At 40.4% G+C, this 254,294-nt stretch overlaps 2 protein-coding genes across 8 annotated transcripts; one reads left to right on the top strand and one right to left on the bottom strand.

Moving 5' to 3' along the window:
• Positions 1-17,865: 17,865 nt before the first annotated feature.
• Positions 17,866-160,992, top strand: RIPOR3 (RIPOR family member 3). Of its 5 annotated transcripts, XM_070941742.1 has the most exons (23): positions 17,866-18,006; positions 52,862-53,043; positions 83,347-83,472; positions 91,917-92,063; positions 95,821-95,899; positions 99,606-99,629; positions 102,486-102,539; positions 104,889-105,038; positions 106,238-106,301; positions 108,320-108,363; positions 110,634-110,759; positions 114,436-114,581; positions 124,843-124,972; positions 126,639-127,253; positions 128,596-128,735; positions 130,090-130,219; positions 135,717-135,852; positions 137,678-137,839; positions 140,332-140,490; positions 143,533-143,735; positions 145,541-145,624; positions 148,469-148,559; positions 154,317-156,455. In XM_070941742.1, the coding sequence occupies exons 3-23, from the start codon at positions 83,372-83,374 to the stop codon at positions 154,415-154,417; spliced, it is 2,886 nt and encodes a 961-aa protein (XP_070797843.1). In that variant the 5' UTR covers positions 17,866-18,006; positions 52,862-53,043; positions 83,347-83,371; the 3' UTR covers positions 154,418-156,455. The 5 variants fall into 5 exon arrangements, with proteins under 5 accessions (XP_070797843.1, XP_070797847.1, XP_070797842.1 ...); XM_070941746.1 differs by lacking the exons at positions 52,862-53,043; positions 154,317-156,455 and adding an exon at positions 160,881-160,992; XM_070941741.1 differs by lacking the exon at positions 52,862-53,043.
• Positions 157,980-252,985, bottom strand: PTPN1 (protein tyrosine phosphatase non-receptor type 1). Of its 3 annotated transcripts, none has more exons than XM_070941747.1 (9): positions 252,753-252,985; positions 182,966-183,056; positions 178,567-178,667; positions 175,605-175,715; positions 170,821-170,958; positions 170,272-170,481; positions 165,438-165,599; positions 163,247-163,482; positions 157,980-162,016 (listed from the first exon to the last, which is right to left on the bottom strand). In XM_070941747.1, exons 1-9 carry the CDS (start codon positions 252,813-252,815, stop codon positions 161,827-161,829), a joined length of 1,302 nt encoding a protein of 433 aa, XP_070797848.1. In that variant the 5' UTR covers positions 252,816-252,985; the 3' UTR covers positions 157,980-161,826. The 3 variants fall into 3 exon arrangements, with proteins under 3 accessions (XP_070797848.1, XP_070797849.1, XP_070797850.1); XM_070941748.1 differs by having other exon boundaries at positions 175,605-175,703; positions 252,753-252,984; XM_070941749.1 differs by lacking the exons at positions 182,966-183,056; positions 252,753-252,985 and adding an exon at positions 178,181-178,287 and having other exon boundaries at positions 175,605-175,703; positions 178,567-178,637.
• Between the last annotated feature and the right edge of the window lie 1,309 nt (positions 252,986-254,294).

The raw sequence follows: 254,294 nt of genomic DNA, 5'->3' as shown, positions 1-254,294 counted from the left end.
GTCTAAAAACTATTAGGCTTAAGCACCTTGGATGGAAGTTAAATAACCCCAATGTCTTGAAACAGCTGCAATAGAAGGAATGACGATGGGGACCATACATTTCAAGGATAAAGGCCAAGGCTGTTATCTAATCAGTTGAGTCTGATTCATAAGGACTGGTAGCTAAATTGCCTAAGCCAAAAAACTCACATTTTTTTTCTATTCTGCACCGAAAATCCAAGCAGTGCAGAAATGTTTAGACTATGTCCAACAAGGACTGAATGGGACGCAGTGGCTCAGTGGCTAAGACGCTGAGCTTAACGGGGTGAGCTCCCATTCCTTGTCCCAGCTTCTGCCAACCTAGCAGTTCGAAAGCATGTAAAAAATGCAAGTTTGGCGTTTAGTCATGCCGGCCACATGACCACGGAGACGTCTTCGGACAGCGCTGGCTCTTCAGCTTAGAAACGGAGATGAGCACCGCCCCCTAGAGTCGGGAATGACTAGCACATATGTGCGAGGGAAACCTTTACCTTTAACATGGGCTGAACTTTATATGTGCATGTAAACTCAGAGCCTGAGTTTGAGTTGAACAGCTGGCTCAAACTGCAGGCTTTGCAAACAGTTGGCTCATCCAGAAAAAGCAGGAGAAGAGGGGGTGGATGCAAATTTTTTATCTTAGCTACACTTTTTAAAAAGACTTTTAAGTACCAAATGAAGAATTTAGCTTCTCTCAATTCCTTGTTAATAAATCTTGACATGCATAATTATGGTTTATGGATGAATTTTTCTTGTAAGTGTGCATCTGTGCACATGTGCATGTATGTACTTAGAAACATTCATTTAGCATCCATTCAAACTTACAAAGACACTGAAAAAAGGACTTACAACCGGTTACTCACGTTCATGATAGTTGCAACATCATCACAGTCATGTGATCAAAATTCTGGCGCTTAGCAACCGATAGGTATTTAGGACAATTGCAGCATCTTGGGGTCATGTGACCATGATTTGTGAACTTCCCAGCTGTCTTCCAACACGCAAAGTCAATAGGGGAAGGTTGATTCACTTAATGACCATATGATTCACTAAGCCAGGGGTGGGCAAATGTGGCCCTTTTACAACCTGTGGATTTCAACTCCCAGAATTCCTGAGACAGCCAAGCTGGCTCAAGAATTCTGGGAGTTGAAGTCCACAGGTCATAAAGGGGCCATATTTGCCCACCCCTGCACTAAACAATTGCAGTGATTCACTTAACCATGGCAAAAAAGATTATAAAATTGGGCACAACTCACTTAACAACCATCTGATTAAGATGTATTGGTAAGAGCCATGGTGGCGCAGTGGTTAGAATGCAGTACTGCAGGCTACTTCTGCTGACTGCCGGCTGCCTTCAATTTGGCAGATCGAATCCCACCAGGCTCAAGGTTGACTCAGCCTTCCATCCTTCTGAGGTTGGTAAAATGAGGACCCAGATTGTTGGGGGCAATATGTTGATTCTGTAAACTGCTTAGAGAGGGTTGTAAAGCACTGTGAAGCAGTATATAAGTCTAAGTGCTATTGCTATTGCTATCTTGCTCAGCAATGGAAATTCTGGTCCCCATTGTAGTTCAGCAGCATTTTGGGCACAAAACTATATTACATTAATTCAGTTTTTAAAAGAAGTATGGGCAGTATGTCTAGGATTGCAGACAATGCTTTTCAATTAGTAAAGCTGTTAGAATGGTTTTAATTATCTAATTGTATACTACCATCCATCAACAATATTAAAAAGATTAATGACAAAAATACCTTTCTGAATTCCTACTCTGAGTATCCTATGCTCAAAATGGATATTAAGCTACTTCTCTCAGTAAGAGAATCAGAATTTTCTAACCTCTTAACATCAAGAAATGCCATTCAATGAAAAATATTTACATGGAAGTTTCTTTCTTCCTGTCTTCCATTCCAAATGCACTAATTTTTTTCAGGGTTATCATATTGAGCAGATTCCTGGATTTGTGATATGAAAGTGATGAGAAAAGTCACAACTATTTCATATTTTGAAATTGTGGTTTGTGACACTGCCAAGTTGGAGAACCTTGTCTTATTGGTGGTGTTGTGACTCACTGTACTTTGGTATCTGTGTTGAAATAATGCAGCCTGTTTAAAGATTAGTTGGTATGTTCTGATTATTGCCTATTCTGATATTTCCCATTTTGAAGTGCTAACTTGATACAGTTATTGACAGATAATTGGTTGTGGTCCAATTTAGAAAACATCCCTTATGGATAATTAAATGGATAGCATTTCAACTCTGCAATGTGAGAAGACCCAAACATCAATGAAAAGCCAGGAGACACCGGATGGTACCATTAATCAGGACAAAACAGTGAACCAAGAGGCAGAACTGAGGAGCAAGCCAAAGGGCAGGATTAAAATATGCATTCATACTGTATAACAAATGAAGAATCAGAGCCAGCAGAAAACTGGAGAACTTTGCAGAGCATAGAAGGACAAGTTTCTCTGGAACAAAAAACCCTATTAATAATTTCCTATCCAAGCAGCTCCAATTGGATAGCTGGTGTCAAATATTGAGTCAGGAGTGCACAATTTATGACCTTCCATTTATTGAAACTGAAACTCTAGTCCCTATCGAGATTGCCCTTGGTGAGCTATCTGGGAGTTCTAGTTTGACAACCTATGAAGAATCACATGCTAGCAAGATGCTGGAAATGAAGGGAGGAATTCGGGTAGAGGCCACCAACATTCTTCTCACTAGGTAGTCCCAGGAATAGCACAGACAGATATCCATGAGTTTCAGCCAGAGCTGAGATCAGATGCTCAGGAGAAGACTAACAATGGGGTTTATGGGTCTGATACTCTCTTGTTGGAATCCACTCAATTGATGCAAGGGTTCAGGGATAAAATGCTATTGATCACTCACTTCTGTGCAGTGAATAGGGCTTCAATTTGGTCTATGGATCAGCCGTCCTCTGAAGATCAAACTTAACTCCATGTTATTCTTTCAAAAGTCATTGAACATGGAGTTCTTCTGGGAAGCACATGGAAAATGAGATGATATTATCTATATTTCTCATTGATTGGTGTGCTGATATTGCTGCTCTGTGATACATTATGAATACTTATAGGTTACTTATCAGACCATCTCGCCCCATTGGTGTCCTGTTTGATTTATCAGAGGAGGAGAACCTGTCCACTAGAGCAGTGGTTCTCAACCTGTGGTCCACCGACCCCTGGGAGGCCATGATATCATAACAGAGGATCCACAAAGGCTTGAAAAAAGTTATGATTTAAATCTTGAGTTAAGTCTTGGGGGTAAGTGGTTCATGGCCACAAAAGGTATTTAAAGGGGGTCTATTGTGAAGAATAGGTTGAGAACCACCGCACTAGAGCAGGGGTGAAATCCAGCAGGTTCTCACAGGTTCTGGAGATCCGGTAGTGGAAATTTTGAGCAGTTCGGAGAACCGGTAGTGGAAATTTTGAATTGTAGGAGAACAGGCAAATACCACCTCTGGCTGGCCCCAGAATGGGGTGGGAATATAAATTTTGCATTATCCTTCCCCTGGAGTGGGATGGGAATGGAGATTTTGCAGTATCCTTCCCCTGGAGTGGGATGGGAATGGAGATTTTGCAGTATCCTTCCCCTGGAGCGGGATAGGAATGGAGATTTTGTAGAATCCTTCCCCTGAAGCGGGATGGGAATGGAGATTTTGCAGTATCCTTCCCCTGGAGCGGGTGGGAATGGAGATTTTGCAGTATCCTTCCCCTGGAATGGGATGGGAATGGAGATTTTGCAGTATCCTTCCCCTGGAGTGGGATGGGAATGGAGATTTTGCAGTATCCTTCCCCTGGAGTGGGATGGAATGGAGATTTTGCAGTATCCTTCCCCTGGAGTGGGATGGGAATGGAGATTTTGCAGTATCCTTCCCCCGGAGTGGGATGGGAATGGAGATTTTGCAGTATCCTTCCCCTGCCACACCACGCCCACAGAACCAGTAGTAAAAAAATTTGGATTTCACCAGAGAGTGCCATCTGGCAGCACCCAGGAAGAGAGCCTTTTCTGCCATAACGCCCATCGTCTGAAGTAACATTTCCCTGTGAGATTAGACTTGTCCCAACTTTGCTTGTCTTTTCAAAGGGATTAAAATCTTGGCTCTACCATTCTACTAGGAGCCTTGGGAATACAGGTAGACCATTTTCATGGTTGATTAGAATGTAGAATGTTATGAATACTGATAGAAGAGAAAATTTGTAGCTCAGAGTTGAAATGTGGCATCTTGGTGCTCTCTGAGCTTTGTGGGTTTTCTTGCAGATGTTTCATGATGATGTTACCTAGTTTGGTAATGAAATGTCTCCAAGAAACCACCAGGCTCAGAGAACACCAAGGACCCCCACAATATTATGAAGATTCACAACAGCTATTTTTATGCTATCAAAGTTATTTTTCAATGTTGACTGTTTTATTTAGTTTTTATTGTAATGGTTTAGACTCCTGGAGTCATATATATGAGATGGGTGATCATACACAATAAATAAATAAATAAATAATGTGGACATCTAAGAAAGGATTATTAATTTTATTTATACTGTAATGGATTATGTGTTTGTAAAATGTATTGGTGAATTGCCAGGAGTCTATAATCCAACATATTACAACATATTGGTGCACACCTGGAAGCCGCAACATTGCGAGGTGTGCTAAACGCTGTATTGTGTTTACATTTTTGGTGTTGAATTTCTTTGTTTCAGCATGCATCCAGGTAGGAGGAAAACTGCTTTTCCAGCTTCAAGGAGGTGATTGCTATTGGATCTCCTGACCTCAGTGAATTCCTCACTGACAATTACCGATTTCAGTAGCAACTAGCAATGAGATACAGCCACCATTTAAATTTTCTACATTTCACTAGGGCAGGAGTGGGCTTCAAAAATTTTAGCAAGGGGTTCTCTGCCCAGTTGCTGGGTGGGTGTGGCCATAGTGGGCATGGCCTAGTTGGCCTTCTGCACCACGGCGGGGGGGGGAGGGGTTTGCCCTCCCCGGGCTCCGGAGGCTTTCCTCAAGCCTCCAGGAGGGCGAAAATGGCCTCCCCAGGCTCCGGAGGCCCTCTGGAAGCTGGAAACGGGCCCATTTTTCACCCTTCCCGAGGCTCCACCCACGCCCTGCACTTTTTGGCATCCAAAACGGGCCACATGGGGACTCCTGGAAGGGGCGGGGTGGGTGGGGCCAGTCCGGAGTGGGATTTGGGGGTTTCCCGAAATGCACAGAATCTTAGCTAGAGGTTCTCCTGAACCCCTGTGAACCCCCAGCAGCCCACCCCTGCACCAGGGCTTTCAAACTCCCGGCCCGTGGGCTGGATGCTTCACGCACTGGCCACACCCACGCCCGGTTTCATGGAGGGGAAAAAGTCCCGATACGTTACGTGACACTGCCATGATGACGCGAGTTTGACACCCCTGCATTACACTGCAATAACTCCATCTTGGGCTTTGTTGGAAATGTAAATAGTTTTATTCAGGCTTGTCTTATTCATGTGGGGGTGGGGAATACATGATTTTTTTAAAAAAAACTGTTTGTCAAAACAAAATGAATAATGGAAGGTTCTGTCGAGGTGTAGACATCCAGTGATTGATTCCAGCTCTGCGCCCAACTCATGGTGATGCCTGAATTTTGGAAATTCCTGCCTGCTGATGCTTTACTTCTGCAGTGGGTAATGCAGATGAAAAGAGTCTGCTTCTCTTAACTCAACCTTCTTGTGCCTGAGTTGACATATACCTGATAAAAGCTCCAGCAATCAATTAAAGATGGAATGTATTTTGTTTTCTGTCAGCCACCTAAAGACTTGCAGCTTTAATCACTGCCCAATGCTGCAAAGCTAAAATTGCATGGAAAGAAGAATTGTCTTGCAGAAACTATCTTCAAAGCCAATGCAAAGTTTGGAAGCCCGCACAGCAAATAAAATAAAATAAATGGCCTTTTTATTTAATTATCATAGGACATTGGGACAAAAACACTGCAGCGAGTACTATGTATTTTTTTATACAGGCTGATGGGATATTCAAATGATTGTCCAGGACGAAATCTTTATTTTAAAAAGGTATTACAGGTAGTCCTCAACTTACAACCATTTGTTTAGTGATCCTCTGAAATTATAACAGAATGAGAAAAAAAGTGATTTATGACTGGTCCTTATACTTATGGCCGTCACAGCATCTCCATGGTCACAACATTCAGGCCCTTGGCAACTGGCATGTGTTTATGATGGTAGCAGCATGCCAGGGTCATGAGATCATCATTTGCAGCCTTCCTAGCTGGCTTCTTACAAGCAAAGTTAATAAGGGGAGATGAATTTGTTTAATGATCACATGCTTCACTTAATAACTGCAGTGTTGGTCGCCACGATGTAAAAAAGATGTTGAGACTCTAGAAAGAGTGCAGAGAAGAGCAACAAAGATGATTAGGGGACTGGAGCAGGGATGGGTTCTACTTACCTTTACTACCAGTTCGCAATGGGATCGCGGTTCACAACGGAAGCTTCTGCGCATGCACAAATCACTGATGACTACATCCGGGGCAGTGGGCAGGGCCTCCCGCCGGTTTTACTACCGGTTCTTGGGAACCGGTCTGAACCAGGGGCAACCCACCACTGGACTAGAGGCTAAAACATATAAAGAACAGTTGCTGAATTTGGGTATGTCTAGTTTGATGAAAAGAAGGACTAGGGGAGACATGGTAGCACTGTTCCAATATCTCAGGGGTTGCCACAAAGAAGAGGAAGTCTCCAAAGCACCCGAGGGCAGGACAAGAAGCAATGGATGGAAACTAAGCAAGGAGAGAAGCAACCTAGAATTAAGAAGAAATTTCCTGACAGTTAGAACAATTAACCAGTGGAACAACTTGTCTCCAGAAGTTGTATTTAAAAATTGGAATAATATAACTGATATAATTGTGATCATGGGGAATAGAGTAGCATCCATTTTCTCTGCAATAATGGTGTTTATTAAAGAGGAACTGCTGTGTAGTTCATTCACTAATTATTCTATAAAGCTGGGTACTGTTTGAAGCAGCAGGTAAGGTAAAACAATCATGTAATTTAATTCTTTAACAGTGCAGGTTTTAGTTTGCACTTATTTTTTGTTGTTTTTTTATAGAGAGTCAAAAACGGATTACTCTCACAAGCGATGTCAAGCTAAGGTATGAAGTTAAGCTTCAAAAACAACCTTTTTTTTAAAAAAAGTTAAAATCTTAGACATTGTCTAGTATAATAACTGACGTTCCAAGTCATTTTGTTCCCCATATATATGTTATCACTATTTATTATTTTAATATTATACTGTCATGAGAATAATGATGATGTTTTGCTTGGTTCACTTACCATGGCTGGGATTTAAATTTCAAGATCTATGAGCAGCATTTGTTATGAATTTAACCACAGAGTCTTTGTTTGGACGCCACAGACTTTTGGAAATAGCTTTTATTTTTCAAGAAAAACTTGAGTGGCACCAGAGTTCTTGAATGGAAGCAGATGGACGATGCCTTGCTCTTTGTGCATAATTATTTATGTGGGGAAGAAAAGCCCCACATTTTGATGGGGGAAAACTCAGCAAATTATATTCAACTCCAAATCTCAACCAACAAATGCTCTGTCTTACACATTGGCAAAAAGAACCAGAACACAAAATACAAGCTGAGCGGACATGACTTTGTTGCTGACCCTCACTCTGTCAAGGACCTTGCAGTATTCATATCTAATGATCTAAGTGCCAAAGCCCACTGTAACAACATCGCCAAAAAGGCATTAAAAGTTGTAAACCTAATCTTGCGTAGCTTCTTCTCCAGTAATATCACACTACTAACCAGAAGATACAAAACATTTGCTAGACCAATTCTCGAATACAGCTCATCTGTCTGGAACCCCCACTGCATATCGGACATTAATACAATTGAATGTGTCCAGAAATATTTCACAAGAAGTGTCCTCCACTCCTCTGCTCGCAACAAAATACCTTATGCCACCAGACTTGAAATTCTGGGCTTAGAAAACTTAGAACTATGCTGCCTTTGGTATGACCTAAGTGTAGCTCATAAAATTATCTGCTACAATGTCCTACCTGTCAATGACTACTTCAGCTTCAACCACAATACATGAGCACACAACAGATACAAACTTAAAGTGAACTGCTCCAGACTCGATTGCAGAAAATATGACTTCAGCAACAGAGTGGTCAATGCCTGGATTGTACTATCTGACTCTGTGGTTTCATCTCAAAACCCCCAAAATTTTAACTTAAGACTGTCTACCTTTGACCTCACCCCATTCCTAAGAGGTCTGTAAGGGGCGTGCATAAGAGCACCAGTGTGCCTACTATCCCTGTCCTAATGTTTCCTGTATTTGTATCTATTTTATGTATCCAGTCCATGCTTATACTTATTACCTAATACCTTCTTGACAAATAAATAAAATAAAATAAATAATAAAATCTTTGAGATACAATAGTGCCCTCCACTGGTGACTAAAGAGTAAATTGTTGATCAATCCTTGGTTTACTTTAGAGGTGGGCAAAATCTCAGTTCCTAGAGCCTATAAGGCCTTGAACCCTTGACTTTGTGCTTCCCAGAGTCCAAATATAATTTCTGGAAATCAGTAAAATTGCTTTCTGCCATGCTGAGACATGCAACCTATTAAATCTGTAGTATCACCATAGAAATAGTTGAGGATAAGATAAACTCTGAATTGCATAACCCCATCCATTTTGCATCATAACATTACTTCCCCTCTAAATGTCCCAAACATAATATCACTTTATAATGCCTTAGTAAGGCCACACTTGGAATACTGCATCCAGTTTTGGTCGCCACAATGTAAAAATGATGTGGAGACTCTAGAAAGAGTGCAGAGAAGAGCAACAAAGTTGATTAGGGGACTGGAGGCTAACACATATAAAGAACGGTTGCTGGAACTGGGTATGTCTAGTCTTATGAAAAGAAGGACTAGGGGAGACATGATAGCAGTGTTCCAATATCTCAGAGGCTGCCACAGAGAGGAGAAAGTCAAGCTATTCTCCAAAGCACCTGAGGGTAGAACAAGAAGCAATGGGTGGAAACTAATCAAGGAGAGAAGTAACCTAGAACTAAGGAGAAATTTCCTAGCAGTTAGAACAATTACAACTTGCTTCCAGAAGTTGTGAATTCTCCAACACCGGAAGTTTTTAAGAAGAGATTAGACAACCATATGTCTGAAATGGTATAGGGTTTCCTGCCTGAGCAGGGGATTAAACCAGAAGACCTCCAAGGTCCCTTCCAACTTCTATTCTATTCTATTCTATTCTATTCTATTCTATTCTATTCTATTCTATTCTATTCTATTCTAACCTTGAGCCTGGTGAGATTTGAACTTGCAGTAATTGCAGGCAGCTGATGTTAATAACAGTGCTTTAGTCTGCTGCGCTACCAGGGCTCCCTCCATTAATGTGATGAGTGGAGTCCTTGGTGCTCTCTAAGTTTGATTGTCAAGCATGTGGGTGAACACTTCACATAAGCAAACAACTAAGCTCTGAGAGCACCAAGGATTCCATACTTCAACCCTGAGATACATATATTCTCTTCTATTGAAATGTGATTAGGTTTTTTCAGGTCTTTATCATGAGAGAAAAGGGAATTGGTCTGTAGAACTTTTGACTTGATAATTAATTGACTGTCTAGAATCTTGGAACTCTGAATGTATCAAGCCATGGCAGAATTCTGAGCAGGTTACAACCTGATATCAGGTATTTTGGAAAATTTGCTATAACTGGGCTGAAAAAAATTGAAACTATTAGAATAAGCAAAGAGATACACTCTTTGCTGCTATCTAGTGGTTGTAATGAAAATATTTTTGCAGCTTATGGATATGACATCCATAGGAATGGTGGACTATAATCATCATGAATTGGAGTTTACCTTATGATTGACAGACAGCATGGCCAAAGTCATTGTTGTCTGAAAGATCATGAACAGTGAAGTTCTGGACAACTGAAGAACACAAATGGACAAAGGCTGGCCCACTGTATTAGCGATTGGAATATGTCTACAAAAGCTACTTTTTCTACTTCAGATATTTCTGGAGCCTGGAAATAAGGCATAATGTGCTCTTTCCTTCCTCCAGAAACTTGCTTCAGATGCATAGTGTCAGGGTTCCAAATAACAACTCCAACGAAAGAAGACTCCGAGGCTAGAAGTTCCTCAAAGTTCCATTTTATTAGAGATGTCATATTGGCACATCTGGGAAAACCCAAATCTGAAAGCTTCCAGGTTTTCCCCACCCAGAGGAAAGTCCAAGTCCCTTCCCCTGCACCCACATGTCCATCACATGGTCCAATCAATGCACCATCCCAACTGGAGATGCCAGTTGGTGGTGCAGGGCAAGATGTCCTTGACTCTCAAAGAAAAGAATGTTGTTATGGCTAGATATCACTTCACTCCATACAATCCCCCCTCCCAGTTTCCCACAGCACTAAATGTGGCAGGTCCAAAGATCCAAAGTAAAAGATGGTTTCCAGGACTGACACATAGTAGCCATCGTCAGAGTCCTTATATTGTTGTGTAATAAAACATCTGCGATAATCAAGTTCAGAAAGGATCAAAGATTCCCTTACAAATCTTACCTGATTAGTTAAGTGAGGATGGATCAGAGTTGTAGCTCAAGATCAGCTGGAAACTAGTTTTTTCACAGCTGGTTCAATTTGGCACCGAATGGTTGAAAGCTAGAAAAATAGTTCCCAAATATTCTGATATTGTTTATTACTTTTGGGGGTGTGCCTTCTGAAATGTAGGGCTTATACAGAGTTGCTAAGGCTTAAATTTAACCCTATCTTAAATAGCCAATAACCTATTAGTGACTTGTGTTGCTTTGTAAATCTTAATAAAACTTGCTGAATGTTTTATCAGGCAGATTGCTCAAACATGCTCTAAAATACATTCTGATTAAAGTTTTTAAAGCCCCTTAGTGATGAAATTCAGAGCTCGCTGAGACCCCTCAACTGAACACATGCAGGTTTTTAAAAAGCAGATTCCAAAGGTGGAAAAATCAGCCAGGAACAATAATAATAAGATTTGTATAGTTTTGTAACCCAAAATATTCAGTGTGTTATAGAATTCTGCTCGCTTGTTTCTTAAATTAATAATTGATTGATTGATCCGAATACCAGCTTGAATCTGAAAAATGTATAGCTCAGTATCATAGTGTGGGGGCTGAGCTGCCCTTCCCGAGAATACATAACCAAGGGAGGCCATTAAAATGAATGTCATAAAACAGTAATTCAGAACTATGCCAAAGAAAGATAGTTCCAAGTTATAGATCATAAAGAGATATTTTGTGATGAGTGCAAGAACACCAACGAGGCCAGATTCTCACCAGAAAGAACTGGAAATCATGCATTCTGAGAAACCAGACATTTATTGTGGGGGGAAAAAAGGCAAGGCTATCAATTTGACACAAAAAATATGCATGAGGAACAATAAGTAGAGACTCCTCATGTAATCCCAGCAAGTTCTGGTAACAATTTTCACCATTTTGGTGGAATTAAATAGAGGAAGAGATGGTAGTTTAAACCAGCATTTGCCACCTCAAACCTTTCACATGGCTGGGTTTGTCCAACAAGAAAATACTATTTATTTAATACATCTTTGGTGAATTCACTCAACATGCCAGGCTTATTTAGGGTTAACCATAGTTGTTTTTTATGGCTTCCTATCTGGTATGGACTTAAAACTCTGTTTGATTTGTTTATAGTCTACAGGAATATGCAAATCCAGAAAATGTCTCAGTTCTGTAACCAGGTTGTATGAGCTGTTGAAACTGGTGGCCATGAAGGAGATGCTAGTACAAGATCGCCTTCTGCCATCGATAGCCTCCCACTGGCCAATACGCTCCCACAGAGGGGGGCTCCTCAGGGTCCCGTCGGCCAAACAATGTCGGCTGGCGACACCCAGGGTGAGAGCCTTCTCTGTGGGGGCATCAGCCCTCTGGAATGAGCTGCCTCTAGAGGTCCGTATGATTCCTGACCTGCATACCTTTCGCCGCGCCCTGAAGACTCTTTTATTCCAACAAGCCAGGCTGGCCTAATAGGAATTTTTAAATTGGGTGTTTGTTAGTTTTTAAATTTTGTGGGCCAATTTTATATATTTGTTTTTTAAATTGTTCTTAAATTTTGTGGTTTATATGTGTTTTAATATGGTTGTACACCGCCCTGAATCCTTTGGGAGAAGGGCGGTATAGAAGTGCAATAAATCTAATCTAATCTAGTAATATTCTTAGTATTTAAGACTCCTCTTGCTGCTATATATGTTTTTTTTCTTTTTTTTTAGCTATAACTTCCTGATTATGTAAGCAGGAGATTCAAGTAATGGCTGTTCTATTCCTATACGTTTAATATAGGTGATACTTCTGGTTTTAGATAAGTTATTTCCATCCATTTCTTGGAGAAACAAGAAATCAGAAGTTCTCCTCCCTCCCTCTCTCCCTCCTGCTGTTTCCTTAATGCTTTGTCTTTTCTCCAGCAGATTTCACAATCTTCATTTCTCACATTTCTCTGTGAGAAAACTTTCTGATCAGTTTTATGATGACCGCAGAAACGTTCCCAGCTTGATTTCTCCTGATATGTCACACACACCTTCTCAGAACAGCATCCCTCAAATGATAGAACTACAACTGTGAAATGCATTGCACATGACAGCACACAGAAGCGACAAGTACTCGATATAGAGGCATGGGAAAAAAGTGGATTTTTTAGAGAAATATGGAAGAGATTGGAACTGCACACTGTTCCCTGCATGTTGCAATCATCATAGTCGGGGTCACTTTCTTATATTTATCAACAGTGTTTTCAACACTTTTTTGGATGTTCGAAGAGATGACCGCATCCCCAGAATAATTCATCTCTTTTTCTTTGGGTTGGATCAAAATGTTTTTCTACTGAAGCAGAACAGCAAATAATCCCTCTATTCTAAACCCTTTTCGAAAGAAAGATACATTAATACTGAAAGCCAGTCAAGCTATTAATACACCCCAAAGTCAATTAAGTTATTAATCTATTCTTCCCGTTCCTCTGTATTTGAGATGGTGATAATAATTTCATTCATATATTCACATAAGTAAAACCTAATTCATCTTCTGGAGCTTCCTCCATTACAGAATAATTTCGGAACTGAAGCAAACTGCAAGGAGGTTAAGCACTTATTCTTAAAAACGTATTTGTATTTCCACTTTAAAATATATATATATACATATGCACCCCATAGAAGAGTATGGTATAACTGGAAAGCAGAATAAACCTAAATATTGCATGAACTGAGAAACTGTAATGATGAATTGCTGTCAATGGGTGGCAGCAATAGGTTCTGTTGAATTTAAAAAATAGATGCTACAGCTCTTCCTTAAGCACTTTCCCCCCAAATTAAGAAATTTAAGCAGCAGTTATATAAAGAACTCAGAAAGAGAACTGGGAGAGGGGATTATGAATGGATTTTGAATGGGATTCATTAAGTGTAGGATTTGTGCAGAAAGGGAGAAAAGGAGGAAAGAAAATTAGAGGAGCAGTTGGTTGATTTAAAGTTAAGATATTCCAAAAAGCTCATAGGTTAAACAATATTATATGAAATCACAGTTGCCAGTTCTTTATTTATTTATATTTATTTATTATCAGATTTATATACCGCCCTTCTCCCCAAGGACTCAGGGCGGTGTTGGCCTTCATACACCAAATGCTAAGATGTCATAATGTATTGGCATAGTATATGTGCCATATCCAAGTATATCCAAGCCTTTTATAATTGACAGTTGGAAATTTTATCAATATGCAGATTTTCTAAATACCATTTGACAGATTTTTTGACATGGCATCCACTGGGCCAAAAACATGGGACCACCATGTCTACTTTATGCCATAATTGTTTAATTTTGATTTTGATTCTTTGCGATCTTCTCCAATTCTTTGTCTTCTATCCCCTCTTATTGTCACATCAATTATCCATACTTCTTTTCAACCACGGTTAAATATGATACGTTGTGAACCAAGACTTTATGAATTTGTATTCAGAAATCTCACAATATTTTAACATGCTCATTTTCAACTACTTTTTCAAATCTGTGTTGCTATCAATTTTTCATTACTGGCAAATGATAATTTCTACAGATGTTCCAGTGAATAAATTTGGCAGCTGTGTTATGTTATTGTTTATAATCTTGTGTGTGATCAAGCATGAGCTTAGTGTATGCTCTATTGTTTCTTCTCCTTTGCACAATTTGCACTTTGAATCATTGGATTATTTTTAGTTGATTGCATTAGTTTGAACAGCTTGCTCTTACGTAGCCAAAATCAAGCCTTCAGTTTCTTTTTTTTAACGTTTCAGGTGTAAGCTATTGCCAGGCCTTCTTTTTATTTACCTCCCCACCCCCCACCGATCTTTTGTAGAAATTGACCATGTAATATTTTTCCTTGCCAGCATTCTATTCTTGTTTTTATTAAATTATTTCAATATTCATGTTTTGTTTCCTTTTGGCTGTCTTTTATATAATCAATCAATGCATACTTTTTTGCTTCAACAGTTTGTTTGACCTGAAGTAAACTTCTGCTTCCATTTCTGCAGGACAGATATACTCTATTAATATCACTGTGCATAGTAATGCATAGTGAATAGTCATCAGTTTTCTTGTTTTTGGGTCCAAACTATTCTGTTCAGCTTGTGTTCAGTTAATAATTCCAGCAGTGTATCATATCACAGGTATGGCCCAGGTACTAATGTTTCCACCATTCAGTTTTGCCTTTAGCAAGTTTCTCTTTGCACGTTCTTTACTAATCACTTTTTAAACTTACCCATGCTTGGATAAGTTACACTTTTACACAACTGTAAAATGTCAGATACCTGTAGGCTTCAACCTGAATTATTATTATTATTGATTTTTACAGATGCAACATTAGGATACATCCCTCCAATGTTTAGATTATCATCTTAATAAACTCCACATGGTGTGATGAACGATGATCGTTCCAGTGAATTGTATTCATGTGATTGTATTCCAATACAAGAATACTGTTGTATTCTTGGGGGGTGACTGTTCAGATACATGTTGCACTGAGTAGTTAAAATGCTGCAGTTCTAGAATGGCAATCACAAGGGGGCATTTTCAACACTCAATAATGCTGGTGAAAATTTGTTGAATCCTAGGTCCAGCTCGTGACAGTGCCGGTTACAGGAGAGACAGGTGACTATTTAAATGTGTGAAATGACCTGAGCTGACTTTGCTGGGAAACCTGAGGTGGGGATAACAGGTATTTGTGATTTGCTTTGGCCCATCAAATTGGAATAGAGTGCAACGAAAGTCATTTCTCAGCTCAGAGAAATCTACTTCTCAGGTTCTCTCGAAACTCCACTCAAATCAAGACTCTTATTCTGCAATTACCCTGCAATTCTTTCTAAGATGAAGAGATACAAAAGTTTGCATGCTGTTCTGTATATCTGCAATTGGTCTAATAAATTGATATGGTTAGTTGGACAAGCTATCCCCATGATTTTATGGAGAAGGCAGACTGTATATTTGAAAATGGTAGAGCAAATCAAACCCTGGAGAAATCTGTCAAGGCTCTTTTTCTGACAAGGAGACTCTTTGCTAGACACTCATCTAATCTTTTCAAGCAACGATCAGCATCCGAACCAAGGGAAAACCAGCATCTCCCAATAGAGGTGTCCATAAGGTGTGATATAAAGCAGTAAATTAATTAATTTGATTGCACCATCACAATTATTATCTTGACCTTTTTTTGGTTTTGTTTTGTTATTACACTACCATGCCCAACTGTGCCTTTTCCTTCTAGTTCTGTGATGTGGAAAGCTTAGGTTTCCAAGCTGCTGAACTGCAGCACCTAGCTTCCCTTCTCTTTGATTTCCTGCAGATGCTGGAATTTGCCCTTCAAGGACCCAGGGAGTTGTCTCCCTCTCCAATACTTGGTAAGAGTTGGTACAGTTTGCATTCGGCCTAGAGTACAGCCAAGAAGCAGCAAGGGTGAGAAGACAGTTTGCTCTTTCTCCCTCTCCTCCAAATTGGAGCAGCAGAAGGCTGAGATCACACAAGTGTTGTCAAAGAGACATTAGATAGATAGAATTCTTTATTGGCCCAGTGTGATTGGACACACAAGGAATTTGTCTTTGGTGCATATACTCTCAGTGTACATAAAAAGAAAATATACATTCTCCTGCCTGCAAAGGTGCGCTTCCCCCCTGAGGATGGGTGGTTGGCTAGCAGCTTTGGGGAGGAAGGAGATGGCATTGCTACACGGGTAGCGGATGAAGGTTTGGACCTGCACCTCCAGTCCCAGATTATTATTATTTATTTATTATTTATTTTTTGTCAAGCATATATAAGATAACAGGTAAAAGTATAAACATAATTTGAATACATGAAAAGAGTAAGAGTAAAAAGGAATATTAGGACAGGGACGGTAGGCACGCTGGTGCGCTTATGCACACCCCTTACGGATCTCTTAGGAATGAGGCAGGGGTGAAATCCAGCAGGTTCTGACAGGTTTTGGAGAACCGGTAGCAGAAATTTTGAGCAGTTTGGAGAACTGGCAAATACCACCTCTGGCTGGCCCCAGAGTGGGGGTGGGAATGGAGATTTTGCAATATCCTTCCCCCAGGAGTGGGGAGGGAATGGGGATTTTGCAATATCTTTCCCCTGGTGGGGTGGGAATGGAGATTTTGCAGAATCCTTCCCCTGTCATGCTCACCAAGCCACACCACACCACACCACACCACGCCCACCACACCACACCCACAGAACCGGTAGTAAAAAAAATTTGGATTTTACCACTGGAATGGGGTGAGGTCAACAGGAGACAGTTTAAGGTTAAAGTTGTGGGGGTTTGGGGAAGAAACCACAGAGTCAGGCAGTGCATTCCAGGCATTGACCACTCTGTTGCTGAAGTCGTATTTTCTGCAATCGAGTTTGGAGCGATTTACCTTGAGTTTGTACCTATTATTTGCTCGTGTATTGTTGCGGTTGGAGCTGAAGTAGTCATTGACAGGTAGGACATTGTGGCAGGAGCCTGAGTGGCGCAGCAGACTAATGCTATTTTTAAAGGTAGTATTTAGCTTCCAGCTGCCTACAGTTCCTGCAAATTCAAATCTCCCCAGGCTCAAGGTTGACTCAGCCTTCCATCCCTTCTGAGGTAGGTAAAATGAGGACCCGGTTTGTGGGGGCAATAAGCTGACTTTGTATAAAATATACAAAAGTATGAAGGCTATTGCTTAAGGCCTTGTAAGCCGCCCTGAGTCTCCGGAGAAGGGCGGCATATAAATAAATAAATAAATAAATAAATAAATAAATAAATAAATAAATAAAGATAGATAGATAGATAGATAGACAGACAGATATAGGTTAGACCGAAGTCTGCGTAGTTCTAAGTTGTCTAAGGCCAAAATTTGAAGTCTGGTGGCACAATGGTATTTTGTTGCGAGCAGAGTGGAGGAATCTTCTCGTGCAACATCTCTGGACTCTCTCGATTGTATTTATGTCAAACGGGTCTTACGCGAGGGAGCCTCCCGCGAGCCTGGGGGGGGGTCGAGGAGGGAGGGGAGGAGGAGGAGGAGAAGGAGCAACAGGCGCGGAGCAGAGGCGGCGACAGCAGGCAGATGCTTCTCGTCCCCGGCCTCGCCACTGCACGCGTCTTCCAGGAAGAGGCGCCTGGTTCGGGCGAGAGAAGCTGCGAGGGCTCGATAAGCTGGCCGCTATCGGGACGTCGCAGGCAGCAAGAAGAGCCCAAGCAAAAGGAGGAGCTGCGGGGGGGAAACGAGCGAGCGAGCGAGCGAGAGCGAGTCGCGGGCGCATCTCCAAAACCCAGCCGGGAAGGAGGGACGGAGAAGAAGCCAGAGGGCGTGGAGACCCGGGCTCCCCTCCAACCGTGCTGGAAGCCGCTTGTGCGCTCGGTGGCGTCGCTGTCCAGGAGGACGGAAAAGCTGCTCGCCCCCCGGGTGCCGCTTCAAGAGATGTAGCAAAGGTAGGAGGTTGGAGCGGAGGGGAGGGGAGGGGAGCCGAGGAGGAAAGGTGAAGCGGGCATTTGGGGGGGGGGAGGGCGGAGTTTAAGCCTGACGGAGCCGGTGCCTTACCTGGAAGTTGGGATGTGTGTGTGTGTTGAATTGACCCAGGTCAGGAGAAACTGGCGTAGGATCCCAGACTTGGATCCCAGACTTTTTGATTTAGGGACGTGTTTGGAAGAGAGAGAGAGAGAGAGAGAAGGAGTCTGGCTGGCTTTTGGAGACAACTCTTAATTCTGTTTTAAGGCTGCTTTTTCTTCACTGAAGAAAAAAAAAAAACCGACTCCAAATTTCAGCACCTCAATGGGATCGTCTGAGCGAGCCATAGGGACCAACCAGAAAAGACAAACGCCATAAATTAAGAGTTTCTTGCTGAAGGAAAATCCAGCAAGGATAAAGGTAAAGGGGGTGGGAAACTCCGTGTTTCATTGGAAACAACAACAATAAAATAAAATAAAATAAAAAAACTCCAAAACCTCCTGCCAACATAGAAATGCCGTTATAGCAATGTATAGTGAGGCTACAGTTTGGAAACTGTATACAGTCCTGGTCACCACATGTCAGACATGATGCTATAGATGGGGAAGGATGCCAACAAAGCCACTTAGAAGGATGCTGGGTGATTAGACTGGCTCCCCTTCGAAAAGATTAAAAGGGCTGGCTTTTTAGAATAGCTCAGATGGAAAAGAAGGAAGGGAGGCTATTTAACAGCCTATGTATGAAAGGGTGCTTGGGTGATATGGAAAATGTTTCCAGAGCCAAGTTCTTCTTCCTCACAGTGTGAGAACTTGAAGCATCCCTAGACGCTCAGAACTGAAAGTAAAAGAAGGAATTCTTTGCACAACCTACATTAAACTGTGAAATTTGCTAGCATCTGATGTGGGGATAGTTATTCCTGGAAAACAGGCTAGGAACGGCTGGGCTCGTAGACTTGATGATTGTTTAATGCCTATAGAATGATGAGCATTGTGCCTAATACCAACTAGTAGGAAGGGAGCAAAGATGGAAAAAGGGCCATGGCCCATCTTCTTCTGGTCTGCACTTGGTTGGAAACTAAGCAATGTCAAATGTTGGACTTTCTTATATTCTTTATATTCTTATATTTTTACATTCTGGGTCCCTTGAAAATATATACTCGGATCAACAAAAATTCTGTTTCTCTGCTTTTGCTGATCAAGTCTTAAACACAAACCTTCCCCAAATAAACTGAGCTAAACTCTTCCATAAACTCATTTCCAAGTAAATATGCCTAAGACCACATGCCTTTCCACTTCATACTAAGCTTGAAGATATATTGACCTGAGGGACTGCAGAAGGATGTGCTGGAAATCACAGAAAAATCATTATTAAGAGTATGCTTAAAATAGACTGTTGGGTCATATTTATTTTGCTTCATGCAGGAATCTTTATTATTTACCCCTTTAAAAGATGAGAAACCAAAGCTAATTGCAGTTGTGATCCAGTAGCAAACCAGTGTATTTCTATGCCAAAATATTTTTCACTGAGTTTAATAGTATTTGTTGTTAGGTAAATGGGTATAGGATTGCAGCAGCAATACAGAATAAGGACATGTAATGGCGATTCCAACATCATGTTTAATCACAGTTGTGTTAACTATGATTTGTTGAAAATACTACAAGTCAGGAACAAAAGAACATGTCCACACATGAAGCTCCAATTATGCACATGAATCTTCTGAACTCACTGGATTGGGGTATCTATTTATGTATAAAATTTATAGGCTGCCTATCTTGACTCAGATAAGGGTCAACAGAATTCAAGGAGGGGTTGGAATTAATTTGCTTATAGCTGCATAGGGATTCTAGACTGATCCCTCTTTTAATTCCAACCCCAGTTTCTGGCACCCCTGCTATCCTGCAGTTGCTTAGCTTCACATAGCATGCTAAGCCAAAACAACATCAGACTTACCCTGGATTTGGTTTCCTCGAACCCAGACTAGATTAAATTGGAGTTGAAAGGTTGGTGGTTTGGCATTGTCTTAATAGGTTGTGTAAAATAGGCTATTCATTTGGCTGGGTAAAACATTTTATATAAACATCAGGATTTTGCAGGGTGAATCATAACAGGCAAGATGGCAGGTGTGTCATTGTTACCAAAGCCCAACCCCTTTGTGGGCATGGCTTGGATTGCAATATTACATCTGCCATCTTGTCAATTTTGATTACTCCCTACAATCATCTCTGTATGTAAACACAGCAGTTGTGCGCTGGGTTTGTGGGAGGGTGTTGTTATGGCTTAGTGATACTGAATAGGCTTAGCTAATGCAGCTATGGAAATACACACAGATTTCACCAGCCCACAATGGCAGATCAGGGATATACCATTCTGTTATTTTTAGCTAATATACCATATGGAAATTGTCAGGCTTGCTGGCAAAACTTGGCAAGATTTTTCAGACAGCCAGCTCAACTCAGGATGGTTTGACTAGTCTTTAGGTCTGAATTCAGTTTAAGGCCCTTTGACATACAACATGCTTGGCTAGATAAAAGTATTAGTTGTGGATCAGGAAGAAGTCACAAAAACAGCTGATTCACCTCTGTCAACATGAAATTGTAATTCAGTCTTTATACTAGCTTAATTCCAACACTCGCCCCTCACCCTTCCCTTATTTTAATGGACTTTTCTTGCTGTCCTCCTTTGCCTTGTATGCCTGTTGATATAACTGACATCTCTGCCTTGAGAAACTCTCAGCTCCCAGAGAAATCTCAGTTTTATCCTAGAATGTAGATCTGTTTAATGTAATGAAGTGTCTGTGTTGAAACAAAATGCATGGCACACTAATAAAGAAATTATAGACTGAAATACACACACAGAGAGAGACGCATGTGTGCATGCACACGCACACACAAATATAGACTTGGTTTCCTCAACTTAGTGCTCTCCAGATGTGTAAGACTAATTGCCAAAATTTCCCAACCAACAGCTGGTTGGGGGATTATGACAATTGAAATTGAACACAATGGCTGGGTTTGCACAAAGCATTATAGCTAAAAGACTGGGAAAGCTATTTTTCAGTATATTATGGAAACTCCATCATTGTCTTAGCAGTTGAATCAACCAAGCTATGACTTTAAGTGTTAATATGCCTTTTTGGGGGGTTTCATTTGGGCATAGCATCTTACTGTGTTTTGTTCTCCTGCGATTAAAGGTGTATAGATTGTATTGTGTGAATTCAGTTACTTGGAGAACAACAGAATGAACGACGTTGAAATATGCAGTAGTGGCCAAAACTGTGGAAACCTTTGGGGAAAAATGCATTTTCTAAAACTAGCTAATAACACAAGTTTTTTTGGAGTAGTACCATAAAATTATATATCAATGGAAAGATAATTTAATCAAGAATGTAATGCAATAACTTTTATGAAGGATTTGCTATTAGAATAGCAGTTACAGTATAAAGAAGAAAAGTGAAACATGTAGGAAAAACGAGATATACAAAAATTATCACCATGTCAGTTAATAGTTGGGTAACCTTTACCATGAATTACAGCCTTACAATGTCTTTCCATGGAGTGAACCAAATCTTTTAGTTCTGCAGCTGTTATAATGTGAAACAGCAGTGGAATAGGATTATCTTGAAACGCCCCCCCCCCTCAAAAAAGTGGTGTTATTAGCCATCAAACCTCAAAAATACACTTTTCCCAAAAGGTTTCCACAATTTTGGCCACTACTATATAGTCTATATCTTTTCGCACTCTTCCCACCTGAACGATTGCAATAATGGCAGTGTGGTTAGTGGAAATATTTGGAGAGGCAGTAGGCAGCCCTGATAGGTCACACATAGGATTTTTGAACATTGTATGCAAGAAGAAGGAAGCCAACACAGAGTATAGCATAAGGAAATATGGAGATACCTCCATAACGGTATGTTTCAGAATGATTTTTCTGAGAGAGAAAAACGGCTCCTAGAGGAGGAGAAGCAAGCTTTCAGGGGATAAAGACAACTTGCAAAGGCAGATGCTTATCCTGGGGTGGGGGCGGAAGAGATTTAGCCCTGAACCCATTGTCTTTACTAAACAGGGAAGCTGCAGAGAAGGGTAAAAGAAAGAAATAGGAACAGTTCACTGTGTCAGGGTTCCAAGTAACATCTCCAATGAAAGAAGACTCCAAGGCTTGAAGTTCCTCAAAGTTCCATTTTATTAGAGATGTCATATTGGCACATCTGGGAAAACCTGAATCTGAAAATTTCCAGGTTTTCCCCATCCAAAGGAAAGTCCAAGTCCCTGCCCAGCACCCACATGTTCATCACATGGTCCAATCAAAGTACCGTCCCAACTGGAGATATCTCTCAGTTCCAGCCTTCCAGGTGCAGGGCAAGATGTCCTTGACTCTCTGAGAAAGGAATGTTATTTTGACTATATATTACCCATGCTCCATATAAACCCCCTCCCAATTTCCCACAGTAGTAAATGTGGCAGGCCTGACGGCCCAATGCAAAAGATGGCTTCCAGGCCTGACACATTGTATGAGTTAAGCTGCCATTGCTAGGAGATCCAGGATTTAGCTTTGTCTCTTATTTAAGGAGAGAGTCCCTTATTTAGTATTAATTGTAGTGTTCCTTTTTTCTCTGCATGGGAAGGACAGTTTATTGTGATAAATGAAGTATATAGTAATCCCCAAATGCTTATTCATCTTAAATGTGTTAGTCTTTAGGATGTCATATGACTCTCTGTTGCTAAAAGAAATTCACAGAACTCATTTATCAGTTTCTTGCCTGCTCTTACATTTAGCTTGGATTTCTTCGGATGATGACTGTACCAAGCTTCAGTCCTTTAGTCTAATTTTCTTCTAGCTACAAACCACAAAGAGTCTAGTATCTGGGTCTCCAACATGGCACCTGCTAACATGTCCCTTGTCCCCTGCCAGTTCCCTGCCCTGCTTAATTTTATTTATGTTTAATTCTTAGAAGCACACATGGGAAGCGAACATGTTGCAAAGCAGAGCATCTGTGCGAGTTAAAAACAGTGAAAAACAGTAGCACAGCAAATCTCATCCCTATGAAATCAAGGACATGGGAGATGGGTGTCCAAAGGATGGGGCAAAGAAATCTGACAGGAAGGAAAATGACTTGGAAGTAGGTTTACACCAGTGATGGCTAACCTTTTCCGAACCAAGTGTCCAAAGCACGAGTGCAAGTGTGCCCGAATCCCCAAAATGCAATGTGCACACGGCCTCATGCATGCCCCCTGTGCATGTGTGTATGGCCCTCCACATGTGCCCTGCCCCTGCACATGCATGCAGGCCCCCCTCATGCACCCCACCCCCATGCATGCGCGGCAGAGACCCGAAGACCAGCTGGCTGGTGGGAGGCGCACACGCATGCGCAGCAGAGCTGAACTGGGGCAACGGCTCACATGCCATCAGAGAAGGTGCTGCATGCCACCTCGGGCATGCGTGCCATAGGCCGCCATCATGAGTTTAGACTGTCTCCTTCTATAGGACTTTCCTGGAATTGCAGCACAGCAGCTATGGCTTGTGTTTTCTTTGTTATTATCAGCAATTCTTGGATTTCTTGCAAATTTGAATAAGTGGCTCATTCCTGTTTATGGGATGAAGTCTGGCTCTTCCAACCAAGCTGCATTTTGAGGAATGGGCTGCCATGCATATAGGCATCTATGGGGTTACTGGGAACAGAACAGTAAGATAACATGCACCATTATGCTATGATGCAAACAAAAATACTTTTGTACATGCATTGAAAGTTGACATAAAGGGTTTGCCTTGTAACATCGCTGCATTTGGTTAGCAATTTTTCCATTGTTGTGCCTAGTTGTTGTGAAAAATCCAAAAGGCATTATTTGCAAATAAAGGGGTGAGTGACTGAAGGCTGGTGCTTTGGTTGCCTTCTTGTACATGACTGTCTTATGGTTGGCCACATCTAGCATGGCAACCATTTGGTGAGAGTACTTATATCTCTCTATAAGTCCAGAAACACCAACTGTTTCAGAAAAGTTGGAGAACCTTTGTGTAACAATTAGAACTATTACGTTATAATCTATTCCTGATTACATACAGTATTTGCTATGTCCCATTTTTGGCACCACAGTTCAGAGAATTTGGAACAGGCTGAGGGGAGAGTAATGAGGATGATTTTGGGGGGCAGAAGATCAAGAATGATCTATCAAGAATGATGGAAACTGCTAGAGATGGTTAGTCTTGGGAAATGATGACTGAAAAATCATTTAGCTATCAGAAAGGACACCTTGTAAGAAGGTCAAGCTATGTTCTCCCTCATTACAGAAAACAGAATATCAAATAATAGATTCAGCTTCCAAGTTTATGTTAGAACAAAACTTCCTAACAGTAAGAACAGTTTAACGATGGAATCAATTATCCAGTGAGATAATGGTCCAAAGGTTAAATTACCCAAATGCATCTTTAATTTGGATTTCTTCACTGAGCAGAGCATTGGACTTGGGGGCATGAATAGCCCTTTCCAATTCTATAATTCTATGTCATCTGTTTCTGTTTTAGTGACGTAGCTGTAAACAGAGAAAACAATAAATTAGCCTCAAGTAGAAGGACAGCCTAGAATTCGGTGGCTCTATGATTTTCTCTCTCAGTCCAGCTCCCATTCATTACAGAGAGGAAATCATAGAGGCAAAATATAGCGAGGCGGGTTGTCATAAGTTTGCTCTTCCAAAGTGGGGAGCAGCTTGGGAGGGTAGTGATGATCAGCCGTCCCTCAGTATGGTGGAAAAAGGGAATCTCCTGCATCATTTTGATCAGCATGGATCAAAATTTCACTGGGGCTCATTGCAGAGTAACATGATGTTAGATGTTCTGCTGTGGACCTTGATGCATGTTCAGATACTTTGGGCTCTCTGTTTTCATTCTCTTATATTACTACTAATAATATATAATAATAATAGGGACGCGGTTGCTCAGTGGCTAAGACACTGAGCTTGTCGATCGAAATGTCGGCAGTTCAGTGGTTCAAATCCCTAGTGCCGCGTAACGGGGCGAGCTCCCGTTACTTGTCCCTAGCAGTTCAAAAGTACGTAAAAAATGAAAGTAAAAAAATAGGGACCACCTTTGGTGGGAAGGTAACAGTGTTTTGTGCGCCTTTGGTGTTTAGTCATGACGGCCACATGACCACGGAGACATCTTTGGACAGCGCTGGCTCTTCGGCTTTGAAACGGTGATGAGCACCTGCCCCCTAGAGTTGGGAACGACTAGCACATATGTGCGAGGGAAACCTTTACCTTTATATTACTAAATTGGAGAGCACATTAATATAGAGAGGGCTGCATACATCCCTCATCTTAAAGGATGGCTGCTGGTGAGTTGTGGTGATGTTTGGATGACAGCATGAATTCAAAACAGAGATTGAGTTCAAGCAAAGAGAAGCTGTTCATGCTTGCCATCATTGACTTGTTGCTAGGAAGATTCTTATTCTTGACACAGAATCTGAGGGAATTCCAGGTGATCTCACCTTATTGTGGAGGAAAGTTGGAAATTCAAAGAGTTCCAAGATGTAGTCACTCATTATTATTTGGAACCTTTTCTTCAGAGCTAGGTGAACCTACCTGCACCTGACCTTACCATTCACAAAAAGAGCAACTAACTAGACTTCTTTTTGAATCTTGCAATTATGAAAGAAGAGAGCCCTCTAGAGCAGGGGTCCCCAACCTTGGCAACTTTAAGACTTGTGAACTTCAACTCTCTGAGACTTGAAGTCCACAAGTCTTAAAGTTGCCAAGGTTGGAGACCCCTGCTCTAGAACACATGAATCTTGGCCAGGAGCTTGGCTGACAGAGTCCTACTGAGAATATATATGTACTGTAGCTGCTGTAGACTGAATTGTTTCAGCTGTTTTTTTTTTCTCTGCCCACAAAGTTTATTCCTCCCTGCACTGATGATGTTATCCAGTCTGGTAATGGATTGTCTGCAAAAAACAACAACAATCAAGCATAAAAAACAAAAAGGGCCCAAAGTATACAATGCTGTCATGACATACACAACCGTCTTTCAGCAACTTGCTACTGCTTCTTACCCTTCTAGTATTTGCTGTCTAATGTCAATACAAGATTCTTATGGTGATTTTTTTTAAAAAAATGTTTATTTTTAAAAATAGTTGAATATATCATTACCACCATACACAGACTCAATACAGTGGTGGTTGTATAGTGAAAGAAACCCCTTACATACATTATAGTGATAAAGATAAATTAAATGGAACTGGGAAGGAAGGGAGGGAGGGAGGGAGGAAGGAAGGGAAGGGAAGGGAAGGAAGGGAAAGAAGGAAAGGAAAGTCCAACTATATAATGACCATTTAGTATCAATATGGGATTAACAACACAAAAGCTTTTTATTAAAACTGCCCATGCAGAAACACATGGGTTTCTATAGTGGTGCTGGGATAGGAAAGATCCCCACCAGGAGATGAATCTGGCAGGAGTCTTCTTTGTACCTACCCACTTTCCCAGGCTATCAGTATAACTTATTCTCTGTGCTCATTGCACCAGCTAGACATAAAGCAGGCATAGATAAAATAAGGCTCAGATAAAGGAGAAGTACAACAGCCAGGACTTAAAGACACAGGATCAAAAATAAGAAGACCATGATAATAAAAAAAATAATACCATTGTTTATGGAAAGGAACTGAGCTCTTATCCTGCCTTCTCACCATTCCTGAACCTTTGACACAAATGTTCCAGGTGAAACTGTTCAGTTTGAGAGCTATTTATTTTCCTGTTTAAGCCTATTAAATAGAGGATTTATTTTTCTGGTTAACATAATTATTAGAATCTCGAGTTCTATTACATAGGGAAGAAGTTGGCAGTCTTCTCAAGCATAAAATACTATTTGTATCAAATCTCCCCTTGGATAATGTAAAAATGCTTTTAGTTTTTCAAGAAACAAAATCATCCCTGTGGTCTGAGGTGAGCTCAGATGAGAATAATGTCATGAGAAGATATTTATATATTTGATTGATCGATCAATTCACACACTCTTTCCCATCTAAAATTGTTGCTATATGGACGATTCGTAATATTAAACAAATTTTAAAAGAATGGTTCAGGATGTCAGATATAAAGAATTAGGACAACATCTGTAAGGGTAAAAAAAATTAGGCTGGGATCTAATAGTCTTTTAGAAAGATGGTCTTCAAAACATTTTAAATTTTTTTCATGAACCTCTGAATTTTTTTCTACACTCATTTCCATGAAAAAAAGATTGCGTCTTATATTAATTTTTGCTCCAAAACATGCATTAGGGTTTATTTTCTGGTTAGGTCTTATTTTTGGAGAAATCTGTCTATCTATCTATCTATCTATCTATCTATCTATCTATCTATCTATCTGTCTGTCTGTCTATCCGAAAACCACTCATCCATTAATCACGAAATCTCCAGAACCGTAAAACCTACAAACTTGAAATTTGCCATGTATGTTCCGTCAATTTATCAAGCCCGATCACATAGCTTCGTAGCGAAGCACGGGGATCCAGCTAGTAGGTTACCAAATGCATCTGTCTGGCTGATGATCTTAACGGGGGTTTATTTTGGGGGTAGGGCTTATATTATGAGGATCCTGAAAAATCATGCTAGGGCTTATTTTCTGGTTGCGTCTTATTTTCAGGAAAATATGATAGCCTCTAGCCCTTTGTGAGCTATACTGATGGGATGACTTGCATAGACAAGCACACATCTTTTGTGGAATGACAGAAGAGCTTAAATTAGAAAAAAGAAACACTTTTGTTGCTATGTTAAATAATTAGGAGACCTGCCCTGTAATCCAGGAACATACTAGTAAATCCTGATCTATTTCTGCCAACTTTGTATTTATCTCAAACAGAAACTTTTGTAGTAGGGGGTAAACTTATATGCATAAATCCAAGCTGTTTACAGTATTGTTACTTTTTAGTATTATATAACTATTTACTTTAAAATATTTATGAGGTCTTGGATCAGAGTTCAGCTACATTTTATTGGGGAGAGTTTCCCCCCACTTCCTGTCTTAAAACAGCACTTTTTATAAACCTGCATAAGTGAACATTGAATCAGTCATATAAAAACCGTATCATCCCGGGAAAAATAAAGCCTAACTGAATGCTTTAGTGAGATCTGTGAACTTAGTTTTGGTGTATTGCAAACAGGTCATTCATGCGCTGCTAACCGTTGCCTTGTTGCTTTCTTGTAACATGTCTTTATGTGTATAAACTGGACTGGGAGGGGTAAATGTTCAAAGGAACATTTAGAATGTTTGTTTTCTAAGGAACAGAGCGAGCAAATAATGAAAACATAATATCAAACGAGCCAGAGGAAATGTATTAAAACTTTAACACTGCAAATCTTGAATAAGTATTGCAATGGAAAGTAAAACAATTTACTTCGTGGCGCAGCAGACTAAAGTGCTATTAAGTAGCACCAGCTGCCTGCAATTACTGCAAGTTCAAATCTCACCAGGCTCAAGGTTGACTCAGCCTTCCATCCTTCCGAGGTAGGTAAAATGAGGATTCGGATTGTGGGGGCAATAAGCTGGCTTTGTATAACAAAGAACACTGCTGGGGGGAGGGGGCGAAAGCCCTACTAAGCAGGTATATACAAAAGTATGAAGGCTATTGCTTAATGCACTGTAAGCCGCCCTGAGTCTCCGGAGAAGGGCGGCATATAAATCGAACCAATAAATAAATAAATAAATAAATAAATAAATAAATAAATAAATAAATAAATAAATATTACAAACACACACATACACACACACAGTATACCAACCTACCTACCTACCTACATATGTAGATACATGGCAGGTGGACCAAGGCAGTCATAGAATGGATTCCACTTGATATAAAGCATCCATGAAAGAGACCTAAAGCAAGATGGACTGACAACATCAGCAAATATTGTGGACCTAATTGGAAAAAGAAAGCTCAGGACTGTATTGGTTGGAAACATGCAAAAGAGGCCTTCAGTGGATAGACAATGGTTAGAATGATGATGATGAAGATGATACATACATACATATGGGCACCGGGTTGGACTAGATGAACTCTAGGATCCATTCTATTCTCTGGTGAGAAATATTTGGACAATCTCCTCTGGGAAGTCTCCCTGAAAGGACGGGCAACATTTCCGGTGGAAATCAAGATTTCTTTGCCAGTTGGCAACCAACATCAATTTTAATTAAGCTATAGTCTGAATCTTACCCTCAGTTTTATTCACATGAGAAATAATACCCCCTATTTTTGCTTCCAATTTCTCTTTTCCAGTTTTATCATTGTTCTGTTGCTGTTTGATAAATGTTGCAGAAAAACAGAGGAGAATTGCTTCATTTGTTAGTTGTGTGATTCTTTTTTAAAAACTTCCATTCCTCAGTTTTACCAATAGAAAAAGTCTATTTCTATGTCGGTAGTGAATACAAATCTTTGTGGCCATTATGATAATAATATATCGATAAACAGACCATGGTTTGTTGCAAGATGTAAACAGCTCAATATGTGAACCCAGTAATGGGTCATAGTAGGAGACATTTTCCTCCAATTGCAACAGTTGTGCATCGTTAGGATATTTTTAATGCACCTGGGGAACCCGACTGGCATTTCCTTTTCCTTTTTATAAGATTTTGATGGATAGATGTGCTGGAAATAGAATTTGAGATGTGAGCTTTGGGGATAGTAAATTCTGATTCTCACAATCACCTCCCAGAATGTTTGACATTTGTTTAGCCAGTTCTCCAATGGCTTGTACTGAGCAAAGAATCAGGACACGAAAACAATATATTTGAATATAATTACTCAGGAGTTTTCTGGGTAAATTCCATATAGGAAAGGTTGGAAAAAGATCTCAGGCATTTCTGCAGTGTCTGCTTAATGTAGTACAGACGTGACTTTAGCAAAAATTTGAGGGGAAGTAGATTGGCAGAATGTCAGGCAATTATTTGGCCTAGTCTGAACTTTGGAATGAAAAGTACAGTATATGATATTTCATGAAGAAGGAATCTTTAAATAAGGACCAGTTTGAGATGCAAAACCCTTCCTTTTAATCTGTGCCTATAGATCGCATCACACTTGTGCCGGGGGGACCAAGGCTCTTACGGGTTGAAAAAGGTTTAGCCAGTGACATCTCCGTTGCCCAAGGCACACCAGTTGGGGGTTCCTTTCATGTCTCCAGCAGAAGCTGGAGTGAAGGACAGGAGCTCACCCTGTCCAACAACAGCACTTGGGTCTCGAACATGAACTTGCTGCTTATCAAGCTAGCATCCTAACCATGAGAGTCAACATGGTCCTGCCTAGGGATAGTGGACAATCTATTGGACATGTAAACTGCCTTGTCGCATTGGAATATCTAAACCCAGCTACTAAGATAACACGCAAGATGAGTATTAGTTGATCTTCTCAAGAAGACAGAGTTGTACTCAGAGATTTTAGTACCAGAGTTAGGAAAATCCATTTTCTGATGTGCTGTTTGCTTCAAATATATTCCCCTTGTCAATTAGCTTTCCACAAGCTGATTTTCTATTCTGGAAATTCTCAGGATGACTTTAAAGTCTTTTACAGTCCTAATTTCTATGCAACAATGAAAAAGTAGTAGGAGAAGTTTATTTTGGTCAGCCACTGAGACGTGACTTTGGCAAAGATCAGAGGTAATTACGTTTTTGCTTTTCTAATGGAAATATTGAAGAAGGAGGGTAGGAAAGGAATTGATGCCTTTTGAACTTTAGAACTGGAGAAGACTCCTGGGAAAACCATGGCCAGTTAAGAAAACCAAATGGACGGCTTGTTAAACAAATCAACCCAGCATTCTCACTTGAAGCACAAATGAGCCGTGGTGGTGCAGTGGTTAGAGTGCAGTACTTCAGGCTACTTCTGCTGACTGCCAGATGCCTGCAATTTGGCAGTTCAAATCTCACCAGGCTCAAGGTTGACTCAGCCTTCCATCCTTCCGAGGTGGGTAAAATGGGGACCCAGATTGTTGGGGGCAATATTCTAACTTTGTAAACTGCTTAGAGAGAGCTGTAGAGCACTGTAAAGTGGTATATAAGTCTAAGTGCTATTACTAAATGGCCAGGCTCAAATTATACTACTTCAGAAACATTATGCAAAGACCCAGCTCTGTGGAAAAGGTCAGAGGAAAGAGAAGAGAAAGACCAGCAGCAAGTTGGATGCATTCAGTTACAGTGACCATTGGGCAGTGGTGGGTTTCAATTTTTTTTACTACCGGTTCTGTGGGTGTGGGGCTTTGTGGGCGTGGCATGGCTTTGTGGGCGAAGCTTTGTGGGCGTGGCATGGGAAGGATACTGTAAAATCTCCATTCCCACCCCACTCCAGGGGAAGGATACTGTAAAGTCTCCATTCCCTCCCCAATCCAGGAGAATGGTTACTGCAAAATCCCCATTTCCTCCCGATCAGTTGGGACTCAGGAGGCAGAGAATAGATGGGGGTGGGGCCAGTCAGAATTTTTACTACCGGTTCTCCGAACTACTCAAAATTTCCGCTACCGGTTCTCCAGAACTGGTCAGAACCTGCTGAAACCCACCTGTGCCATTGGGAGACCTGAAAGAACTGATTAGGAATGGTGTCTAGGAGTTGAAAATGACATGATTGCACAAAATCACATACCGGTAATCAATAGAAATAAAAAGAAAGAAAGAAAGAAGAAAAGAAAGGAAAAGAAAGGAAAGGAAAAGAAAAGAAAGGAAAAAAGATCTGGCCTTAGAATTCAGGATACATACTTTCTAGTTTTTTTTCTTCTTTTTTAAACATTACATTCTGGAGAGAGAGAAAGAAAGTTACATCCCCCCCATGCAATGTGATGCAAGAATTGTTCTCCATCACTTTAATTCCTTTCAAACCCTTTCATATACATGCATTTTCTGTTTGTTACCCAGAGATAAGGAGCTATATAAATGTGCTAGATAGACCGATGATGATAGATAGATAGATAGATGATAGATATGCAATTGAGTTCTTAATGGTTGATCTCAGAGAAGCAAGGGCATAATATACTGAATTCTTCTTGAAAGAAGAAACTGGATTTCAGTTTATTCACCTAAAATAGTCACTTAGGACCAGCTATGTGCTCCTGACAAGGTACCTGAATAGTTTGAATTGCAGGTACCTGGAGCCCAGTCCAATATCCAGCAAAGTCTACCTAGAAATGACTGAACCAAAGTGGTGTGACCTCTTGTGCAAATTAGTGTCTCTATGGTATGAAACAAAGTGGAGTCTAAGAATCACATGTTCATTAGGAATTGACTGTGAACGTAGCTGGTACCAGTGGGAGATGGATTGCTTCAAAATAATTCAAATTGGAAGTGTTTTATACTGTACATAAAGTGTAAGAATCCTGTGCTTGTTCTGACTCTTGTAAAACTGGAAATAGCCCATGTCAGAAATCACTGCAGAACAATTCTACAACTCTACTCTGAGTTGCACAAGTGATATTGTCTATGTACTGATCCAATATCTGGAGGCTATTCAGGTGTGGATGAGAAGGAAGGGATTTTTTCTCAATTCTGACAAGGCTGTTTCAGTGGGTCAGGGATACTGGTGCACAACTTGGGAATCTTCCTGGACTCACAGTTCCTGCTACTGCTTGATGAATTGGTGGCAACTGTGACCAGGAAGGCCTTTGCACAGGTTCAGCTGATGCACCAGTTGTGTCCCTTCCGTAACTGGGAGGCTGTTCAGATGATCACTGACTTACAACTCAACTCATAGAGGGACTTTTGCAAAGGGCTTGCCATGGAAGACCATCTGGGAGCTACAGCTGGTTTAGCATGCAACAGTGTAAGCAGTTGTGTAAACAGGCTTTGCATCCAGGGTCAAAAAAAAAAAGATGGCTGCCACAATAATGCGATTGAGGCTCTGCCCATTTTTTACTGCTATTCAGTATGTCTCATGTAAAGAACAAACCAAGGAGAGTGTATTGGCAGTCAGTTCAGTTTGCATTTAGCAAACCAGCCAACCAATTGTTGGAAGGAAAATCCATCTGGTTCAGTTCCAAGCTGAGAGAAAGATGCTGGACACAACATGGAGGCTGATTGGAAAGATGGTTTAATGATGAACAGAACCACAATGGTTCTGGTGCAGCTGACAAAATGGAGTTGAGAGTGGGTGGGTTTTTATACCTTCTTTGGGCTTTGTATTTGAGCTTCCTGTTCCTGTGCAAGAACATCTCCTCTAATATTCTATTGGCTATTGTCAGATTCCTATGGGGTCATATAGGGGTTATGTAGGGGTCATAGCTGGCTCTATACGGAAAAGAGGAAATGAAAATCCTAGGTGTTCGTCTGAGTTTGGACTGCTCTGGGGGGTGCAATGACTGAAATACCCTAAGGAGATTGTGCAATGTAGTGAGCTCTGTATCTTCTGCTAAATGATAGTAGGCTAATCCTATTATGTCCTGAAGGGTCATGTCCTGTTCTTAATCCCATCACACTGAAGCTGAAGGTCTTTTGTTTTGTAGACAGGATGGCCCAGTCTTTCTTAATGGGCACAAAATACTTGCTGGAGGGAGGCTATTAAAAAAGAGTGAGTCTGCTTCCTGCCTCTAAAAAAAAACACATTTCTTCATTTCTCATTTACATAAATATAATATTCTGCCTTTTAAAAATATTCCTCATTCTTCGGGGGGTGGGGTGGGCTTCCCATACAACCCACCTATCTACCTATCTCATTCAATAGGTGCAGTAAAAATATTTATGTAGGCCTCTCAGAAAGACCGGGGGTATCTGTTTGCTATTTGACAGCAGCTTTAGTTTGGTTCTGGTGGTTTTTTTTTTTTTTTTTGCTAAGTGTGTCATGTAGTCAGGAAAAAGGCCAGGCTGCTTTCGCTCATTTCACCATCTAAGCTTTTCTGTCATTGTTTTACGCTCAAATGGTAACAATCACAACTGAGTTGCTATGTTTGTACAAGCAGCAGCATTAAAGTGTAAGTCTAACTATCTGAAACATTTTTGAAATTTAAACATTCCCAAAGCTTACTTTTTTAAAAAAATACAAAAGACTCAAAAGAAACATTCATGCTGTTGTGAAGATAGTAATGGTGAAGAAACTTCTTCCTGATCAAACACATCTGGACCAGTGGGGGGTTTCAAAATTTTTTACTACTGGTTCTGTGGGTGTGGCTTGGTGGGCGTGGCATGGCATGGCTTGGTGGGCATGGCAGGGAAAGGATACTGTAAAATGTCCATTCCCATCCCACTCCAGGGGAAGATTACTGCAAAATCCCCATTTCTTCCCGATCAGCTGGGACTTGGGAGGCAGAGAATAGATGGGGGTGGGGCCAGTCAGAATTTTTACTACCGGTTCTCCGAACTACTCAAAATTTCCACTACCAGTTCTCCAGAACTGGTCAGAACCTGCTGAAACCTACCTCTGATCTGGACCGAACCTCCTTCCTGTAGTTCACTTTTTCTTTTCATGGACAATAACGATGATTTGCACCCTTTTATAAGGTTTGGCATTCCCTGGCTGGGAATTACATGGCCAGATGTGTTACTAGAGAAACAATCTAAATAGAAAAACACGTTTTCCAATTCTCTGCTCTCCCCCTCAATGATGGCAATTAGAAAAATTGCATTTGTGTTTCAGAATTTACGTATGTCCGTGTGAAAGTGAATAAATAATGTGCAAGAGATTAGGTGGACTGTACTGTCCTACATCTGTTAGCATTTTAAATTTCTCATGCAACAATTAAAATATGCTGCATTGGCTACATGATTTATATCCCTGCGAGACAGTTTTATTCAATCCTGGAATGATTTTTGAAACATTTTTTTTAAAAAAAATTGTGCCTTTTGTAGGAGCAGCTTTATTGTGGCCATACACACCCCATGGGCTGAGGGGCAAAGGGACATAAAGGAAGAAAATACTTCTGAAATAGCATCAAGATGACGAAATCTTAAAACATTAAATTCTAAATGTTATTGGATATTGAGGAGAAAGCAACTTTATATTGAGGAGAAAGCAACTTTATATATAAGCATATATATATATACATTTTATGTATATATATATATATGTAGGTCTTTGGTTATTCGGGTCTTCTCCCACGTAAAATTGGAAGTGTCTTGGCGACGTTTCGACGAAGTCTCATTCGTCATCTTCAGGCTGGTGTTCCTGGAAGCACGAAGCCGAGAACACCAGCCTGAAGATGACAAATGAGACTTCGTCGAAACGTCGCCAAGACACTTCCAATTTTACGTGGGAGAAGACCCGAATAACCAAAGACCTACATACAAACACCCGCGAAAACCTGAGAAAACATATATATATATATATATATATATATATGTAGGTCTTTGGTTATTCGGGTCTTCTCCCACGTAAAATTGGAAGTGTCTTGGCGACGTTTCGACGAAGTCTCATTCGTCATCTTCAGGCTGGTGTTCTCGGCTTCGTGCTTCCAGGAGCAATGCTGGAACACTTCCAATTTTACGTGGGAGAAGACCCGAATAACCAAAGACCTACATACAAACACCCGCGAAAACCTGAGAATATATATATATATATATATATATATATATATAGTTCTTTTATTCGTAGGTTTATATGTATAATATTTTTCTAGCCAGGGTTTTTTCCTATGTAGCTCAAGATGTTTGTATTGCCATAGTGGGGTGATATCTCAAATCAATAAAACCTGAAAGTGGTGATTTGAGATATCACCCCGCTATGGCAATACAAACATCTTGAGCTACGTAGGAAAAAAACCCTGACTAGAAAAGAGGATTGATAGTACAGTGGTCTAAGCACCCTGTTATTAACACAGCTGCCTGCAATTACTGCTGGTTCGAATCTCTCCAAGGCTCAAAGTTGACTCAGCCTTCCATCCTTTCTAAGGTAGGCGAAATGAGGACCCAGTTTGTGGGGGCAATAAGCTGACTTTGTATAAATATACAAAAGTATGAAGGCTATTGCTTAACGCATTGTAAGCCGACCTGAGTCTCCGGAGAAGGGCGGCATATAAATCAAATTTAAAAAAAAACAAAAACAAAACATCTTGAGCTAGTAGAAAAAAAAAACCCCTGACTAGAAAAGTTTTATATATATATATATATATATATATATATATATATATATATATATATATATATATATATATATATATATGTAGGTCTTTGGTTATTCAGGTCTTCTCCCACGTAAAATTGGAAGTGTCTTGGCGACGTTTCGACGAAGTCTAATATATATATATATATATATATATATATATATATATATATATATATATATATATATATATACTCTTGGACATTCTTACCCTGGGAGAAGAAGTAAATATAACTATACTACATTCTGAATATAATTTCTAGGTCATATTTGTTACATTTATACAGGTATGTGTTACATCTGTTACACCACAAAGTGCTAGTCTCTCATGTACAGCCCAGGAAGAGAGTAGGTTTTGAAAATGTAAACAGGAGCTTCAGATGGATTCCATTTTTAGTTTGCCAAGTGTTCCACGTCCTATTTTCTGTGCTCAAACAAAGGCATTCTAATCCCTGACTATTTGCAAGCCTTTAAAATGTCAATTCCCTTCTGAACCAGCAATAGTAGCATCTAGCCCCTGAAACCCATTTTGCAGATCCCAGAATGTTCACCCAAGACTGCATTTCAATTTGATGGAAATGGTCTAATTTCAACCTCGCTATTTGCTAGATTTGAGCTGAAGGCATTTAAATTAGCTCTCTAATCCTTTATACGCTTGCCCCAAAGGTGCTGTTTCAAAAGGCAACTGGAATTTTCTTTGTTTTGCTTGAAGACGTTTTGCTTCTCATCCAAGAAGCTTCTTCAGTTCTGACTCAGTCAAGTCTTCAAGCAAAACAAGGAAAGTCTAGTTGCCTTTTGAAAAAGCACCCTTTGGGATACCCATGACCTGGATAACTGAGAATCTCTATAGACACCTTTATATGTTTATTTTGTGAAAGGAATTCTCTCAAAGGGGATTCCAGTTATTTTATTAACTTTAGTATATCATATTTTTCAGAGTATAAGACGCACCGGAGTATAAGACGCAGCTTAGTTTTTGGGGAGGAAAATAGGGAAAATATAATCTGCCTACTAGGTATTCATCTGGCTAGCGTCCTTAGACTGGTCAGCTTCAGCACATTAGTTTGCTGTTTTTTATCCCCTGTTTGGGGATAAAAAACAGCTTCTAAAGCACAACTGATCTTTGGAGAGAGAAGCAATGAGAAAAGCAGGCAAATCATGGAGATCACTTCACTTGCTAGCTCCTCCTTAGGGCTGAAAAAAAACTTCACAGCTGAGAGTTGGAGAGAGCAGGCAAAGGCCGGAAGATCACTAGCGCCTCGTTAGGGCTGAAAAAAAGCTTTGAAAAAGCTACATTCGGAGTATAAGACACACCCAAATTTTCAGCCTCTTTTAGGAGGGGAAAGAAATGTGTCTTATACTCTGAAAAATACGGTATGTTACTACTCTATAACCTCCAGAAGATGAAAATGGCATGATGGAAGGATGTCTGCAAGGAAGTAAAAAAAGGCAAGACAACAGTCACTTGTGACTGCATAATTCAAGTTCCACCCTTTTTCAATGCATAGCCATCCTGATTTTTTTGTCATCCTCATGGACACACATCATTGGTGGCATGTCCTGGTCTACCCAATATCAGGAAATAAGACCAAGGTACCCCCAGGATCAGCACTGCTAGGCACCTGTCAAACCCCTACTCCTTCAGCATAAGTGACTTTCTTGAATTTTCCTAACTTGGTTCCTCTATCTCCTTGCTATCATTACCTATTTCATTACTCTCTGCAACAAAGGGTGCTTCTCAGTGGTGAAATGAATTTTTTTTTGCTACTGGTTCTGTGAGTGTGGCTTGGTGGTGGTGGTGATGTGACTGGGTGGGCATGGCCAAGTTTTTTTAAAAAACTTTTTTAAAGCATTTTTTTTACTACCGGTTCGGGTGAATAGGTAGTAAAAAATGCTTTAAAAAAGTAAAAAAAAAGGTTCTGACGATCACGTGGCACAGCTGTGATCATCGGAATCTCTCTTTTTTTTTTTTTTTACTTTTTTAAAGCATTTTTTTTACTACCTATTCACCATAGTTTTTATCACTAATGGTTCGCCTGAACTGGAGTGAACCGGTAGCATATCACCCCTGGTGCTTCTTTTTTGGGTGGTTCTGTGAATTGAACCCATGGCATCACTGTCTCTTCTTCGCATCAGTACTGCCAAGATTGATGTCAGTGATTCAACTCATGCAAGTTATCTAATTCACATCATTTGCACGTTGATGTCATGATATCTGTGGCATCCTCATGGTTTCTACCTGACACCTATACAACACTGGGTGATAAATGGCTCCACTGGAGTTCACAAAAGGACAGCTTTAAGCTGAAAGCTCTTCTTTCCGTGCAGACCTTCTCCAGACCATAAAGTATTTCTTGTCCTTCAAACAAGAATGAGAACTTTTTAGATTGCCAGCCTGGATATAATTATTTGTGCCAAAAGGCAAATTGAAAATGAAGCTGCATATGGGAAAGGGAGAAGCTAAAAAAGACTAGAGTCCACATCACTCAGTTAAAGTAGATAATTGAAATGTTAAGGGGTTGAAAAAAGCCAGGGATTAGACTGCTTTTTTGTTTGAGCACAGAAAAGAGGACATGAAACACTTGGCAAACTAAAAATGGAACCCATCTGAAGGTCCTATTTAGATTTTCCAAACCTGCTATCTGCATGAGAAGTATACAACAGACTGGCATTTTGTGGCACGCTTGCTGGAATAGCAGCTGATTGTAGCCTTCCCCTCACGGAATTGCCCAGATGTTCCTCCGGGATGAGGAAATGTTTTCAATCTTAAATTGCCCTGTGCAAAGCTCCCTGTCCCCATCATTTTATTGCTAAAAATGTCTTGGGCTTGGTGTCAGCTGAGAAGTTAAATATTTTTGGAAAGTTTAAATAGCCTGCTGTACTATTTTGGGATTATTCGAGTGCATTTGGATGGATGCTTTCCATGTACAGTTATTTTCCCCCCTAAAACATATTTTTCATTGCACTCATATAACCTCTTTGATTTATTGTTGGCATCATCCTATATTTCACAGTCTCACACAGACGCCTTCCAGCCTGGACGGAGAGAATCGACAAGTGTGATGTTTGGGAAGTCCCGTAGTGCTAAACGAATTATGCTTTATAAGTCTGGTGTTCACAAGATGTGGTTTGCATTTTCAGACCTGCAGGTGAACCACCATATAAATCATTTTTAGCTGGTTGTGTAGCCGGCTCCTGCAACAGCATTCTCTGTAGGCATTTCTGTCTTTTTTTTGGAAAGAACATCTACTATTGTAAAAGCCCCTCCTGTGATTTATTTTGGGCTTCTGTGAAGTACCTAAAAGTTTTCCTGATTGAGGTGCTTTGCACAATAGAGGTCCACCAATGGGCCATGTTAAGGCAAGGAGATGATGTGTTCTGGCTGAGATGCATCACGCTGTTCCAGGTCTAACTTCTGCACATCTGCTATATCTTTGCAAAAGCCTCTCCCAGTAATTGGAAGAATCAGAAGACGGGGGCAAGACAAGAGCATGGTGTGTTCCAGAGCAACGAGGTTTGATTCCAGAGGTGGGTTTCAGCAGGTTCTGACCAGTTCTGGAGAACCGGTAGCGGAAATTTTGAGTAGTTCGGAGAACCGGTAGTAAAAATTCTGACTGGCCCCACCCCTATCTATTCTCTGCATCCCGAGTCCCAAACTGATAGGGAAGAAATGGGGATTTTGCAGTAACCTTCCCCTGGATTGGGGAGGGAATGAAGATTTTTCAGTATCCTTCCCCTGTCACGCCCACCAAGCCACACCCACAGAACCGGTAGTAAAAATTTTTGAAACCCACCACTGTTTGATTCACTGTTAGAAGGGAAGGGGGGGAGTATTTTGCATGAGTTAAGGGACTTTCTGCTCATGGCTGACTAATTTGTTGTGTGAACTCAGCTGGAGTGATCCATCACCCAGTATTGTATAGGTGTCAAGTAAAAACCATGAGGATGCCACAGATTCCATGACGTCATCATACAAATGATATGAATTAGATAACTTACATGAGTAGAATCATTGACAATCAATCTTGACAAGATAGGTGCAGAGGACAGACTATTGCATGAGGATGTCAGGGTACACGCAACCTCACTTGTCTACCTGTGGATACCAATATAAACCAAGTTTTATGTTGTAGTGCTTAAAGATGTTATCCTAGTCTATCTTTCATCAGACTCAGTGCAATGATGGACAGGTTCAGGAGAGACCAGGGATGCTATTCAGCCGGTTCTGGAGAACCGGTAGCAGAAATTTTGAGTAGTTCGGAGAACCAGCAAATACCACCTCTGGCTGGCCCCAGAGTGGGGTGGGAATGGAGATTTTGCAGTATCCTTCCCCTGGAGTGGGGTGGGAATGGAGATTTTGCTGTATCCTTTCCCTGCCACGCCCACCAAGCCATGCCCACAGAACCAGTAGTAAAAAAAATTTGAATTCCACCACTGGGAGAGACTTATCATTACCATTACTTCCCTCGTTCCACCCCGTACCCCCTTGGGTTGCTAGACTAAAGGTAAAAAGTAGGCTAAATAGTGAGATGGATCCCCTCCATAGCTCCATAGCTGCTCCATTTTTACAAGGCTAATTTAGGACTTCATGTTGGTAGCCTTCTTGGTCTTCTTTGCTCAACATTGGTGAATGGGGGAGACACAATGTGGGAGCTCTAACTGAACCCGTGGCTTTTCTGAGTTAATGTCACCCCTCTAATTTAAATCCTGATTGGCTAATTCCAAAGGCCAGTCAGCGTTTAAGTTAGAAAAGGTTGATTTTAGCTTAAAACAGTTAGCTACTGTATTATGCAAATGCAACCAGTGAATCTTAAAGTATTGATGAGGTTCCAACCAGTAAATGTAAGATTCTATTTTCAATTTTGGAATCCAAGCAGGTGATATTATTAAGAGCAATTGACAATAGCAATAGCACTTAGACTTATGTACTGCTTCACAGTGCTTTACAGCCCTCTCTGAGCAGTTTACAGAGTCAGCATATTTCCCCCAACAATTTGGGTCCTTATTTTCCCCACCTCGGAAGGATGGAAGGCTGAGTCAACCCTGAGCCTGGTGAGATTTGAACTGCCAAATTGCAGGCAGTCGGCAGTCAGCAGAAGTAGCCTGCAGTACTGCATTCTAACCTATGCTCCACCTATTAACATGCCTGCTTCAAAAATTGAATGAAATGTCCAGATTAAAAGCCACAAGGCGGTCAATGAATGATAGTCCACTGAGCTGCTGTCCTTAAGAGCATAGGTTAGAATGCTCTTCTAACAAGCTAGAACAAGCTAGTTAAGATCTAGCTTGTTGCCTTTCCTCCGCACCAAAAGTCCATGCTGGATGCCTCAACATGACTCGTTAGTAAAAATTGTTCGGCAAAGCTTCCAATGGGTTTCAAATTCACAGTTTCAAAATAGGAACTCTAGTTCACCTGCTTTTAGCAGTGATCAAATAACAAGCCAGACTTGACCGAGCTGTGTGATAAATAGAGCGGTAATTAATTATTATTATTATTATTTTTGCTTTCGGAGAGGCATACAAAGGATAGTTTTCAGGATTAGTTTGACAGATGCAACACGCCTCATTTCACTTTTCCCACTAGCTTGGATCACACCCTTAGCAATAACACAGCTTTTAAAGAGCTGAAACAACAAAATACCAAGCAGATTATTCTTTTGTGCAACCTGAAACCTTTCATCTTAATAGGGCTCCCAGACTGAACAACTTTCAGGTCTGTGTCCTCCTTTTATACATATTGGATATAAACCAATCAAGGAGAAACTAATCAAGGAGAGATTCAACCTAGAACTAGGGAGAAATTTCCTAACAGTGGGAACAATTAATCAGTGGAACGACCTGCCTCCAGAAGTTGTGGGTTCTCTATCACTGGAGGCTTTTAAGAAGAGATAGGACAACCATTTGCCTGAAATGGTATAAAGCAATGATGACTAACCTTTTTGCTGTCGTGTGCCAAAAGCGGGGGGAGTGCAGGGGGGTCGCACGTGCGTGTGCCCACACTCGTAATTCAATGTGACCTGCCCCCTCGCATGTGCACGCGACCCCCCGTGCTCCCCCCTTTTTTGGCACGTGATGGCCCGGAGGGCCCGATAGGCCTGTTTTTTTGCCCTCTCCAGGCTCCAGACGCTTTCTAGGAGCCTGGGGAGGGTGAAAATGGCCTTCCCCACCCCCCCGGAGGCCGGAAATGGCCCGTTTCCTGACTTCCGATGGGCCCGGAAGGCCCGAAAATCAGTTTGCTGGTGCACGCATGCACACTGGAGCTGAGCTAGAGCAATGCTCATGTGCCCACAGATATGGCTCTGTGTGCCACTTGTGGCACACGTGCCATAGGTTCGCCATCACGGGTATAAGGTCTCCTCAGTGGTGAAATGTAAAATTTGTTGCTACTGATTCTGTGGGTATGGCTTGATGGGTGTGGCTTTGTGGGGGTGTCATGTGATTGGGTGGGCGTGGCCAACTTTTTTTAAAAAAAATTTAAAGCATTTTTTTACCACCGGTTCCGGTGGATAGGTAGTAAAAAAATGCTTTAAAAAAGTAAAAAAAAAAAAAGGTTCTGAATGTGCTGTGAGATCGTCGGATCCTTTTTTAAAAACTTTTTTAAAGCATTTTTTTTTACTACCGGTTTGCCTGAACTGGAGCGAACCGGTAGCATTTCACCTCTGGCTTTCCTACTTGAGCAGCGGGTTGGTCCCTTCCAACTCTGTTATTCTGTTATGTTATGCCCTGACTGTTTATTTGTTGCCCCAGGAATCCAAGCCCCAGAATGGTATGTGCGAGGGGGCATGGGGAACTGTTAACAGATGAGATGGTTCCTTGAGCCTTTTGGAGACTTGACCCCATTAAAAAAAAAAACCCAACCTCTTCTCCTACAACAGCTCCCCCTCTCCAGTTCCTTGGGCCTGAAGGATGATCCTAGCATGTCACATAAAACATTGTGCAGCTGCCAAACCCAGAGAACAAACCTGGAGAACAATGTCCTACTTGTCAATGACTACTTCAGCTTCAACCATAACAATACATGAGCACACAATAGATTCAAACTTAATGTAAACCACTCCAAACTCAATTGCAGGAAATACAACTTCAGCAACAGAGAGATCAATGCCTGGAATGCATACCTGACTCTGTGGTTTCTTCCCCAAATCCCTAAAACTTTAACCTTAGACTGTCTACTGTTGACCTCACCCCATTCCTAAGAGATCTGTAAGAGGCGTGCATAAGCGCACCAGTGTGCCTACTGTCCCTGTCCTAATGTTCCCTTTTATTTGTATCCATTTCATGTATCCATAATCATGTTTATACTTATATCTGTTATCTAATACATGCTTGACAAAATAAATAAATAAAAATAAAAACTTACTCACTCCTGCATTTCCCGATTTAAACTGACTGGGGATTATTTCGGTAGCATCATTTCCAGTGTTTAGATACAAATGAGTTGTGGGGGAGGCGGTGTTGAGAGAGGGGAAAAGTTAAATACGGCGGGAGGAGAAATTGAAAAACCGAGGAACAATGCCATGTTTCCAATTGGTTGTTGTGGCCCGCCAGCGGCCTGTGCGGATCGTGGCTGATCCCGACGAGGAGTAGGCTGGTGTGGTATCGCGCCAGCAGCCGGCGCAGCTGGCACTCGCGGCAGACAGTGAGGAGGCTGAAGAGGATGTGGTGCCAGAGGCAGAGACTCAGCCAGGGCCTTCAGAACCTCCAGAGGCTCCTTCAAGTGGAGAGAGCAAAGTGGAGGAGCCTCTTCTCAATGCTCGAGCACACAGGGCTGCCAAAAGGCAGGAGTGAGGAGGAGGAGGTCTCCTCGAGAGTAAGGCTTGAGGATAATTGGCCACTCCCTTAGCCTATTTAAGTCACATGTTGTTAGTAAGTTTCTTGCTAGAAACAACTTGTAATTATCATCAGAGCATTTTTTGGAAAAGTCTTATCGTATCTTGCTTTCTGGGCTGGTTGCCAACCTTTGCCGGACTTTGGTTTATTCTTGCTACTTAATAAACTTGATAAGGACCGTTGGTGTGTGTCAATATCCTCGGGAATCCGGAGCTGGGGCAGAACATTGGTCTTAAAGGATCAACGTGTTTTCTTACGGAATGAAAAATCACGAGCAGCTTCACGTGTTTTCACTTAAAAAACTTCCATGCCTGTGATGTTCCTTGTCTTCAAAGGAAATTCACTTGAGACAACCACTTCCATGGGAATCAGCTCGGTCTTTTTTCCATAAGAATAAACTTTCAGCACAAGCTTGAGGCTGTTTTTGTGTTCCTTTTGTGCAGGCATGGTGATTCTAGTCAAGAAGAAGAAGAACTCTTGCCCAACATATTACAGCACATTATTAGTAACACATGCAATGGTGGGGGAGGGGGGGCTGTTAAAAAATCTGCAGAAGATTTCTTTTACCACAAAATATCATGATCTCCTAAAATTATCCATTCTATTTTTTTTGCTAGAAGAGGGTATATGACCATTGAAAAAAGTTGCATGAAAATCTGAGTATATCTGAGAAAGTTTTTTTTTTTTTAAAAAATAATCCTAGGGCTACATTGTATTGAAACACAGCCAACAGTAGTAGAAGTTCTACAGAGCAAAGCATTTATTAGGAACAGTTGTATAGAAAGTGGCTGTTTCAGGCAGCACATGTTGAGTGCCAACATTCAACAACAGTGAAGCGTGATGGTGCTGGCCTGGCCAATGCAATTTTCCTGCCACGTACTCCTGCCAAGACTATTTAAAAAGAAAAGAAAAGAGAAGTATTGCTAAAATCTGCATTGGTAGAATTATACAACAAAGAGCATAATTGCATTGTGTTAATAGGTTTTCCACTTGAAGTAGGGAAATCCCTGTGGAGTGTAATACCTTGTTCTTAATTTATTAGCACTAGATTAAATAATGTTCATTTATCATTTTTTAGATAAATTCATCTACAAGCAACCAAGCCAGCCAACTGAGGAATCTTCCATTTTCTCTTTTGAATTTATGCTTTAAATCTCTACACATTAAGCATTTTAGTGGATTATCTGGAACTCAAATGACTGATTATATTGGCAAACATCAAAATCTTAGTGAAGGATAGATTATGTTTCCTTTTATATTAATATTTAGCTGTGCAGAATATATCATAGTAAGGTGGATGGCTGGAGCCAAATGTCTTTCAAAGAAAACAAGTTCAAGGCCATTCAATATGTTTCCATGGGTTGAAGGACTGCTTCGCAAAGTCCAAATCTTTGCTGTTAGATTCACCAATACATCAAGGAAAATGAAGCCAGTGCTGAGACTGTGGTTGAGCAATGGAACCAGATGGCTGTTTTCTAACATGATTTCTTTTCCATTCCTATGGCTTGTTCTTGAGGGACTTAAAGAGCACTAGTCTCTCTTTTTCTTCTGCTAGACAGAAATAGACAAGGAAGAAGAAGAGGAAGAGGAGGAGGAGGAGGAGGAGGAGGAGGAGGAGGAGGAGGAGAAGAAGAAGAAGAAGAAGAAGAAGAAGAAGAAGAAGAAGAAGAAGAAGAGGAGGAGGAATTCCAGACACATTAGAAAGAGATGCATATGCAAAGATGCCTTTGGAATGATTGAACATAAGAAATTGTTGCATATTGTGCATACATCACAACTTCTGCTATTTAAATTTGCAACTGCAAGGATTGAGATTTACACGATGTTATAAAAGAGAACTTTTATAAAATGATGTCCTGTTGGCATATGACACCAGACAAATTATCTAGAATGTATAACAGTACTTCAAATCTATGTTGGAAATGTGAACAAAAAGGGACATTTTATCATGCTTAGTGGACATGCAAAGAAGCTGGAAGAATTTGGGTTCAAATGCATACACTGATTCATCGGATATTAAAGATTAATACACATCTGAAACCAGAAGTTTTCTTTTTGGGATTGATGGATAATACTTGGAAAAATGTAGATCCCTGTACCCGCAGTATGTCTGATGTAAATGGAGAAAGTTGATCCCTCAGATAGCTTGGTCCCATGTCATGAAGTGTCCCATGTCAATTTTGCACTCTTTGTCTTTTATTTCTTCCTCCCTTTCTTTTTTATTTCTTTTTTCTATTTTGGCTTCTAATAATTTTTGATTTCTTTTTTTTTAAAAACTTCCAATAAATTTGCATTCAAAAAATTGCAATTGCAAGTATGTGTTCAGTCTTCATAAACATGGAGCCATGACAAATCCTGCAAAATTTTATAATAAGTTTCTGAATAAAACATTTCTTTGCGATGTTTGGCTTCAGGTTTTCTCGGCAAAGAATGCATATCAAATAAGACTGGGTTATTGATAAAACTTGATCAATGGTCTGAGACCAAATTAGAACATCAGTGCAAGTTCTAAAAAATTGTAAAATATGGTAAGATACAAAGAAAGCATATAACACAGTAATAAATTATAAAGTTCCATAGGTACAGTAGAAGGCAAAAGAATATGGCTAACTTCAGATTCTTTTTTTAAAAGCTTAGTCCGATATACGGTGAACAAAGGATAAATATAATAGCATTAGATGTATTTATAACAAGGGTTCTGAAGGCTCTGTTAAATTAATCCCTAATAGAAATAGCAGTTGCACAAAACTTGGCTTTGTTCTTGGATACAGCAGGAACTATTTCAGACAAGAAAAATAAAATTTACAGAACTTGAACTAAATACCTAATTAAACCTCAAATCGGTATATTATGTAGACATATGACTCTGAGTGTATAAAACTTGGTTGCTATGTTGCAACCCACATTGGCCTGTGCTAGATGTGTGAGGGTATAGCTACATTTTGTGGTGAAGCATGGGCTTCGAGCAGGATTTGGGGTGGTGGGAGTCTTTTTTGAAAGTATGCTTTTGATTTTGCTAATTAGTTTTTGCTCTGCATTTTCTATTAAGTCTCTTCCTCTGTCTCTCACTCATTTTCTTCCCCTGCAGCAGTGGTGGCACTATAATTCCATGGCTGAAAACCTGGACAGGCTCTTTAGCTTGTCCAGGGAATGGGCTAATAGTTAGATCCATGCCAAAAGAGTTTTCTGCTGACAAGCAATAAGGCTGAGTGGGAGGATGGAGGGATGGGGAGAGAGGGAAAGAGTGATGACACTCAGAACAGCCATAACTGAACAGTGTTTGAGGGTAGTTGCCCACTTCATTTTTAAAAGCTTTTTTTCCTATTTTTTAAAAAAAACTTTTGCAAGTTTTTATAATTTGTCCAGCTTTCCATAGCCCCATTTGGGCAATTTATCCTTTTCTCCTTGATATGAATTAATAGTACTTCTTAGTACCATTCTACTACAGTAAATGTATGTGATATGTAGTTACTCAACACTTTACACTTTAAAAGAGCCATGGTGGTGTAGTGGTTAGAGTGCAGTACTGCAGACTACTTCTGCTGATTACCGGCTGCCAGCAGTTTGGCAGATCGAATCTCACCAGGCTCAAGGTTGACTCAGCCTTCCATCCTTCCGAGGTGGGTAAAACGAGGACCCAGATTGTTGTGGGCAATTTGCTGACTCTTTAAACCGCTTAGAGGGGGCTGTAAACCATTGTGAAGCAGTATATAAGTCTAAGTGCTATTGCTATTCCTATTACAGTGAGGAGGTTGGTGGGGGGAATTTGGGCCAGTCCTGGGAGCCGGGGAAAGATCGGACAAGGACTCTGCGTCGGAGGCAGAGAGGGAGTTAGACAGCAGCGAGGCAGAGGAACAGCTGAAGCCCGTTCCCAGAGTGCGCATGTGCAGAACTGCCAGAAGACAAGAACAACTAAGAAAGCAGGATCAACTCGGGAGTAAAGCCACACCTTGGAGGTGATTGGCCCTTCCCACAGGAAATAAAAGAGGAGCAAACAGGGAGTGGGCTTTTGCAGGAAACCATTCATTCATTCCATGACTCTGAGAGACTCTGTGCCAAGTTTTGTCTTGTACTGTGGTTGGAAACAAGTTACCTGGCAGCTTGCCAAACGAACAAAGGTGTATTGAGAAATATTTGAAAAACTGTTTGGACAAATCTTGCTGACTGTGAATGAACATAATTCACAGTCGTGTAAATAAAAGAGATTTTGCCAGAACCAATTCCTGCCTCCTGCTTTCTAAGGAAGCCTAGGTCAGAACACCTATTATGGCATGAAAACAAGGACCAACCTCACTTCCTTCCAGAGAGGATACTATTGCCATACTAGCACTGAAGTCTTTTAAATGACAAGCATTACAACAGGCAATCTGGGGACGGGGAAGTTTGTGTAGTCTATTTTTTCTCCTTTGTGATACTCTGGTACGTTTCTTGTGCTGCTGTATGGGCGCCCAGATGACACTTACAAAGATTAGGTGTGTTTCAGAATACCTCAAATCTGAATGAATGAGCCTGTGTCAAATGGTCACCATGGCCATGACCACCCCAGCCACGCCCACCATGACCACACTACCGCTGGCCACCCCCCTGGCCCTCCGAGGTCAAACACAATCCTGATGCGGCCCTCAATGAAATTGAGTTTGACACCCCTGGTTTAGGTTGTCATTTGAAATCATGCTAACTTTCTTTTACACTGTACTAAGCCATACTATGATGTTTGTATAGTCTCCCAGTGTGTTACTAGATCTTTATGCATTGTAAAAGTTTATTTATTTATTTATTTATTATTGAATTTCTATACCGCCCTACTCCCGAAGGACTCAGGGCGGTGCACAGCCATGAAATAAAACACATAGATATACAAAATTTAAAATTGAATAAAATGAATTAAATAAATTTGGCTGAATTAATACCCATAATTTAAAATACCCATATTTTAAAATCCATTAAAAATTTAGAATTTACACTTAAAAGGGAGAAGATTTAGGCGAGGCCAGCTTGATGAAATAAAAGCGTCTTCAACTCGCGGCGGAAGGTGCGCAGATCCGGAATCCTCCGTATCTCTGGGGGGAGCTCATTCCAGATCGTCGGTGCCCCCACAGAGAAGGCTCTCCCCTTAGGGGCCGACAGCCGACATTGTTTGGCCGACGGCACCTGGAGGAGCCCCCCTCTGTGGGAGCGTACTGGTCGGTGGGAGGCTGTTGATGGTAGTAGGCGGTCCCGTAAGTAACCAGGTCCCAAGCCATGGAGCGCTTTAAAGGTGGTAACCAGAACCTTGAAGCGCACCCGGAAGACCACCGGGAGCCAGTGCAGCTCGCGCAGGAGAGGTGTTACATGGGAGCTCCATGTTGCTCCCATAACCACCCGCGCGGCCGCACTCTGCGCCAGTTGGAGCCTCCGGGTGCACCTCAAGGGGAGCCCCATGTAGAGAGCATTACAATAGTCCAGACGAGAGGTGACGAGGGCATGAGTGACCGTGCGTAACGAGTCCCGATCTAGAAAGGGATGCAACTGGCGAATCAGGCGAACCTGATGAAAAATCCTCCCGGTCACGGCCATCAAGTGCTCTTCTAAAGACAGCCGTGAGTCCAGGAGGACGCCCAAGTTACGAGCCCTTTCCGTGGGGGCCAATGAATCGCCCCCAATAGCCAGCGATGGCGCCAGCTGACTATATCGGGACGTCGGAAACCACAGCCACTCGGTCTTGGATGGGTTGAGCTATAGAGGTTATTTTCTTAGATTTTTATGAATCCCCCTATCTTTGAATCAAAATCACATCATTTATTTCACAGAAATGTGCTTGTTTAAATTGCACAGACCCTCATCATGCAGGGTTCCACGAAGAAGGCTGTGAATTTGAAACACCCCCAAAGTCTGATACCACAAAACAGCTTGATGCAGAGGAAAAACTGACAATGCTTAAATTTAAAATGAAATGTGCAGTCATGCGCTCACATTTTCAGTGTCTGGCAAACAGTAACTGATCATACTTAAGTTGTCTATTGCTGAAGCTTGGTTATTTGTAATACAACAAGAAGCACATCTTTCTTAATGGAAGCGTAATAGTTTCCAAGATGTTAAATTGTTGAACTGGATTCCATATGGCTTCAGGGCCAACCTACATATCATTTGCAGACATTTCTGAATCATCTGCCATGGCTTTTTATCCCCTAGAACAGCGACGGCTAACCTTTTCGGTGCCTGAGCCCAGAAGAGCAACTGGCGACGGCACACGTGCCCACAGAGAGGACCCTGCATGCCACCTCTGGCACGTTTGCCATAGGTTCGCCATCAGAAGATGAAAATTTGAGACAGGGGTGATCTAAAACAGGGGTCTCCAACCTTGGCAACTTTAAGCCTGGTGGACTTCAACTCCCAGAATTCCCCAGCCAGCAAAGCAAAGCAAAGCAAAGCAGAGCAGAGCAGAGCAGAGCAGAGCAGAGCAGAGCAGAGCAGAGCTGGCTGGGGAATTCTGGGAGTTGAAGTCCTCCAGGCTTTAAGTTGCCAAGGTTGGAGACCCCTGATCTAAAATGCAGAAGCAATGGGAGAGGGATTTAGAACTGCAGATTCCCCACACCCATAAGTCACTTCCCTTCTGGGATTCTAATTGTGGTTTTGGTTCCCATTCTCCCCACCCCTCCTGTGACTATTGCTTTAATTATACAATTATTTCTATCCTGTCTTTTCAACCACAAATTGTTCCTCTTTCCTTCCCTGTTGGCTCTTAATATTCCATTAGTATAGTATCACTATGGTGGAAAAAAGGACACACGTATTCTTAGGGGGATTGCTAGTTTTTTTTAAAAAAAATATTTCTGATAATTATTGTATCTCTGGTATAAGCACGAACGCACAGATGTTCACAATTTTCAGTCCTGGGGTTTTAAAGGAAACAGGCTAGCACCATTGGCAGCGTTTAAGATTTAAGTAAGGATTACAGATAGGAGTTTTCAGAGTTCTTAACACTTGACCTTGGCACAGAATGCTTTGGAAAAATCCTATTCTGGTCTTAAATCATCGAAATAAAAGTAAATAAAATATCTGTTGCAAACTTTGAGTAGTGTTGCTTCTAATAATTTTACAAAACAGACATAATTTTTCCAAACAGTAAGGACTTGGATTCCTGTAATATATTGACTGGCTTGTCTTGAAGTCAAATTCAGATCAATCATTTTGGATTGCATCCATGTACCAATTTTTATATTGTTTTGTTTATAATAACAGCAACCGATGGCCTCTTGATGCGAAATGAGTGATTCCAGTCCATTTTCATTTTAGTGATTCCCAGAATGTCAGTGTTCATTCTTTGACATTTCTGCTCTGTCAACACCAAATTTTCCCAGGATGATGATTTTAACATTCCATATACTAATCTTACATACATCTAAGAGCTGTGGTGGTGCAGTGGTTAGAATGCAGTACTGCAGGCTACTTCTGCTGATTGCTGGCTGCCAGCAGTTCGCTAGTTCGATTCTCACCTTCTCAAGGTTGACTCAGCCTTCCTTATTCTGAGGTCAGTAAATGAGGACCCAGATTGTTGAGGGCAATATGCTGACTCTGTAAACTGCTTAGAGTGGGCTGTAAAGCACTGTGAAGTGGTATAGAAATCTAAGTGCTATTGCTATGGAGATTCTCAGTCATCCAGGTCATAGTTGTCCCAAAGGTGCTGTTTTCAAAAGGCAACTGGACTGTCTTTGTCTTTCCTTGAAGACATTTCACTTCTCATCCAATGAAAAGGAAAAGTCTTCAAGGAAAAACAAAGAAAGTCCAGTTGCCTTTTGAAAAAGCACCTTTAGGACAATCTCACCTACCTTCTCACTATTGAGATTTCTTCTTGCCTCTAACCAAAATAGCAGCTAAATGATGTTCCCAGTAAATCCTTATGAGTAGCTCATTAGGTAAAGGTAAAGGTTCCCCTCGCACATATGTGCTAGTCGTTTCTGAATCTAGGGGGCTGTGCTTATCTCTGTTTCAAAGCTGAAGAGCCAGCACTGTCCAAAGACATCTCCGTGGTCATGTGGCCAGCATGACTAAACGCCAAAGGTGCACGGATTCAGAGAAGAGAAATTGTACTACCTTAGTAAATAGCTTATCAGATGCATGGATATAAAGTACGGTAAATTACCATTCCAGGATATTGTAACAATGTTCCTCTTATCTTCTAAATTTTGCAAATCCTGAATGAATTTATCTTTATCCTTGAGTAAATCAGCATAATTGGAGGACAGCTGACCTACATATCAAAACTTCCTTTAGACACAGAAAGGATGTTACATAGTAAAGAATGTGAGTTTTGCTAATGTCATGGAGATTTGCTACTTGCATGAGAGTTTGACTTCGCTTATGTACGAGGCAAAAAAAAAAATAGTGCATTGCAAAAAAGCAGTTTTATATAGGGTTTGCAAATAATTATCCTTCCAAGTTCTAGGCCGTTCACAATGCTTATTGGGGATTGCTTCCAATATTACTAGAATACTAAAGTTTAAAATATGATTCTTCAAACTACAATACCAACAAATTTATCCAAACAATAACCAAGAGAAACACCTGCAAATAAATCACATTTACTTGTGAATGGGGCCCTTCATTCAGGGCAGCATATTTGTCCTGTCATGATGGTTTCAATTGAAGAAAAAGGAATCAATAAACTTCAAACATGTAATGAGTAACTAGATAATTCCAGTTTAATGTTAGTGCAAGTAGCATCACAAGAATGCCAGCAGTAAACAAAGAATGTTGATTCCAAATATCATCGTTTCGGAATGTTTATGTAACAAAATCTCTTGTTAGGGTGATTTTGCCATGGAAGTTGACAGTCTTTTTAAAGAATGCTTAAGGGCAGAGGTTAAAGGCAGAGTTTATTTTCCCAGTAGATTTAACTCTGCAGTGAAAATTAAGGACTGGAACTTAATTAGCCCAAGAATTAGGTATTTTGATCATCATAGTGACTCAGTTCCTTTTTTTTTTCAGTGCGATGTCTTTTCTAGTCCATTCCACATTGCTATGGAAAATCTGTGAGAAGAATCAGGAAACTGTCCCACACAACCTGCATTCAAGTTGGTGGGAACATCTGCAAGAAAATAATGTGTTTATAAAGGGAAAGAGAGATGAAGAAAGGCTATCTCTTCCCCCAGGGAGAGGATGAGTTAAAGGTAGAATTTGATCCTAGTCAATCCTTGAATACTTTGTAGTCAGTCAGGAAGAACATTCTGATATTGTTTATCATTAGTAGCAGATCTCCCCTCCCTTCTAGTTATGGGTTTGGGAATAATCAGGAGAAGGATTCTAACTCTCATTCTAACCTTCTGACATATGTTCAGAAAGTATTCTTTCTAAGTGTAATAATGGATTCACAAATTACATGGAACCTGTCAGAGTTCCAAGTAACACCCCCAATGAAATAAACCTCCGAGGCTTGAGTTTCCTCAAAGTTACATTTTATTAGAGATGTCATATTGGCAAATCTGGGAAAACCTGAATCTGAAAGTTTCCAGGTTTTCCCCACCCAAAGAAAAGTTCAAGTCCCTGCCCAACACCCATAAGTCCATCACATGGTCCAATCAAAGCATCGTCCCAACTGGAGCTTTCTCTTGTTCCAGCTTTCCAGGTGCAGGGCAAGTTGTCCTTGACTTTCTGAGAAAGGAATGTTATTATGACTATATATCACCCGTGCTCCATATAATCCCCCCTCCCAGTTTCCCATAGTAGTAAACGGGGCAGGTCTGGAGGCCTAATGCCAAAGATGGTTTCCAGGCCTGACAGAACCATAGTTTAATATTTATGGTGGTTTTTCAAAAGGCAACTAGACTTTGTTTTTCTTTGAAGATGTTTCTCTTCTTATCCAAGAAAGTTCTTCAGTTCTGAAGATGCTTCTTGGATGAGAAACAAAATGTCTTCAAAGAAAAACAAAGTTCAGTTGCCTTTTGAAAAAGCACCTTTGGGACAACTATAGTTTAATTAATGACTGTTGAATAAATCATTGCTTTCTAAGTTCATATAAAAGAGTAAGTCCATAAATCAACAGTTGGATTCATACAATATGCGAAGCCAAAATCAAACTCTATTAGTTTGTGATTGTTAACAACTAATGTGATGGATATTAGAGTTCCACAATAAGGTCTGCCCACTTCTGCCATGTAACAGTTCCCAAGGATCTATTTGCTTCCAGCAATCTAGAGAGATCTCACAACGATTCATAATGAAAACTGCTATAATCAAGACCTACCTCAGCTTCAGAATAGGACCATCCTTCTCTCTGGGCAAACTCAGTCAGGTTTTCCCCAGGTCTGCCCTGGACACTTGTCAATCCTAATGTCTTTGGGGAATATGCTGATATTTTTATGCATCGAGGTAGTTAGCTAAATTCAATATTATTTGAACTCATAATTCAAAGGAGCCTTGGTAGTACAGTGGTTTAATGCACCCTGTTATTAACACAGCTGCCTGCAATTTCTGCAGGTTCGAATCTTACCAGGCTCAAGGTTGACTCAGCCTTCCATCCTTTCTAAGGTAGGTTAAATGAGGACCCAGTTTGTGGGGGCAATAAGCTGACTTTGTATAAATATACAAAAGTATGAAGGCTATTGCTTAACGCATTGTAAGCCGCCCTGAGTCTCCGGAGAAGGGCGGCATATAAATCAAATTAAAAAAATAAATAAATAAATAAAAATAAATTTAAAAAAAAAGGAAGAAAGAAAATGATCTCAAAAGAGCTGCAGTGGTTAAGAGGCAGGCTATAAATCTCCTGCCTCATAAAAAGTTTCACTTGTTGAGCCCAGAAAATAAACGGTTCAAAAATAAATGCAAAGTGTGACGAAATGGGGTTGAGGGGTACCCCGGACCGTGAACCAGCTCATGAGTAAACACACTGAGACTGAAATAATTCTGACAGAGGCGTCTTGTGTAAAAATATAATTTACTTTAAAACATTTAAAAAGCACTATGTCTTTAAGAAAACACATTAAAAACAAAGTCTTATCTGGGTATGTGAAGCAAGGCTATCTCCCTAGATCCCTCTCCACAATACCGAAACAGTTCACAAAAGAATAAAGCTAGCATGAAGGTAAGCAGCTTCGGCGTCGATACATCATCAAGGCCATCATGGTGGGAGCAGCACGAGCTTCACAGCTGAAAGTCACCTGAAATAAAATCAGTTCAAACAGCAAACATTGCTTGAAGCTTGTGGGAGGAAGAAGATCCAGCAACAGCAGTCCCGATGATAGCTTGCGTGCTATAAAACAGCAAAAGGCAAGCATCCGTGGGAGTCTCTCTGTAATGTCTGGAGTCCTTATCTGCATTCTTCTCCCATCTGCGGCGTTGCACCAAGCTTCCTGCAGGAGCAGTGCATTTAGGCCTAGAAGACTAGGCCCAAGTAGCAAGCAAAAGGTCCTTGCTTATATAGGGAGTTAACCTGCAATTAACTAGGGCGGGGAAGGCTTGCAGGTAATTGCCAACAGCAGATGGCTTGATTAAAACCATACTGTTTGTGAGTAGGCAGATAGCCACAGCAATCCTGGAAACACTCGTGACAATCCCCTTCTCTGCGGCTATTTGACTGGTTAACAAACATACATTCTACATTGGGTACATATATACATCAATGGTAAGTACATTCACATAGCCATCGACATTTTTCCCAGAAGATAGAGGTGTTGGTCACGGGGCAGCGGTTTGGTAAGCACGTCCGCTACCTGTTCCTTGGTTTCACAATACACAGTCTTAATGAAACCTGTTTTCACCAATTGCCTCACATGTTTGTTTTGTATATCAATATGGCGTGATCTCTGGTCTACAGCATCGGCTTCCGATATGTTAATGGCAGCCATGTTATCCTCATAGACTTTTATAGGTTGCATGGGCTGCCTCCATAAGCTTACCAGAAGATCGTCAAACCAAACTAGGTTATTGGAAGCTTTGGACAAACTTACATACTCAGCTTCCGCTGTGGAAGTTGCAATTAACTTCTGCTTCCCAGAGTACCAATACACGGGGCTATTATTTAGGTATACAATGTACCCCGAGGTACTTTTTCTAGATCTAACATCCCCTGCCCAATCGGCATCCGAAAAACAACTCAATCTTAATTCTCTAGTTGCTTCTGGTTCCAATAACAATGAATAGTTCACAGTACCCTTTAAGTATCTCAGGAGTCGTTTAATTCCGCTCCAATGGTACTGTGTGGGATGTTCAGAATGTCTAGATAACACATTTACACTTAGACTGATGTCCGGTCTAGTCCAATTTGCAATGTACAACAACGACCCAATCACGGACTTGTAAAGGGTCTTATCTTCAAACTCCGTGCTCTCAGTGTACATATTCTTAAGGAAGTCTGTTGCCATAGGGGTATCGCATGGCTTCGCCTCTACCATGCTACACTTTTTAAGCAATTCCTGAATCTTATCTTCCTGAGAGAGCCGAAACCCCTTCTCAGTTTTTACGAATTGGACCCCTAAAAATTTGCTAATGTGACCTAATGGTTTTAAGGCGAAACTCTTACTTAGGTCCTCAGAGAACTTCTTATGCCTGTTCTCTGATCTGCAAATATATAGTATGTCATCAACGTACAACAGTACTGTTTCCCTAATGCCCTGATCTTCCTTGACAAAAACACACTCGTCAGCCGACGATGGTAAAAAGCCCATCTCTCTCAGGCTTTTTGTGAGACACTCGTACCATCGTTTACCAGATTGTTTTAAGCCGTATAGGCTCTTGTTCAACAACCACACATCATCTTCCCGATGGCTTACTCCCTGAGGAATCCTCACGTACAGCTCTTTGTCTAACTGGGCGTGCAGGTACGCGGTCTGAATATCGAACTGATATACATGTTCGCCTCGCATGGTAGCGATGGTGAGAGCTGTTCTCACGCTCTCAGGGCGCACCGTGGGCGAGAAGGTGTCCTCATAATCGTCAGGGAATCTCTGCGAAAATCCCTGCGCCACTAGTCTCGCCTTATAGATAAAGCCCCCACCTTCAATGGGCTTTTGCTTGAAAAGCCACTTGGTGCCGATCACCCTCTTGTCCTTGGGCAATCTTGTTGGCATGAATACATCGAGCCTTCTCAGGCTATCTAATTCTGTATCCATAGCGGCCAGCCACTTCTGTCGTTCATGGTCAGGTAAGGCCAACACATCCTCATATCTCTGAGGGGTGGCCAAAACCTGGTCGACTGAGGTAACAAAGTCGTTGTACCTCTTAGGCTTATTGCCCCTGGTAACCCTAACTGGTCTGCCTTTAGGAGAGTCACTCACATCAGAGTCATCCGATGAGTCATCTACCTCGTGACTATCACTATGCGTCTCAGAAGCTGGGTGCCTATCCTTCTTGGCTACCCCCATCTTACGCTTCAATACCCCTTTCAAGGGTGCCTGGGATGCACGCTTCCCAGAACCAGATGTATCCCTATCCTCAGATAGGTTTTCCGATACATCCTCCGCTCGCCTATGACAACTACGGGAAGGGTTCCGAGTAAGAATCTCATTGGCATGGATCTTACTCCAATTGGCCCCTTCGTGAAAGGTGGCAGACCTTGATATCATTAGTTTCCCGTTAGGGTAGGCAAACCTAAATGCCTTGGAGCCCTGCTCATAACCAACAAATCTCAGTTTAACAGAGATTGGGTCTCCCTTTCTCCTGAGCTCCTTCGGGACATGAACATCGGCCATCACCCCGAAAACATGGAGGTGTGCCAAGCTAGGCTTATGGCCATATAGCACCTCATATGGGGTCTTCTGCACCACGCTAGACCACACACGGTTCAGGGTGTAATTCGCGTATCTAACTGCTTCTACCCAATACGCGAAGTTTAATCCGGAATCCTCTAGGGCGCACCGCATCATAGTTTGTAATACGTCGCTGCGCTGTTCTGCAACGCGATTTTGAAACTTAGAGTAAGGCGCAGTGCGTAAATGGACTATGCCCTTACTCCTTGACCAGCTGGAGAGCTGCCTGGAATTAAATTCAGTCCCCCTGTCAGTTAAGATCTTCTTAACTCTGACCTGGTGCTGGTTCTGGACTAAGTTACAAAATTCCTTAAACTTAGTCAACGTTTCACTCTTGGACATTAGGGGAAAAACGAATCCAAATCTGCTATGGTCGTCTACTATGGTAAGAAAGTACCGTCTCTTACCCACGGAAGGTGCGAATGGACCCACCAAATCCATGTGGACGAGCTGAAACGGGTGTTCAGAGTACCTCTGAGACTTCTCGGGCTCAGATTTCGCCTTCAACTTTGCACTCCTACAAATTGAACAGTCTAGGAATGTGTTACAGTCATTGATCTTGGTTCCCCTTGAGTGTTCGGTTACCTTCTTCACTATAGGAAAACTCACGTGACCTAGCCTGCGATGCATCAAGTGAGCACATTCATTGTGCAACGGCTCACCTATAGCAATTGCATTAGCATTTTCAGGTTTCCTACTATCTGACTCTAAGTTAAAATTTAAAAACTTTTTATTAACTTTACATTTGTCTTTACAAGGCTTCCTCTGGTGAAAGTCTTGATCCTCATCACCTAGTTCTAACTGTGATTCATTGTTACTACCAAATGAGATAGCATAATTGCTATCACTGTAGGACTCAGCATTCGTATTGGGGGAATAATAAGGCAAACCACCTATCTTCAAAACCTCCCCAATCACACATTTGTTGTTTTTGATCACAGCTGTTCCTCCTGAGAACAGAATCTCCATTCTAGGGTTCTCACATATCCTCATCAGGCTTAGCAGATTATGATCTATCTCTGGTACATACAATGCTCCGTGAATCTCCCCTATCCCAGGAATATAAACATCTCCAATGCCAACAACATTCACCTTTTTACCGTTTGCAACTTTGACCATGGATTGATGCCTTCTCATATTAACAAACAATCTTCGGTCACTGACAACATGGTTACTGGCTCCACTGTCCATTAACCATAGTTGCTCTCGCTGTTCCCTTGTAAGCTCTGACTCAGTAGTTTCCACTATACCTACAGAGCTATCATTAAACCTGGGATTGTTCCCTTTGTTGCCTCCATTTGGCTTTTTACCCCTTCTGTGGTTAGGAACATCTATACTTGGCTTCCTACCAGGAGGCAATGGCCTCCTTTTACATTTATTATCAGAAGGTGCCTTTGAACATGCCCTAACATTCACATTTTGTGGGCAGTCCCTTCTATAATGTTCTCTTGAACCACAATTGAAGCATTCTCCGATAGTATATGCTCTATCTGAACTATCGGGCCTTCTTAAAGGTTTTTCCTTTTTGTGAAAAGCCGCCCTGCATTTTCGCAAGTTATCTTCTGCAATCAATCTGCCAGATAACACTTCTAAAGATAAGTTATTACAACTAACATTATCCAGTTGCGATATAAAATTATCCCAGCTAGGATCAAGGGAATTGAGTATAACAGTAATGAGGGTTTGTTCAGACACTGTTTCCCCCCTCAACATCAATTCCTGCCTTAACCTGTTTAACTCACATAAGTGTTCATTAATATCTACTCCCGCCTTCAACCTTGCGGAATAGAACTCCCTATAAACTCTGTTTGTAACATGGGAGCTTTTTGAACAAAATAGCTTATGCAGTTTCACCCAAACTTCTGTTACGGTCAGGTTACTAGGTATACTGGGATATAATGCAGGTTCAATAGACATCAATAAAATACAAAAGGCCTTATGATGTAAAAGATCAACTTCTAAGGACCATGGTCTAGGTGAGGGTTTTAACAGCAACGATAAAACATTTTCTTTCATTAAAATTACTTGAATACTTTTAACCCATTCCTTGAAATTTCCTCCACCCACACTTAAACTTTTAAAATTAGGAGGAAGGACCTGTACATTATTAAACATGGAAACAGACATTAATTGATGTTCAAAATGTGGTCCATCCTGGAACGGGCAATAAGGCATTGGAATGGAAGCACACAGCACAGTGTCTTCCATCAGGCATTCTGACGATCGTTCCTCCCCAATGGGAGGGATTAAAACTTCAGGTTGTGCGGATGCAAAGCTCATCCTGGCTTGATCACAAAAACTCGGGGGTCCTCTCTGGTGCACATCTCTAGGAATTTTTGGACGCGCTCCCAAATTCCTATCTTCAGTTGAGGCAGCCTCCGGAACCGTCCTGGATGCCGATGTCATCACGGATGGATATATCCCACTCGTGGCGTGCGCTGAATTAGTCGCAGACATCAGGGGTGCTTTGGTATGTGCAGCTACTATTTGTTGAGCCGATGGTGCCTGCAAACCATCGCCTAAAATGGTTGCCAAAGTTTCTATCACACTTGCAACCTTACGCTCAACATGATAGTCTCTTAAATTTTTAGCAGAAGTCACTGATGTCATCAAGGGAGCTAAAGTCTTTATAGCCTGATCTATGATGGCTTCAACAGCAGGTGGCGCAATGTCAACTTGGCCATGCTGGTTTAACAAAGAAGCAGGAACATTTGAATCAGGCAGTCTGTTATCCCCCATTCTCCACTTATGGTCTGAGGTGGGGGTTTTAGGAAAAGATTGAAAGTCTCTTACCGATCCGGTGTTTTGTAGGACTTCGATCTTCTTTCCTTTCACGGCTAGATTCTTTAATAATTCACTAGAATCAGCAGTCGGGTTCTGACTTACTGTGGGCAAACCTAAAAACTGAAGGATTGCCTTCCTAAACTCATCATCCACCTCTGTATTTGTTTTCAAGACCTGAAGTGGCGTTCTTCCAGTCTCTACTTCTATAGGTGATGATGGTTTACTCACTATCTTAGGCCCTTCAGAAGTTGAGGCCTCTGCTCCAAAACTTACAGCTCCACTATTCTCTAAATCAATTAGAGTTTGGGGTTTTTCAGCCAAAACATTTTTGGCCTGAGCCCCAGACAGTCCAGTTTGTGACTTCATACTTTGTGCTGCTGCTGCTGCCCTAGTCAACATCTATTCAACTGCAGACATTCAGTCTAGCGCGTTACCACATGAGCGTAAGTTCGTTAAACCATCCTCTGCTACCAACTGTGACGAAATGGGGTTGAGGGGTACCCCGGACCGTGAACCAGCTCATGAGTAAACACACTGAGACTGAAATAATTCTGACAGAGGCGTCTTGTGTAAAAATATAATTTACTTTAAAACATTTAAAAAGCACTATGTCTTTAAGAAAACACATTAAAAACAAAGTCTTATCTGGGTATGTGAAGCAAGGCTATCTCCCTAGATCCCTCTCCACAATACCGAAACAGTTCACAAAAGAATAAAGCTAGCATGAAGGTAAGCAGCTTCGGCGTCGATACATCATCAAGGCCATCATGGTGGGAGCAGCACGAGCTTCACAGCTGAAAGTCACCTGAAATAAAATCAGTTCAAACAGCAAACATTGCTTGAAGCTTGTGGGAGGAAGAAGATCCAGCAACAGCAGTCCCGATGATAGCTTGCGTGCTATAAAACAGCAAAAGGCAAGCATCCGTGGGAGTCTCTCTGTAATGTCTGGAGTCCTTATCTGCATTCTTCTCCCATCTGCGGCGTTGCACCAAGCTTCCTGCAGGAGCAGTGCATTTAGGCCTAGAAGACTAGGCCCAAGTAGCAAGCAAAAGGTCCTTGCTTATATAGGGAGTTAACCTGCAATTAACTAGGGCGGGGAAGGCTTGCAGGTAATTGCCAACAGCAGATGGCTTGATTAAAACCATACTGTTTGTGAGTAGGCAGATAGCCACAGCAATCCTGGAAACACTCGTGACACAAAGGAAGAATGGCATACCATGGTCGATCGAAAGGTTGGCAGTTCAGCGGTTCAAATCCCTAATGCTGCGTAACGGGGTGAGCTCCCGTTACTTGTCTCAGCTTCTGCCAACCTAGCAGTCCGAAAGCAAGTAAAAAATAAAAGTAGAAAAATAGGGACCACCTTTGGTGGAAAGGTAACAGCGTTCCGTGCACCTTTGGCGTTTAGTCATGCCGGCCACATGACCATGGAGACGTCTTCGGATAGCGCTAGCGCTTCGGCTTTGGAAATGGAGATGAGCACCGCCCCCTAGAGTCAGGAACGACTAGCATGTATGTGCGAGGGGAACCTTTACCTTTACTTAGGAGATAGATTAATTTAGTGAATACTTTGTAGTCCTTCTTTTTGTTTCCTAAAGCAATAAAAATAAAGGAGGGCACCAGGTTGGGGAATGCTGTTTGTATAGGTTGGAACCAAGGCATAAACTCAGAGAAGTTATTAGAATAAATCTCTTCTCCTATTGAGATCCAGGGAATGCATTTCAGGAACTCAACACTCCGGTCAGGGCTTCTACATTTAGAGTATTATGGTTGCTGTGGAGTGCATTGAAATCCACAGGCTGGGTCATGTGACTCGAGGATAGCTGTGGGCCACTGTATTTCTGAAAGAAGCATTTGTTGGGAGTTCAGCAGAATACCTAATTTATCATCCAGCTTGCCTTCGCTAAATATGGGACACTGGAACGCTTGTTTCTGCTGCTGGAAGCCAAGAGAAAATTCATGGCAAGGCCCATTCATATATGTGCTCTCCAGTCTACAGTAAAGAAGTGTCTTGTGGTATCTTTACTAGCTGTTTGGAATAAGCGGGGAGAGGAAAAGTACAGGCAGCTTCCAGAATATGGAACTCCTGTTTTTCTGCAAAGAAAAAGAAATGTCAACCAGGCAGAAAAAAACAACAACCGGAGGTTGAGCTTATACCTCCTTATTTATTTATTTATTAGTTCAATTTATATGCCGTCCTTTTCCGGAGACTCAGGGCGGCTTACAATGTGTTAAGCAATAGCCTTCATACTTTTGTATATACCTGCTTCGTAGGGCTTTTGCTCCCCCCCCAAAGCAGTGTTCTTTTTTATACAAAGTCAGCTTATTGCCCCCACAATCCGAGTCCTCATATTTTTTAAAGATTATTTTATTTAAAATGTGCTTGAGTAGTTGGTGTGCTACAAAGCAAAATACCAAAAGCATTCTTAGAAAATGAAATGGTGGGTGACTTTTAACATATGCATATTTATAATTAGGCAGCCCTTTCCTATAGATATTTTCTGAGAGTATCTGTAAGATGCTCTCAAAATTCCAGCTATCTCCTAGGCCCCCAAAAGTTGAAGACCACTGATCCTGAGTTTGCAGGATGTCATTTTAACTGGTTGATGGAATGGATGGATGTTGGAAACCAGTTAAGTTAATCTTCATCAGTATTAACAATAGCAATAGCATTTAGATTTATATATCGCTTCACAGTGCTTCACAGCACTCCCTAAGTGGTTTACAGAGTCAGCATATTGTCCCAACAATCTAGGTCCTCATTTTACCGACCTCGGAAGGATGAAAGGCTGAGTCAATCTTGAGCCGGTCAGGATCGAACTGCTGGCAGTCAGCAGAGTCAGCCTGCAGTACTGCATTCTAACCATTGCACTACCACAATATTAAACATGAGGCACTTGCACAGTAATTATGGTGACACTTGCACCAAACTAATATTAATTATTATTTAAAAATATTTCAATGCCAGCTGTCACCAACAGTGGTTCTCAAACAATGGGCAGAGTGAATAATAGTACCCTTGCATTCTCAGGCAATCTCTTTTTTAAAAATTTTTTTGTGATCTTATTTATGTACATGAATAAGAAGCTCAAAGTGAAGGGCTTTGGTACGCTCTGAGCTTGGTTGTTTTCTTGCAGACTTTCATTACCCAAACTAGGTTACATCATCAGTGCTGCGGCGAGGGAACAGCACCAGTGCTGCATGAGAGCACTGATGATGTTACCTGTTGTGGCCCGCCAGCGGCCTGCGCGGATCGTGGCTAATCCCGACAAAGAGGAGGCTGGTGTGTCGCGCCAGCAGCCTGGGCAGCCGGCGCTCGCGTCGGACAGCGAGGAGGCTGGAGAAGATGTGGTGCCAGAGGCAGAGACTCAGCCAGGGCCTTCAGAACCTCCAGAGGCTCCTTCCAGTGGAGAGAGCGAAGTGGAGGAGCCTCTCCTCAATGCTCGAGCACGCAGGGCTGCCAAAAGGCAGGAGTGGCTACTCAGGAGGAGGAGGTCTACTTGAGAGTAGGGCTTGAGGATAATTGGCCACTCCCTTAGCCTATTTAAGTCGCACGCAGCTAGTGCTTTCTTGCTGGAAACAACTTGTATTTATTATCAGAATATTTTGGTTTATCGTATCTTGTTTTCTGGGCTGGTTGCCAACCTTTGCCAGTCTTATTTATTCTTGCTAGTTAATAAATTTGATAAGGACCGTTGGTGTGTGTTAATATCCTCGGAAATCCGGAGCTGGGGCAGAACATTACCTTACTTGGGTAATAAAACATCTGCAAGAAAACAATCAAGCTCAGAGAGCACCAAAGATCCATCATTTCAACCCTGAGCTATAAATATTCTCTTTTATTGGTACCTGAAAGTGAGTCATGTGATTCTCTCCCACCCTTATTATAATCTGACATCAAACCTGCAAGGAAGATTAGATAATATCTAATCTTATGCAGATATACTATTATCTGCATAATAGTATTATGCAGATAATACAATATCTGGATGTAACCAATGTGCTTCAGGTTCAGAGTGCTTTTGAACCTGTGCCTTTCCAGTCCTGTTCCAAGACTCTTATTTTAGCTACTCCGCCACATTGGCTCTTCTGTTTCCAAGTTTGTGTAGCACATTAAATTGATCCCAGAAGGTGTTCTGAAATGCACTGCCAGAGATTCTGTCCCTGTGCCCAGATTTTCTTTGTAGGACAGGCTATAAAACGAGACACACATGTGTTTTATTGTGTACCTTTGCTATCCCTAGAGAGAGGAAAATATTCTGCATCTTCCAGCCTCTGGTTTTAAGTCCATTTCAATCAGTGAGGTTTGTCTTCTAATCTTGTCCTGTGCTTGGTTCGAATATGAACTTCTAAAAAAATTATCTCCTCCAATTCAGTGAAGAGCCACATGCCAAGACTGCTAAAATGGACATTGTCCATGACCATGTGTAGACAGATGGTTTGAAAACTTTGTTTATCCATTCTCTAAAGGGATTTTAAAAAGTTCCAGGAAATTTGTTCCACTGATATGCTTTGCATTCTGCATTTGCAAAACACTATTTTGATCTCTCTTATGCTTCTACTGTCCACCTTTTTTAAAGAATGGGGTTTTTTTTTTGTTAACTGCTTCATTTTTCTTTTTCATTCTTCATTTGTCTTAATATAAAATCATTTTATTTGCCATTGTGGATCACTGTAATTTGTTTTACATAGGGCTGTCCTTGAAGACTATCCAGAAACTTCAACTGATTCAAAATGTAGTGTCTGTCTACTGCTAATGTGACAGTCTCCTTATTACCATGTAAAACAGTGGTGGGTTCTAAATTTTTTTACTACTGGTTCTGTGGGGGTGGCTTATTTTGTGGGTGTGACTTGGAGGTCATGTGACTAGGTGGGCGTGGCTAGCTGGTCAGAGTCATTTCTGGAAGGTCCTCGCACTTACTACCCGACTCATTTGTTTGCTTTTAACACTGATCAGTGTAGGACGGCCCTTTGAAGCCCCGTGGCAAGAGTTTAAACAGTTTTTTTTCCCTCTAGTCATCAGCTGGGACTCAGGAGGCAGCAATAGATTGGGGGTGGGACCAAATAAAAGGTAAGAATAACGAGGGTGGGTGGGTGGGTGGGAGGGCGGAGGGGGAGAACCAGTTCAGTGACGTCATATCATCACCGCTACCGGCTCGGCCGAACTGGACCGAACCAGGAGGAACCCACCACTGATGTAAGACCAAAAAAAATGGGAGATGCACTACAGGTAGGTCTCAGGTTAGTGTCATGGTCCGCCAGCAGCCTGCGGAGCTGGCAGCAGAGTTGGACAGTGAAGAGGGTGGGGAGGAATGCGCAGAGCTGCCAGAAGACAAGAACAGTTAAAACAAAAGGGACGACTCGGGAGTAAGGCTTGGAGATGATTGGCCCCTCCCATAAGACATAAAGGAAGAGCAAAGGGATGTGGGCCTTTGCAGGAAGCAACATTGTAGATGGTGTCGGTTTGTACTTTGAAGCTCCGTTTTTGACTCTGTGTTTCCGTGTGGCCTTGCCAAGATAATTGCCAATTAGGTCTATTTATAAACTCTTGGTGATTCAGCACATGCTGTGAATGAAAGGAATTCACAGCCATTAATATATAAAAAAGGGGTTTTGGGGATTAATTGTGTGCTTTTTACTATATCAGGAAGCCTAAGTAAGAACAGTTACGATAATTTGTTCAGTGACCATTTAAAATTGCATTGGTGTTGCTCGTATGGTACTTCTGATGGGTCCTTATTGTTCTGGACACCCCAGCATCACCACTGTCATGTGATCATAATCAGGGCACCTGGCTGACAATTATAATGTCACAGTGAGCTGTGGTCGCATGATTGCAATTTCTGACATTTCTTGCAGGCTTTCCACAAGCAAAGCAAAATCAATGGGGAAGTTGGCAGACTTTGTGATCATATGAGAACTTCACTTAATGGCCTACATCAGGGGCGTCAAACTCATGGCCTGCGGGCAGGATGCGTCACACACTGGCCACATACATGCTTGGTTTAGGGAAGGGGAAAAAGTCATGATACGTCATGTGATGATGCTGTGATGACGCGAGTTTGACACCCCTGACCTACATGGTCCTTGGGTTACGATGGCAACCTGGACTGCCAGAATTGCTACTGCTATTGGTAAGTGACACGGTCATGTGATGTTGTAGTTTATGATTACATTTCTTAACAATGAAAATTCTGGTCCCAATCATAACGCAAAGTCACCACTGATTTCTTTTCAAGTGCAATGCAAGGTAGTGTTTGTTAGCTGTAAAGCATTCTGTGACTCAGGGTCTGGATGTCTACAAGATGTCCTATTCCATACTTGATCTGATCACCCAATCCAAGTGAAGAGAGAATCCTTGAAAAGTTGGGAAATGAGGCATTCTGTGAATGGGCTTCCCTCTTATGAAATAGCTTGCCCACAAAAGAAGAATGGGTCCCACTCTTAAGGTCTTCCAGAAGCTAGTAAAAACGTGGTTGATCTGGAACATCTTAGGTCCTTATGATGGGAACCATCAGTGCCAGATGCATGCATGTGCAATTATTTAATAATAATGTACTTTTCATACTTTTCTGTGTTTATTGTTCCATTGGCTCTTAGCTGTCATTCTGTGTATTGCGCAGAATCTTTTTAAGATGGAGGGAATTTAAACATCATGTACATAAATCATTAAATCATTTGTCTCCATTGTATTCATTTTCTGGCAAACACTGCAAAGTTGTGTGTTTCTCTCTTTAACTGCTATTTGCTCACTGCCTAGGGGTTGTGTTAATTTTTTCAACTTTCAATTTCCAAACATTAAGGGTGCTCAAAAGTTGTGACATGCCTTGGGGAGTGTAAAGATATTTTGGTTACTTTAATATGATTTAGATGTGCTTGGTAAGTAACTACATAAATATCATAACTTTTTAACATTTTGTTTGTTTCATTTGGGGTAATATCACCAGGAGAACTATTTTGGGACATACCTGTAGTCCCAGATGTGTACCACATGTACCTTATTGATTGAACCCAGTTGTAAAATTTTCCTGGGATACAGTTTTTCAACCTCGGTCACTTGAAGATGTGTGGACTTCAACACCCACAATTCCTTAGCAAACATGGTATACCTCATGCCTGGCTGGGGAATTTTGGGAGTTGAAGTCCATACAGCTTCTAGTAGCCAAGGCTGAGAAAATTTGTGCTGTGGTAGTGGAGGAAAAGAATTGGTAAATAGCAACATCTGGCACTGTTTCCACATGATGCCTTGAAATGATGCAGAAGTGGCAGTGGTGAAATCCACATTTTTTTACTACTGGTTCTGTGGGCGTTGCTTGGTGGTCATGCTGTGGCTTGGTGGACATGGCAGGGGAAGGATACTGCAAAATCTCATCCCGCTCCAGGGAAAGGATACTGCAAAATCCCCATTCCCACCCCACTCTGGGGCCAGCCAAAGGTGATATTTGTTGGTTCTCCAAACTACTCAAAATTTCTGCTACTGGTTCTCCAGAACCTGTCAGAGCCTGCTGGATTTCACCCCTGAGAAGTGGGGTTCATACTTGCTCCAAATACATCTCTGTGGCTATTGCTTGATCCCCAATCAGGGTCTTAATTAAGCCAGAGGTGATCAATGTTTTTGATGCTCAGATTCAGCATATTCAGCCTAACTTTGCAAGTACATTTCAGCCAGCCATACATACATGCTTGGAGGTCTTTGAGAGAGAAATGCTTTTGAATAGAAGCCAGATTCTGATTTAATTGGGAGCAGGTGTCATATGTTTCTGCATCAGTTTGAAGAAGGGCAATCAGATCCCACCCCGTTACCACTGCGTAAGCCTGAATCAAAACATCATGGTAAATGCTCCATTCAACAGAGTATACATATTGCCAAAAGTAGCCCTTGTTAGGATGTTAAGGATTATATGCGGAGCTCCTCTGCATTAGCTTAATTTTTGTGTGTGTGTGTGCCAGCACTAATGGAACAAGGCAAGGAAGAGGTGGCAAGGGAAGAATCCCACAATGTATGGGATTGTTATATTTCAAAATGGGAACACTAGCCATAGTGAACCAGTTAATGTGTGATTATCATACTTATCATACACAAGTAGACCTTTCTTATCTTTCCTCTGCAAAGACATTGGGGGCAGGAGGACAGAAGATAAAATGACTACAACTTTAAATTACCAACTCAGTGCTAATGCCGGTTCGGTGATTGCACGCTTTGCGCGTGTGTGCAATTGAACGAAAAATCACCTTCCGCTTTAGTGCTAGGGAATTAAAACAGCTGAGGGACAGCCATCTGCTCTGCCATACTAATCAGCTGTGAAGATATAGGTAAGTAAAGCTCAGGCCCAGCTGATCGTTGAAGCGAACCGGTTCTCCCGAACTGGTCCAAACCGGTAGAATGCCACCCCTGGCATTACTGCTAGAAAGCACTCATGTTAGACAGTAAAAAATTAGGCTTCCAGTTTTCTATTGTATGCTAACCTATCAGTGATTCTGAATTTTTTCCTACCATATATACCTATGATGGCAAACCTATGGCATGCGTGCCACAGGTGGCACTCAGAGCCATATCGGTGGGCACACGAGCTCAACTCTGGCGTGCATGCGTGTGCTGGCCAGGTGATTTTTGGGCATTCTGGGCCCACCGGAAGTCAGGAAACACTGTTTCCGGCCTCCGGAGGGCCTCCGGGGGGGAGGTCATTTTTGCCCTCCCCAGGCTCCTAGAAAGGCTCTGGAGCCTGGGGAGAGCAAAAAATGGGCCTACTGGGCCTACTATGCCATTGCATGCCAAAAGCGGGGGAAGCATAGGGAGCGGGGCACATAGAATTATGGGTGTGGGCACGCACACGTGCGACCCCCCCACTCCCCCTGCTTTTGGCACGCGATGGCAAAAAGGTTAGCCATCACTGGTATATACAGGTCACAGACCATTATACCATTTATTTATTTATTTATTTATTTAATTAAATTTTTATACCGCCCTTCTCCAAAATAGGACTCAGGGCGGTGCACAGCCAAGGTAAAAACAAGACATACCATGATTGAATGATTCTGCAGGCCACCATATACAGGTAGTCCTTGACTTACAACTATTCACTTAATTACTGTTCAAAGTTATGATGATACTGAAAAAAGGGACTTATGAAAATTGTGCTTATAACCATCACATTATCCCCATGGACATTCATCAAAATTTGAGTGCTTTGGCAACTGGTATGTATTTATGATGGTTGCAACATTATGGGGGGGGGTCATGTGATCACCATCTGCAACCTTCTTAGCAGGCTTCCAACAAGGAAATGAGTTGCTTAACAATCTGGGGAAAAAGATAATAAAATCAGGTAGGACTCACTTAACAACTGCCTTGCTTAGCAACAGAAATTGTGGTCCCATTTGTGGTTATAATTTGAGAACTACCTACAAGCACAGTATTTAAAGCCTTCCTTTCTTCTGTGATGCTGTTAAAGTATAAAATTTGTTAGCAATAAAAAAAATTGCTAGACAAAGGGATGGGGGAATGAGGAAATCAATAACAATTAGGCATACTATCTGTACCACAGGTTTAGGATTTTCAGTTCCTAAAACACCCTTCAAATCTGGTTTGAAGAAATATAATGCTGGACTGGATCAGCTTTTGGTCTGATGCAACAGATCATTAATTTTCCATACTTCCACTCTCTGAAGCATTGCATGAAATTTCATGAAGTTACTTGTGCTGCAGTATTAATTTTCATTTGCTACTCAAATTAGTCTCTGGCCCATGCTTTTTGAATAATCTACAAATTGTTTCTTTCTAAGGGTAACTCCCGAGGTTATTTTCAAGACAAAGTACCTAACTGAAAATAAGAGATATCCCTCCCTCCCTCCCTCCCTCCCTCCCTCCCTCCCTCCCTCCCTCCTTCCTTCCTTCCTTCCTTCCTTCCTTCCTTCCTTCCTTCCTTCATTGTCAAGCAAAAGCTCAGTACTACACAAGGATGTTTCTGAAACAAATTATCCTGCTAATAATAATGCAACATGGTACATGATACTTAATAGATACACAGGATTGTATTTTTATTTAGTGATCTCTCCATCCATAAGTTAGTCTACCAATGGTGTGTGGAATACAATTTGGGAGCGCTCTGAAAGGTCCTACTGTAGATTATTTAATAGTGGTGTAATATGTAGTATATGTAGTATAGTATATCCCTAGTGCTGCGTAACAGGGTGAGCTCCCGTTCCTTGTCCCAGCTTCTGCCAACCTAGCAGTTTGAAAGCACATAAAAATGCAAGTAGAAAAATAGGGACCACCTCTGGTGGGAAGGTAACAGCATTCCGTGCGCCTTTGGCGTTTAATCATGCTGGCCACATGACCACGGAGACATCTTCAGACAGTGCTGGCTCTTCGGCTTTGAAACGGAGATGAGCACCGCCCCCTAGAGTCGGGAATGACTAGCACATATGTGCAAGGGGAACCTTTACCTTTATGTAGTATATGAACCATTATGAGTCATAAAGTATGGTTGGGTATGATGAGTCAGGCAAGATATTATAGCTTGTTCAACCATGACTGAGCTAAACTATGACTTAGTGCAATGTGTGAATCAGCCACTACCTCTCTAAAACCATCAAAAGTGATGTGAGATGATATATATTTTTCCCACCCTTGCTCTGGTCAAATAGGTTTTGCCAGTTTTTGGAAACAATGCTTGCATGAAATACCCCATGAAACCAATCTACCTGAGTTGACACTTGGGGTGAGTGTACAGTTGCAAGCAATGATCCTTATGGGGAACCACTTTAAAGATGGTGAAGAAATAAAACAAACAGAAGTTCACAAGCATGTTTGCCTGTCGGACCTCAAGCATGGATCAGCAGAGCCCAATGGGTCATGCCTGTCTGGACCTGAGCTAATTTTTTGGGAGTATCGGGTGGTAAAAATAGAAGTTGATTTAGAAATTCATTCAGCGGAGAAGAGAAGGACAAAGATTCTCATGGACAGAGAGAGTGTCATGCTTCCTTCCTTCAGTTCAAAAGCAGCCAAGGAATGTGTCCTGTTTCCCCATTGTTTTCACAATCCCTCCAGCAAACTACAGTCATCTTGACATTCCATGCTGCAGTGTGTGTATTCCCATGGGGGGGGGGAGAATTCTTTCTAGGGGCTTTTTTCACTAGGCATGTTGATGTTGCCGCTCGGGAAGTCATCCTCTTGAAACATCACTGGAGAATTTCTCCTTCCATGTAGAAATGCCGAGAAATGGTCCCTTCCAAGCTCTCTTCCCACAAGCTGGATAGATGATTTTAAGAAGGTCCTTCACATCCCACACTTCTGAGAATGTTTGGGCATTTTCAAGAGGACAGTGCCCTCCTCTTCCTCTGCATGTTTATAGAAGCAGAACTCACACCACGGCCCTTTTCTAAGGTTGCTTGTGCAAAGATTGCCAGTTCACCACATCTGCAGTGCTGGGGGCAAAAACCGCAAGGCCGAGTCTTGTCCCATGTCTTATTTTAATTGCTTGTTACGCAAGTAGTTGTGTCCCCCTCCCCCTTAAGCGGTTTGTTTACTTCAGCTGTAATGGTTACAATAATGTTTTTATTCCCTCCAACCACGTTGCATCCAGAGGATTCGCAGGGCCTGGAGGAATGTCCTGGTGCTGGCTCAGATGGATGGGCTGTCAGTCCCTCATGCTAATCTTCCACGTAGATCAGGCTGAACTATGCACATCCTTGCAATGTTTTCATTATTTTTGCCAAACAAATTTGCTTTGAGGATCTATATCTATATATCTGTATCTGTATCTGTATCTGTATCTGTATCTGTATCTGTATCTGTATCTGTATCTGTATCTGTATCTGTATCTATCTCTATCTCTATCTCTATCTCTATCTCTATCTCTATCTCTATCATCTATATCTATATCCAGTGGTGGGATTCAGCCAGTTCGCACCACTTTGGGAGAACCGATTGTTAACTTTCTGAGCAGTTTGGCAAACTGGTTGTTGGAAGAAATCATTAGGGCAGAGAACCGGTTGTTAAATTACTTGAATCCCACCACTGTCTATATATCTCTCTCTTTATTTCTCTCTCTCTTTATATATATATATATATATATATATATATATATATATATATATATATATATATATATATATATACACACACACACACATACATACACATACACATACATACATATATATACATACATACATACATACATATACACACACACATACACACACACATATATGTACATACAGAGGTGGGCTTCAAAAATTTTAGCAAGAGGTTCTCTGCCCGGTTGCTGGGTGGGCGTGGCCATGGTGGGCGTGGCCTAGTCAGCCTCCTGCACCTTGGGGGGGGATTTTTGCTTCCGGGCTCTGTCATCAAGCCTCCGGGAGGCCGAAAATGGTCTCCCCAGGCTCCAGAGGCCCTCTGGAGGCTGGAAATGGTCCGTTTCAGGCTTTCCCAAACTGCCGGTAGGCTCATTTTTTGCCCTCTCCAAGCTTCTGCGCGCGTGCCCTGAACTTACCTGTATCCAAAATGGTCCATGTGGGGACTCCTGGGAGGGGCGGGGTGAGGTAGACAGGGCCAGCCAGGAGTGGGATTTGGGGGTTCTCCAAACTGTACAGAATCTTAGCTAGATGTTCTCCCGAACCCCTCGAAACCCCCAGCAGCCCACCCCTGTATGTGTATGTATACACACACACACACACACACCTTATATGCCAACTATGTAAAAAATCAATTTCTTTTCCATTTAAAATGAAATGAAAGGCAGCCTGTGGAACAGATTTTCTCGCCCTTCGCAATCTGACAATGTGTGGACTTCAACTCCCAGAATTTTGCAGAATCCTGGGAATGGAAATCCACATATCTTCAAGCTGCCAAGCTAAAATAAGATAACCTTTATTACCACTTTTTCTATGAACACACTAGAACACATTAAAAATGAAATTCTGATGCCTGCTCTCCAGTGGTGGGTTTCAAATTTTTTTACTACCGGTTCTGTGGGTGTGGCTTGGTAGGCGTGGCATGGCTTGGTGGGCATGGTTTGGTGGGCGTGGCAGGGGAAGGATACTGTAAAATCTCCATTCCCATCCCACTCCAGGGGAAGGATACTGTAAAATCTCCATTCCCACCCCACTCCAGGGGAAGGATACTGCAAAATCCCCATTTTCTCCTGATCAACTGGGACTTGGGAGGCAGAGAATAGATGGGGGCGGGGCCAGTCAGAATTTTTACTACTGGTTCTCTGAACTACTCAAAATTTCCGCTACTGGTTCTCCAGAACTGATCAGAACTTGCTGAAACCCACCTCTGTCAAAAGAAAATAAATATATGCCCATACACATACATGCACACACATATACATATGATATATGCACACACATATCCCAGTATAGATTAATCACAGTCTATTTTGAATGGGTTCACGCCCATAGGGAGGGCCTGCTCAGGGTGCCATCAGCTAGACAATGTCGGCTGGTGGCCCCCAGGGGTAGAGCCTTCTCTGTGGGCGTGCCCACCCTCTGGAATCAACTCCCCTTGGGGCTCCAGCTGGCCCTTGACCTTCGCACTTTCCACCGCGAATTAAAAACTTGGTTATTCAAGTCCCCCTGCCTGGACTGATGGGGTTTTATATGGGTTTTTAACTTTTATTTGGTTTAATTAGGTATTTTAACTTTGTACTGTGGTTATTGTGGATTTTATTGTTGTGAGCTGCCCTGAGTCCATTGGAGATAGGGCGGCATGTAAGTTAAATAAAATAAAATAAATAAAATAAATAAATAAATAGTGGAAAAAAGAGTCTTGAGAGTTAACAAGGTTGATACTCGTGAGGTATGAAGCTAGTACAGAATCTAGTTGTTCTGAAGCATTATTGGGCTCTACTCTTTATGTTGCTTTGCCCTTTCTGCTCCTTCTGCCACATCCCATTGTGGTACCAAAAAAAGCAGAACTGAATCAGATGAGTGGAAGAGTCACACGTGCATCAAAACAGTGCAAGTACATTTGGAAAGAAGTGAAAGAAGTCTTTCTCTTCCCTTTGAACAATACAGCCAAAGACTTAAATAAGCCAACTCTGTCACTTCTGCCCCCCTAAACCAGCTAAGGGAAACAATTTTGATTGCAGGCATGTCCCCTTGGAAAAGAGTTGGGTGGACTTTCCTGTTGTCCATCTTTTAATTACATCTGCAGCTGTCCAAGGTTGCTTTTCATGAGAGAACAAAGAGCGTACAATTGTTCCCTACACCAGGGGTCTCCAACCTTGGCAACTTTAAGTCTGGAGGACGTCAACTCCCAGCTTGCTGGCTGAGGAATTCTGGGAGTTGACGTCCTCCAGGCTTAAAGTTGCCACGGTTGGAGACCCCTGCCCTACACCAACTGTCAGCATCAGAGACAGACAAATCTGTACATTTCACGTGTTCTTCAAATTCTTTTTTTGCAGCTTTAAAGATTCTTCTGATATTCTAGCTCTAGAGCAGGGGTATCAAACTCACGTTGTCACGGCATCGTTACATGACGTATTGAGAATTTTTTCCCCTTGGCTAAACTGGGCATGGACATGGTCAGCGCGTGATGCATCCGGCTCATGGGCCACGAGTTTGACACCCTTGCCCTAGAGGTTTTTTTAAAATGATTGATTTTCTATTAAATACAATTCTTAGTGCTTTATAAACATCGTGTTGTCTGAGTATTTAATTTGCTTAACAATACCAATTACATTCTTAATCTCCACCCCTTTTTTCCAACCATTGGTAAAATAAATGCCATGTTTGATAACATTCTACATCCTTTCTGCTTAATTTTCAATGTCAATCTATCCATTTCTGCACAATCTAGTATCTTCTTGACTATGTCTTCATCTTGTGGTATAGATTCATTTTTCCAGTATTATGTGAAAATAATCCTCACTGCTGTTAAGACATGTTAGAGCAATGATGGCTAACCTTTTTCAGACTGAGTGCCCAAATATGCGTGCTCCCGATCCCCCCAAATGCAATGCACGCACGCCAGCGATGAAATGCTCCCGGTTCGGACTGGATCGCCTGATCCGGTAGCGATGGAAGCGGGTGGTTCGGAGAACTGGTAGCAAAAATCCCTGCCCCACTCCCATACCCAGCTGAGCCGCACAATCATCAGAGGCTTTTTCTAACTTTTAAAAGCATTTTTTCTACAACCTCTTCAGCCGAAAAAATGCTTTTAAAAGTAAAAAAAATAGCCTCTGATGATCGCGCGGCTCAGCTGGGATTATCAAAGGCTTTTAAAAGAAAAAAAACCCTTTTTTTCTTTTAAATGCCTCTGACGATCCAAGCTGAGTTGCCTGATCGGCAGAGACTTTTTTTCTTGTAAATGCCTCTAACGATCAGGCAACTAAGCTGGGATCGTCAGAGGCATTTAAAAGAAAAAAACTCTCTGCCGATCAGGCAACTCAGCTGGGATCGTCAGAGCCTTTTGAAATGGTTTTAAAAGTAAAAAAAAAAACAAATTGGCCATGCCCACCCAGTCACATTACACCCCCCCAAGCCACGCCCACAGAACTGGTAGTAACAAATTTTAGATTTCACCAGTGGTGCACGCCCCCCACATGTGCCCCCCCCACATGCACATGTGGCCCCCACACATGCACCTTTGCCCTGTGCATACATGCACAGCCCCCTGCTCGTGCTCCACCCCCGCACATGCATGCGTGCCCCCCCACATGCGCCCCCCTCACATGCATGGCAAACACCTGAAGACCAGCTGGCCAGCGGGAGGTGCATGCGCACCCGCATGTTCAGCAGAGCTGAACTGGGGTGACGGCTCACATGCCCATAGAGGTTCACATGCCCATAGAGGTTCACCATCATGGTATTAGAATCTTTAGTGCATTTGTTTTCGGTGGGTGGGGGCTGTTAGAGATGGAGTAGGGGCTGAAGGCACCCATTTCAAAATTGTAGTCCTCTCAATTCTGCGGACAGAATTCTGCGGGCAGTCATGCTTCCAAAAGACATTTGGGCTATTCATGCCCTAGCTGCAAAAAAATGTTGGTCATCCCTAGTCTATTAGTACTTTTTTTAAAAAGAAATCCTCTATTTATTGCTGAAGGAGATACAGAAGAAAGAGAATCATAGCATTGGAAGGAGGCATTTAGCTCATCAAATCAAGAGCCTTGTTTAAATTAAAGACACGGTTTAACTTTTTGGTAATTGATAAATTACTTTCCAACCACCACTTCTCTGGCTAGTGTCAAACTGTTATTTACTGTTACAAATAATTTTGTTTCCCCTAAAAAAAAAAAAATCAGGGGAATGTTGTGTAAATTAAGTCCATTAGACTGTGCCCTTCATTCTGGAATGAGAAGGAAGAGCTCTTGACCTTCTACATGACATTTTCTCAAGTATTTGAAGACTGCTAGTATACCCCTCCCCCTATTTTTCTGAAAGCTAAACATACCCAGGAATTTCTCTTCATAAACCCAAGTTTCTAATCCCCCAATTACCCTTGAACCTATTCTAATTTCTCTTTTTTTAAAGGGTGGTATTTTTCTCATGAGCTGGAAATTTAATTTTGTTGTTGCAGCCTACATTTATATCTGCCTTTTTTTTTGGCATCACATTGTTGGCTCAAACTAATTTGCAATCAACCACTTTTCCAAAATCATTTTCATGTAAACCTTCCTTTACCAAGCCAGGTATCAAGCTGGGCAGCTCTTGGGCACCTGCCTAACTGGAAAGTTAATCTTTTCCAAGCAAAATTTTCACAGAATTTGTCTTCTTTCTTTAGGAAGATCTATTAGAAAAGATGGTATGAGGGTCACAAGAATTCCAGCAATTACTTTCATTTTAGAACTGATATATCTCTTGCATAGAGATGTTGGGATTCTCTACCAGCTTTCTGAAAAACTGGTAAGAAGTAGATTTGTTTCTTGGTAATAGGAAAATGAATCTCTAGCACTGGTGAATGCAATCTCTACCACTAGCACTGATGATGTTACTTAATTTGGGTAATGAAACATCTGCAAGAAAATAACCAAACTCAGATAGCACCAAGGACCTCTGAAATGAATCTATGTTCTAGTGGTGAGATTCAAATTTTTTTACTACTGGTTCTGTGGGTGTGGCTTGGTGGGCATGGCTTGGTGGGCGTGGCAGGGGAAGGATACTGTAAAATCTCCATTCCCTCCCCACTCCAGGGGAAGGTTACTGAAAAATCCCCATTTCCTCCCGATCAGCTGGGACTTGGGAGGCAGAGAATAGATAGGGACGGGGCCAGTCAGGGGTGGTATTTACCAGTTCTCTGAACTACTCAAAATTTCTGCTACCGGTTCTCCAGAACTGGTCAGAACCTGCTGAATACCACCTCTGCTATGTTCATCTAAGAACTAACTCCTATCCCAGGTATCCCTCATACTGTACATAAGTATTTGATTATTTTCAAATCAAATACTTATGTACAGTACAGAAGAACTTTGCACATATTTCTCTTGCATTTCATTTTGTCACTTTCAGCCTATTTCGCTAACTTCTCAAGCTTGTTTTGAATTTCATTTCTGACTTCTGGGTTATTTGCTATCCAAATGTTGTGCCATCTACACATTCGATAAACATTCCTGTTACCTTTCTCCAAGACATTAATTTAAGAATGAATGTCAAAAGAAGTAGTATTATAATTTCAAAGAGATGATTTCAATGAAAGTGGGACTGGATCTGAATTGGACTTTTTGCACTTATTCTTTCCCTCCATCCCTCCCTCTCTCTCTCTCTCTTTCTCACACACACACAAACACACATTCATATACACTCTCATACACACTCACAGATCTCACATGATAGCAAATTAATCTATGCTTTGCTATGAACTGCTATAAGAAAAATAGCTGTATGTTGTCTTTTACATGGAATTTAGTGAAATGGCTTTATGGGTACAACTGAGGCTTTATTCCAAATTAGATAATTTAGACCAGCTGGCTTGGTCTATGTTATCTTCAGGAGTATTGATATTTTTTATTTTAAAAAGGCAAATATTTAAAACCTGGGGTTTTGCATTTCATCAGCTTGCTTGTAGTTGCAGGCGTGGGAGGATTTTCAACTGCTTTCTGTCCACTGTTCAGATTTATTGGCCTTCTGCGTCTTGTGAGGTGGTCGGCCTCTGACCTCCATTCAATGCGCATGCAGCACCAGGGACCTGAATTCCCTCAAGAAACACAAAGGATTGAGTGATAATGGGAAGCAGGAAAGAAAGCCAAAGGGAATTTAGCACTCTGGGGGTGGCAACATGATCAGAATGGGAACCAAGAACCAGTCTTTGCAATTGAAAGTAAAACCCTCCCAGTACTCAAGACCTTGGGCCTAGCATGATGAAGTTAAATTGAACCTTCTTTGAGAAAAATAAACAAGAGTTCTGTTTAGGGGCTGTCTGTGCTAGTTTGAGTGGATCCTGGTACTGAACTATTCAAAGAACTGGCAGGCAGGGTGGATGGTGATGGAGAGAAATGAATAGGCTGACTTCTTTTTCTTCCCTTGAAAACTGGACCATTGATTGTGAAGTGTGAGAGGGCAGGCGCATCTGTTATGCAAGATATTCTAGTGTGTAAGTGGTTGAATGTTTGCTCAGAACTGGGCCTTGCCCCAGGACAGAGATGGGTGTTTGCATTCTAATCGCAACAGATGACTGCTCTGTGCTGTTACAAGAAAGACAACTGAGTGCCAGGGCAAAGCTTTGTCTTTGTATGTTGGCTCAATTGTTCTTACAACATGGCTTAGCTCGGAGGGGTGAGCTGCAGCATCAGGATGGAACATGTGCTTTGGATTCAGAGAATCTGAGTATAATCTTCAGCATCTCTGGTTTAAAGGATCAGGAATGAATGAAGAGTCAGTTTAGTGTAGTGGTTAATGCACCAGGCTAGAAAGTGGGAAACTCTTTCTAGTCCACCTTACAAATTGTTAGAAGAAATGTCCATCTGGGTTCAGTTCCAAGTGGGGGAAAAGACACTGGATTCATGGAGACTGCTTGAAAAGATAGTTGGTGGACACACACACACACACAGAGAGGGAGGGAGGGAGGGAGGGAGGGAGGGAGAGAGAGAGAGAAGATAGAGAGAGATCAGAGACAGAGAGAGACAGACAGACAGATAGACAGAGAGAACAGAGAGAACAGAGAGAGAGAGAGAGACAGACAGAGAGAATAGAGAGACAGAGACAAAGAGAGAGAGAGAGAGAGAGGGAGATTTATACCCTCTGTTGGGCTTTGAATTTGAGCTTGTATTCTGATTGGTTGTCAGACTCCCATGGGGCCATGCCGGGGTAAATTTGTAGGTTGTCTTTTGAGTCCCAGGCTTATTTGAGCCTTGCTGGGTGATGCAATCTCCCTAAGTGCCATGTGGTGAGTTCTGTTGCTAGATGGGTAGAAGGCTAATCCTATCTTTGTTGGATCCTGGATGAGGGCATTTGCTTATGAATATACCTAGCTATCTCTTTATCTCTAAAGTGCTGACATCTGCTGTGGGCTATTGAGGAGGGTGGGGGCTCTTAAGAGTGAGTCTGCTTCCTGCCTAAAAAACATGTTTCTCCATTTCTCATCCAGGGAAGTATCATATTCTGCCTTTTTAACATTTCCTAGAATATTTCATTCTTCTAAGAGAGGGGTGGGTGCTAACCTCCTACAGAACAAAGCCATTTGGGTGCCCCTGGGCCAGTCCCTCTCTCTCAGTCCTAGAAGGGAGGCAACGGCAAATGACTTCCAAAAATCCTTGCCAAAATATTGAAGGGATTTGTCCAGACAGGTGCCAGGAGTGAATGTTGACTTGAAGGTGGGAATGAATGAATAGATAGATAGATAGATAGATAGATAGATAGATAGATGATAGATAGATAGATAGATAGATAGATAGATAGATAGATAGATCTCTGCCTGGGGTCTTTTGTAGGTCAAGACTAGACAAGACAGTGAGCTGGATAGTTATACAGAAAATTAAAAAGTTTCTCTATACCTATTGTTGTCGTGTTTTTTGTGTTTTTAAATAGGCTGTACACCGCCCTGAGTCCTTCGGGAGAAGGGCGGTATAGAAATAAAATTATTATTATTATTATTATTATTATTATTATTATTATTATTATTATTATTATTATTATTATTATTATTATTTGATTTATCCAAAGACTTGGGATATAAATAAATAAAAGCTTTCTTCACACCTATATGCACATACCTGCCATATTCACTTGAATTAAAGTCTAGCTGCTCCAACTATATTTGAATTCCAGAATAATTGCAGTTGGATGCCCACCACACATCGTACTGCAGGCTTACAATGCAGTATTTACATTCAGCCAAAGAGCATCAGTTATTGTCTAGTACTTTCTAATTTAACTCGCCATGATTTACAAACTCCACAATGTGTTTTTTTTTTCTGTTTTGGGTTGCAGTGCTGTGTGAACACAATGTGGTCTGCAAACTATGGTTTATGGTTCAGTAAAAGTAGTAAATTTCAGTAAAACTATTTTGGTGGTAGTATTGCATACTACTGCTGTTTATCAAGTAGTGCGTTGTATGACTCCAGACTGTTTTCATTTATTCAATAAATCAGAATTTGAGAAGGCATAGGCTAACATGAAGTGCTCCTTTTCTCCCATGAGGAGTTATAATAATAAACAGGCAGAGGGAAGAGGGATATGTGTGTGTAAAATGTAATAAATAAATGCAATTCCTGATCTATGATTGTTGGATTCATTATATTTCTCTTTATAGCATCTGAGTGGTCCTTTAAGCAGAATATGAAAAATGCAATTAGAGCTTGCAAACGCTGAATCTAATATAGCCTGTTGATAAAATAAAGGCTGTTTAAATGTGTCATTTGTCCTAGAGGAAGGTTGTTGTTTCAGAAAATGTATTTAACACGCAGCCTTTCCCCCCTTCCTAAAGGCAGTGGAATCCTGAAAGTACGATAGATGCATGAATCAAAGCATGCTCCAATTTTTGGCAAAATGTTTCTGGTCTCTTTTTAATGACCGTATCATGCTTACAAATATCACAGAGGGAGGGGATAGCTATTTTTGAAGGGTGTGTGTGTATTAATCCTGATACTTCCTGTCCTTTAAAAAAAACCTCAATGTGTCTCATCCAGAATAATAGAGTTGGAAGGGATCTTGGAGGTCTTCTAATCCAACCCCCCTACTCAAGCAGGAAAACCTATTCCATTTCAGGCAAGTGACTGTCCAGTCTCTTCTTTAAAAAAAAAAAACCCTCCAGTGTTGGAGCACCCATAACTCCTGGAGGCAAGCCATTCTACTGATTAATTGTTCTAACCGTTAAGAAATTCTACATACAGTAGCTGAGAAAAGGGAGAGTTCAGAGCATCTGAAAAACTAAATGCCCTTTTCCAAAAGTGGTGGCAATATTGACGGGAAAATATTGATGGGATTATGAGGAGGTCATATTGATATCTGCCATGTATACATATGTACAGTACAGTTGGTTCTATAAGCAATCATGCTTTAGAGATGTACTGCAAAGCTGAGTCTATGCATCCTACCAAAGCATAATGTTGCTTGATTGGTCGCTGCTTGGTGGGTGCCATGTGTGGGGGTGTATCTGCCATTTGCAAACAATGGCTTTTGGCAGGCCGAGGGTCTGCCCCGTGGAAGCAATGGAACAGCCCCTAAATATACAGTGTCTGCATTGGGGATAAGGGAGGGCAGAGGGCATTGTGACATCATGCTGATGATTTGAATGATGGATTTTCTATTGGTCATGTCTGCGTGTGATGTCATGGTGTCATCGACCAGATCGCTGTACTCAGAAACCTTTAAAAAAAGTTTCTAAATTATGTTTAACATGACCTTTCAGAGTCTATGAGGGAAAATAGCTGCATTGTTGTTGTTAGTTGCAAAGTCGTGTCCGACCCATCGCGACCCCATGGACAATGTTCCTCCAGGCCTTCCTTTCCTCCACCATCCTCTGGAGTCCATTTAAGCCCATGCCTACTGCTTCAGTGACTCCATCCAGCCACCTCATTCTCTGTTGTCCCGTTCTTCTTTTGCCCTCAATTGTTCCCAGCATTAGGCTCTTTTCCAGTGAGTCCTTCCTTCTCATTAGGTGGCCAAAGTATTTGAGTCTCATTTCAAGATCTGGCTTTCTAAAGAGCAGTCAGGGTTGATCTCTAGAACTGACCAGTTTGATCGCCTTGCAGTCCAAGGGACTCGCAGGAGTCTTCTCCTGCACCATATAGCTGCATTAATTATAATGAAATATAACATGGAAATTAAATGGAATTTAATCTTGCTTGGTGTCAACCACTATTTTCTAGAGTGTAGGTTTGGTACATCACTGAAGCTTTTGATCAAGGAAAAGTATTCTTTGATTTACAATGTGGCATAGGGTGAGGATCCGATCTGCTGTGACTTTTTTAGCCAACTATGGTGAAGAGAATAATGGCTCTGTATTGCCATGGATTCAATCTGATGTGCTGAATTTTTTAAAGAGTTCTTTTACTAGTTTGCAGAATAATGACAGAGGTTAGCACCGAGTCTGTGGTGTAATACAAAATATCCATTTTAGAGCCTGAAATATCTGTTCAAATATTCCACAGCAGTCAGAATTAGATCAAGTCCCTTTGTTTTCCAAATTGGAAAATGCAGCAATATGATGGCGAATTGGAAAAATGTCTGTGACAAAAAACAAAAGAACGTGATCATATAACAATTCTTCATCTTAACTCTTTGGTGGAATAAATGCATTTTGCATCCAAAGAATATTTCATTCATTCATTCATTCATTCATTCATTCATTCATTCAATTTACAGTATGCAGTATATATATAAAATTCTTGGAAGATCCTTCCTGAAACCTTGAAAAGCAATAACTGGTTTAATGAACCAAGAATCCAACTGAATGTAGGTAGCTCCATGTATTCAGATACCCTAATTCTGCAAACAGAGTTCAATGTTTTCTCCATTTCCTGCCTAACCGTTTGATGCATTTATTTTTGTTTGCTTAATTTCTAGAGCCAGCATCTATTAACCACGAATCATGTCAGTGAAACTAACCTTTGCCTCCCCTGCTGATGGGGGAAGAATCACCAGGAGCCGTTCCTTCGCTGGATTTAGCAGCACACAAAGCCGGATGTTGGCGTAAGCTTTATATGCAACAAACCACTTTCTAGCCTCTGTTTCTCTGGTTTAGATATTATGTGTTGTATGTGCAGGACTGATTGACTGTGTTTGTGTTTTAAAGATTAATATATAATGATATATGGGACAAATACACTGACATGAGAATTATATTACGGGCTAATTCTATTGACTGCCAACTGCCAGCAGTTCGAGTCTCACTGGCTCAAAGTTGAAATCAGCTTTCCATCCTTCTGATGTCAGTAAAACAAGGGCCCAGATTGTTGGGGGCAACTTGGTGATATATCTGTAAACCGCTTAGAGAAGGGGGGTCAAACTTGCAGCCCGCGGGCCAGATGCATCACACGCAGGCCACGCCCATCTAGATCCGTGAAGGGAAAAATGTCACGATACATCACGTGACGGCATCATGACGCGGCAAGTTTGATACCTGTGGCTTAGAGGGTGCTGTAAAGAGGTATAAAATCTAAATGCTATTGCTATTATGTGGAAATAGCATCAGTGGATGAACGCAAGCAAAAGTAAATTTACATGCAAAGGAGGCTTGACTGAGATTGATGGTTGGATGTAGTTGTTGTTCATGGATTTTTGCCCTTCAAGTATGAGACTCAGACTGGTTTACAAGTCTACTATACATAGGTAGAAGTGAAATCTATTCCAAAAATTACATGAGGCATTTGCAACACTATAACAGCTAGTTCCAGTTAAATCCTGTATTGTTTAGACACTTTACTAAACAAACAGTGGTATTTATGTAATACACTGAATATTAAATCATGATTTATAAATCTTAATGGCTGTGCTTGTTTAACATACTAAGCCAAAGTCAAGCAAATCACACTTGGTTTAGCATAACTGACCTAGAACACACAGTCCTGCATAAATTAAAGTGCTTTAATCTAGACCAAAGATAAAGAAACCAGGATATGATCTGGAAGAAGCAGCTACGGTAAGGAAGGAAATACAATTGTCACATGTAAATTAGTTCAGATGTATAAGGAAGGTCTCTAAAGCAGAAGTGGGTTTCAGCAGGTTCTGACCAGTTCTGGAGAACCGGTAGCGGAAATTTTGAATAGTTCGAAGAACCGGTAGTAAAAATTCTGACTGGCCCCACCCCCATTTATTCCCTGCTTCCCAAGTCCCAGCTGATCGGGAGGAAATGGAGATTTTGCAGTAACCTTCCCCTGGAGTGGGGTGGGAATGGAGATTTTACAGTATCCTTCCCCTGCCACACCCACCAAGCCACGCCCACCAAGCCACACCCACAGAACCGGTAGTAAAAAATTTTGAAACCCACCGCTGCTCTAAAGGTATCTTAAATATGCTTACAGGGGCATCTTATGGGAGATTCAGAAGAGTAAAAATGTTGGCTACCATCATGCAACACTGTCAGCATTCCAGAAAGTCCCCAACTGCAAGTATAAACTGTGAGGCAGGCATTTTCTCAAAGTTCCCATTTATTAGAGTAGGTATATTGGCACATCTGGGAAAACCCAAATCTGAGTGTTTCAGGTTTTCCCTCAGTAAATCAAAACCACAAATCCAGCCCCTTCATCCATCAGTCTGTCACATGATCCAATCATCATCCATCCCAACTTGAGCTATCCCTGAAACCACTCCTCCTCTACCTCTAGATGCATAAACACCATGACCTTGGCCGAAGGGAAGAATGCTATTATGTCTAACTACATTCACTCTCCTAAATCCTCCCTCCTACTTTCCCAGGCGCATGGAGTTGGCAGCGTGGAAGCTTCTGGTGCTAATATGGCTTCCATAGTTGACACACAGTTTAAAAAGGGATGGGGCTTTGATTGTGTGATCATGGCTGCCATTTTGACACCCCCCTATGAATATCTATTTTCTTTCCTTCCTTCCTTCCTTCCTTCCTTCCTTCCTTCCTTCCTTCCTTCCTTCCTTCCTTCCTTCCTTCCTATCTCAAAACACATGACTCTGGGTGCCATACAACCAGTGGTGGGTTTCTCCCGGTTCCTCCCGGTTCCGCCGAACCGGTAGCGGTGACGATATGACGTCACCAAACCGGTTCTGCCCACCCCACCCACCCCGCCCACCTCCCCGCGTTATTTTTACCTTTTATTTGGCCCCACCCCCAATCTATTGCTGCCTCCTGCATCCCAGCTGATGGGCTATAAGGAAAAAAAACTGTTTAAACTCTTGCCGCGGGGCTTCAAAGGGCTGCCCTATAGCTGATCAGTGGTAAAAGGCAGTTTGGTGGTAGCTCGGTGCCTCCAAAAACAAATGAGTAGACTGGTGCCTGCAAAAATAAATGGGCAGACCAGTACAGCTCAGCAAGCAGTTAAAAGCCTGGTAGACCAGTTCCTCTGCTAAATCCTAAAGAATTGTCACATGACCATCAAGCCATGCCTACAAAATAAGCCACGCCCACAGAACCGGTAGTAAAAAATTTTAGAACCCACCCCTGCGTACAACAGTTAAAAAGCAAAACAAATACAATATGAAAACATACAAATATCAAAAAACATACAAACCATATAAGATAAACAGCAACCAAGTTATAAAAGCAACTAGCAACTTTCAAAATAGCCAAAGCACAATTTCCACTGCAGACCAGTGTGGGACCTATTTCAAACACATCCATATAATTATACATGGATTTCCACTTTCATTATAAAACCTAGACAACATCAAAGACATTAGTTGCCTGCAAGACATTTAAGTGAAGTCTGGTGGATTTTACTCTGTAAGGGGGGTAAAAAAAAAAAACACAACCAAGCAAGCAATTGAATAAACAGGCTAGAGGCCGACATACATAGTGGGAGTTCTGAGAACGAATGACGATGGGAAAGGAGTCAAACAGATGTTCCTCCGACTAAATCACCTCCAACCGGGTAAGAATGCTTGTAGGGGGAAAAAAAGTTTACTTTCCCCTGAAGGTTATTTAGTTACTTTCAGCTGTAAAGCATTAACAAAAACAACAATCAAATCTTTATGCATTTTTTTAGAGGGATGGACAGAAAATAAACATCCAAGTACTGTACCAGTTAACTAGAAAAGCAGTTTCACTGGCATTACTATGATGGGTTAATATTTCCAGAAAACAGATGTGATCATTATTGGCCATTTCAGCATAAAGTTTGTGCTTGCACCTCTTAGATGAAATAATCTGGATAATACTTAGAAGTTTACCAAAAGATAACTTTTTGCTCGCATCTAGGTGAGAGGAAAGCAATTTTAATAGCCTTAAATTAAGCCACAATTTTTAAAGTCACCTTCATTGATTGGAGAGCCAATTTAGTGTAATGATTAAAGCTCGAAAGTGGGAGATCATCAAGTCCTGCTTGAGCACAAAGCCACCTGGGTAACCTTGGGCCTGTCACGCTCTCTTTCAGCCCTAGGAAGCAGGTAATGGCAAGCTACTTCTGAAATCTTGCTAAGAAAACTGAGGAACTTATCCAGGCAATTGCAAGGAGTCAACTGAGTTGAAGGCACACCCACCCACAGTGGTGGGTTTCAAATTTTTTTTACTACTGGTTCTGTGGGTGTGGCTTAGTGGGCGTGGCATGGCTTGGTGAGCATGGCATGGCTTGGTGGGCATGGCTTGGTGAGCATGGCATGGGAAGGATACTGTAAAATCTCCATTCCCACCCCACTCCAGGGGAAGATTACTGCAAAATCCCCATTTCCTCCTGATCAGCTGGGACTCAGGAGGCAGAGAATAGATGGGTGTGGGGCCAGACAGAGGTGGTATTTACCGGTTCTCCGAACTACTCAAAATTTTTGCTACCGGTTCTCCAGAACTGGTCAGAACCTGCTGAAACCCACCTTTGTTATAGAACAAGCCATAAAATCTGGATTCACATATCCCAGTAAGTTGTTTGTTCAATCAACCTTGATAAAATCAATGTGTGAACTTAGCCATTGTGTATATTTCAGTTCTCTGTCCTGCCCAAAAAAAATTGCAAAAGGAAACCTGCTTTTCTGGAAGTGAAACTTATTTTGAATAAGCATAGCTAAGATTGGGCCACCGAACTCTTCTTTTCTGTAGCCTCATAGTGTTTTCCAGCTGTGTGGATTCTAGCAGCTACGCTTTGATTAATCAATAAGAATGTGATTATAGTAAGACAACCTATTGACCTCAGAGAGGAGTGATAAACTTTTGAACAAGCAAATATAGGGTTAAAAAGAAAATTAGCCATAGTCACAAGTAACTGAGGGACAACTTTTCTAAGAAAATCTTAGACTGTCACTAACTATTATTTATATCCAGGTAGGTGAAGAATATTCAGCTGTGTATTTTTCTCTCTGTTTTATTGAGTAAGAATTGGGATGTAGAGGAAGATAATTGAGATTTAAGTTAGTTTGTTTCCCCAAGTTGGATTTTCACATGGTTTTTGAATCAGTACAGCTTGTTCTGTGCTCAGTTTTAAAGGGTAAAAAAGTAATTAATTTATCAGAGAGGGCAGAAACTTAAAGAGCCAAATACTCTGTAGGAGTTATAAATCAAAAGGAAGATGGCTAAGTATTTAAATAAATTTGAGCTGATACTGTGTTCCTTTAAAAAAAAATAACTGGAAAAAGAGTGAAAGAGCTGCTCTTTTAAGCAAGAAGTTTATCTTTTAACAAAAAAGTGATTTGCTACCTTGATTTAATGTATTTCCAACTAGATATGACTGTTTCTTTGTTTGTTTTATTTGTTTGTTTTGTTTGTTTGTTTTATTAGATTTATATACCGCCCTACTCCCGAAGGACTCAGGGCGGTGAACAGGCACAAAATAAAATACATAGATACAAAAGTTAAAAACATAATTAAAACCAGATTAAATAATTTAGCCCGAGACAATTAAAAATCCCAATAATTTAAAACAGATTAAAATTTCGATTTAAAAGAATTTTGGAAGAATTTACTTTGGAAGTATTTATTGTGACTTATTTATTTGTTAGAATTATCACCCATCTTTAAACCAAGAGTTTAGAGCAGCTTGCATAGGACTCCTTCTTCCATATTATTCCACAACAAAAAGCTTGTGAGTAGATTGGGCCAAAGTTACTCCATAAACTAACTATCTGTGGCTGAAGAAACCTAGATCTCCCCAGTGCCAGTCCAACGCCTTATAAACTATACAGTGTTTCTCAACCTTGGCAGTTTGAAGATGTGTGGACTTCAACTCCCAGAATTCCCCAGCCAGCATAGAATTCTGGGAGTTGAAGTCCACACATCTTCAAACTGTCAAGGTTGAGATACATCACAGCTCTTAACTAAGTCACACATTAGGGATTATTCTCAAGAAAGTATATATAATAATTTCTTACCTACTTATCTATGTTGGCTTTGTACCAACACCTGGTTGGCCACACCTGTTTTGAAAGGGTGCCCAACATTCCAGATGTGACCAGTGGCCTGATCCCAGATTAAGGCAGGGCTTTGTTATGAAGCAAATTTAAAAAGTATAAGAAAATCAAATACTTTTTGCTTTCAAGAAACAATTTTGAATATTCCTTTCAAGAAACAATTATGTATATTTCCTTCAAGAACCAATTTTGAATATTCCCTTCAAGAACCAATATTGAATATTCCCTTCTAAGAGAATAAGAAATAGTAAAATAAATGGAGCAAAATAAATATACTGACAATGATGTTCCGTAAATAAAAATGAAACTATTATTAATAAAGTATTTTCTAAAAAGATTTTAGAAAACAAGAAAGGTAAAATTTAATATGGGGAGCCCGTGACTTATAACCATTCATTTAGTGATCATTTGAATTTACAATGGTACTGAAAAAATGACTTCTGACTGTTTTTGCACTTATGCCAGTTGCAGTATCCCCCCCCCACCCCGCCATGGTCATCTGATCAAAATTTGAATGCTTGGTAACTGGCATGTATTTATGACAGTTGCACTGTCTGGGGTCATGTGATCACTGTTTGTAACTTTCCCAGCCAACTTCCTACAAGCAAAGTCAATGAGGGAAGTCTAATTCATTTAACAACTTCATGATTCACTTAACACTTATGGCAAAAAGGCCATAAAACAGGGCAAAACTCACTTAACAACTGTCTTGCTTAGCAACAGAAATTTTGGGCTCAATTGTGGTCATACATCGAGGACTACCTGTATCTGAACCATTCAGGATAACCCAATAACAGTTAATGGCTCCTTGTGTAACTAATTTGAATATTGCTAACGTGTTTCCCCGAAAATAAGACCCTGTCTTATATTTTTTTGAACCTCAAAATAAGTGCTCGGCCTTATTTTTGGGGAGGTCTTATTATTTTTGGGTGTGTGGAACAAGATGGGGCTCCTTTTGTCATCTTACCTGATTTCCAGCTCTGCGCTTAAATATTTTCGGGGAGGGCTTATTTTCAGGGGGAGGCTTATTTCACCGGATGCGCTCAAAAGCCCGATTGGGCTTATTATCAGGGGATGTCTTACTATTGGGGAAACAGGGTAGTAATATTCTTGGAAATAAGCAATAGGCACAAAGTAGTGTTATGCATATCACATGGCCTGTAGCAGCAGAAAACAGATTGTGTTGGAGAATATTCACAATCCACATATAACTGCTTTTATCTTTCCTAGTTCTCACCTGTTTATTGGAGCTGTCTGATTCAATGTGTTGATAGAAGTGAAATACTATATTTAAGACTTTTAAAAATGGTGCCATTACAGAGAAATATTTTCATTTGCCAAGTAAAATGTTAGTTTAAAGTTTAAACATACATCTGTTCAGTATAACCTAAAAAAGAAACCCTGGTGGCTTTGCAATAAATTGGCTTTTTATTTCCACAGATACCAATTTATCACTGCAAGTTTGGGCAATGTGTATTTTATTGTTCTCTGGTGGATAACATGTGTCTTGCCACTGCTTTCCTCCAGCATGTTCTCTTCTTCCACTTCCAATTTTAGTCCACAGCTGTGTTATTTCTTGGCAATCTTTGGTCCAAGGATTCATCAGGTGTGAATTTGCTTAACTGTTCAGAGATTAGACAAGGTCAGCTAGTTGTGCACCTGCTGTGATTGTCTGGGGCGGGTGTGTGTGAGATGGCTCAGTAGTTGAAGATGCTGAGTTTGTCAGCTGGAAAACTGACAGCCCAGGTTTGAGACCCGAGCTCTGCGCAATGGAGCGAGTTCCTGTTATTTGCCCCAGTTCCTGCCCACCTGGCCGTTTGAAAGCAGGCAAATGTGAGTAGATAAATAGGTACCACTTCAGTGGGAAAGTAACAGCATTCTGTGCACCTCAAAGTATAGTTATGCTGGCCACATGACCACAGAAATATCTTCAGACAATGCTGGCTTCCTCAGCTAAGAACATCCTGCCCTAGAGTTAGATACGACTGGACCGGAAACCTTTACCTATTACTTAGACATAAATGCTAGTAACTGTCCACTGACTTCCTATCACTCATCATAGAATGAGTATGGGAAGTGTTTGGATGATATGTCTGTGAAGATTCTCAGTCATCCAGGTCATGGTTATCCCAAAGGTGCATTTTCCAAAAGGACAACTGGACTTTCATTTTCTTTGAAAATGTTTCACTTCTCATCCAAGAATCTTCTTCAGTTCTGTTTGGATGATAAGAGTTAGGTCTTTGTCTGGAATACCTTACACACCAACACACACATGAGTAAGCTCTACTGAATGTGGGAAGACTTGAGTTCTGGGTCTGTGGAGAAGTCAACAAGGTCAAAATGATGACTGTGACCATGTCATCAAAGCGCCTCTCCTATTATACATAGATCCACTAGTGGGTTCCTCCCGGTTTGGCCCGGTTCTCCCGAGCCAGTAGCGGTGACAATATGATGTCACCGAACCAGTTCTTCCCCCGCCCCCCGCCCCCCCCGCCCCCATCCCCCGCATTATTCTTACCTTTTATTTGGCCTCACCCCCTATCTATTGCTGCCTACTGAGTCCCAGCTGATGGCTAGAGGGAAAAAAACTGTTTAAACTCTTGCCGTGGGGCTTCAAAGGGCCGCCCTACAGCTGATCAGTGTTAAAAGAAAACAAATGAGTAGACCAGTGCCTGCAAAAATACATGAGTAGATCAGTGCCTGCAAAAATACATGAGTAGATCAGTGCCTGCAAAAATAAAGGGGTAGACCAGTGCCTGCAAAAAATAAATGGGTAGATCGGTACAGCTCTGCAAGCAGTTAAAAGCCTGGTAGACCAGTACCTCTCCTAAATCCTAAATAATTGTCACATGACCATCAAGCCACGCCCACAAAATAAGCCACGCCCACAGAACCGGTAGTTAAAAATTTTAGAACCCACCCCTGCATAGATCACTTGTCCAGAATTTAGACAGGCAAGGCTTTGCTCACAGCTATGGCCATTGTGTTTCTCATGAACATTTATTGATTGGGATTTGACTCATTTTACAACCACTTATAAAGGAAACAAACAAATTGGTGAGTTACCTCTAATGCGATCCTTTCACTGTTCACTGATCCTTTCGCTGTTTTTACAGAAAATCTCTCGGCAAAGGATCCACAAGATCCAAAATGTCAGTAAAATCTGCCAAGATGTATTCATCCCTCCAGAAAGGGGCTGTCGTCTGCGATCCCAAACCGCAACAAGTAAAGAAGATTTTTGAAGCTTTGAAGAAAGGGCTTAAGTAAGAACCATTTCCAAAACCAATCATATGTATTTGGGGGAAATTGCAATATTTTGTTATGGTTTAGTCTAGAGGTCTTCAAACTTGACTTTAAGACTTGTGGACTTCAACTCCCAGAATTCTCAGCATAGCTGGCTGGAGATGAAAGTTGAAGTTCACAAGTTATGCTGGCTGGAGAATTCTGGGAGTTGAAGTCCACAAGTTTTAAAGCTGCCAAGTTTGAAGACCTCTGGTTTAGTTTTATTTAATTTGACCAAAAAAAGCTGAGAATAAGTAAATGAATTTCAATAATGGGGTCACTTCTGATCTGTATAGTCAGTGAAATTGCTTGACACAACTTGATTCCCAAAAAATTAAAACATCCAAAAAGACTTTCACAAAAGGAGGATGCTTTAGTTCAGGGGTCCCCAACCCCATTCAGAACTGGGCTGCAGAAGCGGCAGATGAGTGTGTACATGCAGCTCCATTTGTACACGCAGCAGGGAGGTGATCACACACATGCATCCCCATTAGCGCAAGCGGCGGGCATATGTGTCCGCTGCTTGAACAAATGGAGCTGCATGCATGCACTCACCCACTGCTCGCGCAGAACTAGTCCCTCTCTTCCCCCCTGCCAAAAAGGTTGGAGACCACTGCTTTAGTTGTTCTATTCCAGGGGTGTCAAACTTGATTTCATTGATGGCTGCATCAGGGTTGTATTTGACCTCGGGGGGGGGGGTTTGAGGGGACATGGCCAGCTCAACATCACTCCTGTTGGGGGTGCCTGTGGTGGGCCGAGCACTCTGCCAGTGAAAACGGGCTCCTGTGCTCTGTTTTTGGCTGCGACGGTCTCCTGCAACCCTCTGCCAGCAAAAATGGAGCTCTTTTTTCGCAGGCAGACTCACTGTGGGCTGATCCTTGACTGTTTCCAGTGTGGCCCCACGGGCCAGATCTTTGAGGAGCTGCCACAGAGAGGAGGGGGTCAAACTATTTTCCAAAGCACCTGAAGGCCAGACAAGGAATAATGGATGGAAACTGACCAAGGAGAGATTCAACCTGGAAATAAGGAGGAACTTTCTGACAGTGAGAGCAATTAACCAATGGAATAGCTTGCCTTCAGAAGTTGTGGGAACTTCATCACTGGAAGCTTTCAAGAAGAGACTGGACTGCCATTTGTCAGAAATGGTGTAGGGTCTCCTTGAGCAGGGGGTTGGACTAGATGACCTATAAGGTCCCTTCCAACTCTGTTAATCTGTTAATCTAAGAAGGCCTTAAGTTTGACACCCCTATTCTATGCCAACAAAAAACAAGCTATCGGCATTGATTGTCCAATTTATTTGCCAATAATCAAATGCACTCTTGTGGCATCTGCTGTGTGCGGTAGTGTCGTGCTGGAAACTTTACCTCACAGCAGAATTCATTGCAGAGATGCAAAGGTGGCCTTGAGCAGTGATATCACTGAGGAGCAAGATTTACCATTTTTTGTTAGGTCTTGATATGGACACCCTAATGAGATTGTCCAGACAATAGATCTTAATTCCATGTGGTGTGTTTGTGCATCTAACAACAAATGCCAAATTTGACTTGGCATACACCTCCATGGATGTTACATTAAATAATATAGTATAATTTGCTCTATTGCAGTGATTATTTATTTCGGATTCAGACTTGTAGCTTCCCATTTATGATTTTTCTGATTTTTTGGGGGTGGGGTAGGGGGAAGGAATTGCCCTGGTTCCATGGAAACTGGAGACTCAGATCTTAATGTGAGAGAAGGCTGAACTTCGCTAGCTATCTTATGCTTCTACCAGAAGCACCGAAGACGCTTGGTTGCAGGGCCTCCATTTTGTAGGCACTTTTGTATTTCAGTTCTGTCTCCAGAGACTGGAAGGAAAGTTAACCAATGCTTAACCTTTTCTGCTTTGGATCACATGCTACACCATGGGTAAGCTAAGTAAATTAAAAGCAAACCATGGTTACTAATCATAATCAAGTAATACTTTACAAATACCTTCTCATATTTCTCATATCAAATAATCTTCTCATCGTTCCCATCACCCATCTCCTTCCACTTATGACTGTATGACTGTAATTTTGTTGCTTGTGTCCTTACAATTTATATTGATATTGTTTCGTGATTGCTTATTTGTACCCTATGACTATCATTAAGTGTTGTACCTTATGATTCTTGATGAACGTATCTTTTCTTTTATGTACACTGAGAGCATATGCACCAAGAGAAATTCCTTGTGTGTCCAATCACACTTGGCCAATAAAAAATTCTATTCTATTCTATTCTATTCTATTCTATTCTATTCTATTCTATTCTATTCTATTCTATTCTATTCTATTCTATAAATCTGCCATAATCATAGTTCAACCTATAAGATCAGTAGTGGGCAGCTGTTGTGAAGAAGTCCTATTTCATATAGATTATCATTGATAGATTAGGTGCCATCAGGATGTTGTCAACTTTTAATGACCACATAGATTTTTCTCCATGACAATATGCCTCTAACCTGAACTTTTGGGCCTTCCAATTGTCATGTAACTGAGTACTGGATATCCATCTTGCTGCTGGTCATCCTTTTCTTTATTTGCCTTCCACCTTTCTCCAGATAAGGGACTTTTCCAAAGAGCTGAGTCTTCATATAATGTGTCTGACATAGGGATAATTTGAGTCTGGTCAATTTTGCCTCAAGAGAGAATTCTGGTTGATTTATTCAATGATCCATTAAAATCCATTTTAATTTCTTGGCTGTCTTCCGTATTCTCAGGAATCTACTCTAAATCAAAGTTCAAAAATGTCAATACGCTTTTTTTAAAAAAAGGTATGGAATAGCTTTGTTAAAGAAAGGAATTTTAACAAACATCTGTCAGTATCTTTATATCAAACCAGGGTGTAGCCACACTTGGAACACGGCACTTAATTCTACATAGAAAACAAGCAGATGTCTTCTTTTCCTACTGTATATCAAATAGATGTCAAGCTATCTTTCAGACCTAAATAAATCATTAATGGAATGTTAAAACATTTGGGAAAAGTCATTCTTTGGATGCAGGTAGCTACTTCATTTATATTAGCTGGCACATTTATGGCAAGGAAATTTTTTCAACTCAATAAAATTTAAGACTGGAATTTGGACATCTATGTGCAGAAATATTTAAATTAGACTTAGAGATTACTATACAGTCTTGGCAAAAGATCAAATGGCTGAATTTTAGAGGAACAATGGGCCTCAGGTGGATGGGTGGGACAGCAGTGGTTAGGGGAAAAATCCCTCAAATAAGTTGGAAGAAGCATACACTGCTTAATATAAACACAATGAGCTGCTCAGATTTTGCATCTTGTATAATGCTGACTGTATCCTTTTTAAATACATGAGGAGAAAATTAAGTTATTTGTGTCTGGTCTAAATTAAACCACAAACTTATAGGAATGTAAGCCAATGGAGTTTTATCCTTGTGGGCTGCTGGAGTTTGTGTCTGCAACTATTGTACTGATGTACATATGTGTCTATATATGTACTTCTGGTGATAGTTAGTATGTGTCTGGACCAACACAGAGTTAAGGGACCAAAATAAACAGGATAAGGCTCTACTGCAAAGCAGTAAATAAACAGATTGGTATCTCCTGCACACATCTGAAAACTAAACTACTCTCAAGCTAAGATCCCATTGTGTTTAATGGAAGTGTGGCGAGAGATTAGAAAATGTATTTCCCCCCCCCCCCGACCTCTGAAAATGGATCTGATTTATATCTAACTTTTCCCTTTAGTGAATATCTGGAAATGCATCAAACCGAGCTGGATTATCTATCAGAGTGCCACCGAGACAGAAGAAGAAATTCCAGATTGGTAAGAAGCTTCTTTTTATTGAATTTAATATTAAGATGAAACTGAACGGGGTCACACATAGGTTGCTTAATCATCTAAACCAGTCATCTGGACTTTCACATTATGCTAAATCACTAGGTATTATGGGCATAATCAAGAAATTATCATTTAAAACGTTTATTGAGTTTGCCAGAAAAGTTCATTACGGTGAAATTATTAGGGCATCTGTATTCCCTTTTCATTAAATGCACTTTATGCTGTTTTGGCTTTTTGGACTCCAGTTTGCACAATTGCACTATTGATTTCCCAGTGGGCTATTTTGAACAGTACAGAAGGGCCTGAATAGAATGTCCATTGGCCCCCTTCTCACTGCATTTAGTGTTACTATAATTTCTCTTTTGTCCATTGCAATCAATGTTTGATAGGGTTATTCCTTCCCATGTCCACCTCTGGGGAAAAAAATACTTTCCCAAAAATATTTTTATAACAAAGAGATAGTTAGACCTTTAGTTTCTCCTGTGTGCAGTTTTCTTTTATGAAACCCTGAGACACAGTTATTGTAATCTGGTGTGAAATGCACATATTTGGCACAGAAGGCTCCTCAGTTCATGCATTCAGATAAAGGAAATAAATGAGACTCTTAGTTCTTTTGCATAGAAACTCTGCTTTGGCTTATCCAAAGCTTTCTTCATTTCAGTAGAACAATTGGAAGAAAGTTGTTTTATTGTTTCTGTTAAGATAATTGAGAGAAGAAAATCCTTCCCAATGTATTGCAAATTACCTTAAAACTCATGGCAGATTTCAAATGTTTTTTTTCTGTTCATCCCAGTTGCAGTTTACCTTCTGAATAGCAAAGAGCAATGGAGTTTAATTCTTTTAACTAGGTTTTTCACATCAGATCCTCATTAGGTTGGCTTCTGAGAGTTGCTGGATAATATGTCACAAAACTGTCAAAAGTGGATCTTTGGCTACCAAAACGGTTCCTAACTACCCTGCTGTGAATAACATAGCAATAGCGCCTAGACTTATATACCACTTCACAGTGCTTTACAGCCCTCCCTAAGCGGTTTACAGAGTCAGCATATTGTCCCCAACAATCTGGGTCCTCATTTTACTCACCTCGGAAGGATGGAAGACTGAGCCAATCTTGAGTCAATGGGAATCGAACTGCCAAAATGCTGGCAGTCATCAGTCGTCAGAATTAGTCTGCAGTACTGCATTCTACTGACAGATTTTATTTTCCTGGGCTCCAAGATCACCGCAGATGGGGACTGCAGCCAAGAAATTAAAAGACATTTGCTCCCAGGGAGGAAAGCTATGGCAAATCTAGACAGCATACTAAAAAGCAGAGACATCACCCTGCCAACAAAAGTGCGCATAGTCAAGGCTATGGTTTTCCCAGTTGCAATGTATGGCTGTGAAAGTTGGACCATAAGAAAGACTGAGCGCCAAAGAATGGAGGTCTTTGAATTATGGTGCTGGAGAAGACTCCTGCGAGTCCCTTGGACTGCAAGGCAATCAAACTAGTCGGTCCTAGAGGAGATCAACCCTGACTGCTCTTTAGAAGGCCAGATCCTGAAGATGAAACTCAAATACTTTGGCCACCTAATGAGAAGTAAGGACTCACTGGAGAAGAACCTAATGCGGGAAAAGATTGAGGGCAAAAGAAGAAGAGGACGACAGAGAATGAGGTGGCTGAAGCAGTAGGTGTGAGCTTAAATGGACTCAATGGCAGGGGTGAAATGTAAAATTTGTTACTACCGATTCTGTGGGTGTGTCTTGGTGGGGTGGGTGGGGGTTATGTGACTGGGTTGGCGTGGCCAATTTTTTTTTTTTTAACTTTTCAAAGCATTTTTTCTAATGCTTTGAAAAGCCTCTGCCGATCAGGCAACTCAGCTGGGATCGTCGGAGACTTTTCAAAGCATTTTTTTAACCACCTCTTAACCACCTGCAAGAAATTGCATACAAAATGCTTTGAAAGGCCTCTGACGATCCCAGCTGAGCCGTGTGATCATCAGAGGCTTTTTAAAAATACTTTTAAAAGCATTTTTTTGTCGGAAGAGGTTGTAGAAAAAATGCTTTTAAAAGTAAAGAAAAAAGAAAAAAGCATCTGATGATCGTGCGGCTTAGCTGGGCATGGTGGGGGGGGCAGGGATTTTTGCTACCGGTTCTCTGAACCACCCGCTGCCATCGCTACCTGATCAGGCGATCCGGTCCAAACCGGGAGCATTTCACCCCTGACTCTGGGGGATGGTAGAGGACAGGAAGGCCTGGAGGAATATTGTCCACGGGGTCACAATGGGTCAGACATGACTTCGCAACTAACAACAACAACAACAACTGCATTCTAATCACTGCACCACCATGGCACTTGAATGCATCCACTTTTTTACTCTATGATTATGGAGCAAACTTGGATCAATGAAGTGAACTGTTTAGTCTTAAAGCACAAGGCAAAATGCGTTGCTATGCAGCTAAGTCACATATACAAATAACTTGTTAAATTACAGCACATTCTTTATAAATGTGTTCTCTGCTCCTTGCAAAGGAACTGAGCTCCGCCGGATCGGTTGTGACCAATTGGCACTCTCTTGGTTGAACCTTACAGAATCTGGATTCCTTCTTGAACAGATGACTCATCCAGCAGTGAATAGCGATTGTTCTCATGAAACAAACAGTATCACCACTTATAAAAGTACAAAGACTGAGAAACAATTGAGGTGCAAATAACTATAGTTTGCCAGTACACCGAGTATCTCTTTCTGGCTTTTTAAAAATTCTTGCTTATCCCTAGCCTTAGACTTGGTATTTGAAGTAAATAATACAGGTAGCCCTCAACTTACGACCACAATTAAACTCAAAATTCCCATTGTAAGTGAAACATTATTACGTGAATTTTGCCCCAATTTACAACTGTTCTTGCTACAGTTCTTAAGTGAATCTCTGAAGTTGTTAAGTTAGTAACACAGTTGTTAAGTAAATCTGGCTTCCCCGTTGACTTAGCTTGTCAGAAGGTCACAAAAGGGGATCACATGACTCTGGGACACTGCAACCATCATAAATATAAACCAGTTGCCAAGCATCCAAATTTTGATAATGTGACTATGGTGATGCTGCAGGGGTGGGATTCTGCCGGTTCAGTCCGGTTTGGGCATACCAGTAGCTCCGATGATCAGCTGTGAGCGAACTGGTTTGCTCTGACAATCAGCTGCACCCGCCTGCCCGCCCCTGTGCTATACGTACCTTCATTTCCTTTGTTTGAAGCCCAGCTGATTGGCGCAGCAGTGCAGATTGCTGCACCTCAGCTGTTTTATCACCGGAGCTGCAAAAGAAGGTGCTGTTTTCAAATGTATTGCATGTGCAGGGATCGCCTGTTTGGCGCGCAAGTGAGCTCACAAAGCGAACCGGTGGTTACAATGGTTGAATCCCACCATTGAGATGCTGCAATGGTCATAAGTGTGAAAAATGGTCACGAGTCACTTTTTTCAGTGCTGTTGTAACTTTGAGCGATCACTAAACGAATAATTGTAAGTTGAGGACTACCTGTATTGGATATGTAAAAGCAAGCAATGTAAAGAAATGGAATATAACCAGCCAGTAATATTTGAGTCATTAGTGTTTATTTTTAAATTAAGAACAGCAATGTGTGATTCTCTCTTTCATCGAAAGAACTTGAATAGTTGGTCTGCATTTTGTCTGTGCATTAAATTGCTGCATTTTTTTTCAGGGTTTCTACTATGATTTGGACAAGGTAAGAAATTGTCTTGGCAATGGCTGCAATATAACTCTAACATACTCCCCCTTAACTCTTTTTTATTACCTGTTTTTCTTGACTATTTTTCTTCTTGTAAGATAGTTGGTCTCTGGACATATACTATGTTGTTTTCAGGAATCACACCCTATGTATCTGGAATACATTATTCAGGTTTCCATTTATGAATTTAATATGCTTGATTCATTCAATGTGAGGAAACATCTGTTAGAAATGGAATTTTAGTGTTAAAAGATAGAAGGAAACAATAGGGACTTAATACAGTGAAGTCAAGAGAAGGAGGCACATCTTTAAATCAAATATCTTATGATCTTTGATCAGCTTTAAGCCTCATTTTATAAATACTGGAATATTGATCCAAATTTATCTGTGTGGTAATGTTTTTTTTTCCTTTTTGGTTAGCTTTATGATCAGGAAAATTGATTTTTAGGATTCTAGGCTACACAATAGAAGCCCATAATAATATTATTAATATTAATATTATTCACATAATAATATAAAACCTGAGTTTTAGATTTGATATGAAATCCAATAGTTGACTTATTATTTATTAGATTTTTATCCTACCTTTATTACTTTATAAATAACTCAAGGCAGTGAACATGCCTAATTACACCTTTTCCCCACAACAACAACTCTGTGAGGTGGGTTGGGCTGAGAGAGAGAGAGTGACTGATTGAAAGTCACCTAGCTAGCTTTCATGCTTATGGTGGCGCTAGAAGTCACAGTCTTCCAGTTTCTAGGCAGCACCTTAGCCGCTCTACCAAACTTCCCTCTCCAGACTCTTCTTCTGATTGTGTGTTGTGACATCCCATCACAACCACCTAGGACTGGGAAGTAAAAATAATACATTCCAGGCAGTGGCAAATCACTTCTGAACTAAAATAGAAAAAAACCTTCATATGTCTGTGTAGACCAAAAGATTCTAGCGTGACTTAAAGCAGGGGTCTCCAACCTTGGCAACTTTAAGCCTGGAGGACTTCAACTCCCAGAATTCCTCAGCCAGCTTTGATTTGCTTTCTGGGAATTGAAGTCCACCAGGCTTAAAGTTGCCAAGGTTGGAGACCCCTGATTTAAAGGACTATTTTATCCCATTAAAGTTCCAATGTTATTGACGCTTATTGCTATTGATTCACAAACCTTTGAAGCAGGGGTGGGTTCTACTTACCTTTACCACTGGTTCGCAACGGGATCGCTTCACTTGCGTGTGCACCTTCCTTCTCTGTGTGTGCCTTGCTTCTGCACATGCGCATAAACATCTGCACATGCGCAGATCGCTGATGACGACATCCGGGGTGATGGGTGAGGCCTCCTGCCAGTTTTACTACCGGTTCTTGTGAACCGGTCTGAACCGGGAGCAACCCACCATTGCTTTGAAGCATTTATGACCACTAGTTATCTCTATGTATGGCACTGAGTATCCCAGGGACAATTTTTTTAGTCCTTTGGATGCTTTTTTGGGTCACTGCCTCCTAGGTCAAGTGTAGCTCCCCCCAGCCCCCGTTGCTTATATCCATTGAAATAATGCTCTTGTAAATAAGAGCACGTATTTATTTTCCAAATACGCATGCTACTAGGTCTTCATGACTTATGTGCTCTTCCCTGGTATTTAAATACTATAAAAGCATCTATAGAATTGATTGATTGATTTGGTCACCACACAATAAAAAAGATGTTGAGACTCTAGAAAAAGTGCAGAGAAGAGCAACCAGGATGATTAGGGGACTGGAGGTTAAAATATATGAAGAACAGTTACAGGAACTGGGCATGGCTAGTCTAGTGAAGAGAAGGACCAAGGGAGACACGATAGCAGTCTTCCAATATCTAAGGGGCTGCCACAGAGAGGAAGAGGTCAAGCTATTCTCCAAAGCATCTGAAGACCAGACAAGGAATAATGGATGGAAACTGAACAAGGAGAGATTCAACCTGGAAATAAGGGGAAATTTTCTGACAGTGAGAGCAATTAACCAATGGAATAGCTTGCTTTCAGAAGTTGTGGGAACTTCAACAGTGGTACTATGTACTATCAAGCTGTGTTGTCCTCTTGAAATCACATAGGTAGATTTTCTCCATGATGATCTGTCCCTAACCTGATCCTTCAGGATCTAGAGAATATCGAAATCAGGGGTGTCAAACTCAAGACCCAGGGGCTGGATCCGGCCCACGGGGTGCTTAGATCTGGCCCATCCTGGAAACAGCGAAGGACTGGCCCGCAGTGCCTCTGCCAGTGAAAATGGAACTTGGGAGGACTGTGTGCAGCTCTCCCGATGTCCGTTTTCACTGGCAAAGGGTTGCAAGAGGCTATCGCAGCTGAAAACTGAGCTCATGAGGGCTGCAGGTGGCACTCCAAGCTCCATTTTTTTGGCAGAGGGTTGCAGGAGGCCGTCACAGCCGAAATAGAGCTTGGGAGCCCATTTTTGCTGGCAGAGTGCTTGGGACACCACAGGTCCCCCGATATGAGTGACATCGAGCTGGCCACACCTACCCTGGCCACACCCACCCCTGCCCTCCAAGGTCAAACACAACCCTGATGTGGCCCTCAATGAAATTGAGTTTGACACCACTGATCTAGACCATAATAAAGCATTAGCATGAAATAATAACAACTTCTGGAATATGCAATGTGATGGAAAGCCCTAATTCCTTTCTTTTTTAATCTTAGTTGGCCAGTGATAGTGATAACAAATGTAATCAATTCTTGCAGATAAGGAACATCCTGCATTGCCTAAACAAGGTTTTCTGCTTCATGAAACTACATTCTATAATACAAAAATCAATGTAATATCTGGAATTGTATAAATAACATCTGGTTCATCTTTTTCTGTTCTTTCAAAGCAAATCCGCTCTGTTGAAAGATATATTAGGAAACTGGAATTTCAAATAAGCAAGGTAAGAGTTTGGTTTCTCTGACTGCAAGTTTATAAACAAATCTTGACAGTATTTTTTTCCCACACTAGAATTGATTGTGGGGAAATTGTATTAGGTGCTTTCCGAAAACTTTTAATAAGTTCCCTTGTATAAGGACAGGCCTTTTCTTCTCAATGTCTGCATTCAGACTGATTATTGAACCCAGCCCATGTTTAGCCTGTAAAACCAGTTTTCTGCCATGCCTGCTAAATTTCTTGAGTAAGGAAAAAGAAGAAGCCACAACTCATTGTGTTTTATGACTGTAAAAGGTGAGATCACATGCCCATCACCTTCATGCTTGAAGGGTTCAACCAGGGGTGGGTTCTAAATTTTTTTACTACCGGTTGTGTGGGCGTGGCTTATTTTGTTTTCTAGGTGGGCGTGGCTAGCTGGTCAGAGTCATTTCTGAAAGGTCCTCCCACTTACAACCAGTCCTCACACTTACGACCCAACTCATTTGTTTGCTTTTAACACTGATCAGTATAGGACGGCCCTTTGAAGCCCCGCGGCAAGAGTTTAAACAGTTTTTTTCCCTCTAGTCATCAGCTGGGACTCAGGAGGCAGCAATAGATTGGGGGTGGGACCAAATAAAAGGTAAGAATAACGTAGGTGGGTGGGTGGGTAGGGGAGGGCGGGGGGGGGGAGAACCGGTTCGGTGACGTCATATCGTCACCGCTACTGGCTCGGCCGAACCGGACCGAACCGGACCGAACCGGGAGGAACCCACCACTGGGTTCAACAATAATATAAGTGTCAACCCTGAAGCCATTTTGAAGCTGACAGTAAGGCTGGATCTGTGTTTATGAGAAATAGTCTCATTCAAAGAATGGCACTCTTCCTATCATGCTTAATTCAGAATTCTTGTGTCACGTTTCACAATTCATTTAGATCAGAAGTATTTTTGTAGAAACCTGGATTTATCTATGTACTACTAAAATTCTCATAACTCTAACCTTTAAGTGGGCAAAACAGAGTAACTATAGTGCAACATTTTTTAAACCAAGTTACCTTAAATCGGCTAATTTACAGAATACTTGCAAACCCTGGGACCAATTGACTGCTGTGGAATTGAAATTTAGCAAATTTGTGCTTGCTTCAAACCTGCATCATTGTGGTGCTGTGCCACCCAGAGATTCAGTGGATCGGTCCTGCCCTAGACTTCTGGAGGCTGGATGGACTGGCCCCTCTTTTAGCTGCTGGAGATCAGTTAGACCAGTTCCACCCTATCCCTCTGGAGGCTGGTCATACCATTGGCTGCCAGCAGGTAGTCAGATGCAGTCAAGCCAGCAGGAAGTTGGAAGTCGCTCCTGGTTTTTGTCCTTGGTCATTCCGTTTCTCTGTTTAGCTAGACAGGGAAATATCTGTGAAAAAGTAGCACGACAGGTCACTGGTCCAGTGTTTTTCTATTATTTAAATCCTGTAATTATAATGCTCCTTCTAGTGAACCTTTAAGCTATATAAACAATTGTAAATAAAGTTACCATAACTATTACTGAAAAGCAAACATATTTCTAGGATTCTGCTCACATGACAGTGATAGCACTAGCAATAGCACTTAGACTTACATACCACTTTACAGTGCTTTACAGCCCTCTCAAAGTGGTTTACAGAGTCAGCATATTGCCCCCAACAATCTGGGTCCTCATTTTATTTTATTTATTTATTTATTTTATTAGATTTCTATACCGTCCTTCTCCCGAAGGACTCAGTGCGGTGAACAGCCAAAAGATAAAACACAGAAATACAAAATTTAAAATAGATTAAAACAGATTAAACAATTTGGCTAAATTTTAAAAATCCCATAATTAAACAAAATTAAAATTAGTGTTTAAAATTTGAATTTAAAAATTTTAAAAGGGAGAAGATTTAGGCCAGGCCGGCTTGATGAAATAAAAACATTTTAAGCGCGTGGAGGAAGGTTTTACCGACCTTGGAAGGATGGAAGGCTGAGTCAACCTTGAGCCTGGCGAGATTCGAACTGCCAAACTGCTGGTAATCGGCAGTCAGCAGAAGTAGCCCTGCAGCACTGCATTCTAACCACTGCACCACCACGGCTCTTAATGGTCCTCCAGGGATCAAATAGAAGGAACTCACTTGAAATGGCTGATAGAAGTCCATACGTGGGTCTCAAGTCTGAGTCTTACTACCATTATGACTTGATTGAATTATCACAGACAGTTGATCTGGGATATGTATGTGGAACAACTTTTGGAAATATCATGATAATTTTCCACTTAGTAGTAACATATGATGTTACATATATTTGGTATAGATGCACACACACACATGCACATATCAATATATATATATATATGCTCTTTTCTTAAAAAGGTAGAAGAATTATATGAAGCATACAGCATCCAGTGTAGACTGCGAGATGGTGCTTCAAATATGAAACACGCTTTTTCCTTGTCTCCTTCCACTAAAGCATCAAGAGAGAGCCTGGTAGAACTCTACAAAAATCTCCAAGAATGTACAGAGGTACCACTATTTTTACATTTCTTGATTCTACTTTAGGTTAGATATCAAAAGTCATTATGTGTTTTGGCTTGCCAGCGGCCAGCGGAGCTGGCAGCAGACTTGGACAGTGAGGAGATTGGGGAGGATCATGGGCCAGTCCTGGAGTCTGGGGAAGGCTCTGATGAGTGCTCTGCGTTAGAGGCAGAGATGGGGCCAGGGCTGTCCGACAGTTAGACAATCAGCTACCATCGGAGTCGGAGATAACTGGAGCTGAAGAACAGTTGGAGCCTGTTCCCGATGTGCGCATACGCAGAGCTGCCAGGAAAAGGGAACAGTTAAGGAACAAGGGCCGACTCGGGAGTAAAGGCACAGGTGGACAGTGAATGGCCCCTCCCATAGGGAATAAAGAGGAGCAAAAGAGGAGTGGAGTTTGTAGGAGACAATTAGAGACTCCTTGCCAAGTATTTTCTTGTACAGCATTGTGTTTGGAAGATACCGGCCAGGCAGGTCTCCAAACCTGATAAGGTTTGTGGTTGTAAATTCACTCTGGAAAGACTATTTGCCAGGACTTTGCTGGATGTGAATGAGAGGAATTCACATTAGCGTAATAAAAAGGGGTTTTGTCGGGACTAGATTCATTGTGAATGGGGCAGGAACAATTATCCAACAAAGTCTTATTTGGAAGTAATCTGTGGATTACTGTGGATTTCTATCAATCTAACCATTATAATTACCTTTACCCCCAAATCTTGGGCACTGTATTTTGATGAAGTTGATGAGAAATGTGTTAAAAGTCCTTTTCCCCTTGTCTCCACGAACAGATTTAATCACGCCTTAATCAGTGTTACTCTTAACAATTCATGGGAAAGATAGAGCATATAAAGCATTTTTGAAGCTTTTTAATGGGGCCTGCCAACAAAGAAAATACAAGGCTACCCAGCTAAACTAAAAAAAAAAAACCTTTTGAGGACACTTTTTTAAAAGTGTTTTACACATGTGATAATGAGATGTGTTAAATGATAATGAAATGGGTTATTATCCTTCCATGAAAGGACACTTCTCTATTTTTGGTTGCATATCAGCCAACTGTTCTCTTTTGTACTCTCTCAAAATTAGGGAGTCAATTCAAATAGCCAATAATCATGTTGAGAGAGTGAAAAGAACAGGTCCTTTTACTGCCAGAAGACACTCAGTCTCATTGCTCTGTATTTATCTTTCAGGATATGTGTTTGATTGAGGGGACCCTTGAAGTACATTTGGGGGAGTTTCACTTGAAGATGAAAGGTGAGCTGAATTGTTGAAATGCTTGGAAGGAGCTGATGTATGACATTAGTTATGAAGAATAAATCATAGATTCAGAAAGATACACATCTTTGCTCTAACACAATGGTGTCAAACTCAAGACCTGTGAGCCAGAACCGGCCCACAGAGTGCTTAGATCTGGCCCAAGGGGCCACCCTGGAAACAGTGAAGTACTGGCCCATGGTGCTTCTGCCAGTGAAAACGGAGTTTGGGAAGGCCGCGTGCAGCCCTCCCAGGCTCCATTTTCACTGGCAGAGGGTTGCAGGAGGCCGTCACAGCTGAGCTTGTTTTCACTGGCAGAGTGTTCGGGACACCATAGGCACCCCTGACATGAGTGATGTCGAGTTGGCCACGCCCACCCCGGCCCCCTAGGTCAAACACAACCCTGATGTGCAGGGATGGGTTCTACTTACCTTTACTACCGGTTCGCAAAGGGGCCGCATGCATGCAGAAGCTTCCTGATGATGTTGGGTTGGGGGGGCGGAGCCTCCTGCTGGTTTTACTACCAGTTCTTGCAAACCAGTCTGAACTGGGGGCAACCCACCACTGCTGATGCGGCCCTCAATGAAATCGAGTTTGACATCCTTGCCCTAACATAAGAAAAGGTGCTGATCATAACAGGGTGCTTCTTAGTTAGACTTTTATTATGGATTTGCCTTGGCTTCATGAGTTACCAATAAGGAGAATGTTTGTAGCTCAGGATTGAAATAAGGAGTCCTTGGTGCTCTCTGAGCTTGGTTGTTTTCTTGCAGATGTTTCATTACCCAAACAAGGTAACTTTATCAGTGCAGGGAACAAAAAGACCAAAACACCTCCCCATCAGCAATCAGCATCCAGATGAGCATAGATTAACTCCAGAATTAACAACAGACTACCAATTCTTCAACGCTTGCATTTCATTCACCAAAAAATGGAATGCAAACACTTTTAAAAATTTTGGGTTAGCACCTTTTGCAATTTGGCACGAAGTTCTTCCCTGTTTTCCACCACTACACACTGCATATATAGTAGGGACATACTGTACATTTGAAAAGATTTTCTTGATAGCCATCAATTTTAATATTGTCTCACTTATTAGTTTACGCCTAACCACATCCTTAAGAAGTGGCCTGTGACTGGCAACAGTAATTCATTTATATCTTAAACATACAATTTAGTAGGCTTCACGGTTCAAGTTTTCCTTGGTCAATAAAACTCACATCTCAGTTGTCAGTTTTATTGTAAAAAGAGGAATTCATTTTCAATATTGGCGCCAACTGTAACCAGTGTTCCTTCTAGCTTTTCTTTGGCCAGATCTACTTGTAAAAGTTCAACATTCTTCAGCAACTAAAGGAATGCCTTCTGACCTTGAGATATTCTTAACTGGCATTTAGATTTCTGTAAATTTTTTGAGCCACGTTTAGTGGTGAGATTCAGCCAGTTCGTACTACTTCGGGAGAACCAGTTGTTAACTTTCTGAGCAGTTGGCAAACTGGTTGTTGGAAGAAATCATTAGGGCAGAGAATCGGTTGTTAAATTCCTTGAATCCCACCACTGGCCACGTAGATTACCCTGGAATTCATTCCTGTCTTTGAAACTTATCAGCTGGGTGGATCCTATCCCAGTGCATATGCTCTTGTTGGGATCTTAGGCAGAATCACTGACAGCATTAAGGCATCTTTCCATATCAAAACATTAATTATACAAATGATGCACGCTGGGCCTTCATTTCATGAACCAAAACAGATCTATTGAAATGATGAGCTTGATGATGCATTTTTTTACTTTGTATGAAAATGAAGTTGGCATGGGCTACGATCAGGAGGATTCATTTGCTGGAGAGGTGTTGAAAGGGAAGCTTTGGTATTAGCATTATTTGCTGGACCCCAAAAAATTCTTGCGGCATTTAGTTGAAGGGATGATTATGTATTTGGGGATAACCAACAATTTATGTTACTGGTTTCTTTTCTCAGAATCTATGAATTTAGGTTCTTACTTGATTTTCCTTTTTTTTTATCCAGGATTGGTGGGTTATGCTCGTCTCTGTCCAGGTGACCAATATGAGGTATAGTATTTAGCAAATCATTGAAAAAAGATACTTGGGTATTAGTATTAGTGAGAGGTCATTTGTTCCCTTGGCATCTCTAGGTAGAAGGAAAAATCTACTGCCTGAAATCCTATATAGTTGTAAATAGTCCACGTAGACAAGTTTTTTTCCCCAAATCTCTCTACCCCCCAACTTCCTCCTGCTTCTTTCCCAAATATTTAGGACCAATCAGCTAGCTTATTTTTAAACATGGATCTTGCCCTCTTCAAGAGACATGATAGTAATGTTCCAATATCTAAGAGGCTGCCACAAAGAAGAGGGGGTCAACCTATCCTCCAAAGCATCTGAGGCTAGGACAAGAAGCAATGGGTGGCAACTAATCAAGGAGAGAAGCAACTTAGAATTAAGGAGAAATTTCCTGATCCAATTAATCCAATTAATCAGTGGAACAACCTGCCTCCAGAAGTTGTGAATGCTCCAACACTGGAAGTTTTTAAGAAGATGTTGGATAACCATTTGTCTGAAGTGGTGTAGGGTTTCCTGCCTAAGCAGGGGGTTGGACTAGAAGACCTCCAAGGTCCCTACCAACTCTGTTATTCTATATAAGACAAACTCTAGACCCATGTTTAGAAATAATTTAGCTGACAAACACAAATAAGCAGCACTTGGTTCATTGGGCAATTTAACAGATACAGGTAGCCCTCAACATATGACCACAATTGAGTCCAAATTTCTGTTCTTAAGCAAGACAGTTGTTAAGTGAGTCTTGCCCCATTTCACGACCTTTCTTTCCACAGTTGTTAAGCGAATCACTGCAGTTGTTAAATTAGTCACACAGTTGTTAAGCTAATCTGGCTTCCCCGTGGACTTTTCTTTGCTTGTCAGAAGGTCGCAAAAGGGGATCACATGACCTGGGACAATGCAAGCATCATAAATATGAGTCAGTTGCCAGGCATCCAATTGGGTCAAGGGATATATTGGACTATGTATATTTGTATGATAAATATGAATGGAAAGTCTGTAATTTCTGTAGCTTTTGCTTTTGAAAATAGCCCTGAAGGGTAGCACCAATTCCATAGGATTTGGCAATCCACCCAACCAAGTTGCAGTTTTAGGTCTCCCTACTTTCTCCTCCTCACTTTCCTTCTCTATCAACCTGGCTCATATCCTATTTGATTGTTGCCTGTATAAGAGGGTGAGAGACAGGTACCTCGGTCTATATCAAGGTGTTAGTTATTACCTTTAAAGCCCTACATGGCTTAGGGTCAGGTTATCTTCGAGACCACCTTCTGCCGCATAGCTCCCAGCGACTGGTAAGATCCCACAGATTTGGTCTCCTCCGAGTCCCGTCAGCTAAACAATGTCGGCTGGCGGGCCCGCAGGGGAGGGCCTTCTCTGTGGCTGCCCCAGCTCTCTGGAACCAGTTACTTCCTGAGGTCCGGACCACCCCCACCCTATTGGCCTTCTGAAAAGCGGTGAAGACCTGGCTTTTCCGGCAGGCCTGGGGCTGTTGATCTCGCTCTTGTGATCTGGCGAGATCTGGCCATGAATGGCGTGAATGAGTTTTTAATGTTTTTAATTTTTAAATGTTTTCTATAATGATTTTTTAAAAATGTATTGTGAGCCCCCCTGAGTCTTCGGTGAGGGGTGGCATATAAATTGAATTAATTAAATTAAATTATATACTAAACGATTAACCCATTGGGATTTCCATATCAAAACAACTTTTCTTATTTGCGGACAGAATCTGAAAATAACATTTAACACAGCACAGTACTTAAGCAAAATGGTTCAGTTGAGATGGGCATATGCGGGACTGATTGGGGTAGATTGTAGGGGTGACACCGAAATATAATTTCATCATATTTTATTTATCTATATATTAAATTATTGTATTTTATTCCAATTTCATTTTAAACTGTATTCTATTCTAATTTCATTTTAAATTGTATTTTATTCCAATTTCATTTTAAATTGTTTTTATCAGATTTTAGTAATAATTTGTGTCTGGAACTCTGCACTTTGATATGGCCCAAGGGACAATCAATAAAGTAAACTAACTAACTTCTCTATCGGCTCTTTCCACTCAAGAGGGAAACTACCATTAACACGTAATATGGAGTGCACTCTGCCTGTAAATTGGCTGAGGTTCTTATTTTAATGCATTTTGCTGATCCAACAAGAATAAGGTTCCCATCAATTCCTGCAAACAACAACAACAACAATAACAACAAGCCCAAATGCATTTATGATAGATGTTCCTGTCTCTTGTTTGTATATCGCTGTAGGTGTTTATACGGCTGGGGCGCCAAAAGTGGAAAATAAAAGGCAAGATTCTGACAGATGACAGTCAAACTTGGGACGAGGAAGAAAAAGTTTTCATACCCAGCCTCCATGAGAATTTTGAAATCAAGGTAAGAATGTATATGAATGGAAGCTTTCTTTCAGTGGCCAGAAGGGGTATTTGCAGGATATAGTTAAAAAAAAAAAGGCAAGATAATAGCTATGATGGTATGGTCAAAGCCTCACCATTTTACAATGTAAGATCCACATAAATCATGCAGAGTTTTGATTGTATCGTTGGAGCTGCCATCTTGACTTTTATGACCTTATTCTCTGGTTATCGTAGCTAGTATTGCTAAGTACAGTATTTGGCCAAGGCAAATCCTTTGTAAACATGTTTTTCCATATCCTAAAGAAAAAAATTGTAGGCATGAAAGACAAGACTAGTGTGAACTACCAATTAAACCAGTGGTGAAATCCAAATTTTTTTACTACCGGTTCTGTGGGCATGGCTTGGTGGGCGTGGCAGGGGAAGGATACTGCAAAATCTCCATTTCCACCCCACTCCAGGGCCAGCCAGAGGTGGTATTTTCCGGTTCTCTGAACTGCTCAAAATTTCCACTACCAGTTCTCCAAACTGCTCAAAATTTCCGCTACTGGTTCTCCAGAACCTGTCAGAACCTGCTGGATTTCACCCCTGAATTAAACTGATTTGTTGCTAATCATGTCTAAGAGACGTAGTGGTGCAGTGGTTAGAACGCAGTACTGCAGCTACTTCTGCTGACTGCTGGATGCCAGCAGTTTGGCAGTTCGAATCTCGCCAGGCTCAAGGTTGACTCAGCCTTCCATCCTTCCGAGGTCGGTAAAATGAGGACCCAGATTGTTGGGGGCAATATGCTGACTCTTTAAAGCACTTAGAGAGGGCTGTAAAGCACTGTAAAGCGGTATATAAGTCTAAGTGCTATTGTTATGCACAAGAATCTACTCAACTAACCACTGGACTATCTTGGCATTAGATAAAGGCCAAGGAAATCCAAGAGGAATTTGACTTAATCTGTTTGTGGCTATGTAGATACTCTAGGCCAGTGATGCCAAACCTTTTAGACACCGAGTGCCCAAACTGTACATGCTCGCATGCTCAAATTGAAAGGTGCACGTGTGCAAATGTGTGCAAACATGCACTTGCGCATGCGTGGACATGCGTGCATACACAGCAGAGACCTGAAGACCAGCTGGCCAGTGGGAGGCAGGGCATCCCAACACCGGCAGCGTGGCAAGAGGCAAGATCTTTTTCTTTTATGAGTTTCTGTTTCATCGTTTGCAGGGAAACAGAAGCTCATGAAAGAAACACCATGGAGATCTGACCTGGGGTTTCAGCGTGCGTGCCAGCAGAGAGGGCTCTGTGTGCCACCTCTGGCACATGTGCCATTGGTTCACCATCATGGCTCTAGGCTGATTCCACTTTTCACTCTGCCCCAGATTCTGCCATTTCTACACTTTTGCAAAATTCTCTGGAATAATCGTCTGCTTGGAAACTTTTACATTCTGCAAGCAACTGTTGCAACACTGCTTGTTTGCTGGCATTGCTTCTCTTGTGCTGGCAATGTGTTTGTTGGGGGGTAGGCAGAGCTCTGCTGGAAAGAATTCTGGATTCCTCTCCAGCCAAGCTTATGGAAATGTGTTTAAAATGTTCCTTTCTTCTCTACATGATGAGAGGTTAATTGAGATGCACTATGCAAATGTTGTGAGAAAACACGCAGATCCTTCATTGTGCCAATACAGATGAATCATCTCCTCCAAGTTGAAGGGAGAAGTAACAGAACTGGCTTTTCTACTGTTAGGATTCCACATGTAGACACACTGTTTTAAACCATCTTTGGATGAGTCCACATAGCGCCAGCTGATGATTTGCATGTGTGAAATTACTGCCACAAAGAGTTTTCTTGTCATTTCAAAACTTAAGTTTCATTAGAAACAGGTTGCACATCAAAGCGGTAGAAGTCCTTTGAGTTATGTAAATGCATGTATGAAGTTTGTTTATAGTTAATTTTACATGTTGTCTTACAAATTGAGGGGATGAGAACGCTCATCCCCTCAATGTGTAAGACAACATATAATGAGAACGCTTTTATCATCTTCTTGTTTGGATGCTATATTTTCTGTGTTGGAGTGATCTATAGTTCTTGAGATGTTTCTGATATAAACTCATAGTTTATTAACTTGGCGGCCCTTGACCCAACCAGTATCTTTAACAATGAAGAATCAGAATTGTAGTGCAGAAACATATGGAAAGCTACAGAATTCATCCAGTTCTATAGAGTGAGTGTATCAGAAATAAAAAGAAAAATATCAAGTGAAATATTCAAATATTGTAATCTGGCTCACTCATTATGCAAAATAGTGTGATTTCTTTGGTTTGCCTTTATTGTGAATTCTAAATAATGAGTTATGGTTTGGTGTGTTGTGTGAACCCAGTCAACTGTACTTAATTCAATAAACCATGATTAAGCTTATGCAATGTATCAGCCAGGTTAGGATGTAAAGTCAAGTTCCAAATCGAGTTGGCCAAATATTTGCTCCTTTGCCAACTACTATGCTATGTTAGCATAATACTGGTAGGAATATGACATATCTATGTTTTCTGAGGTAAAAAAAAAAATCTCCATCTGAGAGAACAATAGAGTTTTGTTTTGTTTCCTCATCATGATGTCATTTGAAGGTCAGTGTGAATTAATGTATGTGATTTTAGTGTTGCTTTTTACATGGCTTTTATATATGACATGTGACATTGTATGTAGGATTAATTATGGGGTCCTTGGTGTTCTCTGAGTTTAGTTGTTTTCTTGCAGATAAACTAGGTAACATTATCAGTGCTAGTAAGGAATGTGGTTTGCTCATTTTATATTCTAGTGGTTTGCCCTGCCAGTGTTGGTGGAAGTGGTCTTCTTGGTTCCTTGATTGGGCAGCTGCTTACAACCAAGCTCAGGAGTCAACAGTTCAACCCTGAGCTATAAATATTCTCTTCTATCATTAGTGTTAATTAAATCATTTTCCCACTCTACCACCTTCAGATACAGATTTCATATTTTAGAAGCAGCACCCGGATCCATTTGATTGTGGTTTATTTTCTGCAAAGGGAGGGAACATGATGGTTAATAGAGACCTTCTCTTAACTTACTCTCCTCCTTGCTCCCCTCCATTTAGGATTCCAACTGCAGTAGTAATGCTGTATTGTTGACCCTATAAAGGAAGTGCTTAGATTTGAATAATGTCTAGTTTTATAAGGCTATACTGGCTCTTTAGCAGTGGTGAAATTCAATTTTTTTTACTACTGGTTCTGTGGGTGTGGCTTGGTGGACGTTGTGTGGCTTGGTGGGCATGGCAGGGGAATGATACTGCAAAATCTCCATTGACATCTTTCAGAAATGGTGTAGGGTCTCCTGCTTGGGCAGGGGGTTGGACTAGATGACCTACAAGGTCCCTTCCAACTCTGTATATCTGTTAACCCACCCCACTCCAGGGGAAGGATACTGCAAAATCCACATTCCCATCCCACTTTGGGGCCAGCCAGAAGTAGTATTTGCCGGTTCTCTGAACTACTCAAAATTTCTGCTACCGGTTCTCCAGAACCTGTCAGAACTTGCTGAATTTCACCCCTACTCTTTAGGTAGTTTATAGTTAATAATGTCTTCCTGGTAGTTCTTCATCTGAGTATTTTTATTCAATCCTTTTTCCTCTGCCAAATATTTGTCAAGGGGGAAGTATGTGAAAAGCTGTTTGACTGATATTATCATATACTTTTTGCAGGTGACAGAACTGCGAGGACTCAGTACGATCCTGGTTGGCATTGTAACATGTGACAGCATCGACTTCTTTACAACTAGGCCTCAAACCATCATTGTGGATATAACTGAACTCGGTACCATCAAGCTACAATTAGAAGTGCTCTGGAAGTAAGAACGCTAATTTGCATGCTGATTGCTGTGTCACACAAAATGTATTTCATAACAAGCAAAATGGGTGGCAACAAAAATAATGTTACCTGCTTGCGCTTGGTAACCCAACGAAAATTGAGTCCAAAAGTGATGAAATCATCTGCTTCTTAAGAAAAAAAATAATTCTTAAGGAGAAAGTATTTTTAAGGGGAGTAAATAGCCGAGAGAAAGCATCGAATCTCCAGATGGTGTTTGAGGTATAGTGTCCATGCACAACAATTTGCATGTTAAGTTTTTATTCCTACATCCAAGTTGCCCATTGGATAACTCATTCTGGCCATGTGTGTATGCATGTGTACAAAGTAGGTGGCGCAAAATATTTCATCAGAGAACATTTTGTCCCACAAACAGGCCTCACTGACCTGAAGGCAGGGCATTCCAAGTCTTCTGAAAGAAATTTGACCTCAAAATGAGCCATTTGTGACCAGATCATGCCATAGGCACCACCTGTGGACCATGGGCCAGAATACTTTGAGTGGTCCATTTGGAGGTCCAATCTCTTCTGGAATCACTTGTTCTGGACTTGGAACATTCACTTCAGAACATTTTGCACACCCTTAATATGAAGCACTCTTCCAACTGGCAGCGCAACGAATAGAGAATGGAGGAACCCTTACCTTGACTGTTTTTGTTGCATAGCGAATCTAATACTGTATTGAGAAACAAGTGTTGGATTGTGGTTCATATATATTGGCAATGCTCAGTGCCATTAGACTCCATTGCTTATTACAGACCATATTCTGATTTGGTAATGACAGCCAGTCTATAAATGTTTCCTCTGCAAAAATAGATGTTTGGGAGGGAGAATTTGATGCTCCAGCCTTGTGGCCGTTTTCATTATTTTCTTTTTAAAAACTTCCAGTCTTCACTGTTGGTGATAATTCAGCCAGCTACTCTGTCTGTATGGCTCCATTTTAAAACGCACTTTTTGGGAGTGGTTGGATGTTCAGTTTTCTAGTTCTGTACAAATAAATGAAAAAAAATGGTATCTGAAGATGTGGTAGGGCAGTAAAGAAGAGTTTTTAAGACATCACAGTAGATATTTGGCTAGTGCCCCAAAGGAAAGGAAGGGAAGAACTGTATATATATTTTTCTTGGCTTTTCTGTATTGAAAACGCCAAAGCATTAAACATGCATTTAGTCATGGCATCTCTTTAGCCAGGTTTGTCTCTTCAAATATTCCTGACGAAGAATATGAATGGTTGCCATGCTTTAAAACTTTTTTAAAGAATTTTTTTCTTCATCATTTATGATCACTTATGAAAAGATGGAGTTGAAACTCTAAAATTGTCCTAGCAATATTGTTATCACATATGAGGTCACATTTTCTTTCACAGTGGCATATTTTAAAAGTTCCTTTCAGTAAAACCATGGGATTAATCTCATACTCTTTTTAAAAGTTGTTTTAGAAAGAAGCAGTTATTAGACTGTTTTGCAGCCTTCCTTTTTTATGTATTTAGTTTTAGAAAGCTCTATTTAGAAACCTCTATTCAGAGGTTCTGGGCATCTTCAGAGGTTCTGGGTATGCCTACAGTATATCATTATGGATGATTACAGTAAATCTTTGTGTCTCAGGACCTAGTCAGAGTAGCTCACATCTTAGAATAGAATAGAACAGCAGAGTTGGAAGGGACCTTGGAGGTCTTCTAGTCTAACCCCCTGCTTAGGCAGGAAACCCTACATCACCTCACACACTTCAAATCAAATAAAAATCCAGAAAATACTTAGACAAGTGATTAGAGCAGGTTTTTTTAAATAGAAAAAGGTGTTTTTTTTAAAAAAAAACTAATACTTTTGTATTTTCCATTAGTCATTTTGGGCACTCTTTTTTCATTCAAAGATGAAATACAAAGGTGTAAATAAAAAGACAATAGAATTCACCAGTTGTATGTCCTGATACTTTCTAATTTAAGGTAAAATCATATCCCCCTCCATGCAGCCTTCCCAAAAGAGGGTCTAGATCATTGTTTCTTAACCTTGGCAACTTTAAGTTGCATGGATCTCTCAACTCCCAGAATTCCCCAGCATGCTGGCTGGAGAATTTTGGAAACTGAAGTCCAAATTTTCAAGCTGCCGAAATGGAGAAAAACTGATTAAAGTATCATTAAAATGGAGGCTCAGGTTCCTCTCATGTTATAGTTCAAGTGCAATCTGATATTTTCAGCAATGCATCTCTCTGTTAGCTCCTATCTGACTTAGCTTCAAAATTGATAGAGGCTGTATTTGAAGCATTTGTTGCAGACAAACTTCTTGTCTGTTGGCAGGAGAAATATCCTGTGTGAGAGAATTGTGTGTAGCCAAGAACAGAACAACTTTAATTGTTTCTGATTCCCCCTTTTGGTGCCAGAAGTTTCCACAGTGTCCTTTTGCAGCGAGTCTTGATTCATTTGGCATTTGCCAACCCTTTCCCGCTATTAGCTCTTTTGATTCAGAAGAGTTTTCTGCCCCCTCTCCTAAAGTTCAACTTATTTAGAAGGACAGTTTCCATTCTGATCTTGCACAAGGACATCTGTGGTAACTTTAGCACTTCCTGGCTCAACTTCTTAATGCCGCACATGGAGAATGGGCATATTTAGAAAGTCTCTAAACTGGCCTTTAGACTGAGAATCTCCATAGACAAAAAGCAGGTCATATTTGAATTTTTTAAAAAATGTTTTTAAAGGTTCGGAATAGGAACATTAAACCTCCCAATTTTACTTTTTCATCCTTAAAGGAGTTGCATCAGGGTCAAATTAAGACAACACCCCTTCCCCACCATGCATTTGTGATTTGAGAAGCATGATCTTTGGGAACTATACATATTTGGAAGTACACATTTGCATACATCAATTCTCCATTTAGTGGCTTGTGTCATCTTCACAGGGTCCTTTATCTATTGGTGAAGCAGTACAACCCCCTGTCCTCATCAAGCTTGGATTAGACCTCTCTGCAGTGGTAGAATTCAATTTTTTTTACTACTGGCTCTGTGGGCGTGGCTTGGTGGGCATGGCTTGGTAGGCGTGGCAGGGAAAGAATACTGCAAAATCTCCATTCCCACTCCATTCCAGGGGAAAGATATTGCAAAATCTCCATTCCCACTCTACTCTGGGGCCAGCCAGAGGTGGTATTTGCTGGTTCTCCGAACTACTCAAAAATTCTGCTACCAGTTCTACAGAATCTGTCAAAACCTGCTGAATAGCACCCCTGCCTCTTTGGCATTGCATGTGAAGGAACATATGCATCTGCCATTTGGAGAAAGTTGCATAGCTGTTGCATTTATACAGTTATGAAAGTTCTGGCTAGGGGGCGCTCAAGCACCAAAGCACAGAACAGGAAGTTGGATTAACCTATCAGATAGGTAGGCTGTGACACCTACGTACAGTTGTGGGCAACTCTAAATCAAGTATTACTCTTGTTTTGGCACAGAGATGATTGGATGACTCTAGAAGGTGCGCTAAGTTGCTAATCAGGACATAATTGTAGATAGCATTCTCTGTTCAGCATCTATCAAATATATTGATGGCCTCTTCAGAATCCCTGGTCATGATGACCAGAATACAAGGGAAAGGCACTCTCAACAGGTCTGGGGAATGCGAACTGGGAAAGGCTGTTCTAAGGTTACCACAAAATACTGATCTGTCAAATTGAGTAAATTATGCGTGTGAAAATACATTTGGATGATATAGTGAATCTATAATAAATAAGATCACCAGTAGGATTTCTGCCATGTGATTTATGGTGGAAAAAATAACACGAAGATTTTTATTTTATCTTTTGTCTTCTGGAAAGAAACATTTTAAGACTGAAATAGCTTTTCTGAGAAATCTTTTTTGCTGAAGTTTTGTTGTGTGAGCTAATACCTCCTAGGAAAATTAAAAGCCATTTCTCTCATATTCAGACTTTGCTCAATCTGTTGATCTTTTGCAGAGTGGATGCATAAAGGGTCTTGAATAATAACGACAATAATAACAACCACAATCCCCAAATGCGTTGGCTTTTCTTGGCAGTTTGCTTGCTTGTTCTTATTCATGCAAATGTTTTTGGTGTAATAAGCAATCTTGTCTTCTCTTTTCATAAATATCTTTTAAGGCTAAAATAACATAATTATAAAACATGTAATGCTTATGTGTGCTTTTATTCATTCAAAGTGAATCGAGGACTCTTCAAAGATTAGATACAGGCAGTCCTTGAGTTACAACTACAATTGAGCCCAAAATTTATGTTACTAAGTGAAATATTTGTTAGGTGACTTTTGCCCCATTTTATAACTTTTCTTGCTACAGTTGTTAAGTGAATCATTGCATTTGTTAAATTAGTAACATGGTTGTTAAGTGAATCTGGATTCCCCATTGACTTTGATTGTCAGAAGGTCGCAAAAAGTGATCAGATGACCCATTGCAACCGTCCTAAATATGAACCAGTTGACAAGCATCTGAATTTTGATCACAAGACCATGGGGATGCTGCAAAGGTTGTAAGTGTGAAAAAATAGTCATAGGTCACTTTTTTTCAGTGCCGTTGTGTTTGAGTTTGAGTTTGAGTTTATTTAGATTTATATACCGCCCTACTCCCGAAGGACTCAGGGCGGTGAACAGCCAAAGATAAAACAGATACAATATAAAATTTAAAAAACAATTTAAAAACATATTAAATAAATTTGGCCCATACTAATTAAAACACCCCTGTTTTTAAAAAACAAATTAAAATTAAAATTAAACAATTAAAAAGAGTTAGGCCAGCCCTGCTTGTTGGAATAAAAAAGTCTTGAGAGCACAGCGGAAAGTGCGTAAATCCGGGATCCTCCGTATCTCCGGGGAGAGCTCGTTGTAACTTTGAACAATCACAAAATGAATCATTGTAAGTCGAGGACTGCCTGTATGTACGTTTAGCCCTCTGATTACAGATTTATAATAAGAATGTTTTTATGAATAAGATTTCTTGTCACAAAAGCTTTTGCTGTGGTTCATCTTTGCAGCATGTTCTCATGTGAGTATTTACGTGAGTAGAAACAGAGAGCTGAAGACAGATGCACTGGCAGATGTATTATAATGACTTCATGTGCTCACTGTACCATTTAGAACCCCACTGGAAAATCAAAATTTGTTGAATAATTCATTCTTAGTTGGGTTCACACCACAACTCTTCAAGCCATAAACTATGATTTATAAATCATAGTTTTATAACTATGGCTAGTTTCCACATAAACACAAACAAAAAGCCAGTAAACAACATTCAGATTAGCTCAAAGTACAACATTTGCTGGGGGGGGGGGTTAGTGAAGGTGTAACAGCTCTCATTATCAGAATTTGGCTGTGTCAAAGTTACTTCCTCCAAATTTCCCTAGAATAGGGGCGTCAAACTCATGGCCCATGGGCCGGATGCATCACACTCTGGCCACACCCACTCCTGGTTTAGCGAAGGGGAAAAAAGTCGTGATACGTCATGTGACGCCGCCGTGATGTGAGTTTGACACCCCTGCCCTAGAATGCTAACTTTACTAGTGTCTCAAATTTTCTACTTTTAAGTGAGAATTAGGAATTTCTGGTGATTCCAAGTACCCCCTTGTGGGGTTTTTTAATTAAAATTGTGGAAACCAAAAAATCAATTTTGGAGAGTTATCTGCTCATGTAGTAATACGTTACAGAAGATACACTAGGAAATAATAACTTGTTGAAAAATAAGTTGGATTCCTGTACAAGATTTCTAGCACTGAATTTATAAGCATGGATGTCTGAATCCGTCCATTTTATAGACTGCTGCTGGTGCTAACTTGCTTCGACAAGTACTGAAACTACTCAGCTTAGCCAATTAACATGTGGAAGCAGTATTTTCAGTCCCATATAACATAAAATATAACAGGTAAATTCACACATCATATGAAGACCAAAATAGGCAATAGAAATGATTTAGCATACTAGAAGGTTGCATCCTACACCAAGCCATAAAATTGTTCGCTTGCTCTTAACTTAATATGTTGTATATTAATCAGCCATTGTATTTTATAAAGCCCAATTTATTGCTTAGCATGCTCTATGAATCCGGCTACTTGCCAATAAATCATTGTTAAAACCAACCATAGATTGATACAATATGGGATCACTGATATGTGAAAGAGAGGCTGGATTCACTGCACACATAATTTTGCTACTGATTTAATTCATTTAATCAAACTAGCACTATGGCAATTGGTCCAACATATGTGGCCACAACAAAAATAATAATCTCACGATGGTTAAAACTGAAACAACTTCACAAATGCAAGTGCAGCCACCAAATTTTGAAGTGACCTGGTTAAGATTGTTCAAATACTGCCATTGTGAGGAAATAGGGCACAGTGTGTGAGCTTCACTTCCTTATCTTGATGCGAGAACAGAACAGAACCAAGTGTGCTGTTCTAAGCATGTTGGAGGACAGTAGTATAAAAATGTAACAAATGCCAACATTTATTGGATGATGCCAATCACGGAGTGAAAATTGGACTAGAAAAGCAAACAGCAACAGTAGGTGACCTTTTGAATTGCAAAGACTGAGCTTTAGACAAGACTGGCATGGTGAAATTGGCTCATTTCTTCTATGCTCCTTTCTTCTCTTTTACACACCCATTTTCTCCCCTTTTTCTTCTGATGGTTTGAGCCACAGATGAAATTTCTGTGTTACCCTCATCCATTGGCAATGGTATTGCCTTTACATTAGAACATGCAAAGTATTCAGTTTTGGCTTTCAGAGGGACTTGGACAGAGGGTTTCCTTTAAGGCAGTGGTCCCCAACCCCCGGTCCGCGGACCGGTGCCGGGCCGTGGAGTACCTGGCACCGGGCCGCACAGCGGCCGGGGGACATCAACGCTGCAGCGCAAAGGCTCCTGGGCCGTGCGCAATGGGCCGTGCGCAAAAGCTCCTGGGCCGTGCCCCCACCCCTGCGCGCGCTCAGCGGGCCGCGGCGATAAAAAGGTTGGGGACCACTGCTTTAAGGTGCTGAATAGAGAAACTAAAGAAGGCTCTTGCAATCACATTCCCACAACTTGACCACATACCCACAAATGGGAACTTCCCACTTGCAGTAGATTGGTTACACACAGAAAGTATTTATTTCGTTTATGTATATGCCACCCCTTTCCCAAGATTCCAGATAGTTTACAGACATAAAATGAAACAAAGTTTAATACAATGTAGAGGGGGGGAAAAGCATATGCATTGTCAAAGCTGGGTTAGTAAGATAATATTCCAAACAAAAAGTTCAGCTAAATGACATCACTAGGGTCCAAAAAGTCACCTGGAATGGGAGTTTTAGTCACTTTGCAGAAAGCCAATAGCACAGGAGCAAGGAATTCAGGGACATGGACCCAACATTACACTACTATTTTCCTTCCCTTTCCCTTTCCCTTTCTCTTAGCTTTTCCTTTTCCTCTCCTCTCCTCCCTTCCCCTCTTTTCACAACAATGACATGATTTTTGTGTGTTAACATTAGTGTTAACTCCTGGTGATTGCCTGGACTAGTTCTTGCAGGGGTTTTTTGGCAACATTTTCCCATTTTCCCTAGGGTTGAGAGAAAATGATTGACCCAAGGTCACCCAACTGGCTTCATGCCTAATGCAGAACTCATAATCTCCTAGTTTCTAGCCTGAACAGGGGTGGGTTCTACTTACCTTTACTACCAGTTCGCAACAGGGCCGCGCACGCTCTTCTGTGCATGCGCAGAAGTGTTTTGATGACGTCAGGGTCAGTGGGTGGAGCCTCCCGCTGGTTTTACTACCTGTTCTATAGAACCGGTGCGAACCAGGGGCAACCCACCACTGAGCCTGATGCCTGAAACACTACATCAAACAAGCATGAGAATAGCAATATTTCCAGATGGTTGTGATGAGGCAATATAGCAGACAATCCTTTCTGATACAGCTGTAACTCTGAGGCTCTCCTGGCTTCTTTCTGCTAGGACAACTAAGAAGGTGATGGATGAGAATCAAGTCCAGCTACTGCCAAATCTGAGTTTAGGTGGTTGATTAATTAAGAGTATTTTTTTTTGTCATGCTTGGATCTGAAGGAGAAAAAGATCTTTGGTCTTGTAGATCCTTCTGTACTCCATCAGCCCTTATTTAAGAGTTAGGGCAATGAGAGAGACTTTCACCTCCTTATCTATACAAAGGATTTTAATTTCACAACAAGCATCCAGTTCATCTGTTGCTTAATGGTAGGAAAAGACTATCATGCAAATGCACAGAATGGGAAATATTTACAAAGGCTCTTTATAATCAAGATGGTTTTTGAAGTTATGAGAGGGGGGAAGAAACCACGAAATACAATGAAACCATTAAAAGAGATGAACCTCAGTTTAGAAGAGAAACCATAAAGAGACACAATAATTTTAGCCAGAATGTATACATTACACTCAAATGAATTAAAATTATTTTGGATCAATTGCAGTTCTAAATGTTGACAGTTTATTGCTGTGATGGCGAACCTGTGGTACGCATGCCACAGGTGGCACACAGAATCTCCTCTGCGGGCATGTGAGCTGTCTCCCCAGCTCAGCTCTGCCATGCATATGCGTGAGCCTCTCGCCGGCCAGCTGGTTTTCAGGTGTCTGCCATGCATGCGCGGGGACAGGGTGCATGCAGGAGATGCATGCGCATGCATGGGGGTCACACGCATGCATGAGGTGCACACGGGGGTCGCATGCACACGTGCAGGGGTGGGCGCACACAGGGGACAGAGGGATCATGCACACATTGCCTTATGGATGTACACCCACATACAGTATGTGCGCGCTTTTGGCATTTGGTGCTGAAAAGGTTAGCCATCACTGGTCTATTGTCTACTTTGCGACCGTATGCTTACTATCCAATACTATTTCTCAGGGTAACCTGGAGCTGTAGGGGAGATCTCAAATGTTGTTCTTCCTGCTCTCTTTGCAGGCAGAAGAAAAGCAGTTTAAAAAAAAGCTTCTTAAACATGGTGGTCCCCAGACTTCAACTCTCATAATTGCAGCCAAGAGGGGGATTGAATTTCCCCATATCTAACAGACATCAGATTGGGAGAGATTACTATGACCAAAACATGAGGTTAATACCATTCTTCAGAGCTGGACCTGCAAAGTGTTATTCAGGCAGGGTCTTTCTAGAGTTTTATCAATACAGATAAGAACAGGGATAATTAATAGTTCCAAAAATATAGTAGTACAGTTCTGGTCACCATCCAGTTTCCTTAAAACTCAGAAAAAATAATATTGTTCAAGACATCATATCTATTATTTTTAATATCTCTGGGTTGTGCCCTGATCATTTACCACTTCACATTGTGGATTCTCTTGCTCTAACTGCACTACAGCCTTTTATCTTATCACTTTTAGATTTGCCCATCTTGGTTATGCTGACTTCAAAAACAGACCAAGAAAGAAAAGGTTCCACCATGATGAAATTTTTAAAAGCCACTGCATTCAATCAATGCTTATTACAAAGAGTTAGAAGACTCTGCAGAACCCAAATAAATTGTTAGTCCATACATTGACACACCAGTAGCAGAATTCTTGACCATTTTCCATACTCCTTTTTAATTAAAATCGAAAACTATAGCAAGCATTACTATAAAGGTAAAACCGAATACTCAAAAAGACATATAAGACAGTTCCAAAGTAATTGACCTGTATTTGTGTAATATATTTTATTCTCCATTTCACATGATTATTTTCAAGATAATTTGAAAGTGAAAAGCTCTAGGCTGCATCTCAAACCTTGTCTGAGTACATCATCATTATAAAACATGAGCAATCAAAGAAAGCAGAACTAAAACTAAGGAAGCAAATAAATAACATGAGAAATAGCTGGGAGAATAAAAAAGAACACATCCTGCAGTACAAGAGCTCAGATAAATAAAATGATTCTTATCTGAAACTCCCAAAATGTTAGTAGGTGCAATTTGGAGTCATCGCTAGCAAATTGCTCAGCATATTCTCATCATCCACAATCCATAATTACAGCTTCATCAGAGGTCTCATGTGGCTAGGATATTTGCATCTTTCCAGTGGTAAAAAAAATAAAAAATGCACCCCTTGAAGAAGGATTCCTACAAAAGCATTTGAAGCACATTCTTGGTTTGTCTTGCAAGACTGGAATTGTATGTCCGTATGGGGAATTTGAGAAAGCCAATTGGCAGAAATACACGGGACTTCCTCTGTGCTTTGGCATACGGATAAGCATGTGCTGGCTTTCTAATACTTATTGGGTTTTATTTGTTTCTTTCAATCCACAGTCCTTTTGATTCCGAGAACTTAATTTTGTCCCCTGGGTCTACCACCAAGTTTTCTGTGGGAAGTAGAAAAAATTCCATATACAGCTGGACCCCTCCAAATACCCCCAGCTTCCGAGAAAAATATTACCTTGTAAGTATACATGAAGTAGGATCTGTTTCTCTTCTAAAAGACATACCATAACCTATAGCCTCTTCCATGGTCTCTTGTGAAATTAAGGCTGTCGAAACTTAAAGTATCCTGCCCAGTTCCTGATAATTCTTCATTGCTGGATCGGAATGTTATAATAAAGGAAATCTAAGTAGCAAGGGGAATATTAAACAGTTGATCTGTTAACAGGAAAGATCCACTTTTGGCAGGCTTTGGGATGGGTAGAATTTCCCTCAGCTTGATGGATTTTCTGTTTCAAACATTCTTGTAATTCTTGTTAAGAAAAATACCATTCTTTCTGCATCATTAATAGACAATTTCCCTTTAGAAAAGCGAAGTTTATCATGATGATGATGACAGTAATTTTGATGGTGATGGTGATGTAAGCAATATCTTGATTCTGTAGAGGCTTGTTTCACAACGAAGTAATTTTGGTTGATGGAGTGGAAAGACTTGGATGAAGGGTGGGGAAGTGAAGAAAAGGGACTATATTCTTGTTTGTTCTATTGGAAAAATTTGAGGAAAAAGGCATCAAATGATAAGGAGTTTGTGTCATTTCTTCCAACCAGGTTTTAATTTTATTCCAATATTTAAACCATTTAATATTTAATACGTATTCAATTTTCCAGAGTTGTACTTATTGGGTATCCTACATGACAAAATCAAAAATGAATATATTTATTTGATTATTCATGTAATAACAGCTGCAAGAATTGTTTATGCACAAAATTGGAAATTAGAGAAAATACCTTTGGAAGATGAAATAATAAGAAAGATTTTAGATTAACTTTATTGATCAGGAGGTTGGAACAACAGTTACAGAATTAGTCCATCTTAGCTTTAATTATTGGCCACCAGCTTGGGTGGATTTCAAAAGAGACCAGTTAAAATTATGTTCTGTAAAACTATCCATGGTTCCTAGACGTGTTAGCTATATGTAATTTGTAGCACTTGAAAATAATATCTGTAAAAACAATTGTACTGTAATATGAGTATTAAGAGTGTTGTTGTTGGTATCGTTTAGTAATTTGGCTGACTGCTGTTTGAATTTTTTTGAATTCAACCAGTCACCTCAAGAAGGTTGTTCTAAGGTATAAAGTCTGAAAAAAAGTATTCTGGGATGCCATTGAGTGTTACAAGAGAAAATTTTCCCCCTTTGCTAGGCTAAAAATAAACTTGATTAGAGTTAATTAATGGACCATGGTAGTTTGTTATTCATAATAGCTTAGAGAAAGGACAATGAGAGAAAGAGAAGGCATACCTGAGAATGATACACTGCTAACCTATATAAATAGTGAAAAAAACCCCAAAGCATACAACTGAAAGAATGTAACATTAACATTTTGAGAATAGATTGATCCTTGCTAGTTTTCATGGCAGCATTATAAAGTAATATATAATTTATAATATATAAATTGAATCTGAATATTTTGTTGTTGTTTTGACTTAGCTTAGTCTACAGCCTCAGTGTTATCTGAAGCTTTCTACTCAAGAACTAACCATGTCCAAACTTATTTAGCTTCTGAACTCATTACAAAAGTTGCCATGTGCTGCCACCTTCTGAGACATGTTAAGAGCTGAGCCTAACATGTATGAAGGTCAGTACAATGTTCCAAAGAGAATTGCATTTTCCACCTGTTTCCCACAGTCTGTTTTGCAACAAGGAAAGAAACATGCAAACATTAGGGAAGAGACGCAAGATTCCTGCATCCTGAGCTACTTGGCTGACTGTGATTTTAACATGCGTCTGAGGAGTGTAAGTCACAGCCTTACAGAGACAACTGAAGGAAGTTCATTTAGTTCTGAAGATCAGAAAGTGACAGAAAGCAGAAACATAACTCCGCCATCAAATCAAAGGAAGTTGCCATTGGCTATTCTGCAGAATAATTGTGCAGAAGGAGAGGAACAGGATATTTCAATATGCCAGCCTCCTGGCCACAGAACTTTAGATATCCTACAAGAGACTCCCTATGCTGAAACCTCTTTAAGTATTCCATCATGTCTGCTGGAACAAGACAAAGATGGTGGTAAGTCCATCACTCAGGACTGGCATTACCCTTCAGAGCAACAAAGAAAGATTCTCTCTGTTGAACAAAGAGACTGGAATGATAATGATGATGATGATGCCAAACCTACTGGAAAGACCAAGTCAATTCAGAAGATCCTACAGGAAGTATTAAATTTGCTGAAGTCACAGGGTCCAAGTCCTATTCAACTGGAGGAATTGGAATACCAGGTCTTCTGTATCCAGGACAAATTAAAGGTATTGAAATCTTCCAAGTATTTGGATTTTGAAAAGGCTGGCTAATAGATTGTTGGCTCTGAAATCCACCAAAAGCTTAGAACCCACTAGATCAGGAAAACCTAATTTACATGTACATTGTTCTACTTATGTGCATTCGTACAAAATAGGTAAAAAGTTAAAATAGATTTAATTGACAAGTAAATGTAATTAACATTCAATATAATTAATTCAACACTTTGAGAAGAGCTCTGGTGGCTGCATTCAAGGCTTTATTTTGCAACTGACATCTTTAATGACTTCTTTATTGGCAGCCTTTCTGTTATTAAAAAATTATTTTTAATGTGTTTTTGAACTATTGCCTTTCAATCAAATTACGTACTTGTAGTTCTCCTATCAAGAACTTTGCTGCCTAAGATATTTATGAATGGTCATAATTTTCATCCTTACCTCAGTTGTACTGAGAAGATTAAATTGCAATATCTCTGAGAATCTGTATATCAGGGTTGTCAAACTTGAGCCCATGGGCCGGATCCGAACCGCGGGTGGTGGAATTCAAATTTTTTTACTACCAGTTCTGTGGGTGGCTTGGTGGGCGTGGTGTGGCTTGATCGGTGTGGCAGGGGAAGGATATTGCAAAATCTCCATTCCCACCCCACTCCAGGGAAAGGATACTGCAAAATCCCCATTCCCTCCCCACTCCTGGGGGAAGGATATTTCAAAATCTCCATTCCCACCCCACTCTGGGGCCAGCCACAGGTGGTATTTGCCGGTTCTCCGAACTACTCAAAATTTCTGCTTCCGGTTCTCCAGAACCTGTCACAACCTGCTGAATAGCACCCCTGGTGGGGTGCTTAGATCTGGCCCATGGGGCTGACCTGGAAACAGTGAAGGACCAGCCCATGTGGCCTTCCCGAGCTCTATTTTCTCTGGCAGAGAGTTGCAGGACGACATGCGCTGCCCTCCCAAGCTCCATTTTCGCTGGCAGAGGGTTTCAGGAAGCCATTGCAGCTGAAAACGGAGCTCAGGAGCCTGTTTTCAATGACAGAGTGCTCGGGCCACTAAAGGCACCCCAACACAAGTTATTTTGAGGTGGCCATGCCCACCCCAACCCCCCAAGATCAAACACAATCCTCATGCGGACCTCAATGAAATCGACTTTGACACTCCTGCTGTATATGCATTATAATGTATACATGTGGTGGTTTTAGCCACATTTTTAACAAAAAATAAATAAATAAATCTGTGATTAGAAGAAGGACTTCCCTATATTTTGTTATGGATGCTTTTGAGAACACTTATTCCCTGGATAGAATGTGTTCCTGCGTGCATAGAAATACAGCTTGCTTTGTGTCACCAACAGCCCAAAAAGTATCATCCAAAACACTCTTCCATGGAGAGTTTGATGGTAGAGACTGTGTTGGAAAGCTTTGACTTCCTCAATGCCGACTGCAGTGCTGATGAACTCTCATCCTTTGGAAGTGTAAGGACCTGCAGCACCAGGTAGATGCTTCCATACAAGGTTATTAACTGCCATAATAACACTTTATCATAACATTTTCTAGCCCTACACTGACTATAAACCGAGCCTTGAAAATAGAAAGCTGGGAGGTGGGGTAGGGGGAGAGAGAGAAAAAAATTGACAACATAAGCTCGGTTTACTATGGCATGTCATTTTTACCTAACTGGAGCAAGCACTCCACGGGGAAAGATGCAATAGGACAGTTTAAACTGACTGGTCTCTGTTGGGATGGAGGGAGGAAAACATTTGGTCCAGGCCAAAGGAGTTTTCATTCAAGATTTCTTGAGTTAAATATTTGTTCTGACAGGCCAGAATAGGCTTGTGAGCTGAAGAATCCTTGTTCCTGCTGTAGGAGTTTTATAAATAAGTCAGTTTGACTGTTTTAGTGGCATATAAGGCATAACACATGTCAAGGCCTTAAAATGGGGTTAGCCAAATTCATGAAGGTTTTCAGTATCCATTAACTACCTGAACATAGTTGAGCGTTCAGAGGCCTTGTGCTGCCAAATATCAGTTGCTGGGAGGGCAGTTGGCCTTATGCGGCACTTATAAACTAATTAGAGGCATCTGGTTGATTACAGTAGCAATCAGAGCAACCATCTCTGATCTGAAGTTCTTGTGCTGAGTTGGGACTGACGTTCTGAAGGCTGGCCAAGAGTTGCAGTCCATTTCCAAGGTGGTGAAGGCTGAGATGGACCTCCCTGTCCAGTAAAAGCCCTTTTGAATTAGTTGAGCTCTTCTGATGTTCTATTCTTTTTTCAACATTGCTATGGGTTTTTTTTTTATTTTTATGTCCCAGAAACTTTTAATCTGATTTCTATCACAATATAAAGGGAGTACAGATAGTCCTTGACTTATAACAGTTGCTTTAGTGACTTTAGTGTTCGAAGTTACAATGGTACTGGAAAAAAGTGACTTATGACCATTTTACGACCGTTGCATCATCCCCGTTTGATCCCACGTGATCAAAATTCAGACATTTGGCAACTGGCTCACATTTATAACAGTTGCAGTGTCCTGGAGTTGTGTGATCCCCTTTTGTGACCTTCTGACAAGCAAAGTCAGTGAGTAAGCCATATAATTTACAACCACGTTACTAACTTGACAACTGCAGTGATGCATTTAACAATTGTGTCAAGAAAGATTGTAAAATGGGGCAAAATTCACTTAACAACCACCTCACTTAGCAACATAAATTTTGAGCATAGTTGTGATCGTAAGTCGAGGACTCCTCTAGTGTAAATCAGAATGGGATGAAAGCTTAGTTCTCTCCACTCCTGATTTGCATTTATGATTTGTTACGTGCTTCTTCTCTCCTCTTGTGTTTGGCACCAGCATCTACAACGATGCCACTCTTTCTTCTCTGTGCTGTGATGCCCACATGGAAAAGGAGTTAACCACAGGAAGTGATGACCTGGATAGACTCCTGGAAATCCACCTGCAACTCTGCCGGGTCCTTTTGCAGGTGAGGAATACAGTTTTAACCCAGCCAGCTAAAACAGGGGTCTGCAACCTTAAACACTCAAAGAGCCATTTGGACCCATTTCCCACAGGAAAGAAAACACCGGGAGCCACAAAACCTGAGTGGGCGTGGCCAACTTGACATCACTCACTTCTACCAGTCACATGACCCCTAGCCATGCTACCCAGCCAGTCATTAGGGCAGAGAATCAGTTGTTAAAAAACACTGGGAACCACAAAACCCTTTTGACCCCTCTCTCTCCCCCTCTCTCTGTATCTCTCTGTCTCTGCCCTGGCTGCTTCTCCATCCCCTGCCGTTGCCCTTACCTTCTCAGGCCAAGTGAGGAGTGACTGGGAGGGGAGGGCAAGGGGGGGGCAGCCAGTGGTGGGATCACCCGACAGGGAGCCACAGCAGAGGACCCAAAGAGCCACATGCGGCTCTGGACACCTGAGCTAGAACCTTATGCTGTTTTTAGTCCCACAGAACAAGAGGCATAGTAGAATACAGTAAACTTTATAATCTGTGTTGGGGAGATTTTATGGTCTGCAAGCTGTTGAGCCATTCAGAAATCATTGCCAAATGTAAACATGGATGAATGTGACAAAAATATGTTGTGGTATTAGATCAAAGAGTTGGCCACTGTAATATTTATTTCCCATGCAATAACCAAACAGTTGCCTCTGGGAAAAGCCCAAGCAGGATGTGAAGTCATAACATTCCTGCACATTTAATGTATACATGTGTTGCTTCCAATATATGTATATACACCACATGTTCACTAACTGAGCATTTCATTTTTCGTTTTGCTGATAACGTCCACTCTGACCTGAAGGGAGATAGAGAATCTCTTGAGATGACAGAAGGGATATCTTGAAATGGTGGCAGGAAGGGTTGCCTTGTTTTTAAGCCTGAGGGTCTCAAGGAAGAGCTCTGATATTAGCTCTTCTGCTTGGACCTCTTCCTGGCCAGGTTAATGAAAAGGCCAGGGAGAAGACTGGGAGCTGGATTCAGGCAAATAATCAGCAATTTTTTTTCTTTTCTTTGAGGAAAGCACATTTTAGGAGCCTTGAAAGATACTTCAGGGAGCCAGTTCTGGACAGATAACTAATGTCTCATCTCCTACTTTCTTTTTGGGGGAAGGTTGTTGAGAAAATGGTGGCCTGCAGTTACAGAGGGCTCTGGAGCAGGGGTCTCCAACCTTGGCAACTTTAAGACTTATGGACTTCAACTCCCAGAGTTCCTCAGCCAGCAAAGCTGCTGAGGAACTCTGGGAGTTGAAGTCCACAAGTTTTAAAGTTGCCAAGGTTGGAGACCCCTGCTCTGGAGGATACAGATTATCTGGACCTGTTACAGTCTGGGTGTAAGCCTGGACATATGCAGTTATCATTCTCCTGAACCATGGAAGGACTTGTATGGGGGGTGGGGAGGGGAGAGTGACTATTTTTATCCTTCTAGACCTCTCGGCAGCTTTTGATACCGCCAGTCATCCTTCTGGACAACCTACAAGGGTTGGGAATTGAGTCTGTGGATGGGGACGTACAGACTCAAACCAAAGCAAAATGGAGAGGCTGTTAGTTCCAAACAGGATTTCTGCTTTCAGGATTGCATCAATTCTCAGTAGGGTTTTGCTTCCTCTACAGAGAACATTTCAATCCACAGCTTTAGCAAAAAGAGTCTTGAAACCTCTGACGACTGACAACTGCCAGCAGTTTGGCAGTTCGATTCCTATTGACTCAAGGTTGGCTCAGTCTTCCATCCTTCCCAGGTCGGTTAAATGAGGACCCAGATTGTTGGGGGCAATATGCTGACTTTCTAAACTGCTCAGAGAATGCTGTAAAGCACTATGAGGCAGTATATAAATCTAAATGTTGTTGCTACAGTATTGCTACCCATGTTTTCCTGAAAACAAGACTGGGTCTTATATATTTTTTGCCACAAAAAAGGCACTAGATCTTATTTTCGGGGGGGGGAGATGTCCACTGACTCACCTCACTTGCGTGCATTTACCCCGGCCTCCTTTTCACTGTCAGAGGCCTTCAGGAACTTCTTCTGCGGCCAGCTAGGCCGGCAAGGTTTTTCTGAAGGCCTCTGCAGATGATAACAGAGCTCTAGATGGATCCGGAGCTCTGTTATTGGCTACAGAGGCCTTCAGAAAAGCCTTGCTGGCTGCAGAAGAAATGGGCCAGCAAGGCAGGTGTCGGGGTGTGGGAGGCCCGGCTACGACTGTCCGTAGGTAAGCAGTAGGGCAGCTCCACCCCCATCCCCACCCTAGCTTAATTTTTACCCGTGCCCCCCAGAGTGGGTGGGATCTTAATTAGGGCTTATTTCGGAGGTAGGGCTTATACTGGGAGCACATGTAAAAATCAAGCTAGGACTTACTTTCGGGGTAAGGTCGTATTTTCAGGGAAACACGATATATATATTTTAGGGGTATAATTGATGATAACCAATTTTGTATCTAAGGTCATGACAGAGAGCTACTAATTTGCTTGTGCTACAGCAGCAAGTACAACTCTTGCCCAGCCAGTGGGTGTCCAAAGTGCTGAGTCTGCATGCTTGTTATCCACACGATCACCACAATCCCCGGAGGAGAGAGACCAATTTCTGGAAGAGCCATGATGCTTTGACGCCTGGAGGTCCTATTCATGCTGATTCACAAACAGATCCTCTGGCGAAAAGCCTGTTGCCGTCAGCAGATTTTCAATTATAGGAGTCAAAGGCTCCTAAAGCAAATGTAACAGTCAAAGAGCAGGAATAAATGTTGAGTTCTTTCAATAAAAACCGTGGGGTCGCCCAAGGATTTATAAAGAGTTGAATCCTCCAAAGATTTGTAAAGGAAGAAACGCCTCTTCTCGCGTTCATAAAGCATCTGGAGTTAAACAGTAACAGTAACAGAGTTCACTATAAACATCATTTTGCTGTAGAAACGGATGATCAAAAGTGATTAAAACTATGGTTGTGCAAACAAAAAGGAATTCTGAAAGGATTTGTTTAAACTAATGCTGTGCCAAAATCCACCTTGTAATCCCTCAAAGCAGAGGTGAAATGTTCCCGGTTCGGACCGGATTGCCCAATCCAGTAGTGATGGCGGCGGGTGGTTCGGAGAACCGGTAGCAAAAATCCCTGCACACACACCCCCCACCATGCCCAGCTGAGCTGCGCGATCATCAGAGGCTTTTTTTTTTTTTACTTTTAAAAGCATTTTTTCTACAACCTCTTCGGCTGAAAAAATACTTTTAAAAGTTTTAAAAAAACCAAACTTCTGATGATCGCACAGCTCAGCTGGGATCGTCAGAAGCTTTTAAAAGCATTTTTTTCTGCAACCTCTTTTAAAAATGCTTTTAAAAGCCTCTGACGATCCCAGCCGAGTTGCCTGATCTTCAAAGGCTTTTAAAAGCATTTTTTTACAACCTCTTCAGCTGAAGTGGTTGTAGAAAAAATGCTTTTAAAAGTAAAAAAAAAAAGTTGGCCATGCCCACCCAGTCACATTACCCCCCCACCACCAAGCCATGCCCACAGAAACAGTAGTAACACATTTTACATTTCATCACTGCCTCAAAGATTATCATAAGAATCTTCTGCTTTTTTACTTTATGAAAATTCCTTCTGAATTTCTCTTTGAAATTGTGGAGTTTTGCAGAGAGTAGAACATTCACTCACTTCCCTTGGCCCTCTTGTAACTATATATTTACAAGAAGACTCCTTTCTCCTAAAAACATTTTAGTGGAAATCTATTCTGTCTTTCGGGGGGTGGGGGTGGAATCTAAATTGAAATTGGTAGGAAAGATGTATACCATTACTTGAAAGTGCCTGTATTACTCTGGACTGGTTAAATGACTGCAAAATTGGCATATGTTTTCCACTAAAAGCAAGTGTAAAGTGATACCGATTGGAATATAAAATCAGAACTCTATCTCTGTCTCATGGATCTAAGTTGGCAGAGGATAAGTAGGAAAAGGATTTTGTGGGCATGTTGGATAATTCGAGGAAAATATCATACGTAAATAGTGTGGAGCAAAAAATATGTAGGTGGTTCTCAACATACAACTATTCATTTAGTGACTGTTCAGTTACAAAGGAAAAGAGTGACATGACCATTTTTCACACGACTATTGCAGCATCCGCATGGTCACATGATCAAAATCCAGAGATTTGGCAACTGACCCATAATTATGATGGTTGCAGTGTCCCGGGATCATGTGATCACTTTTTGTGATGTTCTGACAAGCAAAGTCAATGTGGAAGCCAGATTTACTTAACCACCCTGTTAGTAACCTAACAGCTGCAGTGATTCACTTAATAACTGTGGCAAGAAAATATAAAATGGGACAAAACTCACTTAACAGTTGTCTTGCTTAGCAATGGAGATTTTGGGCTCAGTTGTCATAAATTGAGGATTACCTGTATGAGGTATTCAAATTAAAAAAAGTTTTAAAGTTTTTAAAAAAGAGTTTTTAAAGTTTTACTGTTTAAAAAAACCCAGTAAAACTGTTGTTATCATAAAAAGATAAAATCTCCTTCAAGAAGAGTTTGATTTTCTTTCCAGAAAAAGTTAGTAAGGAAAATGCATATTTGATTATACATGTAATAACAGGTGCAAGAATTGTGTATGCTCAAAACTGGAAATCAGAGAAAATACCTTTGGAAGAAGAAGTAATAAAAAAAAATTTAGACTGTGCAGAAATGAATAGATTAACTTTGATGATCAAAGATAAGGAGGAATCAGAATATTTTAAAACATGGAACTATTTTTATAGTTGGTTGGAAAAGAGATACAAATGATTGATACTATAATTATGTACAAATGATGATTATAATATTGAATTTAGAAATTAACTGTTAGAATGGTTTGGATGAATATGAAGATAGAAGAAACTTATGGAAGATGGAAAAGAAGCCTAGAAGATAACACCGAGACATCAGAGGAAAGGAAGGATTGATGTATTAAATGTTTGTCTATCTTAAAAAATAAAAAAAAACTTTATTTTAAAAAAAAAAGTTTGAATTTGGGTGATTGTATAGAATAGCCATTTTTCAGGTACTTTGATTTTTCCCAACCTAAATACTTTCCTAAGATTTCCTGGTCATTTCTCATACTAGTGCTAATTGTCATCTTGATTAGTTTTTTCAAGATTAAATAAGATCAGCTAAGTGCTGCTACCTATCGTGTAAATATTTTCATATCTTTCTACAAAGATGTGGTATGACTACACTTGAAATAGTGCATATATTTTGGCTACCTAACCTCCAAAAAAAATATTTAGTGCTGGCAGAGGTGCATAATGGTAAAGTTATCTGTGAATATTTTTCTTTGGCCGCACAGCATAACAACTTCAAGAAGAAGAAAGTGATTTTAATTTCTGTCCGGGGTCAATAATGGTAGGCAGATTTTATTCCTGATGGCCTTGAAGAATCTTTGCAACCAGTTCAGCTGATTTTGTGCTTAGTCAAAATTACTGAATATTTATATATCTCTCTGTCTTTTTCTTTTTGTTTCCAGAAACTCGTAAAGCCAAACTTAGCTCCAATTATCCAGGAGAACCTTTTGAAAGAAGTGTCACAACAGAAGCATGTCTTAGAAATAATTTCTGCTTTGGCTACTCCTGTTCCACGGAAAATAACTTCAGTTGAAGAGAGTAAGTTACAAGCATCCCAGGGCTTGATAGTTGAAACAGACTATAAATGATGTCTGAACTTTTCTCTAGAATCTTCATCCTTGCTGCTTCCCAACTGTTTCCCTAATGTGTTCCATTAGATAATCATCAAAATAAGGAGCAGAATGGCTCCAGTGGTTGGGACACTGGGTGGGAGTTTAGCAAGCCCTCATTTATTTATTTGATTTGATTTGATTTCTATACCGCCCTACTCCCGAAGGACTCAGGGCAGTGCACAGCCAAACAGTAAAACACATACATACAAAATTTAGAAGTAGAATTAAAATCAAATTAAATAATTTTGGCCCAGACAAATTAAAACCCCAAACTATTTAAAACCAATTTTAAAATTGAATATATAAAATACTAAAAGATATTTAAAAATTAAAAATCTTTTATAAAAGAGGGAGAAGATTTGAGATCTGAGAGCTGCCATGGGGTAGGGTTGAGCTCTCATCCTTCACTCCAGTTCCTGCCAGAGACATGGAAGTAGACCCCCAACTGAGTGTCCTCTGGTCAACTGTGATGTCACCAGTTAATCCTTTCAACCCAGAAGAGCTTCCGTGTTTCTGACACGACTGCAAAAAAACCAAACCAAAACCAAACCATCAAAATGCTTTGTAGTCCATCATACCCAGTGGGGTACAATTGTGTAGGTGCCATGCTTTGTCTGATTTTCTTCTCCCTGGCCAATAACACCTAAAAGACCCCAGAATTAAAGAATACTTTAAAAAGTTAAAAATAACTTTGGAGGGTTGAAATCTTGGGAGATTTCCAGTGTTGTGAGAGTTTAGCATTTCAGCTATCATGAGATCTTAGTGTTTTCATCTAACAACTTACGGCAAGTGGGCATAAGATTTTAGGCAAGAACACTAAGCTTGCATGACGTTTTATTAAATGTATTAAATTTGTCAAATTTATTTTATTATGGTGCTTGCAAATGGACCACCTGCAGGTTGATTTATTCATCATGCGGTCTGCTTTATTTATCCAAGCTGTGCACTGCCAGAAAAAGTCACTGGATCAATCACTGCTGTCTTCTAAGTCAGAATTCAAGGCCAAGTAATCATTTGCATAGTTGAACAACAGAATGAATGAAGAGCATTGTTGTTGTTGTTGTTTGTTGTTGTTGCATTTAAATGAGAGCTGGGATGGTGGCAGGTCTAACTGTAGGAGTCAGGTTGTGCTCTCTGGGATCACATCTGTCAGCATTGATCATCTCAACATTGACTACGGCTTGCAGTTTGCTTGACCGCATATGGAAAAAAGCATGTGAAATCTGCAATGTCAAAAGCTAGACTAAGGCTCAAAGACTATGTGGTTTTTGCAACTACAGATCTCTTCATAATGAACAGATTTTTATTTCTGTTTCTTTGCTGCTGGGTGGGTTGGTTTCCCAGTTGTCTGGCAAAACATTTGAGACATGTCTCTCCCTTCTTTCCTTGTCGTATAATCACTTGAAATTCTGACTCATGGGGTGGGTACTTGAAGGGAATAAAAGACTAGTAGCATAATTTGGTAACATATCAACCCCAGGCAATCTGGTGCCTTGCAGATCTTTGGGGTTACAAATCCCACAGTCCCCCTACTGTTGATTATGTTGGCTAGAGCTAATGAGAGTTGAAGTCCAAAACATCTGGAGGGCATTAGGCTACCTATTCTTGATCCACACATTCCTATTTTATGTCTTTGAATGTTTGCATATATTCAAAATTGTAGTGGTTCATCTTGGCATCATCTGATATTCCATTTCCAGCTGAAAGAGAGTTCTAATTCCATTGCTAACTTCCAAAGCTGTCTTTTGCAGTTATCCAAAAAGCCAAAAAGCAGAAACACTGCTTGAAAATCTGGAGTGAATGCACTGAACAGGGAAGCATATTATTCTGTCCAGCGGAAAGATTTTGGACTCCTTTGAAATACATATTGATGTTCAAAACAAAAGAGAAATATCGACATCATCTAGAAAAAGGTACATTTTGATGTGTGGGTCATCTAATTGTTTCAGTAAATTGAACTGAAAATGTCCTTCATTTATGTTCAGAAGGTTTATTCTAGTCTGGGGTCTCAGAGTCAAATCATTGAAAAATTTGCATGAGTCCAAAGTTTACAACACTGAAGCCTTTTCATACATTGATATAGAAGTTCCTTGCGAATTAATAAAGAGGAAAAAAGGAAGAATGTCACATTTTAAAAATGTATTTACAGGTAGTCCTTATTTAGCAACCACAATTGGAACTGGCAACTCTGTTGCTAAATGACACAGTCATTAAGTGAAATACCACATAACTGCAGTGGGCTTATGATCCTATTTCCTCTTTGGTCATTAAGTGAAGTGCCCCAGTCATTAAGCAAGACATCACAATTTTACTGCTGGCTTCCCTCTTGTTTTGGCTTGTCAGTAGTCAGTGATGAGGTGCGCAAGTGGCAATCACATGACCATGGGATGTTGCGAGGGGATAGTAAATACCCATCAGTTGCAAAGTACCCAAATCTCAATCACATGACTACAAGAACACTGCATTGGTTGTAAAAATGAGGGCTGGTCATCAAGTTATTTTTTTCAGTGCTATTGTAACTTCGAATGGTCATTAAATGAGGTGGCTGGTAAGCAATGTCTACACGTAAATATTTTAAAAAAATACATTATTGCTAGGCTTTTGCCCAGTGGTGGGATTCAATTTTTTTTTACTACCGGTTCTATGGGCGTGGCTTGCTGGGCATGACTTGATGGGCGTGGCAGGGGAAGGATATTGTAAAATCTCCATTCCCACCCCACTCCAGAGGAAGGATACTGTAAAATCTCCATTTCCACCCCACTCCAGGGGAAGCATACTGTAAAATCTCCATTCCCACCCCATTCCAGGGGAAGGATACTGTAAAATCTCCATTCCCACCCCACTCCAGGGGAAGCATACTGTAAAATCTCCATTCCCACCCCACTCCAGGGGAAGGATACTGTAAAATCTCCATTCCCACCCCATTCCAGGGGAAGGATACTGTAAAATCTTCATTTCCACCCCACTCCAGGGGAAGGATACTGTAAAATCTCCATTCCCTCCCCAGCCCACCAATTTGCTTTCCAGCTCCTTTCTCCTGTGCAGTGCAACAAAAGAAGACCCAGCCGATTAGCTGGGACTCGATCAGCTGGGAGGCAGTGACTAAATTGGGAATGGGGCCAGCCAGAGGTGGTATTTGCCGATTCTCCAAACTACTCAAAATTTCTGCTACCAGTTCACCAGAACTGGTCAGAACCGGCTGAATACCACCTCTGCTTTTGCCCTTTCTCTGTGGCCACTTTAAAGGTAAAAGTAAAAGTTTCCCTTGTCCAGTCATATCCGACTCTAGGGGGCGATGTTCATCTCATAGAGAATCCTAGAGAGAGCAAGATGTTTCATACCTGTCGAAAGGCATTTAGTAAGACAGAAAGGCCATCCCTGCCCTGCCTAGCATACAAAGCAGAAAGTGACTCGCTATAGGAACTTCGGGGAGGCTCCTGGGCCTCATTTCAGCTTGTGTAACAAAGCAAGTGGCAGCTGGCAGTTGGGGAGCACCTGTTTTCTTGTGATTCTTGCTGCCAGGGAAAGAGGAGGCAGGGATTAAAGCACTGAGCAGTGAGCTGCTTGCTTGCTAGGCATGCAACAGAAGGTCCATAACCATCCAAGGATGGAACAGATTAACTCTGCTAAACATCATGTATGTAAAGGAATCCAACAGGGCCTGCTACCTCACTGCCTTTAGGGCAGAGTGTAGTCTGATGGGTGCAAGCTCAGTGCGATTTATGATATGAGTGGTGGTGTGAGCTCAAAGGCTGCAGAACCATGCCGTGATGCACACAGCAAGCCCTGTCAAATCCTGTGGTTCCCACACACAATAGTGTAACTGAGCCCTACTCTTGCAGGTAAATTTGGATTGGTAGAAGTCTTAGATCCCTTTCCAATCTGCATGCCAGTTCAGGATAGCCAGCTCCTTCAGATCACCCTACTTCCTAGTATCTTATTCCAACAGAAGGGAATATATGTAACTCAGAGTTGAACTGTGGAATCTACTATATTCTGTGCTGTAGCTTCCTGTTCTGTTTTTTGGCATAAAGATCGGCCTTGGAGAATTATTATTTTTGAAGGGCTCTTACTTGACACTTTTGGCTTTTTGATAAAAATGCTAATGCTATTTTGATAAGTAATTTATTAATTTTGCAACATCAAAGTTTAATATTATATTGTTTTCCATCAAGTAAGCAGCTGTTGTTATTTATCTTGCTGCTACATAATTTAACCCTTGTAACTATTTATGTAAATGTATAATGCATTTCAGCTCAGGAAATTATAGTTTGTAGTACATTACTATAGATTGTTTTGGCGCCTTATGAGTCAACTTGATGGATGGCCTATAACCTTAGAAATAGGTAAATGAAGCAGTATATTATGGTTAGAACTGAATTCATCTCATATCCATCCTCTTTAGTTTTGCAGGTATTCCTGGAACAGATAGTTGGAGGCATTTTATTAGGCAACTCAAGAGATCTTCCAGCTGAATCTGTGACATTATTCCAGTTTTACAGCTACCTGGAGAAACACCATATAAACAACTTGGAAAAATATTTGATCCGATTCGCTAAAGAAGGTAAATGAGTGGATAGATATGGAGAACCAAAATAAAATATAATTGAGTCCCAAACCTTAATGTTGAAGTAATTAATGGGAAATTTGAGGTACAAATTAAAACATCCACTCAATCCTAGATGACCAACTCCAATGTAGCAGTTTTTCCAACTAGGTGGCAATCCTTGCTCTGAAAGATCTTGGGAAAGGTTCTATCTTAATGAACTTTTGAAATTAAAATAGCAATGGGCAATTCTCTCTGGATACTTTCTTCACATCTCAAGGGAAGGAATCCAAAACATGCCCTCCCACCCACACAGGTTGGATGGATAGTTTCTAGATAAAGTAGACAGTCTCATAACCAGGCCAAACACTATGAATTTTAAGGTGATAATAATCTAGATTGCTGAGAATAACAATGGCCTGTCTGCTCCTAATGTTGCTAGTAGCTAGTAGCTTTTCTATGAAAAACACATGCAGTCAAGGCCACCGAGCTAGTAATTAGCAAATATCATTGTCCGATCTTTGTCTCAGAAGCTGTGGAAAAGCTTCCCATAAGGCATTATATGTTATCCTTATTTTTTTTTCTCATCCATATCTTTTTCTGATCCACATCAGTAATACACACTTGTTGGCTTGAGCATCATTGTTGCTTCCTAGTTCTGCTGCTCTTACCAACTAAGTGTATTAGGTAACTGTTTCCCAATCTTAGCAACTTCCAGATGTGTGAGTTTTGACTTTCAAAATGTTGGCCTTGTTGACTAGGAAACTTTGGAAGATGAAGTCCACTAATCTGAACATTGCCAGAGTTGGGAAACACTGCTTTAAAGCCGTGAGGATAATTCCTAAGACTGGAAAACATTAAGACTGTACTCAACAAAATAAACACAAAGCCAGTGTAGCAACATCTTTTGGGATGTATCTGTTTTAGAATCTAAATCACCTACAGACTTCTTAGAGAAGTTAATGTTAAAATTTTTTAGTACATTTACGTTCCATCTTTGTCTCATTGTGAAACTCGAGGCACATGTAGATTTCCTGGATAATTTTCAAATTGATTAAATTTATCCCTTTTAAACTTTTTAACAAGTTGATTGGATGACATCTGGTATGCTGCATTACTATTCTTTCACTTCCATCTTGAGGTTCAGAGTTATGCCAGAATTTTAGGTTGTAGTATACTGGGTCACTGACTTCAGTATGGGATATTGACAGCTACCTGCCATGTTGGATGTACACTGTTCCTATTATAGAGGGAACTTATCATAAATTTTCTCTCTATGTGTATGTGTGTTTTTGAGTCAATATTAATTTCTGGTGACCCCTGCAGTTTTCGTGGCAAGATTTCAAGAAGTGCTTTGTCAAGAGTTACTGCTAGGATGCCTAGGATGGGATTAGAACCTATGGCCTTCTGGTTTCTAGCCTGGTGTATTAGCCACTACACCAAACTGGTTAGATTCAGATTTGCTGTTGGAGAATAAAACCAGAAGAGGACAGTTTTTTAAGGACCCTTTTCTGAAATTCCCAAAGGCATCTGACAAGGGAAAAAGAAACAAGGGCAGGAGGGCTTTCAATCTTGCATTCAATTTTGAATACTGTTCACCTGCCTGGAACCCTGACTGTATTTCAGACATCAATACATTAGAGAGGGTCCAGAGATATTTTACTAGAAGAGTACTCAAATCTTCTATTTGAAATAAAATTTCCTATCCCACCAGGCTTGAAATTTTAGGTCTGTATAGCCTCAAACTACACTGTCTATGTTCTGACCTATGCTTAGTTCATAAGATTATTTACCAAAACGTTCTACCTGTAAATGAGTACTTTAATTTCAACAGTAATAACACAAGGGCTATCAATAGATTCAAACTCAATGTAAATCGCTCTAATCTTGATTGTAGGAAATATGACCTGCAATAGAGTAGTAAATGTCTGGAACACTCTACCTGATCCTGTTGTTAGTCTCTCTAATCCCTATACCTTTTACCTTAAACTGTCTACCGTGGACCTTTCATGTTTCTTAAGAGGTTCCTAAGGGGGCATGCATAAGCGCACCAGCGTGCCTACCATTCCTGTCCTACTGCCCCCATTTATATGTAACCATTCTATGTGTTTATGGCTATGTTTTGTTTTGTTTTTTTAAAATTTGATTTATATGCCACCCTTCTCCGGAGACTCAGGGCGGCTTACAATGCGCTAAGCAATAGCCTTCATTCTTTTGTATATTTATACAAAGTCAGCTTATTGCCCCCACAAACTGGGTCCGCAATTTACCTACCTTAGAAAGGATGGAAGGCTGAGTCAACCTTGAGCCTGGCAAGATTCGAACCTGCAGTAATTGCAGGCAGCTGAATGTTAATAACAGGCTATTAGTCTGCTGCGCCACCAGGCTCTTATTTTGCCTATTTATATCCTTTTATTTGTGCCAATTTTTTTCATGTGTCCATGTCTATGTCTATACTGTTACTTGTTTCCTTATACTTGTTGATAATAAATAAATACATACATACATAAATCAATCAATCAATCTATAGAGATATTTTAATACTGATTCAGCCCCTAATAGCAATAGCACTTAGACTTATATACCGCTTCACAGTGCTTTACAGCCCTCTCTAAACGGTTTACAGAGTCAGCATATTGCCCCCCAACAATCTGGGTCCTCAGTTTACCGGTTTACTCGGAAGGATGGAAGGCTGAGTCAACCTTGAGTCTGGTGAGATTCAAACTGCCAAATTGCAGGCAGCCGGCAGTCAGCAGAAGTAGCCTGCAGTACTGTACTCTAACCACTCTGAATGCTCCAGTTCAACCGTCTGGAAGTAGTGTTTTAGCTTTGCTTGGAAAGATCCCTTTGTGCCTGTTTCCTTGGTGAGGGTACTTCTAGTTCTAGGAGTTAGCATAGCAGACTAATGGCTTGACCAGAAATGGTAACTCTAAGACCACATATGGTTTCAGATTTCAGATTGAATCTCCATTTTTTAAAAGCAATTATTTTGCCATGGCCCCGACAATAGTAATTGTTTTTCTGAGCCTCTCTACTTATGGCTGAATTCTTTTCCTCCAGTAATATTAACAGAGGACCTGCAACGTCCTGGGAGAATGAAGAAAATAAAGAAGCTGAAAGGGAAGCAGCTGAATCAGCTGGAACCTCTGCCTCAGACCTTACGGCTCCTTGCGGTCCTGCAGCTTGATGAGAATCATCGTATAGGCAAAGCGGCCACATTGTGCCTTTCTCGTGCAGCAGCCAACAGGAATTTCAGGCAAAAAGTAGGAGCTTTTCCCTTTCCTTAGAATGTCCCACTAGCTGCACCCTGGGAATATATGCATCTCTATGCATTTCGGTAGCTATAGTATGCAGGAGGTCTGTCCATGGCAGTATAGAATAGAATAAAAGAGTTGGAAGGGACCATGGAGGTCTTCTAGTCCAACCCCCTGCTTGGGCAGGAGACCCTACAGCACTTCAGACAAATGGTTATCCAATCTCTTCATAAAAACATCCAGTGCTGGAGCATTTACAACTTCTGGAGACAAGTTGTTCCACTGGTTAATTATTCTGTCAGGAAATTTCTCCTTAGTTCTAGGTTGCTTCTCTCCTTGATTAGTTTCCACCCATTGCTTCTTGTCCTGCCTTCAGATGCTTTGGAGAATAGCTTGACTCCCTCTTCTTTGTGGCAGCCCCTGAGATATCGGAACACTGCTACCATGTCTCCCCTAGTCCTTCTTTTCATTAAACGAGACATACCCAGTTCCTGCAACCCTTCTTCATATGTTTTAGCCTCCAGTCCCCTAATCATCTTTATTGCTCTTCTTTGTTGAACTGCTTTGTTGGCAGTGGCTCCCAATGTAGTACCATGTAAACCCCAGCCAGTATAGTTACAGCTAGTCCTTGACTTACAACAGTTCATTTAGTGACCATTCGAAATTACAACAGCACTGAGAAAAGTATCTTAAGACCATTTTTCACACCTACAACTGTTGCCGCATCCCCCATGGTCACATGATCAAAATTCAGACACCAGGTAACTAACTGTGACAGTTGCAGTGTCCCAAGGTCGTGTGATCACCTTTTGTGACCTTCTGACAAGCAAAGTCAATACGGAAGTCAGATTCACTTAATAACCACGTTATTAACTTAACCTCAGTGATTCACTTATCAACTGTGGCAAGAAAGGCCATAAAATGGGGCAAAACTCACTTAATAAATGTCTCACATGGCAACAGAAACGTTGGACTCAATTGTGGTTGTAATTCAAGGACTATCTGTATTCTTTATGCACCTGGAACAAGTGCCCTTAATGTAGTGATTTATTCTTTTTATCTTCTACAGATCTCCTGCTAACATGCATCACTTCCTTCCTCCATGTATGATTTTTATAGTAATCTAGGTTAGGTAAACTAACTCGAGGGAAGGTGTTTTGTTCAGATTCAGGAACTACATGACGAATCAGAGATAGAATAGAATAATAGAGTTGGAAGAGACCTTGGAGGTCTTCTAATCCAACTCCAAGCAGGAGACCCTGCATAATTTCAGACAAATGGCTGTCCAATCTCTTCTTAAAAACCTCTAGTGTGGGAGTGCCTACAACTTCTGAAGGCAAGTCAGTCCAATCTTGCATCTTCTTTCAAAGCCCAATACTTTGAGCCAGCTTTCCTTATCCCAGATTCCGTGAGTTACATTCGCATGATTTCCTACTATCACTAAGAATGTGCTGAACTGGGAATTAAGAGATTTATAGACCAAGTATTTACAGGGTAGAGCCAGATTGAAGAAAACCAGTGTTTCTCAACCTTGGCAACTTGAAGGTGTCTGGATTTCAACTTCCAGAATTTCCCAGGTTGAGAAATGCTGTCTCTTTATTTGCAAAGGAAGGACAAAAAGCAGGATCACATATAGGCCTAGAATTCTCTTTAAGTCTGTTAAATTACATTTTTTTCCAGCTTGGTGCTTTTCAGATGTGTAGGGATTACAACTGAGAGGGAATTCTGGGAGTGGTGGTTTTAGTGCATTTATGCTAAAGTATTTTTTTTAAAGAAGAAATATTAACAGCCTTGTTACATTCTTTTTACTACAGGCTCTTCCTTTTTACACAGATCTCTTAAGCAACAATGATGCCAAACTACAGCAAGCCGCTTGTCTAGCCCTCAAAAACCTCAGAGTGAGTGCTTTTAAAGAACTCTTTAGACCAGTGGTTCTCAAACTATGGTCTTGCGGGGGTGGGGTGGAGGAGTGAATTAAATAAATGCTTTAAAATTTCTCAGTCTTCATTTCTAATACAGTAAATACTGATAGATATGACAGTTCAGAGGTTTGAATCCCTAGTGCTGCATAATGGGGTGAGCTCCCATTACTTGTCCCAGCTTCTGCTAACCTAGCAGTTCGAAAGCATGTAAAAAAATGCAAGTAGAAAAATAGGGACCACCTTTGGTGGGAAGGTAACAGCGTTCTGTGCGCCTTTGGCATTTAGTCATGCCGGCCACATGACCACAGAGATGTCTTCAGACAGCGCTGGCTCTTCGGCTTAGAAACGGAGATGAGCACCGACCCCTAGAGCCGGAAATGACTAGCACGTGTGTGCGGGGGCACTTTTATCTTTATCATTTTTAAGAATGTAAAAGACCAAAAAGTTTGAGAACCTCTGCTCTGCAGCATGCTGGCTGGGAAAATTCTGGGAATTGAAGTCCTCACATCTTAAAGTTGCCAAGTTTGAAAAACACTGCTTTAGAATGTCCCAAAGTGCTTTTTCAAGAAGCAGCTGGACTTTCTGGTTTTTCTTTGGAGATGTTTCACTTTTCGCTTCTTCAGCTCTTCTCGGACGAGAAGCGAAACATCTCCAACGAAAAACCAGAAAGTCCAGTTGCCTCTTGAAAAAGCACCTTTGGGACAACCATGACCTGGATGACTGAGAATCTCCATAGACTCGTTTAGATTAGAATATTCTTAGGGAAAGGGACTATTTGAACAGGTTTCATCAATAGCCAGCAGAGGGTGTCCAAATTCTTCCTCAAGAGAATTTAAGGCATGTTGTCTGTCCTTGGAATCCTCCTAAGGGCTCCACTAAAGGGCATCGGTCACATCGCTCCTGTCCTGATCTGGGATCTTATGGTTATTCTGTGATCAGGTCATCTATTGGCCTGGACTCCAGAACATTCACTATTTTGCCTGGCTGTAATCTCAGTGTAGACTTTTTTTGGCCAACTTTAAGCTGTGGAAATCAGTAACTTCCTTTCAAGGTCCAGTTCACTGCATATAACTGTGAAAACCTTTGTAGACTGTTTAGCCTTCACTGAAATGATGGTTCCTGATAATCGAGCAGAATTTTTATAGCATTGCAATATGGGCAAAAGGTCCTTGTTGGCTTTCTTAGAAAAGAAATCTAACTGCTGCATCCAATGTTTTGTTTTAGAGGGACAAATCCAGAAAAATGTAAGCAGGGAGAATAGAAAGGACAAGAGGTAGCGGTGGGAATAAAATTAGTAACTTTCTGGGAAATTAGTGCTATTTTGGGATTGAAAATGCTTCCACCCACCCCTCCTGCAGCTGTTTTGCAAGAGAACTGGCAGAATGATCTCAAAATTCCAAATGGACCCATTTCCCCTCCACAAAGTTGGAGAACTGTTTAGGTCAGGGGTCTGCAACCTTAAATATTCAAAGAGCCATTTGGACCAGTTTCCCACAGGAAAGAAAACACCGGGAGCCACAAAACCTGAGTGGGCGTGGCCAACTTGGCATCACTCACTTCTACCAGTCACATGACCCCCCTAGCCACGCCTACCCAGCCAGAGAACCAATTGTTAAAAAACACCAGGAACCACAAGACCCTTTTGACCTCTCTCTCTCTCTCTCCCGCCCCTGTCTCTGTCTCTACCCTGGCCGCTTCTCCTTCTCCGCCGTCGCCCTTACCTTCTCAGGCCAGGCGAGGAGTGACTGGGAGGGGAGGGTGAGCGACGGGGCCAGCCAGTGGTGGGATTATCCGACAGGGAGGCACAGCAGAGGGCCCAAAGAGCCACATGCGGCTCTGGAGCCACAGGTTGCTGACACCTGGTTTAGGTAATAAAATTTGCACTTAGAGGCATTTGGTATAGGTGTAGCCTAGAAATCAGGAGACCTCTCTTAGGTATGAAAGCCAACTGGGTAACTTTAGGTCAGTTATACCGTCTCAGCCCAACCTACCTCACAGGACTGTTGTGGGGAAAATAGGAGAATGTAGGAATATTTAGGTATGTTTGCCTCCCTTGAGCTGTATATAAACAAGGCAGGATAAACATGTACCAGGCAGTCCTTGACTTACCATAGTTTGTTCAGTGACTGTTCAAAGTTACAATGGCACTAAAAACAATGGCTTATGACCATTTTAGCACTTATGATCATTGTAGCATGGGACAAAATGGGACAAAACTCACCTAGCACCTAGTCTCCCTTAGCACCCAGACTAGCACCTAGTCTCCCTTAGCAACAGAAATTTTGGGCTCAATTGTGGTCGTAAGTGGAGGACTACCTGTCTTGGTAAATTATGATAGACCAAGAGCATGTGATTGGCTCTTGCTTCTGGCTGTTTCTGGTTTGCAGTCCTAAACAGTGGGCATTCTCTCATCTGGCTGATGTGTTACAAACTGCTAGATCGGTGATTGTATTGCTGTAGCTCAGGGGTCTCCAACCTTGGCAACTTTAAGCCTGGTGGACTTCAACTCCCAGAATTCCCCAGCCAGCTTTGGCTGGGGAATTCTGGGAGTTGAAATCCACCAGGCTTAAAGTTGCCAAGGTTGGAGACCCCTGCTTTAGCTTTCTGAGCTGGAGAATGGGCAGAAGCAGAGCCTTAAAAAAAGAAAGATGCAAATAACATTTTCCTTCGAAATATACTGGACTTCCTTTCTTTACAGAAGGCCATACATTTCAGCTTACTGTAGCCAGAGGTTAGCTATTCTCAAAGAGATGCATTGGGGTTAAGAATTGGGAGAAATAACTTAAACACGGCTATTGAAATGTTTCTTTTATCAAACAGGGCATTGAAAGTCTAGAGCAAATTGCCACACTCTGCCAATCAGAAACGGAGGAAGTAAGGACCACTGCCAGAGAAACAACACTTTCGTTTGGTAAATGCTTTCACGATTCTCTGCTTAGTGATAATGAATAGCAAGTCCTCGTTTAGTGATCACAAATGGATGTGGCAACTCTGTCATGAAGTGAAGCATCACTGAGTGAAACCATGATTATATTTATGATCTTACTTCAGTTTTCCTTTGCTTTACATACCTGCAAAGCTTTATGGCTAGGCTTTATAGACCTAAAAATGGAATGGAATGGAACAGAACAGTTTATTGGCCAAGTGTGATTGGACACACAAGGAATTTGTGTCCTGTGCATAAACTGTCAGTGTACATACAGATATCAAAGAAAATATAATCATAAAATACCAATAAGAGACAGTAGAACAAAAGATGAGAAGGATAATAGTAATATAGTCGTACTACTTGGGTAAATATCCTTATATGTAAGACATTACTGTGGGACTTAGGTGTTCAATCTAAGACAAATTCCTTGTGCGTCCAATCACACTTGGCCAATAAAGAATTCTGTTCCGTTCCGTTCCGTTCCGTTCCCTTCCCTTCCCTTCCCTTCCCTTCCCTTCCCTTCCCTTCCCTTCCCTTCCCTTCCCTTCTCTTCTCTTCTCTTCTGTTTTAAAATAGGTAGTAGCTAACTGATGATTACCTGTAAAATAGTATGTAAAAGAAGTGGAGCTTGTAGAGTTGATCCTCTTAGTGAGCGTGGGTGTTGCACCAGGATGTAAATATTGCTTGCTCTAAAGAACTGATTTGCCTCTTGCCATTGGATCACATCTTTTAAGTATCTTTTTTTTTCTTATGCCAAATCTAAAATTCTCTCTGCCATCTCTTCTGCTGCCCCTCATACTCCAAGTTCCAGTTTCAGATTCTTATATGTGTGAAAGCAAATGGGAAGCAAACATGCTGTGAAGCAACATTGTTGTGGTTGTTCTCTCTCTAATCCCAAGCATTGTTCTGGACCCCACAAACACACCAAAGACATTTAGAATACTAAATACTAGGAGGTTGCAGTCCATTGTTTTCATGGAAGTGTATTCATTTCAGAAAGAAAGTTGTAAATGATGGAGACCAGTGGTGGGTTCCTCCCGGTTCGGCCCGGTTCGGCTGAGCTGGTAGCGGTGACAATATGACATCACTGAACTGGTTCTCTTTGTTCGGGAGCTGGGCCCTCCCACCCGCCTGCCCCCTGCATTATTCTTACCTTTTATTTGGCCCCGCCCCCAATTTTTCGCTGCCTCCCGAGTCCTAACTGATCGGCTAGAAGGAAAAGAACTGTTTAAACTCTTGCCGCGGGGCTTCAAAGGGTCGCCCTACAGCTGATCAGTGTTAAAAGGCAGTGTGGTGGTAGATCAGTGCGCTCGAAAAACAAATGGGTAGACCAGGACGCTCCAAAAACAAATGGGTAGACCAGGACACTCCAAGAACAAATGGGTAGACTGGTACAGCTCTACAAGCAGTTAAAAGCCTGGTAGACCAGTACCTCTGCTAAATCCTAAAGAATTGTCACATGACCATCAAACCACACCCACAAAATAAGCCACGCCCACAGAACCGGTAGTAAAAAAATTTAGAACCCACCCCTGGTGGAGACTATACAACAAAGTTAAAGGACACAGCAAGGAGCAACTTCATTAGTTTCGCTCCTGCTAATTAGGTGTTTAATGCTAGTCTTTACCTCATAGGCAGTCACTTAGAGGGCTCATTAGAAAAACTGGACACCCTTGCTTTATTATTTTGTTTTATTATTTATCACATTTTGAAATCACCCCTCTCAGATGCTCGCTTCAGCCAATATGGTCAAACTTGATGGGAATTCTACTCCAATAACATATGGAGGCTCACAAATTTTCCTTCTTTCCTCAGTACCCTGATTGGGAGGTTAACTTCTGCCATTCTAGTAAGCCTGATTCTGTCTACCAATTCAGGGATGACATTTTGATGACAGATAGGAATTATTTTGTCTTAGGGCAGCTGGCGCTAGAAAGAAAACACAAACTGCCTTCTATTCACTAATATAGAAATGGGGAACTAAATGCTCTAGCAGCTGTGAAACCAGATAAGTTTTTATTTACTTATGGGATTTACTCCCCACCTTTCACCTATCTGTTATAACAGATTCAAGAAAGGAGAATTGATGGTTGGGCCTCTTTTGATAGCAACAGTGAAGGAAATTGGATAACCCAATTTACAAGCTACTTACTATGTAGCACTTGAAAAACAACTGAAATGAAGTTGCAAATCTATGGAATTAATCAATGGGCTTTCTCCAGAAATTTGCTTTGAGTGGTCACTTGAAGTAATTTTCTTAACTTCCTTTTAAAACCAGAAATTTGCTTTGAATGGTCACTTAATTTTCTTAACTTCCTTTTAAAACCATGTACTCCTTACTGAACTTTATAAAATTATCCAGTTTGGGATTATAACCAATGCGGAATGTTAGAACTATAATTATTAGGTGCTTGCAAACAACTTCTTGGCTTCCATCGGGTTCTCTATTCCACCTGACTTCACTTTTTAAAAGAAGATTTAAAAGTCAGTGACGAGTTGATGTGCCAGGTTTATTCCCAAGAATAACTTTGGAGCCAACATCAGCATTCCTAGAAAATAAACCCAGAAGAAAGCTGTAGTTTAATTCTTGGCTTGGTATCTGCCTTTCTTTTGACTTAGAACAGCCTTTCGTAGGAAATATGGGTGACCCCAACTCTGTTGGTCTTCTGGGAAGCCATGAAGACCTAAGTTTCCATCCTGAACCAGTAAATTCTGGCATTTATGGATTTTTAAAAAAATTTGATTTATATGCCGCCCTTCTCCGGAGACTCAGGGCAGCTTACAATGTGTTAAGCAATAACCTTCATACTTTTGTATATTTATACAAAGTCAGCTTATTGCCCCCACAAACTGGGTCCTCATTTTACCTACCTTAGAAAGGATGGAAGACTGAGTCAACCTTGAGCCTGGTGAGATTCGAACTTACAGTAATTGCAGACAGCTGGTGTTAATCACAATGCTTTTAGTCTGCTGAGCCACCAGGCCCTGTGGCTCAGCAGGATGTTTGGGGGCATTGTATGATATGAGACATGAGAGTGATTGGTCTAGATCAGCGGTTCTCAACCTGGGGGTCGCGACCCCTTTGGGGGTCGAACGGCCATTTCCCAGGGGTCACCAAAGCCCTCTCTCACCCCCCCCAGCCTTCACTCACCCTCTGCCTCTGCTGGATCGCCCGGTTGCCGTTCGCTTACCCCGCCCACTCCCAATCTATTGCTGCCTCCGGAGTCCCAGCTGGTGGCTAGAGGGAAAAAAAACTTTAAATTCTTGCTGAGGGGCTTCAAAGAGCTAGCTGCAAAGACGTAAATTCCTGGAGCAGATTTTTTTCCCCCTAGCTATACTGAAAAGAGAAAGCGAAAGCAGGGTCTTAGCTGTAACGTGACAAAATGAGGCAGAGAGGTTTCTTTTTCTTTTTCCTCACCAAAAAAGGTAGGTACAAAACTGCAAACAATGGGAAATTTAGGGCAAGAGGAGGTTCAAGATTTTAAAACACAAAAGAAAAAAAGCTCTATTTAACTAGGGAATTGTAATAATTGAGATACTATTAATTGTATATTGTGTTGAAAGCAGAAATGGTTAAGTTGTGGTTTGGAGGAATATATGGGGGAAATTATTTGGTTTATTATTATTGGTAAATATAATTAATTGGATTGCATGGAAATAATTGGAATATTCATGTTCATATTGATAAATATACAAAAAAGATAGTTATATAACTAATTGATTTATATTAAAATGTCGAATTTGTATTAAACAACTGTATTACATAATTAACCAATGTGAGGATGGATATAAAAATAGATGACAATGCAAAGGGGTATAATATAGAATAGAAGGGAAAAATTGAATTTGATTAAGATTAGAGATGAGGATGAAGGGTAATACTGTTTTTTTTAAAAAATAGTTGAGGAATAAATATGGTAAAAAGGAAATATAGAAATTGTAAATTTAATTGAAATGACTAAATACTGTGTTGGAAGAAATATCCTTCTGGGTTTTGTTCCAAGTGGGGAAAAAGACACTGGAAACATGGAGACTGCTTGGAAAGATGGTTTAATGGTGGACAGGATCACATGGCTTGATGGGGCCCATTGTATTAGTTTCTGTTGCTATTGTGTTGCAAATGTCCTTTGACAAAGGATTGACTTTCTGCCTCTGGCCCATTAACAAAGGGTGGGGGGCAGGAAGGTGGGAGCTGCTTTGTAAAATATGCTTCTCCATTTCTCATCCAGGGAAATATAATATTCTGCCTTTTTAATATTTCCCAAAATATTTCATTCTTCTAGGAAAGGGGTGGCTGCTAACCTCCTACAACTGTTTAAATTTGTGGACCAGCCAAATACTCTGTTCAAAGAAAAGATGTTGTATGTTTGTATCTGTGTTTCTAATTATTGCTATTTATTCCTATTTGTTCTCTTTTATTCTTTAAAGTTTAACAATTCATTCTTTATCTTAATATCTTTATATTTGTTTGGGGTTGGCTTTCTTCCCTTTCATCTTTTTTATTGTACAGCAATCTTTCTCCTCAAACCTACCACCTTTGTCTTTTCTTTTTTACTTACTTTCTCTTCCCCCCCTCTTCTTCTTCTCCCTACTTCCTCTTTCTCCTTCTCCTCCTCTCTTCCTCCCTCTCTTACCTTCACTCCTATTCTAATTTCCCTTCCCTTCCTTCATCCCTCTCTATTGCTGTATCCTTTTATGCATATGGACTACTCAGAGGGCTGAAAAAGTTATTTTTGACTGGTCCTCGCACTTTTGACCAGTCCTCGAACTTACAACTGTCCTCACATTTTATGTTTTTGCCCTATCTTGTCACCATGGTGAAGAGAAGCAGTTGTGAAATGAGTGACATGGTTGTTAAGAATGCTACAATGGGCATAAATGATGACCAGTCATAACTGCGAAGACCGGTCAAAAGTGCGAGGACCTGTCAGAAATCACATTTTTCAGCCCTCTGGGTAGTCCTTTTGTGCACAGGGACTACTCAGAGGGCTGAAAAAGTTATTTTTGACTGGTCCTCGCACTTTGACCAGTCCTCGAATTTACGACTGTCCTCACATTTTACGTTTTTTGCCCTATCTTATACCATGTTGAAGAGAAGCAGTTGTGAAATGAGTGACATGGTTGTTAAGAATGCTGCACAGGCATAAATGTGAGGATGGTCATAAGTGTGAGGACCAGTCAAAAGTGCGAGGACCTGTCAGAAATGACTTTTTTTCAGCCCTCTGAGTAGTCCCTATACACATAGCCATGGCCACCCGGTCACATGACCAGCTAGCCACGCCCACTCGGTCACATGACCTCCAAGCCACGCCCACAAAATAAGCCACGCCCACAGAACCGGTAGTAAAAGAAATTTAGAACCCACCCCTGGTTGGGGGTCACCACAACATGAGGAACTGTATTAAAGGGTCGCGGCATTAGGAAGGTTGAGAACCACTGGTCTAGATTATGTTTCATGTTCATATCTTTGCTCACCATCCAGAATGCCTCTGCTTAGATAGATTACCATATACATTTGTTTCATACATCAATAAACTGAAACCAAACACAGTTTTTTTATATCCAGTAAAGGGAAGGGCTGGAACAGTATCTGTCTGAACGTGATTGAGAACATCTGTCCTAGCAAAGATAGCTATGAAGTATCTGGAAAGAGAGGACCATTGGTGCCTCAAGAGAATATGGACTACCAGTCCCAACACAGTTGCATTAGTTATGGTTACTTTCTGTTTTTCTTTGCAGGAGAAAAGGGAAGATTGGCTTTTGAAAAAATGGACAAAATATGCTGTGAACTAAGAGAGGCTATATACCAAGAAGCTGAAATTGAAATTACAATATTTTGAACAAGATCTTCAAAGGAGGACCCAGGAGTTAGATGCTACAGTAAAAAGGAGTCTTCCAAGAAAAATGAAAAGTTGAATGCTATTGGAAAATGTAACAAACCATAATTACAAAGATTTTTTAAGCATCCACATTTTATTTTTAAATATAACTAATATTACACTTGCACTATATTTGGGTGCTGAAGATGTATAGTGAAACCCAAAACACCATTTTTGGATTCGAGGAATGAGATTGGAGAAGCTTCTTCTTTTTGGTTAAGTCTCCCTCTTTGGTTTCCATTCAAGACAAATATTTATCTTCTCTGACACAAGAGGAGGCAGACTATTTTATATATATTTATTCATTTAATTCTTGTAGACCAAGATTTTCAAATGTAAAGTTCTAAAATTATTAGCTTATTGCAGCAAATTAACTTGTGGTTGCCTTCTAGTTGCCTTCTACCTTCAGAGCAGATCTCACGGAGACCTTAAGCCCAGAGGTGGGTGTCACATAATGTAACAACCGGTTCGCACAGAACCAAAAATGTGAGCGTGTGCTTCGCTTGCACACGTGCCTTCCACACATGTGCACAGCATCCAACACACAGCGATTATATAGGATGGGATAGCGCCGAGGCTATAATTCGCCCGAACTGGTCCGAACTGGCAGCAGCCCACCTCTGCTTAAGCCTACACCAAAGGGCAAAAGTTGAGTCTGATCATTTCAAATTTAGTCATTTTGTTTTTATATAAAACATCCTAGGGAAAACACATCTCCCCTGCCCTCCCCCCCACAAGGCAACTCTCATTCTTTGATTTGGGGAGAGGGGCATCTGCAAGGTTTTTAAAAAACATGGTGGCTACAGCTGGATTATTGAAGCTTATCCTGTTTTTCTTTGTATCATATGCACAAGGCATGTGAAAAAGCAGACAGGGCTCTGTACATAGTGTAAAACTCAAAGACAGAAAATTCTTGGATTTGTGGACTGAGATTGGAGTTTTACGAATAGTTGTTGGTCATCCCTGCAGCTTCCATTTAAGAAGAATATTACCATGTTTACATTTTTGACAGACCTTCTCTCCCTCACTCCTTCCTCCAGCCTCCACTGCACCTGTTTCCTATTTCTACTTATCCAACTATTTGAAGAACAATGGTGGTATAGTGGTTAGAATGCAGCATTGCAGGCTAACTATGCCCGACGTCAGGAGTTCGATCCTGATGGAAGCTTTCCATCCTTCCGAGTTCAGTAAAATGAGTACCCAGGTGGTTGGGGGAAATATGCTGACTATGTAAACTGCTTTGGGAGGGCTGTGAACCACTCTGAAGGGGTATATAAATCTAAGCGCTATTCTGTTGAAGGACAGGCATCCAGCCAGTAAACACTCAGTTCCATTCAGTCACTCCAATTTTATCCCCAATTGAGGAATTACAGGATCGGAAAAAGGGGGAGATACTTATCCATCCCTTGAGTGGATATTTCCATTAATGTAATTTGAGTACATTGGAGTAAAATTAGTAGAAAAAAATCCAGGCATTTAAACATCTGTAGACCTTGTCCTTCTGGGGAAAATATATATATATATCTCAAGAAATAGTTTTGGAAATGTTTTATTGTCTCCTGAAGATTTTAATAGATAAATTGAAATTATGTCTTTATTTCTGTCAATGAAGTTTAAAATGACTGTATGTAATAAGTAATACATGGGATAGAAAAGAAAAACCATTCCCTCCCATTCTAAGGTTCCTTTGGAAGCAGTGACAAAGAACCATTTTTAAAGGGCTTCTAGTGGTCACCTGAAATATATATTTATGTTTTCATTGATCTTGACAATACCTGGTCGTACAGAGTAAACAGACATTAAGGCTTTGAATGTACAGTATGATTTTCCTTTGACTGATAATGGTTTACCATTCCAAATGTACAAGTAGGTTTTCATCACTTAATCAAAATCCTTTTATACAGTATATTTTGCTCTGTATTTTTCAGTATTTATTGCTAAGACTAGTTTGAATATTCAGTTTTTTAAAAAAGATTTTATTAAAATATCTGAAAAAAGATTTTCATTTTCAAGTGGTCATTTACATAACATTCAACAACAAGATGAAACGAGAATTTCAGGGAAGAGTCAATTTCATTTGGGTAATTTTTTTTGACTTTAAGATGCTGGAGAAGAGACAGAAATTAACCACTTAGGGAGAAGGTTGCAATGGATGGAAACTATGGCATGAACTGGGCAGGCCATAATATGCTTGTATGCATATTCTCAATTGTTCCAGATTGGATCCTTTGTTTTTATTTTTATTGGGCTAAACCTATTTCTATGTACTACATAGCAATCTTAGTAAGTTTTTCTCCTTCAGGCCAGTACGTTTTTGGTGGTTGTTTTGCTAAACAATGGCAATGGAATGTGATAGTCATTTTTAACTCTTGATGACTGCATGGAGAAGTCTATGAAGTTTTGTTATTTGATGATCTTTGTTTTCAGAAGTGGGTTGCACTACTTTCTTCCTAATACTGAGGGAGGGCCAATCTTAAAGTCATCCAATAGACTTCATGCTTAAGGCTGGATCAGAACTCATGATCTCTCAGCTTTCAGTTCACTGCCTTTAACTACCGCACCAATCTGGCTATTACCAGGATTGTTTTTTTTTTTTTTTTTTAAATCCACCATTCCACACTCACCAAATAATTATATACTGGAAGAGTCTTGACAAGTTTAGACCTTCAATTTTGCATTCAGCCTTTCTGGCTAATATTCTCTAGAAGAGTCTTCTAGGAGTGATGTTGGCACCTCTCGAAGGGCAATTCCATGAACGAGTCTGTGAAATGATCGATACAAATTCTATTGACTATCTTACCAGGTTGTTTCTTCAGCAAGAGCCTCCTTTGTGAAAAGCTGCAAATCTTTACAAACTCTGAAGTCTTTCCTAATTTCTGTCTCTTGCTAAACAAGCATTGTGTGCCCACTCCCCCCGCCATGTCTTTCCTTTTTATTTATTTTATTTATTTATTGGTTCGATTTATATGCCGCCCTTCTCCGGAAACTCAGGACGACTTACAATGCGTTAAGCAATAGCCTTCATACTTTTGTATATACCTGCTTAGTAGGGCTTTCAGGGCCCCCTAAGCGGTGTTCTTTTTTTATACAAAGTTAGTTTATTGCCCCCACAATCCGGGTCCTCATTTTACCTACCTTGAAAGGATGGAAGGCTGAGTCAACCTTGAGCCTGGTGAGATTTGAACTTGCAGTAATTGCAGGCAGCTGGTGCTATTTAACAGCACTATATAAAGGCTCAATGTAAAATCTTTTTCACCAATTAAAGTATTTATTAGTGTATGAGATTAGGAGATTGCTAATCTCTTACCACAGCAAAGGGGATAAACCCCCATCCTAATCAAGCATAGAATTTTTCCTCACAAGTTCCTACCAATTTATGAGAATTGGCTAGCCTGCAATTTCAAGGTAAAATGATTAAAATTTCCCACGAAGATTAAAACATGCTTCCATGAGGAGCTTTTGCTGCTGCCATTGGAACAAAAAAATTTTTAAAAAAAGGAAGCGGAGAAAAATCAGACAAGTGTTTCTTTACAAAAGAATTTTTATTGTTGCAGCTAAAATGAGAACTGAAAATTTGTATGGGAAGTTGAAAAACTGTACAGTTTTACTGAAACTGTAAGGTCACTGCAGCGCCTTACGTAAGAGACAATATACCTGAAAACGTATTATACCAAAACATTTAGCTTCTTTTTATTTTATTTTATTTCTTTTCTTAAAAAAAAGTCTTCTATGGCAATTGGTAAAAAAAGAAAGACCTGATGAGTAAATATTTTGCTTAAGGCATATAGCAGAGCAGCTCACTAACTTTCTAACAAGTCTAAACATGGATATTTCTTTTCCTTTCCCCTCCCCAACCCCTCCCAAGAATAGGTTAACCAATACATCCACTTTGAAATGCTACTGTATATATACACACCCCAAACTACTACATTACATGTACAAGGACATCAAAACAAAATGCTTACAGTTCAGCATGACAAGCCGTATCCACACCTCGCTGAGCTTTATCGGGGCTTTCTACTGCATTTCTTACAGCACTTCTATTCCACCCTTCTTATGCTGGTCTACGACCATAAAAATATTTGATTGGATACAGCATTTATTTTGTTCAAAATGATCAAGGCAAATAGTGATGCTGGCGGACTAGAGAGGAACATGGTAATCAGAAGAGATTTCTTGGCTGTCTTGGGACAACAAAAAAAGTAATTTAGTTCTCCCTGACAGATTAAATATAGTACAATCACGTTGCTGTGGAGATACATTCTGAAGTTGACCATGTCGTTGTGGAAGAGAGAATACAATTCTTTCATCAAAGAGGTTTTTTTTTTTAAAAAAAAAAACACTAAATCCCTTTATTTATTTTTAATGAAAAGAACAGATTTTCAATTCTAGTTTCATTCCGGTGATCTTTGTAAATAACTGTTTCCTTCGGACTCTCAGAAGACAATTTAATATATCTTGGCATAGGGGCGTCTCTGGGGAATAAAAATGGTTAAGATGGTACCTGCGCCTGTATGGTTGAACCTACCTCCCCCTTTTTTACATGTGTCACACACATCAAAAGGGGGTGGGCCTTCAATTGATTGGTTGTGGCTGCCATCTTGACATTTTTGATCCCTCCTGCTGAATGCCCCTGTCTTGGCACTTCACGTTTCAGCAATTTGCCATAGAAAACTAGGGTGCGTTGAGAGAGAGAGGTGTGAATATGGCTTTGTACACACTCTGGAATGTTTGTACTATAGTTACTTGATTGAAATGAGTGCTATACAACTGGTTTAGATGGTGTACATAGAAAAACTGCCAAATAATAGGCAAGATACAGGCAACCAGGCTTCTTTTTAAAGAGAACACACACACCTACCAATCTTTGAGCTGAATGAAAACACTTCAGCGACACCCTTGGAATCACAGCCATTTAAATAATCAGATCATGCAAGTATAATTGGGCACATCAGAAAGCAGAAATATAAAAAATTATGTTCACCTTTTAAGCACATGGATTTCAATCAGGACACTTTTAGGAGACTTTATACATGCATTTGAATAAAAATGTGATACAAATGCGTCTGAATAATATTCTACTGGATGACGGAACATGAAAGGGACAAAGCAATCACATACTGAGTAGCAAAATACATAGATGAGCCATTATATATTATGCCATTTTCTATAGTCATGTCAATATTTTCATGTTTCCAATATTATTACTAAGTATTGACTGCTTAACAAAATTCCTCTTTCTCACAGGTAAGGGCTGTAAGTTTCCCAGGACTACCTATGAATGTATTATTGTTGCTTTGAAAAAAAAAACCCTTGATACTAGCCTCATTTTGAAATTGTTCTTTCAACTCCACCTTTTCTTCCTTCCCCTTCTCCAAGACCTTTCTTTAACATCTCATTTGTTTAAAGAAGAAAAAGCTAACTTTGGTCAGAATTGAGGAGTAAAATAAATATGGAGTGAGAACCCTGATATACTCTATCACGGATTTTTAAAAAGAGATGATACTTAAGTGCTATAATAGGTAGAATATAGAACTTCCAAATAACTTGCACTGTAGATTGGGTGTCATTTTGTTAATGGAACAGCTGCAACTTCAGTACTTTTTCTCCTCTGTAACAAGGTTCCCTTTTGTTATTTATATTGCTTATAAAAAGGGGAAGGGGGGGGATTATCAACATCAGCATACTTCCCCAGTCGTAATATTTATGAACAACAAAACACACGATTGGTCAATTTTTACTCTTTTCTTAGCAGCTACAGTCATTCAAGCTAAGCTGTACCTAAAATAATAAAATAAAATACAAACCAATTCTCTCTTCAACTTCATATGGAACAAAAGGATTTGTTCTGAGTTAGGGTGCAAACTTCCTCTTCAGCAGAGGCAGAAGGCTCACGGATAAAGCAACCAATCTTATGCATCTGAATTAACAGTCAGAATCATGGAGTTCATTCAAGGATGCGTTAAGATTGCAGCCTTAAACCTGGCTCCTAAACAGCATGATCTTTAAGCCAAATAAAAGCTAATCTTGGAATCTTTGTTCTAAAAACAACACTGAAAATCATCAACACAGTGGTTTGTAACAGGAAAAGATCGAGAGAAAGAGCTGGCCCAGCACTGAGTTTTGCTGAGAAACATTGCACTGGATCTTTAGGATAAGGAGGATTGTATGTGCGTTAAAAGAGTGATGATGATGGTTTTAAAATGGTTCCTCTTCTATTCTGATTACGGCATAGGACATTCTTCCGATGGTAAGTCTAGAATGAGATCGCATTTTACATTCCATAGGATGACAAAGCTTACACGCTGGTCCTTTTCTAAAGAAAGTATCTGGTATAAATGCTGGTGGACATTCTGCTTACATTTCCCTTCCCCCTTCTCCATAAGGATAGGAAACTATATACAAAGTTAATTTTTTTTTTTAGGAAGTCGATCGTGCAATACAATGGGCAGAAATAAAGAGTGCAAGAGATGATTGACAACATAGCAATGAGCACTGATGGTGAGTGGGGAGAGGAATCACTCATTTTGTCCAAAAAGGAGGGAGAATATTGTAGCATTGACCTGTTGGGATGCCCTGAGAAAAAGCGGTGCCCGTTTATAGCATGTTACTGAAGCAAGAACCTACTTGAGAAAAATAAAATACATCCCATATTATTTGCACTGCCAAAAAACCCAGGGTGCAATCCAATTGAGCATGTCCAGTCTCCAGTCATTCACTGGAGCTCCTGAGCAACATCCAAATCGATTAAGAGGCTATGCATAAGTGGTTCTTTAGACTGAGCCATCAGTCCTTAAAAAGGCAAAGAGTGAAAAGCTCCCTCTCTCTCTCTCAAAAAAAACAACAACTGTACATTCTTCAGGGGTGTGTATCTGTGTATACAGTGGTTGTTGAAAGGAATACGATCGTGTATTGGGTTACAAATGCTTGGAGAACATAGGCAATGTTCACTTGTGCCTAGTTCCTTTTTTTCTGAAAAAAACCACCAAAAGAACAACAAAGGTACCCCCTGGCTTTAAAATATTAAAAAACAAAACAAAAACAGCAATGTGTTGTAAACTCTTATTATTTCATTTTAAAAAATAAGGAAAAAATGAAAAACACAAGACTTATTTGGCATATTCTCTGCTTACTCCTGAATATCTTAAGGCCCTGAGATTAGAATATTATGTTCTTGGGACCTAGGGCTAAATCCTAAACCCTAGTGCATCAACTTTCTCTTTAAACCCTAACCAAAGTTCCAACTTCTCTAACATACCATACATTTCCACTTGGATAAGGCTTAGTTGCCCTTTTTAGCTTTCTTGTACAGAAACAAATGATACACCACGGATGTTACTGGTATTCTGATACCACCAGTGTGATGTCCATCAATGAAAATATACTCTGTAACAGAGGTATGCACCCGCTGTCAGGACAGTGAACATGCAGATGTTGACCAGGAATGGTTTCCAAGTTGTCATCATGCTCTCTTCATCCTCTTCTTCAGACTTCAAAATTTCATCATTGCACGGTGAAGCATCAACAGTTCTCTTCCTAAGCGTAATATCTGGACTGGTGCTGCAGGACAACAAACATGCTGAGATTAGAAGAATTCTTTGGTGCGTGGTGTGATTAGTGAGGCTTAATTTGAAAAGTAAATGAACTTTCCCCAGCATGATTCCAATACTGTGGTTCTGTCATTTAAGTCATTAAATGACTTCTGAATAAAAATAGCTAAATTAAAGCAGGAAAAATTAGAAAAATTTATATCCTGTAGATATAAAAAGCAATAGTGACATCTAGTGTTAAAATACATTTCATTTCTCCTTTATGTTTCTGATAACCATCTCACTCAATTTCTCCATAAATGGAGCTGGAAAACTTATAATCACCTCTAAATTTCCTTTGAAGTGGCAAGGTGTTTCTCTGAAATTTTGCAACTGTCTTAAAGGATCTGAAGTAGAACCACATAGGATCATTAGTTCCATAATTATTTCTTTTATATAGCCCCCTTTCTCCAAGAATAATAAACTTACATAACATTTACAGTTTCAACCTGACAACATTTAAGTCCAATTAAAAATGTTTCATTCCTATTGAGAAATTTTTAAATAAAACACTCTCTTTCATTTTCAGCCATTGCAAAAAGGAAATAACTTAAAATATTCTGAAACTATAAGACAAATTATTCTTCCTTCAAACTCATATGCTAATGTTATTGTCATGGAATTTTTTTAGCAGTATTACTTTAGAATCTAAGGGACTGGTTTGGACAAAACTCAACAGCACTTTTTTGTGCGGCTGTTGATAAAAATAGGATCACCAACATGATCGCCAATGTCCGATGAAGGATATGGCACAAGAAGAAGTGTTACTTCAGAAGGCAAGTAAGAAAAATATTAGCTTCTTTCAGAACTACTCTTTTGATTTATAAAAACCATACTTTAATGTCCTTCATTAGGTAACTAAAGTAGATCAGGTGTAGTAGGATGGCTTTTAACTCAGAAATGGCAATATTATATTATCCATACTGAATTCAATTTAAAGCATTTAAATTTAAAGCATTTAAAGGCTTCTTTTTCCAGAGGATAATGCAACTTGTAGCAAAAGTGACTCAACTTTCAAATGTCTACTTTTATTTTAGACGCTGACATATGTCATTATATAAAAGAGAATTATATTTTCAGTGTACCTTACTAAACACATTGGGGGGAAAAGAGCAGGGCCCACAAACTGGTGGGAACATAACTGGAGACAATTTGCTGAGAATCTACAAGAAATACTTGTAGTATTCCTTGGCAACATTACCTTTCCATGCCCTGTTGCTCAGAGGAACAAGCTCTGCCATCCAGAACACTGGCTTCCAAAGTGCTGGCAGCACACTTGATTTCCTCCTCAGCCCTTGGATGCTTTGAAAAAACTTCCGTATCACCATGCACCCTTCCATTATTCATTTCAGAGGTTCTTTTGGGTGGCCTTGGCGGTGGAGGAATATGTTCTGGTGGTGGATCCAAGTCTTCATTAGAGAGTTCTTTCCATTGCTCCTAGAACATGAAGAAGGAATTGATTAACTTTTCCAAAATGATCATTAATTCCCCCTAATCCCTAAATATTTTCCTGGATATATAAAAACCCAAAATTTATGGCAACATTAAGGTGGATATATATATGAAGTGTTTTCCCGAAAATAAGACCTCCCTAGATAATAAGCCCAATTGGGCTTTTGAGTGCATGCGCTATAATAAGCCCTCCCTGAAAATAACCCCGCCCCAAAAATATTTAAATGCATGCGCAAGCGGTCTCCGCCATTTCCTCTGGTTAGAGTTAGGGAGACAGAGCTGGAAATCAGGTAAGACAGTAAGAAGAGCCCTGTCTTGCTCCACACACCCCAAAATAATAAGATTTCCCCAAAAATAAGGCTAAGCGCTTATTTTGGGGCTCAAAAAAATATAAGACAGGGTCTTATTTTTGGGGAAACACGGGTACACATATGAGTCATGGTGGTGTAGTGGTTAGAATGCAGTATTATAGGCTAATTCTGTCAACTGCCAGCAGTTTAATCCTGATGGGGTTCGAGGTTGACTCAGCCTTCCATCCTTCCATGGTTGGTAAAATGGGGACCCAAATTGTTGGGGGCAATATGCTGATATTTGTAAACCACTTAGAGACGGCTGTAAAGCACTATGAAGAGGTATGTAAGCCTAAGTGTTATTGCTAATGCTATATTTATGAAAATGTTATTGTAGTTTGTTATATTTAATATACATGAGAAACTTTCTTATGGAAAGCACATGCTTCAGAGAAACCTCTCTTACGCTTGTTTTCCTGTGGACAGGAAGTGGGTAGAAAGGACAGAATAAACATTTTTGTTATTGTTATTATTGCTTTATGTTGTTTTGGAGGGCCATGATTCTGCTTTGTTTTTTTGTAGTTTTGATTGTAAGCCTTCCAGAGTTGTTGGGAGTCAGCCAACCTATAAATTGCATTGAAAAAAAACCACAACAAGGAACTGCCTTTCTAATCAGAATCTCATATGGCATTTCATATAATCCTAAACAAGTTCTTCATTGCAGCAGCTGCTCATTCTTGACCAAGCACTTTCTTGTTCTACTACAAAAATATACCACCATTTGTCATTAATGTCCTGCCACTTTCTACAGAAGATAAATCGATTGATTTCCATGGAAATAAATAGAAATCAAATCTGATAAATGTTCATGATGAAAAAGTGGGCATCAGGAAGAATATCTCAACCTCCAGGGAGAACCCATCATAACATTTTTTAAAATGAAGGACTGTGATATCCAATTTCAATGTGAAACAGCTAAGCTGTAACTTATTAAGAGGTTCAAACTCAACTTCCTATGGCACAAAAAGGGATAATAACTTCTTGCCATTCTACAATTGTTAAATCATATCTCTAATGGAAAAGTATTTCTCATATGCTAATTATGAATATCATAATCATCACTAACTCTTACTGATCATGAATCTGAGTAAAACTACTGTAATTCCCACAAATATATGTCATCATAAACTCTTTCTTTCTTTCTTTCTTTCTTTCTCTTTCTTTCTTTCTTTCTTTCTTTCTTTCTTTCTTTCTTTCTTTCTTTCCTTCCTTCCTTCCTTCTTTCTTCTTTCTTTCTCCTTCCTTCCTTCCTTCCTTCCTTCCTTCCTTCCTTCCTTCCTTCCTTCCTTCCTTCCTTCCTTTCTTAATCTCTTTCTTTTTCTTTCCTTTCTTTCCTTCCTTCCTTCCATCCCTACCTACCTACCTACCTACCTTCCTATCATCTATCACCTTTGAAAATAGCAAAAGGCTCTGTATTATTTGCTATCTTTGTTTATTAGTTATGTTGACTAGGATGCAAAAAAAAAAAAAAAAGATAATGGACCATTCCTTTTTAATACATATTACTGCACTGGAATTTTGCTACATACTACAACCTAAGACTGACAATAAAGAATGATTGAAATTGAAGACAATATGTACTGCACTCACTTGTACTGAAGAATCACCCATAATAAATTTGGCTCCCTCTGTCACAGCCAAGTATGAAAAGCGAAGTTGGTCTGCTGTTTGTATAAGCCCCATTCGGTATTTCCTCATTTCTAAAAGAACCTGTTTAATGTCGACAGAAGAAGGATCTTTCCTTTTGTCCATCTGCACAAAGAGAGGTGACGCTCAGTAAACTATCTTACCGTGTTCCTCAGAATTCACAGGGTATTTAAAATGAAACAACACATATGATGTAAAAAAAAATTCATCTTTCAAAAAAAAAAAATGTTCACGAAAGTAGGAACAATGAGAAATCAACAGTTATGCACCAAACCAGAAAAATAATTCCTGAGAACAATCACATGCAACTCAACAAGAATTTGATCCCATAAAAGCAGTACAGTACTGCGAATTTTCATTTACAGAGCGTTTGTAAAACACTGATATTAAAAGTACTCAAGTCTTCTAAAATGACAAGATATTCAATAAAAACACAAAGGCAGCACATTATATTATAGCTGAATTTCTCTGAACTTCACCCCATGATAATATAATCTTAAGGGGGCTCAAAGAATCTTATTTCTTACCACAGCATATTAAAAATGACTCTCGTTCTGGAAACGCTTGCAGCTATTATGCTTAGTTCCAATGCCCAACAATAGATAAGGAATTACAATGCCCTCAGGCCCCTTAGAAACAGTCAGTTTTATTTGTTATCTTTTATATCAGCCCAGAAGATGAGTTCTATGTCTGTAAATCACATTTCAGAATTTATTACTTCACAATAAAATGTTCTTAAAATAAAATCCATTACTTTTAGAGTAAAATATTTTATAGCAATAAATATTAGGTCCATAAAGCCTAACCTTGAGTCACTATGGGAGATGGCAGTGTCAAAGTAGGTAGGTAAGTAGGTAGGTAGGTAGGTAGGTAGATGATTGATAGATAGATAGATAGATAGATAGATAGATAGATAGATAGAAGATTTTTTTAAATTTATCAAATGTGTATGTGGCCCATCCAGAGAAAGGAGCCTCAATATTAGCTCTATGATAGAAAACAGATAGATAGAATGAGATACAGCAATGAAAAGGTGATAGGTTATCATGGTTTTTCTTGTATCAACTCAAATCTCTTTTAGGCAACATGAATGTTAGAGATTTAGCAACTGAGCCTTATACCAATTTTGAGAATCTAATACTTAATTACTTAGAAGAACCCAAGGAAACAATCTACAAAAATTAAACAGGTTGTTACCTCAATTAGCAATAGGAGATCCACCCCAAGATTTAAAGGAAGCTTGAGAATACCAATCTTGATAAATCCATACAAGAGACAAATTTGCAGAATTATAGAAATTCACCTCAGCTTCAGTCCAAGAACTGCAGTGACACATTATACACCGATGGCACTTGACCCCAGTTAGATTGGCACTCATCTATCAGAATTATGTTTGCCAATGTTGGAGAGATTGTCAAAAAAGATAGCCTTTCTTATCATTATGGAGATCATGTTTGAGATAAAATTTCTGGCAGATAAGTATCACCGCTAAATAAAGAATGGAAAACTCCCCAGTATTAGTCCTCTCCCAAGTCCTCCTACGCTGCCTCATTGTGGTGTGTGTGTGTGTGTGTGTGTGTGTGTGTGTGTGTAGGGGAATGTTCCAGGAAGAGATGAGTGAAGAACATTGAAAATGTTTGCCAAGAATACATATTCCCAGCAGGGTCACCCAGCAAAAGCAAGCAGACAGCGATTAAGGAAGATACTGGAGGCAGATCAACATTTTCGCGACAATGCCAAAAGCATCAATTCGTACTGCGTGGGAGAAGGCAATGGTAAACCACTCCTGTATTTTTACCAAGAAAATCACATGGATGTCACGGATGTTCATTATTTATTTATTTACTTATTCAACTTGTATGCCATCCATCTGGCTAGGAGGCAATGCTAGGCATCCTACAATCATTAAAACCAATTAAAAAAAGAATAAAACATCAAATAATAACGTTAACGACACTGCAGATACGATTAGAGCAGAGAAATAATGTTGTTTCGCCACTTTTACCCCCATGAGATAGGCTTTAATAGCAGCTCTAATTCATGTCCGGTTGGATTCACCCCTCATTTTCCTCCAGGGGGCACTCTAGGCATCTCTTAGCCCTTTTCAGAACCCACAGCTCCTCTGTGAACCATGGGGAGTATTTGGAGCTATGAGTCAAAAAAGTCGCAATCCTATCCAAAGCCTTGGCTGCCCTTTGGTTCTAGGACATACCGTATTTTTCGGAGTATAAGACGCACCTGAGAATAAGACGCACCTTAATTTTTGGGGAGGAAAACAAGAAAAAAAGAATTCTGCCTCTGCCTACCAGCATCAGGACCAGCGCCCCCTCACTTCCACTCGATTTTAATATTGAGCAGCACGGATCTTTTTATCCATTTAAAACAAACCATATCACTCTACGCGCATTTAACTGAAGTGAGTGGGGTGGGGGATGATTTTCATGGGGGCAAAAGAGGGATTTGGCACTGAAGGCTCTGCTCCCGAGATGCCCCCGTCTTCCTACCTATAGCTGTAGGCGTTGAAAGCCTGGCTTTCTTCCTTCTTTGGCCTGGATTACGGTACCTTTCTATTTTTTAGGAAGCACGGCTTTCTTTCCCAGTTACTCAGAGGTTTTAGGTTAAGGTGGCACTGCTTTACCCAATTCCAAAGGAAAGCGTTTTTGGGCGGCAGACCCGCGATCCCCTTCCCGATTCCAAAAATGGGGCATGTGGAGGCAAAAAAAGTGCATCACATTTCAGGCAGTGGATCTGGCCAGGAGGAAAGAGAAGGTGAGTCTGTTGGAAGGAGGAGGAGGGCGCGTGGCTCTGCAATGTGCAACAGGGAGGAAAGCATTTTCAGGCGGCAGCACTGCAATCCCCTCCCCGAATCCAAAACGTTCCCGGTTCCCTGCTGCACACTGCAGAGGAGCCGCCTGCCGCATGAAACACAGCTCTGCGAATTGCATTGGGGAATCGGGCCAACGGATGGCAGTGGCTGGAAAGGAGGGACGTTTCGCTTTAGGGGCTCCCGCTCAGCTCGGCTCCTGGGTGCGGAGAGGGCTTAGGTGGCAGCGGTGGCTCTTCATATTGCTGGGGAGTGAAGTCATCATGGCCATTTTCTGCCCTGAGCTGCCCGCTGGGCAGCCAGAGGGGAGACCAGCCGCGAACTGTGGGGCCCACCTTGTTCGCTGAAGCCGCCGGGCAGATTCCCTCCCAGACCGTTCCGAAGAGGTTTGTTACTTAGGCTGTGCGCCGAACTGCCTGAAAATGTCAGAAGGGTGAGGGCCGGCGGGTGGGCGGGACTACATTCGGACTATAAGACGCACCCAGATTTTCACCCTCTTTTGGGGGGTAAAAAGGTGCATCTTACACTCCGAAAAATACAGTAACCAGAGCCTCAGCAGGACGTGCAGTAAATCCCCTGGATATCCCCAAGTTCCCTCTGGAATCCTTTCAGGTTCATCAGTCTGACTTTTTAGTCTATTTTTAAAAAATATTTTCCAGTATCTTTTTAATAGATATCTTGAATTTATGTTATTTAGTTACTTCATAATATATATAAAAAAGTAAAATTAGTAACCAAACATGGGGGGGGGGAAACATTAAGGGAATACAGTGGAGGAATTTACTACTTAATACACCACCTCTGCCCTTCCCCAAAGCACTGAAAGCATAACCCTTATTACTTCTGCTAATACTGTTTCAGCCGTGCTGTTTAGTCACATCCTACAATAAACCACTAAATGGTTATTTGTAAACCCGGCCAACCAAAATGTATTAAGTAAATCATGCTTAAGCAAATAATGGCTTCATGCAACCTGTGAACTTAGCCAAGTTCATCCCTACAGCCACAAGGATTAGAAATTAGAAATTTACTAAGGAGAATGGCAAAAAGAAAATAATACTAAACTTTCAAGGATGCAAAGATCCAAAGTCCCTGCTTTTAGACACATAATCATATCAGCATGGAGTACATTGTGATCAGAAATGCATCCAAGGAATGTATTGGGCAACATGCAATTGCTGCAATCCGAATTACACTTATCCTAAATGCTATTGAGTAAACGCCACTGAACACAATGGATCTTACATTAAAGTAAGCATGCTTAGCACTGTAATTCTTTGCAAGGGTTGTTGCCGAGATGTTGTTGTTTTTTTTCTTCAAAAGTTGCAGGATGTACTTCCAAATATGTCCTACAGCATGAATTTCCCACCAGGCTTTTAAATAGGCTGGTACTGAAATGTAGGAAGGCACTGAAGAGTCCTGGAGAGCTACTCACAAATTATTTGAAAGCAACTTAAAATTTAAGGCAACAAAAATAAAAAAGATAATGTCAAGTGTTGCCTGAATCAAGAGAAAACACTGTTATTGGAACAAGAAAGGAGCAGGGTTGGGAAAGAATGGGTGGTAAGTATTGACTAACAGAAGTTTATTTAATATTCTGCTAGTGCTCAACTTTGATGTCAAAACACAGCATTGAAGGATGGGATTTGCTGTACATCTCAAAAGATTTATGGGAAAACTTCAACAACAGTGTTTTTTGTGTCCCTCCCTCCTGCTGTGGCCTCTTCTTTCCCCTTCCAGCTTTTTTCTTCTTCAAGGTCAAAACTGAAAAGAATCTGGGATATTGTATCACTTATGGGCCTCCATATCAGTTCCTACTCCATTCAGCAGCCTTTACTGCAGAATTTAATGGTGATCAAAACAAAAGTCCCTGAAAGGTATTTTGCCCTGAGCCCAGTTGAACCAACCATATAACCAACCCAAATTCCTGCTGTGCCTATCAGCCATTCTTACCAAGAGAAGACAAGTATCAACCAGACAAAAAGTTCCTGATCTTCCAATTCCAGCACTGCAATGCACCACAATGGGACCATGCTGAGGATTCAGGGACCCCGATTCTCTCACTTTGAACAGGAAGTTGAGGAATGAAGCTGGAGATTCCGGGACTCCAAAGTCAGGCCACGTCGTGTAATGAAAATGCAGAATTTCTCGTGTTTCGTGGGTCTGTAAAGCATGAAGTAAATTAATAAGTTAAAGATGAAAAATGGGCTTCTCTTGCAATTTGGAACTGGGAAGCATCTTGTTAAGTTTTGGACAATGCCTAACAAATGCAAAGTTGCAGGAAGTAACAGCAGGGATGGTGATAATGCCATTCCCAACAGACATCACAGAATAATAATCCTAGAAATGAGCAATATTCAAAAATAGAATGAAATCAAAAATTAAGACTTTTAATATCAACTATGGAAATTCTTGAAGCATTGATGCTAAACATCACCCATTTTAATAAAGAGAATCAATGCTGCAAAATACAGCACACTGATTAATTTTTATCATACTCACTATGAGGTTCTTCAGTTCTAATAGTCGGACTGTGTAATAGGATTTTACGTCTTCTGATATTAAGGTCAATGTGAAGTTTGTATCTTCAAAGAACATTTCTTTTTCCTCTTTTTGTGGCCAATACTGTGCACATTTTATCTGGAGGATAGAAAGCAGAACAAGGCTTACATGCAAATTATTTAACAAAGAGAAATATAGAATTAATACAGAATAAATACGCTCACCAAATCATCGATATATATGACAGTCAGAGAACACCATTGTAAGATTATACTTTCAATCTGTATAGCTCTGCACAGATGGGCACATTTATATGCATGTTCATTTAGACATACATAGATACAAACCGAGATATAGCTGCTTAAACTCAAGAAAAATTCCAATAATTTTTCCTTAAGACACTGCAACTACTTAGCGCACCATTGCTATCTCAATAATTTGGCTTGACAGTAGATTCTGAATTTCTGGATTTACTTTGGGATTACAGAATATGTCACTACGAAACATGACAAGGCAACAAAATTATCCAAGTGATTTAAGGAGAATAGTTTGATGTTCAGCTGGACAACACCAGGCACAAAGTTTTAATTGCAATTCAAATGAAAAAGCTGCAATTAAGACAGCCAGGATACCTCATACCTGGTTTCAAAAATCCCCCTCTTATGAAGTCATTTTGATGGCATATGGGATAGTTTAAAGACTACAATAGTTTATTGTAAATGAAATTTGAGCTGCTCATTACCTAAGCTTTTGACTAATACATACTAATTTTCAAAGAAATTATCTTCCAGGAAATCTAAGAAATGCATCATTAGGATATGTACATGCTAGAAATATCTATCTAATCCTGGAAAATAGGGAGTCGTATTAGAAAATTCTGGAATTAAGTTGCACTAAGTAACATACATTTTGTTCACAAAAAATACGCCCTTGCTAAATGTTATTCTGTAGAAGACAAAATAATTTCTCTGGCTACGATTATAACTCAGCAGGAGTTAAGAAGGAAATGTTCACTGCTCATGGGTTTTTAGTGTTCTATTTTCAGAGTAAGAATCTTATTCTTTCCTCCTTTGTTTCTCCCACCTAACAAAGGCATTAATTATTATACTCATTAAATACCAATGAAAAATAATTAAGCGTGGGATGATTATACTGAAGGTCTTTTATGGAACAGAATCAAATGGGATTCACAAAAGAAATGCTTTCAAGAAGTTGATTCATTATTAGAGGGAACAACATTTTTCTTCCTTTCAATCTGAACAGCACGATTCAGCTGGATACAGTAGGAAATTATAACCGCCTGTGAACTTATTTTTCCTTACAACATATAAGAGAATTTGCTGCATGTATGATTTTTGTACCTCATGGTGACAAATAATGATTCCTATCCATTGAGTGTCCCACACAACCATTTGTTTAGTGGCGTTGGCAGCCTGTTCCAAAGAGTTCTCTATAATTTCATACTTTGTTCCAAGTTACTGGTAATGGTGAAATGTACATAAAGATAGTTGGGGCAATGCTGAAGTCAAAGCACTTTTCTTTCAGATCTGTTTCACTACTCGTATTACTATAGAAAGGAACAGTTTATCTGAGGGACCATCTCTTGCCAGTCACATCCACCTGATCCATTGGTAAAGGAGGAAGGCAAGGAATGCTGCAGGTTCTGTCCCCTAAGGAGATACATCTGGCAGCACACAGAAGAAGGGCCTTCTCCATGGTGGCTCCCTCCCTTTGGAATAACATATGAGCTGTGGTGGCGCAGTGGTTAGAGTGCAGTATTGCAGGCTACTTCTGCTGACTGCCTGCAATTTGTCAGTTTAAATCTCACCAGGCTCAAGGTTGACTCAGCCTTCTATTCTTCAGAGGTGGGTAAAATGAGGACCCAAATTGTTGGGGCAATATGCTGACTTTGTAAACTGCTTAGAGAGGGCTGTAAGGCACTGTAAAGAGGTATATAAGTCTAAGTGCTATTGCTATCCCTGCAGAAATTAGACTGACCCTTAGTCTTTCATAAGGCTCTGAAGTTTTGCCCATCAAATGGCTTATTTAATTGTGTATTGTCGCTGGGGGTGGGTGGGTGGTTATTTTTTTATATACTGTGCTTTTATTGTTTGTAAATGGACAAGTTCCTGCAATTTTCTTGGCAAGATTTCAGAAGTGGTTTACCATTACTTTCTTCCTAGGGCTGAGAGAGACCGATTGTCCAAGGTCATCCAGCTGGCTTCTTTTTGAAAGACATCTCCCATGTCTAGCTCTATACCTTAACCACTTCATCAAACTGGCTCTCTAAAGAGTCATCTAGGTTGAGGGAATTCTTTCCTACACTTCAGAAGTAATCTGGTTCACTGTCTACTTCAGAGGTCTTCAAACTTGGCAGCTTTAAGACTTGTGGACTTCAACTCCCAGAATTCTCCAGCCAGCTATACCTATAGCTGGCTAGCTGGCTGGAGAATTCTGGGAGTTGAAGTCCACAAGTCTTAAAGCTGCCAAGTTCGAAGACCTCTAGTCTACTTTAAAGAGGTCCAGAGATGCAACATTGTAAGAACACCACTGAAGTCATTTCTTTGAAATGGGAAACTAACCATTGTTTGAAAGAGAAAGACTGGCATGTTTTCAGGATGAAGCCCAGCACCACACATTATGATTTCAGGAACATCTATACTAATTGACATGCATGCCAACTAAGTCAATGCTGGCTCACTCATGAGTTTAATCTTGTCCCCAAAGCTTTTAGTATAACTGTTGATATGTCCTGCACATTTTTAACACATTTAAAATATTTGTTTGCCACTTTTTAAAAAAATGTGGAACAGTTTTGAAGTTTGGGTAAGGGATTTGTATGACTTCATGCAATGCTAGCCAATCAGCTTCATGAATCATCTCTGCTAAAAAAGTATCTGCCAACTTTTTTATCCACAAATGTACAGGTATGGGCTAGACCAGTGGTTCCCAATGTGGGGCCCACGCCCCACAGGGGGGCAATTTGATTTTTAATGGGAGCAATTGGAACCTTGTTTAAACCAAGTTAATGGCCTTTTAGGCTTCCTCCTTGTGAGTAGGAGTCACTTTTTGAGTAGTAAGAATTATATGTCACCGGGGGAGAGGAGGCGGGGTGGGGGTAATCAGGATTTTAGAGATGCTTAGATGGGGCATGGCCAAAAAAAGATTGGGGACCATTGGGCTAGACTGAGTGCAGGGAAGTTAACCAAACATGGTCTACCATTTTATGGCTTTTCTGTAAGTGTCTTGAACAATTTTCAGGCTGTTTAGAAATTATTTAATCAGCCATTTACATTGTGATACTAATACCCGAGATATAAAACTCCATTATGCAATAAACAATAAGCATATAAAATGTATTTAATCTTGAACTACTTTTTTTTTCTTTAGAAAGATTATCTATAGGCAGGCATTCAATATAAAAAATATGGGGAGATGATGACCATTAGGAAAAGGAATACAAAAAAAGTTATCATCAGCTATGCAATACGCTTTCTGATATAATCTATTTTCAAGGGAGCATTTTCCTTATCAACTTAAGGAATCTTTGCATGCCTGTACATAGCAAATATTTTCTAGGCACGTTTTTGCTGCATGGTCATTTGATGCACAGGCCAGGCAACCTACAGCATAGTCAACATTTTCAATTAGTATGTCTTGCAGTGAGAAGAGAGGCATTTCAGAACAGAAGATAAATTGTCTTTAAAGAACATAGAAAGTTGCCATATGGTGTCAATTTTTACTTTACCTGCATCAATATCGTCTATTGCACATTAATTGGTAGTGGCTCTTCTGTAATTTCAGATGGCTCGTCTACTTTAGGGCAGTTAGGGATTGAATAGCTACTTTCATTATTGCTGTTCTTATTGAACGATTTCTGGAATAAGCTTTTGAGAAATGCCAGCATTCCTTGGATTTATGACACCAAAAACTATTGCTCCATATAGTACTTACTACTTGAAGTAAGCTTTCATGCAGACTTAAAAAGAGTCTATCGAAAACACATGCTACTGAGAACTTCCAGTGCCAAGTACCATCAAACTGCATGTCAGATATTGGCTTCCATACTCAAAAGTAGAAGGTGAACATTTTTGGCTTGAAATCTCCTTTCCCAAGAGGTTGTACGCACAACTGCTATAAACATTAAAATAAAGCTCCTGAAAGGGGATGAACTATGTCAAATAATTCTTTGTAAGGTCTTTAGGACTTTGATTTTCATTACATAATTAAAAGAGGCTGTAAAAGATCTAGTTTAGTTTGGAGCATCCTATTTACATTAGTCACTTCTGTAGGGCCTCAATACAAACCATATTTCAAGTGACTAAAAAAGCAGAAACGATGCCTCAATATGAAAATCTATTAGATCAAACACTTCTTTGCTGGCACAAAGCAATATTTAGGTACATTTACATGAACCAAAATGAACACATGCAAATAGCGATTCTGGGGAAGGGCTTAAAATATAGTATTTGCTGAAAATTTGGTGCTGGTGATTAAGGAACTTTTTTTTTAATGCTGCACTGAATTTCCAGACTGCTTTGCTTAAAAAACAAGAGCAAGGCTATTAGACATGCAAACTTAAGTTCTGAACATGAAAGATACCATTGTATTTTCATTCTGCTTAAAGAACACTTCTTTTACTTTAGAAAAATGCTTTGTGGGGTGATTTTTAAAATATATTTTTTCTAGATTAAAAACATGAGACTATTTTTATTAGATTTTTTAAAATGTACATGAATTACAAACCCATGATCCCAAAGGAGTTAAAAATTATATATACTTACTGATCCCTTTTCCATCACTCTGTTAAGCATGACAACACTGCTGCTTTTCTGTTCCCAAATCATCTCCCAAAAGTGACCACAAGTATTTGGAAGCGGACCCTGAAAAAGATACTGAACTTTCAAGAAAGAGCAGTATTCATAGGGAACAAATTTCTGTGTACTATAATCAAACAATACTTATTTAGTTATTCTAAATACGACAGAATGTGGCTTCCATTTCTAGGTATGTAAAATCTGGCATCCAGATTGGGACAATTGAGAAGCAACATCAAACAAGCAAGAAATTGCAAGCTAATTAGCTTTGTTTTGAAGTTGCCAGATTGTAATATTTAACCATGCATAGGTCAAAGCTTTTTGTACAAATAGGCAAGAATATTTAACAAGGAGTAACAGAATAACAGAGTTGGACAAGACCTTGGTATTCTTCTAGTCCAATCTCCTGCTCAAGCAGGAGACTACATCATTTCAGATAAATGGTTGTCCAAGCTCTTCTTAAAAACCTCCAGTATTGAAGCTCCCACAATGTCTGAAGGCAGGGAAGATGGGACAGAAAAGTTCTTAAGGCAAAAAGGTCACTCAGCAGGATAACCTATATTCTGTAGTTAGTGTAACTTCTGATTTGCTGAGGTGAGGAATCATTAAAACTCATAGGTAGGAAGTTCAATAATTTTTAACAGTTCTTGGCCTGACCAAGAATATCAGAGACAGTTTACTCCTCCTGCTATATGTTTATCCCATCACTTTTATGGTAACCCTCTCCTAAGTCAAAGGTTCTTGTTTTTCCATCAAATTAAACTATACTGCTCACATACTGAAGCATAACTATACAAAATTGATAAGAATTTAAACAATAGCAAAAAACCAAAGGTAAATCTTGTTCTTATAAACCTTGCATATTCTGTAACACTTACATTGAAAGTACCCAACAGATTACAGAAAATGGCTGTAATTCATTTGATTAATTTACAAATAACGCTTAGAATATCAAATGTACGTTGTCTTTTGTAACAATTAATATATATATAATCTATGCTGGCCTATGACTGTAATAAATATTTGATCACTCACAAAAATGATCCATTGGTCTCACTGGTTATAATACAATATACAATACACTGATTTGCTTTTCTCTCACTCATGGTCCTATCTACCATCTTCTCTCTTAATAAAAATCAGGAGCAAGCAACTTAGTATCGATGAGAATTTTGGGGCTAAAACTCAAATCAATGCAGCTAAATGGGATGATATAAATTGTGGACTCAAACAGTGCTCATCCAAATTCTATGAAGGCTCCTGCCATTCAGTTGAAGGATCTGAATTATTATGGGTGACATAATTTACGGTACAAAGGATCTCCAGCTAAATGTTAGTTTTGTGAGATAGCAGTTTGGTGCTGATCCTTGAACTTTAAAACGTTGCCTAGAGAGCTACTTTTATAAAGATTCTGTACTGAAATTTGCATGCTCTTAGATTTAATAAAGTATGAAACTAAAGAACAGCTTCCTCAATTTGTGCCCAGTGGCTTCTTAGTATTTTGAGATATCTGCTATATAATACAGATTTCTTTTTTAAAAACCCAGAAGATAAACCTTATGTTAATCGTCTTTAACAGCTCGGATCCAATAAATTAAAGGAAAAGTGTTGAAGCACAGCCAAATGAACAGATGAATAATTTAAAGTACCAAAGGGGACAAGATTTTATCAAAGGAAGCAGCTTTGGAAAGAGAAAATGATGTGATCAACAACCAACAGGAAGGGTGTGGCACACCACTTCCTGCAGTGTGCTATTTCAGGAGTAGATAGCTTGATTCTGTCTTAGTAACAATAGGCCATATGCTAGATTAGCATTCCCGAGATTAGTGTCCTCCAGATGTGTTGGATCTAAAGGCCTTTAATCCCTGGACAACATTGTCCTAAGAGTTGTCCACCAAGAAGTCTTCCCTAGATTTTGCCCATACTTCCAAAAAACATGTAATTCTGAGAGCTAATGAGGAAAGGATTAGCAGTTTAAGGTCAATTCTTTTAGCTAGAACTGCATACTTCCACGCTAGTTAAAACTATAAAGCATGGAAATATGTGACCACATTTAGAGTGCTCAGCAACTGGCCCATCTTTACAGCCATTTGCAGCATTCCATGGTCATGTGACTGGCATTTACAATGCTTTTACTAAAAACTGGACATTTATTCTCAATTTTCAGCAAACATGCCCCACTACGAACAATGAATTTGCTTAAACAACCATGACATTAATAACTGCCACAAAATAGACTGTAACATTGGGACAGTCACATGATTAACAACTGTCATAACATGATAACAGGTAGGCTCCATTATGGCTGTAAGTTGAGGACTACCTATATCAGCAACCAGATGTCCTTAAGGCTTTAATCTAGCCATATCATAAACACTATTAGTATTCTAAAAGATCCCCAACTCTTCCTTAGTAGCATTTTGTCCTATCTGACTTGAGGGACTTTGCTGTCAATCATGATATGATGATTTCCTATCCATGCAGTGTCTTGGTAAAATACAGGAGGGGTTTATCATTGCTTTCTCCACAGTATGAAATGATACCTTTGATGTTTTCACTAAAGTCATCATCTGCCTGCAGCATCACTATTTCCCAATATCAGTGCCTGCTTGATTTAGCTAGGAGGACCTTCACACCACAGGCGATCCTGCTGGGAATATATAGTCTTGTCAAATACACCTGTTGTTCTTTGCTCATCTATCTCAGAAACACCCTCCCTCCTCACCACCACAATAAAGCAGCATTATAGGAACTGGGGAGGTGGAAATGGCAGAATAGCATACTATACCTATAGCAGATAACTGCATGATGGGTGAAGGTATAGCATTTTAATTCTTTTCCCACACAGTTACCAGCTGTGATCTCCAAGACCAAAAAACAGGAAAGAAAGACTACTATTTCCTTTCTATTATTCTCTTAAAGTTCTTACCTGTGTAAGGATATAACTTCTGTTTGCCTCCTCCATTTTTATCAAACTTGCATTGACATAATCATTGTCACCTTGCTCCAGCTTAATTCGGCTGTGGTCAACTACAGAAGGAATTAGAAACCACACAATTAAACACTTATATAATATTTATACTTTGATAAACAGCTCGTTTCAGAATAAAGAAGTAAGCTTTTTTGTTTCCAAATATATGAAACACAAAGCAAAATCTTTGTTTTTTTTGTTTTTCTTAAGAAAGGTTCCTATACCATTATCAAGTATTCTTGGGAAAAATATTTAATGAGGTGTGATACCAGTGGTGGGTTTCTATCAGTTCGGGCAAACAGGTAGTGGTGGCGGCGGTGGGAGGCTCCGCCCACCCACCTGGATGTCATCACGGACGCTCTGCGCATATGCAGAAGGTTCTGTGCATGTGCAAAAGGGCCGCGCACGAGTGCTCACAGTTCCGAACCAGTAGCAAAGGTAAGTGGAACCCACTACTGTGTGATACCATGAGCTAAATGTCACGTCCCATGTTATTTTTTCATTCTACATAAAACACTGATACACTGCCTTTTATAAAACTTCTCAAAGTGTTCTAAGAAACAAATTTATACTTATAAAACAGCAGTAAGTTAAAACAAAGAATAAAAAACATGTAAGTTAATGTACGAGTGGGAACAGAAAAAAAATCAGTTATCATTTACACAAGGAAACTCTTCAATAAACATCTAAATCAGAGTTGTCAAATTCGCGGCCCGCGAGTTGGATGCTGGCCACACCTACACCCTGTTTAGCGATGGGGAAAAAAGTCATGATACGTCACGTAATGACAAAATGACACTGTGAGTTCTAAATAATAGAACAAATATTTGCTTCTTGAGGGGGTGGTGGAGATGGAATGCTCCACACAGTGACACAATCAATAAGAAAGTATTTTGCAGGAGAGGACCAGACTGAGCCCGAGGAAGAGGTCAAGCGCATCATAAGCCTTGAGTCCCTTTGCACCATGAGAGATCTAAGTCCAGCCCATCTTGAATTCCATTGATTCTTATTCTTATCTTATAAGCCTTGGTGGCACAGTGGTTAGAGTGCAGTACTGCAGGCTACTTCTGCTGATCACTGTCTGCCAGCAGTTTGGCAGATCGAATCTCTCCAGCCTCAAGGTTGACTCAGCCTTCCATCCTTCTGAGGTTGGTAAAATGAGGAGCCAGATTGTTGGGAGCAATATGCTGACTCTGTAAACTGCTTAGAGAGGGCTATAAAGCACTGTGAAGCGGTATATAAGTCTAAGTGCTATTGCTATTGCTACTGCAATTTGCTTTGACAATTTGCTAAATTGTCATATATATTTTGCCCTTTTCTGAACCTGGTCCATTTTATAAAAAAAACATTTCCTAAAGTATAGTGCCAGAAATGGTTATAATACTCAAAGTGGGATCAGACCAATGAAGGATAGAGTGTTTCAGATTCTTGCAGAGAGAACTTTTGCATGCAATAAATCTATAGTCATTTGAACCACGTTGCTCCCTGATTTATTGGGCCTGACATCTATGTGCAGATGCATGCAATATCACACCCAAAGGATTTCAGTAATCATGTAGATTTAAAATGAGTACCTCAGTTTCAAGTTATTGGAGATTTTACTGTATATGCTGCTTAGCAGTTAAATGGTAGCCAATCCAACAGTCAAGCCATTAGAATTACTTCAGCACAGAATGCATATAACATGTGCATTCAACAACGAAATAGCTGCATTTTGTCTTAGTAGCAGCTTCCCAAACAAGTACATGAATGGTCCCATGTAGAATGCTTTACAGTAAGCTAAATGTTGGATTATCAGCATATGGGTAACATTAGTTAAATTACCTGTAACCAGGAAAACCAGATTAAGCCAACCATGGATGCTCCTAGCAATATAAACCACCCCGGGCTCTAGAAATACTGAAGAAGAACCTCTACCCATTTTTTTAAAATTGTGTATAATCTTATTTAGAACAAGCACAATACAGAGAGACATAGAGATATGCTAATGTAGATTTTACCATCTTATATGCAGGTTTTTATAATCTTTTCCGTAAACCATTGTTTCATTCTCAGGAGAAACTGAAATCTTTATCATAAAAATCCTTAATTGCTTCATCTAAATTGTCATATATATACATATTGTTCAGTTAACATTTCTTAGAACCCAACCCACCGATTATCAATATTCAAAGTGCTCTGACAGTAACTGCACTCTGTTTTAAAGATCTAAAGTTTGTTCCCTTTAGCCCACCCAGATATAAAAGAATCCCTACATTTTACAGGAAAACCAAACTGACTGGAAGCCATTTTATCTAAAACAAACAAATCAATGGCGGTTACCATAAAAAGAATCTCCAGAACTGATCAGTAAGCAAAATTATGTGCAATACTATAGCATGTATTGAGTTTTCCTGGAAGGCTCAACAGATTTTTAGTCTATTAAATGATTGTAGAGATTTTCTAACATATGGAGAAGAACAGATTGGCAATCTGAATGTGTAGCACACATGACAATCAGAGCTCCTGAGTAGATGACTGTAGCACTTGGAGATGAGCAGATGCAAAAGAAAACCAGGGCCATGATGTGAATGTGAGACAAAATTTTAACCACAAATATTTGATTTTTAAATCCCCTTTTACCATCTCCCACCCACACTCATTTCTTATGATTTAATGAGAACATTTTTGTAAGCTCCACCTCCCCTCTCCCCCCATCCCCGGAATTAAGTGCCATATGTCATAGCCACTATTTCTACATAACTCCCTTCCAGATAGCTGAAGCACCCCCTATGGGTCTTTTCAAAGTTACAAATTTCTAGTTTCCTTGTTGATAGATTTCAATTTCTTAATTGCTTGATCAGCCTTATTGCTCTTTTCTGAATCTATTCCATTTTATCAAAATATTTCCTAAAGTGTGGTGCCAGAAATGGTTATGACACTCAAAGTGGGAACAGACCAATGAAGGATACAGTGGAGCTATTGTTTCCCGTTTTGTGGGACCTATATTTCCTTCAATGCAATCTAAAATTGATCTTTTTACAACCATATCACAATGCCAACTCACATTTACTGCATAATCAACTATAATCCCAAAATATTTTTTCTGATGTATTTCAAGATTTTTAATTCTTAAATTTGCAGTGATGGCCATTTCAACCTCCTTTCCAAAGCCCTGCATATTTCATGCACATTTTGGTCTCTTTTTGTTGTACTCTTTGCATGGTATTTCTGCACCACCATGAAATAAGTCAGAGCAGCAAGCCATGATCCAGGTGTGTAAACTCTTCTATATAGGATTATTTTATCTAATCTCTGCATATAAATGAGACTTTACAATTACACAATTCTCTCCTGCATAGTGCTCTTTCAGAAACCCTATTTTGCAATTCCCAGAACCTCATCTGACTATAATTGCAAGAAATTGGCTGCCACGTTTCCTAGATTTTTGGAATAAGAAATACAAGAGCTGTACCGTAAGCCCTAAAACAAGCTTAATATAATAAAAAATGCAATGAAAAAAAAAATCTTCTAGCTCAGAAAATCCTGGCTCACAAATTTTCATGAGGTGGCCCTACTTACTTGATATCTCACTCACTTCGGACTTCAGTAACTTGAAATGTCTTTGAATGTTAGTATTCAGTAACTCCCACATATTAAGTAAAGCATCCACAACTAAAAATGTTGCACATGTTTTACATACACAAGTGAACCCAAAATTCCTGTTGCTAAGTGAGACATTTGCTAAGTGAGTTTTGCCCCATTTTACGACCTTTTTTTCCCCACAGCTATTATATCGGGGTGAAATCCAACAGGTTCTGACAGGTTCTGGAGAACCGGTAGCGGAAATTTTGAGTAGTTCGGAGAACTGGCAAATATCACCTCTGGCTGGCCCCAGAGTGGGGTGGGAATGGAGATTTTGCAATATCCTTCCCCTGGAGTGGGGTGGGTATGGAGATTTTGCAGTATCCTTCTCCTGCCACGCCCACCAAGCCACGCTATGCCCACCAAGCCACGCCCACAGAACCGGTAGTAAAAAAATCTGGATTTCACTACTCTGTCACTTTTTCAGTGCTGTTGTAACTCTGAACAGTCACTAAATGATTTGTTGTAAGTCGAGGATCACCTGTACTGTGATGCTAATTCATAGATTGGCATTACATCTGAAAAACCCCATTCCTTTGAGTTTTTAAAAATGATATTAGAAAATTAGAAAAATAATAATAATACTATATCTGGAAGTTGAGTCATGGCAACTGGACTTTTATCTAGTTGCCATGACACAACTTCCAGACAACTCTACCTGGATGACTGAGAATCTTCACTGACCACAATGCTATAGTTTTTGTAAGTGAATTGAGATGGTCACAATACTTACAGGGGCTGACATCTCTGTACCTGTTGCGATTTTTGTTTTTCGGATGTTTGGCCATTTTACAGGGAAAGTCACTGGCTTCATGTTTGATTTCCTAGAAGGAAATAAAAGAAGACATTAGTATATGTTAAGACTTGTGCATATTACTTCCCGATTTGAACTGTTCATTCAGAAAAATCACTGAGAGCTAGTGGCTTATCACCGTACATGATTCTGTTTGCTCTTAACAGTCGCTGTGCAAAATTTCCAAATAATGACAGCTTATAAGATTAATAATGGCAAAGATTCAAGACATGCATTATAGACTAGCAGAATATATATCATTACTGAAAATAAATTTGGAAATTTATGAGAATGTTAAGACAAAGGTATAATGTTTCATTGGATTTACAGCATGAAGTACAATTTTACTGCTGAAATAAAAAAAGCATCAGAATGTGTACTGGGGCAGCACAAAGACAGAAATGCAAGTAGAGCAACTGAACAAGGATATCTACAGGAACACATATGTTTCTTGATATCCTACATGCCACCCTTTCATATATGCATATTAACAGCTAAAGGCTACAAATGCCTGGTTAAGATAAGAGCATAGGTTTCCTTGAGTCATCAGCAAGCTACACAGGAGCTGTCAATGTTATAAGGATGAGGCATATTGTACTTCACAGCAGCAGTAGAGTTGTTACAGTCATTCAATTTGGCACTGATCATTCATTTCTCTGGCAACCCACATAAAATCCAACGTTCACTGTAAGTAACATTCTGACAAAAACTATGTGCAAGATCAATCAAATCTGTACACTGCATGTCAGGAAAGTAGAACAAAAAACAAAGCATGCATAATTTAACAATGCAGGAATTAAAAATAAAGAGAAAGAGAGAAGTTACAGGATTTTCACTTGAGACATTCTTTCCCACTAGACTTGGAGTGAAGCTATTCTTTAACTTATACGGTTAACTAAATAAATGCAATATGTATAACTAAATAAATGTGAGACAGCTTATACTAAGGCCACACAAGTTTGTATTTTTCCATAGCCCAGGGGAGAACTTACAGCCCTCCAAGATGCTGTTGGACTACAACAAAGTATGGTTTTTCTCCATCCTCTTAAGAGTTAATCATTTTTAGCATCCATTCTCTTTTTAATCTTTGAACTGTGCCTTTAAAATTTATGAGCCATGTTGAGTGCTCATTTGAGCAAAGACAGAATATAAATCAGATCCTGCTCCTAGACCAAATGGACACTGCTGGCTGCAGCTGAAATTGGAAAGCTCAAGGTTTCCTTACTTTTACCGTAGTCTCCTTAAATATAAGATACAATTATTTCGTGCCAGATCAGAATCCAGTTCCTTCTCCCTCTCCATATTCTAGTCAAATTACAGTACTAAAACTAAAGGATGCTTTGAAAACCCTCTCAGATATGAGCGCATTGAAATTTGCCGACAGTGAATGGTCCATGTTTCTTGCAGGGACTGAGAAAATGCTGCTATTGAAGGAAAAGCAACAGCAATAACAGGTCTTGGTCCACAAGAAGTGACCAACGATTAGTGGTAACAGCTTCTCAAGAGGGCAGTTGCCACCTTATTATAAAGACGCACTGCATGAAACTGATTTTCCAGAACAATTTCAAATTAGTTTCAAGCCTGATTTTAACATAGCAATAGACTGGATCTTTTCTTCTCTGTTAGCTTTAAGCTATTTTTAACCTTTTGAGACGTGCCTTTTCCACATTGTATGAATACTCTATATCTACCATTATTAGAACCATTCTGAATGGTTTGATTTCTTATGCTGAATCACCTTAGGAATGCTATTGTAGGGTAGTCTACATATTAGAAACAAATGAACGAATACTAAATACATGCTTACAAACAGGCATAATATATCTTCAATATATTACAAACAGGCATAATATATCTTCAAAAGAACAGCATAGGGACATTGCCAAATCTAATCTACTTTTTAAACCCCCAGCCAGTGCAGGACAAGGCTTTTCTAGTTTCATATCAATTTTTATAGCAAAGCACTTTTCCTTGGTATTGCTTGGGGAAGATAATTCTCAACTGTTGTCCTATTAGCTTTACAGAAGGTTTCATACTTTCTGGATAAGAGCATCCTATTACATCCTTTACGAAAGTTAAAAGAACAAATGAGTTTGCTTTTTCAATTCATCAGGTATGTTTGAAACATGGCACGAAACAAGAGAGGTGATCTATTTCCGAGTGGCACAAAAATAAACAAAGTTGCCTTATTGGTGAGATGGGCAGCGTATAAATTTAACAAATAAGAAAATAAATATTCAAAAGTAGAGGTCACAAATGACCAACATTTGCACTTTTGCACAAATTGTCGTTTCCAAAATGTAAGCAGTAAGGCGTTCACAGATTTTACATGTGTGAGAACTGCACAGCCCTCATTTCAATGCAGAGTAAAAAGTCAATACATGACCCAATACATTATGGAGGGATTTCTGATGAGCAAGCAGGATAATTCAAATATAATCAGTCATGGTTTTAATCTTATCTAGTACACCTTGGCAGAAATTTATTCTCTATTCCCATTATACTGGCCTCAGTAGTCTAAGAAAAAAAAAAAGTGGTGCATTTTCCATATAGTGTCAGAAGCAGAAGTCTTGCTCTTCTTCTTTTCCTAAGTTATTTCAAGCGCTCAATACTTATACAGTTTGAGGATGAGTAATAGGATATCAACAACCTTATGTGCTTGAATCATTTAAGAAAAATAGGTTTATTAGCAAGCACAGCATATGAGTGGGTAGGAAAGGCAGCAGAGGGTTGACTGATCACTATTTTCCATCTCCTCTGCCTTTCTCGTAAGACTAAATGGAACAGCTTCCCATTTCCCTCATGAGTAAAGGAGTCTACTTATAGTATATAGAAAGGGGGCTTAGATTGAGAATGAAGGGAGCAGGAATGAACATGGCAGCACCATCATCGCCTTACCAGGTCTTCCAGATGCACTATAATGGACTACTACATTCTTGAGAGTCTAAAGGTTCATGGCAACTGGACCAAACTTCCTTAACCTGAAACGTTTCGTTGCTCATCCAAGCAACTTAATCAGTCAGAGCAAAATTAGTTAGGCAGAGAATCAGAGAGTTGTTGGAATGTACCAACTCTTGTCTCAGGGGTTTCTCCCCAAAATGGATTGCAAAATGTCAATGAAGACTCAATCATCCAGGTCAAAGATGTCTAAAGGTTGAATCGTGGCAACCGGACCAAATGTAGGAGCGCTGAGCATGCTTTTTTTAAATGTAATGTTTTTTTAAAAAATGTTTTTTAAACTGGCTAATTTTGTTAATCAATAAGAATGAAATTCAAGTCTCAGTTCTAGAATGGGTGGTTGAATTAGGAAGTAGATCCTTATAGTTTTGACCTTCAGAATGCCCCTGAATGTTTAGGTTAATTTCCCCGTATTCCTCAACCCAAGAATATCAGAGAAAAATACGGTGACTTAAGTCTTGAACCCCATTTTAGCAGTCTTTATTTTTCCCCAAACTTGGCGTATTCCAGAAGTATTGGGATTATATCTCCCAAAATTTCCAGTTACTACAATCATCACAGTACATGAACTAGGATGGGAAGAACCAGTAATAACAACAATAACAAAACCCCAAATGCAAAACTGAAAGATATTGCATCTCTACTTATTTTTAATTCTGTCTTCTCTTTCTTTATTCCTTCATTCACGTTTTTCGGATTAGAAAATGCAATTTATGGGTCAAAAAGAGCCCCCCATTCCTCGTTATCATCTTCTACTTGGTGTGAAGAAATTTTCCACAAATATTGTAAAGTATTGTCCAACCAGAAATGTCCTCTAATCAGGTAGTCATTATTTCCATTACTGAGGCTGACAAAGATTTCATAGTAGTTATGTGGCTCAAGTTATAGTGATGTAAGATTTTGCTAGAATGGGGCCAAAGTCTGCAAAAGGAGACTAAGTTTATTGAACAAATGAGAATTACTTCAAGTAGCCCTCCAGTTACAATATGACCAGTCGCTTAGCAATCAAAGTTGTAACAAATCCCCCAAAAGAGACTTATGACCTGGATTTAAAAGCACACGTGACTGCATTTTAGGTGCTCAGCAAGCAATCTGCATCTCTGGTTGTTTGCAGTGCCCCCAGGTCATAGCATCCACAATTTACAATGTTTCTGATGGAATCCAGTGTTTACTTCTTGTTTCTGGCAAAAAATGCCCAATAGCATAATGGATTCACTTACTGTATTTTTCGGAGTATAAGACGCATCTTTTTCCCCCAAAAAAGAGGGTGAAAATCTGGGTGCGTCTTATACTCTGAATGTAGCCCTGCCCAGCTTCTCAAATGGAGGTTTCAGAGGCTGAAAAAAGCATCAGAAACAAAGCTTCAGAAAGAAGCCCCCAAACAGAGCTTCAGAGGCTTTTTTTCTGAAGCTCTATTTTGGAGGCTTTCAGAGGCAGGAAAAAAGGCAATAAAAAAGCAAGGCACAGAGGAACCTGTTGCTAAAATTCACCTCTGGGAACAGCTGATTGGGGGTATTCCAGGAGGCCAATCTACCTGCCAATCAGCTTTTTTCTTATTTTCCTCACCAAAAACTAAGGTGCGTCTTATACTCCGAAAAATACGGTAACTATTGTGGTGTTTGCCTAATGAAAATTGCACAAAACATGTAATTGGATTCCATGGTGACAGAGTACATCTTCATTAATCAAATTGCATATACCCTCAAGAGAATGCCAGAATTTTACAATTTTGGCAATTTAAATCTATCTATCTATCTATCTATCTATCTATCTATCTATCTATCTATCTATCTATCTATTATCTATCTCCATACCAGGAAACCTAGGATATTCATTATACTAATAGAGCCAACGCTATCTGAATTTCCAACATCTATAATACAACTCTACAGTGCAAAAAATAAGAGGGAAACATCCTAGTACAGTATGTGTTTTATGACATATGGGGAAAAGCACAATATCCGGGAAATTGGGCAGCAAAATTGTTATTCTTGCTGTGACTTTACTCATGTTAGCTTTTACTAACTTGAAAGCAGAGAATTGCTTATTAAAATTGTGAAGAAGTAAATAAGAGACTGTGATCTTAGCACTGCCAATGTACCTTTGCAACATGGCTTTCCTAGAAAACCCTTGTTGATTTAGTGTTCAGTAATTTGATACCTGCTGCAGTGAAGCAACACACCCAGCAAACCACAGACTACTGTCAGAGAGCCAGAGCACTGAAACAGCCAGCCAGTATGCAAACTAGATGGAACCATTAAATCATGCTGTCCCTTGGAAGAGGCTTTACAGAGAAACTCATTCCATGGTGTCATTACATTGTGTTGACACTGGCCAAGCAAGTATTCATTCCTAGGTTTACCATCTGTGGCCAAGTTAGGAATGGATGGGTATACACAAGATTTGTTGGGTGTTGTAAAATAGCCCTCTGCTGGAAAATTGTTGAAGACATTTAAGGATTGCCTGGAAACTGCATAACTCTTCTTTTGGCTGCCTTTAGAACAATGGAAGTAAAGTAATATAAAGGTAACGTTTTTATTAAACAAGAAATTATAGGCAATCTATTTGTTTCATACTAATATGAGAATCTGGGGGTTTAGGCAAAGGAAAAATAAATAGGAAGGAGACATGCCAATAAGACTGACCCTCACAGGTGCAAAATAATACAGAGAGTTAGCAAGTAGATGTGAATAATACTCTAGTAATGTTTAACTTGTATAGCTTACAGGTATAACAGTAAGAGTACAACAGAGTTGGAAGGGAAGGGTCCGGGAAGGTCTTGTAGAACAACCCCTGCTCAAGCAGGACACACTATTTTGTTCCAGACAAATGGTTGTCCAATCTCTTCTTAAAAACCTCCAATGATGGAGCACCCACAATTTCTGGAGGCAAGCTATTTCACTGGTTAATTGTTCTCACCCTCAGGAAATTTATCCTTAGTTCTAGGTTGGATCTCGCTTTGATAAATTTCCATCTGTTAATAAATAGAGCTACAAGCTGAAATGGTGAAATATATGCTGTGAAGTTTATAAATAGCTTCCAAGGCCACTGGTTAATGGCAAGGCAAATGTTTTGCTTACAGTATATGACAGTCCCCCCCTATATGTGAGAACTCTACCTCAAAGAATTTAAGGTAACTGAACTGGAGAACAAATTTTCTGTTACCTATTTGGATGATGATCCAACTTCATAAAATGTATTTTCATGAGCTCATAAATCACGTACTTTAAGCCAACACAACTTTTAGTTGCTGCTACCATTATCATAATCTTTCCCTCTATACATGTTGAGAGTATTACACTCAAATGGCCATGCCATGAGTACTGGAGAAACTCATTTCAGAATGCATTCAGAAGGCTAAATTCAGGATTGGTTGATCTATGTATATGGTCTGGAATTAATACTATCAATTATTAGCAGAAGCAGAAGTCTATTCCTTCTAATTTAATGTCACCAATGAAGAATTCAATGGATGTTGCCTTCATTCACCAGACAAAAAAATATCACCGAACTAGATAGAAAAATGATCTAAATTTAGGATTGTACTGTATCCTGTGTTCCTAGGTGCTAGGCAATCTATTAACATATTTTTGTTCAAAGAAAGAAAAATTGGTCCCATGTGCAAGGAATATTTTTTAAAGCTTCCCATTAGGAAGCACTAGAACAAGTTTTGTTGAAGGGTATTACCAAAGTTTTAATTAAGTAAATAAACAAACAGAGAGCTAGAATAAACAAAAATGGTGTATGGTTGCTGAGAAGAATATCTACCAATTATGGAGAAAAAAAACCAGAACAATCTCAATAGTTTTTTGCTAGAGAATAGATATTTTATACCTGGTCATGCTCATCATAGCAGCCATTTTGTGACTGCCCTTGTAGCATAATTCTAACATTACAAATATGTCTGCTGATCAAGAGATTTGCTTAACAATTCTCTATAGCTAAACAAACTGTATTGTGTTTATTATCATATAAAAAGTGGTACTTGAAAAGCTGTATGCGTGATTGTTTGCATCAAAAAATATTCATCTGTGGTGATAAAAGAATAAATTGAATTACTGTTTCTAGTTTTAATAACTTACAGTATTCAACTATTGGTTCAGTAATTCACTTTCTGATGAGACCCAGTAGAGATATCAACAGGATTATCTACGATTTTGGTTACCATCCAATTTGAGACTGTTAACTCAGAACTTCGTCGAGAAAAACTATCTTCAAGCAAGTCTGCTTAAGTTCAGATAACCTTAAGCAAGCCTGCACAACTGAGAAAGAACATTTTGGGGCATATTATTTTAAAATGTTTTTTCTTCAGAAGTGACTTTAAAGTGATTTCTCTGGAAACAAAACTGAGGAAAGTAGCTGGGTAAATCTGCTGCCTCTTTTGTGGCCAGATTTCACTTCCTTGCATACACAGCCCCAGATGTACTCACAACAAAATTTCATGAATTTGAAGAAGTGGACTCTGGCCCACAAAACATACTCACAGGAAGTTTAATTTTAGAAAATAAGTAGTGCTGATTTCATTCCAAATCACCCTTACGGGAACTATTTTGAGAGCTGAGGGTTTTTCTGGCCAACATAAAATATACATTTTATGAAAGAATTAATCTTGACAAGACAGTTTGTCTACATTTATAAAAAAAGTATTGTGTAGTTTGGTGACCAATCATAGCAGGTAACATTATAGAATTTAGGGAGAAAAAGGAAATTTCCCAAAGTTTGCACTTGTGTATTCTTATAAGAGAGAATTAAATTGCACACCCAGCTGGATCAGGCCATCTAATCAAAGCTAAATCGTAACTACTGTAGTGAATCATATTTTAGTGTAGTGTAATGTGTGAAGTCACACTATATGATTAATTTATAGTCCAGTGCTGTATATTGAACAAATCTAGAGAATTGGATTGATGGTTCGGTCAAAGTTGGATCATATGCAGCACAAACCCAATCACTCTGTGATATACATGTCCCAGGATAATGTTGCAGGAGCCAATCTGAGTCAGTCACTGGGACCAAGTTTTAGTCTTCCAAGCTTTCGGGCTTCTGCTGGAACCCGTCCTCAGGGAACCTCTTTCTCTCCAGAATGTGTGCACTGGGCTGTTCTATGTGTTGTATTTATATGGTATAAATGCCAAATGCCTTATGCCACTGCACCCTTAGCTCCTTTAAGCTGGTGGTAAATCAGCATTCCTGTTGACTGACAAGGGTGTTGTGGGCCGCCAGCGGCCAGCAGAACTGGCAGCAGATTCGGACGGTGAAGAGGTTGGGGAGGAACGTGGGTCAGTCCTGGAGTCTGGGGAAGGCTTGGACGATGGCTCTGTATTGGAAGCAGAGAGGGGGCCAAGGCCATTTGGTAGGTCTTTGCTACTTCCGGAGTCTCTGGAGTCTGACATCAGTGAGGCAGAAGAACAGCATGTGCACATACGCAGAGCTGCCAGGAGACAGGAACAATTAAGAAAACAGGGTCGACTTGGGAGTAAGACTTGGAGATGATTGGCCCCTCCCATAAGACATAAAAGAGAAGCGAACAGGACGTGAGCTTTTGCAGGAAGCAATTAGTTCATCTGACCGATTCAAGATTTAAAAATTCTGTTTGTGACTCTGTGCCAAGTTTGGCCTTGCTCTGCATCTGGAAATTAGCTCTTTGGCAGCATTCCACGTGAGATAGGTGGGTGTTGATAACCTTCCTCTGAAAGACTGTTTATAAAGCCTTGTGCACTGTAAATGAAAGTAATTTACAGCCATATGAATTAAAGAGGTTTGCCGGGACTAAGTCTGTGCTGTTTAATTTCTAAGGAAGCCTAGGTCAGAACAAAGGGGTCCATTCCCAAAAGCTTCGAAGAATAAACTTTTGGTCTCAGTGACTGACTCAGATTGGATCCTCCAACGACTTTGTGTTGAACAGCATCTGAACTCACAAGCAGCACATGGAGATGACAATCTTCTTCTAGTGTTTCTCCTTAACAGCTGGAAGTTGGGACCTGCTGCCTTTGATTCTAATCAAAACATGCATCAATGTCTATTGTAATCAATTTGTTTATTCAACTAAATTGCTGAGTATCACCATAGCACAGCTAGTCAGCGAATTCTATAATTTAACTATGTGTTGTTACACTATAATGCTTCCTTTTATTGGTTTTTTTATCTGATTCAGTAAATGACCTTGGATTTTAATAGTGTAAAAGATTGAATAAAAATATGTTTTCTACTATACTTTCTATTTCGTGCTATTTTTTCCACTTTTATTATATGGCATGGGCACTGCAATCCACAACTAAGGCATTCAGAAATAGCCTTAAAATTAATATCCTCATATATATGGTGTCAGGGCTCCCTACTTTCAATGTAAATCTAAATAGACCCCCTTTAAGACTGTCCTTGTCCTAGAAATTTCATGGTTATTTCAACCTGATGATTTCCAGACACGCTCACCAATAATTCCTATAATTCTTATCTTAAAAGATTTATCTCAAAACCATTCAAGTGCACTTCATTCTGCTGTCCCCAGACAGATTCTTACATAAAAATGAATTTTTTTAAAATGCTGAGTTTTTCAGAGGACAGAACATGAGGTGTGAGGCATGTCAAACTGAGATTAGCGTATGTCAACAGAAGCAACAGCAGCTGAACTACAACTGTCTATTAACAAAGGAGCCTGTGAAAATTGCCTTGCAATTGTAAGACGAGAAAGGGACAATTGTCTGTTTTCAGGGACTGGGTTCCTTTCAGTGGTCAGAATAAGCTGTTACCATGAAAAGGCTGTCTGCTTCATGCTGAGAACAGCTGATAGGCTTGGAGTTAATTTTCAATTGTGAAAAAATAGACTGTACCATTGATCTTGTAGGTTTTGTGCCCAACACTCAGCAAGGCCAATGAGTTGGCTTCATAATATCCAAAGACAGAGATATAGAGACAAGCCAGCAACCACCAAATCTTATAGGGAACAGGATCCTTAAATTAACTCATTTGTTTGACTCCAAAAACAGCAGGGAAAGAATCAGCAGAGCAAATGATGGTGTTACACAACTATCGTCAGACATAATGGCTTGTTTGCCAAATGATGTGGACAGCAATATGAGACTAATTTTCTGCAATTTTTGCTTCTTCTTTATTTTTCTTATATGCATATCTAAATCTCCAGAAAGTGTAAAAGCCTCCGAGGGAAGCAGAACACAGCCACATTACCTCTTCCTCTTTTCGAAGGCTACCACACTTGTCTAGAGTGCCAACAATAACATGGAGGTGAAAAAAAGCAATTGTGCGATGAACATCATCAAGAGGAAGGTGTGGAAAGTGAAAGAGAGGAAGGAGTTGAAGATGGCTAGAAGAACTTGGCGGGCAGCACATTCAACAAGAATGATCAGCAGCAGAATGATCAGCATCAATGGCTAGGTTGGGAGGTTTGTTGTTGTTGTTAGTTGTGAAGTGATGTCCGACCCATCGCGACCCCATGGACAATGTTCTTCCAGGCCTTCCTGTCCTCTAGCATCCTCTGGAGTCCCTACTGCTTCAGTGACTCCATCCAGCCACCTCGTTCTCTGTTGTCCCTTTCTTCTTTTGCCTGCAATCTTTCCCAGCATTAGGCTCTTCTCCAGTGAGTCCTTCTCATCAGGTGGCCAAAGTATTTGAGTTTCAGCTTCAGGATCTGGCCTTCTAAAGAGGAGTCAGGGTTGATCTCCTCTAGGAGTGAGCGGTTTGATCGCTTTGCAGTCCAAGGGACTTGCAGGAGTCTTCTCCAGCACCATAGTTCAAAGGCGCTCAGCCTTTCTTATGGTCCAACTTTCACAGCCATACATTGCAACTGGGAAAACCATAGTCTTGACTATACATTGGGAGATTAGCAGCACCAATGACTGAGAACATCAGAGATGCTTGCAGCAGCATCTGGAAAAGGTAGCAGCAAGAGCAACCATGATGTAGCATCAAAAACCCCAGGGATGATTTGGTAGGGCAGAAGTACAAAGCATTCTATTCCTCCTTCCTTTCTCCTTCAGTGAAGCCCAGCAACCCGGCAAGCCTTGGAGAAGAGACCCAGGTAGTTAGCAAAGACCATCCATAAGTCTAAAGATTCAGAACAAATCCTGAAGAAGTCAAGTCAGCATAACAGCAGCCTAAGATCGGAAGTTGCTCAGCCATTCCGCTTATCTGGCAGCAGAATACCAAGAAAGGAAAACCACCTGCAAGAAATTAATATGTGACCTTGTTGATGATTGGAGAATAGACATGAAGAGAATTTAGAGCAGACACTGCAGAATATTAAAAACATAAGAACAGTTATATAGGTAGAACTATAGGAGAAGGTAATAAATAATTACAAACACAGACATGTAAGGAATAGGAATAAGACACAATAGGGATATATAAATAAGATGAAAGTTACCCTGGATATAAATATAAAGAAACATAGAGGCAAGAGGCTAAAGACAGAACAAACTTCAACAAAGAAGAATCAGGACTTTTTTATTTTCAAAAATATATGTATTTGTCCCTGAAGCAATGAATAACATCCAGTTTGGAAGTTAAAAACTTTTCCTGTGTACTTAAGATTATGAATCCATTTGACTTTTCTGTATTTCTGCATAAATATGATCTAAAACATGTGTTTTTGGAAACATTTAGTTGTAGTTATTGCTGTCAAAGGGGAGCACCCAGTTACTGAAAGCAAAGGTTCACAAACATTTGACACACACAGCTCTGTGTCATTTTCCTCAGTAAATAAATGAATAAGTGTAATGTTTTTCATTCATTAGTTTAATTGGGAACTCTTTATCCCATTTCAGGTTAATTTTTTAGCACCACTGTATGTCTTGCTCGAAAGAATCTAGGACAAAGTGGTGGCAAAGATGGGGTGGCATAACATAGGGATCGGGGTGAAATCCAACAGGTTCTGACAGGTTCTGGAGAACTGGTAGTGGAAATTTTGAGTAGTACGGAGAACTGGCAAATACCACCTCTGGTTGGCCCCTGGAATGGGGTAGGAATGGAGATTTTGCAGTATCCTGCTCTTGGAGTGGGGTGGGAATGGAGATTTTGCAGTATCCTTTCCCTGCCACACCCACCAAGCCACAGCACGCCCCCCCAAGCCACGCCCACAGAACTGATAGTAAAAAAAATTGGATTTCACCACTGACAGGGATGGGTAATAAATCTCTTCTATGAGTATAAAGAAGAGCTGAGGCAGTTTCTAGAAGGAGGGAGTTGGAACTATGTAGGACAAGAGAATTGCAATTGCATGTTTTCTCTCCTGATGCCAACATCTGCATGCAAGTAAAGGTAAAGATTTCACCTGTCTAGTTGTGTCCATCTCTAGGGCCATTTCTTGGCCAACACAGCCAGCATTTCTGAAGACACTTCCATGGTCATGTGGCCTGTATGACTATATGCACACAGTATGGTGAGTATACTCCAAGGCACACTGAATGCTGTTACCTTCCCATCAAAGTGGTACCTATTTATCCACTTGCATTTGCATGCTTTCGAACTGCTAGATGGGCAGGAGCTGGGGCAAGAATGGGAGCTCATCCAGTCACACAGAACCTGGGTCTTGAACTGCTGACCTTCTGCTCGACAAGCCCAGCATCTTAACTGCTAGGCCACCGCACCCTCTGCCAGAGTTTTCTCTCCTGATTCCAATATTTGTATGTATGTATCCACACCATCTGTTTTCACACACATGAAAACATTTTTTTTCACATGCTACCAGAGTGGTCAGTTTTCGGGTATAGGAAAAGATAATCTTGAATCCAAGAAAAAGGTAGTAGTCCTGATTTAAGATTACTTCATGCCAGGAAGGTTGAAGAAAGGTTGGGTAGCAGGGAGTGAAGATAGGAAAAGGGTTAAAGTGATGGCATGACAGTTTGGTGAAGTGGTTAAACAACCAGGCTAGAAACGAGGAGACTGGGAGTTGTAGACCCATTTTAGGCAAGAAGCCAGTTGGGTGACCTTGGGCCAGTCACTATCTTTCAGCCCTAAGATCGAGGCAAGGAAAACCATTTCTGAAATCTTGCCAAGAAAACTGTAGGGACTTGTCTAAGCAATTGCTAGGAGTTCACACTGATTTGAAGGCACCCCCCCAACCCCAAAAGAAGATATCAGAAAGGAATATGGGAAAGGGGGGAACCTGTAAGAAATACCCCAACCCTTCTCAGCAATAGCTCAAAAGGCTATTGCAGAGAACTTCCTGAGCTATACATGCAGAGTAGAAGAAGACTTAGTATAGGGATGCAAAAGTAATTTCCAATATGGGTTTTTTTCCCAACTGTAGCACATTATGAGGAAAAATATAAAAATCCCTGCAAAGATAAATGGGAATGTTGTCAAAAGGACTGATAGTTACTGAGAACATGTGAAAGCAAGTCCATTCCCTTTAATAAGAGGATCACAATGAATAGGGCTCACTTCTCCACACACACACCCAGCTCCAGGGTGAACCAATGCTAGTCTCACACAGAGGTCTTGTGCAACACCTGACGGTGTTAAAAGAGTAAAACACAGCACAAGCATACTTAAAATCAGACTGTTATATAAGTAAATAAGTAGTCTGAAGAGAGCAATAAGCAGAAGTTCAGAGTAACGGATTAGGTAGATAATAGATGAAGAGGAATACAATACAAGGAACAGAATAATAGGAAATAAGGATAACACGTTTTTCAACTTTGGCAACTTACTAGTTGGAGAATTTTGGGAATTGGAGGCTGCCCATCTTAAAGTTGCCAAAGTTGAAAAAAAAAAAACTGGGTTAGAAAACACTCGGGAATTATATAGGTCCAGCATAAGAATTATTAATGGCAATAATTGAGAGTTCAAGACAAGAATACCAACGAGAAATAAGCAAATGTTTTCTGCGAAAATGTTTATTAGTCTCTGAAGCAATAAATCACAGCCAACCTGGGAGTTAAAAAAGCAACCCTGTGTACGTGTGGTGTGTCACCCCTAAAAGAACACACAATACTCTTGTCTCTCTGCTAGTTAGAAAAATAGATCTTTCTCCACTGTAGTTGCAGGGGGTAGGGGATGAAGTTTCTGGAAAAAAATTCCTAAAAAAGCAATCATAAAAAAAAATTTGGAGGGAAAAAAAAATTAAATGCATGCATATTTTTATAGTCCTCCCAGATAAAATACTTCACATGGATGTTGTTATCAATGTTTACCTCTTTCCTAGTATTCTGTAGCCTGGTGAAGGGCAGGAATTGATTCACCATTTTTTAGATAAAAATGCAACAAGGCCCAGAACTAAAAGCCCTCAGTCTTCAATTTCCTTGGAAAGTAGATTATCAGTCTCCTCTGGAGATGTAATATGTAATATGTTCTTGTCCTTTTACTTGAGAAATGTGCTGGGTATTTTATCTTCTTCATACAGGAATTGTAATGATCTCATACTATAAAAAGTCATACATAAAAGCCTTCCTATTTTATAGTTTTCCAAAATCATTTGTGGAGTAATGCAAGATATTAATATTATTAGAAATCCATACACTAACCAATCCCAAATAGTTCTGGGCATTTTACCAAATGAAAAATGAACATTGAAACCATACCGTCAGCACCATCGATAATCCAACAGTCTAAAAGTCATGGGCAAAAGATCCATCTGTGCAGATAAACAGGAACAGAAAATGGACATTTTCCTACACTTTTTAGTTTGCCAAAGCAGAAAATTCTTCTGAACCATTAACTGCAGCCTTTTCTACCCGACCCTCTGTATTTATAAAAGTACTTGGTATTCATTTCCTGATTCATTCTGTCACTTGATGTTACATTTCTTCTCTATCAATATGAGTGAGGAGACAGACAGAGCTAAGTATGTGCAATCTTTATTTTTTCTTTCTTCCTGGAAAGAGAACAATGGAACATAAACTATGGCTGGAATGACTATTTAAAAATATATAGTGTGTGTGTGTGTGTGTGTGTGTGTGTGTGTGTGTGTGTGTTTGATACTTGGCATATAGCCATGCTGGCCACATGACCACGGAACATGTCTTCAGAGAATGCTGGCTCCCTCAGCCAAGTCAGGCATGACTGGACAGGGGAATCTATCTATCTATCTATCTATCTATCTATCTATCTATCTATCTATCTATCTATCTATCTATCTATCTATCATCTACCTAGCTACGTACCTACTGACCGACCATACTTTTTGGAGTATAAGACACACTTTTTTCCACCCTAAAAGAGGGTGGAAATGTTGGTGCATGTTATATACTGAATACAGCCATTTTTGGCCTCCTGAAATCCCGCCCCCTGTGCGGGGATTTGGGAGGCCATAAATGACTCATTTTTCGCAAAAACATTGGTGTTTTTGTCCTCCCCAGCCCAGGAGCACTCTGCAGGCCTCCCAAACCCTTTGCAGGCCCTGTTTTTGCAAAAATTGGGCCCATTTTTGGCTTCCCAAACCCCCCACGTGTCACGTTTGTGCCCACCCTAGCCCCCAGGAACATCTGCAGGTCTCCCAAACCCTCTGCACATCCCGTTTTTGCAAAAAAACGGCCCATTTTTCACAAAAACGGGATGCGCAGAGGGTTTGGGGGGTGTCCAGGGTTCTCCTGGGGGCTGGGGAGGGCAAAAACTTTTTTTTTTGTTTACCTCTTCGAAATCTTGGTGCGTCTTAACTCCGGTGCGTTTTATAGTCCAAAAAATACGGTACCTACCTACCTACCTACCTACCTACCTACCTACCTACCTATCTATGGTTTTCCAGAGTAAAAGCACTACTAATTTTTAAACTGAAAGTAAGAACAAAAAAAAGTAGCAAGTAAAGTAGAAATAAACAGAAGTAGAAAAGAAAGGGAGAAAAAAATCTTATATAATGTGTGCATATGTGTCTATACATTTGTATACATAAAATGTACATGTATATTTAAAGCAGTGGTTATAAATGCATTTATATTTTACCCTTTCTAAATTTACATGATAATTTTCTTCTTTCCATAATCTATCCTTCCTAATCATCAAATTCAAAAGTCACAAATCCATAAGATGTTTCCAAAAAGCAATTCAGTTCATACTAAAGACATCATCAGCCTGTATGAAAATATTTCAGCTGTTGATGGGATTCCTGGAAATAGATTATAGTGTACTCAACTCTTCTTCAGAATTTTGCCTTATAGCAATATCCTTTCCAGATTTATTAAGCCCTAAAGTGGAAAAAGCCTCCTGTGTCCTTGCACAGGAACTGGTAATCTATAGGTAGTCCTTGACTTGTGGCCACAATTGGGCCAGAATTTCTGTTGCTAAGTAAGGCATTTATTAAGTGAGGTATGTCTGATCTTATGACCTTTTTTTTGTTACAGTTAAGTGAATCACTTCAGTTGTTAAGGTAATCACATGGTTATTAAGTAAATTTGGGTTCCCCATTGATTTTGCTTGTCAGAGACTGGTTGGAATGATCTCAAATGGGGATCACATGGCCCCAGGACACTGCAACCATCATAAATATGGGCCAGTTGCCAAGTGCTCAATTTTTATTATATAATTACAAGGATGCTGCAACAGTTGTAATTGCAAGGACAGGGCATAACTCACCCTTTTCATCAATTTGTGCAGCTGCAAAAAGTACAGTAGGTTAAGATTACTGGCCATCTTCTGCTAAGATGGGAGATCATGAGTAGCATATTTGCACCCTTCCAGATGTTACTGATGAATTTCAGCAACAAATGCAAAATATTTGATTTAGGTAGAACAACTCATTTTGTAATTATACTTGTAGTTCTCTTTCATTATTTCTTCTTTTCCTTCTTTCTTGACACTTCCAAAATGTCTCTGTTATTTATCTTCATTACTTCTCTCAATATTTCATCACAATCAATGAAACGTCTACATATACTGTATATATATACTGTATATACTGTATATAGATTTTCTTCTTCCGGCTTGTCCCAAGATGGCGGCGGTCGGCTGAGCTCCGCGAGGAGATGGAGAGGTCGCTGGTGTCAGGGGTCTTCGGGAGCCGCTTTAACAATCTCCAGCTCCAGTCCCAATGAGGGGAATGCCCACCCTGCCTGCTGAGGGCTTTTTCGCCCTCCGGAATATCAGGGCAGGGCGGGACGCGCTGTTTGAAGCCGCCGCGGGAGATGGGGCGGCGGCCTGCTAAAAACAGCTGTTTCCGGCTTGTCAGTGCCGGGAGGAGTGGAAGCCGGAGCGTTTCAGCGGCGGGCGGCGTTACTATGCGGCGGCGGCGGCTTGGAGGTGCCCTTCATCCCCTCGCCCCTCACGGATCTCTGGGATGCTCTCCGGATGTTTTTCGGGGGTCCTGGAGGCGCCATGGGGAGCCCAGGGTGCCGGTTACGAGCCGGCCGCGGCGGTGGTGGCGGCGGCGCCGGCGGAAGGCAATGGCAGCCACGGATCATCCAGCTGTGGAAAGAACTTGTAGCAGGTGGATGGGGGAATACGGACAGCCTTGCCTTGCCCTCAGGATTACCATCTGCTCTTTTTTGAGCCTTGACCCCTGTTATCCGGGGTTTGTTTGTCATCAGAGCTGAGACTGGGGATTTGGGGAGTTTTGGGACAGGAGAGGCGGGAGGCTCGGGTGGCTTCTCTCCCCCCCCCTTCTTCCCTCAGGTATGTGTGGGTGTTGGCCTTTGATGGCCACCCACCCTGGACTTGGACTGGGTTCTTGTCTGCTATCCCTACTTTCGCCCCAGAGAAGAACTTGTGCCTGTGGGATTATCATCATTGTTTTTAATAACTTTACAAATTGCTGGCTTCTTGTGCGACCCCAAACTGGAGGAGAACTGGGCAAAATGGTGTGCAGGTGCTGAGGGGGCTGTTTGTCATCCGCCAGATGAAAAAATGGACTATTGTGACTTTATTGTCAGTGTCATCTGCCCCAGTCACTGTGAGAGGGTGACTGGGATAATTATCCTCCAGACGTGGGGGGATGTCACTGGCCCCTTTCACTGTCGTGAGAGGGCTGTGAACCAGCTCCTGATATGAAGATCTACTTTGACCCAGTATTATTGGACGATCTGGTGAAGCCCTGACCAGTTGACTCTCCATCTCTGTTTTTGTGCGATGTTTATGGCTGCTGACCTGCTTGCGCTGCGAGACTCCCCCCTCTCGCAGGTTTGGCCCTCCTCACTATCGAGGGCCTACCTTGATGACGGATTTTGGAATCCCGAGAGGTGGCATGCGGCGAGGAGGGGGTTGTGGGGTTTTTTGGGGAAATTTTTAGATAAGGTTTTAAAGGTTTCTGGGAGGGGGGTGGGTTCAGTGGGTTTGGGGGAGAACCTGTTGGGGAGGAGGCCAGAGCCGGCTGAAGAGCACGGCACTAGAGATGCGGGAACCGGGGTCAAGGTGGGGGTTAGAGCTTGTGTTATGGATGGTCATTACATCAGTACTGTGGGTGGGAGGGGCAGATATGGCGGGAGCAGGGGGCCACATCAGGTTGTGGGAGCACGCGCCCGCTGGCTTCAAGCGGTGGCGCGCTCCGGCCTCCAATGCTCCTCTCGTTCCCCAGGTTGCACAGACCCTCAGGCCCTGGGCCTTCGGCTGATGCTGTGCAACGCCCGGTCCGTGGTAAATAAAGCCCCCCTCATTTGTGATCTTGTTCAGGAGGGGGGAGCGGACCTGGCGGGTATTACGGAGACCTGGTTGGGCCAGGAGGGGGGGTTCCCCTCGGTGAGATGTGCCCACCCGGTTTCCGCGCATTCCATCAGCCGAGGACACAGGGGAGGGGCGGGGGGGTGGCGGTTGTCATTAGAGAAGGTCTTGGTCCGAGGGAGGTCACTGTTCCTCAGACGGCTGGTTGTGAGTCCCTCCTTGTGAAGTGGGGTCATGGGGTGCAGATGGGTGTGCTGGTTACGTACCTGGCTCCCTGCCACGTGACGGCAGCCCTGCCCGAGCTGCTCAACGTTATAGCCGCGGTGGCGGTTGACACCCCCAGGCTTATGGTCATGGGGGATTTTAACCTGCCATCCGTCGGTGAGGCGTCTGAGGTGGCTCGGGAGTTCATGGCTTCCATGACGGCCATGGACCTGACCCAGTTAGTTCATGGCCCTACTCACACGGGGGGAAACACGCTAGACCTGGTTTTTGTCTCTGGTCAGTGGTTGAGTGATCTTGAGATAGGGGATATAGTGATCGAGCCCTTGTCATGGTCAGATCACTCCCTCCTTCGCTTTGACCTTCGAACCGCCGCACCCCGCCGCAGGGAGGCGGAACCATTGAGGTGGTACCGCCCCAGGCGCCTGATGGATCCTGATAGGTTCCAGACGGAGCTTGGGCCATTTCCTGAGGCTCTGGCACACGGCTCAACTGAGGAGCTGGTGGCCGCCTGGGATAGGGCGGCCGCTGGAGCTTTGGATCGGGTCGTGCCTTTGCGGCCTCTGACCCGGCGTCGATCTCGCCTGGCTCCTTGGTTCACAGAGGAGCTGAGGGAGATGAAGCGCCGGAAAAGACGCCTGGAGAGTGGTTGGAGGGCCAGCCATTCTGAATCTGTCCGAACACTGGTAAGGTCTCATATTAGGACCTACCTGGTGGCGATAAAAGTGGCGAAGTATAACTACTTTGCCACTCTTATTGCGTCATCAGATAATTGCCCGGCTGCCCTGTTTAGGGTGACCCGCTCCCTGCTCCACCAGGAAGCGCGGGAGGACCCCTTGGAGGGTAGAGCCGAGGATTTTGTACAGTATCTGTATGACAAAATCGCTCAGATTCGGGAACATCTGGACTCTGACTGGGTAGATTCAGCGGGGAGGACAGAGGCAGGTCTTGTGAGTATTATCTGGGAAGAGTTTGATTCTGTGACGCCCGAAGACGTGGACAGGATACTGGGCAGACTGAGCGCAGCCACATGTTTACTGGACCCGTGTCCCTCCTGGTTGGTGCTGGCCTCTCGGGAGGTTACACGAGGCTGGCTCCAGGGGATTATAAATGCTTCCTTGAGTGAGGGTGTCTTCCCTGCCGCCTTGAAAGAGGCGGTGGTGAGGCCTCTCCTCAAGAAACCTTCCCTGGACCCGGCAGTGTTGGCAAATTATCGTCCAGTCTCCAACCTTCGCTTCATTGCGAAGGTTGTTGAGAGTGTGGTAGCGCGACAGCTCCCCCAGTACCTGGATGAATCGTCGTATCTGGATCCGTTCCAGTCGGGCTTCAGGCCTGGGTACAGCACGGAAACGGCATTGGTCGTGTTGGTTGATGATCTCTGGAGGGCTCGGGACAGGGGTTGTTCCTCGGTCCTGGTCCTATTAGACCTCTCAGCGGCTTTTGATACCATCGACCATGGTATCATGCTGCACCGGCTAGAGGAGTTAGGGGTGGGGGGCACCGTCCTACGGTGGTTCTCCTCCTTTCTCTCTGACCGGTCGCAGTCTGTGTTGACAGGGGGGCAGAGGTCGACCCCGAGGCCCCTTGTATGTGGGGTGCCACAAGGGTCGGTCCTCTCGCCCCTTCTGTTCAACATTTATGTGAAGCCGCTGGGTGAGATCATCCGTGGTTTCGGGGTGAAGTACCACCAGTACGCTGACGATACTCAGCTGTACATCTCCACCCTGGACCACCCCAATGATGCCCTTGAAGTGATGTCCCGGTGCCTGGAGGCCGTGCGGATCTGGATGGGGAGAAACAGACTCAGGCTCAACCCATCCAAGACGGAGTGGCTGTGGTTTCCGACATCCCGATATAGTCAGTTGGCGCCATCACTGACTATTGGGGGCGAGTCATTGGCCCCCAAGGAGAGGGTTCGCAACTTGGGTGTCCTCCTGGACTCACGGCTGTCTTTAGAAGAGCACATGACGGCCGTGGCCAGGGGGACTTTTTATCAGGTCCGCCTGATTCGCCAGTTGCGTCCCTTTCTGGATCGGGACTCGTTAAATACGGTCACTCATGCTCTTGTTACTTCCCGCTTGGACTACTGCAATGCTCTCTACATGGGGCTCCCCTTGAGGAGCACCCGGAGGCTCCAGCTGGTCCAGAATGCGGCCGCGCGGGTGGTTATGGGAGCGACGTGGCGCTCCCATGTGACCCCCCTCCTGCGCGAGCTGCACTGGCTCCCGGTGGTCTTCCGGGTGCGCTTCAAGGTTTTGGTTACCACCTTTAGAGCGCTCCATGGCATCGGACCGGGGTATCTACGAGACCGCCTTCTGCTACCAATAGCCTCTCACCGACCAGTACGCTCCCATAGAGAGGGGCTCCTCAGGGTGCCGTCGGCCAAACAGTGTCGACTGGCGGCCCCCAGGGGGAGAGCCTTCTCTGTGGGGGCACCTACCATCTGGAACGAGCTCCCCCCAGAGATACGGAAGATCCCGGACCTGCGCACGTTTCGCCGTGCTCTCAAAACTTTTCTATTTCAGCAAGCTGGCCTGGCCTAACTCCCCTCTTTTAAATTCTTAAATTTTAAATTTTTTAATTCGTGATTTTATAAATTGGGGTGTTTTAATCTGTGTTTCGGCCGAAATATTTAATAATTTTAAGGGATTTTTAATATTTGTATTGTCTGTATTTTATCTTGGCTGTTCACCGCCCTGAGTCCTTCGGGAGTAGGGCGGTATAGAAATTTGATTAATAAATAAATAATAAATAAATAAATAAATATATAAACTATGCATTTCCAATAGACCTTTTCCTGTACAGATTTAGCATTCTCATTCATTTTTTTGATCTCTGAATGTTGAGATCGCTTTTTCTGAACTTCCCACTCATGACAGCTGATCTTCCCCCCTTTCGGAACACATTCACTCAGAAGAATGCTTTTTTTTAACCAGAACTGTCATCTGGCTCTTTCATTGTCACTGGAATGTAACATGCAACTATCAGCAACAGGAACAGGAACTCCTCGATTTACAACACTTCATTTAGTGACCATTCAAAGTTACAACAGCATTGAAAAAGAGACTTAAGACCATTTTTCATACTTTGCAGCATCCCCATGGTCACATGATTTACACTCAGATGCTTGACAATTGACATTGACAAATTCACATTTATGACGACTGCAGTGTCCCAAAGTCATGTGATCTCGTTTTGCGGCCTACTGACAAGCAAAGTCAATGGGGAAGCCAGATTCATTTAACAACCGTGTTAAAAATTTAACAATGGCAGGGATTCACTTAGCAGATGTGGTGAAAGAAGTCGTAAAATGGGGCAAAACGCACCAAAATTCTCACTTGGCAACACAAATGTGGGGCTCATATGTGGTCGTACGTTGAGGACTACTTGTATAGATTCACTTTTTCATTCACATTCCAGATAGTACAGTTTATTTTTTCTGACTTACATGTGGAATAGAAGCCTTGGGAACATCCACTAGAAATGATCTAAACAGCTATCAAAATATTCTTTTACCCCATTGGTGACTTTATGTTTGTACTCAGCTGTATTCTTCCCGTCTTTCTTCAACCTTTTACATATGAAGGCAGACCCAATGACAAAAGACTATCTTGTTTCAAATTAACCGCTTCCTGTCTCATATATTCAGTTTCTTTTTTTGAGCAAAAGAAAGAAAGAAAAAGCTTCGTCCTAAATTCCCAAATCACTTTCTTTTGCATTATCTATCCAAAGGAAGAAGGAAAATTGGAAGAGCTACAAACTTGCAAGTTGCCCAAATGAAACTCATTTAACCTTTTTAAACAAGAGTAGTAATAAATATTTCAGTTGCAAGACTAAAATCAGACAGAGAAGTCAACATCTGCTCAGTCTCCACCCTGAAGCTATTCTCAAAATAACATTGTAAACAAGAAAACAGTGAGCTGAGAGCAAAGCCTCAAGGCAACAGTAAATTATGAGAAGAAGAAAAATTATGTTAAGAAAAAAAATCACATTAAGATGTTGGCTCATGAGTAGATCATGTCAAATTCACCCTCCACTATGGAAGTTCACTTGGTCATTTTGGACCAGATTCTATTTTTCAAACTTCCTGAGAGAATAGTTGCTGAGAGATAAGAATTGTGAGGTGGAATTGTTATATATACTACCTTGAGTTTTTGTAGGTAAATTGGATACAAATCTGACTAATTAGCTAACTAACAGACAACCACACTGATTGCACGCACATTTATTCCAAATAAGTTAGTCTCCTGAGTTTAACAGAGCTTTCTTCCATAAAAGAAACTAATTTGTTAGACAAATTCTAATAAATAAATAAATAAATAAATAAATAAATAAATAATAAATAAATAAATGAATAAATGAATAAATGAATAAATGAATAAATGAATAAATAAAAAGCCTGCTTCAGATGTTTTCCTCTTTTAGTAACTAAAAAGGATTATATATTTTTTTTATTTCTTTGTTCATTCGTTTATACAATTGCTATAGCTGCCCATCTCAGTCAATGACTCTGGGCGGCTTACAATTCAAATGTATATTACAATTAAAACACTAAAACATTTTTAAAAATAAAAAACAATAAAAATATCTAAAGTAAATATAGAATATTTTACATCCAAGAGATAATGGTTCATGCTGAGGCCAAATTAGTGGACCTAAAATAAGCTTTAGTAAATGGTTCACATTTACAAAAACTAATTCTATAGTATCTCTGAAAAATGACTATCTGGATTTGCTAAAAGTTTTTTTTTTAAATACAATTGCTTGTACAACAAATACTGGAATTAGCAATTATATACCGAAAATCGCAACTACAAGGGTTGTAATGTGTTACTATCTTGTTTGAAAAATCAATTTTGGTAACTCAATACTTTATAGCATATCATATGAACAGTAACCCACGTATTCCCATAACTCAGTCAATTTCACTAAATTTCTATAATATGAACAGATCATTGACAACTGTTTAGGGATTTAATCCACAAACATCCGCACAGATATACTTTTACAGAGAAGTTTCAATCACATTTTTTTTTCTATATTGAAGATGATTTAAACCTCTTCCCATCAGTGGAATTACTGATATTTGGAAAAGAAATTATTTTCTCTGCAAAGGTCATAAATTACGTTAAACGCTTTGTGGGACTTCAGATTTGCTTTTGTTCATAAATAATTTATACATTATATGACCATTATCGGGAATTTAGTTTTTATAGGTCTTACAGCAACAACAAAAATAAGCAACATAAACCTTTTCAATTTTTTCAACCTAAAACTACTTGAAGATTGATCTTCAAGTTGCCTTTCCTTCTTCAGGTACACCAAAATCTTTTCATATAACCTGTGTTCACAAGCGTACCAAGCTACAGATTTTTTAACTGTGTGTTACAAAAGAACCCTCAAATATGGTTTCAGTTCAACACCCTAACACATAAATCATAGCTTACAAACAATATGCAAAATTAACATAAATTTAAATACAATATGGTTCAACTCAGTGGTGGGATTCGAATTTTTCTACTACCGGTTCTGTGGGCGTGGCTTGGTGGGGTGGCACCTTGCTGTGAGTGACATTGAGTTGGCCATGCCCACTCAGCCACCTGATCCCCCACCAAGCCACGCCCACAGAACCGGCCGTAAAGGCAGCTCCTGCGGCCTGTCCCTTTATGGTCCCCCCTCCCCGTCAAAGTACCTTAAAGGGACACCGCAGTTCGGCTGCCTTCTGAGCAGCTCTGCTGCGATGCTGTCCCTCCGGCGCAGCAGGCCGTTCTCCTGGCTGGGTCTGGCCGTGCACGCACACTGGCAGGCAAAGGGGTGCACGTGCGCAGCCAGCGAGAAGAACAGGGCGGGTGGGGGTGAGCGGCGACTGAACAGGCGGGCAGGGGCAGGGCCAGCCAGAGGTGGTATTTGCCGGTTCGGTGAACCAGTTTAAATTTCTGCTACCGGTTCGCATGAACTGGTCCGAACCGGCTGAATACCACCTCTGGTTCAACTTTGTTACAATTCTTGCAATTATCCTCTAAAAGACATCTGTATTATCATCTTCCTGTAGATACCATAGATCCAAATCATTTTCATTATAATTAATGAATGTTTTAAATGATATTTAAAAAGTTGAACCTTTACTAACTATAAACTATGACATATTTCACTTCCATGGTAAAGGCCCTTGAGCTGAGCACAATTCCTGGTGGCTACACAAAAGTGTCCATGTAAATTTCTTGGCAGCAATAGAGAAGTGATTTGTCATGCCAATATTTTTTTAAAAATCCCAAACCCTAGGATTCCTGAATAGACTTTCATCCAAGTAAAAACATAGTCTTACTATGCCGAACCTTCTCATTGTTTTAAAGATCAGCCAACCTGCTGTCACTCACTATGAGTACAAAACTACAAATAGGGTTTTTAATTCAGTAAATGTTGAATAATAATTGTACCATGACCACAATTTAACAAGGTATAATGTGTTGAAAAGAGGGATTAAATGCTTTGGAAAAGCTTTTGCAAAAACATTAAAATGAACAATTCACTAAGATTGCCTGCTTTATCCCAAATAACCATGGTTATAGTTGATGTCACAGGTTAATCAATGTACTTAATGAACCAATCAATATGTGACAAATTATAAATTTGTTTTTATAACCCAGACATTTTAGAAAATTCCTAATAAACTAAACAGAAGAAAAGTAACCTCATTCCTACATATTAGAGCGAAGGAAGTACAGAACTCTAGATACTAACAAATCCTCATCACTGACCATGCTAACTGATCTATCATTAAGTTATAATTAAGTTACTAATTTTATTCTACACTGATCATACCCCATGTATCTACTTCTAGGTACTGTTTTCAGATAAACTGAACATGTTTGTAGAAAGGAAATAAGGATGGCCAGGAAGCTATAGACAGTTCTTACTGTAGTGACAGCAAGATCCTGAACCTTTTAGAACTATTAGTTATCTTTCACTGGGGTGATCTTTCATTAGGGTGATCTACAATTCACTAGGGTGATCTACAATTTCACTACAGTGATCTGGACTTTAACTTATATCCTATTAATACATAGAGTTATTCTGGTTAAACAAAGCATAAACCAGCACACTGTATCAGTGTTGGCGAACCTTTTCAGCACCGAGTACCAAAACAGGAGCACGCACATGCCAGAAACTGGAAGAACAGCTGCCAGGTGCGTGCTGGGAAGATGATCTTCTGGTTTCCGGCATGTGCATGCGCACTGACCACCTGGTCTTCCGGTTTCTGGCATGCATGCAAAGACCAGCTGGCTGGTGCACATGTGCACGAATGAAACCAGAAGATCATTTTCCCAGGGAGAGCATGCGCACCGGGAGGCTGCTCTTCCGCTTTCCGGTGCTCCCGTGCACGTGAAGACCAGCTGGCCGGCATGCCAAAACCTGGAAGAGCAACAGGTGACGGCTCATGTGCCCGGAGAGATGGCTCTGCATGCCACTTCTGGCATGTGTGTCATAGGTTTGCCATCACGGCACCATATCATGCCTTATAAATTCATCCATACAATCAATTAATTAATCAATCAATGTATATGGCTTCCCTTCTCACACAATGTAATCCTGGGCACCTAACAGTGAGTTAAAACGATTAAAAGAGAGGTATCAGCATGTTTAAAGTACCAGAAGTGACATGCATAAAGAGAGGTCAGGCCATAGAATTTGAATAACCAGAACAGGGATTTTGACTGAAAGTTAGAAAAATGTCCCAAATAAGAACTGCTTAATAATGGAGCCAATTATCTATAAAGATGACATTACTTGATTTATTCAAAATAGATCAGAACACACAGGGGACCTTTAATTTGGATTCCTGCACTGAATAGACAGCAGTGGGATTAATGCCCTAAATAGTCCCTAAGAGTTTATGATTCTGGAAACTGTAAGCAAATAACATTTGCAAAAGGCATTAACCTTGGAGAAAATCCCATTTAACTTTCCAATAGACATGTACTGCATTCACGAAGAATGCTGTGCTTATTTACTGCAACAAATATAAATTCTAGCATCTTAAAACTTGGTTTTATTGCAACACAAACCTATAAAGCTATAATCTACCTGTCAGGAACATTTTATGAACCACAAATTCCACCCAATAACAGCTTATGTTCTACTTATCTTTTTTGTAATGTGGTGACCAAAACTGGATGTAGTATTCCAGGTGTGGCCTTACTAAGGCTTTATAAAGCAGTACTAATACTTCACGGCATAGAATCAAAATCAGGTGAACTATTAGTACCGCTTAATAAAGCCTTAGTAAGGCTACACCTGGAAAACTGCATCAAGGTTTGGTCACCACATTACAAAAAGATGTTTAGAGTTTGGAAAAAGTGCAAAGAAGAGCAACTAAGATAATTAAAGGCCTGGAGACAAAAACATATGAAGAACAGTTGCAGGAATTGGGTATAGCCAGTCTAGAGAAAAGAAGGACTAAGGGTGACATGATAGCAGGATTCCAGTATTTGAGCGGCTGCCACAAAGAAGAGGGAGTCAGCTTATTTTCCAGAGCACCAGAAGGCAAGACAAGAAATAATGGATGGAAACAAATCAAGGAGAGAAGCAACTTGAAATTAAGGAGAAACTTCCTAACAGTGAAAACAATTAACCGGTGGACCAGCTTGCCTTCAGAAGTTGTAGAGGCTTCATCACTGGGTGTTTTTAAGAAAAGATTGAACATCCACCTATCTGAAATAGTATAGGGTCTCCTGCTTGAGCAGGGGGTTGGACTAGAAGACCTCCAAGGTCCCTTCCAGCTCTATTCTGATTGATTGAAAGTTATTCTATTAAATTCTAAAATGTTGTAAGACTTTGATTATGCACATCTACCCAATCTTTTTCTCCCTTCATCCCAATTCAAATCTACATTAGTCAAGCCACTCTATGTGTTTAATGAAATTAATTGCAATATAGTTTAGCGTACTATTTTAATATAGTATGTTAGCTGGAAAATGTGCTAACAAAGCCTTCTGATTTTGTGTCTCCATAGACTAACCCAACTCTCAATATACTATAGTGTAGATTGCATGTGAAACTGATATTATTTTTAAGTCTTCACTTTCCAAAGAAATGGGCTTTTTTTCGGTAACCTCCTCCTACCTTTGTCTAGATCAGGAGTGTCAAACTCAAGGCCCGCGGGCAGGATCTGGCCTGAAGGGTGCTTAGACCTGGCCCACAGGGCCACCCTGGAAACAGGAAAGGACCAGCCAACCCTCCCAAGCTCTGTTTTCGCTGGCAGAGGGTTGCAGGAGGCCGTTGCAGCTGAAAACGGAGCTCGGGAGCCCATTTTCGCTGGCAGAGTGCTAGGGCCACCACAGGTGCCCCTGACACGAGTGACATAGAGCTGGCCACACCCACCCTGACCACCCCACCCCAGTCCCCTGAGGTCAAATGCAACCCTGATGCGGCCCTCAATGAAATCAAGTTTGACACCCCTGGTCTAGACAGTTAATAGATGTGACCAACTAAGGATAACTTCAAGGGTAGAGTTAAAAGTGCTTTGTGAGACGTGCTTTAGGAATTTATTACTTGGATGGGAATGAGCATAGAATTATTTCATTAACTTACCAGCTTCCTTTGTAGAGATGTAGCGCAGGGGATATCTTGTTTCATTAAGATATAATTAGCACGGTTCTCATTTTCCTTGACGTGTCCTATAAAATGCCCCCTCTTATAGTGACAACATGCTGGAATGAAATCAACAGCCCCACTTCTGGCACCAAGATCCCAGTTTTTGCAACAGCCCTAGCTTCATCCCTTTATTTTTTTAAAAAAGTGATGATATATTCTGCAAGGTTTCCTCCTTGAAATAATCCGACTTCTGGCATGGAATACATTCTTGGAAATTTCCACAGTTCCCAGTTCAGCAGGGAATGCAACCTAGGAAATTCCATATATTGCTGAGCTACAATTTTCAGCATGCCAAGAAAATAGGGTTAACAGTCAGGAATATTCTGATTTGAGCTAAGCAACAAGTGCTACTTGCTTTCTCCGCATAACCTTCAGTAAATAGCCTGAAGACTAATTCACAGTAAGAAGGGAGGCTAGATCCGTTAAGAACATTCTTCAGAATAAATGTACTACACAGGCACGTTTTTTTTTAAAAGTATAACCACTGCACTTGTGTATAAATTCTATGCAGCAAGGCTTTTCATCTCCTTTTCATATGAAATGAGCCTGTATCATTATTGGTTCTCTAGGAATCCTATCTGCAAAAAATAGTTGACATCTAAATACTTCTGGGGACAGTATCCTATATTATTATTGTCTGTTGAAATGTTTTTGTAGTCACTCATAGGAAGTAATACAAACTGAAATAGTGCATTGAAAGATTTCTTGTTTCAGTTTTTTTTTTTTTTGCTTTTGCATTTCAACTTTCTCTTTGCAATCCTAAGAAGCAGATATTTGCCCATCCCCTTGATCTGAAAAAGATACCAAAAATGAACATGAGAATATTTTACAGATCAAATGCTGTCAACCCAAAGACAGAAAGAGAGTGAGGGAGGGAGGGAGAGAGGAAGCACTTTTGTTTTTTTTTTATAAAAACAGCTTTTTTCAATTAAAAATAGCTCTATATATCAAAGACGTTCATTATTCAGCTATTAGAAAGTACCAGAGCCATTCTGAAAAAAAGGCCAAACAAAATTGATAGGAACATAATTTCCTTTCCTCTACTTGATCTGGCTATGTGTTCAAAAACTTGAATTGGTAAATTCAATTATATGCTAAATAATGTTTCCAATGACAAATATTACTACCAAATGGATTCAACAGTGATTTAAGAACTTCAACAACAACAACTTCAAGGAATAAATGTATATATTTACAGAAACAGCCACCTACCAATAAGAAAAACCAAAATTCAAAGGCATTCAGATCTGGGAAGTCAACCATGTTATCTGGTCTTTTGCCCTGAAAGCTTTTTTCATTTTTCAGAACAAGCATTGGAATTAAATGATATGTAAGAGGAAATTAGAGTCCTTATATTTTATTGCATTTCAAGACTTAGTGGCAAGACCTCTGTTCCTTGGAACAGAAATATTTCTCTGGAACTCAAAATCAGCAAACGAAAATTGTTTGTGGGATATGTATCCTTTCACCTAAAAAGTATGCCTGGTTTTTAAATCAACAAGTAGCAACAGCACATCAACCACATAATAACCCAAAATTTAAATCAAGGAGAGCAAATTACATGGTACAATAACAGATGTGCAATGGAAGTTTTGTGATGAGGACGAAACGAAAAAAAATATATACAGAATACAGATTTATGAGTTCCACTTCAGATGGCTTCTACCTCTGCTGAACAAACAAGACTTTAATAAATACTTGAGCTTATATGTTACTTTTATGCACATGATTTCCTATTGCTTTTGTTTGCATTTTTCAAAACCTCCCTTTTTATCAAAGTGCTAATTTTATGGACAATTATATTTTATAACCAATGGTGTGCATAAAATACACATAATGAAAGTCTGGCCTTTGTACCATTTTCAGCTACCATGTTGAGGTGGGGAGGAGGGGGCACGCGAGCTCCACATAGGATAGTGAAAGAGCCATGGTGGCACAGTGGTTAGAATGCATTATTGCAGCTAATTCTGCCCACAGAGTTCAAACCTGAACGGCTCAAGGTTGACTCAGACTTCCATCCTTCCGAGGTCAGGAAATTGAGGACCCAGATTGTTGAGGGAAATATAGTGACTCTGTAAAACTGCTTAGAGAGGCTATGAAGTGGTATATAAGTCTAAATGCTATTGCTATTGCTTCTTTTCCTTCTCTTCCTCCTCTTCCTTTTCTTCTTTCCTGCCCCCCCCTCTTCCTCCATCTCATTTTTGAAGTTGACTTTTAAAATATTTATAAAATACTTTCAAGTTTTAATGTACAGCATGTGTTTTATGCCTCTGCACTATAGTTATAAAACACTCTTTTAGTATGTCTAAAGTTATGCTTGTAATTTTTCTCTTAATTCGCTGGTTACTATTTCTTCATGGATGTGCTTCTCTTCCTTCTTCCTACAAATTTTCTATCTTTATCACCTACATAAAAATCTAAGTTCTTCACCTCCTACTCAAGATTGCAGCATGATAGGGGTCATTCAAGGATTTATTTATAAGGCTTAATTGATCACAGATTTACTTCCTTTCCCACTCCCCCAAACACAACTCCATTTCTCGTTTCTCCAATCTGTTCCCCCATACCACCCCAGCTATAGGTTTGCCTTATTCGTCCTCACAGCAGTATCAGTGTTTAATGTTACAAATACATTACAATGCAAATACAATGACAGTTCTGTAGTTGAGAAATTCAGTTTTAAACATCTAATCTAAGTCACAGTTGGAAGTCATGAGAACAAGACAGAAGGTCAAAACCTGAGGAATGTAGTGAGTGGGCTAGAGTCAGGGGAAGCACAGGAAGTTCATAAACAATTTGTGATTGATTTAGGAACAGGGATTTAAAAATATGAGCCAAGTGTATTTGCAGAGGTGTTAGCAACTGCCAAAGACGGATGAGATGTAAAGTGCAAGATGGAAGCGGAGGCGTCAAGCCTACCTTGTTTGATGATCTGCCAGACAAGCGCATGAGAAAATTTAAATTTTGCAAACCAATTCCCATCCCTCCTTTTTGAGCCCTTTTTATGCTCAGAAAAGAACACTTCTAAGTTTACAAACAACTTGTATTTACAGGAGTTAGTAGCAGTGGCAGAAAAGAAAAAAAAAGTATAAATTCTTAAGATAGAAATCCACAGAAAGCCAAACAAGCAGGAAAACTCAAGAGGCAGCTCAATCCAAATGTCAAAAATGAGATTTTATTTATTATATTATATACATTTATATAGCCTTTTATTTTATTATATTATATACATTTATATAGCTGTCCAAGTCACACATATTGACTCTGGCCTGTTCACACAATTAAAAATCCTTAAAATTATTTTTTAATTAAAAAAAATAAAATTAAAAACCCATAAACTCCCCATCCACTCCCACAATGGAGACAAATATAAGTTTTAAGAGTTGAGCTCATGAAAATTCTTTATAATTTAAAAAATATGCTTTAGCAACCGTTCGTAGTTACAATAGTGATGAAAGAGTGACTTTATTACCAATCCTCACATTTACAATCTTTGGAAGTCTGCAAAGCAAAGGAAATCTGAAGTCACAGTTTTACCTAATGGCCACACTGCTTTAACAACCAAGTTTTTGGTTGCTAAATGAGGACTAAACATAATAAGAAATAATTTTATGCAAAGAAGAAAGAAATGGAACCAAATGGCAAACAAGTGAGAGGATTCTTTTAGTCTCCCAGGAACTAAATTACAGGACTCATTTTTCCTACATGCTTTCCTTCCTGGTCGTCACATCCTCAAATTCCAGATCTGGATTTATTGCTACAGGCCGTAACAGAATTCGAAAGAGAAGCCATCTGAAATCCTATCTTGCCAGAAAGGCATAATCTTGCATCAGCGAGGTCTCAATTTCAATCCTAGGTAATTTCCATTAAAAAGGTTAGAAAGACTACTCCTTCCAATTATTAAATTTGCATTTAAGAGCCGCAGTGGCGCAGTGGTTAGAGAGCAGTACAGCAGGCTACTTTTGATCACGGCTGCCAGCAGTTTGGCAGATGGAATCTCACCAGGCTCAACGTTGACTCAGCCTTCCATCCTTCCGAGGTGGGTAAAATGAGAACCCAGATTGTTGGGGGCAATGTGCTGACTCTGTAAACCGCTTAGAGAGGGCTGTAAAGCACTGTGAAGTGGTATATAAGTCTAACTGCTATTGCTATTACAATGAGCAAATTAATTAGCACATGGATCACACATATCAGTACATCGTAAGACATATCCTTATTCAAGTTTAATTGAAATATTTCCCTGCAAAATTGGACATACTGATTTTTTATATTTACTAGCTGTATTATCGTAACCTGCCTTTGGATTCCCAAGTTCTGGATCTATGCTATTGGGGTCCTGTGATCACCTTTTGCGACCACAAGAAATGGGGAAGTCATTCACTCCACAACTGTGTTACTAATTTAACAACTGCAGTGATTCACTTAACAACTGTGGCAAGAAAGGTCGTAAAATGGGGCAAAACTCACTTAATAAATGTCTTGCTTAGTGACATAAATTTTGGGCTCAGTTGTGGTCATAAGTCGAGGACTACCTGTACGGAAGCCAACATACAATACATGTTCAAAAGAGTTAAATTCCTTTCACAATATTACAGAAACAAAGGAAATGATAAAAAATTGAACTACATGGAGCTAAGATTATCCAACATATTCTGCCTAAATAAAATAAGATTACAAGAAAAATATATAAAATAACCATTCCTTCTCAGATAATTTTATTGTACGCCAGTTTTAATGTATTCTGTCCATTTTGCCAACCTGTTTTAGTAATACTATCCACTTCAGACAATGTGGATTTTTCAGAAACCCTGCTTCATTCTACAAAAATGTTGTTCCAAAGAACCGCATGCTACAACCTGTTGTGACTGACACTTTTCTTATGAATACTTTATTGTTGTTCTGATGCCAAGAAAAGATGCTGTCAAAAGAAAACATTTATTTCAAACAAGGATAGAAAACCTGGTGACCCCCACTTGTTTTGGAATTCAACCAACCTTAGATAGCATGGTTACTCACAGAGGTCTCATAAATTCAGTCCAAAACATCTAAAAGACCCAGTATCAGAGGTGGGTTTCAGCAGGTTCTTCCCAGTTCTGGAGAACTGGTAATGGAAATTTTGAGTAGTTCGGAGAACCGGTAGTAAAAATTCTGACTGACTCCGCCCCCATCAATTCTCTGCCTCCCAAGTCCCAGCTGATCGGGAGGATTTTGCAGTAACCTTCCCCTGGATTGGGGTGGAAATGAAGATTTTACAGTATCCTTCCCCTGGAGTGGGGTGGGAATGGAGATTTTACAGTACTCTTCCCCTGCCATGCCCACCAAGTCACACCCACAGAACTGGTAGTAAAAATTTTTGAAACCCACCACTGACCAGTATGCCTGTCTTATCAGTTTAAAACACAGGAGAAACAATAAAAAAATGAAAATATGTTGTGCATTGGTACTGAACCCAATTATTATATCTCTAAATTAGTATGCTGTCCTGCAGTAATAAAAAAGAAATTTCCTAGTCTTTAAGGCAGCTTTTCCTAACTTGTGTGGCCTCTTAGTAGGTTGGACTTCAATGTTGATCCAGCATGATGGGAGTTGTAATCTTACAATAAGAGTTAGAAGGGGTCACTGAGTCCAACCCACTATTTGGTGTAGGAATCCCCAACCTTTGCCTAATATTTGCTAGACCTCATTCAATGAAAGGGAGTCTACCACTTCTTTGGGCAACTGATTCTACTATTATACCCCTTTTATTGCTAGGATGGCCCCACCCCCAAAAAATATTCAATCGTCATATCTAAAATGCACTTCCTTGGGGAAATCTGCTTCAAAAGGACATAAACAATTGAAACCAACTATTTCAATGGAAGTTAGATTTTTTTTTTCTTACATTTACACTTCAGGCCATTACATGCTTTCTACTGTTCGCCCTTCAATGCCTATCGAGAAATTAGTAGCGGAAATTGATTCACATACTCCAAGTCTCATCAGTGAGTCACAATTTCTAACCCTCCTTGGATACCATCCTGGGAAGATGTAGTTCTAGATAAAGACTCCCTAAAAGTGAAGTCAGATGCAGCATATGCGGAGATGGTTTGTTTTCAAAGTTACATAACTAGAAAAAGGACATCTAAATCCTAAACCCAGATTGAAGATGATATCAGTGGGTATGCTTGTTGGCCCCGTGCATATTCTAGATTTCAATTTATGAAAACAAAAGTGGAAATAGCTGCAAGTAGGGCTTTCCCCTATTTTAAAATTGCTAAAACGAAAAGGGGAAATTTACTGAACTTCCAGGTAGAAACTGAAAACACTGTAATTTCTAGCTGAATGATACTTGCGACTGGTCGCCAAAAGTCTAAAAATTGCTGCACGATATTTTAGGTCTCAGACTACTGTGGTAGAGATGACTTTTGCTAATAGTTGTTGTCAGAATGATTATGTGCTTGGTTTCCGTCCACGGAGTCCAGCAGTTTTGTTAAGCTTTATATTTCCCAAATATTTATTTTGCCTTAAAAGAAATCCTCTGGGAATGTTATGGATGTACACTTACTTTTTCCTGACCGTTCAAATGAAACAGGCATTTTTGCTTTTGTGGCTTGCATCCAGAGGAACAAAATAAGAGGATGTCTGGGAATCAAGACTGGAAATAATGCATTTCCTTTTAAGTTATCTTTCTGGCAAGAGGAAGACCTAAATATGACTTGTCCTTCCAGTAAGGACTGCTCTTTATTGACCCTTCTATCAGTATCTAAACACAAGTAGTAGAAATCCTGTTTCTGCTACCAAGCATGAATATTGCACTGGATGGAATTGAGGATATTTCAAAACCGTGATGAAAATAGCCTGAATTTACACTCTTTTCCTGAAAACAACGAGCTGACAGTGGCACAAAGCTGTTCAAGTTTTTTTTTCCATCCCTTTTTTATAAGCACTCCAAGGAGTAGCAAGACGTTTTTTTAAGCTTTTCTTTGTGCTGACATGGAACACTATTACTCTAAACGGAGAAACTAAATCTCTATAGTGTTGACTACAACTCCCATTTCCTAAATAACAATCCACTGAATATGCTGCATTGGTGGGTAGGCTGAGTTTTGGAAGACTGAAAAAAAATTGCTGTATATTCTAGATTTGATTTCTGTAGCCATACAGTGTAGGAAGAAATATCCTTCTGGGTTCAGCTCCAAGTGGGGAAAAAGACACTGGAAACATGAAGACTGCTTGGAAGATGGTTTAATGGTGGATAGAATCACATGGTTTGAGTTCCTGAACAGAAAAGGGGCCGAGATGCTGCCTGGGTTTTATGCCCTCTCTGGCTTTGAACTTCCTGGGGCCCAGAAAGAGTATCCCGATTGGTTGTCAGACTCCCAGAGGGTGGGGCTCTTAGCTAGCCTTGCTGGCTGATGTAATCTTCCCAGGTGCCATGTGGTGAGTTTCTGTTGCTAAATGGGTCCTATTGTGTTAGTTTCTGTTGATAGATGGGTCCTATTGTGTTGCAGATGATGGTCCATTGACAAAGATGGGAGGGAATTGAGTTTCTACCTCTGGCCCATTGACAAAGGGTTGGGGGCGGGGCAGAAAGGTGGGAGCTACTTTGTCTTTAAAACATGTTTCTCCATTTCTCATCCAGGGAAACATAATATTCTGCCTTTTTAATATTTCCTAAAATATTTCATTCTTCTAGGAAAGGGATGGGTGCCAACTTCCTACAACAGGCAAAAGCAAAACAAGAACTAAAACAACTTTGAAGGAGGCCACTCTCAAACCAGTGACAAAATAGAACAAGTTATTTGCTCTTCTTTTGTAAAATCTAGTGAAGTTATTAAATAATATTCAAATGAAAAAAAAACATGTAAAATGTTCATTATACTTCAGCACAACATAGTAAGTACAAACTGTTTTGTAAATTTTGATTGTTCAAGGTGTTTTCTTTTCTTTCTTAATTTTTTGCCCAAATTGCATTTATCCGGTTCATATGTCAAAGTGCAATTAGGTTGGATCCAATTGTATAGAGTGTAAGAGTATGAGACCCATTGAAATCAAAGGGAGAAATGACCCACAAATAATTTAAGTTTTACTGAATTCATTGCTCCAGTGGTGGGTTGCTGCTGGTTCTCCCCGGTTCTTGCGAACCGGTAGTGGAAATTTTGAGTAGTTTGGAGAACCGGTAAATACCACCTCTGCCTGGCCCCGCCCCCAATCTATTCACTGCCTCCCGAGTCCCAGCTGATCGGCTAGAAGGAAAAGAACTGTTTAAACTCTTGCCGGGGTGCTTCAAAGGGCCGCCCTACAGCTGATCAGCGGTAAAAGGCAGTGTGATGGTAGACCAGTTCGCTCCAAAAACAAATGGGTAGACTGGTGCCCTCCAAAAATAAATAGGTAGACCGGAACGCTCCATAAACAAATGGGTAGACTGGTATGACTCTGCAAGCAGTTAAAAGCCTGGTAGACCAGTACCTCTGCTAAATCCTAAAGAATTGTCACATGAGCATCAAACCACACCCACAAAATAAGCCACGCCCACCGAACCGGTAGTAAAAAAATTTAGAACCCACCCCTGGTCTGTTCCTGGCACAAATGTCTGTATCACGGTAAATACAAAACTAAACCCAACTCAATGGAAATATGCTATATATTAACCAAATAAACAAATTTCATTGATTTCATCAATGCATATAGCAGATTTAATATCCAAACATTGAGAGAAACTTGATTCATCTTTAAGGAAATAAACATGAAATCTTACCTGTATTAGAAACATCAAATGCTTGTTTCAAACATGACTGTTTTCAGTAATCTGGTAATATAACATCACAATCTCTCAAATAAACGGAAAACTGCTTTTAGCCAAATAAAACAACAGTATAACAATGATAGTGCTTATACATTAATTAAAAATATTGCTATACAATCAAATAATGGACATTTTGGAGGGAATACTTATTTGCTAATAAAAATGATTCTATTTAAATAATTTCCCAGATGTGTATGGACTGAAGCGGTATTTCTTGTACTGCCAAATTAAAAACATTTCCCATGAATGCTTGGCACAGAGTAGAAATGGAGAAGATTCTTATATTTCTCATAATTTTCTAGATTTGGATCTGACGTGTGAGCATTTTGTTGACCTTGGATAAAGTTCTTCATAATCTATTTCACAAGATTTTTGAATTCATGAGAATTCAAAAATAAGAAGAAATAAGAAAAAATAAGAAGTAAGAAAGGAGATAAAAATCACTTTCTTTGCATTTATTTTATTTAATCCATTAATACACTTCTCAAATACCAAGCAAGATTCCAATATCATCATCATCACCACTACCAGCACCCCAATCCATTTGAAACACTAAATGATTTATTTAACCTAGCCTCTCCCATAATTGATGGGATTATGACTTCCAGAATGCTACGTTGTTTGGGAGCTAATTTCCCACACATCTGGAGGGTATCAAGTTAGGAAAGGCCTGACAGGAACCGCAAATAAATCAAGATAGTTAATATAATACATATTAATATTTAAAAATAATAAACATATCATTTAAAAGAAGAAATAGAACCAGAGAGATAAATGCAAGATGAGTAATAATCCATCCAGTAAAATTTGCTTTAGTGTCAATATAAAACTGCTGACATGGAAGCCAAGGACATAGATTGTTTGGAATCTCCCCCTCCAGAGAAGACAAGAGATCCAATCTAGAAGAGGGAGATAAGGTCACAAAAGAACTCTCTCAGCTAACAGTTAAAATGCTAAAGGAGGGGGGGGCATCAACGTTTAGATTCACAAGATTACAACAATGTATGACATCACATCATGCATTTTAAGATTTTGGTAATCTAATCTGTCCTGTTTCACAATTTGTACAATCCTAGTACTTGGTAAAACTTTTATTTAGATCTACCAGGATTTTGTTTTTTAAAGATTAAAAAAAAAAACACATGTTCAAATGAAATTCACCTTACTTTCCAATCAGTAGCTACAGAAATCTCTTTCAGACAAAGCTAAAGTATTCTATAATGGGTTAAATTGGGTACCTCTGCATCTTAAACTACATGTTCATCTACAGCAGTGGTTCCCAACCTGTGGGTCGGGACCCCTTTGGGGGTCGAATGACCCTTTCACAGGGGTCGCCTAAGACCATAGGAAAACACATATTTTCAATGGTCTTAGGAATAATTTTATTGTTGGGGGTCACTACAACATGAGGAACTGTATTAAAGGGTTGCAGCATTAGGAAGGTTGAGAGCCACTGATCTACAGGGTACGTGATAAATGCTTCCAAGAAAAACCTGTCACTCTTTTGGAATCATATTATGGAATGCAACTATTTTATCTCCAAAACAGTCTAAGATTCTCAGTTATAAAGTTCCAATTGCTTCCAGTGAAACATTTTTTGTATCACAACCAATGAATAAAGAATATGGTATCTTGAAGTGAGGCAAAAAAGGGACCAACAAATTCAAAAAAGAATATGTATTAATTGAATGATAAAAAAGTGATAGAAAAGTTTAAAAAAAAACATAAATACAGACAATCCTCATTTAACAACCACTTGTTCAGTGATCATTCAAACTTGCGATGGTACTGAGCAAGTGGTACTTATGACCTGATCCTCAAAGTTCTGGCCTTTGCAGAGCCTTCATGGGTGTGAACCAGACACTCGACAATCAACCTGGATTTCCAACCATGGCAGCATCCTGTGGTCACATGGTGAGCTTCGCTGCTGGCTTCCCACAAGCAAAATCAATGGGGAAACCTGGCAGGAAATAAGGAGTCACAATGTGCGAGGCCCTTGCTTAACAAAGTTAACCAAGGACTGTCTTAACTCCATCATTTAGTGATGAAAATTCTGGTCCCAATTACTCTTTGTTAAGTAGGAACTACCTATATAGGCAAGAACAACGCTTCCTTTGGAATCAAGAAACTTGTTAAGCAACAACTTAAGAAGTGACTGGAAGAAGAATTACTGAGCTGCTGTTGCTAAATGTTGTAGTCCAAGATCTACTGAACTGGAAGGGATTTACTTTTGGGTAGATATGTGCAGGATTGTGTCTTTCCATAGCCTGGAAACATGCAATTAAAAACAACGGTAATGTAATACCCAGCATAAAATCAGAAAAATAAGGTACCTTAAAATCAGGCATTAACTTAGTTAATGTGCATATTTTTATGATATAGATATATACACAGGTTTCATGCAATATATATATACCCTGTTTCCCCCAAAATAAGACATCCCCTGATAATAAGTCCAATCGGGCTTTTGAGTGCATGGCAATAAGACCAAGCACTTATTTCAGGGTTCAAAAAAATATAAGACAGGGTCTTATTTTCGGGGAAACACAATATATAAAAAGCTTCAATCATATGATGGTGGTTGCCATTTTGACTTCCTGACACTCCTCTATGGATGTCTCCTACTAGAAAATTTTTGGGTTTTTTGTTTTTTTTGCTCACCGAACATTGTGCACAGGATAATTCTATGTAAGGTTTTTCTCTTGCAGTATGGGAGAGGTTACCCATGGAACAAAGATTGTTCTTAGGGAAAGAAGATATTTGGGAAAGGCCAATGTGCCATGCCTTTCTGAGCACCTTCCAAGAACTCAAGAGACTGCTAGGTTATGCTAAAATAAGCCAAGATCTTTATGTAAACATGCTTCTAACAATGATTTTCAGTGATACTATGTTGACAACCTCCTTCCCCAAGATTGCTTGGTTGGTATGGCTCAGATTTCCAAACAATTACACACCTTCTAGTGTAGTATTGTAAGTGAAGCATTGTTCTTTTGTACCTTAGTGGCTTAGTGGTTTTTGCCAGACGATGTCCACTGAAATCCTGGCTGTTTTTCTAATGAAATACCGGGAGTCACATGACAGCGTGTCCACTTCTATCAATTAATTGTAATTAAAACACTCTGTTGGTTTTTAATTATATTTTTGGCATCCCTAGAAGTGAAATCACAGTGCATCCACTGCCTGAAAAGGTTGCTGTATGTTAAATGAGCCAACACTTCAAAACTGGATCCCTGCCAGAATTTTTGAAAAGGATTATTCCAGCATTAATATTCTACTACAATGTTAGAAGGCAGTAGTGGTTAAGGCCATCAGGTTAGAAACAGAAAGACCATGAATTCTAGAAGGCAAGACTTGCCTTAGGCACAAAAGGCAGATGACTGACCTTGGGCCAGTCACTTTCTCTCAATCCTAGGAAGGAAGGCAAACCACTTCTGAAAAACCTTGCCAAGAAAACTGCAGGGACTTGTCCAGGCAGTCTCCAAGAATCAGACGTAATTGAACGACAACAAAAAGAATGTTAGTATCAGAGACATAAACCTCTTGACACATCTCATCTCCAGGTCAATCTTAAGGTGAAAACAAGGCAAGTCCATGCACGGAAGATACGTGAGGAAGGGCCAGGGCTTTCCGGGTTAAAACCTAACTTCTTGGAATTCATGCTTGCAAATACAGGAACTATGCTAACTTTACTACGAAAATGGGAGATGGTTCTTTCCCCTACTAGAAAAAGTGGGTCTGGGAACAGCTTTGTGATTTTAAGTTTGTATTTTGTACTTAGGCAGTTTACAAACATAGGTCTTAGGTTTACAAATCAATATAAATAGTTACTCGTTTTTCTTTCAACTCTCCATGGAACTACCGGCTGCCTGCACTATCAAAACATAGGTGTTCTGACCTAGGCTTCCTTAGAAAGTATACAGCACAATCTTAGTCCTGGCAAATCTCTTTTATTCATATGGCTGTGAATTATTGTCATTCCCAGTCCGAAAGGCTTCTCAAACAGTCTTTCAGGGAAGTGTTTACAAACACCCACCTTATCTCCCTTGGAATGCTGCCAGAGAACTAATTGCCACCCTCAGGGCAAGGCCAAACTTAGCACAGAGTCAAACAGAACTTTTCCAATGCTTTTACCGACCAGATGAACTAATTGCTTCCTGCAAAAGCTCACGTCCTGTTCGCTTCTCTTTTATGTCTTATGGGAGGGGCTAATCATCTCCAAGCCTTACTCCCAAGTCGACCCTGTTTTCTTAATTGTTCCTGTCTTCTGGCAGCTCTGCACATGCACACACTGGGAACAAGCTCCCGCGGTTCATCCCGCTGATGTCAGACTCCAGAGACTCCAGAGGCAGCAAAGAACTAGCAGATGGCCTTGGCCCCCTCTCTGCCTCCGACTCAAGAGCCCTCATCCGAGCCTTCTCCAGACTCCAGGACTGGCCCATATTTTTCCCCAACCTCCTCATTGTCCGAATCTGCTGCCAGCTTTGCTGGCCGCTGGCAGATCACAACAATATGGAACAACTATATCTACTCAACCACACACAGAGATCACAAGCAAAGAAACATTAAATACTTCCCTCTAACCTAGAAGAATCTGAGACTGTACCCAATATGTTCCCTCAATCGTCCTTCCTATATCAGCTTGTAGATGATTTCTATTTGGTTTTTACTGTTGGAACTGAACCTTATACCTCTAGAAGAGTTGCAAAAAATTTTCAGCTGCCACAGCTTTTTACAGAAAAACACTGTCCAAATTTATTCTTGTGCTTTGTATGCTCTATCACACTTTTTGTTGCATACTGAACATATTATTGTGATTGATAGATAGATGATAAATAGATACATAAATAGACAAGAGAAATTTAAGTATTTAATTCACGAAGTAGTTTATAATTATAAGTTTAAATATTTAGTATTTTATTACTTGCAGTTATAGTGTTTTATAGTTTGAACCCTTTTATTTATTTCCGTTACTCATTTAGAAATGTCAAATGACCTTGCTGATCAGTAACCAAAATAAAGTTACTACAATCATGAAGCAATATAGCATCCTTATCAATGATACCAAATTGATGCTCAAAAATAACCTACAAGGTAGGCTAAGAAGAGAGAATGGAACAAGATTTTTATTTTCTAGCTTTTTATTGTTATTCTAGTGATTACCTGGAGTTTTGTACTCCTGACATGGTGGTAGCATTATTAACTGCACTCCAAATATATAATTAAAATCATGCTGGACAATGATTTTCCTTTTCATGGAACTTGATTGATAGGCTCCATAGGCATATGGACAGCCATCCCAGGTAACCAACAGTTTAACAACCACAGCTTACATTTGAACTGCATCACAACACTGATATAGGATCCAAATCTTGTATTATCTCCTTAAAATGTTTTTTATTCATCCATTGCCTCTGGCAATACTATCAGAGAGATCTAATAATTTCATCTAGAAAATCAGAGGTTCATTATTTCTAATACAGAATTTGTCTGCAATCTCACAATTAGTACTATATATCTCTCTTTTTTACTCCCATCCCACAAACTGGATATAAAGCTGTCAAACCCAATACAAGAGAACACTTTTAAATCCACAGGACAGTTCATGACCGCTTGTGAAATGTATACTCTTGAGCAAAGTACTGATAAAGGCTCCATTGTGAAACAACTTCGATAGAATTGAAAAATTCAATTAGATTCCCATGGATTAAACAAAGAAAAAGCTTTCTTATCACAACTGACAACTGAGTAGCTATCAATAGATTATTATCACTTGGCCATCTGTTCTTCATTGTCAATTGACCTCAACGTTAGCTATTCTCTCTTCATGTCCACACGCACATATTCCTATTTCAGGATAATATTCTGAGTTTCAGATGAAATGGACTGTAATTCATTAAATTTTATCCATCATAAATTTGTTGGTCTTTAAAAAATGTTTTTACAGTGAAAATGACTACTCCCCTGGAAACTGGAACTAAAATCACATTTTTAAAAGATTTAGTGTAAAAGACAGAAGCAGAACGGCTTCCAAAGTGGCCTTCTCAACTGCCATAAATAGTGCTATGCCAGTTTAAGACAGTACTGCTATTACTAGTAATTTTAATTTGTTTAACTTATATCTCATCTTTTTGTGGAGGACCTCAAGACAAAGGTATATGGTTTCCCTCCTCCTGCTTGCCTGCCTCTTATTAAATTCTTATTTTTAGGCTTCTAGTCCTGTCTGTTGAAACAAAACATACCACTTGCACTTGTAGTATTTTTAGAAATAAAGTAAAATGCTTCAACTTATTTTTATTCCTGTGGATCTGGTACAATAACCCCAACATATAATTGCAGCTCAACGTCAGTGTTCCTGAGCAAGATGAACCTTCCTTCCTTCCTTCCTTCCTTCCTTCCTTCCTTCCTTCCTTCCTTCCTTCCTTCCTTCCTTCCTCCCTCCCTCCCTCCCTCCCTCCCTCCTTCCACCCCCACTCTGTCTCTCTCTGTGTCTCTGTCTCTGTGTCTGTCTCTCTCTCTCTATACACACACACAGACACATACGTATTTTTCGCTCCATAAGATACACCTGACCATAAGATGCACCTAGGTTTAGAGAAGGAAAAAAAAAATATTGGGCAGAGTCTGAGGTAATACACTTCACATTCAGTGATGCAATATTCGCTCCATAAGACGCACAGACATTTCCACCCACTTTTTTTTTGGGGGGGGGGCGGCGAGTGCATTGTATGCAGTGAAAAATATGGTCATACGGTGTGTGTGTATGTATATGTATATGTATATGTATATGTATATGTGTATGTACATATATATATATATATATACACACACACACACACACACACATATATATATACATAACATATACATATAATGTATACATATACATTACATATACATATACATATATATACGCACACACTATATGCATGCACACACACACACACACACTGTAAGAAAGCATACATTTTGTGGTCACTTCCCGCTTTGAACTCACTTCCCTTTAAATCATGCCTATAGGCCAGAGATCATATTGGTTGTTTTTTTTTTCTTGCTTGCAATACAGTGGAAGAGTGGTTTCAGCAGCACTGTTGGTTCCTCCTGCTAAGAAACAGGAAGCTCAGTGTTCTTCAAAGACCCACCTCCTCCCTCTAAAAGGTCATGCTGCTTTTGAAGCCACAGCCTGAAGCAATGAGATTCGCTTCACTTTGGGGAGACGGATTTTAGAATGTCTCTCTATGTTGCATCTGTTCTAAATGTCCAAAACAGAAAGAAAGAAGTCATGTTAGGACGTTATCTCCTATTTTTAATCTCTGATAACTATGGAACATCTATGGAAGAAACAAGAATTATTAATTCAAGAACCAGATTTTAAACAAAACAAAACAAAACTGCACATAGGAATTAGTGAGGTTTAGAAAAATCCATTCATACAGTCAACAGTTGCTAATGTTTGTACTGTATGTCCTCCTTTCGAATGTATACGTATTTAAGTTACAACACAGACGACCTTTTCAAAACCAACAGCAAACATGAAACAAAATCTTCCAGTGCAAGTTAACACAAATCAGTTTAAGCATCTTAACATCCCAGCATCTCCCTTTGTGTCAGGGCTGTTGGCTTCCAACTCACACCAGACAAGAACAGCTGACTCAGCTGATCCAGGAATAGCCACTGTGAGAATGGAAGCCACACAAGATCCACCACTGTAGAAGACAGGAGACAAAACAGCTGCAACGTGGATAGGCCTCTTTCCATCTCAGGGATAAATACAATTTACTACCTAGTAACTTTATTTTTAGAGAGTCTTCACAAAATAAGAAGGAGGACATTGAGGAAGAGAAAGAGAAGACAGAATATTTTTTTTAAAAAAACTTAAAAATCCACTGGACCATACAGTGAGGTTAAAATGGAAGTGACTTTGAAAAGTCAAGATAATTTGCTGAAAATGCTGGCTGATATGGGAGGGAGAAATCAGCTTGTATATAGGAACTTTGCTGATATCTATGCTTCCAGGACATATGACTCACAAACAAATTGACCTGCACTTGAATAAATTTATTAGATTAGAGGGCATTTTGTTTTATTCAATCAGCCTCTTGTTAGCTTATTTTTTTTTAAAAAAAAGTCTAAAAGCAACAACAAAAACCCAAACACACAAACCCATATTTTGAACAATAAGCACAGTTACAAATTTTAAATCATTCTGTCCCCAATTCCATTGTTCAAGTCTACTCCAGTTCCCTGCTCTGCCATTCTGAAGAAAAGTGTTTAAAAACAGGCCAGAAGATAATATTTTTTTCAGACTAATCACAGGATATCAAAGGAATTAAAAAGGTCAAAGTTAAATTAAAAACCCTCAGTGTTTCTACCCTTGGTACTTCAACCATGAACTACAAATATTATCCTTTATTAGTTAAAAAGATGTTTTAGAATTAGCATCTTTCTCAATCATAAATTTTTCAACTGGCGAAGAACTCGAGATCTTGCCATATTCCAAACCGAGCAACTGACACAGTCTGTCAACGGCAGTTGACAGAACAAAAACAAAACAAAAAATAGAACAAAAAATTAAACTCAATTAACTGCAGAGGTTAACCAACTGCATGGGGAAATGTCTTCATCCTATCTGACCATTATTGCCTGTGTTTGTATGACTAATACAGTGCAGGACCCAAGAAATAGGCTAAGTACCTACTTGGTGCCAGCTAAAATGCACAAAATATTCTGAGCAATCTAATTAAATCCAGAAGCTAGATGCACTTTTAAGATGGAATGAATAATATGGAAATAAGCTGACAAATCGACGTGAAAGACTAAATTCATTCCTGTGGCAACCAACAAGCACTTGCTAGTTTAACAGGCTAAAAGAAGAAATGCATGACCATAAATTGTTGATGCGATTGATATGTTAACCTCCAATTCTAGTCCCATCATGTTCCTCAGCTGTTTTCTGCCAAGGAACCCAATTGGAAAGCAAAGATATTCAATTTCATTATGCCTTGTGCAGGCATTGTCTCAACTGTAAATAGCACAGAGAACAACCAGTTCTGGGTGGTTTAAACACAAGACAAGAAAGCACATCAGAAATTTCTGCAGAATCCTCTTAGTGTTAAGTAACCTGACCAGTTAACCCAAGGCATAGAGGAAGGGTTTACACCATTGTGGCCCAACCTGGCGCCACAAAGATGTGTTCAGACTACAACTTCTACAGTTTGTAGGAAACCATGGACTTACAACATATTTAATTGGGAAAGAACAGATGAAACTCTACTTTCATAAGTTCCAGCAGCAAGGGGCTATCTTTTATGGTCCCAATTCATAAAATAAGATATCAGTAACTAATACCTTAGAACAGGGGTGGGCAAATGTGGCTCTTTTACAACCTGTGGACTTCAACTCCCAGAATTCCTGAGCCAGCTTTGCCCACCCCTGCCTTAGTACAAATATCTACTGACTTCAGACTTTCAGAAAGAAATGGAATTTAAAATCTGTTTATGTCTTGACTGACACTGGAGCAGGTAAGCAGTTGGCTGCTCAACAGGTTTATAAAAAAGATACAGCTTAAGCTGTAAGATATTAAGATATTGCTTAGCATGCTCAACAGGTTTATGAAAAAGATACAGCTTAAGCTGTAAGATATTAAGATATTGCTTAGCACATTGTAAGCCACCCTGAGTCTCCGGAGAAGGGCGGCATATAAAAAAAAAAAAAGCAGAACCAAGTTAAGGTTTTTTGGGGAGTGGAGGGGAATTGGAATTTTCTTACAAAGTCGTTGTAATTTGACAATTTTCTTACAAACTCGTTGTAATTTGACAATATTTACATCCTTGTGCCCCAGACTTCCACCCCTGAATTGTCTACCTCTGGGGTGGGCAACTATGGCCCTTTTATGACTTGTGAACTTCAACTTCCAGAATTCCTGAGCTAGCCATGTTAGCTCAAGGATTCTGGGAATTGAAATCGACAAGTCATAAAAGGGCCATAGTTGCCCACCTCTAGTCTACCTCAAACATGGGTAAGCCATCTTTCTATTTAACATGCCTTGGGTATTAAAAACTGGTCATAAACACATATATAAGCAAAATAAGCAAATGCAAAAGATAAAATAATTCCATAATATAAAACCGTAATACAGGTAGTGTTTCACCTATGATCACAATTGGGACTAGAACTTTCATTGCTAAGCAATGCAGTCATTGAGTCACATCTGATTTCATGATTTTTTTTCTGCTGTAGTCATTAAGCAAATTTGGCTTCCCCCATTGATTTTGCTTGTTGGAAATCCCCTTGGATGGTCACAGATGGCAATCACGTGACCTTGGGACACTGCAACCATTTCAAATACATGCCAATTATCAAGCACCCAGATTTTGATCACATGTCTGTAGAGCTGTTGCAACAGTTGTAAATGTGAAGACTTGTCATAAATCGCTTTTTTCACTGCAACTGAAAATTGAACGGTTGTTAAACAAATGGTCACAAGTCAAGGACTACCTGCATAATAATGCTAACAGAATTTGTCCAGTGTAAATATTAGATAGCTTCAGAAAGGTTTAGACAATAAAGCCTTTGATGATTATATGCTATGTGAGAGGAACAATGCAAATTTGAGCCCCATCTACAATATAATCTCATTCCCACATACATAATCTCGTTGTCAGGGTTCCGACCATATCTTAATTAAATCATGAGCCTTGAGCCAAGCTTCAAAAGAAATCCAGTTATTTATTAGGAGCTTCATGTCAGCACGTTCCAAGTGAAGCCAACTCTGACCCCGTGTAATTTACGGCCCAGTTCTGACCCTGTTTCCCTCCTTCCCCCAAGGTGTCATCAGTCACATTCTCCAACGAAGCAATTTCCCGATCACTCCCCTCTGGCCACTGTGGGTAACTCCGGAAGACAGCCTTGACAGAGTTATGGCTGGAATGTACCTTTGTTTTTGACTGACGCACTGCCTATGGCAACTCGAGAGCAGGCCAGGGATGCTTTGTGAGTTGACATTCATATTCTAAAATAGTATGTTTTCTTAATACCTTACTCCCTGATTTTGTTTGCATTTAGGGCTGACATAAGAATATGATTAATTTACTTCAGCACTTTTCAGTCCATAAATGTATCAGAAAAACTGATTTCCACTTTTCCGAGGAACAAAATGTTCCACAAATATATTGTGAACTTTGCCCCTTTCATAACTCACCCTTCATCTTGCTCCAGTATTAGAAACAAGTCTTCTTCTATCACCCATCCTGTAAGAAGCATTATTATTCTGCCTCTAAAAACGCAATTCCAGTTTGTTCTCTTTTCTGAGAATAGAATTCCAGGTTCAGAAATAAGTACCGTAGTCATCGACTTATGACCACAATTAAGCCCAAAGTTTCTGTTGCTAAGCTAAACATTTGTTATGTGAATTTTGCTCCATTTTACAATCTTTCTTGCCAAAGTTATTAAGTGATCAATGCAGTTGTTAAATTAATAACATGGTTGTTAAGTGAATCCGGCTTCCCCATTGACTTGGCTTGTCAGAACATCGCAAAAGATGATCACATGATCCAGGGAGACTGCAGCCATCATAATTTTAATCACATGACCATGGGGATGTTGCAACAGTCATGTGTGAAAAACAGTTATAAGTCACATTTTTCACTGCTGTTGTAACTTCAAATGGTCACTAAATGAACTGTTGTAAGTCGAGGACTACTTGATTTTGAAGGATTCCAAGCATCCTTCATCTTTGAATCTGAAATCTTATAAACTATGCATGCTCATAAGCAATAACAGCAATTGTTGCCTGACTTATATGTATCAATATGCTGCTCAATTGCTAGCAATCAATGTTTCTGAAGGAAGAGTGTATTGTAAAGATGATAAAATGGCTGGACATGGCCAAAATTGACCTATTGAATCAGACAATCAGTACTTTTATCAAGCCTCTTATGGACATTTTGTTGAAAATGGAAAAAACAAACAGGTGATTTATGGATTTGTGGACTGAAAATGGGAAGCACAGAATTAGTATGTTATTTTAATGAAAAGAGGAATAAGGATAAGAGTGTAAGTGCTGTAGAGAAGAATTGAAGTCGCTCTGCATCTATTTTATCTTCTTTTCTATTTGTATCTCTTTCTGTATTTTCTTACTTCACATTTTCTTTTATTTACTTATTCTATATTAGTTCATGTTTTACTTTTATTTCTATTAAAGTCAAATATTTTAAAAAATCTGAAGATTTTATTGAAGTATGGCGGATTATGTCACAAAATAATATCAGACAACTATGTACCTTCCTTTGTGCTAAGTTTGTAGAACACTTAAGTCTATAGATCATTGTTTTGGGCATGTTCTGTGAAAGGCTGATATTGAAGTTTTTGACAAATGAATACCGTATTACTCTACCACCTGAAACACTTTTCAATTTTATCTAATTAGCCCTCATATCTACCTTATAAGCCAAATCACTTTACTGTTGGATTAAATATACTGTTAGATTTATTAGCACTCTTTTTATCTCTTCATCTTTCTAAATGCCTCTCCCACCCCACTATAAAAATTTAGACTAATTATTCAGCATTCCTGTAAGTAATGGATGTTGCTATATTGCAGTTCTCATTAGTGATGGAAATAGCATGTGCCAAGTACTTGGGGGGGGGGGAAAGACAATTAATCTTACATCAATATAAATTACATGGATATATTTTGAGGAAAAAACATGAATTGTCAGGAAGAGGCTTATTTCTTCACAACGAGAATAAAGCAAATTATGATGTGAAATGTTTTAACATAAACAAAATATGATGTATGACTTCTAGTCCAAATATTTAATTCTTCTGTTGTTGAAGCTGCTATGAATTATTTGGCTAACTTTATTCTGTCACCCCTCATCCGCATCTGCTGTAACAGTCACTATTGTTGTTCTGACTCTGCCTTAGCAGAAGCAAGAAACAGACTCCTTGTCACAAAAAAACCTTCTTTATTTATCTCTTGTGAATTAATTCACCCACCGAAAAGCCCAGGCAATAGTCCTTCAAGGACTATTGTAACTGCAGTAACAGACCTTATCAGTTCCTTGTGATAATTGCAAGGCCGTGAGCGCCCAGCCGAAAGGCTACAAATTAAGTTCTGGCAAGCAGTCTTTGTGGCACAAAACACAATGAGTAAAATCTTCAGAAATACGAACTGTTGTCTCCTATGACAACCATTCCCCTTTCCTTCTATTTATTCCTCAGCCAGGGAGGGGGCATTCAGCGTCCATGTGTCCTTTGCTTCCTGAGTTGACTCCTTGTCCTCCGTTATTCACCTCTCCTAACTGCTCTGTGCATACGTGCATCTGGAACAGGCCCCAGCTGTTCTTCCTTCTCACTCATATCACCCTCCAAAGGCAGCTGCCTCTCCGGTGGCTGGGAAAAGTCGGACGGCCCTGGCTCTATCTCTGTGTCCGACGCAGAGTATCCATCAGAGCCTTCCCCAGACTCCAGCACTGGCCCAAGTTCCTCCCCAACCTCCTCATCGTCCGAGTCTGTCGCCAGCTCCACTGGCAGCTGGAGGGCCACAACAATTGTATATTTAATATATACATAATAAAGACTATGCAACAGATTGTACTTTATGCAACTTTCTTAAAAAACTGGTATCAGATTTTCTAATAATGACATAGATATAACCATAAATTCTTCTATGAATCCTCATTTCAGAAGAAAAGGAAAACCAATTTCTTTATAGCAATGTGGTTCTCAATTTGTCTGATCTTTTTTGTTTCTGTCATTTATCAACTATTTTGATGTGATGAGTTTCTGGAATTAATTATGCAATTCATTGTTTTTCAATTCTTTGCACAATCTGTATTAAAATATTTTGCTTCTGCAGGTGTGAGTAATTTGCAAGCTGAAACCATTTTATTACTCTGATATTCCTACACCAGTAGTATACTGTAATTGCTGAAAACCAGTGGCACAGATTCTTGCCATTTTTAGACAGGAAATACACACAATTTGCAGCATAACCCCCTAAAACACTACGTTTAATATTGTTTAAATAAGCAAATAACCCACCCACCCACCCACCCATCAAACTTGCAAATCCCAGGAGGAAGAGAAACTCCTGTTTCTATCCATGTATAATGTGGTAGCACTTATTTGAGTCATTCTAGCTTTTGTTCCCTCAAAAAACTTTAAATATGGTATGTCCTATATAGTAAATATTTGGCCATCAGTAAGTTAGTAGAACAATATAATTATTCAATTTGAAGTGGGCTTGTTTCACTAATGTGTATTAATTCATTTGGTTCCCTCAAAACAAAAGAATAAACTCCAAATCTTGTATGGTAGTCACCCTACAGATGTACAAGGCCAAATTTGATGTAAATTCAATACCAATTTTTTATACACCTTCTAAGAATAGGAATCCAAAAACATTATTTAACTCCTATCAGTATGTTTTAGGGGCTTCCCCTCTTTTAGATCAGATCTCTTGCAAATAGCTTTCAGAAATTTTAAGCATGGATGGGGAAAACCTATTTTCATATTTTAAAACACATTACAATGCACCTGTCACGTATCTCCTTCTACTAAATCACTTAGCATGTATTTTAATCACAGACACACATGCTGCGCAACTGTTTTAAAACAGAAGGCTAACAAGACAAAATGCAGTTCAGTACAACTGCGGCACCTGATATAGCCCTGACTTTGTGCTAGGGGGAATCTAAGACTAATCTATTGTCCCAAATCTGTGCACAAAGAAGATGTACTTACTTTTGTACAAATTTTTATTCAGTTTTTAATACTTAATAAGCATTTGTCTTTCTCTCCTTTCCCACACAAGAAAGTCCCCCACTCATAGCCATTCGTTCAAAGTTACAATGGCACTGAAAAAAAGTGACACAACCAGTCCTCACATTCTCACAGTCACGTGATCAAAATTCGAGTGCCTGGTAACCAGCATGTATTTACGATGGCTGCAGCATGATCACCACTTATGACCTTCCCAGCCAGCTTTCAACCGAATCATGTTCCTATCACCTAAACAGCATCTGTTCTAGGCATTCAAGTACCAAGAGGAAGGATGTTAGCTAGCAGTTCAGATCTATGGCTGGCTTGCTCTCATCTCCAAGGGAAAAAGTCCCTCAGTAACTTAGAGAAGATTTAGCAACCCCTCTAGTCCAGTGATGGCTAACCTTTTCTGGACCGAGTGCTGAAAGCGCGTGCCCGAACCCCCAAAATGCAATGCACACATGGGCCCCGCACATACGCCCTGGCCCCATGCAGGCACACATGGACCCTGCATGCCCCCTGCATGCACATGAGCCTCCTGCATGTGCCTTGCGCATGAGCATGTGGCTCACGCATGCACTCCGCCCCTGCACATGCGCAGCAGAGACCCAAAAACCAGCTGATTAGCGGGAGGCGTGCGTGCATACACGCCAGAGCTGAACTGGGGCGACAGTTCACGTGCCCACAGAGGGCGTTGCGTGCCACCTCTGGCACGCGTGCCATAGGTTTACTATCACTGCTTTAGTCCACGTAGCAATCATATCTCTGGAAAATTATAGCTCTGGAAATGTTCCTCTCTAGAAGGGCCATAACAGCAATTGCATTATCTCTCTAGACTGCCTTCGGCTGTTCATAATAATGGCAAAAAATGACCCTCTGAAACATTGGTCCCTTTTATTCAAAGCCTCCCCTTCATCTGTTATACTTCATTTTTTCTTTCCACATCTTCCAGTATGTTCCAGTTACTCTTCAGCCTCTACTCTACTTAAACTCTAATAATCTCATACATTGTCCAAATCCACTCCTTTTTTCTTTCACCCTACTCTTACACATTTTAACCTCTTCTCCTTCCTTTCTTCTCCAGAAGCGCATTGCTCCTTTCCTCTCTTTCTTATTAATCTTGCTTATTCCTTCCCCCCTCCTTCTTCCAACCTTTGCAGGTAGTCCTAGACTTACAACCACAACTGAGCCCAGAATTTATGTTACTAAGTGAGAAATTTGTTAAGTGAGTTTTGCCCCATTTTACAACTTTTCTTGCCACATTTCAGAGGTGGGTTTCAGCAGGTTCTGACCAGTTCTGGAGACTGGTAGCGGAAATTTTGAATAGTTCGGAGAACCGGTAGTAAAACTTCTGACTGGCCCCGCTCACATCTATTCTCTGCCTCCCAAGTCCCAGATGATCAGAAGGAAATGGGGATTTTGCAGTAACCTTCCCCTGGATTGGGAAGGGAATGGAGTTTTTGCAGTATCCTTCCCCTGCCATGCCCACCAAGACATGCCACACCCACCAAGCCACACCCACAGAACCGGTAGTAAAAAATTTTTGAAACCCACCACAGTCACATTTGTTAAGTGAATCACTGCGGTTGTTAAATTAGTAACATGACTGTTAAATGAATCTGGCTTCCCCATTGACCTTGCTTGTCAGAAGGTTGCAAAAGGGGATCACATGACCCCGGGACACTGCAATCGTTGTAAATGTGAGTCAGCTGTCAAGTGTCTGAATGTAAATCACATGACCATGGAGATACTACAACAGTCATAAGTGTGAACAATGGTTATAAGTCATTTTTTCAGTGCCGTGGCAACTTCGAACGGTCACTAAATGAACTATTGTAAATTGAGGACCATCTGTACTTTTTTCACCCACTTCAATCAATCACCTCTAGAAGCCAATGGCAACTGGTATCTACACTCCATCTACCAAATCACCTCATCTGCTGAGCTGTAGCATCATTCTTATTCTGCAACCAATGGGTGAAACTGCAGGGGTTCCTGAGTGTGAGCAGTAAAATTATATTTTAAATTCATGTGCAGATACAATATTCACTAATCCAATCATATATTTTCGGAAGGTGAGGAAACTATTTTTTTAATGTGCATTTATTTCCTCACATTTTCTTTAACTTATGGATTTTATTCAGGAGACTATTTTATTGCTCTTTATTTATAGCTATTTAGAACTATTTATTGCTTGTATACTGACCTCAATCTTGGGAATAAGTTGTATGAAACTAAAATAAATAGTTATTATATAAGTGAACTAATTTAGCTTTATGTCTATTTTATTTTCATAAGAAACCCTGACAGAGTTGGCCCTAGCTTGCTTATTTATCACATTATATAGCTGCCCATCTCCCAGAATGTGACTCTGGGTGACATACAATAAAAACACATAATAAAAATAACAATTAAAAAGCATTCTACAATTAAAACAAGCTTGTAGTGGCTTCAGCTCAAATATTACTATTCTAAACCCAAACTTGATAGGTCCGTGATCAGTGGTGCGTTGTCCCCGGTTCGCACCGGTTCTATAGAACCGGCAGTAAAACCGGCGGGAGCCTCCGCCCACCGACCCCGATGTCATCAAAATGCTTCTGCGCATGCGCAGAAGAGCACGTGGCCCGGTAGTAAAAGTAAGTAGAACCCACCCATGTCCGTGATGGCGAACATATGACACGTGTGCCACAGGTGGCATGCAGCGCCCCTCTGTGGGCATGCGAGCAGTCGCCCCAGTTCAGCTCCACAGTGCATGTGCACTGGCCAGCTGGTCATCAAGTCTCTGCCATGCATGGGGGGGCCGGGCGCATGCAGGGGGGCCACATGCATGTGCAAGGGAGCGGGGTGCATATAGAGGGCGCTCACATATGTGCAAAGTCCCACCTACATATGTGTGGAGAGAGGGCACATGTGCGGGGGCCACAAGCGCATTGCATTTTGGGGGTTCGGGTGCATGCGCTTTGGGCACTTGGTCCGGAAAAGGTTAGCCCCCACTGTAATAGGTCTACACCTAGGTTTGATAGGTTTGTGTCTAGATTCAGCTAGAAGAAAAATTCTTGTTTAGAATGGGCATATCAGGTTGTCATTGATGCAGCTGGCAGAAGCTACACAAAAATATCTCCCATTGCTGCTAGGATTTGCTAATAGACACATCTTCCTGCCTTCCTCTGCCCCCCTCCCCCTCTTGAATTCTGGCTCCAGAGCCCAAAAGACTTTGAACAATTCTAGCCCTGGTGATGATGGAAACAACAAGGCAGGAAAAGTCAAGGCAAAATCCCAAACCTCCAAGCTTCCCCATTAATTAAAACTGGAAAGTACCAAGTAACAATTGCTTTTTTTTCCCCTTTGGGATAGTCTGCTTTCTATAAAAAGTAATTTGAAATTGAACTAAATTTTCAGGAATTATAGCCTTTGGGGCAAGGATGGAACATACCAACTGATGGACAATTTAGGGAGCAAAATACTGTTCCATCATGAGTAACCTACTTTGGGTATAATAAGATCTGATAAACTGTTTTCTACATTGGAAAGCAATTAGGTATTTTAATGTTAGTTTTATTACATATTTTGTGATTTAATGTTTTATACAGAATGTTGTTCTATCACCATAAATAAACTTTGATTTGATTAATTTTAACACTTTGTTCCCTAAGTAGAGTCTTGCCAGTATAATTTTAATTTTTGTACCACACTGTAAATACATTTCAAGCACAGTTGCTTCTCTTGAGGGAATAAATTCTGCCAAGTTTCAGATGATTAGGTTCAAGAGTTTTATATTGTTATTCAACAACCATCAAGCCAAATGCTGGTGTTCCTGTTAATGAAAAATGCTACACGGAAAAATGCCAAACATACATGGTAAAAGAAGTAGCCCTGTTTTACAGTAATTCTTTTTATTTCACTATTCTTCCTTTGATGGTGATACTCTTTGTTTTCTTCCTTTTGATTAAAGACTTTTGGATCAAAGTAAACAAAAGCTTCTATCCTTGGATCAATGAACTAGCCCTTATGTCAATCTCCATCACTGGAAGCTTTCAAAAAGAGATTCAACAGGCATTTGTCTGAAATGGTATAGAGCAGGGGTGTCAAACTCGATTTCATTGAGGGCTGCATCAAGGTTTGTTTGACCTTGGGGGGCTGAGGTGGGCATAGCCATGGTGGGCGTGGCCAGCTTGACATCACTCGTGTCAGGGGCACCTGTGGTGGCCAAGTGCTAAGACCCTCCCTCACTCTCATTATTATCTCTCTCCTTCCTTCCTTCCTTCCTTCCTTCCTTCCTTCCTTCCTCCCTCCCCCCTCTTTCCTTCTCTTTTTCCTTCCCTCTTCATTCTCCTTTCTTCTTCCTTCCCCTCTTTCCTTATTTTTCCTTCCTTGCTCTTTTCCCATCTCTTCTTTTTCTTTCCTCTTTCCCTTTCTCCTTTCCTGTTCATTTTTGCATGCTCAAATGCAAAAGGAGAAACATTTCTCCTTTTCTTTTGTTTTTAGTTTTAGTTTTGCTAGCCCTCTGCCAGTGAAAATGGAGCTCAGGAGGACGGCCTCCTGCAACCCTCTACAAGCAGAGGCACCATGCTGTTTCCGGGGCGGCCCCACCAGCCAGAACTAAGCACCCCGCGGACTGGATTCAGCCCCCAGGCCTTGAGTTTGATACCCCTAGTATAGAGTCTCCTGCTTGAGGAGTGGGTTGGACTAAAAGACCTCCAAGGTCCCTTTCAACTCTATTATTCTATGTGCTATGAATTTATGAACCCTTGTTCAGTTGAAATGCACATCCCTCACAATTGGTAAGGCACTGATATAAAGTAGATGGAGCTATTTTCTCCTCTTCTGGTGGTTGGGCTGTTTTTTTTTTTAAGGCTTACTGTAGAAATTTGTGGTTTGTTTTGAAAAAAAGAGACAGCCAGCTTGATCTAGTGGTTAAGGCATCAGGCTAGAAACCAGGACACTCTGAGTTCTAGTCCTGCCATAGGCATGAAAGCTCACTAGCTGAATTTGGTCCAGTCATAATTCGAGGCTCAATTATGGTCATAAGTCAGGAACCACCTGTACTACATGGACATTGTGAGCAGCAGCTAAAATCTCTGAGCCAATCATTCCGTGCAGAATACCAGAATCGAGTGATTCCCTTCTTCCTGTTCATATGGAAAGGATTTTTTAAAAAACTATTTTTGTATTACAAAATCATTATATCCAATTATTCCACCAACGTCAAGTCCTTCAGTTAGTTGTACTCCATATCCAAAGACATCCCTATTTATTTACTAATTGTCTTATGTAAACTCCAGACAAAATAGCTTGTGTATGCATACAATTTTAAAAATCCAAACCTGTACTTTATATTTAATAAGAAGAAAAGGAAAACATACCTGTTTTACTTTAAATAACGTCCTCTGTTTTGAGAACATTATGGCTATGCCATTTGGCAACACAATCACTTACTTTCTTAAGAATCTCAATAAGAGTTTTTGTCATCCCAAAACATTTTGGCTAACGAACCTAGGTTTTTTTAAAAAAATATTTCTCTACATTTTGTAATATTCAGGAACAAATTTGCATGTGGCCTTTCGGTTTGGAGACGATGAGTCACCCTAGCTTTGAGCAAAAATGATGAATTCATTTTAAAAATAAGAACCCATTAAAATTAACACAGTGGAAAACAACCTGGCAGATTAGAGTGACTTTCAAAATTAATAGGTGCCAAACCTCCTTCTCATTCATATGATTTTTCTTAAGGTTTTTGAAATGAAACTTTCCAATCAACACATTCTACAAAATATTGGCCTCCAGTTGAAAAATACATCCATTTCGCTACCCATTACTCAAGGTCAGTAGAAAATTGTGACCATGAGAAACAAAATTACAGTAGCATAATTTGTAAGTCTTTAATCTTCTAGAAAATCTGTTTTTTTTAAAAAACCCAACTCCTACTATTGCAGGACTTTCTGTACCAATATAATTCATCCGAACTGTCCAGCCAAACCTTTCTCTGTAGAATATATCACATTATCTTTCTACAGAGTACATTTTATGCTAAACTGTAATGAGATTTAGTATATTTAAACAGTGACATCAAAAGTTAAAATAGATATAAGCAACATAACACACGCATAGCACATGCAGCATAATGTTTGAAGACTCATTCTTTTACATTTGAGAGATACCTTCGCATCTTGCCCAGTTCAATGTTAGAGCCTTTAATGGTTCTAAACATTTTAAACAATAATATTACAACAGTATTAGAAAATTGCAAATTCCAACACACTAAAAAAAAAACCTCCACCAAACTTTATTTGCGAAACTGTTTTCCAATACAAACTTTTGAAATTCACAAGAGGCAAACTGTCACTTAAATGTCCAATATCACCAATTATAACTAATATTGGATAAACTGAACCCAATTTAAAAATTGACTGGTTTATATATTAGATCTGTTTCTTTCCTCCTGGGAATATTGCTTATTCTATCTGCCAATTAACAGGCAATCCTCTACATGCAATATACGGTTTTGAGATCATAAAAATTGTTGTCTAACTGCCAGCTTTTGCCCAAAATCATTGTACCTATTTATCTACCACCAAAAGGCTAACTATTATGTATAGAACCTTCTTATTTAATCTAATGAACGTCATTGCAGATTCATCCTTTATTTGAGTTTTTATCGGGGTGAAATGCTACCGGTTCACACCGGTTTGGGTGAACCGGTAGCACCGACGGCAGGTGATTCGGAGAACTGGTAGCGGCGGCAGCATGAGGCTCCACCCACTCACCCGGACATCATTACTTCCTGGTTTTAACCAGGAAGTAATCTGTTTTTTACCCTCTGCACATGCACAGAAGGCTTTGCGAATAGCGTCCAAAATCGCACATGATGCGTATGAGCACATGAGCGGAGCAAGCGTGCACACACAGTGCATGCACTTCCAAACCGGTAGGGAAGGTAAGTAGATTTCACCCCTGGTTTGTATGTACAGATAGTTCTTGACTTACAACTGATCATTCAGAGTTATGAGAGCCTCAGAAAGGGTGCTTTACGGCCACATAAAGCACTTCAAGCTGTCATAAAATATTCCCTTCCCACCCCATATTTTGAGCACTTGGCAACTGCTCACATTTACAACTTGTTGTGTAGCATTCTGTGGTCACATGGCCACAATTTACTACTTTTTTTTGCCAGATGCCCATTCAGGAGAATGGATTTTGTAATGCAGCAGGTTCCCAGGAAGGAGAGAGCATATTCTAAGAAAAAAGATCAGGCTCTGCAAGGAAACCCAGCCAATCCACCTTTGGGCCTCTCTATATAGTACAGAGGGCATGTGACATCATCCCAGAAGCAGACGCCATTTTGGAGTAGCAGGCATGGGAGGCGGAGTTAAATGTGTCATCAGTTTAGAGTCCTTACATTGCCACAAATGATCTAAGCCCAGCCCGCCCTTGAATTTTATTGACCCTTATCTAGTGCCAATTTTGGGCTGACAATTAGTTGTCTAGATTCTTCTATATAGGCTTGAATAAATCTTCCGTGGTACAACTTAATCCTTTGTACCTGATACATATTAGTTTTCCATATAAAGTCTCAAATGCGCATGTTGTAGAAAAACTTTATCCATAAGAATTTTCATTTGCAGTCTGAACCTAGCATGGCAGAGGTACAGGTTTACTATACAGGTAGTCCTTGACTTACAACCACAATTAAGCCCAAAATTTCGGTTGCTAAGCAAGACAGTTGTTAAGTGAATTCTGACCCATTTTAAGACCTTTCTTGTCCAGTTATTAAGTGAATCTGTTAAGTTGGTAACATGGTTCCTAAATGAAGTTAGCTTCCCCATTGACTTTGCTTGTCAGAAGGCCACCCAAGAGGATCCCATGAGCCTGTGATAAATATGAGTCAGTTGCCAAATGTCTGAATTTTGATCATGTAACCACGGGGAATGCTACAACGGTCGTAAGTGTGAAGAACAGTCATAAGTTACTTTGTTCAGTGCCGTTGTAACTTCGTACGGTCACTTAATGTACCGTTATAAGTTGAGCACTACCTGTGTCATCTGTTTTTCTGAGAATTATACCCATTTAGTTCCAGAGAAACGGTGAATTATTAGAACATTTTCTGAGATGTTGCTACAAGCTATGAAACAGATTGTATTCTTTGCCTTTGTTCTGGGCATCCTTCCCAAACACTTATGCCCTGAAGAATTTGTGGCAAACCATCTGGTACCCAAATGCCAAAGTACTTCCAACAAGAACTCCCTGTCACAGCCATCCCTGTCACACTATGTATGACAAAGTAAGTCAAACTCAGAATATTTCATTCTTTTTAGAAAAAAATCCTCTCCTCTCTCATATTTTTTGTTGTTGCCCATTACGCTAAAGTTTTGCATCATTAAAATTCAAGTGTACTTTACTAGAACAAGATACAGTAAAATTAAAACCAAACATTTTTTTCATAATATGTACTCCTTGCTTAACAAGTGGAAGTTACAATAACCCCCCATAAGCTACAGATAGTCCTTGACTTACAATAGTTCATTCAGTGACTGTTCAGTTACAACAGCACTGAAAAAAGTGACTTATGACCATTTTTCACACTTCTGACCGTTGCAACATCCCCATGGGTCACATGTTCAAATTCAAACTAACTCATGTTTATGACTGTTGCAGTGTCCCGGGGTCATGTGATCCCCTTTTGCAACAAGCAAAGTCAATGGGGAAGCCAGATTCACTTAACAACCGTGTGACTAATTTAACAACTGCAGTGATTCACTTAACAAATGTGGCAAGAAAAGTCATAAAATGGGGCAAAACTCGCTTAACCAATTTCTCAGTTAGCAACATAAATTTGGGGTTCAATTGTGGTCGTAAGTCGAGGACTACCTATACTTGTGACCTGGCTCCAGAATTCTGATGCCTCTATACATTCCCCCCAGAGTCACATGACTGCATTTCAGGCGCTTGGCAACCAGCTCACCTTTAGTGCTGTTTGCAAGGTTCTGCAGTCACATGATCATGATTTACAGCAGGAGTGGGGGGAACTATGGCCCCTATATGATTTGTGGACTTCAGCTCCCAGAATTCCTGAGCCAGCCATGCTGGCTCAGGAATTCTGGGAGTTAAAGTCCCCAGGTCATAAAGGAGCCATAGTTTTCCCACCCCTGATTTGTAGCATTTTTTGCTGGCAATGAACAAAAAGTGCTCACACTGATTCACAAACAGCAGTGTTTGCATAATGGCCACTGCAAAAATTTGTTCAATTGGATTCAATCACCTGGATGCCTCAACTTACGACTGTCATGACTTATGACAGAGGTTCCAGCTCCATCATAGTCGCAAATTGAGAACTACTTGTATCTCCAAAGTTCATACAATTAGAAGGGGAAAAAATAGAATTGCTTTTATATGCTATTGCCTGGAATATAAGCACCATTTCTGAAGAATGATAATGTCATGATTCTGTTGTTCAAATGATGGCCACTAGAGTAGGAAAAGACAAATCTTTTAAGCTGGTAGATACAGTGATGGGATTCAGCCGGTTCGGGTGAGTCTGGCGAACCGATAGTTAAATTACTGGCTGGCTCCACCCCTCCCCTCCCTGCCCCTTCCAGGAGTCCCCACATGTCCCATTTTGGCTCCCAGGTAAGTGCAGGGAGGCCTACTAGGCCCAAAACAGGGCGCGGGGGAGGGCGGATCCCCCCTTGTGGCCCTTTTTCACTCCCAGGAGGCTGCAGGGAGGCCTACTAGGCCCAAAATGGGGTGCGGGGGGATGCAGCAGGTCCCCCCCAGCAGCCCATTTTTGCTCCCAGAAGGGTGCAGGAGGCCGAGTGCCGCCTGTCACACACCCCTGGCCACACCCACCATGGCCATGCCTACCCAGCCGGTCATTAGGGCAGAGAACAGGTTGTTAAATTATTTGAATCCCACCACTGGTTAGATATATTTGGAATCGCTGACCCCTTATTGCTCACCCCACCCCCAAAATTCCAAGTACTTGAATAAGACAAACCTATAATTACATTATAGCTTTGTCTGCTCAAAAACTGACTGCCATCATGGACATACCCATTCCCATGGACATACCCAAACCAATACCAAACCAATGAGGTACCTCCTAAACTGAGTTTCATAAAGCAGAAATAATACTCAGTACTCATACTCAGCTAAACCAAAATCAAACTAATCATTTTATGGTCAGTGTCCTGTACAAACTCATTCATGGTTTTCACATGGCCTCTTTAGCAAAGCAGAATTTCTTGGCATAAAATCCGTTCGTTCTGATTATTTCCTGTGACCCTTTTTTGATGCAATTTCATTATAAGTCTGCTCCAAATTCTCCAAAGGAAGATATGCATAAATATGCTTTCTCAGGTTGTTCCCAAATAGAGAATGCTCTTCAGAGAAAGCCTACTAACCTAATTTTTGCCCTCCAATTTAATCAAGTACTCCCCCCCCGAAGCAGCTAAAATCAACTTTCCAAAAGGATTAATAATAATAAATTTAAATTTAAAACCTGGCTTTCTTCTGAGAGTTCAAAACCACTTTCATGGTGACCTCCTCTACTTTTATTCCCTCAAACAACAATTCCTATAAGGTGTTGATCTGAAAGGGTGGCTAGCCTCAAATCTCCCACCAAACTCTGAAGGGGTGTGTTTCGATCCTCCATCTTCTCACTCTCAGAGCTGAAGAAGCTTCTTAGATGAGAAGCAAAACGTCTTCAAAGAAAAACCAGAAAGTCGAGTTGCCTCTTGCAAAACCACATTTGGGACAACCGCGACCTGGATGACTGAGAATCTCTGGAGAATCAGACTGATATCTTAGCCACTAGACTACACCGGTTCTCATCTTCTACTAAGAATTTTTCTTAAAAAAAAAACTTATGTCATTCAATTCTACAGAAGCCTCTCAAAAATTTTCATAACCCATCTGAATGCATTCAGTGTCTCCTAGAAAGCTGCTTGCTCCACCATTTTTTATCTCTCCTCAATCTTCTAACATTTTCAGAGGCAATGGCACGAGGAAGGAGAGCAGTTGGAAATTTCCTAGTAAGAAACCAAGGTCTACATTTCTAAACTAAAAATAAGGAAGTGGGTAGACCATATGTTTCTACAAAATTACAGCTTGTTCTTGGTGCTGGTTCACAAACATTCAGCTAGTAATATGTGACAAGTTAAGTATTGTAGGAAGCCCCCCACTCCCCAGATTAAAATGGTCTTTATTCTTAATATTAAAAAAGCGGCAGGATAGGATAGAAAGGAAAAATGGAGAAACAAGTCAGAAAGCAGCCCCCGTCTTCCTGCCATAGGAAAACAGCCTCAAGCAGAAGAGACTGATCTTTTGGAATGGAGATTTGGTATCCATTCAGAAAGACTGGGCCCATCTATTCATAAATAAAATGCCTTCAGCCACAAGCTCCCACAGAAGGCTGAAGCTGATGGGATTAAGAATTTACATTCTCCCACCCAAATTCTAAGGACAGGACATAACCTTTAGAACATAATACGATTTACTCATCACTACTAGAATAGCAAAAGACACAAGGCCCAATACATTGCACAACCCCCTGGAGCATCTCAATCACCAAACCCTAAATCCATCCACTCACTCAGCCATTTTGTCAGCCACCCCAGAAACATTCTGCTGTCACTGAAGTTTCTGAAAACCCAAATAAACAGAGACCTTCTTTTCTTGTAGCCAGCCTTCATTTTATTTCCAGCGGGTTTTTTCTCCCGGCTTGGAACCAGACTGGATTTTAATTTCAACAGTATCATTGCTGGGTCAAAAAAACTTTTGTATAATAAAAGATGTCCGACTTTCTTCATGTATTATAATACACACATGCTTGTTTGACCATGCTTTGCTGAGTAAGCAGTAATTAGCTAGGTTTGTAGCTCAGCGGTAGTGTGACTTAGCAGCAGTATACAACATTCAATTTCTTTTTCAGCCACAGGGGGGGAGGGCGTGTGGAAGAGATAGTGGGGATTTCTTTCCTATTAGGGGATGTTTACATTTTATAGGGTCATTTAAGCTTTTTTAATTTACTTCCTGCTGAAAATCAGCAGGAAATTGTGCTGCAAGTATAATTTGCTGTCCAATTCAGTGTTATGAATGGGGGGGGGTGTGAGGGGAGAGGTTGAACTACCAAAAGGGTGTCTTGGAATCAGATTCAATTTTGACAACCAATGTATTGCCTTCCCTTCATTTTTGGGGAACAAAAAATTAACATCCACAAACATATATTTGAAAAGACTCACTGGCAAAAAGATAGGTTTGAAACATTTGGGAATGCATTCACAACTGCCCACAACTGTTGCTTTATGTCAAAATTACACATAAATATATATGACCAATGGTTTCATTTGCCAACTTTTGCAAAGCTACTTTTAGAAAGTGTTCTGCAATAGTAAGACTGAAAGCTTTATGACAAGCAATTCAGCCTTTATTTTAATTAAATCTAGGCCTTGGAGATAGAGGTGGTAAGATGATAATTATCTGCATAAGAAGAAAAATGTCATTAGCAAACATATATTCACACAGACTGAAATTACAAATATGTTCCACAGCTGGAACAAATTTGATTTAAAAAAATCATATATATAAAGGCAAACAGGTTTTGGCTTAGTTGTGATCAAGGCAGGAAAGGCGACCAGGATACATCAGGTTCTGCATTGCCAAAAATCAGATCTTCCTATCTGATCTGAAACTCTAGTGAGGGCCTGTTGAGAGTCCTCACCCTATCCCCAAGCAGAGGTCGGTTTCAGCAGGTTCTGACCAGTTCTGGAGAACCGGTAGCGGAAATTTTGAGTAGATCGGAGAACTGGCAGTCAAAAGTTTGTCTGGCCCCACCCCCATCTATTCTCTGCCTCCCAAGTCCCAGCTGATTGGGAGAAAATGGGGATTTTGCAGTAACCTTCCCCTGGAGTGGGGAGGGAATGGAGATTTTACAGTATCCTTCCCCTGGAGTGGGGTGGGAATGGAGATTTTACAGTATCCTTCCAATGCCACGCCCACCAAGCCATGCCACCCCCACCAGGCCACACCCATAGAACTGGTAGTAAAAAAATTTGAAACCTACCACTGCCCCCAAGTAGTATATAGCAGACAGATTAGATTCTAAATTTTCTTAGTAATAGACCGTATGTTGTGGAACACACATTCCTTAGAAGTAAATTGAATCCCTTCCCTCTCTGTATTTTACTAAGCATTTTATTTTAGCATGCCATTGGTCCCAGTTGGTTATGGGCATCTAACTCTTTATCTACAGAAAGTCCTTGATTTACAACAGCTCATTTAGTGACTGTTCAAAGTTACAACTGCACTGGAAAAAAAATGACTTATGACTGTTTTTCACACTTATGACCACTGCAAAATCTCCATGGTCATGTGATCAAATTTTAGATGCTTGGCAACTGACTCATATTTACAGTATGATGGTTACAGTGTCCTGGGGTCATGGAATCCCCTTTTGCAACCTTCTGACAAGCAAAATCAATGGGGAAGCCAGATTCACTTAACAACTATGTTATTTAACAACTGCAGTAATTCACTTAACAACCGTGGCAAGAAAGATCATAAAATAGGGAAAACTGACTTAACTGTCTCGCTCAGCAACAGAAATTTTGGGCTCAGTTGTGGTCGTAATACGAGGACAACCTGTAATTGCATTATATATTATTTTCAATTAATTTGATAACTTCTTTTTATTTTATTTTTGTTTTGTTGTACATCACTCAGAAGCTTAATTAATTGGGGAAATCTCTCAATACTGTAAAGAAATAAATAAGGCAAGTAAATGTTTCTCACACAAGATAGAAAAATGGCTTATTACTATGTTGTTCTACCATCAAGAGCTCAACAAGTTATTCAAAACTAGATAGATAATGTGCCATTAAGGCATTTTTGACTCCTAATAGTCACATAGATTTTCTCCATGATGATCTATACTTAATCTTTTCTAACATAATTTGTGTACTTATGCCACTTCATTTAGTGACCGTTTGAAGTTACAATGGCACTGAAAAAGGTGACTTACAGCCAGCCCTCACATTTATAACTGTCACAGCATTCATATGGTCATGTGATCAAAATCAAGTACTCCCATATGGTCATATGATCAAAATCGATAGTTCGGCAACTGGCATGTATTTATGACAGTTGCAGTATCCCCCTTCATTTAACTATTAGAGTGATTCACTTAAGAACCATAACCAAAAAAAAGTCATAAAATCAGGTGTGACTATTAACAACCACCTTGTTTAGCAACAGAGATGTTGGTCCCAATTACAGTCGTAAATTGAGGATTCCCTGTAATTATTCACTATGCTGTTGGCCATCCACTTCTCCTCCTTTCTACCTTTCACAGCAACTGAGCTTTCTCCAAAGATTTGGGCCTTCATATTGCCAAGAGAGCTCACTGATCAGATAAAATTATTTTGAGGCTGAAGATTTGCTTTGTCTTTGTCAAACCAGAAATTACACAACTGCTTTTCCCTTTTTGCTCCCTGGCAGTGAGTTCTTAAAACACTCTATCCAGCTAAAAGAAAGTAATAATCCCAGTTGGCAGTCCTTAATGCTCTGACCCCCTCACAAATTCATCCACTCCCATTGAAAAACTAAATTAGTAGCTACCTGCCACATTCAAGCTAATTTGCCACTTGGAGAAGCAGGAGGCAGAGCCTGGCAGGTTATTGCAGAAGTCCGACAAGAAAAACAGCTCACTGTTTTTATGTGGACTTCTTTTAAGGCAAAGAGACTAAAAAGGCTATGCCTTGAGCTCATCTAAACTAGAGAAAGGAAGCCTTTTGTTATGAAGCGTGCACTGTGATTAGGTGTACTACGGCTTCGGCTTCGTGAGAAAAAGAAGCAGTTTTATGTAAACAGATTAATAAAGGAAAGAGTGATCATAATAGGAGAACAGGGACATCTCTAAGCGACATAGCCTTATAATTAAATATCAGGAAATGCAGAAGGCTCACAGCTGAATAGATGGGAAAGGGAAAACTACGGTAAATAGAATTGCTGATGTTTCTATCCAAGTACTCCCTGCAAGATAGTAGTTGATGGAATGAGAGGAAATAAAACAGACTATAGAATTTGCAATGCTCGGGGGGCCACCGGGAACCTGGCCCAGGTGGGATTCACAGAGAAAATATTTAGTCATATTCTTCAAAGGCTAGAAAAGACCTAATTTTTATTCCTGACCCAAATTCAAAATGTCCATACTAGAACAAATATACACGCTTTTCAAGGATTTGCAAGAATTGCAGCCTTCCAAGATTTCTCTACTGTGCTTTTATAGTAAAAAAAAAAAAAAAAAAAAAAAAAATGAGTACTGCAGCTTGCTAGCACATTAAGGAGTGATATTATGCAAAGCACATAGTGTAAAAATTCCAGGAACAGAGTAACCACCTTGACCTAATTTCTTATGTTTCGCTGATACAGTACAGATTTCCAGCCAAATTCGGTAAAGATACAGTAAGAAGAACAAAATTAAGAAACAACTGCTAAACTACCTTAGTCACTGACATTTCAAGACCAGATTAGCAAATATCCTGTTACTCCAACTTTCAATAATGCTTAGCATACTAAAGAGCATTCCCCTCCCCCTCTAAAAAAACCCATGCACAATTTGAGATCTCTTTTTGTTCAGTGGATATACCCGGCTCTGAAAACTATCAATCAAACTCTACTGAAATCAGCAGTTTTGCAAATGCCTAGGATGGCATGCTTAATTTGTAGTTTGATGATGTATGCAGTATTATTTCACCAAGCCTTACAGAAGATCTTTTTCAATATTTCCTAACATGATCATAAAGAAAAAGAAATTGCTTAGGCAACTTTTCCAGTCTCCAAAATCCCATGGCAAGGGATAAATTCATTCATCACCTCTATAGGGAGAATATTGGCTCAGACTAATTTCACATATTGATTTAGCCTGGCAGCATATGAACTAAAATATCATCAATAGCGATTAAAACAGATCTAACAAAACTCCATGCTAAAAGGAGGTCCCTTTTATAGAGTGGAGGAGAACATCCCTTCTGTAGAATTTTATTACTGATTCACCAAAATCCCCAAGCAGTCAAATATTGGCCCTTAACAGGTACATACACACAAAGATAATAAAATAATAACTTCTGACAACTTTGGAAAGGACTAGATAGGTGGATAAAAATGCCAAATCCAATTCAAACATGTGGTTGACTGTCCGATGAACCATACTAATAAGAGTAAGTGCCATCTAAGTTCAACATAATAAGACCAGGTCTCTTTTTTAAGACTTTCACCCCAAGAAACAATATATCCATTAGATTTTCTTGTCCATTTTAAAATATTTTTTATTTCTATTTATTTATCAAATTTATATAGCCAGCCATCTCAACAAAAGTGACTTTGGGTGGTAGACACAATGAGAGATAAAACAATGCTAACTTGCTAAATTGACAGCACTGCATTACATGTATTGATCTTTTCTAATTTATGGGACACAAGTATTCGCTCTTAATCCAAAAATCTATTCAATGGGCTTTTCTTCTATCCCATGCAACTCGTCAGATGCAGTTCAAAAACAAAGCAAAATTATAACTTATCCAAGCGTATCCAAGTCACATCATTTCTGTGTATGGTTCAGAACTCAACCGTTTCATAATTACGGTCAAATTGCAAAGGCTACCAGAAACAAAGGGGAAAAAAATACTTTCACTTTTCATGAAAGCCTGTCAGAAAACATTGCACCTTGGGGGGAAAAAACAACAACAACCACATTTAGACATCATTTCCACACTGTCCAGGTAACATGTGTCTTGGGGGAGGGGGGAATGGTGAGTATCTAGAAGAGATCACAACTTGTAAGCAGCAGCTGCCTTCCTTGGTAGACAATAAATCAGAAAGAGATTATAAATCCTAACTCTGGGGAACAGAAGTCTTACAAGGGGGTCAGGTTTTTGCTTCCTCACAAAATAAAAAAAAAAAAAGTGTGTGGGAGAAATAATTAGCCTTACTGGCTTCCAGGACAAACACGGACAAGGACATGGACCCTTCAAATAATTGCTCCAGGGCACTGCGCAAAAGACTCTTAATTAGAGATGCCCTAATGGAGGAGTTGCCCCAGGCAGATGGCAAGCAAGCCTATCTTCAAGAGTCAGTTGATTTCCCTCCCTCCGGACACCTCATAGTGGGGTGGGGGGGGCACACCCTGGAAAACCTGGAGAGCAGAGGGGCAATGAAGGGACCAACGGGTAGACAAAGATCAAAGAGAGCTTCTTTAGTTTCCATTAGGGATGGCCTACAGATCTGCCCCCTCCTTTCTTTTAGCAGCGCGCCCATCTGTATTAAGAAATTAACATGGTTTTCTTTACTTCCTTTGATCATGATTCAATCTTCGTCTCCCTCTTGTCTTGTGGGGGGGAAGTAGACACACACACACACACATCAACTCCAGGGCGCCCACAATGCAAGTCATCCTCTCCCCGGCAAGCTTTCCATGCCGGGAACGGGGTCATTTCCAAGGGAGTTGGGTGAGGGATGCCAGAAATGGACCCCCCCGTCCCAGCCTTGGATGTCGGAGGGAGCCGTGCCAAGCCGCGCGCGGAAGACAAAAAAAAAAAAAAGAAGAGAGAGAGCCCGGCTCGGAGTTGGGAGCCGATCGCGACGCGATTAAACGAGAGGTAAAAAAGGCGAGAGCTTTGTCCGAGGAGGGGAGTGCGAGTCCCCGGGGAGGAGGCGGGGAGGGAAAAAGGAGCTGCTTGGACCAGCGGACAAAGAAGCAGCCGCGGTTCGCTCCTTGCCGGGCAGGTCCCGGTGCATTTCTCCCACCTCGCTCACCTGGTAGATGGCGGCCCAGCTGTCCTCCTGATCCAGCCGCTGGAACTCCTTCTCGATCTCCATGCTGTGGGGGGGCTCAAGTCTTGGCTGACCCTCGCCCGCCGCCGCCGCCGCCGCTGCTGCTACCGCTGCTGTTCGGACGCCAGGGCGAGTCCCAGCCGCTGCCCGGAGCGCCGCCGCTGCTGCCGCCGCCTCCGCGGCTCTTGCTGCCTGGTCGCTTCAGATAGCGCCTCCCCTTCCTTCTCGCTCCCTTCCAGCCCACACGGAAACTACGCAAGCAGCCTCTAGCCTTCCGGCATGGTCCTCCCCGAGCGGAGGAAGGCTGCGGGAAGCTCTCTTCGAGCGGCGGTGGTTCTCCGGAGAGGGAGCGGGGCTTCGGAAGGATGAGGCTGATGATCCGCTGTGATGCTTCGCTCCAGGCGCAGCGAGATCAAAGTGCCGATCAGAGTACCTCTGGGCGTGTGTGGTGACCCTAGACTACTCACACACACATACACACACATACACACACATATACACAAATACGCAATACACGCGCCTCTCTTTTGGGACCCGACGCGGCCCCGGTCTCCGAATGCAGACACGCGTTACTAGCTAATGGGCATCTCAGTATCGATCGCTATAGCTAAGATTTGCAAAAGTCTAATTGCGTGGGATTCTTACTCCGATCACTCTCTCTCTCTCCCACACACACACACACACACACACTCTAGGCTTTACCAGAGGCGGTCCCGAGATGGCCTCAAAAGGTTTCGGGATCTCTTTGCTGCCATCCAATTTGAGGTTCCAGATCACAGCCAACTGAGGCTGCTTGCAGCCGAGAACCATATGGCTGTGACAGATGATGATAGATTGCCTTAGCAGTGTTTCTCAACCTTAGCGACTTTAAGATGGGCAGACTTCAACTTCTGGAATTTCTCGGAAAATTTAGTGTAGTTCTAATTCCTAAAGCCGTTTGGCTCCTTATTCCTATGCACTCTTTCCCCCTTTCCTAATCAACAACTAACTGATTAATAGTTTTATTCCTTCTTACTCATTTTCTGCATTCTGCACAATATTGCACTGAGGGAGCTCAACCAATCTCATTGTACATATGTTGCGCACTGACAATAAAGATTTGAATTTTGAAATTGCTTTCAGAAAAAGGAAAATAATGTGATCCTACCTACCTACCTACCTACCTACCTACCTACCTACCTACCTACCTATCAAACTGAGCCAAAGTGTAGACATAATCTTCCTATATCAATGAAGTGAGTAACCCCATAACTTCAACAAGAAGATTAAAAAAATCTCCATTCCAAGTTACTGATAAATTGAGTGCTAAAAGTACACATATCGTTTCCAAAATCCTGTAACTTAATCCCTTTTTTCCCTTTCAATAAAACTAAGTTTGTGATATCCCACTCAATATCTTTTTCCAATTTTATGGGTATTGATGAGCACTTTGAATGTGCTTTTCAAACCAGCTATATAAGTTCTCATGTCATTCCAGACTACACTTAATTAACTTGCTGATCAGAATGTCATGGGATATTTTAT

The sequence above is a fragment of the Pituophis catenifer genome, unplaced genomic scaffold (genome assembly GCF_029215685.1).
Source record: "Pituophis catenifer annectens isolate HBS135680 unplaced genomic scaffold, rPitCat1.0.hap2 SCAF_3, whole genome shotgun sequence".
NCBI classification, from domain to species: Eukaryota; Metazoa; Chordata; class Lepidosauria; order Squamata; family Colubridae; genus Pituophis; species Pituophis catenifer.
Note: the sequence above shows the minus strand (reverse complement) of the source record. Positions and strands in the feature narration are given on the sequence as shown.

Excerpts from the sequence above, each read along its gene's own strand:
- PTPN1 (XM_070941747.1), bottom strand. The coding sequence starts at position 252,815 with ATGGAGATCGAGAAGGAGTTCCAGCGGCTGGATCAGGAGGACAGCTGG. Across the intron at positions 175,716-178,566 it reads GAAGTTATATCCTTACACAG|TATCTTTTTCAGGGTCCGCT; the intron begins GTAAGAACTTTA and ends TTGAAAGTTCAG. Across the intron at positions 163,483-165,437 it reads TGGGTGATTCTTCAGTACAA|GAGCAATGGAAAGAACTCTC; the intron begins GTGAGTGCAGTA and ends TTCATGTTCTAG.
- RIPOR3 (XM_070941741.1), top strand. The coding sequence starts at position 83,372 with ATGTCAGTGAAACTAACCTTTGCCTCCCCTGCTGATGGGGGAAGAATC. Across the intron at positions 124,973-126,638 it reads TCCGAGAAAAATATTACCTT|TCTGTTTTGCAACAAGGAAA; the intron begins GTAAGTATACAT and ends TGTTTCCCACAG. Across the intron at positions 127,254-128,595 it reads GTATCCAGGACAAATTAAAG|CCCAAAAAGTATCATCCAAA; the intron begins GTATTGAAATCT and ends TGTCACCAACAG.